At 54.1% G+C, this 282,060-nt stretch overlaps 4 protein-coding genes and 3 long non-coding RNA genes across 29 annotated transcripts in view; 3 read left to right on the top strand and 4 right to left on the bottom strand.

The window, feature by feature from the left end:
* The window catches only part of LOC118663337, a 6,510-nt gene extending 2,379 nt beyond the window's left edge, over positions 1–4,131 (bottom strand). Inside the window, exons 1-2 of the long non-coding RNA XR_004970018.1 lie at positions 3,622–4,131; positions 2,866–2,982 (exon numbers count right to left, since the gene is read on the bottom strand). This is a non-coding gene — a long non-coding RNA (uncharacterized LOC118663337). The remainder of the gene's footprint in view (positions 1–2,865; positions 2,983–3,621) is intronic.
* A 1,727-nt stretch (positions 4,132–5,858) lies between these two features.
* NFATC1 (nuclear factor of activated T cells 1) lies at positions 5,859–106,555 on the top strand. Of its 14 annotated transcripts, none has more exons than XM_036323788.1 (11): positions 5,859–6,125; positions 19,472–20,570; positions 32,100–32,259; positions 42,056–42,258; positions 43,786–43,958; positions 45,040–45,180; positions 54,301–54,356; positions 58,483–58,615; positions 72,580–72,962; positions 73,074–73,269; positions 104,630–106,555. In XM_036323788.1, the coding sequence occupies exons 1-11, from the start codon at positions 5,999–6,001 to the stop codon at positions 104,677–104,679; spliced, it is 2,721 nt and encodes a 906-aa protein (XP_036179681.1). In that variant the 5' UTR covers positions 5,859–5,998; the 3' UTR covers positions 104,680–106,555. The 14 variants fall into 14 exon arrangements, with proteins under 14 accessions (XP_036179681.1, XP_036179684.1, XP_036179682.1 ...); XM_036323790.1 differs by lacking the exon at positions 5,859–6,125 and adding exons at positions 9,928–10,347; positions 14,611–14,711 and having other exon boundaries at positions 72,580–73,269; XM_036323791.1 differs by lacking the exon at positions 73,074–73,269.
* Positions 106,556–125,490: 18,935 nt separating this feature from the next.
* Positions 125,491–131,538, bottom strand: LOC118663388. The gene is made up of 5 exons (XR_004970029.1): positions 131,419–131,538; positions 130,976–131,059; positions 130,756–130,825; positions 129,371–129,723; positions 125,491–125,655 (listed from the first exon to the last, which is right to left on the bottom strand). It is a non-coding gene; the product is annotated as an uncharacterized LOC118663388 (long non-coding RNA).
* Positions 131,539–131,693: 155 nt separating this feature from the next.
* On the bottom strand, positions 131,694–137,017 carry LOC118663779. Its single transcript, XR_004970140.1, has 2 exons — positions 136,512–137,017; positions 131,694–132,863 (listed from the first exon to the last, which is right to left on the bottom strand). It is a non-coding gene; the product is annotated as an uncharacterized LOC118663779 (long non-coding RNA).
* Positions 137,018–163,430: 26,413 nt separating this feature from the next.
* On the top strand, positions 163,431–203,892 carry CTDP1 (CTD phosphatase subunit 1). 7 transcript variants are annotated; one of them, XM_036321942.1, is made up of 13 exons: positions 163,432–164,125; positions 169,018–169,101; positions 169,536–169,629; positions 171,286–171,414; positions 173,474–173,624; positions 175,035–175,125; positions 177,565–177,731; positions 178,164–179,129; positions 179,445–179,586; positions 180,288–180,491; positions 186,275–186,437; positions 192,558–192,745; positions 194,411–195,835. In XM_036321942.1, the coding sequence occupies exons 1-13, from the start codon at positions 163,818–163,820 to the stop codon at positions 194,421–194,423; spliced, it is 2,700 nt and encodes an 899-aa protein (XP_036177835.1). In that variant the 5' UTR covers positions 163,432–163,817; the 3' UTR covers positions 194,424–195,835. The 7 variants fall into 7 exon arrangements, with proteins under 7 accessions (XP_036177836.1, XP_036177838.1, XP_036177835.1 ...); XM_036321944.1 differs by lacking the exon at positions 194,411–195,835 and adding an exon at positions 203,116–203,254 and having other exon boundaries at positions 163,435–163,880; XM_036321941.1 differs by lacking the exon at positions 194,411–195,835 and adding an exon at positions 203,116–203,892 and having other exon boundaries at positions 163,818–164,125.
* A 15,931-nt stretch (positions 203,893–219,823) lies between these two features.
* On the top strand, positions 219,824–254,038 carry KCNG2 (potassium voltage-gated channel modifier subfamily G member 2). The gene is given in 5 exon segments (XM_036322362.1): positions 219,824–219,961; positions 232,499–232,568; positions 238,016–238,082; positions 238,085–238,681; positions 252,856–254,038. Coding segments are annotated over 3 exon segments (1,452 nt in total). The 5' UTR covers positions 219,824–219,961; positions 232,499–232,568; positions 238,016–238,043; the 3' UTR covers positions 253,672–254,038.
* Positions 254,039–255,216: 1,178 nt separating this feature from the next.
* Positions 255,217–281,827, bottom strand: SLC66A2 (solute carrier family 66 member 2). 4 transcript variants are annotated; one of them, XM_036322369.1, is made up of 6 exons: positions 281,762–281,827; positions 281,128–281,447; positions 276,090–276,223; positions 272,104–272,157; positions 264,760–264,976; positions 255,217–256,996 (listed from the first exon to the last, which is right to left on the bottom strand). In XM_036322369.1, the coding sequence occupies exons 2-6, from the start codon at positions 281,328–281,330 to the stop codon at positions 256,789–256,791; spliced, it is 816 nt and encodes a 271-aa protein (XP_036178262.1). In that variant the 5' UTR covers positions 281,331–281,447; positions 281,762–281,827; the 3' UTR covers positions 255,217–256,788. The 4 variants fall into 4 exon arrangements, with proteins under 4 accessions (XP_036178262.1, XP_036178264.1, XP_036178263.1 ...); XM_036322371.1 differs by lacking the exon at positions 272,104–272,157; XM_036322370.1 differs by lacking the exon at positions 281,762–281,827 and having other exon boundaries at positions 281,128–281,755.
* Positions 281,828–282,060: the final 233 nt, after the last annotated feature.

Genomic DNA, 282,060 nt, shown 5'->3' with positions numbered 1-282,060 from the left:
AAAATTCGAAGACAAGGAGCTATCTCAAAGGCAGCAAGAGAAAAACGATGCATCGCTTACAAGGGAACTCCCATAAGAGCAACAGTGTCTTCCCAGCAGATGCAATGCAGGCCTGAAGGCTCTGAGTACCCCAGAATCCTACACTTAGCAAAACTATCTTTCAAAAATGAAGATGAAATGTAGATGTTCCCAGATCAACAAAAACTGATAATTCGCTGCTCACAGACACACCTTACAATAAACACTAAAGGAATTTCTTCGGGCTGAAAGCAAGTGACTCCAGACAGAAATGGATCCACATGAGAAGAACAGCTCCTGTAAAGGGAATTGTATGATTTTATACAGTACGGATGTGTATTCTTCTTTCTTCTCATAGCTGATTGAAAAAGCAACTGCATAGAATAATGTGCATATAGTGTGATGCTGGGACTATAAATAATAGAAATGTAATAGGCTGCGACCTATCTGCCAATAACAACACAAAAGAAGTGGGTGGAGCAAAGCTGTTTTGGTTAAGGAAGTGGCTGCAGGTGGTAAAGTAATAATTGCTACAATGTGTTGTGGGGTTTGTAGCATCACTATTTGTAATATGTCCAACAGAGAAGGGAGAGAGGGGGTAGGCCTCTGTGGGGTTAAGATGTATATGTGTCACTAACATTAAGCTGCTTGTGATATGTTTTTGTTTTGTTGTTAATTCTCACCTGAGGATATTTTTTCCATTGCTTTTCAGAGAGTGGAAGGGAGGGATGTAAGAAGAGGGAGAGAGAGAAAAAAAAAAGCATCGATGTGAGAGAGACCAAACCTGAAACCCAGGTACCTGCCCTTGACCAGGAATCGAACCCATGACCCTTTGGTGGTCGAGCCAACACTCTAACCACTGAGAAACAACGGCAAGCTGCTTGTGATGTTAATGTGTGTGGTAAACCAGAACAACCAATAGGAAAATAACTTATAAAAAGTAAAAAAAAAATCACTAAGTAATTAAAATGCTCCCTTTAGAAAAATACCACTCAACATAAGAGAAAGCAATCAAGAAGGAATAGAGGAACAAAAAAAGACATGAGAAAAACAGAAAACAAAACAAGTACAATGGCAGGTGTAAATCCAGGTAACAATATTGGTATGAATTAAACAAGTCAATCAAAGACAGAGATTGTCAAATTGAACAATAAAACACAATCCAACTTTAAGCTGGTTATAGGAAACACACTTTAGATGCAAAGGTGGAAAAAGACAATTATGCAAAGAACAACTATGGAAAACTGGAGCGGCTGTACTAATGTCTGACAAAGCAGATTTTAACACAAAAAGTTTTATTAAAGATAAAGAGGGATATTTCATGATAATTGAAGACCAATCCATCAGGAAGACAACAGCAAGTATAAACACATGTGTCCCTAACAACAGAGTTCCAAAATATAGGGTGTCCCACAAATTTGTATACACACAACGTAGATTCTATTACATTTTGAAAATGAAATGTATTTTGATAAACACTGCTTTTATAATTATTCAGTGTGTATACATTTTTGGGACACCCTGTGGATAAAGCAAAACCAGAAGGAATGAAGGGGAAACTTGATGGTGCTACAGAAACACCCCCCCAGAGACTTCACTACCCCACTTTCTTTTTTGTTGTTGTTATTAATCTTCATCCAAGGATATTTTTTCCATTGATTTTTAGAGAGAGTGGAAGGGAGGGTGGAAGGGAGAAAGAAACACTGATGTGAGAGTGACACATCGACTAGCTGCCTCCTACGCCCGCCCGACCAGGGCTGGGGAATGAACCTGGAACCCAGGGACATGCTCTTGCCCGGGAATCAAACCTGTGACCCTTTGATGCTCATGCTGATGCTCAAACCACTGAGCCACCAGCCAGGGCAATGCCCCACTTTCCATAATGGATGTAACAACCAGACTGGCGATCAACAGAAACCAGAAGACTCGAACAACACCTGAGACCAACTAGACATTCCAGACATCTGTAGAACACACAACCAACAGCAGAATACAGATTCCTCTCAAGTGCACATGGAACTCTGCCAGGTAGACCACACACAGGGCGGGGCAGAAGCAGGTGTACAGTTGTTCACATGGAAAATATTAAAATAACTAATAAATAACAATACAAGAATAAACTCTGTTTCACATACTCACAACTGCACACCTCCTTTTGCCCCATCCTGTACTAGGTTATGAAACACGCCAGCCGTCTAAGGCAGGGACTGGGGCTAGGGAGGTGGGCGGAGATTTAGCAGACAGGCCATAGGGACCCAGGGAAGAGGGTGGGAGGCGGGTGGGAAGAAAGCTCTGGTGACTGACTAACTGCGGCTATGGGGCGATGATGCCTGCCGGGAGGGTGAGGGCTAACAGTGATGGGTGAGGTTTCCCAGTGAGGAGGTCCCTGGGTGGCTGCTGCAAGTGTGGAGGGTGCGGAACCAGGAGCAATGCTGAGCGGTTTGGGGGTTTTCTGGATGCCCTGGGCATGTGCCCCAGGGCGGGAAGTTGATTGATTGATTGATTGATTGATTGATTGACTGACTGCAGTTTCAGATCTGGTGGTCAGGCTGAGGCTAGGCTGGGAGGCCAATGAAGAAGGCCTTTGGATGGGGGTTGGAAGAGATAGTGCACAAGTGAAAGCACAGTGTTGGATATCTGAACCCCAAATGTATAGATCTCTAAGAGCACCCCAAACTTAAAAGGAAAATCTGAATGTGCTGATACAGACGTATAATAAAAGGGGACCCTTTCTTTCTCAACTCCAGCCATAGCTGTGAAATTTAGTTACTTTGGCTTAAAAAAAAAAATCCCAGCAATTTACTTAAAAGTAATTGATCCCTCCATAATTCCGATTTCTTAACTTACTTCCAAGCTCTGCACTCTGGCTCAGTGCCAGGCCCTCAAACCTGCTTCCAAGCACCTCTGTCCCGCCGTGCGCTCCTTCCTCGCTGGGTAAAGGGTGCTGTCAGGTGGCATCCACCCCTGTAGGGGACAGGAGTCAGCGCATAGAATGTTCCTAAATGGAAAAGTGTTGAAGCGGCCACCACCGTGGCTCAGGTGTGGGCCGCGCTAGAACAAGCGTCCACATTTAACCCGCAGCTGTCCGCGTGATGTTCCTGAGCAACAAGTGGTACCTGGGTGCGCGCGACTGAGTTACGGGAGGAAAGGGTGGGCCTGGCCAGGCACGAGAGCAGGACCCCGGGAGAAGGCGGGCAGCCCCAGGCCAGGTGCGCCGAGGTCCCGCGGGGCTCCCAGGGCAGGAGGCCAGAGCTTTCTCAGGTCCTCCTGACCCGGCTGGACCGCCCACATCGCTGAAGACCGCGTCTCCATAGCAGTTGTGCTTAAACACAACACCCAACCATCGTGACTGCCCGGGTCCCTAGAAAATCCCGGACGGGGTGGAACATCCCGAGTGCGCGCCAGGAGAACGGGCTTGGCATCCAGGGGGACTTTGAAAATGGTAAGCTTCTCGGTGTATTTGCCCCAATAATCCACAGAAACAGCAGTAATCTAAAAATAGTCTTGTTTTCTGCCCTAAGCTCCTTTTAACTTGGTTAGTCATCACCCATTCTTAAAATAAAATCCGTGTAACGTCTCTCCTGGTAGCGGCTATAAACACACCTCAAGAGGAAGCGGGAGGCCCGGCCGGCGGGAGGGGCGCGCAGGGGCCGCGGCCGCAGCACGGAGCTCGGGGGCCGCGCGGTGGCCGCAGGACCCGCCGCGGACCCGGGGGCGCGCTGGCCGCAGAGCTGTGCCGCCGCCTCCGGAACTCCCTACGCCTTGGCGCGCGGCCACCGTGGTCCCGGCAACGGCATTAAACAGAGGGAAACAGACGGGGATTCCGTCACCGGGCGGGGGAATAAGGAGGGCATTGAGAGCAGACAGGAAAGAGCTTTTCTGGATGGAGTGAAAATTATTTATCGAGGGGGAGGGGAGGACCAGCCACCTTGGCCACCAGCCCCGGCTCCAGCTCTTCCCCGTCCAAGGGCGCACCCGCCCATGTGGATCCCGCGGGCAATGGGCCGGGGAGGGGGTGCGCCCACCCGTGTGAAAGTGCGGGAGGGGCAGAGGTGGAGGTCAGAGTTGACTTTAACACGACATGCGGGACCTCCCTTCGCTTCCCCCACAACAACCCAGCCTCCTCGCCACCGCGTTCTGGGGGTGTGGGGCGGAGATCAGTGGGCGGAAACCCTCCAGGCAAAATCCTTGGGGGGTGGGGGGGAGGACGGGAAACGGAAACTCTCCAGGCAAAATCCTGCACCCAAGTCTGGGTACACCAGTGCAGAAAGATCTTGTGCAGGGAGGTGGCGCGGAGGGGGGGGGGGGGGGCGGAGGGGGGCGGAGGCGCGAGGGCGGCGCGGTCCTGGCGCCCCCTGGCGGCCTTCCCCAGCCGGATTCTAGCTTCTCACTGAGCATCCGGCATCCTCGCCCTGTCCCCCACACCCTCAGAGTCCTCGCGGGGGTTCCCCCAGCCTCGGGGTCCTCGCGGCCACTCCACCCTCTCAGAGTCCTCGCGCCCCTCCCCCAGCCTCAGTGTCCTCGAGGGGCCCCCCTCTCCCTGCGCCTGGGCACCAGTTATCAGCGTGAGAGCACGTGTACAGGTAGTGACTCGTGAAAGTGTGACACCCACACAGACACCCCAGGGATGAGGGGCTTAGTGGGAGACCTGGCCCGGAGAGAGATTTCGGTTCTGTCCAGTGGACGCCGCTGGGCAGTTTGCTATCATTTACTGTCCCACCCGATTAGCTGTCTAGACCCCCTTTCCCTGGGTTCCCCATTTCCCTGGGTCCCGGGCCTGGATTAATCTGGGGGACCCATCGGCACCCCGCAGGCCTCCTGGATCCCCGCAGCAGACGCGTCTCTTGCTTTTGAGTTTATTTTAAACCACATAAGCGTGTCGTGCCATAGATTTATGGGTTTTGTACACCAGACATTTTTACCGCCCTAACACTCCAGTCCCTTCCATCCGCGGCCAACGAGAAAATATGGTCCCGTTTGGCAGCAGAGCTGCGCAGAGGCCGAGAATTTGAAAGAGGAAAGTGTTACTTGAACGGCGGCGTCGGCGCTGCGGGCCCAGAGCAGCCCCGCTGGCCGATCCCGAGCCAGGGGCCGGGGGCCGGGGGGCAGGAGCCGGGGGAGGGGCCGCGCGGCTCCCCTGCCCACCCCCAGCTCCTGCAACCGGAGATGGGATGGCTCGGACATTTACACAGTGAAACGACAGTAAGTCGAGGTACCGGGACTGCCGTGCAATCTGTTAGTGATTTGGCGGGGTGGGAATTTCCTTTCTCGGGCCTGCCAGTGGGAGCGCTTTTCCAAATTTCCACCGCGGGGAAGCCTGCGATTTTACATAATGACTTCAGCATGCCGCGCTCTGGCGCCCCTCGGCCCTGCTACCCCGCCGCCCCGCTCTGGGGCAGACAGCGACTCTGTCGACCCCCCCTGGACCCGGTCAAGGCTGGTCCGTGCACAGTGCCCCCACGCGAGCCCATGCCCGCCTCACTTGCGTCCCAAGCCGAAAGAGGGGCAGCTCGGTCCGGGGAGGGGCCCCGCGCTCAGCACTGGTCCCCCGGGCCCGCGCCGGCTCGGGCGGGCGGGCGGGGCGTGATGTCATGGCAGGGAGGGGGCGCGGGAGCACCGGGCGACGGGAGGCGGGGGAGGTGTTTTCCAGCTTTAAAAAGGCAGGAGGCAGAGCACGGCCCTGCGTCAGAGCGAGACTTTGAGACTCCGGACTCGCAGGCACAGTCGCTGCGAGGGATCCGGCTGCCAAGCGTGGGGACCGGGCACGGGCGCACCCCTCCTAACGCTGCCACTGCCACCCCGCTTGGGTCCCGGGCCGCAGCCGCCCCGCCACACGCGCACACGCCCCTGGATGACATTTCTCCGGGGCGCGCGACGCTGAGCCCAGGCAGCGCGCGTCCGCCGGGGAGTCAGCTTCCCGGGAGCCCGACCCCGGCGGTGCCCGCTCCTCCTCCTGTTCCGCGCCGCCGCGGCCGCGTGGATGCCAAGCACCAGTTTTCCAGTCCCTTCCAAGTTTCCACTCGGCTCTCCGGCTGCCGGCTGCGGGAGAGGAGAAACTTTGGGGCCCGCGCCGCCCGCCGGCGGCACCATGAAGTCGGCGGAGGAAGGTAAGCCCGTGCGGCTGCCGCCCCCCACACGGGCCCCCAGCCCTGGCCCTGACGCCCCCAGCCCTGCGCCCACCGCCCCCGCGCCTGTGCCGCCGGCGCGAGCCCCCAGGGTCCGACCCGGGGAGGGGCCCGCTGGCCCGGCCGGCGTCTGTCTGCGCGCGCGGAGGGGCGCGGGTCCCCGGCGCGCTGGCGGGCGCGCAGCAGATTGGGAAGCGGTGTCCCCCTGGTGTTTCCCCGGAGCAGCCCTGATTTCGAGCGCGCCTTCTTGCCAATAGGTGTCTCCTCTTCTCCAGCGCTGAGTGCGCGCTCTCGGCCTTTGCTGGTGCAGTCTCGCTTTGAATCCCGGCGGTAGAAACTCGGTTCAAAGGCGGGCGGTTTGAGGACGAGGTGAGGTTAGGACCGTCAGATCCACGAAGGACACTTTGGGATGAAGCGATGTTTGGGGGAGGACGAAGGATGGTCTGTTCCCTTGCCCTGTGGGAGGAGGCCACCCTCTGGCTTCAAAGACCAGTCAAACGTGAGGTGTGGGGGCCTTGCCCCTCCGCGGGCGCTCTCCCCAAGGGTCATCCTCCAAATCCGCCTCCGCGTGGCTGAGCCGGCTCTGAGCCCTCGGGCTGGAGGCCGGATGTAGGATTGAAAGCGATCAAATGCGTTGTCCGAATGCAGCCCCTGATTCTGGCGGTTTTCCGTCCCATGGACACCAGAGTACCAACCGCAGAACACGCTTCAGGGCACTTTGAAAGGGGGCCGCCAAGTTTCCAGCTGTTTGTTCGGAGTCACAGGATGGCATGTCTGCGCTGTCGCCTGGCGATGGCGAGGCCCCTGCGGACAGTGAACTCGCCACCCTCTGCGGGGCAGTCTCAGTCACAGCCCCCTTTGTCACAACCTTGTGAGAACCACCAGCGAGCAGAGCAGCGGGGACCTCTTGTGGGAGGGGAAGCTCCCTCAGGTGTCTGGAAACCTGGGGAGGGGGTGACTAGCACCCCAGGGAGGAACTAGGATGGCAAGCGCACAAGGGGAACTGGGCGACATCTTTCCAAATGCCTTACGGGTGCTGAAGCGGTTTAAGTTACTTTAAGAAAGCTGGCAAACCTGCCAGGATAATGAGCACTCATTTTATACAGGCGGACATCCTTCCGCGGAGCGCTAGAAAGTACGCCCTGCTGCTTCCTGCTCCCGCCAGCGCCAGGCCTTAGAGTGCAGTTCCCAAAGCCTGCCAGCCGCCAGGCGGGTTACCTCTGGCAGAGGGCTCCAGCCCGCAGGCTCCGGGCAGGCTCCGTGCCACAGCGGCCTGGGGTCTCACGTGGTGTTCCACGTATTCTGAATCAAGGCAGGAAGACGCATCTTACGCTCCTTACCATTTCACCTCGATTTAGAAATTGTCAAAATGCAAACATCAGGGAATGTTTAGGGGACCAGCCTTGCTACTAAAAAAAAGTTTTTTAAAATTCTTGAGGTTTTGATTGGAAACCCTTGGACACTTATTTTAAAGTTTCCCCCACTATCACTGATTAAAAAGTTCAGGTTTTTGTTTTGTTTTGTTTTTAGTTGAATAGTCAGGGATCCGTCCTGCAGCAAAGAACCTTTTTACTCTGACAAGAGGAAAAACCATCTCTGGGGGCGGTGCCGAGCTTTCCTGTTTCCTACTGAACAAGATGTATTTCAGAATGCCTCTGCTGAGCCCGCAGTGCCAGGTGCAGCCTGGCCTTTGACTAAACAAATACTGGTGTATTTTATAAGGACAAAATTAGGCTAACCAGAACGTATGATCTAATCCGTAAATACAGGCCCTCCATCTGAGGCAGGTCGCCCTGCAGGGCTGGGGGGACGACCTGCCCCACACAGGCCCTCGGAGGCATTAGGTGCCATCTCGGAGTCTGAGGCCGCTGGCCTCCCCTAGTCATGAGCTTCGGGCTGCAGCTCGTTAGGCACTGTTGTTTCTGATGTCCCCAGCTTGTCTTCCCTGCGCACAAGGCGGAGAAATGCAGGCCTGTAGGTAGCCACCCGCCCACCCATCCCGAGGTTGCTTCACACTGACTGCCCCCAGGCTCCCAGAACAGAACAAAGCACCCCTGTTCTCTGGTCCCGCCATTTAACTTCTCGGCCATGTTTCCTAATCCAGATTAGAAGGGCGCTGGCTCCCCACTGCATCACACTCGGGGCTGGAACGTGCACCAGGGAACACCCGCAGCCTCTGAGGAGCGCCAAGCTAAACATTTCCATCAAGACAGGAGTGTCTGCTGAGTTGGCAAATAGCTCCGACCACTTTTAAGATGAGAGTCCTGGGGTGCTTGTAAGAGGAGCATGTTTTCAAAAGGGCCACCCCAGCTAGTCACCTTGGTTGGGGATCTGAAACTAAGTGGGGACCAGCTCAACCTTGGGAAGAGCAGCCCTGAGTCCTGAATCCCGCAGGGCCCAGGGCCCAGGGCCCAGGTGAGCACGGCCCACGGAGCGTCCACTCACCTCTCCAGGATAGTGGAGCGAAAGGTTTTCATCTAAGCAGATGATGAAGGCTCTTATTTGTGTGTCAATTTTTCGCAGAGGTGAGAAGGTGGCTGAAGTTAAAAAAAAAACACACGGAGAGAAAATGAGATGTTGTGGCTTCTCAACAGAAAACAGAACTTCCATTTGCCTGAAGGTCAGCAAAAAAAGCAAACTAAAACAAAACAACCCTCCAACATACATCTCAAAGTGAGAACTATTATTAGAAACTAAATCAGGCCAAAGTGAACTATAGTTTATCACTGGAGAAAACCAGCCCTTTGCAAAGGGTCACGGGAGAGAAGCTCTGGGGGGCAGGCGGGGTCACGTGACTAGTGACTAAGCGGGGGTCCCTGCTTCTGGAAAAAGCAATGCCCCCGGGGCAAAGGGCCGTGGGGCAGAAAGGAGGGCGGGTTAGCCGCAGGATTGCCACTGCGGCTCTGGTTCCACTGCCCTCTCCCCCTTGGGACTGGAATGCCCCCGTGTGCTTCTCTGGCTGGCGCGGTGGCCTTCACGACCCCCCTTCCTGTTGCAGATGCTGGCTTGGGGTGGTGCCCCGACCCTGGGGACAGTTAGCGCTCATAGCGGGGAGAAAGACAAAGGGCGGTGGGTGCGCTGCTCTGCGCCCCCCTGGGGTTCAGCCCTTCGGGGCTCGGAGCTGCCAGGCCTGGCGGCGGCGGGGGGGAGGAGGTGCATTCCCCACGCACAGGAGTGTGCGGGACGTTTAGGAGGTTGGGGACTGGAGGAGGAGGTGTGACGGAAAAGAAGGGGTGCCTTAGGGGCCCGGGCCTGCGAGTCAGACCCCGGAGGCAGAAAGGCCCGGGAGCTAGGGCGTGAACGCGGTGTGGCGGCGGCCGAGCCGGAGCGCCCCTGTCCTCCCTGCGCCGCGGGGCTGGCGGGGCCCTGGGGGTCCGGCCGGGAGGTTCGGGCCTCGGCGGGTAGCGCCACCCCCTTCCCCCGAGAGCACGGCGGCGCGCAAGCTTGAAAAGAAACAAAGTTGTAGACGGAGTCCGCGGGCCTGGCCGGTGCCGCCGCCGCTCTGGGCGCGGGCACTGCTCTTTGCGCCACTTGGTGCCCCGGAGGAGCCGGCGGGACGCGTGGGGTGCGGCCAGGGCGCTCCCCCCTCGCACGTGGACCCTCGAGGCCGCGGGACACGCTGGGGTCTCGCCCGCGGGTGGGGCGCTAGGGCGGGACACCAGCAGCGGGCGTGCGCCCGGCTCCCGGAGTTTATTTAAAACTCGGGACGCCGCCGCGGAGCTGTTTGTGTGAACCCGGAAACGCGGGGGAGGGGCCGGAGCGCGGGCGGGGGAGGGGCGGCCGGAGTCACGTTACCGGGACCGGCTGGGCGCCGGGCGCAGGGCGCAGCCGAGCGGGGCGGCGACCACAGGTGCCCGCGGCCGGCCGGGGACCCACCCGACCCGGCCCGCACCCCGGCCCCAAACCCGATTCTGGCCGCAAACCCGACCCCGACTTCCCTGGGTCCCGGCCCCGACCCTCTGGACCCTGGACCCTGGGCCCTGGACCTCGGACCCTGGCAGTGACCCCTGATCCCGGACCCTGACTCCGATCCTGGACCCCGACCTCAGACCCCGGCCCTGACCCTGAACCCCAGACCCCGGACTCTGACTCCCACTCCGGACGGGCCTTCCCGACATGACGGGTCTGGAGGAGGACCAGGAGTTCGACTTTGATTTCCTTTTCGAATTTAACCAGAGCGACGAGGGCGCCGGGGTCGCCCCAGGTGGGTCCGCGCGGGTTGGAGGTTCAGAGCCCAAGGTGCAGGGGACACGGGCTGCAGGGTCTGGGTGTACAGGGCAGGGGTTGTGGGTCTGGGGTGCATTGTCCAGGGTGCTGGGGTGCAGACCGGGGGTGCAAGGGTTGGATGTAAAGGGTCCAGGGGTGCAGGTCCTTGTGATGCAGGGGTCGTGGGTGGAGGCTCTCGGGGTACAGGAGTCAGCAGGCGGGGTGAGGTCTGGAAGAGCCAGGCTGGGGCACAGTCTGGGGCCAGAGCAGCCCCTCCCAGTCTCTCTGCTCCTGTGTCCCTTGGTCCCAGACCCCTGCCCAGGTCAGGGCAACACCATAGTGTCCCCACTCCCGGTCCGGTGCCCAGGCCCCTGTGGAGCAGGAGGAAAACAGGTCAAGTTTAATGGAGAGTGGCGGGTGGGGCCGAGGGAAGCCCTGTGAAGCCGCTTGGTGCCACAGCTCAGGTGTCCGGCGTCAGGGAGCTTCGGGTCCCCTGCCTGTGGGTCACTTGTGCTGGTCTCTGGAGCCTTCCTGTGGAGGGGCCGCTGGCTCCAGGCGGCCGCTGCACCACTCAGGCCAGGGCACAGGAACGTCCAAGGCCCAACTTGGACAGTGCCTGGGGACAGGTGGTGAGTGGTCACTGCCAGAGGGCAGGGGGGCCATGGAGCCCCCCATCTGTTGGGCTCCTAGCCCCTCCCAGAACCAAGCTAAAGTGGAAGTGGCCCAACCCTGGGGGGGGGGGGCGGTCCTTTTCTTTCTTTCATTTTCTCTCCTCTGCCTGAATAAAGGGACCCTGCTGCCCCCAGAATGGGAGCTCTTGAATAAGAATACGTGCTTCGGAGAGATCCCGGCCTGTCTGCCAGGCCGTGGCTTGGGGAAAGCCAGGAGCCCCTTCTCAACACTCTTTTTCTGTGGCGACTTCAGGGTCGCTCTCTGTCAGTGCGGTGCCCACGTGGCAGTGAGACGATGAGGCTGCACACAATACTCTTGGCACTGTTGCCATTTCTGCAACAATTGTATAATATTTTCCATACTGTCCACGCTTTTCTTTTAAAGACTGTAACACCCTGGTCGTTTTAAAAAAATAAATGTTCTGACCAGGCCGAGGCTGCCGATCTTCCTTACCTGCGCTCCTCTCTGACCGCCTCCCGTGTCTTCCTTGGCTGTGGGTTTCCAGGCCTCGGAGACATGGGCGCCCAGGCAGACCCCGTGGGAGAGATCTGAGGCCTTGACTCCCCCCTGCCCCCCCCCCCCCAGGTCTGGCTGCCTGTGGCTCTCGGTGCAGCGCTCTCCCTGAGTGTTCAACCACTTTTCAGTTCATTTAGCAAAGATGGCAAATGACAGGTGCAAGTATGGACCGCACTCCCGGCCTCTTTATGGTGTGAAAGGCCGGGATGTCACGTAGTTGGGGTCACACAATATGTAGCTTTTTAGAGCAGTTCCTTGCACTTAGCAATGTGCATGGGAGGCTCCTCCGGGTCTTTTCCTGGCTCGACAGCTCATTTCTCTTTAGTGGTGAATAGCATTCCACTGTCCGGATGGGCCCCAGCTCTTCACCCATCACTCTCTGAAGGATGTTTTGGTTCCTTCCAAGTTTTGGCAATTATGAATAAAGTCTTTTCTTCTTGTTCTTATTAGTTGCGCATTAAATTTATTAATCATTAAATTATTATGCTATTATATTAAATTGTTACATTCAATTCTCCAGCTCTGAATGGGTGATAGCAATGGCTTCACGTGATCTCCGGGCTGGGCCTGGATATAAATAAATGAATGAGTGACTAATAGCGAGATCAATTGTAAGCTTGGTGACACAGCTTTATTAACACATGCTGAGCACAAAAACAGGCCCTTCATCAGGACAGGTCAGCCCTGACCACAGGCAGCCCGGCCGCTCGTCTGGGTCACGGTTCCTCTGACTTGAGAGCGGAACCCTCGGTGGCCTGTCCTCCAGGGCTTAGCCCTCATCCCCCCCGTCACTTAGGCCACCTCATGCTCTTATTGGCTGTGTGGCACTGATGGGCTTCTGTCTTACCTGTTCCTTCAAAGGAATGACTGGGTCTTGGGGTTCTTTTTTCCCAGAGGGCCTAGCAGGTGCAAATAGGCAGTCAGCAACCATTTCTTGGGAGAAAGAAAAGAGAATTTTAAAAATAATGTGCTCTGGGCTGGGTAGGTGAGCTGTTTGCACCCATCTATCTTCCGGTCCGTTGGCCCCAACCCCCTCCTGGGGGCAGAAGGCTGGGCAGTGGGTCTCCTGCTCACCTCTGGGTCTTAGGAAAGAGCTGCTTGCTGTCAGTTGGGAGGCGGGCGTGGCCCAGCTTGCCGCCAGGGCTCCTGTTTGCTTCGTTATTTTGGCCGGCCCACCACTGCCAATACTGTCACCCTGGCAACTCCGGAGGAACTTGGCCAGGCCTCTGGGTCTGGCTGGAGTCTCCCCAGCAGTCGGGCCACCTCCAGCTCAGTGCAGCCGGTCTGCGCCCCTCCGCATGCTTGGTGGGCGGCATTTTGTCGCTCCCATGCAGAAGGGATGTCTCTGGAGGCATTTTTATTCTCAAGTCCGTTCTCAGCAGTGGTGAGGGTGCCGTGAAGAGCCAGAGCCCTGCTCACATGCAGGTCAGCCCGGCCGCAGACACCAGGTGGGAGCCCACCCTGGGAACGCCGTCCCCCGGCAGGGAGGCCCTGGAAGCAGGGGGCATGCCAGGTGGGGCGGACGTCACTGTTTCAGGACAAGCCCCTGTATCTTTCATACGAGTGGCCCCACCGCCCTCAGAGACAGTTGTTTGTATGGAGGGCACTTTAATTCTGTGTTATGTTCGTCAAAGGCAGACCACAGCTAGTCAGGAACAACTTGCTGGTTTTAGCTCCTTAAATACAGAAAGAGAGGTAAGGCGCTCCAGGCCGAGGGCCCTCCGAAGGGCCAGCGGGGCTCGCTTACGGGACATTCTGGGGGGTGTTTGCCGCCATGCGGAGGCTGTTCTGTTGGCCTTTGCAGAGCCTTCTCCGGGCAACTTGTTGGGCCAGTGGTGCGCTTGGAAGCTGTCTCTGTCTGTCATCCGTGGGGCCTGCCCAGTCCCCGCGCCCTGAGGTAGCGCTTTCCGCTGCTGCTCAGTAAACAGGTTTCAGCGCTGGTCTGGGCACTGAGCATGTTTTGGTTTTATTTTGTTTTGTTTCCATTACCTGCAAAATTATAATCTTGCCGCGTAGGTACCAGCCCCATTGCCCAGTGGATGGGGGTCCGGCCAGGCGTTTGGGAGGACGGGGCCTGGCAGTCACTCATGTCAGTTCTATTTCTAACCTCATGTCCTGTGGCTCAACCCCAGCAAACACGAAAGAAAAGTAAAAGTCAGTGTGTCTCTCAGAGTTTGCAAAAGACCGCAGGATGCACAGGGGCCAGAGCGGAGATTCCTGTTGGAAACGTCTGCTCAGGGGACACGGGGCCCCGCGTGTGCCGAACATCAGCGCAGTCGGTGCTGGGCCCGCCCCCGGTCCCAATGTCACAGCTGCGGAAGGGCAGCCCCCACAGGGTGGTCACGGGTGCCCGCATGACACCAGGTACTATTGGCCTTAACAGAACGCACGTGGATAAAACTTGGGGGTGGTGATTTAGAAAGAATAAAATAGTAGGGTTCTGAAATAAATTACTTCTCAAAATGAGAAAATTTGCTGAGCATTGAATTTGCAGTGGGCGCTGGACCGGCCTAGGAGCCGAACAAACCCCTGCCAGCCGCCAGGCCCCGCCTGCTCTCACACCGTGTCCATCATCCAGCCCCAGAGCGCCTGGTACGGTGCTCTGCCGGGAGGGTGTTGGCGCCAAGGAGAACGAGGAGAGTAAGGGGCGGGCAGTTCCTGTCTTCCCAGGATGAGCCCCGGTTTTATGACTTTTATGATAGTAAACTACTTTGAATAAGCTCCCGGTGTTTGCTTAGCTCCTGCTGCGGCTTTGTACTCACCTGCACTGTAATTTAATGAACCCTCCTCGGCAGGTGGCCAGGGCCCAGAGCGCCAGCAGAAAATGACTCCAATGGGTGCTGAGCTCCCTGGGGGCTCCTGACACGCCATGAATAGGCCTGACATCGCAGGATTGTTAGGAAAGTTACTGGAAATATTGTCATTCCATGTAAATGGGGTCCCTTTGAATAACTAAATAATTCAGACTTGAACGCAGTTTCTTTGGTAATAAAACCAAACGAAGTGAAGCGGGAAGGGAGGGTGCTTGGCCCTGCCGGCTGCGACTCTACCTCCTTGTGGTTTTGTTCTAAAGGGAGAACTTCGTCATCAGCTCCGTGGAGTGTTCATGGCGAGGTTTACCCTATCAGGGCCTTCATTTCAAAATTTGTCTAATTACGGAGAACTCATGCTTAGGTGAGTCTTTTCTTGTTTTCAAATAAAGGCTTTGTGTTTTTTCTCCTCGTCGGCAGGCTTAGATTCATTTAAATGAAGGCCGCTTCCTGGAATATTCTGGTTGTCAGTGGACCCCGTGCTCACACAGAACTGCCCCTCACTCTGCCCACCCCCTCCTACCTGCCAGTTTATCCCCAACCTTCCAAAGGGCTAAGCCCTGTGGGCAGCTGTTGGGGAGCCCCCAGACTTGCTCTGCTAATGGCTAGACATTTTTTTTTTTTAATTCTCAGAATTACCTTCCTGCCAACAAATGGTTCAACTGTGGGATTGGCTATACTAGTATCTCTTTGTTTTAATTTTTTTAAGTATATTTCTATTGATTTCAGAGAGGGAGAGGGAGAGAGAGATAGAGGAACATCAATGATGGGAGAAATCATTGATCAGCTGCACGCCCTACACTGGGGATCAAACCCATAACCCGGGCTTGTGCCCTGCCCTGACTGGGAATCGAACTAAGACCTCCTGGCTCATAGGCCAATACTCACCCACTGAGCCACACGGGCTGGGCTGGCTCTATCTCTTAAAATATGTTATAGATGTGCATCATATTTTTTTAGCTGGACAGGAAGTGTAGGGATCTGTCCAAAACCTCCTCCAAGGCCCAGGCGGGGCTGGTGCCAGGCCTCCTGAAAAGGACACCCAGGGCTCCTTAGGGCAGGACCCAGCAGTGCTGGGAGGCAACTTCATGTCTACAACGACACGTCATAATTCCACGTGCCTCGTGCTGCGTCCCTGGAGATGGCGGTTTCTCTTTGACGTGAACGTTCATTTTCTATGGATGTTAGGTCATCTGCTGCTTCGCAGACACAAAGGCTGTAACCAAGCAGTGGACCCAGCGTGGGTGTGCGTGTGGGGCCCGTGCTCACAGGCAGCCCTGGCTGGATGGGCTGCTTCCTTCTGTGTGTGTGTGGGGGGGAGGGGGAGGTTGCTTGTTTCTGTCATGGGGACGTTGCCACCTCAAGGACCAAACGTTAGGAAAGCTCTGGTTCCTGGGGAGCAAAGTTTGACTGATGCAGGCGGGCCGTGCGGACTGTAGCCACTGCCTGGTTCCTGCAGCCTGGGGTATCGTGGGAGCTCCCAGGGACATTCATCTGCCCCCAAAGCAGGAGGGGTGCCGAGACCACAGGAAGTGACCCCCGGCTCCGTCTCATTGTGCCAGGAAAGTGCGTGTCCAGACTAGGAAAAGGTCAGCAAGTTCCCTGTGGGTGACCAGCCAATGCAGGGGAGCTGGGCTGCAGAGGGGTCTGCAGGGGAGCTGGTGGGACACCGGGGGACCCCCACTCCTTAAGGAGGAGCCTGGGCAGCCAGGAAGGGGTGTGCTGCCAGCACCTGCGGCTGTAGAGGAAACACACCAAGACGCAGTCATCTGGTCCGTAGTGAAGACTGCCAGAGTGGAGGCAGGCAAGCCTCTCTCTGACCTACACTTAATGTTGGAACAAGTCAAACAGAATAGAGCTGTTTGTTGAAGTCTAATTACTAAAGTCCTGCCCCATAGGTATACAGTTCGGTTTCACACTTGCTTTGCTAACATCCTACTTACGGATCATTAGACAGTAATAACCATAATCACACAGTGACAGGATGGGGCTTCGCTCTTGGTCGGACTGGCTGATGTCGGACTTTACCTCCAGTCGGAAGGACTTGTTGACACCTGCCGGCCGCTGATGTCCTTTTATTGAACTGGGAGATCTGGTGGGACACTGGGGGGTGTTGGGCCGCCATGGAGAGGACGCGGGATGGGGCCGTGTGGCCGTGTCTGTGAACACGTGGGAGAGTGTGCAATAAGGTGCACGTGGCTGTAGAGAAGCATTATTTACCAAGGCCATCTTTAGACTCCCTTTGGAAGGAATACAAAGTAGCATGTCGTCTCCCGGTGACTGAAGGAGTAAGATTTCCTTCTGTGGGGCTTGCCTGCCCTGGCCTGGTCCCTCTGGACAGAGCCCAGGCCTGGCCTCTTCGTGTCCAGCTCAGGCGCTTTCTGTGCTGTTTGTCATGGCCCCGGGCGGGGGGACGGCCTCTGGGTCCCTGCCTGGCGCCTGCACACAGGAATGCAGGGACGTCCCCACTGAGAGGTCACCATGACCCCGGAGCCTGGGGCCTCAGCAGCTGCAGCCCCCTGCTACCTCCTCCTGAGGAACCTGACCTCTGACATGAGGAGCCTTTCCAGGGTTATTAGCTTCTTGAAGTTTTATCAATATCATAACCAAATTTTAACATCTGATTTCAGTTTTTGTGTTAAAAACTGGCTGGTGTGACTCAGTGGGTTAGAGCACTGCCCTGTGCACAGAAGTGTCCAGGGTTTGATTCCCAGTCAAGGGCGTGTACCTAAGTTGCAGATTTGATCCTTGGCCCAATGGGGGCATGTGCTGGAGGCAACCAACTGATGTGTATCTCACATTGGTGTTTCTCTCTCTCCCTCTCCTCCCCTCCCACTCTCTCTAAAAACCAATGGAAAAAAATATCCTCCACTGAGGATTAACAAACAAACAAAAAGTGGTAGTGAGCACGTGAGGGTGTTGGTGTGTGCCGGGGTCACTGATGATGTTGGTGGCATGGGTGTGGTTGTCCAGGACTGTCAGCAGAGCTGGGCACTGGCATTGAGGTCAGGCCTCCCCTGGTCCTCTTAACCCTGTGGACATGAGGCTCATCCTTTTTTCATGTGACTGTCCCCAGTGTCCCGCTGGTGCCTGGGGAACACCCTGGGGGCACAGGATGGCGAGGACCAGCATGTTCAGGACATTGCATTGTGGACGTGTAGCTGCAGGGCCTGACAGGCACGCCCCGGGCATGAGGCATCCCTGCTGCTCCAGCCTCTAACTTTCTCAACCGTAGCTTTGTTTTCTCTTCCTTGTCACGCCTCCGTGTCCCCCGGGGGCTCTTTGGAACCTGGCACCAGTTTTGAGCATCTGGAACACGGTTGCTCTCTCTCCAAAGGGCCGCTCGCAGCACAGGGTTGAAGCGGCTGTGGGTTCTCCCCAGGCTGCCTGGAGGGGCCGGGCCTGCCGTCTTGGGAACAGCCAGTGTTTTTACCAGGGGGATTTAGCGCCTTCAGAGCAAGAGCCTCTTGACTGCAAGGATTACAAGGCTGGATTATCGAGGGTGGTGGATGGCTGCTTTTGGAAACAAGTGGGTCCAGCCTGTTTGGTGTCTGTACCCATTCCTGTTAGCAAGGGCCATGGGGTTGTGGACCAGCACCCTGAGACCCGGCCTGCTATGGGTGCACCCACGTGGTGTCTGACACAGCACAGCCATCAAATAAGACGTCTTTGGTGGGTCACTGCGGCGGGAGCCAGGATAGAATTTCCTTGTGGGTGTTTCCATTATTTAGCGACCTGGATATCTGCTCCACCGCACACAATAATACAGAACAAAGATGTTTTCAAACTGGAATCCAGAGTGGCTTTTCTGATAAAAATTACTAATTACACTAGTAATGATTTTTAAAAATATCTTGTTGAGGTTATAATTAGCATATAATGATTCTTAAATCCAGCTGTGTGCCAATATCATCTGCTTTGTTTTTATTAAAGGAGGGATTTTCTAGGTCATGAGCCACCATCAAAGCTTATGTGAGAGAAACCCCAGAATCTGCTTCCATCCAACTCTTGGGGTGTTTTCTTTGTAGCTGGTGATAAGAGCAGCTCAACAGTGACTAGTCTATTAAAACCTCTTTATATGCACAGGTCCCTCTATCTAAACCCACCTACTCAACCCACCCACCCATCTACTCACCCACCTACCCATTTTCTATCCATCCCATCCATTCATCTACCCACCCATTCATCATCTATCCATCCATTTATCCACCCATCCATCCATCCATCATCCATCTACCCACTCACCTCCCCATTCATCCACCCACTCACCCATTCATCTACCTATCCATCCATCTATACATCCGTCCATACATCTATTCATCCACCCATTCTCCCTCCCATCTATCCCTTCATCCATCCATCCATCCATCCATCCATCCACTTATCCACCCCCTGTTCATTACATCCATTTATCAATTCATCTATCCATCCACCCATTCACCTACCTACTCATCTGTTATTCAACTATCCATCCACCCATCCATCTGTCAAACAAACTGAGCACCTATTATGTGCCAGGCACAGTCCTAGGCTCTGAAGACAGTGAACCACAGTAGATTGAGGCAGGCAAAGGCTCCTGCCTTCAGGGAACTTAGTTTTCTGCTGGTGAAAGAGATGAGGCACAAGATGATGATGAGTACCAAGGAGAGGAAATGAACTGGGGAAGGGCTCATTCAGAACTCTGACAGAGCTGTTCGGGAGGCAACTTTTTTTTTTTTTTAATAATTTTAATTTTAATTTTATTTTTTTATTTTATTTATTTTATTGCTTAAAGTATTACAAAGGGTATTACTTATGTGTCCTTTTTTTTGAGCAAAGAGCAGAAAAAAGCAGGGAGGCCATTGGTGCTGCTCTGGGAGGAAGGATGTTGGGCCGAGGGCAGCTGAGTGAGGGGCTGTGTGCTGGAGTGGAGACGGGGGAGGCCAGGAAGGGTCCCAGGAACCTCATTGCCTGGACAGGTTCCCCCGGGGAGGCCATTGGAGCAGCGTGAGCACCGCCCACGCCGGGCGGGGGTGAGGCCTGGAGCTGTGCCGAGACCTGGGACCCGATTCTGAGGCGCACTGGGCTGTGGGTTTGATGACTGGCCCCCTGATGCCATCTTTTCCTTTTCATTTTTCCTTCCAGAGCATTACAGCTATGTGTCCTCCAATATCAGTCCGGGCCTGTCCCTGCCCACGGCGCACCCCTCCCTGCCGGTGCAGTGCCACGACATGCAGACGTCAGCCCCCGGCCTCTCCGCCGTGGCGGCCGCGAGCCACCCCTCGGGGTACGGAGCCGCTGTGGACGGCGGGCCCTCGGGCTACTTTCTGTCTTCCGGCCACGTCAGGCCCAACGGAGCCCCGGCCCTGGAGAGCCCCCGCATTGAGATAACGTCCTACCTGGGGCTGCACCACAACAACAACCAGTTTTTCCACGACGTGGAGGTGGAGGACGTCCTTCCCAACTCCAAACGCCCCCCTTCCACCGCCACCCTGAACCTGCCCAACCTGGAGGCCTACCGGGACCCCTCCTGCCTGAGCCCGGCCAGCAGCCTGTCCTCGCGCAGCTGCAACTCCGAGGCCTCGTCCTACGAGTCCAACTACTCGTACCCGTATGCGTCCCCGCAGACGTCCCCTTGGCAATCCCCCTGCGTGTCCCCCAAGACCACAGACCCTGAGGAGGGCTTTCCCCGAGGCCTGGGGGCCTGCAGCCTGCTGGGCTCCCCGAGACACTCCCCTTCCACCTCGCCCCGCGCGAGCATCACAGAGGAGAGCTGGCTGGGGGCGCGCACCTCCCGGCCCTCGTCCCCCAGCAACAAGAGGAAGTACGGCCTCAATGGCCGGCAGCTGTCCTGCTCCCCGCACCACTCGCCCACGCCGTCCCCGCACAGCTCGCCGCGGGTCAGCGTCACGGACGACACGTGGCTGGGCAACACCACGCAGTACACCAGCTCGGCCATCGTCGCCGCCATCAACGCCCTGAGCACCGACAGCAGCCTGGACCTGGGCGACGGCGTCCCCGTCAAGGCCCGCAAGACCGCCCTGGACCACTCTCCCTCGGTGGCGCTCAAGGTGGAGCCGGCGGGCGAGGACCTGGGCACCACGCCGCCCTCGTCTGACTTCCCGCCCGAGGAGTTCCCCCCCTTCCAGCACATCCGGAAGGGCACCTTCTGCGACCAGTACCTGTCGGTGCCACAGCACCCGTACCCATGGGCCCGGCCCAGGTCCCCCACGTCCTACGCCAGGTGAGCGGGCGGGGTGGGTCCCAGGCTGGAGGTCTGCGTGCAGGTGCCGCAGGGCTCGAACCCCTGCAGCTCCGAACCAGAACCACCTCCCCAGCACCGGGGTTTGCTGCCACTCGGGGGAGTCTCGTCTTCAGCAGCTTCACCCATCCCAGCCCTCCGTGTCACGTGGCTCTCTCCCTGGCATCTTTATAAGGACACGGTCATCGTGGCTGCAGCCCAGCCTCCAGGCATCACTCACCCCCTGACAGGCCCAGCGGCACATAAATTCACATTCTAGGGAGTGGGGTTAGGGCTCCTGCATACAGAGTCTGGGGCACACAGAGTTTACAAATACGTGCGCTTGGCATTTGTTTTGCGAAACCAAACGATCCCTGCCCTGTTTGTTTTCGCCTCCTACTCACCCACTTCCCGTCGTCTCCACCTAATTGCTGTCAGCGCTGGGTGCAGATGGGCCTCAGCGCAGCACTCCCGAGCGAGCTAGAGCGAGCGGCAGCCGCTCCCTGCCGTGCCCACGTGCCCACGCTGTTTGGAGAACAACACAGCCGCCTCCTCCCCAGAGACACACCGGCCCCTGCAGGCTGGTGGCAGGGAGCTCAGGCGTGTTCCCAGCCTCACGTCTTGGGTTGTTGATTTTTCTCTTTCACGGCGTGTGGGGCCGCTGGGGCTCAGCTGGGGCCGCTCACTCAGCCCTGCGTCTTTATTTTTAACTGAACAGCTTTCCCAACAGGTGGGCCTCTAACGACCCCTGGCGCGTGCAGCCCCTGCAGCAGCATTGTGACGGGGCGTGAAGCGTCCGCCCGTGCCTCCCGTGCGTGGCACCGTTTGACACGGGCTGCGGCCGCCTCAGGAAGAAGCCCCTGTGACCTCCAGGAAGAGGCCCGTGTGACCTGCGTGTGGTTTGGGGGGCTGAGCTCAGTGTTTAGCTGGAGGGATTCTGGAAGCGAGATGGGCGCAGGGCCCCCCCTTCCCCCGCCAGGCGCGGAGGGTGAGCAGAAGGGCTGGGCACTGTGGGACCCTCCAGAGGAGACCTGACAGTTTGTCAAGCAGTCGGTGCTGATGGCCAGGAGTCAGGACTCGGAGAGAAAGCAAAAACTGGGTTTTCTTGACGTGCATTAGGGCACGTTTTTATCCCCACGTCTGCTTTCAACGTGGAAAATTTAAAAGGCTGGTATTTTCAAAGGTGTCATCAAACAAACGTATCTCAGAACCTGGGATTCGTTAATAAGCGTGGGAACTGAAAACCCATTTGGGAGCATTTTTATAAATTTAAGGCTGGTTATGCCTGATGTGCTACTTTACAACTTCTATGTAAAGAAGAATGAGAATATTCAGAAGCTAGCCACCTCCAGTCCGCAGCCGCCCACGTGTCCCAGTGTGTGACCTTCTGTGTGTCCCTGGACCATGAAGGTCGTAGGCAGTGCCATGGGGCTTCACTCCAATCTGGACGTCAAAGGCAGAGTGCCGTCGGCAACACATCACTGTACCTGTGAGCGGGAAGATGACTGTAGCCAGGGGGTTTGTAAGAAGTTGTAAGAATTCAGTTTGTCAGGGGGGCTGGGACAAAATACCAGACTGGCGCCCTGGAGACCTCCCTCCTGGGCGTGTGGACACTTGTCATCAACCTGTCTCTCCTTTGTCTTCCTTCTGTGTCTGTCTCTGTGTCCTAATTTCTCCCACCGAGGGGGACACAGACAACTTGGATCAGGGCCCACCCAAGGGCCTCAGTTTATAACTTGATCCCCTGTAAAGACCCCGCGTCCACCTGCAGTCACATACTGAGGTCCCGGGGTGAGGACTCGGCCTCTCCCTTCGAGGTGCACTCGAGTGTTCCTGGCGGGTGGCCGTCTGCACGAGCAGCCTGGGTTTATTTAACTCGTGGTCAGAAAGCAGGTGCCCTTCGTCCCTGTCATTCCCGGGCCACCCGACTGCTCTTTATCTCTCGGTTGCAGAGCCCAGTCCGGTGTGCCGCCCCTGACATTCCTGTGCGTTCACGCAGACAAAGCCTGAGGAAGGCACGAGCCCCCCCACGGGTGTGAGGCTAACCTTTCCCACCGTTGGGGCCTCACTGCCAATATGTTTCCTGGTCCTGGCCGCCTGTTTCCCTGTGACCCGTCAGCTGGTGCTCGGGGGCAGCAGGGCCCCGTGGAAGCCAGAGGGGAGGGCGGCCAGACTTCCTTCCTGAGAAAGTGCAGCCAGCGTCAGACGTCAGCAGGTCAGCCACGCAGCGGACGCTGCTGCCATGATGGTGCAGTCTGGGCAGGGAACCTGCCACCACCAGCCCCCGCCCTCTGTTCAGGGCCTCTGTACCCGGTTACTCGTGTCCCCCCAGGAAAAGGAGCATTGTTGCGGGATGAGCCCTGGGGCCCGCTGTGGCGTCATTTCCCTGCTGGGCGGGTTTGTGGCTTACCCCTCGGGGCAGAGTGTCTGGCAGGCCCGTGGGGTTAAGACGACGCTGACTTCTTGCTTGAGTCGAACTTGATAGAATTTCACAGTTCTAGAGTTCAGACTTGTTTAGAGCTCAGTGGAATGACGCTTCTGTTGTTCGAGCTCAGGAAATGCACTGGAATTACGGCTGACCCCGAGTTCCCCATAAAAAATCGGAGTTTTAGTGTCCAGGTCAGGCCCTAAGCCTCTTGGGAACGCGAGGGGATTCTTCCCCCGCCCCCCACTTCTTTCTGTGGTGATGGTGCTGCTGCCGCTGGCGGCGTCCCCAGGCCCACCTTGTTATAGGACGCGGCCACCTGCCCGTGGGCTCAAGGGGCTGCCCGGTGCAGGGGCGCCGAGGGCGCAGGGGCCCCGAGGGTGCAGGGGCCAGGGCGGCGGGAGCATCTGGTGCCTGTGTCTGCATTTGATATTATCTAGGTGGTCGTTTGCAGATGTGCCTTTAGCCGGTTTCATATTAACCTAAAGGGGCTGAGTGTCTGCCACAGGGTTGTCTCTGTGCGTGAGAACGTTTAGTTTCTTTCAGATCCAGGTCATGAAAAGTTCTGGCTTCGGGGGTTTAATGTCTTTAGCGCCGGGACCACCTCTGACTCTGCCGGAGAGAGGCAGAGTCGTGAGGACGTAGACTTATGCTGGTTTTGGGAGGCGGAGCATGTTCCGTGCGTCTTGTCTGATTGGGTTCGAGCAGCTGGGCGAGCAGCTGGCGTTTCGATTTGCGTGCTCACAGAACACCAAGGGCCGCGATTAGCTCGATGCACAGTGTTTACTTGGAGCCGAAGGGTTCGGTGGCCTGGGGACAACGTCCAAGTCCATGTATTTTCGACGTTGCGCCTTTTAGGTCTTTGGCTGTGATATTGATGGTTTCAGAATTGTTCATAGCTTTTGTGCCAGGTGAAGTGTTCGCTTCCAAACTCTGATGAAACTGCTGAAGCCTGTTGCGTTTATAAGTTACCTGACTGTCTTCAGATGTATCCTACTTTGGAGTAAGATAAGTGCTCTGGTCAGACGCACATGTGCTAGAGTCCGAGAGAGATGAAATAAACCCGTAGGCGAGTCACCAGTCCAGCCGCAGGTCCTTCCCCGGGGGTCACCGCTCTGGCCGGCCGTGTGCTCGGTGTCCGTGTCAGGCCAACCCACCCCGGACAGTGGACGTCACTTCGGGGTTTTTCTTTTCCTGACCCAGCGGAAGCAGCACGGCACCTGCACACCATGGGGGGAAGCTCCTGGCGGTCTTCGGGGAGGTGCTGCGGGGACACAGTTGGAGTCTGCACAGCTCCGAGTGCCGACCGGATGGAGATCAGCGTCGGGGCTGCTTGCTCAGGCCCCGGTTCGCCCGCACTGAAGCCTGTGGTCACCTGGCTCCGAGCTGCCCCTCACTGGGTCCCTGCATCCAGAGACCCGGCTGGGTTTCCATCTCCCAGGGGCATCCTCTGGGGCGGCTGGGACCCCAGAGACGATGTCCCCAGGAGGCCCAGAGACTCACCCGGCCACAGCCCTTTCTAGAGCAGTGGTTCTCAACCTTCTGGCCCTTTAAATACAGTTCCTCATGTTGTGACCCAACCATAAAATTATTTTCGTTGCTACTTCATAACTGTAATGTTGCTACTGTTATGAATCGTCATGTAAATATCTAATATGCAGGATGGTCTTAGGCGACCCCTGTGAAAGGGTCGTTCGACCGCCAAAGGGGTCGCGACCCACAGGTTGAGAACTGCTGTTAGAGGATGCACTTGGTATAGGACGAGCAGGAACCGGGAGACTGTGTGCTGTTGTTGGGGACATGGGAGATGATGATATCCACTTGTGCACAGGCATGGGTCAGGTTGGAGGGCGGGGAGCTAAGCCACGACTCTCTGCGCCTGCTCTGTAGCATTTAGGCAGCTCACAGCTTTCTACCTGGCGGCTCTGAACAGGTCCAACACCAGGTGTTGCCGTCCTGACTGCCAATCGGAGAGCTTACGTGATGGTCACACCTGGGACTGTGCGTGAGCGGCCGAGGGCGGGCCGGGGGCGGGGCTTGCTTCACCAGCACAGCCCTCCCCAGGTGTGCCTGCGGGAGTGGGCCCAGGTTTCCCTGCTGAGGGGATTCTGTGAGTGTCCATTATGAGGAGAAAGAGGAACTGCAGTCCTTCTGCATCCTGGACGGCATAAAATAATTCGGATCTTTGTGGCTTTACACTCAGATTTTTAAATCGAGCGTTGAGATCTGAAATGTTGCCTAATATCAGAGAATAATCCAAATGCCAGACGAGTCACAGCCGTGCGACTGGCCAGCACCTGGGCTGCCCTGCTCGTGTTCCTGAGTGCGTGCCGGGCGGAGGCTGCGCTTGGGCCTCACGTCCCCGACCTGGGCGCCTCCGGTGTCCGGTTTTGACATTTCCCACCCTGCCCAGAGGTGGGAAGGAGGTGTCCAGTGAGGACGTGTGTCACTGACCACAGGCCAAGCAGAGCGGGTTCTGCGCCCACCTTTTCCTCCGAGCAGAGTGGTGGGGAGGGCCCTTCACCGTCGAGCCTGCAGCGAGCCCTGGGGCCGACGTGCGCCAGCGGCCTGGGGAAACCAGATAGCGCCCTGCCTGGGAGATTAAAATTTAATCGGGAGACGGCGGTTGTCTCCCGTGAAAACTAGACCTTCCGTGTAATTGATGGGACTTGTTTGCCGGTGTTCTTGGGTCCCTGAGCCAAAGCGGTTTTGCTGTTGTTGTTTGCTGTTCCTCACCATAGGATATTTTTTCTGCTGATTTTGAGAGGGAGTGGGGGGGGGGGGGAGAGAAACATTGATATGTCACTTCGATTGGTTGCCTCCCACACCCACCCTGACTGGGGCCGGGATCAAACCTGCACCCCAGAGACCTGCCGTGACTGGGAATAGAACCTGCGACCCTCGTTGTGCAGGGCGACGCTCTAACCACTGAGCCACGCCAGCCACGGCCGGAGTGTTTTCTACGTCACAGTGCTGTTTTATCAGTGCCTCTAAAATGCCTTCTGGAAGCTGGGCTGACCCAGGTGCAAGTTGGCTTTCAGTAAAGAAAGCGATGAGATTTCCTGTGAGTCCAGGCTGCTCTGTGCTCTGGTATGACCTCCGTGGGGGGGGTGGGGGGGGGGCAGACCCACGTCCGTGGTGAGGGCACCATGCAGAGAACGGGGAAGGGCCGACACGGCTGTGTCGGCTGAGTACCACGAGGATGCAGGTGTCGGGCGTCTCTAAGCCGTGACACCTACAAGCTTACCTCTGTGGACCCGGCCCCACCGGCCGATGAGGAGCAGGCTCTGGTCTGTGCAGAGGGGGACGGTCGCACACTCGGGGTCAGGCAGTGGCCAGGCAGTGGCCAGGCAGCATCCCGGGGGTCAGTGTGTGTGGCTCCTTGATCTTTCCGGACGCACGGTTGAAGGCCTGTGGGGTGGACAGCTCAGTTCTCTCCTGGCTGCCCAGGCGCCTGCAGACCCCACGGCTCTCCAGAATCTGAGGTTGCTTCTCAGGCACTGGATGACACGCGGGTGGTTGTACCCTGGGAGGCCCTGCGCAGCACAGAGATGCCCACTTCCCCCCGAAAGTCACGTTCCACAGGTGAGTATGAGGTGTGGGGTGGACACCTGTGCCGATGCCGTTTCCCCGGAGCTCAGGGCTCTGCGTGCGGAAAGTATGGTCTGGGGTCAGAGGACGCCCGCGAGGAGGAGCCAGCGTGAGTCAGAGCTCTCCTGTCGCAGGGCAGGAGCCCAGCAGGCGAGCAGTTAGTGTCCCCAGATTCTGCCTCTGGGAGCCACCCTACCCCCCCGTTGTAGGGAACGTCCCAGGCGATTCGGTGGGAAGAGCCTGGCTTTGTGGGTCAGAGGGGGCGGCTGAGCTGGGTGGTTCGGTGCAGCTCTGCCCACGGGTGCCTTTGGGGACCCAGAGACCCTGCCTCACTGGCCCCCAAACTGTGCTGATCACTTCTTTTAAACGAGAGAGAGAGAAAAGACGAAACGAGAGACAGCGAGCAGCCCCCAGCCGCCGGCCTGAGGACACGTCGAAGGTTTGACACGTCTCCCTCACGCACTGGCTCTCCCCTGGGGCGGGTTTGCGTCCTGCCACGTCGAGTGTGTGGCTTCAGCGACGTTAGCCGTGGCGGCCTCATGAAAAGGCTCTCCGGTTTCCTCCGTGGTGGGACGTGTGGGCTTTAACTCTTAGAAAACTGAGAACGGAGAGGGTTTTACCCAAACGGTTGAAACTGCCTCCCCTCTGGGTTCCTACCACGGAAGGAAACCCTCGCACCCACAGGGGCGATCTGAGACTCTCACTTAGCTCAGCGGGTGGGGCGACCGACGTGACCATGAGTCTCAGACCCGGGGGTGCAGGTGTGTCCAGGTGGGTGCCTCTAGCTCAGACCCGCACGGCTGGTGAGGGCCCGGGGAGGCTGGGTCTTGAAACAGTTTGTTATTGGGGTTACCCAAGGAATACCCTCCACTGCAGAGTTCTCCGGAGTGTGGATTAGCGAAGAGACACCCAGGTCCTGAAGTCCTCTGCCCGGAGGTGGTGGAGATGGAGGACTGAGTCGCGCAGGGATCACTCAGCACACGTCCTTCTCCCGTGCTTAGGGCCGTTCACTCTGTCTTACGGAGGATGTTGAGCTCGTGGTTGTTACAGACGCGTGGCAACTAACTCGGGGTCGGCCGGTCTCAGCTCCCACCGGCCGGTCTCAGCTCCCACTGGCTAGTGTGCCCTGACGTCATTTGGCCTTTTCTCTAAACATTCAGTGTGAGATAAAAGACGGGACTTGTTTTTAGAATTATGGTCCTGTAGCTATCATATTAGGTACTAACAAGTAACTTAAAAGTAACCCCTTGGGGTCGTCAAGCGAGCCGCGTGCTCCTGCCCGGCCCCCCTCTTCACCGCTGCTGACTCACACGGTGCCTTTATGCTTTGCCCCCCACAGTCAGCTGGGATGAGGCCTGACGCTTCCCCAGACCCTTCGGGTTGCCACGTGCCACCTGGCTCCTCGTCTGTCCCGTGTTCCCTGTGTTTTTCTCAAACTGCTGCTGAATCTGGGGAATTGCTGGGATTCTGGCCTCATGTTTGGCCACATGGTGCGTGCCCTTGGGCGGCAGGCCTGTGTCTCTCTCCCTGGTTACTGATGAAACGGCCTGAAGGTGGTTTTCAATTTTAAATCGAGAGGCTCGGTTTGAAGGTCTGGCTTGTGTCCGCGCTCCCACTCAGTCCTGGGATCTCAAGGGAGTGGGAGGTGGGGCTCCTCCAGGGGCCCGAGAGGAGGTGGGACAGCTCGAGAGCCTGAAGCACCATCGTCAGCAGTGAATTGTCCCCAGGCCACCTGGGTTCTGAGTTCTGGGGTACACCGGCAGGTCTCAGTATTTGTTCCCGCAGGTCGGGGGGCGCTGAGCTTCCAGGTGCCCGGTGCGGGTGGAGACACAGGACTGTCGCAGGGAGCGGGGATGCTGAGCTGCATCTGCGGAGACCGTGGGAGTCGGCGATGGGTCTGCACAGAGAAGGGTGTCCTGTGCGCCCCGGGGGCTCCATGAGCAGGGCCTCCCGCGGGTGCTGCTGTGCACCTGGCTGCTCATGAAACCCTCGCACTGCAGACAGGCCAGCTCCCTGGGCGGGCGGGTGGCAGGGCCAGGTGGGAAGAAGCCCTCCCTGTGGGTCCCCACGGCCGACTTCTCAGATGCAGCCGAGGGGGTGGGCAGCGGGGCAGCCGGGGGACGCGTGGCCCCGGTAGTAGAGGCAGACGGAGGAAAACCCTGAGTGACTCTCCCATTTTGGATCACAGTGTGTAGGTGGCTTTGCTCTGTGAACACCGTTTAAAAGAACCCTTCACACTTTTTCTATGTGAAGGAAACGCAAAAGTTCAATAAAAAACGAAAGGCTTTTCTCATGGGAAACGGTGGTCACAGCAACCCCGAGAGCAGGGTGATTCAAACCGGGAGCGCCCGCATCTTTTCCACCTGGGGAGGCCGCGCCCACACACAGCAGACACGGGGAGCTATGACTCGTTTCCCTGTGTTATCACAGGAGGCGTCCCCAGCCAGCGGGCAGGGCTGGCTCCTCACTGGCAGACAGGCCAGCCCAGGCCCGAGACAGGTGAGCCCGTGGGGCCACCCTTCACCTGGCTCCTGCCCCCAAGGGTGTCAGTGATAGCAGCCACGTGATGGCCACAGCAGGAACTCTGCACTGACGGGCGGACCTGGACCGGGCAGCTGGCCAGCCCTCGGGAGGTGGGGATGATGTTAGTAGAACATGCTCTGATTCTCATGCACAGGCCCAACGGTCAGCATTTAAAAACCTTTTGTTTTGCAAGAATTCCAGATTCACACGAAGTGGCAGAGATCCGTGTCCCCTTTAGCCGTGTCCCCTGTAACAACACTGTGGACAGCAGGACCTACGTGGGCACCGTGTGTGTGTGTGTGTGTGTGTGTGTGTGTGTGTGGCCGTGGAGGAGACCAGGGTACAGAGGACGGGCCGTGTCCCAGCTTTTCTTAGAACCTAACCGATCTCCCAGCAGCCGAGCGAGGTGGTGTGACTGTCACCCCCATTTTACAAGGGAGAAAACTGAGCAAGAAGTCAGGAGAGCGGTCGTTCTCCGGAAGCGCCGGTGCTGGGCCTGAGCAGGCTCTCTCTAGAAGAGCAGCCTCGATGGCTCTGCAGGGTCGGCCTACATGGCCTCGGACCTTCCCCTGGACCCGCGCCAGGCCCGGCCCGGCCCAGCTGGCGCCTCTGGGGAGGAATGTGTTTGAGACTTTCCAAGTTAAAGGCGGCTTTAGCCAGCCCTGCGCCCATGACCGTTCCCCGTCGTGTCCTCCACGTGCATGACTCCTGTTGTGTTTATGAATTTGCTCCTCACATGATGCTCACAACACCACGTCCCACTGTTTATGAAATCATTAGGTTTTACCTGACAGATGACCGCAGCAGGCCCCGGAGTGGTGAGCACTGTTTGCCGCAGGTGACTCTACGTCAGACAGTCACCGTCCCTCTGGAGCGTCTTCGCAGACCCCAGAGGGCAGGCCTTTGGGATGGGCCAGGCCTGGAGCTAGGGCCTGGGGCCACGCTGCCTTTAATAAAATGCAGGGTGAGAAATCAGGACGTGTAGAATCTAGAGATTTTCAGCAGTTCCTGCTGGTGGCATGAAAGTATCTACCTTCGTTGTTTTCATTTATTTATTTATTTATTTTTTTAATCCTCACCCCAGGATATTTTTTCTTTTGATTTTTAGAGCGTGTGGAAGAAAGGGAGGACGGGGGAAGAAGGGGCGGGGGGAGGGGGGAGAGAAACATGGATGTGAGAGCCGGGGATTGAACTTGCAACCCAGGCACGTGCCCTTAAACCCAAGACTTTTCGACAGGCAGGCCAATGCTCCAACCACTTAACAACACCAGCCACAGCATGTGTGACTTCTAAAAAATTGAATTAAGCTGAAGGTGACTTGGAAGCACGGACATGTCTGTTGTATTGAGCCAGCAAAGCCCGAGGCTGGGGCTGACGTTCCTGACGGCAGAGCTGGTGCGGGGCTGCGAGGAGGGAAGAGGGGCTGCGAGGAGGGAAGAGGGGCTGCGAGGAGGGAAGAGGGGTGGCCGCGAGTCACCGCATCGCCCAGCTGCCGGCTGGCACTTTTCGCCCGAATCAGAGACACACTCGCATTTATGTGGAGCTGCCAGATTCATGCTGAACATTTCCAGGCAAAAACAGTAATTTTAATCATCTATGATACAGTATTTATTTTGTGAACCATCCTAACTTTAAATTGTGCTCATGGTGTGTGGCTAACTCTCAGCGAGACAAGAGCAAATTATTCGCACAGATTCATTCGGTAACATTCAAGTGCAAAGCGTCTAGAACAGTGGTTCTCAACCTTCCTAATGCTGCGACCTTTTAATACAGTTCCTCATGTTGTGGTGACCCCCAACCATAAAATTATTTTCGTTGCTACTTCATAACTGTAATGTTGCTACTGTTATGAATCGTAATGTAAATATCTGATATGCAGGATGTATTTTCATTGTTACAAATTGAACATAATTAAAGCATAGTGATTAATCACAAAAACAATATGTAATTATATATGTGTTTTCCGATGGTCTCAGGTGACCCCTGTGAAAGGGTCATTCGACCCCCAGAGGGGTCGCGACCCACAGGTTGAGAACCGCTGTTCTAGAAGCTACGCTGCCCTTACCCCACGAGTGAGGAGTTAACTTTCCTCCGTTCCTCCCACCCCCTCACTGTCTCTCACGCTCTTTTTTTTTTTTTTTTTTTTTAAGTTTCTGGGAATCAGATGGAGCTAACTTTTTATTTCTTTTTTTTCTATTTATAGTAAATGATAGTAGTCTTGTTACCTAGGTCAGCAGTTTATACACAGTAACACAACATAGAAACAGCACATTGGCACTCTGGACGGAGGTGCTGTCTTGGGGTCTCGGGGCACTGACGTCTGCCCAGAGTCTGTCTGGGAGCTGTGGGGAGGCCCTCACTGTAAGCAGTCACGACTGCGTCCCCTCCGCGGGCCCCTTCGCTCCTCGTGTGGAAGCCGGTGCTCGGGGGGCTCCTTGCCTCCGGCCGTGGTGCGGGACACAGAGCAGGTGACGCGGGAGGTCACCCGGGAAATGCCCGCCGGGGAGCTCTCCCGCGGTTGCTGTTTCGTGTCACTCAGAGGCGAGCCTGCGTTTCGGTGGTGGTGGCGCCCGTGCCCGGCCCCGTGACTGGCATTTCTCTCATTCTCGCGCTCGCGCGTATTTATCCCACTTCTCTTGGTCAAGTTACAGGATGAATGTCTGCAGAGGTGACTGAGGTGGTGCTGAGGGAGAAGCAGGGTCTGAGCAGGCGTCCCTCTGTGGCTGGGAAAGACGGCCCGTTAGACCTGGAGCCGAGCCACTGGGGAGGTTCGGTCGTCCACACGGGCCTGTCGCGAGGGAGGAAGGTGTTGCGAGGTCCTCCATGGGAAATGTTTCCATCTTGTTCAGGAGCCTCGTTGCGAAGACCCGCCAGGCCCTGGCCACGTGCCCCCAAATGAGCTGCCTGTGTCAGGACGTGACCTCCCCGACGGGGCGCGGGGGCGCCGTGGGGCGCGGTGTGCGCGGGTCTAACGCTCTGCTGTTCTCTTCCAGCCCGTCTCTCCCTGCCCTCGACTGGCAGCTGCCGTCGCACTCGGGGCCCTACGAGCTGAGGATCGAGGTGCAGCCCAAGTCCCACCACAGAGCCCACTACGAGACGGAGGGCAGCCGGGGGGCCGTGAAGGCGTCGGCGGGGGGTCACCCCAGCGTGCAGGTACCGGCGTGCTCACCTGGGCTTCTCGGGTCCATAGGCAACTTTGTGGCAACCGCTAGCATCTCTTCCTTTTCTCTCTTTAAAAATAAGCTATCATCTCCCAACTGGTCCAGCGAAATACTCTGTGTGCCGGGGGAAGGCCTGGCTTCTCCCCGTGCGCTTAGAGACTGAGGGACACTGTGCAGCTCTTTTTGCTGCCGCTGGTGGGTCAGCTGCAGTCACGGTGGGGCAGGGGGCTCTGCCCTTTGGAGGAAATAGGATTTAGGGTTAGAGCTGGTGTCCGGGGAGCACCTTGGTCACCGTGACAGGGACAGGGGTCATCTGCCGCCCTAACCTTGGCCCCCTGCTCTCCCCGGGGAGTGGGTCTGCAGGCCCCGGGGGGCTGTGGGCAGGCATCGGCGTTTCCCGGGGTCTCACGTCACCTAAGAAGCTGTAAGTCCCCTCCCCTCCCCCGCCAGGCTCCTGCTGTGACCATCACGTTGGGGGTGGGCGGGCCTCGCCCCAGAGCTCCAGGCCATGCAGCAATGACAAGAGTGTTTCCCCGAGTCTGTGCCCACCACGGCCGGGCCCGGCCCGCTATCGGGATGATGCCAGTGGGCGCCCGTGTTAGGCTTTATTCACTGAAGTAAGTCAGAGTTTGGGAGGGAGGAGCGCACACAGGCCAACGCGTCGGCCAGCACGACAGTCAGCACCATCGGGCAGGCGCTGGGGGCGGCACTCAGCCCTGCGGGGACGGTAGGTGGCACTTGTGGCCATGCACTTGGCACCGGTTAATACCTGCCTGGTTTGCTGCTCGACTCGGCACAGCCGGTGACATTTTAAGTTGCCGCCTCCGGGGAGAGAAAGGTCAGACACGCCTACGTCCAGCCGAGCGCCACGGCTGCAGGCATTTAGCTCCCTTTCTGGCCACAGTTTTCATGGCCGAACGTGGTTGTGGCTGAACAGGGGAGACGGTCCAGCGGCGAGAAACAAGGAGGGGCATGAGGATAAAGCAGCGAGAACTAAAAGCCCTCCCGCTGCCTGTGAATGCCGGCGAGAGATGCGGGAGATGCGGTGTGGCCGTGGTGCCTCCCTCACTGGCGGCTGAGGACTGTCCAATGGAGGGTGTCCACCTTCACCCCTTAAGTGTCCTGGGCGGTCGGGGTGTCACCATCAGTGTGACAGCTTGGAGCACTGACACCTTTTGAAGGAATTATAAACATTTAAAATAGCCTCAGAACTTAGTTCAAATTACAGGACAGCAAAGTGGGAGGGGCTGGCTCTGTGTTTAACCAGAAGGGACAGCCCCACCCCCATCGGTGCCCGAACACCAGGGTCAGGACGTCTGCCAGCGTCTCCTCGTGAGGAGCTGGTCATTGAGGATTTCTGACCCCTCGGTGCCAGCGTGAGTTTGCGTCTGTGCAAGTGTGGCAAGCGTGAAAAAGGAGGGCGGGGGGTGGGGGGTCCTTTTTCGGTTGGTGGACCACAAGTCAGATAAAAACTGAGTTTGCACACAGCTATAAAGCAAACGAAGAAAAGCTCGCAGCGTGGCTGTGATGGCTCAGTGCCCCCAGCCCTGCCCTGCACAGCACCATGTTGCATGTCCTCCGACACCAGGACCCACACCCGCACCCTCATCTCCTCCAGAAATGGCCACGATCGCAGGGCCTTAGCCCGACGTGATCGGTCGCTGTTCTGATCAGAATGGTGTCACCACGGATCGCGGGAGAGCCACCCAGCGAACCCGGGAGCTCTCGCTGGATAAACACGCTGTCCAGGGACCTCCAGCGGTCAGACCTTCCACATCGCCAAGAGCTTGTCTGGGAAGTAAGCCCGCGATCTTCTGCAGGAGGGGACGCCCAGGTGCCCGAGCAAGGACGCAGCCGTTTCTCCAGCGTCAGTGACGGGGGGGAGCTGTACCCACAGCCCCCCTGCTCTGCATCCGCGACGGCGATGACCTCCTTTCTGGACGGATGAGGGGACAGCGTCGGCCGGTGGGGTGGGGTCGAGGAGTGTGCAGGGCACTTTCCACACTCAGGACGCTTCCTAGACCCTCCAGTCACCGACAGCCTAGGAGGCATCCTGGGGAGTCGGGGGCTGCTCACTCCGCCCCCCCACCCCACCCCAACGACCACAGCACGCGGCACGGCTCTGTGGGTTCAGCAGGCTAGGTCTGGGCCCGGCAGTGGCTCTGGGAAGGGGCGGTTTCTCCACCTTCTCAGGGACAGGAAAGCAGAGGGGTTGTCGCCTGGGTGGATGGCGGGAAGATGCCTTTCCAAGGAGGCGGGCTGGGCCTCTCCTGGTATTTTTACTAATAAACCAGAGAGTTACATTCCTGAGAAGCCTGGAGCTGGTGCCACCACCTTCTTCAGACGAGAACACAGACACTCCCAAGCCCCCGCCGTTCATCTCTTCTCTGTCCTGTTTGCCTGGAGCCCCGCCTCCTGTCATCCTCCGGCCTCTGTCCAGGCCTCCGTCCAGGCCTCCTTCGTCCTTCCTCTCTGTCGTCTGCCTGTGTCCCCAACCCCAGAGCGCTGCTCACATGAGCCCGTGGTGGGTGAGCATCCAGAGAGCCCGCCTGGGGTGTCCTGTGTCCCTGCTCCCGTCGGGGCTCGCGGAGCCACCCAGGGAGGCCACTGCTCTCTGACCGAGGGGTCAAAGGGTGGAGCTCTGTTTACCAAGTCACCAAAATAACTTTCTCGATAGCATCTAGCCCATCACGCAGGAGGCCGGTGTATGAATAATTAATCAGTCATGGAAACATGAAGCACAGCGAAGGCTTTGTCGATTCCTGAACAGCGTTTTAGGTTTGCCGGTCAGTTATGAGTGACCATGTAACCCCTGTCCAGACGGGAAGGAACCGGATCCAGAGCTGGGGGCCGGGTGAGCCTCGCCGGACTCACCCTCATGCTGGGGCTCAGACAGGGTTGCTTGTGCTCTGCGTGGTTCCAAGGGACTCCCCTTAATTAGGGCGCTTGGGGATTAGGCTCAGTGTTGCCTCCATAGACCATGGCAGATACCTTTCTGTCGCACTAGACATGTGGGAGCTGAAACCACGGAATGAACGCAGTTGCTTCTTGTCCGATGGTTAGAATCAGCATCCAGAGTCAGGCTCTTACAGTTTTCGTTTTATGAAGTCTCCCCCCCGGGCTCGTAGGGGTGGCTGAGTGCCCAGCACTGTGAGACTCAGGCCCTGGGGGGCGCGACTCCTGGGACAAACTGTGACTCCTGTTATGCACTGTCCACAGCATGTGTATGTTCCCCACAGCTTCGTTCCACTTTTCATCCAGCCTACAGCCAAGGCAGCACTATTAACGTGGAAAGCCAGGGTTTCACAAAAGCCAGGGAGGTCGCTCTCACTGAAGTAAATCACTATTTCATGGCAAACCCGAGGCCCACCTTGGAGCCAGGCGTCCGAGACCCAGAGCAGCTTCAGTTCTGCTCAGGGCCCTGCATGGGGGCCGGAGGCCGGGCAGTGGCTTTTAATGCAGGCCTGAACCCAGCCAGAACCCGCTCCGCCGGCCTGCAGCCACATGCTGCTGACCTGCCCGGGCGCGGATTAATTTTTCATGGGTCGGCCTCAGCCGCTGGGCATCTGCTCTCTACTCTTTCACGGCATCCGGGCAGGTGGTCGGCCCCTTCCCGGGCTGCCTTGCCCGCGAGCCCGAGGATTGCGCCCTCGTGTGGGGCCTCGTTGTTGCTGTCAGGCGCTCGTGAGGACTTGGCGTGTTCTCTCCTCCCTCCTGCAAAGCCAAGTGGCTGTGAATGTCGAGGAGGAGGCCGGTGACGATAACAAGGAGTGGGGCGAGGGCCGGTGGGCCGTGACCTTCACCCAGAGCCCCGGCTTTCACCCTTGACTACTGCGTTCAGAGGCTGTTCTGTGTGTGAGGGAGGGGCCCCGGGTGGGGGGATGTCACCTCCTGAGTTGCTGTTACATAACTGTCCCTGAGCCGCTGTGGGCTGCGGCGCCCCGAGTGCCGTCGGCCTGGGCCTGCTCCTGGGTCTGCGTCGCTGGGCACGCTATAGCAGTGGCTGGCCACGGCCTCACCTCTCGTCGGGAACACGGGGCCCTTTTCCGGATACAGCACTTTGCTCTGTGTCGGCACAGAGACGGGCACACAACCGCCCCTTGACCAGCCGCCCGGTGGCCGTCCCTCACAGCAGTCGGTGCCAGGGGAGGGGCAGCTGATGGCAGACTGGTGTCCGGCCTGTGGGCCATGGGCATCTGGTCGGCATTGCCTACGGACCAGTGCGGAAGCCCCTGTGAGGTCTCCGGGGCCCAGCACCGGCGCCGGCCGTTGTGCCAGCCCTGCCCTGACTCAGGGATGGCAATCACCAGGCCAGGCATGGCTCCCAGAAGGCTCCCCTGTGTCCACCCTGCACACGGGAGTGGCCCGCCAGCCCTCATCCTGAGCAGTTAATTACAGTCTCGCCCTCCGACGACTCCGGGGGCACAGCTGTCATGACTTCTGACCACACCAGCTTTGCATTTCAGGGCCCCTGGGCCTCCACCCTGCCAGGTCCACCCTCCCGTCCTGCGTGGCCGTTGTCTTCAGGCCCACGTGTGAGCCGGGCAGCTGTGGCATCGGGGGGGGAGTGGCCTTGTGAGGAGGCACCACCTGGCCTCACCCTGCCACAGAGGCCCCTGTGTCCCGAGCATCTGGTCTGGTTCAGTTGCCCCAGGGCCATCCCGCCTGCCGGAGACCTACGGCTTCTTGTTCTTTTATTTTGTGTCTAGAAATTTCCATGTGCCTCAGGGAAAGCTCAGGAAAGTGGGGTCTGAGGAAACACCAGGCATCGGAACGAACCCTCGCTGCCCGCTGACAGCCCGGGAACAGGAATTGGATGGCCTGGGCCCTGGTGGCGACAGCGTGGCCGGGGCCTGAGCCACAGAGCCAGGCGGACATTTCCTCTCAAAATCCCGTCACGGCCTTCCATGTGGAAGCCACATCCCACCCTGGGACACTGGGGTGGAGGCGGAGGGGGCTGGAGTGAGACGGGATGCCCATCCCAGCAGGCAGAAGAGAGGTCTCCACGGGGGGTGGGGGGTGGAGGGGGGTGCCTCCCTGCATCGAGGGGTGGCTGCACGTCTGGGTGTCCGCACACTGCACAGACTGTGCCCACTGTGGAATGAGAAGGAGGACAGACAGTTTTGAGTGCAGGTTGGTGAGGAGAGGCCTGGGAAGCTTCACTCACTGTGGAATGGAGCCGCGTGCGGGGGCAGGAGTTAGAGCCAGGCAGGCATGTGCTTAGGAAGACAGCCAGGGGTGGCCACGCCTGTGGACAGAGGCCCGCGTGCCACCGTCTCTGGCATTTCGGCTTTTCAAATATTTATGCAGATAAACTCCCTGAATGTGGTCCTCACTTATTTTCTGCCTTTTCAGAAAGGTAGAAAAATGTCACACACAAACCTAGGAAACTCTAGGAACGAACTCTTTTTCCTGCAAGGAACATCGTGCGGCCTCTTGGAGCCTCTTTGTTGCCGGAACTGAGTCTGTGACTTGTGTGCAGTTTAAAAACTGGCTGGAAGGCTTTGGTGTCCTGGCGATTTACACCGTCTCGTTTTACGGCATAAACCTGGTTTTGTGAGGGGACACGCGTGGTCTGACTCGGTACTAAAGCAATGTCATCCACAGGGAGGGCTCTCAGAAGTAAGGTAGCACACTTCATGGTGTAAACTCAGTGTGGACATTGGGTCATTGCACACACGTGCACACGTACACACATATGCAACACATGTTTGTACATGCATACACACGTACACGGTGCATACCTATACACATGCACACGCACAACACCGTGAGAGCTGGGCAGAGTGGCCCACCGAGACATGAGTCACTGAGACCAGCGCTGCAGGTGAGTCCTGGCTGGACGTTGCAGGTGCACAGCCAGCTCTGTCCCCGCCCATCCCACGGGAGTTCCGCGTCCTCCCGTCACTCGCTGTCACTGTAGGACGGTTCCCCTGAGCTGACTGGGCTCAGAACCAATTCCTGCATCCTCATACCTGCACATCTGCACACCCTGGCACACGCACACACACACGTACACACATCACACCTGCACACACACCAGCCAGCCTTGTGAGGAAGGGAGTATTGAGGGCCCTTCATCTGGCAGCTTTAACCTGCAGGTCATCATGAACCAGGAGGCTGCGGCCCCTGAAACTCACTTTTACAAATGCAGAGCTCTCGTCCTGCAGTTAAGGTCCTGCCTGCACCACGTCAGCAGGTCCCGGGGAGGCGTGGCCCAGAGGGTGGGGTAAGGTGCCTGGGCTCACGCGTGTTCTCACACAGTTTGGGGGCTTTTCCTGTGACTCCTGGCTCCATTTTGTTGCCAGTTTTATTTCTTATTTCTAGTTTTTCTCTTTCCTTAATAAGGAGGCAAGAAATTGGTGTCTTTACAACTGTCAGCTGTGCTTTGACGACCACATGTCACAACAGCAGGCCCTCCCCTCACCGACACCGGCCCCAGTCTAGCTCATGGCCACCCCTGTCGCTCACTGTCCCAGAACCGGTGCTAGAGACTGTGATTTCCCTCTTCATTATCTGGCAGAGACATGGCGGGAGCCCCTCGGAGCCTCCCTCCCCATGGCCTGTCCCTCGCCACCGCCTTCACCACGAGGCCCTGCCTCCTGTGCCGTTGGCAGCGAGAATCTGGGGGCTGAAAGTGTAATGAATGTGATGATGCTCATACGACAAACAGCCTCTGAGTTAATCCATAGCAGGAACATTTGGGTAAAAAGAAGTGAAACCCTTTCCTAAACTGGATTTTCCTTCCCCGCAGAGTTCCTTTTGGCATCGAGTAAAGACACAAATTTTACATCTGGGTTAAATGCATAATTTCCCTTTGCTCCTGGGCCGACGCTCAATCACTGAGCCACACCGGCCGGGCCATAATTTCCCTTTGAACAGACAAGCTAAGATTTCCTTGCTTAGCTTGTGAGTAAACCAACTAAGAATGGCTAGTTGAAAAGGAACTAATTTCCCTCAACTGCAGGTCATCATGAACCAGGGCCTCAGTCTCCCGTACTGACTTTTTTGTTCACACGATACTGCCTTCCCCTGTGTGTGTGTATGTGCACGTGTGTGTCCTGTGTGTGTGTGTGTGTGTGTGCATGTGTGTGCCTGTGTTGGGGGCATGGGCTTGGGAGCACTGCTTGAATTTCGACATTGAATAAACTTGACCTCAATCTCTCCCCTCACCTGTCATCTCACGTGTAAGTGCTGAGCTAAGCATAGGAGCTAAAAACAAACATTTTTATGTGTAGAAAACTCAGGAGCTCTTACACCTTGAAATGGAATAATGCATTTTGTTTAGCATAGAGAGGTCATTGTTATGACAGATAATTTTATAAATATTATCCTGACAGATACTATAATGTGCCAGAGGCTGAAAACCATGCAGTGCAACATGTGAAGTATATAAATTGCTTTTCTTAAAATGAACTTCATGTTTTAAATAATAGATGTTTACCTTCCAGGTTAAACCCCATATATTCCCATTTTCACTGAAATAGCATGTTTTTAAAAGGCTAGTTATACCCACAGTCCATTGCATTCCACATGCCATCTGATAATCTCCACAGTGGGAGTCCCAGGGGGATTTTAAATTGTCATTTTCAAAACATCTGACCCTAGCCTGGCCGTGTCAGGCCAACGGCACTGCTTCCTGACTCCAAGGAGCTCGCCGGAGCCGCACGAGACGAGGTTTAGGCCGAAGACTCGTTTTCTTGCATTAAGTTTACCACATAGAACAACACAGAATGGCAGAATTTATTTCTTAATCAATCTCTGATTTATTGATTTTTTACAGAGAGGAAGGGAGAGAGATAGAGAGTTAGAAACATCGATCAGCTGCCACCTGCACACTCCCTACGAGGGATGTGCCGGCAACCAAGGTACATGCCCTTGACCGGAATTGAACCTGGGACCCTTGAGTCCGCAGGCTGACGCTCTATCCACTGAGCCAAACCAGTTAGGGCCAGTCTCTGATTTAAATTTAATATTTTCTGATCATAAAATGTAGGTTTGGGTCCAGCGTGGAGTTAGGTTTCTTAGTAAGTTCGCTAACCTGGCAAAGACTGGAGTCGCACTCCCAGAAGGAGGCGGGAAGGCGTGGCCCAGACAGCGGGCCTCGGTCTCCCTACTGACTGCCCACAGTTCCCGCGCAGACACTCCCGTCTGCACCTGGAGAAAGGTCTTCAGTCCACAGGGGACACACGTCACTCCTGCAGGTTAAGAGCCACCTGAGGTGAGTGCCAGGTGCTGGCGGGTTCCCTGTGGAGACCAGGAAGGTCTGCCTTGGTGTTCACCTGCACGCAGCCAGGAGGAGAGTACGTGGACAGAGCCGGCGAGGGAGAGACCACCCCATGCCCCATGCTGAGCACAGCTCTGTTCCTGCCAGCCTCTCCCGTGCCACTGTGGAAACTCAGGTGTGTCAGCTGCAGGCAGGAGACGCGCCCCATGTGTGTGCACAGGCCTTGCACACTGTCATTAGTCCAAACGTGTCAGAGACCTGAGGATCAGGATGACACTCAGTTATTTCAACACGAAAGGACCACTTTGAGGTCGATCACGTTGGCAGTGCTCAGGACTGAGGCACAGGCAGGCAGACGGAGATAAGACTAGGACACGCACACTGCAACTGGGAGTGCAGTCTCCCCACCAAACACAGGGCTCCCGAGGGGCTGGGGGCTGCTGAGTGTGCATGTAAACGTGAGTGTGCGTGGTGTGTGTGTGTGTGTGTAGAGCCTGTGTGTGCACATGTGTGTCTGAATGTGAATGCATGTAAGTGTGTGCAAGATGAGTGTGCATGAGTGGATTGTCCCCTGTGGTTCAGACTGGGGACATGTCTGCACTTACCCTCTGTGCACCATCCTCCTCTGGCTCCGTCACCTCTCCCCAGGGCGTTCAGAGCCTCCTGCTCCATTGGCCACAGCAGGTGACGGGTGTGGTCTGTCAGCACCGATGGGCAGCTGCAGAGTGCTCGCCAGGACAGCATAGACACCAGGCCCTGAGCCAGCCTGTGCTGAGTGTCTCAGGGCTGCTGGGGAGTTACTGGAAGCTGCAAATTCATGCATCTCAGGGGCTGCAAATTGGTCTGTGACATCCTGTGGATGGTGTCACTGGGGCGATACTGAAAGAGCTACTGCTCTTTCCACTGGTCCCTCTGAAGGGGGCTGCCTGAGACAGGGAGAAAAGGATCGAGTCCCATTGGGCACTTGATTCTACCAAGCAAACGGCTTAGTCTTAGCGTCGCCAAACTTTCTGATGGGGCCGCCCAGCTGCATGGGGTCCTCACAGCTGTCACTGGCCAAGCGGACACAGGCTGTCCTCGCAGGCTGTGACACACATGGAAGGCAGGTGGGTCTGAGGAGCAGGCAGCTGCCACCTGGAGGGACCCGTGTGCTGGGAGGGACTGGGGCTCCTTCCCACCTGCCTGTCCTGCAGGGGAGACAGCACGGCTGTGAGCATCGTCACTGTTGTCATCCCGCGTGCTGGTCACAGCGGTGGCTGTGGATGCACATGTGTGTGTGTGTGTGCACGTGTGTGAGTGGGTACGCGTGCACCTGTGTGTGCTTGAGCAGGGGCAGCAGCATTGAAAGCCTGCCTGTCACCAACTGCCCCCGGACCTGGGGGTAAGGGGACCTTTCCAGGCTCCCGGTTTCATTGTCACAGAGAAGCAAGGGGCCGAGTGGGAGAGACTAACCCCGAGCACCTGTCACTGTTTCCTTTGAATTCGCCTCTGCTGATGAAAGTTTAATTGCTTCTGAGCGGCCTGTGCGCGGGTGCTGAGCGGGGGTTTGTTCTCTCGCCAGCTCCACGGCTACCTGGAGAGCGAGCCCCTCACGCTGCAGCTGTTCATTGGGACGGCGGACGACCGCCTGCTGCGGCCACACGCCTTCTACCAGGTCCACCGCATCACGGGGAAGACCGTGTCCACCACCAGCCACGAGGCCGTCCTCTCCAACACCAAAGTCCTGGAGATCCCGCTTCTGCCAGAAAACAACATGAGAGCCATGTAAGCACTGCCCGCCACACGGTCCGGGTGCCCGGGGCACGGCAGGTGTGTCCTCGGCATTCGTAGCCCCCACAGCCCACAGCTCAGTAGCCCAGTTTGTATATAAACTTCACCAAGGTTAATGAGGATTTCTGTCTTTCTGGGGTTTCAGCCCGTTAAACAGTCCTGCAGCTGTGAGTAACCCCCCTCCCCCAGTGCCTGCATTCAGCTCCCACACAGGACCCAAACTGGAGGGACAGTTAAACTGCAAACATTGAACAGTTACAGAGAACACCGCGTCTGGGCCACAGTCCGTGGGCCGCAGTCCGTGAGCCCTAGTCTCTTGGAGTCCTTGACCTGTAGTCAGCTCTGACTCCCTAGTTTAGAGTTGGATTCCTTAAAAGCTGAGGCTTACACACCTCATCTCTGAATGGGGCCTGTACTCATGGCTTCACGAATGCTCTAGTTGAGTGACTGTCAGGGGCTGTGCACATCACTCCTGAGCTGTGGATGCCACAGAGAAAGAGACCACAGTCATCCCACGGGATTTACATCCTGCTGGGGCCCCAGGGTGGTGTATCAGAGCTTGGTGACCCCTGGAGCTCAGGATCATGTCCCTGAGGCAGAAAGCTGGGTGTGCAGGGAGACAGCGTGTGCAAAGAAAGGCCCTGGGGCTGGAGAGTTTGGGGTGTTCATGGGGACAGTGTGGGAGGTAGGGCAGGCCAGGCCACAATGTGTAGGACTTTGAGTGAAATTTTGGCAAGTTTTGTCATGAAACAGTTTGAGTAGAAAACAGAGGGAAAGTTTTCTCTTTGTGTGGACTTTTCCCAGATTTGCCCACACCTCTGAGTTCATTCTCAGCCCTTGGGTTTAGTTCAAGAGCTGGAATCAGTTTCCCCCAGACCAGGCAGTCGGGTGGTCGGAGAGCCCATGGGTCCTCAGCAGAAGCAGCTGTGACTTCGGAGAGAGCCGTCCAGGTGCAGGGGCACAGCTGGAGCCACCGCAGTCCCCAGTCCGCACCAGTGGGCCCGGCCACCAATGGGCCGGCTGAGTGTCTGAGCGTCTGCCTCCTTCGCTTCCTGAGAGGAACAGTATCAGTTTCCACCTGGCATTCTGTACACAGACTGTTGCGCCGGAGTTTAGTGCTCAGTGAAGCTAAACAAAATCCTATGAAGCTGTAGGCAATTCGGGATCTTGAGCTGAGCAAGGAGCTGCTGCCAGAGCCTTAAATAAATGAACTTAGCTCCGAGACGGAGGGGCAGGTCCTGGCTCTGGGTTCCTGGGGCGTGTCCTGCTCGGGTCCCTCCAGGCCACATACCTGCCAACGCTGTGGGCCTGCCCGTGTCTGCGGGTGGACGACGGGGGACCACGGCGAGAGGACTGGGCTGTCCGCACGGCCCCCCTCCCTCGCCGGGGTCGATGGCAGGGTGTGTCCTGTCCCCGGTGTGTGGCTGTCCTGCCCTGGGGGCTCGGGCGGGTGGAGCGGCGAGGACGGGCGCCTTGCCCATGGAGTGGGACCGGCAGGCAGTGGACTTCTGTTTTGGGCAGCATCGACTGCGCCGGGATCCTGAAGCTCCGGAACTCGGACATCGAGCTGCGCAAGGGGGAGACGGACATTGGCAGGAAGAACACTCGCGTGAGGCTGGTGTTCCGGGTGCACATCCCGCAGCCCAGCGGCCGCACGCTGTCGCTGCAGGTGGCCTCCAACCCCATCGAGTGCTGTGAGTACCCCGTCACGCCGACAGCGCGTCCTCACCTTTTGTACGGCCCGAGCGGTGGGTCCCATCCGCTAACACGTTTTCCTGGGCAGTCTCGGCGCACGCCCCTCGTCTGGCAGTCCCGCCCCGTGTGGTGACGGCAGACACGGGTTAGCGTCGGCGCAGGGCCTGGACTGGTCCCAGCACCGACAGGGGGGCGGGGAAAAAGTGAAAGGAAGTTTGTCTTGAAACACAGATCCCTGCTGTGGTCGCATTTGCGTTAACCCCTCCCACGGGACTTTGGGAAGCTGAGTGTCATCCAGCGTCCCCTGGTGGTCCTGCTTCCGTGTGGTCTGGGGTCCTTCCTCTTGCGATCGTTTTGCTAGCTTTCGTTAACAAATTGGGTGCCCTGCATCCCCACAGCCTTCCCTCTGCCCAGGAGCGGGACCCCAGGCTGGGTCTATTGAGCTGCTCCCCAGGAAACCCGGGGGGGGGGGCCTGGCCCACCCACCAACCATGTCAGAACCACTCCTGCTTCCCTCATCTCGGAATGGCCTGACCCAGCCCCAGGTGTGGGCTCTCGGGAAATGCACCTGTCCTCACGCTCACCTGCCCCCTATTTCAGCGGAGGGCCTTGGTTTGGTTCCTTTGTTGCCCACGCTAACGTCAGGCTGACTCGGGGATGGGGTTCCTCTCGCGCCCCGGCCCCTGCCCTGTGACGGTGGCCCTGCCCAGCTGTCCCCTGCCACCCTGTTCCTGCTGGCCCCTGCACGTCTCGCAGACACCTGCTCCACGCCCTGGCCTTTCTGCCGTGTGGCTGCCTCTGAGATGGGGGGACCCCCGGGCTGTGTGAGAACCCGGGTACGTGGCACACCCTCAGACACTCTGCCCGCCTGCCTCTGGGGACAGTGTGGCCTCTCCCAGCACCGGTGCGGGGAGGGATGGCTGCACATTGTCCCTTGACGGCTCACGCTGTTCACACAGTCCCCAGAGGAGCTCTCTGAAGGCAGCGGTTCCCAAAAGCCTGGGCCTCTGGGGGGGCATCTGAGGGGTGCTGGGGCGGGCAGGCCAGCAGCGCCTCACTCACTGTCTCCTGACCCCGCAGCCCAGCGGTCGGCCCAGGAGCTGCCTCTGGTGGAGAAGCAGAGCGTGGCCAGCTGCCCCGTCCTGGGAGGGAAGAGGATGGTCCTGTCCGGCCACAACTTCCTGCAGGACTCCAAAGTCATCTTCGTGGAGAAAGCACCAGGTATCTCCCTTAGGAACAGACCATCAAGTGTTTCTGGGTGGGCGCTGGGGCCATGGGGTCCTGGAGGCGGAGGCCTCTGCGTGTGAGTCCGCGTGTACAGGCGTGGGCCGTAACCGCTGGGGCTGCGTCCAGCCATGAGCGTTTGTGCCAGCAGAAGGTTTACTTCTGGAGTCACCGAGGGCCCATCCTCATGCAGTTGGTGTCCGAGGGGCTGCTGTGGGGCCGCCGCGTGGGTGGCATGCTCTCCCCTGGGCCGCATGGTGGCCTGCTGCCTGGACTGGGCAGGTGCCTCCACGTGGACCGGGTCTTTCTCAGAATCACAGACTCTCAGAGGCAGGTGACCTGGCACAGAGCAGCTGCAATCACCAGTGGGACCCGCACTGCGGCCCACAAACCTTCCCATCACCCGCTTCCCCATCCGTGCTGGTGATCCCCAAGATGCCAACACAGAGCTGCTGTTCTCTTTGTGACTGGTGGCCTCCAGGCCCCAGCTGTTCTCTGTGAGCCATGCAGACCTCATCGTCAGGAGTTATAGACGTCGTCTGTGTGGGCAAGTGTAGACTCCACCTGTGCTGGCGAATGTAGACGCTGTGGGCGAGTGTAGACCTCTGTGGGCGAGTGTAGACCTCTGTGTGGATGAGTGTAGACCTCTGTGTGGGCAAGTGTAGACCTCTGTGTGGGCGAGTATAGACGCTGTGGGTGAGTATAGACCTCTGTGGGTGAGTATAGACCTCTGTGTGGGCGAGTGTAGACCTCTGTGTGGGTGAGTGTAGACCTCTGTGTGCGAGTGTAGACCGCTGTGTGGGCGAGTGTAGACCTCTGTGTGGGTGAGTGTAGACCTCTGTGTGGGTGAGTGTAGACCTCTGTGTGCGAGTGTAGACCGCTGTGTGGGCGAGTGTAGACCTCTGTGTGGGTGAGTGTAGACCTCTGTGTGCGAGTGTAGACCTCTGTGTGTGAGTGTAGACCTCTGTGGGCAAGTGTAGACCTCTGTGTGGGCGAGTGTAGACCTCTGTGTGGGCGAGTGGTGAGTGTAGACCTCTGTGTGGGCGAGTGTAGACCTCTGTGTGGGCGAGTATAGACCTCTGTGTGGGCGAGTGCAGACCTCTGTGTGGGCGAGTGTAGACCTCTGTGTGTGAGTGTAGACCTCTGTGTGTGCGAGTGCAGACCTCTGTGTGGGCGAGTGTAGACCTCTGTGTGCGAGTGTAGACCTCTGTGTATGCGAGTGCAGACCTCTGTGTGGGCGAGTGTAGACCTCTGTGTGTGAGTGTAGACCTCTGTGTGTGAGTGTAGACTTCTGTGTATGATTGTAGACCTCTGTGTGGGCGAGTGTAGACCTTTGTGTGGGCGAGCATAGACCTCTGTGTGGATGAGCGTAGACCTCTGTGTGTGAGTGTAGACCTCTGTGTGTGCGAGTGTAGACCTCTGTGTGGGCGAGCATAGACCTCTGTGTGGATGAGCGTAGACCTCTGTGTGTGAGCGTAGACCTCTGTGTGTGAGTGTAGACCTCTGTGGGCAAGTGTAGACCTCTGTGTGGGCGAGTGTAGACCTCTGTGTGAGTGTAGACCTCTGTGGCGAGTGTAGACCTCTGTGTGGGCGAGTGTAGACCTCTGTGTGGGCGAGTGCAGACCTCTGTGTGGGCGAGTGTAGACCTCTGTGTGGGCGAGTGTAGACCTCTGTGTGGATGAGCGTAGACCTCTGTGTGTGAGTGTAGACCTCTGTGGGCGAGTGTAGACCTCTGTGTGGGCGAGTGTAGACCTCTGTGTGGGCGAGTGCAGACCTCTGTGTGGGCGAGTGTAGACCTCTGTGTGTGAGTGTAGACCTCTGTGTGGGCGAGTGTAGACCTCTGTGTGGGCGAGTGTAGACCTCTGTGGTGGTGTTTGAAGAGGGAGCTGTGGACAGAGGCTGCTGTGGGGCGAGGGTGAGAGTCCCTTTCCTCTGGACAGATGTGGGGTGGCACCACTCCTGCCCCATGGGTGCCCTACCTGAGTCTGTGGAGAAGCCGCTGGCGCTCACGTGGTTAAGGCACGAGAGTGAGGGTTCCCGGAGTTTGTGGTTGGAGCCAGCCTGTCCACAGAGCAGCCTCCACCCTGCTGTGGGGGAGGGGAGCCTGCAGGTGGCCAGGCTGGTGGCCTGTTTCATCTTTTTCAAATTTCCCAATTGGAATTTTCCTGAGAGTGCCAGGGCCGGACTCATGCAAACCACTGAAAACCGCCAACATTCAGCCTCCATAATGGGTCTTGATTTTGTACAGTTTGCAAGAAAATTAAGTGCTTCAATCAAAATGGGCTTAAAAGTCTTCCCCATTTGGCGTAGTCTGCCTATGTAATCATGCACATAATTGGAAAACATGTCTTGAATTATGGAGAAAAACCAACTAAGTGTGATGACAAGGAGAGGAATTTGAATTTCTGGAACACCCTTCTTTGGAGGACGTTAATCTTGAAATAATTTAACCTTTTGAGCTTTAAACGTGTGTGTGTGTGTGAGTGCTGAAGCAGGAACGCCGGCCGGGGCTCTGTCGTCGCGCGGAGACTGTGATCAGAACTTGCACAAAGCGGGGGTTGGAGCACTTTTCTCCCTGTTCCCTTGACCGAGTCCCTTGCCTCCAGGGTGGGAATGGGCGCAACTCTTGGAGGCGCTCAGCCTGCCATGGGCACCTGGGACCCCTGCTGCGGGCAGCTCTCCCGGCCGCACTGAGGGCTCGGTCATGGCGTCTTCACTTCATGGCCTCACAGGTGTGGGGAGCTTAGTTCAGGAATGCCCAGGCGTCCTCACCGGGGCCCCCCGGGGCTTCCCTGGCTGGGTGCCAGGCGGTCCCTTGCCAGCTCGGGTTGGGGTGGTGGGGGCGTCCTCACCCCTTCATCTCCTGCAGCAGCTGGGTGCCTGGTGCAGAAGGTGAGACACAAACAAGTGGGCAGTGACTAGGTGTGACATAAACATCCTGCACCTGTGACAGCGAAATGCAAACATGGCCCCCACACCTCTGACACGCTGGTAATTTCACGTTTGGATTTAAGTAAGGCTGTTTGCGTGTTCACATAGGCATGTGCACGTTGTGTGTTTGCAGAAGGGAGTGCATTCCACATGTTTTCTCCTGGCAAAGGGCGCTTGCCCCCTCCTCCTGCATCCCCCACAAAGAGAAACCACTGAATCAAATTAGATAAAAACACAGTTGGCCTCTGGTTTTCCAGGGAGGTCACCTGACCCATTTTAGTTGTCTTTAAACGCTGCCGGTGGCACCCAGGCCGAGTGTGAGCAGGAGAGTGTGGCCGTGGACATCCCTGTCATTGCATTGAAACCTCACAGAAAGGCTCCTGCAGCTGTAGCAGGCATGGCTCTCATGGGCGTCAGCTTCTCCAGGGCTGCCCCCCCCCCCCCCCCGCCCGCGCCCCGCCTTGGGCACGGCCTTTCAGAATCCGCAGAAATCCCTAGGCGCACACTACTCAGCTTTTTATGTGTTTCAGGGAGGGGTTCTTTCTGCCCTCCAGGGCTGGCCAAGCCCATGTTGCTCCGAGGAAGGGGTGCCTGTCCAGGGACCCCCGACAGAGGACCGCGATGGTCATCGGCATTGGGAGCAAGGCCCCTCTCATGGAGTCGGCCAGGCCCTGGGTCAGCGAGGGGCCACGGGCCTAGAGAGAAGCGTCACAAAGGGGTGGATGGCATCCACACGGCTGCTGGCCTTGCACTGAGTCACACAAAGGCCCAAGGGGCAGTGCTCCAGCGTCTGGGACCTTTGGGGGGTTGGCCTTTACCAGGGGGTCTCGGCAGGCCCTGCCAGCAGCCCATGAAGTGACTGGCGCTGGTGGCACATTTACAGCCCTTGGAATATAAGGAACTAAAATGACTTTGTCTTGTTAGTTCTCACCAGAGGATATTTTCCCCATTGATTTTAGGGAAAGTGGAGCGAAGGCAGGTGGGGGGAGAGAGAAATAGAGAAAGAGAGAGAGAGAGACAGAGAAAGATTGGTTGCACTCACTCCAGTGGGCCTAGGGAACGAATCTGCAACCCAGGTACATGCCCTTGATCAGGAATTGAACCTGAGACCCTTCAGTCCTCAGGCTGATGCTCTAACCCAGCCGTGGGCAAACTACGGCCCGCGGGCCTGATCCGGCCCTTTTGAAATGAATAAAACTAAAAAAAAAAAAAAAGACCGTACCTTTTTATGTAATGATGTTTACTTTGAATTTATATTAGTTCACACAAACACTCCATCCATGCTTTTGTTCCGGCCCTCCGGTCCAGTTTAAGAACCCATTGTGGCCCTCGAGTCAAAAAGTTTGCCCACCCCTGCTCTAACCCCTGGACCAAACTGGCCTGGGTGTGGAACTGAAGTGATCTTAAATCAGCATGGTGCTCACCAAACCTAGGGGTGAATGAGATGCTTTTGCAGTTTTGTCTCACGGCTCAGGCATCGAGAGGGCATCCTCACCTCACCTTGGGGAACAGTTATGAGAGACAAGTGAGGCCCTGTCATCGGGACGCCTGGGCCTGAAGGGCCAGTTCAGGAGCAGTGTGTGCAGGGTGTGAGTGAGTGAGTGTGTGGGTGTGCACGACAGTGTGTGCAGGGTGTGTGTGCGTGTGAGAAGCTGTGTCGGTGCGTAAGAGTGAGCGTATTTGGTGACTGGGAGCGGGGGTGTGAGTGAGTGGATGTGTGTGAGGGTGTGTGAGCTGGTGTGTGTCAGGGTGTTTGAGTGTGAGCAGGCATTTGTTTCAGGGTATGTGAATGTGAGCAGGTGTGTCAGGGTGTTGAGTGTGAGTGTGGTCCTAGGGGCTGCAGCCCACGGCCTGGCTGTGCTGTGTGGGCGGTGAGTGACACCTGGCGGCCTGGGTGCCCAGAGCTCTCTCCGTGGCGCCTTCGCAGCTGGGCCAGAGCCCACGTGGGTCGTGTTTCGCTCGCCCTGGCCATCCAGCTGGCGCTCCGTGACGATGCAGCGCAGCCCCAGCCAGCAGCTCGCACCTCCTCCCCTGGTCTGGTCCCAGGGTCGTGGCCGTGTGGAGCCCGGTGCGTGTCCCGGCCGCAGGGCTGGAGGCCCGAGCCCTCCGCGGGAGGTCTCTAAAGGACGTCTGGAAGTTCCCCAGATGGGACACCGCAGGCGTGTGGTGCAGCGCACACGCCGGAAGTCATGACTTGGCGTGGAGGAAGAGACCTCTCCTTCCAGACTTTCCTGGCGCTGACATGGGAAAGAGGACGGGCGACGTCCGTACACCCAACAGCTGTCGTCACTGTGCTCACCCACGTCAGCCCTCCAGGCGCTGACCTCCACCGTGCCCGCCCTGCAACCCGGGTGGGCGCACGGGGCCCAGGCCGGCCGATGGGTGGGCAGCAGAGACTTCCCTGGACTGTGCTGGGAGTCACACTGGTGTCCAGTGAGTGGAAGAGCAGCTGTGAGCCCGGCCACCCTGTGTCCTAAGGAGGCCCTTTCCTATGTCTTTGGCCTCAGAATGGAAAGATGACCCGACAGTCTAAATCGTACAACGTTCTGAACAGTCGTGGGAGGAAATGAGCAGCCAGGAGCCCTGCGCTGGGAGGCGTGGTGGATGGGTAGCAGTGTCGGTGGGCCGTGTCCGCCGGTCCCAGACCCCTGCTCCCCAGCCCCCCGCACTCAGGTTCAGGGAGGTCCCAGGAAGTGCCCCCACCCCAAAGCAAGGGCTATGGCTTCAGCCCAACCCAGGGGGCCTCGCTTTCTACAGGGCTGTCCTGTGGGTCCCAGGCTGACCTCTGAGGTCAGCATTTGAGGGACCTGGGAGGCGAGTAGGTGGTACAGGAGGCGGGACTCAGCTTGGCCTCTGTGCCCTCCCGACCCTTCATGGCCCCGGGACAAGCCTGTCCCCCAGGCACAGTGACTGATGGTGGAGGGGCAGGGTGTGGGCAGGAGGGCCTCTCCACAGGCACCCACGGGGCTCCGAGAGCCAGGCACAGGCCTCGCATCCCTCCTCACGTGAGTTGTCACTGAAACCTCAGGGCGGATGGCTGGTCCTTCCCTCAGACTTGCCCCAAACCACAGGCCGCTTCCTCCAGGGTCTGCCCAAGGCAACTTCCTCAAGGTGGAGAGTCATCATTCCAGGTGCGCTTCTGTGCGCCCGGCTGGCCCTGGCTCCTGGTGGGGAGGGTGTGGGAGAGGGCACGGCTGGGTGCCCGGCCTTGACGTCCTCTTCTCCCTCGGCTTCCATGACACAGCAGCGCCGCCGTGGTTGTGTGGGAGACGTACTTTTATGTCAGCTCTGAGGCATAACTATCTCACGGACCGCACAGCTCACCTGCCTACGCCCACTGGTCTTGGTAAATCAGAGCCATTCCACCATCACGCACCCCAGGACGTTTTCATCGTGCGGCATGCTCCAGCCTCGCCGCTGCGGGAGCCTGTGTGAGGACTGCGCTCGTGGAGGTGGACGGCGCCCATGTATGGCCAGCCGCACGCGGGTCTCCGTGTCATGGGGCATCGCGGTGCTTCCACGGGCATGAGCACCGGTGCCCGGGTTTCCGCATGGACGAGGGTGTTCCTTCCCTGGGCACAGTCCCGCGACGGCAGCTGCTGGCCACTTGGAAATTCCACGTGGGACCCTCTAGGAACCGCCAGGCTGGGTCCCACAGCACATGGGTCGTTTCCTCTCCACTCCCATCTCTGTGCCGAGCAGGCTGGTCCCAGTGGCTCTGTTGGCGCTGTCAAGTGAGGCCTGGGAGGGTCCCGAGGACGGAGGTGGCGATGGGACGGACCTGGACGCACACCCTCAGGGTCCCACGGGCTCTCTCTGGCCCTCCCCTCTGTCAGGCCCTGCACAAGCTTCTTGGCATCTTTCTGTGGGGAGGTGACTGGCAGTTACACATCACACGCCTTCCCTGACAGCCAGCAGCTGATGCCAGCACAGGTCTCACTGTCGGTGCCTCCCCAGGTGTCCTGTGTGCAGGCCGGACACAGTGTCGCACAGGTACCGTGAGTAAGCGTGCAGCCCGCTCCTGTGGCCGACTGATGACCAGGAGGAGATGACGTGTGTGTGGCCGAGGGCCTGAGTAGCCTGGGTCCCTGGGAGTGGGCGTCATCGCCCTCAAACCAAAGACTCTGAACCAAGCCCTTGGTTATTCCTGCGCTGCTGCTGCCCACCGGCTGCCCGAGGCTCCCAGATCCTGGGCCAATCCGAGACTCTCGGAACCCTCCCGGCCCCAGAAGAAGGCCAGAGAGTGTCCCAGGACAGCTGTGGGGGCTCGGCCCCCGTGGGGACCCGCACGGCCGGGCCAGCCAGGCGGAGGCGCAGCAGCCACTGGCCGCACGGGAGCCTCCTGGCGGGTGTGGCGGGGAAGCCTTTCGGATGACTCACGCTGCAGGGAATTCCCTAATGACTGGGAATATTTTTACTTCTGGGCTTGTGCACAGTTTCCTACTGAGAACGCAGCGAGCTCCTGATAAGCTGAACACAAAGGCCCATTCAGGCCGATTTCCCTTCCCAGTAAAGCTGACGTTGAGCACAACACCCAGGCCTGGCAGGCTCTGCAGGAGGCGGCCTGGCCTGGGCCGGGCTATGGAAGTGGGAGCCACGGTGCCGACTGTTTCCTAAGAGTTCTCCATCGGCGTCTTTCACGCCTCGGCCCTGCCTCCCCTGAGCAATGGCCGTGCGTGAACAGATGCTGTTTAAAAGGCATCGGCGCCCTTAGGGTCTCTGAGCCCACCAGGAGTGCCAGTGCCCGCCCTGGGGCTGCGGACCAACCACAGGCAGGAAGACCCCGGGAAGCAGGGCCAGAGCCCAGGCTTTGGCACGCCCTGGGCGGGTAGGCGGGCACAGGGGGCCCCGGCTTTGAAAGGTGCATGCACTTTGGGGGTTCCAAGACCAAGTCGGACATCCGGATGTGTGTGTTTGTGCTGGTGCCAGTCTGTGACTTTTCAGAAGCTGTGGTGGGGCGGGCCCAGCCGGCTAGCGGGCATAGGCGCAGGGCCCGGGCTGAGAGCTGCTTGGTCAGGCTCCTGATACTTCAAGTGCCTGAGCCTTCGTCTGGGTTCCGCCATTTCTTACTGGAGGGGGTGGGCGCTGACCCCTGGGGCCGAGGTCAGCATCTGGCCCGTGGGTGGGCCCGGCGTCCCCAGAGGCTGGTGTGGCCCGGTGGGTCGTGACTCACGCTTCCTCCCCGTCTCCACTCCACCCGCCCGGCAGTCACTGTGAGGGAGGAAAAGGAGCTTGTCTAATTTACTGAAAATTTAGGATTTGTAACACACATTTCTTCTTTGAAAACGGCGCGTTGGGTAGAAACTAATGCTTATAGGAGAACTGACTGTATAAACAATAACAAGGAAAGAGGCCTCTGGGCCGTGGGGGAGGGGTGGGTGTTGACACCTATCAACTCAGAATTCTTAGAGCCAGTCCCTACGGGTGTGCCTGCAGACAGGGGCTTGCAAGCACCAGGGTGCGGTTTGTGGAAGGTTCTGGTTAGTGGGGGCCCGACCTGCCCCCCTGGGGCCCCGGCCCAGGAACAGAGCCCTTCCACAGGCCCCTTTGTGAAACTTTTTATGTTTCTTAAACATGCAGACAGCCACGAGGTGAGGATAAAAGTCCTGTGGGCTTTGCATGTCTGTGTCCTGACCTGGCAAGCAGTAGTCAAAGAAAGGACTCTCTCATTTACCCTGTGGAGCTGGCTCCCCGAAGGCACGGGCTCTGCAGGCTCAGTCACTGCACCGGGGGCCGAGCTGGCGGGAGAGGGGACAGGGCACTCCCCGGGGTCACCACGCTTTCCTGGGCCCGAGCTCCCTTGGATGTGGGCGTGTGGAAACCCTTCCCTGACTGATGTGGGGTGACACTGGGCAGAGGGCAGTTTCTGGGGGAGTCCCCCACCCCACAGCCAGGCTGCGCCCTGCAGAACCAGGTCTTTGGGCTCCGCCAGGTTCCCTACGCCTGAGTTTGGGTGTGAGTCTCCCAGCGTCTCCCCCCTGGGCCTGGCGTCCATCCACTGTCCCACAGACGTGACTCTCTGGTCTTGCCGGGTAGCAGCCAGCACGACAAGGCCGAGCCAGGCGGGTGGGTCCTCTACTCGGCGGCTGCTGTCCCCGGGCCATCTGCCTGGACCAAGGTGTGTGTTTTCGGGGGATGCGCTCAGTCAGGCACCAAGTAATGGACTTCCCATGCCCTTTCTTCTAGACGGCCACCACATCTGGGAAATGGAGGCGAAAACCGACCGAGACCTGTGCAAGCCAGTAAGTATCTCTCAGACGTGCACACGCGGTGCCAGGCGAGTCAGGGGGCTCCCCACGTGGGGGCGGGTTCCTGCCGGAGGCACATGGCCTCTTGTTTGTTAAAGTGGAAGGACTAAGAGAAATCACAGAAAGACAGTGCGAGAGAAGTGGGTGTACAGCACTCCCTGGGCCAGGGCTCCTGAGAGGCAGCGAGACAAGGCGCAGGGCGGCCGCGGAGACGGACCCATGGGGCTGGAGGCCCCACGGCACTTGTGTGCCAGCTCCTGCACACGGCCACGACAGGGGGAACGTCATGCCCCAACACGGGGCTTTTCTGTGACCTCTGCTGTCATCGCCACCAGGGCCCCACACAGATCGCTGCCCCCCAGGAAGACCGCTGCCCCCAGCTTCTGAGGGCGCGGGACCTGTGTGGCACGCAGGTGGCCAGGTTCCACCAGCATCCGTCAGAGAACACTCACCGCTCACCAGACTCTTGTTTTGAACCTGAAACGGTGGAGCTGTGCCTCTTGGGCTGGCCAGTTCCCTTTGCCGATTAGCCAGTGGCCTGGAGGCCTGGGAACACCTGCCTGGTGGTGTTGAGGCCGCTGAGCTGGGCCTGGGGCCTGCAGGTGGCCTTGTACATGTGCCCACACTCAGCCTTTCACGGCTTTTGGGTACCTAAGAAATAGTTGTTGTTTCTTTGATTGGTTGTTCCTGGAGAATGCCTTTTGTCTGAAATTACGGCGCTGTCCGTTAGCTCTCTCGGTTACCGTTAGCCCAGTGTGTCTTCTGGATCTCTCTCCCTGTGACCTGAGCCTTCGCGTTGAAGGGACTTCCTGCAGACACAGGAGCTGGTCCTTCCTCCCAGGTGGCGTCTCATGGCGCGGTGTGTTTGGACCGTGGTGCTGAAAGCGATGGAGATTAGTAGCTACCATGAGTGTGTGTTTCCCACCGAGTCCTGGAAAAGATGCAGGAAGTAGGCTGACATGGAATGCTGGGACTAGCGAGGGATTTGTGGAGGACACTCCTCGTTCTTCCATCTCTATAGCATCTTCCACTGATGGCGATGTGAACGATCCTTCCGGAGGTGCAGGGGATGGGAAGTACTGTTCAGGTCAAGTGCTTCATTCGGGGGGCTCCTTGTGGGTCCTGCACGGTTGAGCCGGGTGAGCAGGGCACCTGGGTCATGGGGTCGGCTGAATCGATCTGGGTAACTGCTCCCTGCCCTGTGGCGGGCGGGGCCTCGTGGCTGCCCCACGGATGGCTCGGGTGGTGCTGGGTGGCTGCTCACAGTGGCTCTGCCAGGACAAACCATCTTCCACCTGGGGTGTGGCTTCCTTGTCCACGCTCCACACCACTTCCCGGTTGAGGAAGTGGTGTCGCAAGTGGTGTCGGAAGGAGATCCCTCCCTGGCCCAGGGCGGACCTGTGTTTAGAAGTGTGCTGATGGAGGTGGGGGGACTCACCCTGGCCTCACGGGCTCCTGCTGGCTCCCTCTCCTGAGGAGCCGGAGGACATGCTGCAGCCCCGGGCAGTTCGGCTTCCAGACGGGTCCCGGCCCGGCAGGCCTGTGGGCTGCCAAGTCAGCGCAGGGCTTGTGGTGAACGGACACCTGGTGGCTGGAGACACAGCCCCGTCCGCCTTCCAGGGCGCACCTCCCTGCCTCCCTGAGTCTCCTCCAACCCTGTCACACCACGGGGCGGCCTCACTCCTGCTCCCGTCCCCCAGGCCGGTCTCCCCCTGCTTCCCACCCACTGTGGTGCCACCCCCAAGCCATCTTGTTCTATCAAAATAATTCCTGCTAACTTTGCATATTCAGATTTTCTGTCACCGAGTTTTCTTTATGTTGAATAGTTGCATTTTTAAAGGAAGCTTGACAGTTAGTTGTGTGTTTTAAAAGGAACGTACATGTGGATACTGGTACACTTTGTCACAATTCCATCCTTATCGCTTAAATGAGGTTCACCTTTACATTTTCCCTAATTATAAAAAGACCGTCACATTCATGGTGGTCATTGGTGTGGGTGTGCATGCGTGTGTATTGTCTACACCTTCACACACACATGTGCACATACATCACAGTGTGTGTGTTTTTAAACAAAGCGGGAGTGTGCTGTGTATAGAGCTTATATGCTATCGTGAGCAGGTTAGACGGTGGATATTCTTAGAGCGAGCCCCTGATCTACCGAGTGTCATTTGTTAGCCTTATTTCTGCCCCTGCACTTTCTCCCTTACCTCTCCTCTGCTGGGTATTTCAGCCCCGTGCTCTGGCGGGGAGAGCGTTTGTCACAGAATTTGTCTGTTGAGAGAATGGGAAGCCTATCAGCCTGTGCCCGCATCAGAGCCCGGCCCTCCTGTCACTCAGAATGACAAACCCCGGCCGCACGGAATCCAACGTGCTCCAAGGGCGCGTTGCCCCGCCTGGCACGTCACGGGCTCCCGTGGCCACAGCCGTCCCTGCCTCCCCGCACCTTAGTTCCAACCTCAGCCCAAGGAAGAGCTTTCTTTCCTGTCTCTTCTCTGACTCTCCTCTGTGGAGATGAGACTGTTTTACTGTCGACTCCATGAAGCCAGCCACGTGCCAGGCCCACCGTTACCACGGTGTCTGCTCCCAGCCGAGTCCTCAGGAGGTGACCCGAGAGGTAGCGACTTTATCCTTATCTTGCGGGTACGCATGGGAACCTGAGACTCCGGCGTGCCAGAGCTGTGGCTGAACCCAGACCTGGGTGACCCGGAGCCAGGCTGCCCCCTCCCCCCCCCGGGCTGCAGGTGCATAGCTCGTTCCCAACCTCACCCCCTTTGCCCCTCTGGCTTCGGGGCCACTTTTGGGTAAGGGTTGGCAGGCTGAGGCAAAAGGAGACCGTGTGGTGTGCTTGATGCTTCTTCTGAATGACACGAAGTTATTAAAACAACAAAAGCATGTGGCCAGAGCCAGCGTGGCCCCAGGGGACCCCTCCCGGGCCTTGCCATCCGTGTGCCCTCCGCAGCCGGCTTCGGTGCCTCAGTTTCTCTACCTGTAAAAGGAGAAGGCTTGGCCTGAAGTTCTCTTCAGTTTTCTGTGTTAACGTTCTTAAGATTTCATTACTAACATAATTCAGTCGATTTTGCTATTAATCTGGGAAACAAGCTACAACTAGTTTAACAAAAAAAAAATTATACAATGGATTTTTCTTGTCCATTTTTCCTCCTTGTTAACTGAAATCATATGACCAAAAAAATGGTGGAACTTTTGGGATGTGAAACGTTCCCCTAACCCACCCCCCGAAATCCAGTGCAGCTCCCCCTCCTCTTCAGAGCACGGGTTGCTGACCTGCTGACAGCCACACAGGGACGGCCGAGGGAGCACACAGGTGGCCGGGATGCGGGTGTACCAACCCCGCCGTCTCTCTCTCCCCAGTGCCCCGCTGCCTCACGGCAACTTGCTTTTATAGCTGTACTCGAAAGAGCATGATGCTAGATGGTTGCTGATTTTTATTTTAATACACAGGAAGGTAACAGCAGCCACATGAACCGTCCTGTTCCATCTCGGGCTCCACCTCCTGACTCTGACAGGCGCCCAGCTCTCCATCTTCTTCAGTTTGAGGGAGTCTGGGTGTTGTTGAGAGGTTTTGGACCTTGTCCTCACAGACCCTGTCCCCAGAGACACATCTCCAGGACACGCCTGCCCTGGGTCGTCATTGCCAGTTGCCCGGACAGGCGCTCCTGGCTCCATCCAGGGGTCAGTGCAAGGAAGGCTCATTCTCATTTTCAAAGGTCACTGACCCTTTGCTGTAGGGCAGACGGAAGCGATTGGGGTCAGCGGCCGTGTGGCTGGTCCCCTCTCAGCATCTGCACTGGCCTCTCTCCTGCGCCAAGTCAGTGGCATCTTAGGTGAAGCCCCCAGTCTGCGTCCCCTGCACACGCCACCTCAGACCACCTCTCAGCTCTGGGTGTGCAGGTCATCAAGGACCCTCTTCCCTGCTAGCCCACATGGGACCGGCAGGCCGGCCCGCACACGCGTGTGCCCGCTCATGTGCAGGCTCTCTGCGGGTGGCTTCTTCTGGCAGCCCCACAGTGGGAGCTGTTCTCCACGCGGACGAACCCTCTCCGTGCAGAGCCTCTGCGTGGGAGAGTGCTAACCGCCCCTCCTGTCTGCCCTCTCGCACTAGAACGCGCTGGTGGTCGAGATACCGCCGTTTCGCAATCAGAGAATCACCAGCCCCGTCCAAGTCAGCTTCTACGTCTGCAACGGGAAGAGGAAGCGAAGCCAGTACCAGCCCTTCACCTACCTGCCTGCCAATGGTAACGCTATCTTTCTAACCTTACGTGCTGCGAACGAACCGGTGGGGTGCTTTTTCTAAAAGACGCAGAAACGATGAGCTGCTGTCGCTGCAAAACAACACGGTCGCATTGTACCTTTAAGCTGTGTTACTATCCTGTTAGCAAGACCATGTTGCCAATTCTTAAAAAAAAAAAAAAAAAAAAAAAAAATAGCGAACCTTCCGGTGTATTTTCCTTTATTACTGTTGCGGGGGGCGGGGGGGAGGTGTGTATTGGGGTAATTGCTGATCATTTTGCGGGCTGTTTGCAGGTATGTAACAGCCGGGACGGGGGGGGGGGGGGGTGCAGGGGGAGAGAAGGTGCGTCCCTCCTGCACTCAGAGCTGAGTGGGCTCGTGTGCGTTTAAATTGTATAGCTGTGCACGGTGGGGAGCAAACAGCTGTAATTATTTTGCAGGTGCCTTTAGAAATAAACCCTTGCTATTAAGCCTAAAGGCTGCTGCCTGATGTGGTCATTAAGTAACATTGATGTTTTTGTACTCGTGATAAAACCCACATGACTTTGTTCCTTGAATAATTGCAACGTCCTGTGACTATGAGCCTTTTTACCGTTCACTCGGCCACAGCGTATTCTCTCGTTCAGCTGGTCCGTCCGCCCATGTTGAGGATGGCTTCTTACCGCTTTTTGAAAAATCAGTTCACTTGTCCATTTTTCAGGGTCCGTTATTAAAGAAAATAGCATCGTTTGCGTTTCCACCCCCTGCACTCGTAGAAAGTGAGGGTGTGTGCGCAGAGCCCACGCCCGGCGCGCTGTGGCCCGTCACCCCGGCAGCCCGCGCCTGTGTGCACAGGATGGCCGTGTTGTCCTGGGGGTGTGTTTCGTGGAAGCCCAGCTATGCAAACAGCCTTTTAATACTGTAGCCTTTGTTCTAAAAACACACGAGTGAAGAGGGAAATTGTACTCCGAAAACTAATGGCAAGAGCAGCCATGTCGTCATCTCAGTGAAAGGGAGACTTTTTTGAAGGTTTCTGGTCTCTCTAAACGTAAAACGCCATTTACATAGACAGGTCATGGAAAGCTCTCGCACATCGGTGTTGATACCAAACAGTTGGAATGAACTGTCCTTGAGGCAAATACTAGCCAAGCTTTTGAAGGTGTGAAAAGTAAGATTTTGTTGTAAAATTGCCATATCGTGAGTGCGTGCACGGAGCAGGGGTGTGGCTGTCAGCAGCTCGCGGAGCGGGTTCCAGGAGAGGGTTGTTCCCGATCGCGTGGCTGCGGGGCTTTGTGATGTATCGCACGTGGGCCATGAACCCTGTCCGCTCTGGAATAAGGTACAATAGCGCTTAAAAAGAAAACATTTAGTCTTTTTTTTTTTTTTTTGTAAATGTAATGATTATGTTCTAATTAAACTTCAAGCATGATTGACCAGATATTGAATGTTTTAAAAGAAAACCTAGGCCTTATAAAGAAAATTTTCTTTGTAAAGCAGTTCAGAAAATAGCTCTGCAGTCCCTGCTCCAAGTTCACAAGTGCCGAGGGTTACACACGACCCGTGTCAGGGGAAGGAGCCTGTGTGTGACATGCACACCCTCTTCCAGGTGGGGGACCGAGGCCTCCAAGGACACATAACTGGGATCCCAGGGTGATGCTGGGCTGTCCATGTGCCATCCAGGGTCACCCGCCTGCACAGCCATTCAGTGCTGCAGTCTCACTCCCACAGAGCTCAGAGCTGCCCTCTGCCCCAGTAACCATGACCCACCCTCTACATCTGCCCCAGGTCCTCCATCACCACGCTCTACATCTGCCCTAGGTCCTCCATTACCACGTTCTAGGTCTGCCCCGGGTCCTCCATCACCACGCTCTAGGTCCGCCCCGGGTCCTCCATCACCACGTTCTGGGTCTGCCCCGGGTCCTCCATCACCACGCTCTAGGTCTGCCCCGGGTCCTCCATCACCACGTTCTAGGTCTGCCCCGGGTCCTCCATCACCACGCTCTAGGTCTGCCCCGGGTCCTCCATCACCACGTTCTAGGTCTGCCCCGGGTCCTCCATCACCACGCTCTAGGCCTGCCCCGGGTCCTCCAGCACCTTCATCACCATGCTTTCAATGACATCTCACCTGGACCCCTCTCCCTCTGGCTGGTGCCCCAGCTTCACCTACAGAGCCCTGGTCCATCCCATTAGCAGGGTCCATGAGGCTCCCTAAGGCCTGGACTTCCCAAGCCTTTCTGGTGGTGGGAGCCCTATTTTCCTCAGGCCCTCATCTCCTTTCACCACTTGTCTCTGAAATTTACTCCTTATCTACGAAACTGCAGGTGCCCATGCTGCCCTGGGAGCGCCCCAGCCTTCCCTGCCTTCCTGGGCTGGGTCCACCAAGCCCTGTGGGGTTGTGACCACTCAACACGCCCCTAGCCTGTGAGCTCCCCGAGAGCAGGGACCTCCACCTGCATCTGACTCCGTGCCTGACTGTGGGGCTGTCCTTGTGTGGTGTTTAAGATAAATAAATGAACAAATGATACACTAGAGCTCCAGCAGCAGTTTTGTTCTGGTGTTTTCCTCGCCGTGCATTGCCGCCTCCTTAGCTTTGGAATTGAGTGTACTCACCCCACTAAGCAGGTGGGAATGGGCACGGGACCAGGTGCCTGCCCTTGTGCTTGCCCAACCCCCCCTCACCGGAGGTCACTTAGAGCGTCTCCACCCAGTACCCCCATCACTGAGACCGATTGCCACCCTAAGTTCCGAAGACACAGTGGCCCGTTGGGCTCTGGTGGGGGGAGGCGGGGGAGGGTATAGGGCATGGCATTCATCAGGAGAGGTTCGCCTGCTGTTAAGGTACTTTGGTTTGTGTCCCTCTCTCTCAGACCTCAGTGGTGAGGCTGTAACGTCCTCCTCCAGGTTTGGGGGCCTTGTCCACCTGACCACGGCAGAAACGGCCTCAGGTTGCTGTTTGCTAATGGAGACAGGCAGATTCCCTTCAAGCGCATGAAATGTGCTGTTGAAACATACAAGACGATGGACATAAACCCATTTAAATCCCACCCCTGAAGTTCATTTTCATGTGCAAATGTGTAAGGTCAAACCTCATCTTAGGTTTTCCTTTGAAATTGGGTGGAAGTAAGGGGATGGTGGGGCTTTCCTGCTGTTGGCTCTGGGACAGGGACCTGGGGAAGGCACTGCTCTCACAGAGCCCCCAGGGCAGGCTGTGCCTCCTCCATGCAGGCCGCCAGGCCTTTCCAGTGTTGGACGTGAAGGGTGACAGTGTTGGTGGCTGGGCAGAGGCAGAGGCCTGGGAAGGACCCACACCTGTTCACCCTCTTGTTGCCTTCCCCACCTCGTGCCTCAGCTCTGATGTTACCTTCGATGACAGCAGATAAACCTCCAGCCATCAGTTCCCAGGGCTGACGCCCACTCCCACCCCTACCCTGTCACGGCCTAGTGCAGAGGCCACGGTCGGGTGGGTCGTCTGGCTGCTGGTCTGCGTGGGCTCAGGGTGGTCGGCTCCCTGACCCTCTCTGGGGGCTGAGTGTTTAGCAGGGAAAAACTTCCAGGTAAAGGCAGGGCCGTGAACAGAGGCACAGCTCCTAGGAGAGCCCTACACTCACCCCGGCCGCCCGGGGGGCAGCACGCAGGGCAGAGCAGAACACTTGGTGGGACTCTAGAAAAGCTGCGTGCGCTCACACATAGCGGGAGCTTCCTCAAGGTGCTTGCTTGTCGCTGCTTTTATTGAACGGCACCAATGCCGCCTCTGAAAGGAAGCTGCTCCTTCCACCCAGTCATGCCCTGTGGCTGAGGCCCTGGCACCGCCACAGGACAGATGCTGCCCAGAGGCCCCTCGGTTCTAAGAGTTGTTCCACAACGTCAGATGCGGGTCCCAGGGCCTACCTGGGGATGGAGGTCCACACCGCTGTTTCCCCGGTTGGGAACGGCAGGACAGGGGCGGGAGCTCACGGGATAAAAAGAATTCCAAGTTGGGACCTCAGAATTTCATAAAATGAGAAAAATAAATCATGACACATTTTTGGGGTCTTGGGGAGTTGATGATAAGGTGGGGCCCTGCAGGTGAGGGGCCTGGAGCTTCCCTTTGTCGGGTCCCGGTGGCCAGGACTCCCCAGCTGGGAACCCGCTTGTCCTTCACAGACACAATCCTGGACGGAGGCCACGTGGTGATGACGATGCAGCTGTTTGTCCCCAACAGGACCTCTCGGGACTGTGGGAGAAACCACTTGAACCCCTGAGAGCGACCGCCGACCAGGGACAGAGGTGCCCGGGATGGCCCTGCCTGCGGGAGGGGGTTTGGAGCTGGAGAAGGACCTCCACCGAGAGGGGGGCCCTCAGCCATCCTCTCGTCGCTAGAGGGACCCCGGTTAAGTCGGTCATCCTGCTCCGAGGATGCCCTGATTGAAAACACATCTCCACCTCCAGAGGGAGAGAGGGGAGTAGATTTCTTGTTTGCATTACTCAGTTCAGACGTCGGAGTAGAGTGAGAAGAGGGGAGTGGCCGCGGAACCGAGCCAGGCGCCACATGGATTACCCCACCGCGGCCAGAGCAGGGCCTGAGTGGCAGACAGGTCTCTGCAGATCCCAGAGTTGTGGCTGACCATGTGAGGGCCCACCTCCAGCCCCCTTGGTCTGATGCCCGCCGGCCCGCCCCAGCTCTCAGGGCAGCTGGAGCGGGTACTGTAGGTGGACCTGGACACGCAGCCTTCCCTCCGCCCAGCAGCCTCAACCGCACCGTGAGCTCCAAGTCCACCAAACGTTTTGGCTCATTTCCCCCCAAGTTCATTGCATTAAAGTTTAACCCCAAAGTACTTAGCGTTGTGTACGTGGTATACCTCCTAACAGTGACTTCAGGTGGCCACTGGCTTCTGTGAGGTGTGCTGGCTGGACCTGAGCCCTGGGCCTCTCGTCTCCTGCCCAGAGCCCCTGCCCCTCACCCCGGGGCCCTACCTGGGCCTCAACTCATAAATGTCCCTCATTTTATAACAAAGAAATGAGCCCCTGGGAGCTTGAGCCGTTGGCCCCAGACACACAGGGGACACACACCCCTCCTCACTTAAGCAGGTGGCCCCCTGTGGGGCGTGCATGTCTAACCCCACAGCCAGTCCTCTCCAGGCCTGCAGGGCCCTGCATTAACCTTCAGAAAGGCTGCCCATGCCCCCTTTGCTGGGGACTGTTCTCATCTCTGTCTGACAGGAGCAGGAGGTGCAAGGCGGGGCTCAGCCAGGGTCCACGCTGGCTCCCAGGCCGGTGCCTCATCACAGAACACCTGCGGGCTTTCAGATAAAGCAGATCGTGCCGACATTTCTGACCCACGCTGTGCATCCTGGGAACTTCCTCCTAAAGGCAGATGAAGCTGAGGGGGGACAGGTGGGTGGCCAGAGGGGATGGCAAGGAGAAGATGCCGTCCCAGTAGCTGCTCCCTGCAGGGCCCCGAGACCCAGGCACTCAGCAGGCAGGCCACTGTGGTCTGCAGCATAGCTGGTCCCATAGCATTCTGGAACCTTCCTCCCATGGGAGTGAGTTGGTATTGGGAGCGGGGCCAGCCCCCAGCTTTGTGCACCGGCTTTGACGTCACATCTCATTAAAGGGTCATAGAACCAAGTGACTGTTCTCATTAAATTCCCGTTTTTACTGGCTCTCGTGCTATTCCAGCCAGAAAAGGAGGGGCCAGTGTCCTAACCTCTCTCCACATTTTAAACCTGATAGAATAGAGGTGCCCAGGTGATGCCCTGGGAGAGGTGTGTCCCCTGTGGCTGAGGGCCTGGCACCGCCACAGGACAGACATGCTGCCAGGAGGCCCATGGTTCTGAGAGTTGTTCGATAACGTCAGATGCGGGTCCACAGGGCCTGACCTGGGGGTGAATGTCCACACCCGCTGTGTCCCCAGCTGGGACTGGCAGGACAGGGGCGGGAGCTCACAGGCTAAAAAGGAGTGAGGACAAGGCCAGGTCTGTGGGTGACTGTGTTGCTCAGCGTGTGATGGGGATCTGGGCCGGGGAGGGGGCGGCGCGGGGAGGGGAAGCCGTCCACCCGCCTGGCTCAGGAAGCCTGTGTTTCCGCACAGGTTCCCTCCTCGCCTCTCCTGGCCTGCGTGGACCCAGCTTCTGAAGCATGTGTCTGACCTCCCGTCAGGGGGTCAAGTTGGAGCTGGGAGGGCCCCTACATGTTAGAAGACAGAGAATTGGGGCACGTGCTGGAGGGGCTACCCCGGCCCGGACGGTCTGCGCCAGGACCCCAGCACACACCCTGAGCCCTCTGACCCGGCGTTCCAGATCACAGGCCGCGCGTTGGAAGTGGGACTGGAGAGCCCTGGAGAGATCTGAGCGGGGATAGCTGTGGGACAGGCCGTGGGACAGGCACTGGGGTCTGAACCGGAGGGAGGCCCGTTCCCAGGAAGCCTGTCCCATGACACCTCCACAAGGGCGTCTCGTCACGGCTGTAGGACACTTCCCTCCCACTCGCCCTGGGGGGCCCCAGTGAGGCTCCCTGGGCCTCAGACCAGAGCCGAGGCCCTTGGCGCACAGCTGCTTGGAGGCAACCGCATATTGTGAATCCCGTTCCTTCCCACACAGTTCTGGCAATTATTGATCTGGAAATTCGATCAATGTATTTTTTTATGTGTGGTCTATTTTAACTGTAATCTGCCATCAGCCTAACCAAATGACAGGTCCCCACATCAGCAAACCTGGAAATGATTGGCTGGTGCCCACCTGTGGCCATGAAGCGGCACCCAGCCAATGATGTGCTGACCACCTGGGAGCCGGGGTGCCTGGGGCTCCACCCCTGACGTCCAGCGGTCACTCAGGCTCTGGACCTGGAGAGTGGCCCTCCTGGCCCCAGGAGCTGGCAGTTCACGTGGTTCCCATCTGCTTCCTCTCTCCTTCTCTGAAATAAGTCATGCCCTGAAGTTATCACTCTGGTGTGTGCGTTGATGGTAAAACTCGGCTCGAATGTTGGCAACAAACAGGAGCTAGTCTGCTCTTTGTTTTCTGGGGTTTAGAACAAAACCTGTTTGCCCAGGTATAGAAGGGACCTCCCTGGTAGAGTCTTTCAAGCTGCAACGGTTGAGGTCACGGAGACGTGCCCACACAGTGAGGAGGGACACGGTTAGAGGGTGAACCCTGCCTGCATCCAGCCCCTTCCACAGTCCGGTGGTTAGCGTGCATCCTGTCCCTCGGTCCCATTACTGCCTGGTGAGCAGATGTTACTGCAGATGAATAAGGGAGTCTATTGGGATCAGGCTGCCATCACACCACGCCACAGGCTGGGCCGCACACACCACTGCCCACAGTCCTGGAGGCCGGGGTCAGAGGTCAGGTGCCGGCAGGGTGGGGACCAGTAAGCACCGCCTTCCAGGCTGCGGACACCACCTCTTCCCTGTGTGGTCACACAACTGTGGGCAGAGCGAGATCTCTCTTCCTGTTAAGACCACAGCCCCCTCGGACCAGGGCCCACCCCCCACCCCTCACCCCCACCCCCGCTTAGGACCCGTTTAACCTAAACTACCTCCTAAAGGCCCATCTCCAAATACAGTGACACTGGGTGTTAGGGCCTCAACCCATGGATTTGGGGACACAGTTCAGTCCGAACCCCAGAACTGGGCTGTGCTCCCCGCCAACTGCTGGCCCCACAGCCAGAGGCAGCTGTCGGAAGCAGGAGGGGACCCAGCAGTAACCCCAGGTGTGGAGTCTGTGCCAGTGGCTTTGTTCCTGATGGTGCCCTGTGTCCCTCACCAGCTTGTAGGTAGACATTCTCTTTGTTACAGCGGGGAAACTGAGGCCCAAGAGAGTCTCGTGATTATCCCCTCGGCCGATAGCCTAGTGGGTGACAGCAGGACTCACTCCAACCCAGGCTCGCCCCGCGGGAAGCTCAGGGCAAGGAACCGGGCATCGCGGTGACCGTGGTCCCCCCTCCGAGTGAGGCGTGGACACTGTGTCCTTCCCAGGTCCATGGGCAGGAGAAGCACGTGAGGCTGCTCATTAGGAAGGAGTGTATCAGATAAAAGTGCACAAATAAAAGTGTCTGCCCTTTCTCAGGAAGCTCCTCCTGCCTTCATTTGCTTCCCCTTTCACCAGGGGTGGGGCTGCACTGGGGTCAGAGGCTACACTGGGGTCAGAGGCTGCACTGGGGTCAGAGGCTGCAGTGCGGCTGGAGGCTGCCCTGAGCTGGAGGCTGCACTGGGGAAGGGGCTGCACGTGACAGTATAATTTGAACTCCGGGATTTCATACAGTGGGTTGCATTCGTATCTATTTAAAGTTCCGTCATAGTTTCTGAATAACACAGTTGGATTTGGGAGGCACTGTACTCAGGGGGCTGGGTCCCCAAACGTTTCCGTTACAAAGGGAGAGAACACCTGTCTTTAGGCCCCTCGGGGCCACCACTGGTTAGAGAGGATGGGCCCAAACCCAGACTCAGGATGGAATTACTGGGGTTGCCCTTGAGGAGGGATGGGGCTGCTCAGAGAACAGGCAGGACACCGGCTTCCGGTGCTTGGTTCTGGGCTGAGCCCAGATGGGCAGGTGTGACGGCCGTGGCGGCATCCCCACACTGGCTGCGTGTCCACCTGTAGGCGAGGGAAGGCGGTCAGTGCTCTCAGCGTTTGACAGCAAAAGTGAGAAAATGTGCTCTGCGTGAGGACCCACAGGCCCTGACCATCTGGACTCCTTGCCAGGCAGGAACATCATGCTGCCCCCCACACCCCAGGGAGTGGCCCCGACAACTGTCTTTTTAATCCAAGAGGAAGCCTGGGGGTAGAGGCCAAGTGGGGACCAAATTTGATTTTGCACCAGCATCTTGTCACTGCCCAGGGCTGAGTCACTGTTAGCTCAGCCCACTGGCCGCCTTCGTTCTGTTCACTGATTAAAACATCCAGGCCAGGCCGGTGTTGCTTAGTGGTTGGGCATCAGCCCGGGAACCAAGAGGTTGTTGGTTCAATTCTCAGTCAGGGCACATGCCCCGGCTGCAGGCTTGATCCCCAGGAGGGGTCATGCAGGGGGCAGCTGATAGAGGATGTTTCTCTCTCATGGATGATGTTTCTATCTCTCTATCTTTCTCCCTTCCTCTCTCTCTAAAAATCAATAAAAACATATTTTAAAAGAAAATTAAAAACAAACAAAAACAAAAAACAGCCAGTGGTGGCCATTTACAGATGCACCCCGGGGTGACAGGCAGGGTAGAGATTAGCTGTTCACCCAACATCCTGGGCCCAAGCCTGTCGGCTTGCTCTCTGGGGCAAATTCTGAGAGGTGTCAGATGGGTGTGTGGATGGGGTGACGGTGGCTGAGCCTCGAAGGGGCAGGGGCACATTGACTTCTGATGGTCTGTGTGAGGTACGGCGGTGGGGCCCATCTGGGGGCCATGAGGACCGGGCCCAGAGCCTGTGCACGTGGCACCCACCCTGGGAAGGTGGGGGCCTAGGTGGCAGGTGGGCCTGCAGGAAGCATACCTCCCCCTCGCCCCCTCTGGCCACAGGACAGAAATTGGGGCGGAGCCACCTCCTCGGAAGGCACCTCCCACCACCATTGCCCTGTGGGGAAAGGAGCCCAGTGCCAGACTTGGATTTCTCTGAGCGAGGCCAGGAATGTTCTGGAATGCTGTTTGGCCCACAGACCACCTTTGCGGGGGGGCTGTGGGGGGGGCATCCTAGGACAGAGCCTCGCCCACTCCCATTGTCTCCAAAGTTGTCGTATGCATGTGGCAGAGGGAGAAGACCCTGCAGCCTGGCTCCTGGAGACAGCGTCTCAAGGCTGTGAGGGATGCCCCTGGGGTGGGGCTGGGCCTGATGCCACCACTCCTGGGACCGGAGCCCGGAGCCCTGTCAGTGAGGCGCTGGTGTCAGGCACAGGGGGCCTCAGCGCCCCGCACGGAGCAGACTGCAGCTCCGGGGGAGGTGGGGCCTTTGGGTCAGACCCGTCTCCACAGGGGGCAGTTGCTGGGTTGCGCTGAGGGGGACCCAGCGGCCTAAAGACCAGCGTGGACCCCTCCCCGTAGGCTGCCTGTAGCAAGCGTGGATTATAGGTGCCCCTCCGCTCACCTCGGTGTCCCTGGCATGGCCTCCCGCTACCAGCCCTCCCGCCGGACGAGCAAGGGGGTGGACGCAGGGAGCCTCCGTGCTGGGAGGAAACTGCTCCGGGTGGACGAGACCCGCCCGCCAGCCGCGAGACAGGCGCTCTGCTGAGGCCTCTGCGCGGACGCGTCCTCCTCCCTCACTGATGGGAAACAGGAGGCATCTCCTTGGTGGCTGATTGACAGGGAGGTGTTCGTTTCCTTTGAAAACCACACAAGAAACAGGCACAAGCAGGGTCACTTCCGTGGACACCACAGGAGCACAGGCTGCAGCTCCGTCCCTGGAGGGTCGGGTGTGCCTTCCCGAGTTATCACACGCCCGCGGGCTGGCAGGGGCACCCGCGCCTGTCTGTCTCAGCCTGCGGCCAGGCAGTGTGTCCCGGAGCCCCTTCCTGGTGCTGAATCATCAGGCGTCTCTGTCCTGGGCTTGTGCGGAGTCCCCGGAGCAGGCAGGGCAGGGACCACCTCCGTGACCTGCACTCGTTCACTCCCCAAGGGGGTCTGTCGTGGCCTTGTGTTGGGCCTCTGGAGTGGGCCTTGGGGTAAACGGGGAGCACGGTGCCCGCGGGGAGCAGACCACCTCGTGGGTGTGAGTGGCAGCGGCTGCAGATGCAGGGAGGGGTGTCTGAGGGGAGAGGGCCTGGTTGCCGGGAGTCCCCAGAAGGCTGGGTGGGCTGGTCCAGCCTGATGAATTCAGCCCTATGGCCACGCTCCACCCTTCTGAAGCCATGGCGGGTGCCCAGTCCCCTGTGTCGTCCCGTCCCGTCCCGTCCCGCCGCCCGCCCGGCCCAGCTGGGGACTCCCAAGGCCCCCAACAGGTACTCTGTGGGATTTTCCCGGAAGGAGCCCTGGGAGCAGGCTGATGTGGGAGTCAGTGCTGGTGCCACGGGGGCTTGAACAGGTGGTCAGTGACACTGTGGCCACCCAGCAGGCTCAGCAGCCTGCTCCTGCCCATTGCAGGTGCCCGCTCGGCCGCGGACCAGCCCCCACAATCGCTGGCTTGGCAGCACGGCGAGTAGGTCACGCTGCTGGCGTTTCCCGGGCCTCTCTGTCAGGCTGCACCTTCAGTGTGGTGCAGAGCAGATGGGTAAGAGGTTTAACGAACTCAGGGGATGCATCCTGAGAGACACACAGGCCCTCGTGCCTGGCTGATTCCGGGGCCGGACAGTCCCATAAGGCCCTTAATTTAAATGCCAGGCATCCGTGAACTCTGAAAGTTACCAAACCCGTGCGGACTGTTACCTTTGCTGCTCTGGACGCCCGATTTCACGCAGGCGCCTTTGGAACGGAGACACTGGTCCTGCCGGGGGTGCATTTGCTCATGGGGCGTGTTTAGCAGCCATCGACCTGCCTCCTTGCCCACTTCTGGGTTCACGACATTCTGGGAACAGGAGGGAGGTTCCTGGTTGGGCCAGTGCCTGGACCTGCACCTGGACCACAGAGCCGGCCCCAGGGACTGTCCGAGGGTAATGCTGGCCAGCAAGGGGCTGCAGGGAGCTCAGCCATCCATCTGCCTGGAGCTCAGCCCCTCAAGGTGGAGGAGCGGAGGCCGCCTTCGCACGCTCAACTCTCCAGTGTGAAGCCTGGGGCTGCAGCTGTTCTCTATTAACTGTGAGGACGTCATCGCGGTCCCGGCAGCCCGGGTCTAGCTCGTCCCCTGCCTGTCTGTGGACACGGGCACGTGGCAGGGAGTCTGCCTGCGTCAGGCGGCCAGAGGGAGCAGAGGCAGGAGGCCCCAGCTGGGGTGCTCGCCAGCAGGACCCCGTCACTGGGGGCCGATTAGGAAGTTAAGGGAGACCCTAGGAGAGGGTGCCTTCCCAGGTGCCACCTGACCAAGCCACACATCCTCTTCTGCACACGCTCAGGGCCACAGGCCACAGACACTCACAGCCTCGTCACGGGGTGGCGGCTCTTCCGGACACACACCCGCCCCCGGGAGCCACCTGCCTCCCAGGACTCCCAACTGCTAGCCGGCCCAGGGCCTGCGGGTGTGTCACTGATGTGATCAACACGGAATTAACATTTACCCCGGAGGACAGCCAGCTCTTCTTGTCCCTTCTGCAGCCACTGACAGGCTCCTCGGGACAACAGGAGGAGAGGAGCCCTTCGTCCTGGCCCCTGACCAGCAGTGCTCTCCTGAAACAAAGGAAAGCCCTCCCCCACCACGAGCAGAGCTGTGGAGTGATACGGGGCGGGCACTGGTTGCAATACCTGTGTCTGCTCACAGCCCACCAGTGCCCCCTCGGGCACCCACGTAAAGTCTGCCCACGCTCCATTCATCCCCCGGGTTCGCCTGCCCCCCAGCACTTGCCAGGCCAGCCGAACTGGACCCAACGTGCCTCAGGATGCTGGGGCGCCCAGGCCCCCGGGGGGAGGCAGCGTGGCCTCCTTGCACGCAGCCTGAAGGCCTCACAGCTCTCAGCCACACGCGGCTTCACTGAACAGCACCTGGGAGTCACCGACCGTGCTTGTGGCAGTGCTGGGTGGAGGCCTCATAACTGCTGTGACCCTGTGTTTCCTCCCTGCCTTCCACTCACTGTCCACACCGCCCAGGTCCACAGACTGTAATCCACGCACCCTGGTCTGTGTGCAGAGGGACACCGTAACGACGGATGTGTGATGTGAGTCCAGCTGGGACACACTGTCCCGTGGTGAAACCCCAGAGCTGAAAACTCAGGCGTGGACCTTCACAGGGGATCTCTCGCTGGGAACTGTCCTCACCGTTTAGTCTGAGTGCTGCCTTCACGTGAGAGACAAGGAGCCCAGCAAGCGGACGCCTGCCCCAGGGCACACCTGTCCCAGGGCATACCTGTCCCAGGGCACGCCAGGCAGCTCCCACCCAATGTCCCCACCCAGCTGCTTGGGGACCCACGGGCACCCGGCCACAGGGCAGAGCAGACAGCACATTTGCTGGGTCAAGACCTTCCTTAAACATTTTGTCTCAAGATGTAAATACACTTTTAGTTGCTTGAGGAGGAGGCTGCCTGCGTAGGCCCCAGGCTGTGACTGAGGGGTGTCCCTCAAATGACAGCTCCTTGTCACGCTACAGTCTTTGAAGCCGCACGGGCACGTGCTGGCAATGTGTGCGATCGCTGTCACTCAGAACAACCCCGACCACCGAGATGTCTCTGGAAATGGGCATAAATGAAGACGACGAGAAAACAGGACACGGGAGGCGAGCGCGGGCGCAGTGGCCCGGGGTGGAGACGGAGCCGAGCCAAGGCAGCACACGGGCACTGTGCGCCTTCCCCCGACACCCCCTGCAGGACCCGGGCCTGCGGCACCCTCTCCTCTTCCGTCTGCCTTCAGCTGCATCCCAGCCTGTTCTCAGCCGCGTCCGCTTCCTAGTGAGGAGGCAGGGGTGCACTCGAAGCAGCTCAGAGCCTCGCCCGCGGGCCAGGGCGGCGGATTGCCGCTTGTTCTTCTAGAGTGGAAGTCGAGGGGCGGGAAGGAGAAGCGGCCTTTCCGTTCCTGGCGCTGACGGCTCCTCTCCTGACGCCGCCGTCGGGTGTGTGCGCTGCACGCTTGTCCTCACGCTCACCGCCTGCGCAGACACTTATCAGATGGCGGCGGTAGCGCACAGATGCAGCCGTGCGTCCAAGTTCACATTCTCACTTTGATTGCTACAAATCCGTGGGCCCTCGGGTCCAGGGCTTCTACTGCCGTTTGCAAATGGATTTTTATAGCACATTAGTGCCGTGGGAGATTCCAAGGAAAATAGTTTTCTCGGTATTAGAAGCAGCTGTGGCTTTCGGAGCCGATGACTCACGCCCTCCTTTTTAATTGGGTGGGAGAACCGGGCGGGAGACACAGGGCTCAGTCAAGACGCTGTTTGTCTTCAGAGGGTGTCCTGGCCGCAGCCCGCCCCATCGCACCCATCTGCAGCCGTGTTTATGTAACGTTTTTTTCTTCTCACAGTTCCAACCATAAAAACAGAGCCCACCGATGACTACGAGCTGGCCCTGACCTGCGGACCAATGAGCCAGGGCCTGAGCCCGCTCCCGAAGCCCTGCTACAGCCAACAGCTGGCTCTGCCGCCCGACCCGGGGTCCTGCCTCGTGGCCGGCTTCCCGCCCTGCCTCCAGAGGAGCACCATGATGTCTCCGCCGCCCAGCACCAGCCCGAAGCTGCACGACCTGTCCTCCGCCCCCTACAGCAAGGGCATGGCCAGCCCGGGCCACAGCCCCCTCGGACTTCAGCGGCCAGCTGCGGGGGTCCTCGCCGGCCCTGAGATGCCCAGGCCCGTGGGTGTGCACCCCGGCTCCCCCCAGCAGCCGCCCCCAGCCCTGCTGCAGCCACAGGTGAGTCCACAGCTGAGCAGCAGCCGTCCCCCGGGTGGCCAGCCAGCACTCTGTCCCCACAGCCCCTCGACTGCACTGCCATCCGGTACCCAAGAGCCGACCTGTTTGCAGTCCTGCAGCCCAACCCGCCCACCCGGGATGGGCCACCAGCAGCACCAACTGCCGAAGGTTCCGGAAAAAGAGCCTGCAGCCGCCCGGCCTCTGCCGCTGCCCGAGGTGCGTGAGGACAGTAATCAGGGTCTGGCCCCCACTCCCGTATCGGTCAAGCGAGAGCCTCAGGAGTTGGACCAGCTGTACCTGGATGACGGTAAGTGCCCGCGGCCGCAGGTGGGCGCCTGGCTTTGCACCGTGTGAGTGTGCGAAGGAGGGGTGTGCAAACTCGCTGCTTGGTGGAGGAGTGCACCCCGGCTCCTGAGCCCCAGCACGGCAGGCGGCTCTCCCTGCAGACGTGTCACAGCGTGGCAGGCAGGATGATGGTGTGGAAATCTCGGTGCCGTGGCCTTCCTGTAAAATAGTAACAAGGCGCCTGTGGTGGTTTGCAGCGTATTTATGTAAAGGGCCGCCGTTTCCTTGGGCACAAGCTGGGCTGCGGCTGAGGGCAGCAGGCAGTCCTGACTTGCACCTTGATCACCATGATCTGCTCGCTAAGCGCCGGTCGCTAGCACTTTCCTGGGCTGCGAGCACAAACGATCCACATAAGTGTAAGCTGTTTCCCGGACCTGGGCACAGACGGTCCGGCTGAAGGCGAGTGGGGAGCGGTCAGGGGCGCACACCTCTCCTTTAGGGGTGCTGCCCTGGCCTCCATCCCTCCTGGGCGAGGGCAGATGCCCGGCAAGCCCCTCCAGCCTGTGTCCCGTGACCCTGGCACCTCAGGGGCAGCCGCAGCCTTTCCCAGGAGGGGTGCTCATGACTGGGCAGTGTTTCACATTCAGTGGACTCACAGGTGCTGGTTCTGCCCTTCGAGAAGGTGCCAGCATGGGAGGTGCTGGCGTGTGAGGGGTGCCAGGGCCACGGCCCTGGGCCAGTCTCTGGGCCCCTCTGGATTTGGTTTGCTTGATGGCAGGAGCCAGACTTGGTTGAGAGGTCAAAGCTGAGTAAGACAGTCACCCTGAGTCCCTCAGTTCAGGGGACAGCCATTGTCACACAGGCCCAGCCCCATGGTGCAGCCTCTGCTGATTGCCCTGCCCCTGTCAGCCTGGTGGGGTGCGGACATGGAGCTCCGGGTGCCCAAAGACTGCACCCTCCTGCTCCTCTGGGCTCTGACACCCACCCGGTGCCTCCGATGGGCTCCTGCTCCCCCCGTCACTCTCCCAGCTGACACCAGGCTCCAGTCGTGGAGGTCCTGCCTCCAAACATCTTTCAGACGCCTGTGCCTCCGCATCAGTCCCCACGCTGCTCACCTGTGTGGTCAGGACGCTCTCTAGCAGGTCGTCTGCTCTTCATTTTCCCCAAATACTCCTCTTGCTTCCCTGTGATCATGGTCATCTGTAGAACAGTGTAGGAGTCGCTCCCTGTCCTCAGCCTCCTGCCCCGGCCGCACACACACTGCCCCTCCGCCATGCACGAACCGCCCCTGGTCTGCCCACTTGTCTCCAGGTCACACACGTGGTCCTGGGCCCCTTGAGAGGTCCCGCGGCCCAGCCCAGTGCAGCTCCGCGCACGTAGGTTCTGTCTGCTCCGTTTGAGGCCACGTTTGGGGGCCTTATTCCCCTAAGTCTCCGTCGTCCCAGGACAGTTATAAACAAAGCTTTTTAGTGTGGCCCAGGACAGCAAGGCAATGTTCGTTTTGGGGTCAGGATTGGGACCGTGGTTAAGACAGCTGTGCCAGAGGCCTCCCTAGAAAGCAGTAAATGATATCTATAAATATGTGCCTCTTTCATGCACACACCCCCACCTCCCCCGCCCATATGTGATGTTTCATTGCTGATTCTCAATCAGAACCACTCGGGGAAAGCCTAGAGCCCCTGCAGAGTACCTGCTGGCCTTGGGCCCCTTACAGAGACGCTGATCCGCCCCCACGGGAGAGCAAATTCCCCTTGGCCCATTAGAGCTGGTGGTGGGTGCCCACGGCTGACCAGCCTCTGCCACGGAACAGCCGTTCCCAGAGGCTGAGGGTTCTGGGATGCAGCCTCCCACGTGTTAGGCTTCCCTCGATGGGGCTCCCCGGCCTGAGGGGCTGGAATTGGTCCGAGCACTCAGGCCTAATGACCCTGCCCCGTCCTGGCAGCGGGAGCCACACCTTGTCCGTCCCCGTCAGAAAGCAGAGCCGATGCCTCTTGCTGTCTGAGCAGCTGAAGTCTCCCAAGCCCGTAGGCATTTGGAATATAGCTGGGCCCCGCTCTCCCCAGAAATCTTGGGGTACTTAACGCTGTGCAGCCGCCGTGAGGAGAAAGCACCTGTCTCACCAGAGGGTGGACAAACCACCTGCCGAGAAGTCAGGGCTCCTGGGAAGATCTTTATTTATTTATTTTTATTATTATTATTGATCCTCTCCCTAGGATTTTTTTTCCATTGATTTTTAGAGAGTGGAAGGGAAGAGAGAGAGAGATAGAGAGAAAAATCAATTGGTTGCCTCCGGCATGCAGCCCAACCAGGGCCAAGGATCAAGCCTGCAACCAAGGTATGACGTGCCTTTGACCAGAATCAAACCCAGGACCCTTCAATCTGCAAGCCAACACTCTATCCACTGAGCCAAACTGACAGGGCATCATGGGAGGACCTTGAGGCCAGGTTTTTGTGCCAAGCCTGACCCCTCGGAACCTGGAACCCGCCCTCTGGTGAGAGCAGCGATGTCCATGCAGGTCAGACCCGGGACGGCATGACATCAAATCGAGGCCACGCCATGAGCACAGGAACCTGAGCCTCCAACCTCCCACCCACATTCTGAGTGCGTTTGGGGTGGGTTTGCACTGTGGTTCCTTGATGTGGTGGTTGGAGAGAGTGACCGTGGGTGTGGGCAGAACTACGTTGCTTTCATAAGGCTTGTGTGGTGCGGCAGCTCCGTGATCTGATGCTTTGCTGGCCCCCATGTGAGGTTCTGTGTAACTCAGGTTTTTTAAAATTAATTTGTCCAACGGGGACACGGTCAACATTCCTGCTTGTTGTGGGTGGAGGAGGGTTCCGGAGGGTGCCAGAGTGTGTGCTCGGTGTGTTGGGAGCACTGCCTCGGCCTGCGAGGGTGGCCAGGGCGGATCCTGGGCAGGGAGGGGAAGGGTGAGCAGCAGGTGTGCCTTTGCCAGGAGGGTACCTGTACCACGTCTCCAGGCCAGCGTGTCACCTGCCCCGCGGACTTCACGGTATCTCTAGAACAGATTGCTCAGCCTTTTGGAGTTGCAACACCTTATTGTGGTATGACCTCTTCACCCAGTTATGTTCCATCATTCTTCCCAGAAAACGCAGCTCAAAGGGAATCCCAGCTTATTTTAGGATGTCTTTGTTTGGGGTTGTTTCTACTCTCAGGTTTTGTTTCAAAGGTACTCAGCCCATAAATATATTTCAGTTACCGTTTATTCTTTGGTTTAACAATATTCCTAAGACTTTGGCTCTCAGTTTAGACTTCCTGATTATAGTAGAACCACAAGAGCACGTTTTTTAAAGATTGGTTTTATGGACCTCATGTTATTTGAAATGTGGATTTAAAAAATGTGACATAAAAGCTGCACGTGAGCCCTGTCTCGGACAGGATTTCTGTGGATTGCCGTTGTTGAGAACGGCACAAGGAGACTACCCCCCACCCCCCGGGAAGGGGATGTCCTTGGTTTACTCACATGGAGCGTTCAGTTCACCCCCACATACCCTCACCTGCATCATTGCTTATGTGCCCCACTTTCATACATTCACTGGAAGCATATCCTAAACATTTCTGAAGCACACGGTGTAGTCCAGCATTTGTGTGAAGGGGACCTGCACCCCAGTTTGGCTGAAACGGAGCCCCTCCTTAGAGCTTTACAACTGGAGCGATGGCTCCCAAGGCGTTGGCTTGTCTGCCGCCAAAGCCCCCTGTTGTCACCTCGACCTCCCTGCCGCCTTCACCACAATCCACAATCGGCCCTTTCAGCTCCTCCAGGAGCTCTAGGGTTTCCAGAAGTCTCGATGTCATTAAAGCAGCAAGCAGGTGGACCAGGCGGCCAGGATCGTGTCTGCCCCGAGTCTGGGCCTCGAGCCCCTCCACCCCTCCTTTCCTGAGCTTAAGCTGCTCTGGGAGACAACAAAAGGCTTTCCTCATGGAAAGTTTTACTAACCTGGCCCGGCGCCCGCGTCTGAGGCCTTCCCGTTCCCGACGATGATTGAAAGAGTCTGTATTACGGTGAGCAGGCACGCGGCGTCGTTAATATTGTGCACGTTAATATTGTGGACGTCCTGCCACACGACGCAGAGGAGGCTGAGCTCAGCTGTGCACCTAGTTCATTAGGGTCCAGCCTGAATGACGTGGATGTCTGCATGGCGGTCACCACGCGTAAAAACGGCACCGCGTGCCACACAGAGATGGGGACTGCGGCCGGTCGCCACGGGAGCCCAGCAGCTCTACAAGTCGCTCTCTTGAGACCCTGCGAGGGGAGCTCATCCGGTTCCCAGCCCGGAGCTGCAGGCCGTGGAGCGGGACCTCGAGCTGCTCCCTTCCCGGGTGCCACGGCGGCGGCCTCTCCGCACGGTGTGTGCCTCTCTGGGATGTCGCAACCCCTTTGGCGGTCGAACGACCCTTTCACAAGGGTCTGCATATCAGATATTTACATTATGATTCATAACAGTAGCAACATTACAGTTATGAAGTAGCAACAAAAATAATTTTATGGTTGGGTCACAGCATGAGGAACTGTATTTAAAGGGCCAGAGGTTGAGAACCACTGCTCTACACAGAGATGTGGAGCCGACCTCCCATGGACTCTGTGCCTTCGAGGGGCTCAGACATTGGCTTAAATATCTTAGTGTTTGTCTAGAATAGATAAACCCGACCATCACCTGCAAACCACCAGCGGCTGGCGGTTGGTGTGAGGACCATCTTGCTAACCTGTGGAGGCTGAGACAAGCATGGTCTCTGCTGTATCTTGGAAGGTGTGTGTGTTCGTGTTGGAAACCCGTTGCCGTGGACTCCCGGGCAGCAGCAGGTGGGGACCTGCCCCTTGGTGAGGAAGGAATGGAAAGGCAGGCACGGCTCTGCGTGTTCACTGAGTCAGGTTGTCCATAAATAGAGCTGTGACGGCAGCGTGTCTTCTGTTCCTTCCTCGGTGGGGGTGAGGGGCTCCGGCGTCAGCGAGGTCCTGGGCACTTGGCTCGGCTGCCTGGCGCACACGTTAACGATAAGCTCAGAATGCTTTGAGTGACACGCCTTTCTCACAAGCCTCGTTCTGCAGCCCGGTGATTTTCTATGTGCTTGGAAGGGAATTTGGTGGGGTTGCTTTCAACGAATCAACCCTCTTCTTTCTCTTTTAATGAGAGGTCTTAGCTCATCCCCTTCTTTAAATGGAGAGTTGTTTGAGGTTATTAATTTGAGGAAAAGAGATGGGGTGGGGCAGAAGGAAACAAAAAGGAGGAGCCAGGGGTCTCGTGCAGCCTGGACCGGCGGCACCATCCAGAGCTGTTTGGTGCCGAAAACACTTGTCCCCAAGAAGCAAGAGGGGGCGGGAGCTGATGGTCAGTAGGACTGCGTGTGGGCCAGGTGGGCCCGCTCGTGACTGGCTGCCCTTTGTCACAGGCGAGCTCTGAGCAGTAACAAGGTGTCTGTGCGTGAGCGCGTGAGCACTGCACGGTTGTGTTGTCGGGAGTTTTCGTGAGATACACCGTTTCCCCCTGCGGAGAGGTGGGCGCCGTCCCAGGAGCACTCAGGCAGCTTTGTCTGCGTTTCCGACCAGTGTGCGGCGGTGGCCCGGGCTCTGCGTGCTCCTTCTCTGATGCTCGCACTTAGGAACGAGCGCTCTGCACAGACGCTCTCAGATCTGTGAGCCGGCCAGTAGCATACCACTGCGCTGTGTCACCGGAGCGTGAAGCCACAAAGCAGGGCATTTAGAAGCACAATGGCCACATTCACAAAGCCCAGCTGTTGATAGACCGTCAGGGCTTGGCGTCTCTTCGGGGAGAGCGGTGACCAGGGCAGTGCCGGGCTCTGTCTACATCTGTCGGACAACTGTGTTTTCGCAAGTGGGGCCAAGGCCCTGTAACGTGAGCCAGGCGCTTGGCTCTGTGCCCTGCAGCTCCAGGCGGAGAGCCAGCTAAACACGGACACTTCCAAGTGATCTTCCTGATACAGAAGTGTGGCCTCACGTACGGATTCCCGAGGAACAGTATTCACCGGCTCACACATGTCCGTCAGGTCCAGAGAAGAACACAGACATTTGCAGTCGTACTAATTGTCTTCCCGTCAGAGCTGAGAGTTGTTCCCAGTCCTCGGTGACACAGCGTTGCCAACTCACAGAAAACCCAAGCGGCAGTTAATAGTAGTCAGTACTGGATGCGTGGCCTTCGGTACTTCCCCAGGTGACTTTTATATATATCCTCTCCGTTTTCATACCCAACCTTGCCACAATCCTCTGGGGCAAAGCTGCCCATGGTAAGCCCACCTGGCAGAGAAGGAAACTGAGGTTTAGGCAGAAATGCCATTGGACTTGCTCCGCAGAAGCACAGTTAATGAGGGACAGACCCAGGGGCACTCCCTCAGAATGCCAGCTCTGATTTGAACAGTCTGTCTGCTCTGCTGAGGTTTAGCTATATTGCTGAATATCTCCCCCGCTCCTCCCCCAATAGAGGTGTGATCAGCAAAGATTCCTGGTCAAAAGTCTAGCTTCCAAGTGCGAGTGGAGCTAAAGAGGAGTGTGGTGTCTATTTTTCTTCATCAGAGAACTTCTGGTGATTAACTGAGGCACATTTGGTAACTCAAGAAGGCCTGGAGGACAGATGGGACTTCCAACGTGATGGAGAGAGGACCTTGGTGAATCCCTCCCCCCAAAAGCAATAAAAATACTGACAAAACTCTCCAGTCGGTAATTTCAGAGTCTGGAAATTACCAAACAGGCAGGACAAGTGAGAAACATTTACTCATGCAGGACTGGGCCTTGGTGAGAAGAGTACGGCCTGTGATGTTTTAACCTGGACTGTTGCCACCTCCCCGCCAGCTCCATGAAAAGCGAGCACTTCACAGACAGTGCCGGAGATTGGCCTCTTTGGGGGTCCCATTAAGAACCCCATCCCCCAGGGCAGTCAGTATTTTGACTCGTCATGAGCTCCCTGGAAAAGCTGCATTCCTCCGGCATCATCAGAAACAATGGGTGCTGGCCCTGGCTGGGTGGCTCAGTCGGTTGGAGCATCATCCTGTGCACCAAAGGGTTATAGGTTCAATTCCTGGTCAGGGCACATACCTAGGTTGCAAGTTCCATCCCCAGTCACGGCATGTCCAGGAGGCAACTGATCCATGTGTCTCTGTCACATCAATGTTTCTCTCTCTCTCTCTCTCCCTTCCTATCTCTAAAATCAATGAATGTGTCCTTGTGTGAGGATAAAAAAAAAAATTATGGATGCTGGAATTATGCTCATTGGAGCTGCCCAACACTGTGGTCTCAATTGGAACAAAAAGGGACTAAACCTAACTAGATGACCATGGCGGGGGGGTGGGGGGGTGAAAAACGCTGACATATTCCTGGGGACCTCGAAGACTGCACATGTGCACACAGATGTGCGCACACTCAGGGAAGACCTGGGGAAAGAGAGGGCTCCAGTCATTCACCTCTGGCTGACCTTGAGACCCTGCACAAGCACGAGTGAAAGCTAAGGCTGACTTGTGAATTCCCTGCAACACACAGATCTCCTTGACAAATGGCCTAATGGCATTTAACTGACTGACCATTAAACTACACTAACCTGAGGGTGACCCCTAGAAGCCTAGTTTAAACATAAAAGCAAGATTTCTTTTTTAAAGGAGGACAGAGAACTTAGTGGCTACATCGTTAGTTCAGAAAAGTCACTAATCAAGTGAACAGCAACAGGGCGAAGAAAAGAGTCCACAGTAACAACACGTCATGGGGGAAGGGCTGTTTCTGCTACAATATATTATCTATAATGTCCAGTTTCAACCAAAAAATTATGAGAAACACAAAAATACGTCTTATATGTGGGGGCGGGGGGGGGGGGGGGGACTAACCCACAGGCAACAGAAAGTGTCCCGAGAGGGCTCTAGTGTTGAATTTAGTAGCCAAGGCTTCAGATCAGCTACTATATAGTATATGTTCAAAGAACCAAAGGAATCAATGTTTAAAGAGTTTGAAAGTGAGTATGACAACTCTCACTAAAGAGAGAATTTCAGTAATGATATAGAAATTTTATTTAGAAAAGTGCTAAGTAAAAATACTAGTGTGTAAAAATACAATAACTGAAATTAAAAATTCATTAGATTGGAGCTCACAGAGTAAAAGAACCCACAAACTGGAAGGAAGGTCGATGTATTATGCAGTCTAAGGAATAGAAAGAAAGAAAGAAAGAAAGAAAGGAAAGTGAACATGGGTACATCATAAAGCATACAAGCATATGCTTAATGGGAATCCAGAAAGAGAGGAGAAAGAATGGGGTAAAAAAAAATTGAAGAAATAATGGCCAAAATCTTCTCAATTAGATGAAAAACATTATTCTATACATCCAAAAAGGTTAACAAATTTTAAGGATAAAGTCAGAAATTCACACCTAGACACATTATAACCAAACCGTCAAACATCAAAGAAAATGAGACAGTCCTGAAAGCAGCAAAAGAAAAATAAGATACCAGGTACATAGATGCCTCAATAAGATTAACAGGTGACTCCTCTTGAGCAATCATGGAGGCCATAATGCAGTGGGATGTCGTATTCAAAGGAATGAAAGAAAAAGGCTATTGACCAATAAGTCCGTATCTAGCAAAAGTAGCTTTAGGAAAGGAGACATGAAGCTATTCCCAGAAAAGCAAAGATACAGAGAATTTGTTGCCAGCAGATCTGACCTACAAGAAGAACTAAAGGGTGTCCTTCAGGCAGATGGTAACTCAGATCAACACAGAGAAATAAGAAGCACTGCTGAAAAGAATTGCATAGGTAAATAAAAAAGCATGGGCATGTTTTTAAACTTTTTTCTTCTCCTAATTTTTTAAAAATACATAAGACAATCATTACAAAATGTTCCGACGGGCTTACAATATATAAACACATTGTTTGTGTGACAATAACAGCACAAAGGAGGGCATGGGGAAGGAAGCTATATCAGAACAAAGTTTCTATATATTATTAGAAATAAGTATTAATCTGAAATTGTTTTACATTAAACTGCATATTGTAATTCCTAGAGGAACCACGAAGAAAATAACTTTAAAATATATAGTAAACAAAACAAGATCAAAAAAGGCATTTATATAAGCATAACCAATGGACATAAGACACTGGGGGATAGGGGAGGCTAGGGGACTGTCTAGGGCGGGGGGATAAAATGGACACATATGTAATACCCTTTGTAATATTTTAAGCAAAAAAAAAAAAAGGCATTTAAATGATATGCCAGGAAAAATATATTTAACATGAATGAAGGTGGTAATGAAAGATCATAGGAACAAAGCCACTACAAACAAAAAAAAGAAAAACCACAAGATGTGGAAAACAAGTTGTAAAATGGTAAATGTAAATCCTATGGTCCAATCACATAAAATTTAAAAAACCTAAATGCTCCAATAAAAAGGTGGAGCTTGTGAGACTAGATTGGGAAAAACCCCACAGGACCCAACTATATGCTGTCTACAAAAGACCTGTTTTAGATTGAAAGTACAAGTAGGTGAAAGTAAGAGGGCGGATAAGATATGTCATGCAAATAATGACCAAAAGAGATCTGGAGTAGCTATTCTAACATCAGACAAAATAGTAAGGACCAAAAAAAATGTTACTGGAGACAAAGAGGGCATTTATAATGAGTAAAACATAAATTGAGTAGAAAGATATAACAATTATGAATATATTTGCACCTAACAACAGAGACCCATAATACATGAAACAAAAACTAGCAGAATTGAAGGGATAAATTGAAAGACAATTGAAAAATAATAGCTGGAGATTTTAATATTCTACCTCAATAATGGATAGAACAACTAGACAGAAAATCAGCAAGGAAATAAAACAATTGAACAGTCCTGTCACCAGCTGGACTTAAATAACGTCTGCAGAACACTCCACAGAGTGCACGCGTGAGGACCCTTCTCCAGGACAGACTTCCTGCTTGGCCATAAACCAAGCGTGGATAAATTTTCAAGATTAATTTTGATCACATGGGAATTAATCTATAGAATCAACACAGTCCCTGCCAAAATTCTAGCAAATTTTTTTCTCAGAAACTGATGAAATGATCCTAAAATTTATATGAAATTTCAAAGATCCAGAATAGCCAAAGCAATTTCTAAGACAAAGAACGACGTTGGAAGGCTCACACTTCTATATTTCAAACCTCACTACAAAGCTGCAATAATCAAGACAGTGTGGTATTGATATGATACAAGACATGCAAATCAGTGCAACAATAGAGAGTCCAGGAATAAACCCTTATATTTTTGGTAAATTGATTTTTAACAAAAGTGCCAAGCCATTGAATTGGGGCAAAGGATAGCCTTTAAAAAAAAAAAATAGTGCTGGGACAAATGGATAAATACATGCCAAAAAAATGAACTTAAACAATTAACTAGAAATTGATCATGGAATTAAATATAAGAACTAAAACAATAAAGCTTAGGAGATACTATATGAGAAAATCCATAAATTAGGCAAAGATTTTTTTTTTTTAGATATAGTACCAGAAACACAATCCATAAAAGAAAAAAAAATTGATAAGTTCAACCTCATCAAAATTAAAAATGTTGTGCTTCAAAAGATACCATCAAGAAAATGAAAATAGCCCTAACTGGTTTGGCTCAGTGGATAGAGCGTTGGCCTGCAGACTGAAGAGTCCCAGGTTCGATTTTCCAGCAGGGAACCTGCTGGAGGCAGCCAATCAATGATTCTCATCATTGATGTTTTGCTCTCTCTCCCCTTCTCCCTTTCTCTCTGAAATCAATAAAGAAATATGTTTAAAAAAAAAAAAAGAAAAGAAAAATATACCCTAGCTGGTTTGGCTCAGTGGATAGAGCGTCAGCCTGTGGACTGAGGGGTCCCAGGTTCAATTCCAGTCAAGGGCGTATATGCCCAGGTTGCGGGCTTGATCCCCAGTAGGGGGGGCGTGCAGGAGGCAGCTGGTCAATGGTTCTCTCTCATCACTGATGTTTCTATCTCTCTCTCCCTCTCCCTTCCTCTCTGAAATCAATAAAAATATATTTTTTTAAAAAATGAAAATACAAGCAACAGACCAAGAGAATATATTTGCAAAACACATATCTGATAAAGGGCCTGTATCCAGAATATACAAAGAACATTATATCTCAACAGTTAAGACAAACAGCTTAGTCAAAACCTGGGCACAAGACGTAAACAGGCTTTTCTCCAGAGATGATACATGAATGCCTCCTAAGTGCATGAAGAGATACTTGACATCATTAGTCACAGGGATGCAAAAGAAATGCCAGTGCAAATGAGATAACATTGCTCACCCACTGTAGTGGCTGTAATAATTAGGGAGACAACAGCCAATTTGGGAGAGGATGTGGAGAAATTGGAACTCTCACGCATTACTTGTCACTTTGGCAATGTCTTTAAAAAAAGTCAAACAAAAATTTACCAGAGGACCCATCACTTCCACCGTTAGGTGTCTACCCACGAGAAACGAGCACGCACGAGCCCACAGACTTGCACACAAATGTTCTCAGAGGTAGTAGTCACAGTAGCCCAACCTTTGAAACAACCTGAACATCCAGCAACTGGTGAATAGCTAGAAAAAGGGAGATACACTAGTATTCATACTGTGGAGTATTATTCAGCCACAAGAAGGAATGAAGTACTAATTCATGCTAGGACATGGGTGAATCCTGAAACCATGATGCTGAGTCAAAAGGGCCAAACACAAGAGACCCCACAGTATATGGTTCCATTTGTATAAAAACGTCCAGAAAAGCAGAGGCAGAAAATCGCTTGGCACAGGGACGTTTCCAAGGATGAGTCCGGGTCTGCTTCTCCCGTACAGCTCAAGGAACTTCTCTCACAAGGAGTGTTTAAGGTTAAGTAAGCATCGTTTGGTAATGTGCTTAATGAGCCTCTAACATGCTCAGCTCCAAAGGAGACTCGGTGCGTGCAAAGCTCAGGCCGGTGTGTGTCACGTAGTTTTCAGTTTGTGCGGGGAGCACATGTGGTCCCAGGACTCATTCTTTAAGAAGTGTTGGGAGAAAATTCTAGCTCTATGTTAGACGGGTCCTCTCAGCCCTGTACGCCATGCTGATGGTAGAATTTCTCTTAGGGAATAAACATACTGTTCAGTTAAATTAAGGGCTATCTTTAAAGCCTGGACCGAGGTGATGGGAACAACTCCACCTGTTGCCCTAGCAGGATGGACGCCGTCCCGTCCTCTGACGTGGGCGATGGAGGGTCTCTGTCCCGTTAATGTAGGTTGGGCACGCGGAAGTTCGAGTCCCTTTACCTTTTCAGTTTGAATTTTGAAACTGGGTTCTTCCTTCCTTCCAGATTATAATATAAAGAACAAAGAAAGCCTTTGAAACTTCCGCCCTTATCACGCCCAGAGACCTCAGCTTAATCATGGCCTGATACTTGGGACAATAGGCCAGTCAGCCAGGCCCCTCCCTCCGAGCACAGTGATGGCTCCCAGGGCCCAGACGCTGGTTTTCTTTTGTCCCAAAATGGGGGCAGACAGTGCAGGATGCGGTCACCTCCCTGGGCCAGGGGCGGGTGTTATCGGCCCCCAGCCCGTCCTCCCTCCCGCCCGGGGGTGAAGGCATGCCTGGCCAGGCCCTATCAGGCCCTCACAGCTGCTGTTATTTCAGATACGGCAGGAAGTGGGCCCTGAAAGACAGTGGGAGCTCAGAGCCCTCAGGAACATCTAGAAGCGTCTGTGATTTACCCGGGGCCCTGGCTGCAGTCCAGCCGTCACAGGAGGGAAGAGGGGAAAGCGCAGCAGAGACGGTGTCTGGCTTCGCAGACAAGCGGGGAGCTTTGCCATCGCCTTGGGGCCCTGGCCGGCCAAGGGCTCCAGGTGGTGAGGCTGGCTGCTCCCATTGCCCTGGGGGGCGGGACCCACACATGGGCAGCACCCCTGAGCCTCCTTCCTGGACCGTCTCCTCCACCCTCTCTGCCCATGAAAGGGGCAGTCCTGCAGTTTTGTCCTGTGGGTCCCTGCAGATGACTTTAACAGGGTTGAGCTTTGCCCCAGCGGAAACCAGGTTGGAAAACCCAGGGCTGACATTTGTGAGGTCGTGTTTGAGGGCCGAGCAGTTCTGTGCAGACGGGTCCTCTCCTACTCAGCTCGGTCCAGGCGGCTCAGAGTGCCTGAAACACACACGCTCTGCGTGGCCCTGTCCACGGGCAGGCGGGCGGGCGGGCGTCTGCCACCTCTCCCTGCTCCTGAGCGTTTGCTCTGGGACCGGTGCTTAGCGAGGGGCCCAGATGCGACAGTGGCTCCGTCAGCGATCTCGCTAGCATCTGCAAGTGTTTAGTGCGAGAAATTACATTTTAGGACATTTCCTCTTAATTACGGCCCAGGCGAGATTGGTCAGGGTGGAAATGTACTGAGGTCACGTGTCGGGGCTGCCGTGGTCCCGGGAGGGGGAGCCGTGCTGTTTGCTGCTTTTGGCGCAGCTCCTGCTTTCACAGCGTCAAACTCAGTCGCCTTTATGTGCATTTTCCTTTTCTTCCACAGTAGCTGTTGCCAGCACGCTGTAAACTACCGTCTATCACTCAGAGTTAAGAACCTAAACTTTAAAACAAATTAAACTCTTGTTGACATTGTAATAAAAATCAGAATGGAACCGAGCAGCTCAGCAGAAGTGAACTTCAATTATTTCTGTAGATTTAAGATTGTTTTCTGGGATCCCCAGGCTCCCAGCACAGCAGAGTTATTTCCTCCTGGCAGATGGCTGGAGAGAAGAGGTGATGGATGGATTGATGGATGGATGGATGGATGGAGTGAGTGAGGTGGCAGCCGCTGGCCAGCCGGAGGGGCCGTCCCCCCGTCACCTGAGCGGTTGCTCTGGCCTCGGCAGGAGCGTCTGCGGCACACTTAAAAAGGCCGCTACGGGACAGCTACGCATGTTGGGGGGCAGGAGCCATATGTCGGTATTTTTATGCGTTTTAATTTAAGAAAGGAGCTCAGCCCTGGCTGGTTTGGCTCAATGGATAGAGCGCCGGCCTGTGGACTGAGGGTCCCGGGTTCCATTTCAGTCAAGGGCACATGCCCAGGTTGTGGGCTCGATCCCCAGAAGGGGGATGAGCAGGAGGCAGCCAATCAATGGTTCTCTCTCATCACTGATGTTTCTATTTCTCTCCCTCTCTCTTCCTCTCTCTGAGGTCAATAAAAGTATATTTTTTTAAGAAAGAAAGAAAGAGAGAGAGAGAGAGAGAGAGAGAGAGAGAGAGAGAGAGAGAGAGAGAAAGAGAAAGAAAGAAAGAAAGAAAGAAAGAAAGAAAGAAAGAAAGAAAAAGAAAGAAAGAAGAAAGAAAGAAAGAGAAAGAAAGAAAGAAAGAAGAAAGGAGGGAGGGAGGAAGAAAGAAGAAAGAAAGAAGAAAGAAAGAAAGAAAGAAAGAAAGAAAGAAAGAAAGAAAGAAAGAAAGAAAGAGAGAGAAAGAAAGAAAGAAAGAAAGAAAGAAAGAAAGAAAGAAAGAAAGAAAGAAAGAAAGGAAAGAAAGAAAAGAGAAAGAGGCTCAAAACTGTTAGTGAATGTCTGTGTGTTAATGAGGTGTTTGAACTGGATTACAGAGCATTTCAAGCATAGGTCTGACTGTCCTTCAAACTCATCCGAGCACCCCTCCCCACCCCTTATCTTCATCACCACACGAACCGTGAACCACGATGTTTGATGCTCTTTTCACAATCTCTCTCACTCCCTAGGAGGGAAACGGTGGTTTCCACTGGATCCAATGCCAGCTTTCCACCCTGCGTGCCGTTTCCTGCCGTGATAATGTAGAATAAAGCATTGCGGAGAAGCCGGCAGATGGAAAGTGGGTGATTGATGGGTTGGAGAGCGCTCTCCGGAGGCGGCAGGCTCCTGGGAGCTGAGTTTTGACCTGGGCTTCCGAGGGAGCCTTTCCCCAGCATCACCAGGCCCTCGCCCGCCCGCGGCTTCCTCCTCTGGGCGGCTTCCTGTTTCTCTCTGATTTCAGGGCTAGGTTGGCAACAGGTTTCATGGCCTCTGGCTCATAAAAATACTGATGTCCACGTGCACCCTTGTTGACCAGAGCTCCCCTACATTGTCCCCCTTGTTGAGTCTTCAAAGCCCCCGGCCACCTGAGGGGGGCGAGAGTGGCTGAGACGTGGGTGGCGGGGCAGGGGGAGGCGGCCTGTAGAGGAGCCAGGTGTGAGCAGATGGTGCCCCACTCCCTCACCATGCCCCATGCACTTCCTAAATGGCAGGAAGGTGAGCAGAAGAGGACTTAATCGTAATTCCTTCAGGTCTCTCAGCACCACTTGCTGGTTAGAGGAACTGTGGATGCACACAGTCACTCACTGGCCCGTTCACCAGGGTCTTGACACTCACGGGATTTCTAAAGTATTGATCACATTGATTAGGTCAGTGATCTCCACTTGTCCAGCTGAATTCCAGGGCGTTTGGTAAAATGTGCACTTTTGCTCTTGAACGAGGGAGTGGATTTTAAATGTCCCACAGCTGTGGAGAGTGCAGGTGCAGAACATAGAACCCCTCTCCTCCAACCCCCTCCCCCCCCCCCCAGCTCCTGGACTGTGCTTGGGGTCCCCTCCACGTCATCTGGGTCTTTATGACTTGTTGTTATGGAAACAGGCTACAGACATGTCCCGAGGCTCAGTGAGGCGCATGGCCAGCCGCAGCAGCTTCAGTCCAGGGGCAGCAATGGTCTCACTGGTCTGCTGAACGTCTACGGTGAACAGGTCTCTCCAAGTAGCTTGTTTCTTACCTAGTCAGTGTTTTATCTGAGGACATATTTTAAGGCTTCTTCAGAAACCAAATTTAAACCAAGAGAGAAAGAATTAAATTTTCCAAACAGACAGCTTGTAGAAAAGAAAAGGAAAAACTGCAGCAAACAGCATGCAGATTTCCACGGCAGTGACTGCGCCCTGAGCAGACTTCCCAGGTGCTGCTCAGAGACGCACGGAGGGATGCACTCAGCTTTCTACTGCGGACATGGGCACCCAGTGTCTGCAGGTTCTGCATGTAGTTCTGGCACAGCAGGGCCATGAGGACAAGGCCATGAGGACAAGGGCAGGGCATGTGCCTGAACCGTGAAACCCCAGCGGGAGGACAGCGCAGTGCCACCAGACGCTGCCAGTGAGGAGCCCAGGGACTCGCAGAGGCGATGGTTACGGTGAACCTGAGGGCTCAGGGTGGCATCAGGAGGGACTTGGAGAGGAATCCAGTCCAGGGCCAAGGCGGACGGGTCATCTGCTCGGGTGTCTCTGCTCACACGGGAACTGCACTTGGTGTGACTCCACGGGAGGTCCCACCGCTGTCAGGTTTGGGAGTGGTTGGTGGGAAGAATTTCCCCCAGGAAGTGGGAAGGTGTCCCCACTGTACCGTGGCCCCCAGTTCACGGCCCCCCGCCTCCTGTCTGTGTTCAGGAAGGAAATGCAGGTGATTTCCTCACCTGTTCTTGCCAGTGTCCTTAGTAATGCTGTCCCACTACCTGGCTGAGGTGGTCTTAGGGGTTCTGCCGGGCTGCTGGTCTTGGTGGTTAGCGGGGGCACATCCTCAGAGAGTCATTCCGGAGGGTCAGAGCGCGTGCGTGAGGTCCCGCTGATTCGATTTAGGAGAACGAAAGCCCAGTAATGTGCAATTACAAGGACTTAATGGCCCTTCGTACTGGCTGCAACGTCCATGGCACCTAATATGCTTTGATGAATTGCTCATTACATGCAGTGTTGGAATAGCTTCTGTAAAGATTAATAATTGGATAATCAATACCAAAATTCAATCTCGGGTGTTTGTTCCCACGCCAGGGTCGATATGTCCTAAAGATTATGGGACCTGTCTCCTTTGCCTGTGCGTTTTCTGACTTGGCCTCTCTCTCCTACCTTTAGTTTTCCAGATTGGGAATGTTTAAGGGTAACTGACGCGCGGGGTCCCTGTGCACTGTTCTTCGTGCCTCCTGTGATCTTTCTGTCCAGACCTTTACAGCGTGGAAACACAGGCCCCATGCTGGTCAGTTTTGTCTACATTCACAGGGACAGCTTTTACCCTTAGAGTGGGCTCAGCCTGTGGGGGGTGTGGACAAGACGTTAAAGAATTGTGCAGTGAGAATGGACTCAGCAGGCACCTCTGTCGAGGACGGGGCGGGCACCAGGTGGCCTTCCTCAGGTGGCTGGGAGAGGCCGAGAGCAGGTTGCGGGCATCCTGGGGCACAGACATCACAGCCAGGCTCGGGAAGAGGTGTCAGGGTGCACCTGGATGCCACTGGGGTGGGATGGACAGAGGGGCACGAGGAGATGGGTCTCCCCAGGGGCACACGGGCCCTTAAGGACAGATTTTCGCCTCGGCAGTGCTCGCTCTGGCTGTGGGTGGGAAGTGCCTAGAGAACCCCATTGAGAGCCGGTGGCCAAGTGGGCTGTGGAAGTGGTGGACCTGAGGACAAGTGGGTGGACGTGTTCGTATTCCGGACCCGTGTGGGGACAGGCAGGATGCGGGCCGGGTGTGGGTGGTGAGAGGCAAAGGCAGCCTCAGGCAGTGGGGAGCTACGATGGGGAGCTGTGCGTGGAGCTCCGCAGAGGTCTGGGTGGGACCCTTGCTGGAGATGCCGCGGCTGAGGCTGAGTCCCTGGGAGGAAGGCGCACCGTGGGGTGTGCAGAGGACAGACACTCGGGGCCTCCGCTACTTCCTCTCTGGCCGGCCTGAGGGATAGGGCTGCTGGCTGGGAAATGGCTCGGAGAGGACGTGGAGCTGAGGACAGCACACCTGAGATGCCAGCACATAGTACCGCCCAAGATTCCGAGGTGCGAGGTGGGACTCTGTGTTGAAATTGAACTAAAGGCAGTGCTGTGAGGTAGAAAGAAAGAAAGACTTGCCCTAGCCCATTTGGCTCAGTGGATAGAGCGTCAGCTCTCGGACTGAGGTCCCAGGTTTGATTCCGGTCAAGGCCATGTACCTTGATGGGGGTGTGTGTGGGGGAGGCAACCAAGCGGTGTGTCTCTTTCACATCGATATTTCTCTGTCTCTCCCCATCCCTTCTACTCCCTAAAGCTCAATGGAAAAATATCCTTGGGCAAGGATTAACAACAAAAGAAAATAAATAAAGACTTGATGCTGCTAACCCAGTGCTCTCTGCCCCCGGGCTTCTCCCACCAGCAGCAAACCAGACGAAGAACCAAAGCACAACTCTGCTCTGCAGGCACCACATCCAGACCCTGGACTTTGGGGCACCCCACATCTTCTCACGCCTGCCCAAAACTGCTTTTCCGGCTGGGCACTGGTGGCCAAGAGCAGCGGCTACAGCCCACTCGATCACAGGGGGCTTGCATTGCCTCGGCTGGTCCACCAGTGGCAGGAGGGACAGCTTGCAGGACTAGAATCCTGCCCTGTGTCCTCTGCTGTGACTCAGGGGAGGCTGCTGTTCTCTCCCTCTGGGCTGTGGCTGCAGCCATTCCTGGAGCTACAGGATGGCGGGCAATGGCGGGAGACAGCAGGTGATGGTGGGGTGATGGTGGGCAATGGTGGGCAATGGTGGGGCAATGGCTTGGAGATGGCTGGTGATGGCGGGAGATGGCAGCCAATGACAGGGCAGTGGAGGGCGAATGTTGGCGATGGCGGGCAGACAATAGGAGCTGTATTCCTCACTTCTCACCAGCTTCTCCACCAAGGAGAGACAGCAGTGGCTGTGGCTGAGGCCCATGTGCTGCAAGGACCCACCAGGATGCAGCTGCTGACCCGCACTGACATCACACACCTGTGTGGGTGCAGGCTCGTGGAGGGGCCACCCCCATTGCAGATCTCAGTTCTCACACGCTGTCTTTCTGCTTCAGCTTAGTTTCTGTGCCTGTGAAATGGAGGTGGCCTTGCAGAATTCAGTCTAAGAAGTGTGGAGGGGCATCAGTAACTTTAAATAGCACTTTAAAAACTCTTGCAAATTCTAACAATGAAAATGAGAACATCTGCATGTCATCTTAATTCCTTTCTCAACACTCAAAGCCCCGGGCTGCTGTGCAGAGGCCCGTTGGCTCAGAGCAGCTGAGCGGAGCTGTCACCCCATCTTGGCCGTCCTGTGCCACAAGCTGCAGGTGAGGATGGGCTCCAGGTGACTATCTCCAGGTGGCTCTGGGGTTGGGGTGCTGGTCCCCAAGCCTGAGTCCTGAGGAATAAATCAGAGCTGCGTGTTGACCCTGAGATCTGGGCTGGGTGACCTCCTGCCCCCCAGTGAGGATCCAGCTTTTCCAAGCGATTCTCTGCATCCCTCCCCCCTTTTCCATTCAGCACCACAGCCACATGGCATCGTCCATCACTCCCCAGCCTGCGTGTTACTCGACACTGCATTCCTCGGAATGTTTAGGCTGTGCTCAAACCTCAAGCAAAATGTCACTCGTAGTGTTACATTTTCACTTTGTAAAAAAACTAGCACAGAATTTCCTCTTAAAGATTTGAATGAGGTTAGGGTATTTGAAGGTGAGCAGCACTAGGGAAGTAAATGAAGGGTAGAGTTCTCCCAAGGCACCCAAAAGGCTTCTGAGCACTTCCTGGTCGCCCCCAACTAACCCCTGTGTCTCAGACATCCGTGTGGGGGAGGACCAAATCTTGGGCTCTTCAAGTGTTTTGGTTCAGTGGGTCTTGTGGGCCTGAGAATCTGCATCCGTTCCAGCTCCAGGTGACTCGGCCGGTCCCCAGTGTCACGAGGAGCAGGGGCAGGCCCGGTGCGCCTGTGGTGTGGTGTGGGGCCGGGGCCAGGATGCCCCTGGTGTCCTCCGCCTCACCTGGGTGCCCAGAGAGCGGGTCAGACGTGGGAGGCTGACCAGCCAATCACCATCTTCCCTTGGGTTCCGGTTTCTCTCTGAAGATAGTGTTGGCTTTTAATGGTGAAAATTTCAAACATCCACAAGAATAGAATGAATAGTATGATGGGTCTGCACACCCCTCACCCAGATTCATCACCAGGGCGGGCACGATCGGACACCCTCACTCCATCATGTCCTTCAGTTGTGGTGCCGAGATCATAAAAATCAGCTCCCAGGCCTCACACCTTTCCACCCCTCCGTCCCTCACGCACATACCACTTACGTCTTTCAAGTGGCCGTTTCCTTCCAGGGTCACAATGCCGTTGACCGCACCTAACACAGTTACTAATAGTTCTTTGGTAAGGTGAGGATTTGGTTCAAAGTCACATTTCATGACAAGAAGGTGGGTTTCATTTCCCACGAACCCCGGAACTGTCGCTTCCTTACTGCGCAGCATCTTCTGACCCAAACCCGGCAGCTGGTGAGCGGTTCCGGGGCGCCAGCGGACGGCCTGATGGGTGCCGAGGGCTGATGGGCCACGTTGGCCTCTCACACCCAGACTCAGAGCAGCAGCATTTGGCCTTGACCAGCTCATCCGTTGCCCCACCAAGACGGAAGCCACACTTTGTTCCTGCCTTTCACTCTGAGTCCCCTGGTCTCACAGCAAACCTACCCTAACCCGCAGCAGTCTCTCCTTCTCCGGGCCCGTTTGTTTGTTTGTTTGTTTGTTTTTTAATTAAAGGGAGCTTTTAAATGTTTTATTTTTTCAATTCTGTTAATTCTGTTTGAATAGAAATTTCGCCATTTGAGAGAATATATTTCTAGTAACACAAAGAAAGCCCTGGAAACATGCTGTTGGCAGTTTAATGATCCCAGTGAGAGATTGCGGAGTGGGTTTGGCATAGATAAAATAATGGGCAGGTGATGTGGCCAGCACACGCCCTGCCGTACGGCGGAGAGAGGCGAGGAGGACGAGCCTGTGGAAACGCCCGGTCACGTGGCTGCCGGTCCCCACGGGTGCCGGAGTTTCCACACGGGGCGTTTGCATTATTTGGAGAATTCAGGCTAAATAAGGAAGCGGTACTGAAGGTAGGAAAATTATTCTGTTTTAATGGCTGGCAGGCCCGTGTAACAACAGTGTTCATCAGCCAACCCCACATCCAGCTGGGAGGGTCATGTTTTATTAAAACGGTGACTTGTTGTCAGTCAGTCCCACCGCTGCCCTGTTCTCTCTCCTTCCCAAAATAGCAGGCCCCGTGGCAGTGGTTGATTAGGATTAAAAAGATAAAAATAAGTGAAGGCTGAAATCGGTCCAGGACACCCCAAGTAAGCCGAGAACTTACTTTTTAATGAAACTTGAGAAACTGTATTATTTTCCACTGCTTCACAAAGCATCTTCGAAAAAAAAAAAAAAAGCTGAAAGTAAAAAACGAGTTTAGTGATGTTGCAACTCTGCATTTTCAGAATTACAGTGGTTGTGATACACTCATGGCCAAATCGCCCTGTTTCCAACCCACAGTCACAGGCAGCGCCTGGCTCAAGAGGTGCCAGGGCGGCTGCCTGACAGGCCGGGTGAGGCCGTGGTGGACACAGCAGGCTCCCCGTAAATACCTGCCCCTGCTGACCCAGCGCCCCCTGGGCAGGGGCAGGTATTTACGGCAGACGTCCTAAGAGGTTGCCTCTTCTGAAGAAATCAAAACCCACATGAGAGAGACCACTGCGCTCTCCACAGGGCCCCCACCCAGGTGCTCTCGGGGCGCAGATGCACTGTCGTCGTGGAACTAAAGCGTGCTCCCCGCTTTCCACTTTCTCATCTCTGAGTTGTGGCCTCCATCCTGGTGTTTTCACATCCTCAGCTCACACCTCCTCTAATTATTTAAGTCCTTAAATAACAACCAGTGGAAACCGTGAGCGCTGGGCATTCAGCAGTCCCCCAAAACCGTAGGCATGGGGAGCGCAGCTCTGCCCCCCTGTGGGAAAAGGTACAGCCGCGCGAACAGCTGCGTGCTCCCTAGGGCTTGACTCGCCCTCCCAGAATCAGCAGATATGGTAAAGGTTTAGGACAACAAGCGACTCAGAGACTTCCCGAACGGGACGTCTTTAAGAACAAGTTTGGCCTGAGATATTTCTGGTTTCCTTGTGTCCACCTCAGTTGTCATGCTCTGAGGTTACAATACTAACTTTAGCTGAAGGTGTGTTTTCTGGGAACGTTTAAGAAATGCTTTTTAAAATTATCTCCTACTTATAGGAATGGGAAAGAATGTCCTTCCTGTGTTGTTTTGCTCCTTGGAAAGCTGTTTTGGCTTTTTTTTTGAGACGTTTCTGACTCGTCCCCTGTAAGGATTGTGCATTTTTCTGTCCCTCAGAGGAACGTGGAGTAAGAAGTGAGAGCTGCTTTTGTGCTGTGTACTTATTTGTGGTCAGCGTTTAATTGGACAGAATCCCTGGGACATAATGCGACGTGGGAAGTGATCCTGTGTGGACCCCGTGGTGGAATCATGAAGACTTTGTGCTTCGCATTTTGCTTTTGTTTAGACGACAATAATGGCTTTGAAGAAATTGTTCTTTTCGTGGAAAAGCAACATTTTCGCATGTTACCAAACCAGGCACAGAAAAATGACAGTGTCCCTTGCTGGGCTGGCTAATTTACTAAGTGGCAGTAGATGAATACTGTTAATTTTTTTTAAAATTCCTAGTACAATTGGTTTCCTTACTGGAACTAACAAAACTATTGAAGAAGAGGAAAATGCTTTAAAAAGCTTTTTTGTAATTAAGCTAATAGGTACCTATGTCAACAAAGACGGGTTTAATTGATAAAAGTGCTACTTGCAAGGTGTGGTCCTTCTCCCTCTTACCCTTTTGTAAAAAAACAAGGATGAATGAATGCATTAACATTGAGGAGCCAGATTTCTTATTCTGTAAGCCCAAATCCAGTTCTTAGGGAACTAGAATCAACATCTGTGTGGACATCCATCTAAAAATTCCTAGTGCCTACCTCCCTGGCTCTCCCTTCCCCAGAGCCCACAACTCTGGGGCCAGGTGTGGGGCCATGGTTTTGCCTGGCCGATTCCGTATGAGAGAAGTGAAAAGACACAGCTAACGTTTGCATTAACCTAAAAGCCTACACAGGCATTTGTCCTGGTAATAAAAGGGATACACACGCATTGTAAGAAACGTGGAAACTAAACGCATAGCAGGATAAGCCCCGTCTTGTTCACCTTGTGTGTCTTTGTGAGAACATGTGCACCTTGTGGTTGAGCTCAGACTTTGCATTAACTCCAGACTGCTGTGACTTTCACTCACATGCCCGATAATTTTCTCCTTTTTCCGACAATCAGTAAACTGAAAGTTTATCAGAAAGTGCTAGTGCGTGCACACGTCTTTTCTTTATACAAGCAGGTGATTTGAGCTTTGGATGGAGCATTTTAGCAATTGTGCCATTTAAAAAACTGGCCTGAGGCTGAGGAAGCCACCAGCTGGCAGCCCCACCCTCTCTGCTGACGTTGGTGGAATCCTGACGGCACAGCATCCCACCAGCGGGAGCCGGGTTCCACCCTGATTCTGTCTCCCTGCTGTGCGAGGACTGGCTCATCTCCTGCCCTCTCTGGTCCCGTTTCCCTAATAAGCATACTCCCCGCCTCCCAGAGAGCTGGGAGGGAGGCCAGGAGCTTCATGCGTTGTGTGTTCCCCAGCACATGGAACGCTAGTCTCCATTTCGATGACTGAAAATCCCCGATTCGTAAAGCAGGAAGGGGCCTAAGCCGAGCCTCCTGTTTCCTCAGGTGGGACCCTCAGGCCCCAGCTCCTCCGGGAACCATATCACTCGGGGCTTCAGAGGCGAAACGAGAACAGGAGCTGGTCTTCCAGCCCCTTCTCCCGACAGCGAGCGCTCAGCCTGCAGAGGCCTCAGGCTGGCCTTCCAAAGGACGGCCGCAGGCCCCCGCGCTGCCGCTGCCTCATGCTTCTCTGTGCGATGGTTGGAATGCTGTGCCCTGAATGCAGGGAGGATGTGGGACTGAGCAAAGTGGGAAAGGAAATCACAGGGTTTTCAGGAGTGTGGGTGTCAGCGTTGGTTGGTGGCCATCCGAGAAAGCGTCGCATGGCCCAGGCAACGCTGGACAAGGGGACGTCAGGCCATCTTTAAAGGCAAACACACCTAGATATGCGCTGTAGTTTCCGTCACTCTTTAGGGGGCACTTTTCCTCCAGGGTTCATTTCTATCTTAACTCTGGTCACGTAACGTCCTACGTTTCCTGGGATCTACGGGCCACGCTAACTGCCAGGACACGGCTTTCTCCGCGGCCATTCTTTCCTCCTGCAGGTTAAAGTGACACTGTTATCCCTTCACTCAAAGCCCCTCCCCACAGAAGCATGACTGTCACCCCTTCCCTGAGAGTAGCGAGCAGGACGTGGGTGATAAAGCTTGGGACTGAGGAGACAGGTGACGCTGTGGAATCCTGTCCAGACTGCAGTCGGGCCTGGAGCCCCGGGTCCCAGCCAGGAGGAGGCCTTCGCAGCGGGTGGTGGGCGGCTGCCACTTACTCGCCGACTCCCAAGAACGAGTCACAGCAGGTAGAGCACACCCATGTGGTAGAACATCTGCTCTGTCCCAGTCAGGCCTCCGCCCGCCTTTTTCATGTGAAACAGTGTGAGTTAGGGGCCTGGCGGCTGGGGCTTCTGGAGGCTTGGTGCATGTCAGCAGTCTCTGGGCACCGAGATCTTCACGGGGCACCCGGTTCACCTTCCGTGTGTTTTAGAGCAAAGGAAATGCTGACCATCATGTGTGCTCTTACAATGCAGTGGAAAGTAGGTGACAGGTCCCACGTGGTTCCTTTGGTCATGTCCCTCTTCTCCTTTTTAACAAAACAAAATGTTTAAAGCACATAAAAGCTGGTACAGGAGAAAGGACTTGGGGGGGAAAAAAACCTGTTGTTAGCTCCAGCAGAACCACCCGTGCACGCACATGTGTGTGTGTGTGTGTGTGTGTGTGTGTGTGTGTGTGTGTGTGTGTGTGTGTTGCTGGTGGTGGGTGTAGATGTTTTGCTTTTCTTGAGAGAAGCTGCCTCAGAAAAGGGGGTAATCGCTGTGCCCTCTCCTTCCTCCCCTTGGGAACCCCACGTCTGCGCTCTGAACGGGTGAAACCAGCGAGGACCAGACGAAGGGGACGGTGGTGGAATTAGGAAGGGAGGGACAACAGGCCCAGGCACCAACAACAGGCCTGTGTCCGCCCACCCTCCCAGCACCCTCTTGGGGACCACAGCTCCTGGTCTCTTCATGACCTTTTAGTAAGTATTAGAAAACAGCTTGCACCTACCATCGACTTGCAGTGCAGCTCGCAAGTGCCGTCAGAAGCTCTGAGAACCAAGGCCCGAGGTGCTGTGGGGCAGCAGCCATGCTCTGGTCACCAGGTCCTGGTCTCAACATCCTTGCCTCTCAGCTGAGTGTGCCATGGTCTCTCCATGTACAAAATTCGCAGCCACTGTATCTGTCCTTCCTTCCTTGTAGGATGCTGCAAATATCCAGATTACTGTCTGTGCCAGTGCTGAGGAGCCAGAGGACTGGGTGAATAAGTGCTTTGCTCAGTCCTTAAAATGAGATTTCAGATTCTTTGTTGCTTTCAGAAACCATGAATTCAGAAGCTTTGCCTAAAAGCTAGGCATTGAGAAGGACAACCATATTAAACAATATTCAAACTCCAACAATGCCTTCCCTATTTGCGCGGCTGTCAGTAGTCATACAAAACCCATGAGTGACCCTGAGAGATGGACCTTGGATATTGCACTGCAACATGAGGCTTTATGTCAACCTTTTCAAAATCGTGATCCAAAAAAAGAAATTCATTAATGAAAGTACATTTTACTTTAAAAAGGGCACTTCACCTTCATTTGTACAACTACTGGTGAAGAACCTAGCGATTGTCTTCTTAGCAAGAATCTGGGTAATATTTACAGATAAGGTAAGCACAGGTAAAAAGCTGTACATTTTAGCTTTTGTATTTTTTTTTTAAATATTAATTTCCCTTTCACTCAACTTCAGATATGTATGTAGAGGTGGATTTGGGTGTGTAGGACACACATACATACATCCTGCATACACATCCCAGATTAGAACACGAGTTCGAACTGCCACATAAGTTTTAGAAAAAAGCAATAGTTTCCACCTTAGGAGCATTTTAGTGAAAAAATTAAATATAAGGGAAAAAACCCTTCTTATTAAATCAAATTGTGGTGTAACAGCTCACCACATCCTGTTGAGGGACATCTGACGTGAAGCCAGGCAAAGGTTCCGCTTTCAGGTCTCTGACGAGCTGTGAGGGTCACATGGTACCTGCAGTTCAAAATACTTCTATAAAGAAAAACCTTGGTGTAGGTGGAAAAGCTGAATAAGAAATGGAAACTATCAGCAGAAAGAAGACATTGTGGGAAAGCGTGGGTGTCATCGACATGACCATATCAAAGAGAGAAAGCCACTCCCAAAATAGCCCGCGCAGAGCCCAGGGTAGCTGTGAACTGATACGGACTCGGAACCATGACCTCATGGAAGAGAAATAGGAAGTTGTGGCCAGGACTGGAGCGGGGCAAGAGGGTCCCAGGTTTTTATTCTCGGCCCGGTCATCAAAGAAATACTTAACCTTCCTCAGCCCTTCCTGATGGGTTCTCCGTCCATCTGTGACACGGGAACCCTCGTGGCTTTCCTGACTCAATGACAACACAGGCTGTAGCTGTGGAAGAGAGGGTAGCTTTATGCTTGTTGGTCCTCAGTTGTGTAGAAGGTTGTGTGGGACTTTGCCCACTCTGAACTTCATGGTTACCCATCCTCAGCTGTGTAGAACATTGCGGGGGACGTCATCCACTCCGCAGTGTATGGTTGTCCATCATGGCTTGTTGTCCATGGAGTGCTTAGGGGAGATTCTAGAGCAGCGGTTCTCAACCTGTGGGTTGTGACCCCTTTGGGGGTCGAACGACCCTTTCACAGGGGTCGCCTAAGAACATCGGAAAACACATATATAATTACAAATTGTTTTTGTGATTAATCACTATGCTTTAATTATGTTCAGTTTGTAACAATTAAATTGGGGGTCACCACAACTTGAGGAACTGTATTAAAGGGTTGCGGCATTAGGAAGGTTGAGAACCACTGTTCTAGAGGATGTTGACGCATGTGTGATGGTTCTTGAGTGAGTCCCCAAGATGTCTGAAACATTGTGATCTGTGATCCCGACTTGATATTGCTGGGCTTGGAAAAGCAGGGTCTAATGACCCAGCACTTCCAGCGTCATGTTGTTGGAAGGGAAGCAGGGCCAGTTGCTCATCAGAAACCAGTGGACCACGATGACAGGCAGGCGAGAGCTTTGCTCACTGGGTGGGCCCTTCCAGCCTCCTCATTCTCCTGACGTCCCCAATAGGGTCAGATAGCAGGGCCAACATGGGAACCGGGCCCTTGGATGGCTCAGGACACGCTGCATGGTTTCCACACTCACACCCACTTCAGGGGCTCCGCCAGGTTCAGGTGCGACCGTGGGCAGTAGGGGAAGCCCACTTATGAAGTTTCTTCCCCTTTTAGCTTTTCAAACAGATGTTATTTTCCTGTGGTCTGTGTCACCTTGAGGAACCAGAAGATTATAGTTGCTTTGCTTATTGCCTCCCTCCTCTTCTCCATCATTATTGCCCTCAGACCTCCCTCCTCTTCTCCATCATTATGTCCCCTGGACCTCCCTCCTCTTCTCCATCATTATTTCCCCTGGACCTCCCTGCTCTTCTCCATCATTATTTCCCTCAGACCTCCCTCCTCTTCTCCATTATTATTTCCCTCAGACCTCCCTCCTCTTCTCCATTATTATTTCCCTCAGACCTCCCTCCTCTTCTCCATCATTATTTCCCTCAGACCTCCCTCCTCTTCTCCATTATTATTTCCCTCAGACCTCCCTCCTCTTCTCCATTATTATTTCCCTCAGACCTCCCTCCTCTTCTCCATCATTATTTCCCTCAGACCTCCCTCCTCTTCTCCATCATTATTTCCCCTGGACCTCCCTGCTCTTCTCCATCATTATTTCCCTCAGACCTCCCTCCTCTTCTCCATCATTATTTCCCCTGGACCTCCCTCCTCTTCTCCATCATTATTCCCCTCAGACCTCCCTCCTCTTCTCCATCATTATTTCCCTCAGACCTCCCTCCTCTTCTCCATCATTATTTCCCTCAGACCTCCCTCCTCTTCTCCATCATTATGTCCCTCAGACCTCCCTCCTCTTCTCCATCATTATTTCCCCTGGACCTCCCTCCTCTTCTCCATCATTATTCCCCTCAGACCTCCCTCCTCTTCTCCATCATTATTTCCCCTGGACCTCCCTCCTCTTCTCCATCATTATTTCCCTCAGACCTCCCTCCTCTTCTCCATCATTATTTCCCCTGGACCTCCCTCCTCTTCTCCATCATTATTTCCCTCAGACCTCCCTCCTCTTCTCCATCATTATTTCCCTCAGACCTCCCTCCTCTTCTCCATCATTATGTCCCCTCAGACCTCCCTTCTCTTCTCCATCATTATGTCCCCTCAGACCTCCCTCCTCTTCTCCATCATTATTTCCCTCAGACCTGCCTCCTCTTCTCCATTATTATTTCCCTCAGACCTCCCTCCTCTTCTCCATTATTATTTCCCTCAGACCTCCCTCCTCTTCTCCATCATTATTTCCCTCAGACCTCCCTCCTCTTCTCCATTATTATTTCCCTCAGACCTCCCTCCTCTTCTCCATTATTATTTCCCTCAGACCTCCCTCCTCTTCTCCATCATTATTTCCCTCAGACCTCCCTCCTCTTCTCCATCATTATTTCCCCTGGACCTCCCTGCTCTTCTCCATCATTATTTCCCTCAGACCTCCCTCCTCTTCTCCATCATTATTTCCCCTGGACCTCCCTCCTCTTCTCCATCATTATGTCCCCTCAGACCTCCCTCCTCTTCTCCATCATTATGTCCCCTCAGACCTCCCTCCTCTTCTCCATCATTATGTCCCCTCAGACCTCCCTCCTCTTCTCCATCATTATGTCCCCTCAGACCTCCTTCCTCTTCTCCATCATTATTGCCCTCAGACCTCCCTCCTCTTCTCCATCATTATTTCCCTCAGACCTCCCTCCTCTTCTCCATCATTATTTCCCTCAGACCTCCCTCCTCTTCTCCATCATTATTGCCCTCAGACCTCCCTCCTCTTCTCCATCATTATGTCCCCTCAGACCTCCCTCCTCTTCTCCATCATTATTTCCCTCAGACCTCCCTCCTCTTCTCCATCATTATTTCCCTCAGACCTCCCTCCTCTTCTCCATCATTATTTCCCTCAGACCTCCCTCCTCTTCTCCATCATTATGTCCCCTCAGACCTCCCTACTCTTCTCCATCATTATTTCCCTCAGACCTCCCTCCTCTTCTCCATCATTATTGCCCTCAGACCTCCCTCCTCTTCTCCATTATTATTTCCCCTGGACCTCCCTCCTCTTCTCCATCATTATTTCCCTCAGACCTCCCTCCTCTTCTCCATCATTATGTCCCCTCAGACCTTTTCAACCACAGAATCACCAATCTTACTAGATCACATTTGTGGTCTGGGACTTTTGTTATCCCTGGTCATGGGGTGGGAAATAAAACCCTTCTCTTGCTGTAGGGTAACTGAAGGGGCCATCACTTCTTCACTTGGGATCCTTTGCTCTGCCTGGTAGGTCATGGCTGGTCAGCACCCTGGATTAAGTCACCCTCTGCCATCCATTTCCACCTTCCCTGTGCTCCTGCTGCCCGGCGGGAGGACTGCTGACCTAGGAGCCCAGACCTTGCCATGTTGGCCCCAAACCTGTTGCTGCCCCCATGGCCTCAGGTCTGTTTTAGGAATAAATGAGATGATGACACTGAAAGCAACTTGTGGACAGTCCGGTGCTGCAGAAATAGGCGTGGTGCCGCAGTGTCGTGTTGTAGTAACTTGTCTCTGTCACCTCACCAGGGACTAGCTTTCTGCCCACAAGACCAGTGTCTTTCTAGGTATGTTCCACACACTCTCTTGGTGTGAGACACCCTCCCTGCAGTAAGCCTTCTGCTTACCCTGACACACCCTGTAGAAACTCAACATTGGTGATTTTTTCTTTGTCAAAATGTCCTTTGATGTAGCAATGTCCTGCCAAATAACAAATGGACACATGTCCTAAAGAAGAAAGAGCGTAACAAGTGAAATGGGAAAGAATGGGACATCACCTGTGCGTCCCGGGCCCCTGTGTGCTTCAGCAAGCATCTCAGCCCAGAGGTCACTGCGGGCAGATGCCTGGGAGGATGAGGAGAAAGCTGCCTGGGCCTGACAGACATGGCAGGGCTGCCCTCCCTTCTCCACGGTGCCCAGGACTGTGGCGGAAAAGCCACCTGCAGCTAAGAGCCGCCTCGTGCACGCTCTCAGCAAGTGTTGTCCTGATATCTGCTCTGAGCTCTGGGCGTCGCTATTGCCCAGCGGCAGCTGTGACGAGCCCTAGGAGAGGGTGAGTCCCTCCCAGTTTGTCCCAGTCACTGGTTCGCCATTTTCAGGGGAGTTGTGGCATGTCACGTCCCTGTCTCAGGCTGGGCCCCGCTGTGTCCTTTGCGGGCAGCCAGCTGGAGCCCCTCGCCCAGGCCGCAGGTGGGCTCGGGCAGAGGGTGGACCCTATGGCCTTGGGTCCCGGCCAGGCCATACCTTTGGGAAGAGCCAGGGTTTGAAGTTTGCGGTTGGGGTTCCTGCCAGTGAGTTCTGTTATCAGGTCCCATGACACAATTCCTGGTTCCCCCAACTGTGTTTTATTATTGTTATTCTTTAAAATAGTTGGGGGGGGGGGGGTGGATGTTGAAAGGGAATTTAGGGAAGGGAGTGGGGGAGATGAAATGTGCACCAACTAATTGCTCAGGAAGCCACCCTCGGATAGGCCGGGGCCTTTGCAGAAACACATGGAGTTTATCTGGGCAACAGAGGGAAACCTGGCAGTTCCGTGACGTGAGCACAAGCTCCCCACCTCCCAGTTCTGTCAGGAAAGTGACCGTGGTGACACCTCCCTGGTGACATTTCCCCTATCTGGGTGCCCATCGGTGGTGGAGGGAGGGGTGTTGTGCAGCTCACTCTCGATGGCCTTTGCTCATTTCCTCTCTGGCTGCCAAAAATCACAGGCTGATAGTGGCCGTGGACAAGGAACCAGAGATGAAGGACGAGACCCCACAGAGGGGGCTCCTGCTGCCGGTGCTGGCCCCTCTCCGACTTGACGATGAGGCCGAGGGGTGGTCAACGAGCGTGGACTTCCAGAGGTGCTTCCATGTGGGTGCCAATTGTTGGTTTTGCGAACCCACGGACACCTCGGTGGTGCTTTCCTGCCGGAAGAAGATGCACTCAGGACCTGGGGAGCCCCTGGTGCACCGCGAGCAGGAACTGCACCGCCACCAGCGCCTGAGTCACGGCAGCCAGGTCCTGGGCAGCCGCACTGCGGGCTCAGCACATCTTGCGGACGTGGCAAGAGTCAGGAGGGGAGCCAGTTCCTTTCTCACAGGCTGCACTTAACATCCTGAAAGCGTGGCTGATGGAATTGCTGGTTATTTACATACGGTTCCACGCAGAGTGGTGGTCTCCTAATGCGTTCTCTTATTTCTGTTTTCTTGCAGTAAATGAAATAATACGAAACGACCTCTCCAGCACCAGCACCCATTCGTAGTTGGCAACATCGGGACTCACTCAGGAGCCACATGGTGTCGATGGGTGACAGTGGAGGTTCAGCATCCAGACTTCTGACTAAATAAACTGAGCACAACTGGTACCACTCAGAACTTCCGACTTACTGAAGATGTGTTATACGTACAAAGAAGTAGCTCTTTAACAGGAAGGAGGGAAGGAGGGAGGGAGAGAGGGAAGGAAAGAAGGAAGGAAGGAAGGAAGGAAGGAAGGAAGGAAGGAAGGAAGGAAGGAAGGAAGGAAGGAAGGAAGGAAGGAAACTCCATCTGCTGAAGGAAAAGTCATCTCAAGAAGAAAATAAAGGGTGGGCTGGAGTGAGCGTAGGAGACAGACTGTGTGACGGCACCCCCATGGGAGTGACCCCTGTGGCAGCCTGACCCCAGTGCACCCTCGGGCACCCCTGGATTTCAGTACTGGAAGTGCCTTATTTAATCCAACCACAGCATCAGGGCATCTTAGACGTAAGCATTAAACTTGCCACCAGGAGAGTATTTATTGGAGCAAAGCTATAAAAACATTTCATCAAGAGGCTTGATCAAACTTTGCAAAAAGCAGGCGAACACTGGCAAGCGAGGCATTTGTGAGGAAAACTGAGCGTTCGTTCCCTACTTTATTTCAGCTTTTCCTGGGCGGCTGTGCTATATGATTTTGTTGCCTTATTCAGTGCATTTTAGGGATCTTCCAGTGTTTCATCTCAGCTCTTTCATAATACCCTTCCCTCCCCTGTGTTCCTAAAACCATAGGCTTGTCCATTGTAGTATGCTAGGATTTCGTTTTTAATCTGGCTTCGAAATTAGCACAAGTAGGTTGAATAGCAGAAGATAGGTTACTGGACAAGAAAAGAAATCTGTCACAGGACAGGTCTTGCATTTGCATGTATGTACATATATAGGCACATATTTATGTATAAATAAGAAATAGGTGGTCTGCGGTCTTGGCCCAGCAAGGGCTTCTGCGCCAGCAATAACCAGCATCAAACCTGGCTCTTCAGCTACTCCCACTGGGCCCGTCACCCCCGACAGGCCTACGTTTTTCTCGTCTCGTGCAGATAACCGAGCACTTTAGGAGCCGGGGGAGGTGCGCTCAGAACACCCTGTGTTACCACATGGTGAAATTGGAAAGTGACTGTAAATAACATTATGAAGGGAGTGTAATATATTTGTTCGGCTATAAGATTATTATTTCACAGAAGCCTTATAACTCTGCTTCATGTAAGAAAATAATTACCAAAAACGTTTTAATACGCGGCGATTGTAGTAGGTTTCAGACTAGTTACTGTTAACAGATAGGGTAGTGTAAGCTTTACTGCTGCATTTTGTACCGTTAACAGCTTCTTACACATTACTCCTAGCCACAATTTATTGTTTCACGTAACCAAAAAAAAAAAAAAAAAAAGCATGGTTTAATTAAAACATGTTTAACCTGATACTTGTGCCTTAGGAAGTTATGCCCCCTCCTGGAACCTGCCTGAACTGCAGCCGCGAGTGCAGGCTGTAGGTCCTCATTGAACCTAACGCGACGGTGGAGACTCTCCCACCGAAAAAGTTATTTTTAAAACGTTCTTCTGTATGAGTATGTCTTACTTTTTTAACTCAACGAACATGTGAAAGCCACATTGGTCACATGTGCACATATCGGTGAAGAATTGAAGATGTGTGGCTACGTGTGCGTACACACGGTCCTGCTCCCCGCAGGCGCCCCTCCTGCCTGTGACCCCAGAACCCGCCTCGCGTGTGGCATCGTAGACTTGCATGAAACACTTCTGATGGATGTCATGTGGAAAGGGAATGTTTGATGTTTGCGTCCGCTATCTCTGTAGTTAGGAAATAGACCCAATAAAGCAACACTTTCTCGCTGGACACTCCGGGCTGAGGGTGAGTCATTCCCGAGTGGAAAGTCTGCCTCGTCGGGAAGCATGTTCGCTGCTGCAGGGACTTGTACCTGTGAGAAGGGCTTTGTGTCGTGGAGATGCGCTGATACGATCTGATCGTTGCGCCTGGAGGTGCGTCTTGCCGACAGAGCTCCTCTCTCTTCCTTCTGTGTTTCAAGGGAGCCCTGTGGACGTGGGCGGACGTGGAGCCAGCTGCTGCGAGCACGGCATCCAGGCTGTGTGGGGGAGGGAGCGTTCGCTCCTGCCAAATATCTGTGCTCAGAGAAAAAACCTGGGTGAGGCCGTGGCCACACACATACCCGCGTGCCATTTGACCATTGTTCCAGCAAGACGGTGTGTGTGTAAACTCAACCCCTTCCACTCGCTCCTGGAGCTACCCCTCTCCCCACCCAAATCTCCCCGTCAGCTCTGGTGGGAAGCCAGGCTCTGTCATTCATAAGTCAAGTGTGAAACCTAGAGCTTCCAGTAGTTATTGTTTTAAATGGTCAGAAACAATATTTGCTTCTAGGACATGTCTAACGCAAGCATGCCTGTCTCCTTTGCTAAGAGGGTTACAGATGGAGACCAGCCCTGGGGGACCCTCATCCCCAAACGCAGCACCCATCCCACCAGGTTTCCACGCTGTGCTTGAAGGAAGCCACACAACCCACAGGGAGCTCATGGGAGTAAAGGGGACCCAGAGGAGGGTCTGGTGGCCACAGGGAGAGAAAGAGGACCCGGCTCTTCCGGAACAGGAAGTGCCCTTGAGACCAAGCAGTGTCCCAAGTCGGGGCCTGGCACAGACTTCGAATGCTGGGCCCATAGGGCATCCAAGAGCCCCCCGCACAGAGGGAATTGGGGCCCCCACACGTCTCCTGAGAGCAGGCTGTCTGGGTCAGAGAATGAGGCTTGTCACTGAAGAAGACACTGGAATCTATTAGTTCCAAAGTGAGTTTTTATAAACTGGTTTCCCCCGTATTGCCAACAAAACAATTTTATATTCCAGAAATAAAAATATAAATCTATGAAATGATGGTGGTTTCTCCTAGGTTGGTTTTGAGTAATAAGCAGATACATCTAGGGCAGCCGTGGGCAAACTACGGCCCGCGGGCTGGATCCGGCCTGTTTGAAATGAATAAAACTAAAAAAAAAAAAAAAGACCGTACCCTTTTATGTAATGATGTTTACTTTGAATTTATATTAGTTCACACAAACACTCCATCCATGCTTTTGTTCTGGCTCTCCGGTCCAGTTTAAGAACCCACTGTGGCCCTCGAGTCAAAAAGTTTGCCCACCCCTGGCCTAGATTCTAGGCACTCATTTCCAGCTGCAAGCTGATAGGTTTTGCCCTCATACTTGTAGACCAAACCAAGACTGCGTTTTTCTGGGAAGCTGTGACAGATGTCAGCTTAGCCACAGCTGGCCCACCGTCTGAAGCGTTGGGTCACTTGCCTCTCGTGGTCCTCGGTGATGGAGACCATGCGGGAACCTGAACACAGGCACCTCCCCCAGAGCCTGGAGCTATGTGCCCAGGAAGCTGGTGATGCTCACCCCACTTCACCCTCACACCCCTTGGCCCCGTAACTCCATCTCTTCCCGAGTCTGAGACTATGGGGCATGAAAAACATCCTGACAAATATCAAATTTCTCTTGTCACCAAATGCAGCCTAAGCAAACATCTGGGCGTTTCAGCACCCTCTCCGTCTCAAGGGTGTCTCCTCATCTGAGCAGTCGAAGTCCCCAGCTGGTTAGACAACTTTCCACAGCGCCCACCCCTACTTCAGGGAGGGACCCTCTCAAAACCAGCTGCTTCTGCTAATCCTGTGACATTGCCTTCTGTGTCCCAACCAGCGAAGTCACAAGGAGAGTGTCTGTGCAACTCTAATTAAATATTTCTCTAGAAATGTGTTCCGTTTGGTGTGTTTGGAGAGAAGACAGCAGGAAGAAAGACAGGAGAGGCTGAAGCTGAGATGGGGGGCCTCTGTGTGGGAGGGGTCCTTGCTCAGTGGTGGTTGTTGTTTTAATTAAGGTAAAGTCCTGGCTGGTGTTCTCAGTGGCTAGAGCAGCCGTGGGCAAACTACGGCCCTCGGGCCGGATCTGGCCCATTTGAAATGAATAAAACTAAAAAAAAAAAAAAGACCGTACCCTTTTATGTAATGATGTTTACTTTGAATTTATATTAGTTCACACAAACTCTCCATCCATGCTTTTGTTCCGGCCCTCCGGTCCAGTTTAAGAACCCATTGTGGCCCTCAAGTCAAAAAGTTTGCCCACCCCTGGGCTAGAGCGTCAGCCTGTGCACCAAAGGGTCATGGTTCGATTTCTGGTCAAGGGCGCTGACCCAGGTGGCAGGTTCCATCTCCAGCACCAGTCGGGGCACATCTTGGAGGCAACCAATTGATGTGTCTCTCTCACGTTGATGTTCCTCTCTGTCCCTCCCCCACCCCCTCCCACTCTCTCTGAAAATCAATGGGAAAAATATCCTCAGGTGAGGATTAACAACAACAAAAATTAAGGTAAAATTCACATAAAATGAAATTAACCATTTAAAAGTGGAATTTAGTGTATTCACAATGTTGTATAACCACCAACTCTACCTAGTTCCAAAATATTTCCATCCCCCAGAAGGAACCCCTGTACCTCTCACTCCTCAGGGCCCTGGGAACCACTGTTAACTGTGTTTCTGTGGATTTGCGCATTCGGGGTGCTTTGTATCCGTGGAATCATACAACGTGCAGCCTTTGCAACCGGCTCCTTTCACTGATCCTCGTGGTTTCAAAGTTCATCCCCATCATAGCATTTATCAGAGCTTCATGCCTTCTTGTGGCTGAATGCCCTTCCACTGTATGTTAACCCACAGTTTGTCTATTCATCGTCCAGGGACATTGGGGGGGTGTCCCCTATTGGCTGGTGTGAGCAGTGCTGCTGCAAGCATTCGTTACAAATCTTTATTCGAGTCCCTGTGTGCAATTCTTTGGGTACATCCCGGGGCGGGGGTTGCTGGGGAATACGGTAATTGTGTGTGTTACTTTTTGAAGAACTGTTTTTCCTTGCTCGGTGCTTAAATTATGCATCCCTAAGACAGACACTGGATCACTAACCTAATTTGGAATCACATATGTGAAGCGCATCATATTTATAATTCTTTATGCCAAAATAATTAACTTAACTATCAGATGACTAAATGCTCCTTTGCACCCAAGCGGAAAGCAGCCCTCGCTCACGCCTGCTCTGCTCCTGCTGGGCCCCGCCTGCCCTGGGCTCTGCCAGGACGTGGGGCCTCGGCTCACAACGTCTGACTCATTCAGCTGGTGCCAACGGAGCCCAAGTTACATAGTTTTATTTTATTTGCACAGACAAATTAAAATAGCGGAGCAAAGAGCCTCGGCAAAGACCGTCCCTGCTGTGAGAAGTGGGCGCAGCGAGACGTTAGGTGAGGGAGCCACCACGGCAGGGCTCGCACTGCCTTCGCTCAGGGTGCAGCTCGGCCCCGACATTTCTGCACAGAAAGCCGAAAAGCCGCGCTGTGTGATCTTCGGACAGTGGTCGTTTCCCACTTGACCGTTCTGTCTGTGACCAGATGTCTCAGCTTCCACACAGCCCGGACGCGGCTGCAGCTTCCTGTATAGAGTGGAACCGTCTGAGCACTGCTGGCCCCTGTAGCCACTCCTCTTCTTTCCAAAAAAGGAGGAGAAAAAGTACTGAGACTCTATTTGGGGTGAAAGTGTAAGTCGCATCTGGAAAGAGGGGACTGGGCGATCTGGTGGTGGGGAGTTATTGGGAAAGAGGGGACTGGGCGTCCTCCATCACGTTGAGGTTTCTGCTGCGTCCTGGCCTGACCTGGGCGGGGGACTGTCCCCATGGCTTGTTCCCCTGCTGCTCTTCCCTCCGGTGTCCGCCACTGTCCACAGTTGTCTCCAGATTTGGTCCTGAGGGCCTGCTGCTCATACACTTCTGTCTTCTGCTCCCGCCGCCATCCGTTCCTATTAAACACCTGCCTCCCCTGCCTGTTCCTGCTTTAAGGAGTGAATCGTCTTGTGAGAGGTTTAAATGATGCACATTATAAATAGTCCACGTTTCCCCGGGTCCTGCTCCCCAGCACCAGCCAGCCCTGCGTGGGGCGGGACTTCCTTCGACATCTTGCACAGTGCCGGTCTGGTGGTGGGGAGTTATTGCAGTTTTTGTATGTTTGAAAAAGCCTTTGTTTTGTCTGTGGGGTTTTTTTACTTTTTATTTAAAAATAATTACAGATTCACAAGAAGTTACCAAAATATGCACATGGAGGTTCCACTTAACCTTCACATTTCCCCCAAAACAAAAAAAATGGGCACGGGTACAATTTACAGGCGTTACTCAGGTTTCACGAGTTTTACATGCATGAGTGTGTGCACATGTGTGTGTGGTTCTATTCAGTTTCCTCAGGAGTAGATGCCCGTCACCACCACCGGAATCGAGACAGAAATGCTCCATCACGCCGCTCTGGACACACTGCACCCCTCCGCCCCCACACGCGGCCGCCACAGCTACATTCTGTTATCTCATGAATGGATGGCGCAGCCGTGGCCAGACGGGCTTTATCTACACAGCGTGCTTCTCCTGAGAGTCACCAAGTTGTAGAGTGCACCATGGCTATTCCCGGTCATTGCTCAGCCATGCCCCATAGTGAGCAGGGACCTCAGTTTCTCTAACTCTTCACCCACGGAAGGGCATCTGGGGTCCCCCAGTCTCTTGCCTGCTATGAATAAAGCTGCGGTGAACACTGTGTACATAACTTTTCATTTTAGGTTTTGGTGGACATAAGTTTCCATTTTTCCAGAATAAAGGCCCCGACAGGTAACGGTGCCGGGCATTCTCACGTGCTTGTGCTTCCGGGTATCCTCTTTGGTGAAGGTCTCTTGCTGGTTTTTGCTCATTTTCCAGTGGAATTGTTTTGTCCTTTTTTCTGTCATGTTTCAAGAGTTCTGTGTATATTCTTGAAGTCCTCTGTCAGATGGGTGGTTTGCAGACATCTCCTCCCAGTCTGTCGTTTTCGGCCTCTTACGAGGATCTTTAGGAAAGGAAAACTTTAATTTTGAAGAAGCCACATTTGTCAGTTTTCCCTTTCGTAGGGTGTGCCCTGGGGGTCAGGCCTAAGAACCTTTTCACCCAGCCCTCGTCCTGAACAGTTCCTGCTATGTGTGTTCCTAAATATTTTTTAGGTTTGTGTTTTACGTTTAAGCCACAATCCATTTTGAATAAATTGATTGTCTAAGGTGCGAAGCTTGGGTCTGGCTTCTCTTCCCCCTCGTGTGTCCAAGGCAGCTGTGGGCAAACTACGGCCCATGGGCCGGATCCGGCCCGTTTGAAATAAATAAAACTAAAAAAAAAAAAAAAGACCGTACCCTTTTATGTAATGATGTTTACTTTGAATTTATATTAGTTCACACAAACATTCCATCCATGCTTTTGTTCTGGCCCTCCGGTCCAGTTTAAGAACCCATTGTGGCCCTCGAGTCAAAAAGTTTTCCCACCCCTGGTCCAAGGGCTCCTCTCCCTGTCTCTGCTTCCAACATATTGGTGGGGTCTCCGTTCTAATCGCCGGTCCTTGTGTCAGTCCCTCTGCCAGCCCTCGCTGCCACGTGGCTGGCTCTGAAGTCCTGAAAATCATCTCTACTGGTTCTTCTCGGTGTGTGCATCTTTTCCAAAATTGTGTGGCTGTTCTAGGCCTTGTCTTTCCGTGTAAATTTTAGAATAAACTTGTCTACGTCTGTAGGAAGCCTTTGCTGGGCTGTTGATAGGAATTCTGTTGAGCCTATAGATCAATTTGGGGAGTTTCAACATGTTTTTTATGTTGAATCTTCCAACCCACTAATATGGTATGTCTTTCAGGTCTTTTTAAATTCTTTTTTATCCTTATTAAGAGCTTTTCTATTTCTTTCATCTGCATTTTTTTTTATTTTCAGCTTTACTAGGTTTACACTTTTGTACTTAATTCTCTCTGCATCAATTATGAATGATATTACATTTTAATCTACTTTCCCATGTGTTCATTGTTGGTATATTGCAATGTGACCCTTTATGCCATGACCTTGCTGATTTCACTTATTAGTTCTAATTTTTTGGTAGATTCTTTAGGATTTTTCTATGTAGACAATGATGGCATCTGCATATAGGGACGTTTTTATTTCTTTCTTTCCACTACATATGCCTTTCGTTTATTTTTCTTGCTTTATAGCACTGGTGAGAACTTCATCGCTATGTTGAATAGGAGTGGTGAGGGTGGGCGTCCTTATCTTGTTCCAGTCTTAGGGCGAAAGCAGTCTTCCCCCATTCCGTGTGATACTGGATTCTGTGGCTGTTCTTCACCACGCTGAGGAAGTCCTGTCCTCTGTTCCTACTTTGCTGAGAGGTTTTACCATATACAGGTGAGAGATTTTGTCCATGTTTTTCCCGTGAGTTGATATGATGTGATTTTTCTTCTTCAGCCCATTGATATGCTGGTTTACATTCACTTTTCGTTTCTGAAAGATATTTTTATGGCTATAGAATTCTCAGTTCATTTTTTCCCCCTCAGGTACTTTGAAGATGTTCCACCATCTTCCAGTTCGCATTGCCTTTGATAAGAATCCTGCCGTCATCCTTACCACATTCTTAGCATAGATAATGTGTGCTTTTTCCGACCGCTTTTACGAGCTTTCTCTTTATCCCTTGTTGTAAGCAATTTGATTATGGAATTCGGTGTAATTTCCTTCATGTCTCTTGGGGTTTGTTGAGCCTCACAGATGAGTGGGTTTATAGTTTTCATCAAATGTGGAAAATTTCAGCCAATATCTCTTCCACTGTTTCTGCCCTTCTCCAGTGGCTCCAATCAGACATCCTGTATATTAGGCTGTGTGAAGTTGGCCCACCGTTCACTAACGCTCTGTTATTTCAGACTGTTTCTCTCTGTGTTTTATTTTACATAGCTTCTAGTGCTATGTATTCAGGTTTACTAATTTTTCTTTTCTGCAGCATGAAATCTGCTGTTAATCTAGTGTTAATCTAGTTGACTCCAACACCATAGTTTCTACTCTCGAGGCTTGGTTTCGGTATTGCTTGAAAATATCTTGTGCCCAGTCTTTCCTTTGACTTCTTGAATGTGTGGGAGACAAGTTAATAACTGTTTTAATAATATTCGTGTTTGCTATTCTAGCATCCATTTAACTTCAGATGATTGAGATTGTCCATCTCATTGTGGGTCGTTTTCTCCTGCTCCTTTGTATGCCTGTTAAATTTTGATCAGATGTCGGACATCGTGAATTTTACCTCACTCAGTGCTGGATTTGTTTTGTATTCTTATACGTGCTTGGGTGTTGTTCTTGGAAAGTGTTGGATCCTTTGGGTCTTCTTGGTTTTAAGCTTTGTTAGGTGGAAACAGCACAGCATTTAGTCTTGGACTAACTTTTCCCACTATTAAGGGAAACCCTTTGAGCACACCACGTGATGCCACTCTGGGTGGGCCTCTCGTGAGGTCCAAGTATTGCTCCCTCGAACCCTTCCCAGTGGTTCTTTGCCTGCCTTGAAGGGACTCCACCGTGCACTTGCTACTGGTTCTCAGCGGATTACTCTGGAGGAACCCTCTGCAGAGCTCCGAGCTCTCCTTGGAGCAGCCCTCTCTCACTGTAATGACCCTGACGCTTCCTGCTGCCTCAGCCGCCCTGTGCTCCCAGCTCCTCTTCAAGGCTGCGGGCCAGCACCAGGATCTGCCCAGCACCCGCCCCTCTGCAGGGGCTGGAAACCCTCTCCAGGCCCTAAGCTGGGGCAGCCACAGTGCTCACCTTGTTTGTTTCCCCTCTCAGCGATCACTGTTCTTTGTTGCCTGATTTCTAATGTCTAACACATGTTTCTTATACTTTTTCCATTTTTTACTTATTTTGGTGGGAGGGTAAATCTGGTCCCTGTTAGTTCATTTTGGCTGGAAGCAGACGTTCTGATGCTTGATTTTTCAAAGGTTCTCTGGTAGGCCAAATTTTAGTCAGAGAGGCAGTCAATCTTCCATTTTCCCTGCATTTCATATCACACAACAATAATGCTATTCACAGGAAAGCGGCATGTCTGGCCAAGAGAGTGCTCGTGATCACCAGATATGCCTTGGGGCCCCATATAATTTTAATCGGAAGGGAAAGCATCAAACAGAGGCTGAAAAACAGCTTTCGCTGCCAAATATGCTCTTTTACCTGGAGGAAGAACAAAAGAATCCTGGGGGAAGAGACACGGGTGTTCATGGCTTTTAAAAAAGCCTCAGAAAGCAACGGGGCCCTGGGGTCCTGTGGACCCTGTGACAGGAAGTCTGTGCGGAGCTCCTGGCTGTGCTGGCCGCTGGCTTCTGCCCCGCCACCGACCCAGCTGCTGTCATCGGGACCCGGCTCAGAGGCGCCGGGCTCCAGGCTGCGGCCCCTCAAAGGTGAAGCCGCCTCACAGGGACAGCGCTGCCACCGCATGCAGGTGACGTGGACCAAGACTAACCGCGGACTGCCGCACATTTAGTTTGTACCCAGAAAGTGAAGATGGCTGCGTTTCATGGGTGTGTCTGCCTTGTGTGTTTTCATGTACTGTACCTGGAACACCTATTCACCAAGACTCCCTTACCTTGGAATTTGAAATGATTGGGATATTGATGATATGCACCCGATTCAAGTTCACTTTTAGGCTTTCTAGTGAGAAAGGGGTCTGCCGAGCAGAAAACAAGAATGCAGGCCCACTCTGACAGAAACAGCGGTGAGGGCGCGGGGACGTTCATGGCTTGCATGCAAATAAGGCTGCTAATTACGGGATTTTTCATATCCATTGAAGTAGGCCCGGTGGGACTTCAACATGGAAGTATATTATTAGCAATTAGTTCCTGTAACTACATGTACTCGAAAGGAATAAAGCAAGTTTTTTAAAAAGTATACCCTCTAATCCAAACTCTTCACAAACTGAGACTCAATTTAAATAATAACAGTATAGAGCTCATATGCAGAGCTCAACTACAGTTTTCAAAGCGTTTTTTCAAAGGTGCTCTACCTCCAAGCAACCTGTGAGGGAGACGAGGCAACTCAAACCCCCAATCTACAGGTGACGCTACTGAGACTCTGGGGGGAGGGGTGCCTCAGAGTCAACTTGTAGGGTTACAGGGCTTCCTCATGGTGCTACTGCTTTGAGGAGAGAGAGCCTGACATCCGTCCATCCTGTGAGCTGACATGTTTTGCGCACATTCTGTCCCTTGCATCTCAGCACACAGCTGACACTGTGATGCCGTCACCATTTAAAGTGTAGTGTGTGTGGCCAGCAAGACCTTGGAGCACAGGGTTTGGGCAGGCAACCCGGGGAGCAGTGCTGCCCAGTGCTCAATCTGTCCTGACAGCTCCATTAATCTGACTTATCCACATCCCGCCTGAGGCACAGTCAGTCAACGGGGCAGCACTGAAGGTGGGACCTGAGCCTCGGAGGGGAGGGGCCCGGACAGCCCAGGACGGAGAGTCGGGGTTTGGCTGTCTCGGGAAGCCCTCATCCCTCTCTCTGTCCCTGCAGACTCCCCTGGCTGCAGGGCCCCCAGAGTTTGCTCTGCACCCCTCCACACTACCTCCCTCCCAAGCTCCATGACCCTCGTTGCTGGGAGTCAGGGCCCCTCCTGTGGGGCCTGGATTCAAGCTCCTTTGCATCTGTTGGTTGTCGTTTCCTGGCAGAAGAGAATCCCATCCTGGGGCAGCTGACCCCACAGTTGGACCCGTTTCTGTCTCTGTGTCCCTTTCGTCAGGCCCCTCGCCGGGCCATCCCTCCCATCCTGGATGTTGATGACAGAGGGCCTGGTATTCCCCTTGGCATGGGTTTCCTGATTATTCTTGGAGTCAGAGCAAAGCGGATGATGGAGGCAACACCTCTGGGTCCCTCTGACCTCGGTGCCCCTGCCTGGAACTTCTGTGCGGCCGGAGCCGGCCAGATGCCGGGGCCTGCAGGAGGGGCGCGCGGGTGTGGCACTCTGGGCGACTCCATCACGCTGCACACGCAGGACACGTGCTCTGTTTGTGCAGGGGATTCGGGTGCCAGGCTGAGGAGACGGCAGGGGTCCGGGTGACATGGAAGGAAACTGAGAAAAACTCCTGTTTTCCCGCATCCGGGGTTTTAGCCCGAGTTCCAGCTCTGGCCCTTTAACTACTTCTAAGTTTTCTTTGTTGTCAGGTGCGACACTACAATGCCCAGAAGCCATGTCGGTGGGTGGGTCCCAAATCGACAGCTGTGCCGTGATGTGGCATGTTCCCGGCTGTCCCATGCGGGGGCTGGGGAGGGACCGCCAGTGGAGACGAGGGAGCATTTCTCAGGCGCTGGGCCTGTGGAGGTGGCCGCCTGGGGTGGTCAGGAGTGGGAGCCAGACTTTCCTGAAGCCACAGTGGAGAGAGGGGGGACGCTGGGTCAGGGCACTTGGGGGGCCGCACGGTGGGAGCAGTGTGTGAGGACAGAGCAGTGGGAGCACTGTGCCCCCCCCCCAACCCCCGCCGAGCCAGCTCTGCTCCTCCGCCTCGCAAGACAGCCTGAGACCCAGCCCGGGGCCCAGGACCTCATCATCACCCTCCTGCCGCACACCCTGATGTGGTCCCCTCAGGAGGGCAGTTTACTCATAACCCAGCTAAGGGTCAGATGGGTTCCTGGGGGGCTGGGGAGAGGAGCAGACCTCGGCGGCACCGAGGGTCATGGCTGTGGTCGTGGCACTGACCTCGAGTTCTGCCCACCTCGTCCTCGCACCCCAAGCCCCGGCCTGGGCTCTGGGCTCCCGAGTCATGGTGTCCTCTTTGACCCTGGGTCCTCCCCACCTCTGGCCCGGAGTCCCGACGCCCACCTGGAGGAGGCGGCATGGTTTCTTTCACTGAGTGTTGGCTCTGCTCTGCCTGTTGCTGGTCGCCGAATTTCCTGCTATTCCTCAGCACCTCCTGTTGGGACCTGCCCAGGAACTTTGGCACGTTGGTTCCAATTAGCACGATTGTAACCCCTGTAGGCACACGAGGCCCCCACTTCCCTGGCTTACCTCACAGCCAGGTGCCTTGTAGGGCTGTGAAGGGCAGTAGAAAAAAAGAAGGAAAGTGGCAGAGAAAAGAGTCGAAGATGGAGGGATTCATTCTCCAAGTTCCTGGGGGTGCCGGAGGGAAGACCCCCACCCTGGCGGCTTGAGCAACAGAAATGGGTCCTCTCACGGCTCTGGGCCAGGCCTCCCCACTCCGGTGGCTGCCTCAGATCTCGGGGCTCCCTGAGCTCTGCCTCTACCTCCAAGTGGCCCCCTGTGTGCCTGTCTGCAAACCTCCCCCTTTTGTAAGGACAGCGCTGCATTGGAGGAGGGTCCCGGACACCGAATCACACCTGCAGCAACCTGCCTGCACTCTGAGGCCCTGGGGTAGGACTTCAGGGTTTGCTTTTAGGGAACACAATTCAACCCTGGACAGTGGTCTGAGATTGGCTTGCTGAGCCTGATCCCCACGCCGATGCCAGTCAGTCAAACGCAAGATCCCAGGCTGGCCCCTGCCCCTCCCGGAGCTTTGGCCGTGGCTGCCCTGCTGCCCCTCCTGGCCGGGAACTCCCACTAAGAGCTCGCTGACCTCTGTGCAGGGCAGTCCCAACTTCCCTGCGGCCTCCTCTCCCACCCAACCTTCCTTCCTTTCTCTCTGAATCATCCAGACCAGATCTATTCACACTTTTCTTGGTGACAATCGAGACTTTGTTAACAGTGTTAGATTGAAACCACTGTAGGAAATTACAAAAACGAAAGCTGGCCTGCTGTTGGTCCCTGGATGCCACCTGAGCTGGGCCTGTACCCCCTGCCACTCATGGGGTCAGAGGGTGTGGAGGCAGAGCCTGTTTGGGGACCGGCTGTCCGTGTCCAGCACTGGCCGCTCTGGCTGAGACCCTGCACCTCGAGTCTCCAGCTCTGTTCCGGGCAGCCAGTCCTTCCCCGATAGCCTGAGGCACAGCGGAGCACAGGCCCTGCTCCGTGGTTTTAAGCCCTCTCTTGTGCTTCCCCTGGAAAGCTCTGTCCAATGTGTCCACAACCCTGAACAGACAGACCTGCTGCCCTCAGGTCCCCTGGGGGCTCAGAGCCGGGTAGAGGCGACAGCCTGAGAACACAGCTTCTGCCCCGGCTGCCGGAGTCCCGCAGCCAAGACCTCAACACCTCAGACTGGATTCACCTGCGATGCTGGCCAGTAACTATTCGTGTAGGTCTCGGCATCGCCCGCAGTGTCACCATGCCTGGACCATGGGCCCAATGACCCTGCCTGTCTGCCCACAGAGCCCCTCAGTGCCCACCCCAGGTCACGAGTCCTGAAGAGCAGTGCCCGTGACTCAGTGGGTAGGAATGTGTTGTTTGGCGTTTGCTCCTGAGAGCAAAGCTGGCATCGAGTCTGGGAGCCATCCTGCATGTGTGCGCTGTGGCCAGGCAGGCCCTACTGCTGTCCTCTGGCTCTGAGCAGAGGGTGGTAAGCAGGGAGGAGGGACCTGGAGCCTCGCCGAGGGGTTGAGAACAGCAGGCGGGCCCCAGGTGAGCCCAGGGCCTTGGGACCTGGTCCTCAAGGGCTTGTGGAGGAGATGCTTTCACAGCTTTAGCAGCACCTGGGAAGTGGGAGCAAGACATGGACATTCATGTACATTCACCGAATGGGAAGTTAGGAGAAAGAAGCCCTAAAGCTGCCTCCTGTTTGCTGGGGCCTCGTTTCTGTGGGCCACACACCTGGGAGACACCAGCAGTGGAGCCCAGCACACCTGGGCGTTGTCGCAGTGACTCATGGGAAGGCACCACCTACTGAGTCACTGCGTCTGTGTCCACACCTGCCCAGCCTGGGAAACCACTCTCCTAAGCCAATCCAGCCTGACCAGTGTCCCACGGAGACACAAAGAGGCCACAGAAGTTGGCCATGGTGGGTTTGCCTCCCATGGTGAGGGCTCGATGTCTAATTAAACAAGCCATCAGGTGTTACTGATCGCCGAGTGAATGAATGAATAGATGCATAAACCAACAGGTGAATGAATCTGTACCACGAGCCTTATTAGGGTCTGGCCTGAGAAAGGACGGGGACCAGTGGCCCTGGCCTCAGCTCACATCTGAGGGGCTAGGACAGGCCTGCTAAGCCCTTGGCTCGGACCATGTGACCGTGGTCTCTGTGTTCACTGGTAGCCATGTTTCATTCTGGTATTTCATCATTATAAGAGTTGACATCCTGACTCTGCATCAGATCTGGTCCTAAACCTGAGTCAGGGCCCTTATGCCCAGGCCACTTCTCATCCCTGTTCCTTCAGGTGCCCCGTGAGCTCTTATTCTGTTCCCTCTGGACGACCAAGACCTCTGGGCCACACTAAGGTACATGTGACTCATAGCTCCTCAAGTGTCACTACCAGGGAGAATAATTGGATTCCCACAGCCTGCAGACGTGCAGAATCACGCCACCCGCTCCCACACCTGCACCACAGCAGACATCACTGATCAATTAGGATCACAGTGTGCTTGCCCACTGAGCTCGAAGAAACCATAGCTCTCCAATCCATGGACTCGGGCCATGGCTCTCCAGATTATAACCTGTCTTCTTATTTCCATGCGTGGCATCGGCCTCCTTGCTGAGTGAGAGATGCTGCTCGTTTGTTGCCAGAGGGCAACAGAGAACACTAGGTCATTTCGTCTCCAGAGGTTCTTAGGCAGTTTCATTCTGTACAGTTTGCCTTCAAACACCCAGTGAGTCCCAGAGCGAAGCCATATTTACATTCTGAGCCCAGATGGCCAGCCAGGCATTCGGTAAAGTCTTTATAGCACTTTCAGAAGGCGACTAGGGTAGCCTGGGAAGGCTGGCCAAGTTCTCCCTGTAAAGACCTGATGTCTGACAGAGCTTTGCCAAGACCTCCTCTCCCTGAAAAGTTCCTGCCCAGTGGTATCTAACTCAGCCCTCTGAAGTTCTCCTGGGTCCCCAGGGGTATTAAAAATTGCTGTTTAAACCACACCTTGTTTATCTTCCCGAATGCTAAGTAGTAGATGGAAAGCACATTTCAGGCCCCTGGTTCTCATACAGACTCGGCCACGTTTCCTGACCTGTTCCCAGCGTTTGAATCAACGGTCCCTTTGAAGTCGCCATGAGATGGAATTACACCGAGGATGGGGGCTTCCACACAAGCCCTGCCACCCAGCCCTTGGCCATCAGCCTTGAGCCATGTGTCTTCCTGTCCCTCCCTCGCCTCCTCCTTTTTTGAAAAAAAAAAAAAAAAAGCTGTATTATTTCCACTTGGTCCGAGGTGGAGGGAGGTCACCCAGCCCAGTCGTCAGAGTGTGGTCTACAGGGTGAGTCTCACTGCCTGGTTTGGGGCATGGTTTCAGGAGGTCATAGTGATGTGGTTGTGCAGGATGCAGACCAGCAGAGCCTGGCTCAGGTCTACCAGGCCAGGGCTGCTTCACAGAGCCTGGGGATGACCCCACCCACTGTGACGGCTCTGCACCTGGCCCAAGAGACCCTCCGGCAGCTGCTCGGACGCCTGCCCTTCTGGGCCAACTCCTGGGAGGACGGCCCACACCCTTCACATCATCCCAGTGGAAACAGGTTCAGAGAGATGTGGGCCAGGAGGCCACAGATGCGGCTTAGCCAGACAACTGACAGCAGCCTTCCTGTTACAGAGGACAAGTCTTGGGGACCTAAGGACTCATGGGTGGTGACAAGCTGCTAACCACAAAAAGGACGTCACTGGTCCTAGAAACAGGGGACTGGAGAGGAGGTTAGTGGGTTCCTTGGGTCTGTTCCTCCCAATACTGTACAAGCGGGAGGCAGGCTAATGTGACCGCCGGGTGCTGTGGCAAGTGACTTCTAGATGCCTTTTCTCTGCCAGATGGCACAGATGGCACTTGAGGCCACAGCTCTTCCCTGCTGCCATTCTTATAGGGTTGATGTGGCTCGACCTTGACTGACCTTGGCACTCCATTCTCTTGGCCTTGGCTGTCCTCACGTACAATCAGTGTGACGTGACATACAACACGGAGCTTTTATCCTCCCGCTCACAAGGAGCTGCCTGCCACTCTCTGCTTCTCGCCCAAAGCACTCTGGATGCTGGGTGCCGTGGAGACGAAGCAAGCGTGACTCGGCCAGACCAGGTCAGACCCGGATCCTTGGGAGTGACCTGGGCACGTGTGGCGGCGATGACAACAGCCCCCAGGTCTCGACCACAGATGTCCTCAGCTCTCCTAAGGTGCCGTGGTTGGAAAGGGTGCTCGCACTCACCCTCCACAGCAGCTTCTAGGAGCCTGGGTCCTCCTAACGTCTGCATGCTGTTACTTGTGTGCAGCAGCCGTGAAAGGGTCACATAGTGAAGACTCAGGAAGCAGGGGTTCTCACTTCCGTCGGCCTGGGCGCTGTCTCCTTCCCAGACGCCAGGGGGCTGGGAACAGGGCCCCTCCCCTTGTTGGAAGCCAGCTTCCAGGGGCCATAGCAGACATCCAGCTGAACATCATGACTTCCCAGAGGTGGGCCCCGAAGACCTCCCGCCCCTCATCCAGGGTCCAGGGCAGAATGGCACGTGGAGATGGCACAAGGACCAGAGCACCCGTCCTCCGGGGGCGGAGGCCTGGGGATGACAGCGTCTGTCTGAATGTGCTCTTGGCCACGGTGGGGGGGGGGGGGGGGGGGGGGCTGGGGGGGAGTCCTGGGAAAGGTGGCACTTGAGAAATGACTTTATTTCCAAAACACCACTTGGCCGCCAGCCCCACCCTTGACGGCTCTGACTTGTTCCATAGTTGGAATTAGAATGCTTTGAGCAAAAATGAACATGCAATTCTGAGCACCCCAAGATAGATGTTCTTTGCCTGAGTCCTCCCCGGACCCTCTGAGTGACTCAGCCCCACACTCCCTGGGGACGCCTGCCCACCTCCTGTCCTCGTCTCTCTTATCACTGCGTCTGCCATCTCAGTCTCACTGACTTCCTCGTTTCCTTTCCGCCAGCCTCAGTGGTCTGACAAGGGCTGGGGCCTCTGACCTCAAGGTGCTGACGCAGGGAGCACTTCTCGCACAGCGGGGTGCCCGTGTGGGCCCTCGGAGAGCGCTGTCCCTGGCACCTCGAGCCCTCACCATCAGGGACCGCCCACCTGTCAGCTGCGTTGACTCAGCCTTTCCTTCCCTCCGTGCTCCTGCCCCGTCCTGTGCAGGGACATGGGGAGCCGGGAACAGTGTGAATCTCAACCCATCTGAGCTGAAGGAGAAAGTCGCCTCCAAGGAGAAGAGGAGGGCAATGTGGAGAAGGAGGGAGCCACAGAGGGAGGAAGCTGGCCCTGAGCTCCCAGTCCCAGAAGCCCCGTCAGGAAAAGGCTCTGAGACTTGAGGAAAGTCCCGCAGAAACCGACGGACGTGATTTCATTCCGACTCCTCAGCCAGAGTCTCTCCACCAACAGAGCGACAGGAACAACTCAAAGGCCAAGCCTGGAAGAACTGTTGTGGGGGTGCACGTTCTTTATTATTTCCTTATGAAACGCCACTAAAATGGCCACAATGACGAAGGGGAGGAAGTGCCCGTCAATAGGATGGAAGCAGGTGGTGAGGGAAAGCTGGGTTCAGGTGTGTCGGGCGACAGCCCGGCTCCTCAGAAGGACCTGGAGCCCGACACAGGACAGAGGCTAGTGGCCTGGGAACCACGATGAAGGACGTCTTGGGTGACAGCTTTGCAGCAGCCATACTCGCATGTGAGAGCTGAGGGCTGCAGATGGCTGTCCCCCAAACAGGAAGCCAGCAGACACCTGGTTTCTATTCCTCGATGAGGTGGGTGAGAGGTTGAAGCTCGGCCATCCTAGCATGTGCTGCTCACCTCGAGGCCCAGGACAGCTGCTTCAGCACCTGCCATCAAGCCCACCCTCCCCTCTCGGGTCCCACCAGGAGGTTGCACGCTTCATGCCCACTTGCATGCATGGGCCCTGGTGCAAAGGAGCCTGGGAAATTTAACCCTGTGCCCAACACTTCCATTATTACAAAAGCTGGAGGAAGGGGGATGAGAGGATGGTGAGGGCATGGTAATGATATTGTGTGATGTTGAGAAAGGAGCCCTCATCGCAAGAGGTGCAAGCTGAAGTATTTGTGGGTGAAATAACATGTGTTACCTGTGCAGTTAAACACTAAGTAAAAAAGTCAAAAAAATTCTGTTCTCCCATCTGGAGGAGGACAGATGCCTCTGGTGTTTTGTGCCTGGACTGTTGCTCAGTGGTTAGAGCGCCAACCCCTACACTGAATGGTCTCAGATTCGATTCCCTGGCCCTGGTTGGGGCATGTGTGGGAGGCAATTACTCAATACGTGTCTCTCACATCGATGCTTCTCTCTCTCCCTCTTTCTCTCTCCCTTACACTCTCTCTGAAAATTAATGGGGGGAAATATATCCTCAGGTGAGGATTAACAAAACAAAAAAAAGAATGCTGTCTTGTTTTGGTGTTTGTTGTTTTGAGTATAAAAATATGTCTAATAAAATAAAAACTAAGGAAACAACAAAGTGATAGGGGGGAAAAAAGTCTTGCTAAAGTAAGGGTGTCCTAATGTATGCACACGGCAGAGAACTGAACAGAAACCAGGGACACGTGAGCGCCGGGCACGGCCAGGCCTCCCGCCCGGCCTGGTGCCCAGCCCCTCCTACCTGGTTTCTGGAGCCGCCGGGGCTGCTCTGCTGGGCAGCTGTTCCTGGACCCCTCAGCGCCGGGCTCCTGGACATTCGATACTCAGAGTGGAAAGGAGGCTGAAAGCTTTAACCCCTAAATGCTTACGATTGTAAAATGGGATCTGGCAAATGATTAAACTGAATTGCAGACCTAATTGCTTTCACTTAAAATAATATTAAAGCAAATGTGATCTTGTGTTTAACTTGGAGAAACAGTACCTTTAGCAACACAATTCTGTTCTGATTTTTCACAAGGGAGGGAGGGCTCTACCCTGCAGATCACTTGTGCAAAAATACTGTGAAATGAAGTCCTTGGTGCCTGGGAAGTTAAGGCGCATTTTTAAATGGAGCAAATATCTACTTTGGGGAATTGTTCACCCCTATTTCTGCCTTCAGCCCAAAAAGCAGACATCCCCGCCGATGGAGAGAAGAGTGAGGGGTGCCCGCACTTTTGCTCAAGCCGCTTGGGCTGTGGAGTCAGAGTCCCTGAAGGGCTCTGGCCCTGACTGGGCCGGGGTGTGAGAGATGGAAACGGTGACTCAGAGGGGCCTCCAGCCCCTGGGCCCTGTTCCAGGTGCTGGCAGCGGGGCCCTGCTCAGAGCCAGGGGCAGTCGCCACCGGCACAGGCACTCTCTGCACAGGCCTGCGGGCGGCCGGGCGGGTGTTGTGTGCGTTTGGGGGCAGTGAGCACAGAGCGGACACCAGGACTCCAGCTGCGGAGCTTCTGGAAAGCAGCTGCTGGGCCCAGCAGTCAAGGAGGAAAAGCCTCTGGAAGAACCCAAGGCCACGGCTCGAGCAGCCGTGGGCCGCCCTGGAAGGAGCTAGAAGAGAAAAACAGTGAAGGGCGCAGCGATCCGCTCCCACCAGTTTCCAGGTCCTGAGTTCACGCTCACATTGATCTTTGCTCAGAGTTGCCAAAACAGCTGTTCACACAGCAGGGAGGGTGGGACTCTAGGGGCCTGAGCCCTCTCCTGCCCCCCCCCCCCGCCCGCCCACCGAGAAGCCGGGGGAGGGGCGGAGGGGACAAAGGGACATCACGCAGGGCACTCCCTCGCTTTTTTTCAGGAGTCCCAACTAGGAGGAGAAAAAAAAAATATGAGACAGGGAGAGAGAGATGAAAACACATGGCCATAAATCTGGGATCTGTTTTTATTGGTGTTTCTATTTCAGATTTTCAGTTTGGAAAAAGACTTTCTTATACATTCCAGGCTACCTCTGTGAGGGTAGAGAGATAATGATAAATGCAAAAGTTAAAAAAAAAAAAAAAAAAAGGAAAGTCCTTTTTGGATCCAGGAGAACACATCCTGGTTCACAGCCGATCGCCTCAAGGCCCCTCATCACTAAGCTGAACGGGCATCTCCGTGCTGCTTCCCTGGGGGTGACTATGCCAAGCCGCCTGCACTCGGGGTTCTCCCCACAGGCTGCCTGGGGCTCCGGCAGGAAAGCGGCTGTACAGGGAACAATGGGTGGAATGTTTCCCTTGAGCTCGTGAAAAGCATAAGAAAATGACAGATTGGAGGGTGCCCTTGGGCGATGAGAAGGGGGGTGGGGGGCCTCTAGGTTCGGATGTGGCTCCTTGTTCTCAAGGGGGATGTGCTGTGTGGGACGCACCATGGGTTAGATTCGCAGGAATCCAGCCAACACTGGACAGCTTCTGATTCGGCTGCTTGCCTGTGGCCAGGCCATGAAAAGGCGGTCTCTGTCTCTCTGTGTGCGTCTGGGTGCACGGCAGGGACCCTCCACTCCAGCCGCCAGGCAGACTAGGTGGGTTAATCTGCTCCAGCTGTGCCCACGATGGGGGTGGGGGGTCCCCCCTCCCCAAGCAGCTGCAAGGCGTTGGGTGTATAAACCGAGCACAGACGAGGGGGGAGACCCAGCTGTGCTCACACAGCCGCCCAAACACAGCACCTCCCTGGGCCTGGCCGGCTGACAGAGGAGAAGGGAGAGATTACTGTAAGCCCCAGGTATTTTGTGAGCTGGAGGCCGGCGGGGGAGGACGACGAGGGCGCCAGCGACACCTCCAGCTGGCGGGCGCTCCTGGCAGCCACGTCCCCAGATTTACGTCCTAGTGGGCGAGCTCAGCCAGAGGCTGGACAGCTGCCCCTGAGGGAAGTGTGGCCGGGAGAGGGCTTGGTCACGGGAGCCCAGCCCCCCGCACCAGCTTGACTATGCACCACAGACCCAGGCGGCCAGGGCCCAGCCCCAAGGCCAACACCAGGGCCCTCCCACAGGGGCTGCAGCATCCCCACCACATGACTGCTGAGGGCAGGTTCTTCCCACAGAAAGAGGCAGCCAGGCAGGAATCGAGGGAGGAGACGGAGTTCCGGTGGCCAAGATGTCCAGGTGAAGTGACAACCCAGAACTCCCAGGGCAGCCACAGCCAACGGGAGATTTCCCAGGAATTCTGTTGGCACTAACTGCCCTGTTTTCACTTTCTGCTGAAAATTGTTAAAGTGATTTTGCTTGAGACGTAGCCCCAGGCACCAGGCTCTTCTGTGGGGGGAGGGACCAGACGAGAAGCTGGGACCATAGTCACTCCTATGTGTGGAGGGCGCTGCTGGACACGTAGGAGGTGCTCAGTGCACATTTGCTGATGTGGCTCTGCTGGGGAAGGGGCGGAGGGGACAAAGGGACAGTCTCTACTCCGGGGCAGCCTGAGGATGGACCAGGACAGGGTGGCCTGGAACAGGGAGACTGAGAGAAAGCTGTGGACGTGGGGGAGGCGGGACACGTCCAGTCCAGCTTGGGGATGGTGCTGGCCAAGCCGCCACTAATCCGAAGAGGCCGATGGTGCTGGGGTTGTTAGCCTCCAGCCTGCCCCCGGCCCCCGGCCCCCAGGACAGCGCCCGATCCTCCATAGAAACACAAGGAGGCCCTGGAGTCGTGAGGGCCCCCGAGCTCGCAGCACACCTCCTGTTGGGCCCTCACTGTCCCGCTCAGTCCCCAGCTACCCTAAGGATTGCATTCTGTTTTATGGGCCAGGAGACCGAGGCACAGAGAGATGTAGCACCTTGCCCAAGGCGGCACAGCTCAACAGCTCTGGCCTGCAGCTGTGCTGGCTGCATAACAAATAAGCCCTGAGATGAGGGGTTTGTTCCCTCGCTCTCCATGGGTCAGGCATCCATGCTGACGTGGCTGCACCCTCTGTTCAGGGGCTCACACGCCTGAAGCCAAGGTCTCCGCAGAGCCACATTCCTGCCAGAGGCTCCCGGAAGGTCCCCATTCCGAGGTCCCAGCTGTAGGACTGAGGTTCCCACCTCTGCACCTGCCTCCTGACCTCCTCCTGGGGGCCCCTGTCACTGCCATGATTCCCTCTCACCGCCCCACCCACCAGAGGGCACAGAGCTGCCAAGGGCCCCCCGACGGCAAAGGCCCAGCCCAGCAGCCAGGTAAGCCCCCTTCTGGGGCTGCTGCGGCTCCGGCAGGCACAGTGAGGCCGACCCACTCCCTGACCCGGCCGAGAAGCATTCAGACCACTCGCCAGGTTTCTCGCGAGAACGACCCTTGGCCAATGCTGTGAACAGGGTTCCTACCTAAAACCTGGAGAAACATGGAGTGTCACATGCCCGTCCGACTCCTCCTCCTCCCGTGGGGACCCACGCAGTGCCCAGCAGCCCCCTCGCCCTGCCTCCCTGCAGACAGCACTCCGAGCATCTGCCGAGCGGAGATGAGTCTGACTTGGGCGCTGGGTTTTGAAGAGTTTCTGAGAAAAGGAGAATGTGACGAATCTACTAATTTCTTACACTGATTACAGGTTGAAATGATAATGTTTTGATGGATGGTGTTAAATATAATATGAAAACTATAAGGAAGTATATATTTTTACTCTTTTAATGTGGCCACCAGAAGACCTAACATCTCACATGTGCTTCCCATTAGATTTCTATCCGACAGTGCATGTCTAGAAATCACTATAAAATTTTCCACCTCCTGCCGATTTTATTAGAATCATGTATAATCCACACGTGAACACGTGGCCAAGGGAACTCTCCATAGTTGTCACAATTAGGATTTGGGGGAAATGGGTTTGATTTTTGTTTTCTTATTTTCCTTTTGTTTTTCCTATTAAAAAATAATTTAGTAGAGAAGGACTTTGCGGTCGCTCATGGCCTAGAATTATTTTTCTACCCAGATTCAGGGCTGAGTGCCCAACAGCCTTCTGAGTGGCAACAGAGGCCCACAGGACACGTGTGTGTGTGTGTGTGTGTGTGTGTGTGTGTGTGCGCGTGCACACGTGGGACACAGCGCAGTGGAGCACAGACTGAGGGTGTGCAGGGCCTGGCTAGTGAGTTGTCAGAGGAGGAAGTGACGAAAATCAGCCAGGGGCACAGAGAGAGGTCAGCCATGGAGGGAGAGGCCAGGAGGTGATGCAGTGAAGACACCTGGTTTCCAGCCTCAGGCGCAGGGAGTCGGTGGGCTGACCCCTAACAGACCTCCCGCCTGGTGGCTTCTCCCCTCCAGGCCCAGGCCCGTCCTGTTTCCTGCGGTTAAGGTCTCTATTCCCTCCCTCCACCCCTTCTGTTGACCAGAGAGGATCGCATGGCCAAGCTCCTTTTGGGGGGACAGCCTATGCCCCCAATGTCACAGGGGCCCAGAGGGGTTCGCTGACCAATAAAGCACGTCTCCCTCAGTCTTTGTCCTGGTCAGAGACCAGCAAGCCGGCCCACACGCTCCCCACATCCACCAACCCACACTGTCCCTCAACACCGGGCGGGGAGACCACCAGGTGCCCCATCACGGGACCGGGGAGAACAGGACACAGACACCGGCTCACAGGGAGGGGGTGACAGGGGCCATGGGGCTGGGGATGAGATGGCGGAGGGCAGAGCCCACTGCTGGTGCTGCACTAATTCCTTTGAGATGAATTTACTACTTCAGCACATACATCTCACCATGACCAGCACTACGTGAGGGAGACCACACGGGGATATGGACCACACGCATCATAGCAGCATGAGCTCGGGCGCCCCAAAGGGCACAGGGGCAGAAGGAGGCAGCCCCACCTTTTCTGTCCAGGTTGGGGGCCTCCTGGTCCTGCTGGTCACAATGTAGAAAGAAGGCGACTTCTCCCTGCCCACCCGCTGTCACCTCTCCTGCTGTCCACGGGCAAACCCTGAAAGAACTGGGTGCCCAACACTGCGCAGCCCCGAGGCCCCCTCTCACCTGACTCCCTCCACGGCGCCCCCACGGCTGACCGGAGCCTCCGGTGGCATTTCTGGCCTGAGGCAGGCATGGTGGAGGACGTGCTGTGGAGGAAGCAGCCAGCCCAGGCGGGGCATGGAGTCCTGGGAGCCCGGCTGTGCAGGGCCTGCCAGAGGCAGCAGAGGGGATAGCACAGGCCCCCGCCCTGTGGTGGGAGTGCCAGGCAGGGATTTGGAAGGAGGGGCAGGGAGGCCCAGCTCTGAGGCACCATCTTCTCCGACACGTTCCCTGAGCCTCGCTCGTCATGCCCACGTCTTCGACAGCCTTCAGGAGCCCGTCTGGGGGTCCTGCCACCATGGCTCCGAGTGTGCAGCCTGTGGTGGGTTCGGAAGGAGGGAGCAGGTGTGGGTGGGAGCTGGAGTATATCTCAAGGGCTGATGGAGGCTGACTCTGTTCTCCCCAGAATCTCTCCCTGAATTTTCACTTAAACCCCGGGAAATATAACCAATTAGAGATTTGGTTTAAATAGGATCCTAGTCTAAAATTGAAAATGTACATGCACTATTAAAAAGCCATCAGTCAGCCCTGGCCGATTTGGCTCAATGGATAGAGTGTTGTCCTGTGAACCAAAGGGTCCCAGGTTCAATTCCGGTCAAGGGCACATACCTTGGTCTTAGGCTCCTCCTCAGCCTGGGCCCTGGTCGGGGCTTTTGCAGGAGGCAACCAATCGATATGTTTCTCTCATATTGATATTTCTCTCTGTCTTTCCCTTCTCTTCCACTCTCTAAAAATCAATGGAAAAATATCCTTGGATGAGGATTTAAAAAAAAAAAAGCCACCAGTCATTCACACATTAGTATAAATAAGCCCCCTGCTTCTTCTATTCCAGCCTTTACTATGGCAGCTGAAATGCAGGTCTGAGCTCTAATGGGGTTCTGAAGAGGACACACCGGCTAGGTGGCCGGAGGAAGCCCACTGGTACAGCATGCTCTCTGAGGTAGACCGGAGTTCTGAGTAGCAAATGATGTGGCTTTTTTTTTTTTTTTTTTTTTTTGGAAACAAGTAACTTGTAGTTGGAGAACTTCCTGTTCGTTTTTGGAAAGCATCCTTCAAAATCCAAACATTAAATAAAAATAGCATCTGCAAGACATGGCTGTCGAAGAATCTGTAGTGGAGGACTGAATTCATGGAACGTCTCCCCAAGGACACAATGCGAGCAGTGGGTGCACACGCAGGCTCTGACAAAGCACACCCACATGTGAGCACACACACGCACACGCACACTGTCCACTGCTGGTGCAGGCTCCGCCCGCCCTCCTGGCCCCACGCTAATCCATGCCCTTCCTCCCGAACCCTCGTTCCAGCCTTCATCTTGGTGGAGCCCTGGCAGCTGAGGAAGCACTGACCTGTGTCATTCCGATTCGATCGTGGATGCAGGTTTGTTTTCAGCCTCCATCCTTTTCTTCAGCAAATGTTCTTTATTAAAAGAAAGTTAATTGAGAGCACTAAGCAGTAACTGAGTAAATCCTCCGTGCTGCCGTGGTGCAGGCGCCCATACCACGCTCTGCGCCTGCGGCCAGTCATCGCCCGCCTGCCCAGCCGTGACACCTCAGCGACGCATCTCACCTGCTATTTGTGGCCGACCCTTTACATCCCTCAAGGAGCCTGGAGCAACAGAATCCGGGGGGTAGGAGGGGAGCAAATGAAAACCTTGAAAAGAAACATTGGGTGGTGAGTACATTTTTGAGCCTTTCTTTCTGGGAGCTGAAGGCCAGAGAGGCCAGGGGTCAAGATCACTCGTCCCAGAACAGGTGTGGCCATTGGATCTCGCCCACCATTCAGTGCCACGCATGGCTCCCGCAGGCCCCACCACAGCTGCAGAGTGGCTCTGGGACACCTTCGGGCCCAAGAGTGATGCTGCCTGGTGAGAGCTGTCTACTTCCTTTGGAAGAGTTCACAGCATCTGGCCAATTGGTGCCCGTTCGAAGGCTCAGAGCCCCCTTGCTCCATGGCACCAACACTGTCCTGGCAAAGGGGCCTCTTGCCCAATAAAACAACTCCTATCTTACTTGTTTCTGTTTTTAAAACCACAGATTCGTCCCAACGGCACAGCCCCAATCCCAATGCTCATGGGTCCTTCAGCCACATCCACGGCGAAGCTGTGTTTCCCTGCGGTCCCTGGACTGTCAGTCCCACTGCCAGGGCTCTTGCCTTCCCACAGGCACACCGTGGCTGTGATCACGCCCAGCAGAGCCACCCATGCCCCGGGCTGCGTGGGCCCCATGTTCCTGACACTCAGGGCACCGGGTTTGGGAAAAATAAACCAGTCCCCAGTTCTACAAAGTCAAGTGTTTGCATGTTGAGTTTATTCAGATCACAGATGTGTCTCCTGGCATCAGGGCCGCCCCACAGGCCACTGTGAGATACAGCTGCCAGCTGTGGGGAGGTGCTCAGTGCAGGGCCGAGAGGATCCGCCCGCAGGCCAGCACCAGCGCCCCGGGCCCCGCAGTACAGGCCTGCAGGTCGCGCCTCTCTCCGTCCAGGTCCAGCTGCCTGTCGCCGCCTTCCTTCTCACGGCTCCCGCCAAATGCGAGCTCTGCTCTGCGGCAGTCCCTCGGCTTCTGGACTTAACAGACTTGACATTAGTTCCTGACGATCCAGACATCGCGGCTCAGAAGCCACACGAGACGGTGCTGGCGGTGGGGAGCTGCGCGTCGTCGGCGCAGACAGGCTGAAATTTACAGCAGTGACCTGGGCCTCGTCGGGCCTGTGACAGGGTGTCGAGTGACTCACTGCTTAGTCACCCGCTCGCTGGGCCAGGTTGGGTGGATGAGGAAACACAGCAAAGGTCAGACAGTAGGAGTTTGTCTAGACGCCCTATTTTGGATTCTACACTCAGTGTTTCTGTAGCAACCCTCGCAAACACCCATATTTTAGCAATAGTGTGAAAAGCGCCGTTCTCTGGAGCCGCTCTGCCCACTGACCCTGTTCACCCTCGGTGCCTGCTGCCGAGGCCCCATCTGGAGGTGGCGGGAGACCCCTCGGGAGGCCGGCCCCGCGGCCGCTCTGGCGACGCCCAGCCCTGGGAAGGATGCTGGAGTGGGAGGAGGACAGGCCTTCGCGAAGCTCGTCCAAGGTCCTCGGGAAGCGTGCCCAGAAGGACAAGTGGCTTATTTTTCCTCCGGGCCTAATGGGAAGGCTGGTTTATGGCCCGTCCCTTAGTCATTTCTCCTGGGTTCGAAGCAGACCTTCTGAGAACTGAGGAGGGGATATCACACGTGTGACTGAGGTGCCGGGAACTGGAGGACTCGGGAGGGTGGAGAGGAGTGGGGGCCGGGGGCAGGGCCGGGGTTACCGGAATCTAAAGATGCCTTCCCGCTGGCTCTGCACGTCTGGGGACTGCTGGCTTCGGGTGGGCAGGGGTCAGGGTGCTGCTCAGCACCCACAGGGCCCGGGACAGGGGACGCCCACTGCCGAGCTGTCCGGCCCGAATGTCGGCGAGTCAGGGTGCGACCTGCGCTAGAGAATCGGGCCAAGTCATAAAAGAGAAAAACAACCTGACGAGTGAAACGGTCCTGAAGGGCTGGCTGCGTTTCTGACATTTTCATTATTATTGTTTTTACTGCTACCAGACTCCCTTCTCTCCTCACCCCACTCGGACGCCGTCCAAACCGGCCTGCTGGGACGCCTTCCTGCGGCCGCCTGAGGAGGTCTGCCGGGCTCGCCACCTGCCAACTCCGAAGGCGTCGCCCGCCCCACTGCCCCCGCGCGCAAGCGGGCCCTGTGGACACGTGTGCGGGTCATTTAGGAAAGAGGCCTGCGCGCCACCCCTGGGAGCACCGACGACAGTGGAAGGGCGCCGTCTGCACTCCCCATGCTCGGAGCTGGCGGGGGCTCAGGGACCTGGGTCCCGTCAGTTACTGTCCCTCCTCACACCCAGGGCTCCCTGCACACCTGGGCCTGGCGCGCGGCGGAGCCGTTCTGCAGAAGCACCTGGCTGCAGCCCACCTCGGGCTCTCTCGGGACATGTCCAGGCTGGGATGCAGAATGAAGTCCTTCTCATTGGGAACCAAGAAGGTGCTGGACCTTAGGAGCACCGTGACCCTCCGTGGGGCGCGGCCTGGGTGGGTGAGCCGGCAGTCGGCTCAGCCCTGGGCCATGGAGCCGGGAGAACAAGCTCACTGCGTCAGCAGTGCTGGGACAGCAGAGGCGGCTGAGCTGGGCCCCACTCTCTAGGAAGGAGGTGGCCAGGGCTGCTCTCTCTGCGAGCCTGGACCAGAGACCCGCGCACATCGGGAATGAGACCACAACATGCCTGGCTGAGTCTGGACCCCACAGAAGGAACCCCGAGACCTAGGTTTGAATCAAGGTCCCTGTGGGAAACGACCCCACGAAACACCACTTCTCAAGTAGGTGACCAACGTGGGGCAGAGCTTCGCCCACACCGCCGCTGGGGGGCAGCACTGAGCTCAGGTGGTGTTGGGCGCTCACTCGTGGGAGGGACTGGGATGCACCTGGTCCCGGAGCTGGTGATGTTCGGGCCCCTGAGTCTGCTGCCACGACCAACAGGTCCTCTCTCACTAGCACAGTAAAGACCAGACACGCCCCCTTGACAACCACGGATCTCGGGCCACGGTGACTTAGATATAATTTGATAAATGTTGAAAAACACGTATGCAGACTTGGACCTTAAAATAGTGAGCAGCTGCCTCTGTCCTTTGTCCTCACTGAAACCACCTGGGAACAGCAAGGCTCGGAGGGGTGTCTTGGAGACACAGGAAGAGAGCCCACAGGTCATGCCGGGAGCCGGTCCATCCTTGCTGTTTCAAGGGACCTGGCATATATGGCATACTGTTCTTAATATGTTTGCTCACCTTCTTGGCACTGTGTGTTTTAACCAAGGTTACCTCTCCGAGAAAGGTTGTTTCCCCAGGTAGGGATTTTTCCCTGAAGTTAGGGAGGGAATAAAACCCCTTAACTAAGTGCCAGGCGGGTAATTAATCACTTTAACTACGAACAATCATGCTTAAGCTACATAATCTTTACTCCCTGGAATGGAGATAAGAAACGCCCTAACCTTTGGAATAGAGATTGATAGGATTAGAATCAACTGGTATAAATACAGATGTAACAAGACAACAGGACACAGAACCTAGACACAGAACCTACACAGAACCTACACAGAACCTAGACACAGAACCTAGACACAGAAACTGGCCACAGAACTAGAGACAGAACATGGCAAAAGATCCTGGACAGAACCTGGCTACAGAACTTGGCTGGAGAAACTAGACAGAACCTGGCTGAAGAACCTAGAGACAGAACCTGGCTGAAGAACCTAGAGACAGAACCTGGCTACAGAACCTGGATAGAACATGGCAAGAGAACCTGACTAGAACCTGGTGACTGAACCTGGCTGGAGAACCTGGACAGAACCTGGCTGGAGAACCTAGCAAGGGAACATGGCTACAGAACCTGCCTGGAGAACCTGGAGAACCTGGCTAGAGAACCTACAGAACCTGGCAATAGAACCAGGCAAGAGAACCCAACCATGCTGATCAACTGAACGCTGCCTCTGTGTCATTCCTTCTTCGCCGACTCTGTCCACACCTTTGGGGACCCCTGGACCTGCTGGGGTTGGACCCCAGCAAGGTCACAGACAGCACCGGGATGGGGCCCTGCCCAGAGAGGGCTGCTGCGGGAGGGTTGGGCAGGGGTCGGGGACATGGGCTCTGGGGGGTCACAGATGACACGGAAACCCCCACAGTGGCCTGCTGGTGAGGTGGGCCAGGGAGAGCTCCTCTGTGACTCCTGCACGGCTGACCTCTGTGGCTGGGAAGAAGTCCAGGTGAGCAGTCCCACCAGGTGCTCAGAGGTGCACGGGAGAGGCTTTGCTGACCCAGGAACCCTCCCTCGGTTCTGGAACACTCCTTGGCCATCACCCGCGTGAACTCCTAGCAAATGGAAGGTCTAAAGAGAACTCACCATGTTCAATGATGATCGATAATCTAAAAGGGTCCACGCGAAGATACTACAAGGCCCTGGCCAGTGTGGTTCAGCAGGTTGGAGTGCTGTCCCATACACTGAAAGGTCATGGGTTCAATGCCCAGTCAGGGCACGTACCTAGATTTCGGGTTCAATCCCTGGCCCTGGCTGGGGCACCTGTGGGAGACAACTGACCAATGTTTCTCTGTTGCAGCGGTTCCCAACCTTCCTAATGCCGCGACCCTTTAATACAGTTCCTCATGTTGTGGTGACCTCCAACCATAAAATTATTTTCGTTGCTACTTCATAACTGTAGTTTTGCTACTGTTATGAATCGTAATGTAAATATCTGATATGCAGGATGTATTTTCATTGTTACAAATTGAACATAAGTAAAGCATAGTGATTAATCACAAGAACAATATGTAATTATATATGTGTTTTCCGATGGTCTTAGGCGACCCCTGTGAAAGGGTCGTTCGAGCCCCAAAGGGGTCGCGACCCACAGGTTGAGAACCGCTGCTCTATCGCATCGATGTTTCTCTCTCTTTCTCAAAAAAAAAAAATCCATGGAAAATATCCTTGGGTGAAGATTTTGAAGAAAAAGAAAAATGAAACGGAGAAACAAATGGCAGACAAAGGACAAACGCCGGTTTTGAAAATTTTTTGTTTTCTCCTTAATTTGGGGGAAAGCACCAGGAGGCAGGCCTCCCAGCTGCGGAGGGATGTTCCCTGTGTCCTGACTCGGTTTGCCTCTCCCTCGGCGCAGGGGCAGCTGAACTGCAGGCCTGGGCGAAGGGGTCCAGCCCCGTACCTGTGGCCTTCCCCCTGGTCCCGACGCTGGCTCCGTCCAGGCCCAGGCCTGTCCTTTCCACCCCTCTGCCGGTCTGGCCCCCAGCAGGTCTCACTCATGTCCAGGGCTCGCCCACCATCTAGATGCAGCTAACCCCTATCGTGTGTCCAATTGCTCACCTGGCTCCTCCTCTGGGGTGTCTCCAGGGCACCCCATATTCAGCTCCCCATGCCCCATCCTGTCTGCACCCAACCAGAACCTATTGGTAACCGCCTGTGATGGGCCCCTCGCCCAGCCTGTGCCGGGGCCCCAGGGCCTGTCCCTCTCCTGGCCTGGTTCCGGGCATCTCTCCCCAGGCAGGTCGGTCAGGGCGGAGGAGCCCACCTGGGCTGGAGAAGGCAGGGCTGGTCGCTCTGCCCGTGGCCAGTGGGCTATGGGGGCCCAGCTGGTATTTCATCCTCGTGTTCGGAGTCCTGGGCTCAGACCTCTTGTCCCTCCCGCATTCCTCTGGTGCCTCCCGCTCTGGCCCAGGGTCCGGAGCCGTGCTGAGCAGGGCGGAGCGGGAACGGGCTCAGCCACCTTGTCGGGCTGACTTTGGCCTGCATTGCTGAGAGCATGCCATCCCTGTTCGGAACAGGGCGGGGCATAAATAACAAAGGCGGTGGCGGCGCCTGACGGAGCAGGGCCCTGGGAACCTCCTGCTCCTCTGTGGCTGCAGGAGGTCGAGGCCCAGCACCTGGCGCAGAAATTCGCCCACCTCTAAGGGGCAGAGACCGGGTCCCTATACATACAGATCCTCCTGTGAGGCCGAGCCGCCTGCCCCAGCCCACTGCTGGTGAGCCCCCTGCCGGTGTGTCCGTCCCACACTTACAACCTGGATTTGCTCACGTCCCCCGAGTCAGGAGAAGGGGGTGAGGGTGGGGAGTCTCACCTAAGCCTGCCCCTCCCAGCTCTGGTGAAAAGACGCAGGTTTTCGCTTCAAACCATTTCCTGAAGAAACGGGGTGGGAAGAGATGGGTGGGGTGGATGCAGCCGAGAAACACGGAGCACCTGGGGCCTGCCCACCAGGGGCACACGCCCTGCAAGGCTCCTGCCCACCCACCCAGCTCGAAGGCCGCTCTGTGGGCCACTGGCCCTACAGGGGTCTGGCCCAATCGGCCCAGCAGACACCCCGCCCCTCGGGTGCCCTTTGAGCGCCTCACCCCCACCATGACCCCAGAGCTCTGGTCCCCCAAGAAGGGCCTGCCGCACATCGCTGAGGCTGAGAACGCAGCCAGGCACGGCCCCGCGCCTCCATCCAGTTCCCTGTGTGACAACCCCCCAAGCAGGCATGCACCCCTTCCCCAGGGAGCCCTAAGACCCTCAGGCTTCCCGCATTGACGCCTGCCCCACAGCCCACAGGCTCTTCTGCCAGGACACGGGAACCCTTTCCCCCTGAGGGGGCAGGGGGTGGACAGGGCTCCCTGCAGAGGCCGGCCCGGGGACCCACGCCTGACTGGGGGGTCCTGAGGTGGGAGACAGACGTGTGAGGAGTGTGGGATCTGCTGAGACGTCGGCACAGGCCCTCGGCTGGCGTCCCAGCCCTGCCTCTGCTGTGGGAGGCGGTGTCGTAATGGAACCACAGCAGCTCCGCCACTAATTAGCAGTGACCTTGGCAATGTCCCTGGGCCTCAGTTTCCTTCCATAAAAGGAGGGCGGGGGAGGTGATGACTGGCGGAGGGAGAAGCCAAGGCGTGGGGCGGGCTGGGGGCTGGCCCCAGGGCAGGGCATCACCACCCAGAGAAACAGAAACCTGAGAACAGTGACGTGTTTGCTCGCAAACTCCAGACAGACCTCAGCCTGTGTGCACTGTGGCCCCAGACCAGCCACTGGCCCAGGGGCTGGGGAGGCTGCCGACACCCCACTGGGCCCCAGGGCTGCACCGGAGCTGGACCCCCGCATTCCACAATCGACCTGGGGAGCCTGGTTGTGACGCTCCCCCGATCAATGGTCCCCCCGCACCCCAACATGAGCCTGGAGGTGGGGATTCCAGCCCAGAACTGCCCTTAACACCCCCTCTTTGCTCCAGGATATAGTGCCACAGGCTGGAGAGGGGCAGACTTTTGTAGATCTTGCTGCCCAAGTCTTGTTCAAATCTCTGTGGGATGGTGTAGCCCATGCACATAGCACGTAGCTGTCACCAGGGGCGGAGTGCAGATCGGGAGCCTTCCCTGGAGGGCAGGGCTGGGCACAGGCTGCGGGTCACCGTCTTCCATCCACCCACAGACCAGAGCCTGGCTGCAGGCCTCCAGGACGGGCACCAGCCCAGCCCCTGTCAGGGGGGTAGAGGAAACCATCAACCTGTCACCTGACTAGGACCACCTGCTACTCCTGTCAGCTCCTTCCTACCCTCCCTCCCTCCTCAGAGAGGGCTCCCCTGAGAAGCTCATGTCCAGGTGCCCCAGGAGCCCTCTGTGGGGGAAAGCCCTTGGGAACCTGTGGGAGCACCCAGCCCCGCAGCAGGGTCAGATGCCGCAGATGCCGGTGGGCCCCTCGGGCTGTCACATCCGGGCTTCTACAGGTACTAGGCTCTCCATCCAGATTCTGCCAGGAGACAGCGGCCAGGGCTCCGTCCCTGAGGGCCTGGCCCCCGTGTGTGCTCAGTGTGGCTATCAGACTCCAAAGGGGGCAGGCGTGGAGCGTGGGGACAGCCGCTGGCACCTCCCAGGCAAAACCTGGGCTCACTGGTTAGGAGCACGTCCCACTGCTGTGTGCTTAAACTCATGGTCATCTCGGAGCCTGAGCACTGAGCTCACAGGCAGACAGTCTCTGAGCTTGTCCTCCAAGGAGGCCACCAAGCTGCAGTTCCTGGAGCCCGGGCTGCACACGGGGACCACGGGGACCAACAAGGGAGCCTTCGAGGGCGAGGCACCTGGGCACCTCACGTCCTGGCCTCAGACCATCAGTTGGCTGAGTACAGGCCACCGTAAGGAGCAAGCCAGAGGCCTGCCTTCAGGGGTCCCAGCCAGCAAGACCACAGCCAGGACCACCAGCCTCACCTGCAGATGGCATGGCCGACACTCTTCCTGCCACTTGCCGGCTGCCTGGCCTCAGACAAGATTCAGACCAGCGGGAGATGGTCACAGTCTAACTTGTCACCCCGCTGTCGTGGACAGAGATGAAGACGGTGCACCAGGTGTATAGCTCCTGCCCTGTGACGCTGGCCTGTCACCACGGGAGCGGGACCTGCCCAGTGGGCTCACAGGGCGCCCCGGGGGGGGAACAGTTGGGGTGGCTAGTCTGTGCTTTAGCTCTGTGGGGACAGCCTGGGGCCATGGGGCACGGGTACAGCAGGAACAGGGACAAAGGATGACCCGCCCATTTGCCAAATCATTTCAATCAGATTTCAAAAATGGGAATCCCGTAGCAAATATGATCAAATCTGTCCCAGCAAGGAAGGGGTACCTGAGGCTGACCCCGTTCACAGTGTGTGCTGTCCCCCTCTTTATAGGCGGGCAACAGTCCCAGAGGAGCCCAGGGCCTTGCTGAGGCGAGAAGAGGGCTCCATCCTGGTGTGAAAGGTCAATTTTAACACCGTGCAGTTGTCCAGCTCCTTTCTCATTAATTTGCTTTAAAAAGACCACTGGGGAGCCCAGTCAGTGTGGCTTAGTGGTTGAGAGTCAACCCATGAACCAGGAGGTCAAGGTTCAATTCCCGGTCAGGGCAGGTGCCTGGGTTGCGGGCTCAATTCCCCAGTGGGGGTTGTGCAGGAGTCAGCCAATTGATGGTTCTTTCTCATCATTGATGTTTCTGTCTCTCTCTCCTTCTCCCTTCCTCTGAAATCAATTTTTTAAACATATTTTTTTAAAAATAGGTCCACTGGTGAGAGGAGGCAGCTGCTCTCTGGCCTCCTGGCTGCATCGCAAACCAGCTCACCTGAGGCGACCCAGCTTCCGGCCTCCTTAAGCCAGGGAGTCTGGTCAGAGGTCTAGGGACTCCGTCCAGAGTACCCATCTCTGTCCTGGACACACCCTCACAGCAAGCAGAGCTGCCTCAGCTCTCACCTCCAGGGGGAGCCAGAGAGCCACTGGGGTTTGCATTATTTTGTGGAGTTTTTTGGAAGTTTTTTTTTTTGTTAATCCTCCCCTGAGGATATTTTTTCCAGTTTTTTTATTTTTTTAAGAGAGCTATTGGAAGGAAGGAAGGAAGGGGGGAGAGAGAGAGAAACATCAATGTGAGAGAGACACATTGACTGGTTGCCTCCCATACGAGTCCAGGGAATGAACTGCAACTCAGATACATACCCTTGACCAGGAATCAAACCTGAGACCCTTCAGTCTGTACGCCAATGCACTAACCACTTAGACACACCTGCCAGGGCTATTTTGTGGAGTTTTTAACCATTGGAGAGTTTCTAAGATGAAACTGGGAGGTCCCAACAGCCCGAGTGAGCCCCACGAGATTCTGGAATGTTCCCTCTGATGGATTTACCAGGAGAAACCCATTGAAGTAACGCTAGATATTCCACAGTCATTTCCGTAATTGGCCAGGAAAATCAACCCTTAGGAAGGCAATGCTTTGTTTGAACTATGCCTTATTCCATAAGAATTTCATTAGAGCAATTATATTTTAATGAATGTGGCTTAGAGTATGGATGGCCCTGCATTTCTCAATAGAGCGTATATGCCCCAGCAATTAGCAGCCTGGAAATGAGCAGGATAGAGCCGGCTGTGAGGCGTGCGTAATGTTTTCATTAAGGAGTTACAAATAATCTATTAATCTTCTTCTAAACACCCAGCAACATGCATGCATTCCTCACTTCAAGATCTGTGCTGTGAAATGGCTTCAAGTAAACAAACACCTGCAGGAGGCAGCATGTCAGCATGTGACTTCGGGCTCCAAGCCAACAGCTCCGTGGGGTTACATCTTCATCAGCCTCCAGGGCAATGTCACAATAGCGACAGCTCCTGCAAGGCTGGCCCTGCAGGGCCCAGCCCACGGGCCTGCCCAGGTCCACCTGTTTGTCCAGGACGCTCTGTCCATGGCGCTCTGTCCAGGACGCTCTGTATGTCCAGGATGCTCTGTGTTCAGGGACGGTCTGTCTGTCCAGGCCTGCCTTCCACAGAGGCCTCAGCCCTAGGCTCACCCTGACCCTGCAGCTGCCCACGGCCAGCCCAGGACCCCTCGGAGAACAGGTGGAGCACGTTCGGGAAAACTTCTCAGGCCTTTGTATGAATGGATCTTTTCCAAATGCAGGTAAAAGTGAATAATTCAAATCTAACGTGGCTAAATCCCATCTAATCTGCCCTTTATCTTTTTCAACAGAAGTACATACCGCGTGAGCTCACTTACGTGTGGAATCTAAAAACACAAAAACATAACCGAACTCACAGACACAGGGCAGACTCGGGGCTGCAACGGCAGGTGGGCTGGTGATGGTGACGGTGGTCACACAGCACAAACTTCCAGAAAAAAAAAGAGAAACAAATACTGGAATGGCTTCTGCTGTGTGTGGGTATGTTTCAATCGACGGGTGTTACTGGAACCTGATACTTTGTACTGTTAGGGACACTTTGGCCCCAATACAATTATTCTAAGATATATGAATTTACAGATTTTTTTAATACAAAAAGGTTTTAAAATGGGCTTGAGATTGAAAGTTGGGGCTGAGGGGTAGAGCGAGGCTGGGGTAGGATGGACTCAGAGCCAGTAGGTGCCTATGGAGCAGCCGCTGCCCTGAGGAGCCTCCTCTGTGCAGGTACCCTGCTGGGGGGGGGGGGGGCGGGGAAGAGCACCCAGCTAGAGGCAATCTGGAAGGACATTCTCTATCTGACATCAGAAAGAGCCTCCTGAACACGCACCTGTGCTGAGAGCAGCTGGCCCCCAGGAATCTGTCTCCTTTCACGGCTGAGGGTCCTTTTTGCCTTGTCTGCTGGGACGCTCAGAGTCCACGGCATAATTACCCCCTCTCTGAACGACGTAACATTTCTCTCTGCCATGTGTCACCCTCCCGTTGACTGTGTCTTCTTTCTTGTAAACAACCTCAGGTTCCTTTTGGAAACAGATGGGTGATAGCTGCGCGTTTGGAGGGAGGAAAACCTGGAGCCTCCAAGAAGACGCCCCTCCCCGCACACACAAGGCACCTGTGCCCACCACACGCAGACCTGCTGACCTCTGTGCCCACGGGTCCTCCTCAGGGAAGTGATTGCAAACGTGTGGAGTCAACACGTGGAATGATGGCCACACACACCGAGACACAGATGCACAGATAGTTCTCTAAAAACACAGCCACGAGCCCTGGCCAGTATGGCTCAGTGGATAGAGCGTCGGCCTGCGGACTCAAGTTCGATTCCAGTCAAGGGCATGTACTTTGGTTGCGAGCACATCCCCAGTAGGGAGGTGCAGGAGGCAGCTGATCGATGCTTCTCTCTCATCAATGTTTCTAACTCTCTATCCCTCTCCCTTCCTCTCTGTAAAAAAATCAATAAAATATATTTAAAAATATATATATATTTTAAAAAAATAAAAATTAAAAATAAAAACACGAGCCCTGGCCGGTATGGTTCAGTGGATAGAGCGTTGGCCTGCAGACTGAAGGGTCCCGGGTTCAATTCTGGTCAAGGGCACATGCCCAGGTTGTGAGCTCAGTCCCCAGTAGGGGGCATGCAGGAGGCAGCCCATTGATGATTCTCTCTCATCATTGATGTTTCTATCTCTCTCTCCCTCTCCCTTCCTCTCTAAAATCAATAAAAATGTATTTAAATAATAAATAAATAAAAATAAAAACACAGCCATGAGCTGGTACCGTGTCCTTTCACAGTCACACATCAGTCCTGACATAGTGATGCCAGGCGAACGGGATGCGGCACCTGCACAGCCGGACGCACATGCACACAGCGCTGGAGACTCCAGGCTCCTCTCGCATCTCTGACCCCAGTGGCTGAGCCCCTGCTCTCGGCCGTGTGGGGGCCTTGCAGGAGGAACGCTCAGCAGGGGCACCGTGGCCTCCCCACCCCATCTCTGACCACCAGCACATGCTCCTGTCCTGCCCCCAGCAGTCCGACAAGGGCCTGTAGAGGAGGCTCCAGCCCTAACCCAAACCCCAGGCCCCTCAGCCCCTCCAGCTCCACCCCCACGGGGACAGAGAGGCCCCTTGGGAGCTTTGGGGCTGAGACACAAAGTCACCAAAGGCCCAGGCCATGCCCTCCTGCAGTGAGAGGGGTGGAGGCCGCCGAGCACAGACCTGACGTCTCAGCATGTCACCGGGAGGCCACCCTGAGTGCCTGGCCCGGCTCCACCCACCCCCCTCCCACCCCTCCCCCGCAGGCCCACCAGGTGGTGGCAGAGCCTCCGCCCCAACACCCACCCCACCATGTTTCAGCACAGGTTTCACGAAGGCAGCAGCCCAAGATCCTCCTGAGACCAGTGAGGAATGGGGGCTGGCCCCGTCCCACAGGCTGCCCCCTCGCTGGAGCCCCCAGAGGGCCACCAAGTGCCTGGTTTCCCCGGGACTTGGGTGGTTTGGGCACGGAGGGTCCACGGCCTGAAAAGCTCCAGTCCTGGGCACACCCGTCCGCTGTTTGCCCAGCGCCCTCGGTCGGGTCCCGAGGCCCAGCTTTGGAGCTGCCATCTCACCTCCCGGGGCCTGAGGGGGCAGCGGTCCCTAACCCTCCGGGAGGCAGACTGGAGCCCCAGCCCCACAACCTCCCAGGCAAGGTCCTGGCCCACCCTCCCTCAGCCTGTTTCCCGTTCACTCTCCACCATCTGGAGCCGAGTCTGGGATCAGGGGACCCCAGGGCCGGGCTCCTGGAGAATCTAGGGAGGGTCCTCCTGCTGCTTCCAGCCTCTGGGGGAGCCGGCAGCCCGGCTTGTGGCTGTGGCACCCCAACCTCTGCTTTGGTCCCGTGGCCCCCCTTCTCCTTGCGAGGACAAAGCCAGGGGCCTGGGGCCCACCCCATCCAGGGTGACCTCCTCTTGCCACATCCACAAAGACCCTGTTTCCAAATGAGGCCCGTTCTGCGGGGCTAATGGTCCAAGTGGGTCAGCGGGGAGCCCCTAGGCCGCCCCCCAGCCGCTCCAGCCACCAGAGAGTCACTCCTTTTGTGGGGCCTGAGGCGGGAAAGCCCACAAGCCCATCAAGCATCCTCCTTACTGGACACAGGCCTCTCATTGGGACCATCAGGGCCGGTGCCCAGGAGCCCACGGAGGGGAATATTTTTCTCTTTAAATCTGCCCGAAGGAAGAGACTTTATTCTCTCTTATGCCATTATTTGGATTCACTTGTGAACTTTGATGAGCGTTTCTAGTAGAGCAGTGTGAGATGCAGAGTTCTCACACCCACAGGTAGCGACCCCTCGCCAACTCCTCACGTTACCGCCGTGTTAGAACCGCTGACGCTGTCCTTGTCGTTAACTAAACTCCGCAGTTTCCTCCCCTGATGTTCTCCTCGGCCCCAGGGCCAGGACCCCAGGTGGCACTTGGTGGCACGTCCCCTCAGGCTCCTCTGGGCGGTGGCAGCTCCTCAGACTCTCCTCGTGTGGATGACCCAGAGCAATCTGTCATCGCGGCTCATCACTACCGACCTTCACCTCGATTACCAGACTCCTGGGACCAAGGGCTCCTTTAGTGCCCTCCCACAGAGTGGTGCCTGGTGGGTATCCGTCAGGACCTGGGGCCCGCGGCAGCCTCGAGAAGTTCACGAGGGGTCAACGCACATCCCCTCGGTGTCCAGGAGCAGCTGTGGGTGGAGGGCCGGGACCATAATCTAATATCTGCCTCTGACTACAGGATCGCACGCGAAGCTGCTCTCCCTTCATTTACTCGGCTAGCAGACCATTTAACCAGCAACTTTAAAGGAACGTGGAGCTTTCCAAATTAGCTTTGAATCTGAGAATAATAAGACAGCAAGAGCCGCATTAATGAACTCACAGTGAGCTCTGAGGATGCATTTGCAGGTTGCTTGATTTTTTTTCAAAGGGAGGCAACAGTTGTTAAGCTTGGAGGATGTTCTGGGCACACTGGGGATACCGTGGGGGTGGGAGACGGGGCCCCTGGAGGTGTGGGCTGTGGTTCCCGTGCACCTGTGTCGACTCCAGAACAACATGAAGTTTCTTCTCCCAGGTCAGCTCACAACATTTGCTCAAGTGTCAAAACAAATGAATAATAACTGGAGCCCCTTCCACATGGAGCCAGAGCTGCCATCGCAGAGGGCCTGCCCTGCACAACTGGTCCTCAAACCTCTGGATGTCAAAACAGGACAGAGCAGCCTTGGCCCAGGGCCCACGGCAACATTGTGCCCCAAAGAGCTGTTTGTAAAGATGAAGAGAATGCAGATATCGTGGCTATTGGTCTGACGACCACACGACTGAAAATTACAATACAGTGGGGCCTTGACTGACGAGATTAATTCGTTCTGAGACCGAGCTCGTTAAGGAGCTCGTTAACTCAAATTACTCTATCAACTCAATGCAAAAAATCGGCAGAGAGACAGCTGGTATCTCAAAAAACTCATTAGTCGGGACACTCATAAGTCAAGGCCCCACTGTACTGTTTGGAATCAGCGTCACTGTTGTCTGCACCAATAGCGATGCCTTCCTGCCATGGATGTCACTGTCCCCTCTCCTTTCTCATGATGCCCATCACCTGTGTCTCATTGGAACATCACCTGTGCTTCTGCCTGAATCAGTGCTTCCTGAACAGCTGTTCCTATTGATCCCAAAGAAACGCTTGATGCCTCTCACTTTGAAAGGCCTTTTATTTCTAGGCTAACATATTGCTGACTACAAGGCCCCAGCGTCCGAGCTCTAACTTGCCGGACTGGCCAGAACAGGGTCAGGGCTGAATGAAGTCACGGCCACTCAGGAACTCAGACTCAGCCTCGGCTAGCTCTCCAGACACTCACCTCCGGGAAGGCAAAAGCAGCCTCCCTCGCCCACGCAGGTATCCCAGGGGTGGTTAGGGCAGAGATTCGGGCCCTAGATCTCGTTACAAGTCTTACCAGCCTCTTGCCTGCAAGCCAACAGAAAAACGTATCTGTTGTATGAAAAAACAACAACGAACTGCTCTAAAATATGTCTATGTGAATGTACGCCCACAGATACAGTCATCTTCATAGAGAATACACATTTTATTCACGTGTATTTATACCACTATATAAATTACAGATAACGACATATATTATGCACATACATTAGGAAGTAATTGCACCGTGTGTGAGTTCGCTTTCTTCCAGGGCAGGTCTCCAGTCGATCGTCGGTATTCAGGGAGGTCCTGCTCTACAAGGTCACCACGAGCCCTGAGTTACAAACACTAAATTCAGGCTCCAGAGGAAACACAGGTGAGGTGCCGGGAGCCTCTGCTCACATGTTCATGATTTCATCAACCTTGATGCACGTGTGTTTATGTTTAAAGATGCCCGATCTGATGCGTATCTGGATTTGTTAACACTGAGCTCGCGGCCAGCAGCTCTGACTCCCGCCTGCACCGAGCTCACCTGCCCAAGGTGTTTTCTCTGGGAGGCACCTCGCAGCCTCCTTGGGTTTGGGACACAATGTGAAGAACGTGGCACTGTATGGACAGAAAGAACACATGTTTACAGTCTGAGCGGTGCCCTGTCCCGCCCCACCTGGGAGCACGCTGGCCACTCAGGTTCACGCAGTGCCTTCTGGGGGTGGCACCAGACGTACCTTGTGATTTTTCTGGGATTGTGATGATTTTGGGCTGCTCTATTTTCTCATGTTAAAGGCTTAACACTGACATAATATCCACTCAGAATTTACTTCTTTTTAAGCATCGAAAGTTAGAATACCTTTTCTGCATTTCCAAAATTTTTGGCAATGGAAATGTCTTGCCATTAATATTTAGGTCAAAACACATTTTTAAAAGAAGAACAAAAGCGGTAATCCAGTTCAGAGCCTGGAGCTGATGTGCTGTCACATCATCACCCAGGGAAGGAGAACATCTGGGACCCAGCTGCAGGGCAACCCCACGCGACCAAGGTGGGCGGGGGAGGAGGGTGACCCTACGCCTGTCTGCCTGCTGAGCGTGCTCTCGCCGTGGAAAAGATGGGAAGCCACAGGAAGAGGGAAGCAAGCCCATCCGAGCTGTCCTCGTGCACCCAGCGGCGTGCCGTGAAGAACCCGAGGACAAGCATCTGGCCAGGAGCTGAGCAACCTCGAATCTGGGGGCAGATCCCGGAGCCCAGGAACCCAGGCGAGGCGGGTGGCAGCCTGACAGACGCCCCCTTGTGCCGTGCGTGCTGAGTGCTCTCAGAGGGAAGGTGCAACAGGCTCTTCACTGGGAAATGAGCGCTGACAACAGGAAAGCGCAGCTGTGCACCCCGGTTCTTCCTTGTACCTGCCAACAGTCTTTACAACACGCACCAGTCTTCTAAATGAGACCCAGACAGACGGAGCGACAAGAGGAGGAAGATGTGCCCACGCCTGCGTTGGGCCTGATGGGTGGTGAGCAGGTTCCTTGTCTACATCTTCCCGCTGGTCCCCCACGGACACCTCGACTCAGGTGACACCAGCACCCCGTGGTGGCGAACAGACCCCAGAGGAGCGGGGAATAGCTCCCTGGTGCCCGCGGGGCCCCCAGGATGCCACCATCACAGCACCACGTCGATGTTTCTAAATGCACGAATGAATGATTTGACCCAAGGGCTGTACATTTGCAGAGTAATGAAGACAAGCCTGGAATGACGGTTTAGGGATGGATTTGAAGTAAACGATGGGCTTGCATTAAATTTTGATGGTGGAAGAGACGCCATGGGAGGCTGCTTGGTCTGAGGGAGAACAATTTCCCAAATGGGTCAAAATAAACAATTTACTGTTTCTCCCTCTGTCAACAGAAGCAGGTCTTGCTCACCAAGCACATCTCCCTCTTTCTGGGGGCAATGTTTCCGCAGGGACACTGAGATGACACAGCACAGGGACCAAGGCCACAGGGAAACCAGGGCGTCAATAGGGTGCAGCCCTTCTGGACGCCAAGGTCGGCCACAGAGCCCATGTAATTCAATGCCGGTCCTGCCCGCCATCCTGCCACCGCACTCAGGGGCCCCGTGTGCTCTTTCACAGGGTGGCCTGTCTTGGGATGGTGGTTCCGAAGGCTCCGTGTCACCGAGGGGGGCACAGAGGGCACAGCGATTAGCTCCGTGCCCGTTACCTTTGTAATGGAGATATCGCGGTGGCCTCGAAGGCACTCCACTTTGGGTCGGTGTAATGTGGAAAATCTTAATTCAGATCAGTAGGGAACAGGACAGGGACCCAGCATTCTCCACTCGGGCTGCCAGCAAGGTTTTATGATGACATCTCAGCTGACAAGACTTGTCCGGAGCCCAAATCATCTGGTGATATGTCAAACATTTTTCCATAACCCTGGGAAATGATATTAAGCTGACTTTTGCAGATGAAACCTAGCCGAGCTGTGTTAGGGAAGGAGGGGGGATGGGCAACACAGAGCAGTGTTGGGATGGGGGGTGGGGGAAGCCTGACCTGCCCCTGAGCCCAGGAGTGCTGTCAGGGTTCTGGGTGAGGGCGATGCTGGCCCATTCAGAGTGCCCCTCCTGACCTGGCCCCCGGGGAGGCCCGCTCTTTCACGGCCCCAGTGCTCACAGAAATGTATACACACTTTAACACTTTAAAATGTATAACACCTTAATTGATAGCTCAATTTTGGAAATGAAATGTATTTTCATAAACACCGCCTTTATAATTACTCAGAGTGTGTATACATTTGGGGGGACCCAATTCCTGCACAGGAAAGTCAGTTCTTTCTAAAGCCTAACTCTCCCCATAAAAGAGAATGTTTAAAATAATAATAAACTATGCTTTTGAGAGCACATAGTGGCTGTGAAGGAGTTTTAGGTGCAAATGTAAGAACTAGCGGGACGGCCGGGATGGACGGGGCTTTCCGAGTGAGTGTCCAGCCTGCAGCGCTGCCGTGTCTCGCCAACAGAGCTATTTTTGGGGAAAGCAGAAACAGCCAGCTCACTGACGATACTCATGATCGATCCAAGCTTCCTCTTTCGCAGAAAACTCGGAAGTCTGCCCTTCTGCATTCTGGTGGGAACCCTCCAGGTGCTGGGACACGAGGCCCCCGGGACGCTGCTGTCCACTGACTCACAGGCTGGCCCTGCCGACGAGTGACTGGCAGTCACGTTTTGGTTGCTGGGCACAGGGTGCTGCATACTCACAGCTGCAGACGGTGATTAAAACCTGAGTGGGTTCCTTCCTTTGCATTGGAACTTGAAAAAAAAAATCCATGTTTCTTCTTGGGAAAGTACAAGAAAAGCAAAACTGAATAAAACAAACAACCTCCAATTATAGGAAGGATTTGCGCTACCAACACATTTATAGATTTGCAAAGACCCTGCCACAGAAACTGAGGGACTAGCCCGAGGCAGACAGACGAAGGTGCGGGGTGGGAGGGCCACAGTCAGACCTGAGGATTGCTGTGAATGCTCGACTATTACACAGTACCATCCCCAATCACCAGCAAAAAATACGGCTTTTCCAATGAACGGCATAGAGACCGTTTTGAAAAATTAATTTAGAAAACAGCATTTGTCAAAATAAATTTCAACCAGAATCAAGCTGCCTGCAGGCCAGCGGGTGCACTGTACTTTGCTGACCCACCTCCAGGCTCCATGTGAGAACCCGGTGTCCTCATGAGGTGGAACACCACGCCCACACGTCCTGCCCCTGCAGGTGCTCGTTGCCTCACCTGCTACAAAACTCAGGACAGCCGGCAGAGGACCCCACTCTCAACCCTGGACTCTGGGCTCTTCAGGGAGTCCTCTTCCTGCAGAAGCACCTTCCTGGGTGGGCGCTGGGGTCTGCCTTCCATTCTCAGGGTGTTCAGCTGACTGGAAGCGCAGCCCCAAGTTTGCTGGGTGCTTGTGAGGATGAGGTGCGTGCGGAGGGCAGCGAAGCCCGGGGTGAGGGGACATGCTCTCCTCCGTGAGCACACACGGGCTGTGAGCCCTGCTCCTGGTCTCACCCGCCACACGCACCTGGGGCCTAAAACCTCGGTGCCATGTTTCCCACTGGGCCCATGATCGCTCTCTAACCCTCTCTAGAAATGGGCTAGATTTGGTCTGTTAACCCCTTCAAGTCCTGCAGTCACCTCAGGAAGCTGGGATAGGCTGCAGCGTTATCTCCTCACCGGCAGTGGGTGGCTTATTTCTGTTTGTGACTCCCAGGGTACACGAAAGGTCCCGAGCCGCATCACCAGAACAGAGGTTCAGATGCAACAGCTGGTACCCATCAGCACCCACGGTGTCCTCCGAGAGGGCGCTGTCATGCCGTGCTAAGAATAACCGCACCACGGTTTGTGGCCACAGCCATCAGGAAGTCACTGGAGTTTTCCACCCACTTTCAGAATCTGCATTTGGGAGAAGCCTGTGTTTAAAGGCTCCTAACAGACGGGTGGTAGTGTGATGCCCACTTGGCCGGAGCCGGCCTGACATGAGGCCAGTTTGACAGGCCCAGCGGGTCCGCACTGGCCATCTGGCCACACAGAAGCAGCTCCAGGAACTCGGGGGAGGCGGGTGGAGTGACCGTCCAGTTGACACTCGTCTCTAACACCCAAATAAGCAGGTGTCGTCTTCCCGCTGGAATTCTAAATCCAGCTGGAACCATCTCTCTTCTGCTTGACGTGCAACGGCCCACGAGTTCAGGTGAGGTGACGCTGATAGAAGACGAGCTGGTGAAAGCAAGGACTGAGCTCGAAGAAACTCGCCCGAGAAGTGGAGACAAACATGGCTGACCATTGCCAGTCGGCGAGGGCCCAGTGAGACTCCCAGCGCTGCGCCGAAATCTGCTCTGAGGCACCCACGTCTGATTCAGGGCTCCCACTCTAATGTCTCAAGGACAGTCCTGAGGCCTCTGGACCTGGAGAACTGACACCTAGTGAAGACTGGACAGACACAGAGCCCACCCAGAGCCAGGCCTGGGGTCAGCCAGGACCTGGGGTCAGCCAGGATCTGGGGTCACGCTGGCACACGGTCCTGGCTAAGCCCAAGGCAGTCAGGACCAGCTGCACAGGAGTCACCCCTAGACTTCTGTTCATAATCTGGAATGAGCATTCCTGGTCTGACATTCTGTGAAAATGCATAGCACACTCCCCGCACCGGTCAGCCTGGACACACACCTGCAAGGCCTCCTGTGGGTGAGGGGAGACAGAGCCTGACACAATGGGGCTATCCTCTTGGAAGATTTAAGTTTGGTCTGGAAAAGCCAGGAGAAGGAGCTGGGCTGGCAGATCTTGGCAGCTGGGAGGAGTGACCAAGCTGAGGACGAGATGCAGGCCCACTAGCCTTCTATTCTGCCATGAGCCCACAGGGATGAGGAATGGCTGCCCAGGGCCTGTGGTGGTGGGCCTTGGCCAAGAGGCCCAAGGGTGCCACGTCCTCTGAAGGACTGAAGTCCACCCTAGTCACCAGATGCCAGGGAGGGGCTCTGGAGAGGGTCCCCAGGGGACCCCGGAAGACCCCAGGCTCCAGTCCCCAATCAGAATGAACCACACTGACATCACACCCAAGTCTGGAGAGGCGCTTGGATGAAAAGCCTAACTTCTGAGTGAGGTTTCCAGAGGCTCTGAAATTTGGGGCAGGGGAGTGTCAGGTTTTTCTCAAGAGGTTTCTGGGGTGACCTCTCCGAAGGCCTCCTTCTTCTCTCTGGGCCAGAAGGGAGAAAAGGGGCTGGAAGCCCATCTCCACCTAGAATTGTTACCAACCAAGTTGAAAATGTGTCTCTGTTTTAAAGTGAGAAAGTTCGGCTCACTTCTGATCCCACTCGTTGGCATCTGTGCCGAGACAAACTTTGCCAATGTTCGGACTCCGTAAGTAAGGAACTCTGACCTAAACATGTTATAAGCTGGATAGTGTCCGTGAAAACACTTGGGTGGTAGCATCTTGAGATCTCTGGCATAAGGAGAGAGCATTTATTTTGCTTAAACCGCAGCTGGACCTCCTAGGCTGTATGCTTTCTTGAATCTCAAACCTAGCGACGGGCTAGTGAGGACCCTGCCTCCCTCCCCAAGAGGAGGACATTGTCTGAAAGGGCCAGATGCCCTGGGAGGAGCCGGAGCCTGCAGGGACGGGTCCACATGCAGACACTCCTGCCTGTCGGGGCCTCTCCACTGGGAGTCCATGTGGAAGGAAACAACCTTGGACCACAAGAGCAGGGTTCATTGGATCTGACAAAAAAGAATGTCCCACTTCCATCATGCCGTAGGTTCCTTTCATGGGATAAATGGAAGGTGTTCTGCCAACTACCATGGAGTAAAATGAACAGAAAAGGACCAGGGTCAGCAGTGGCAGAGTACATGTCCCGTGATGGTCTCCAGCACCTCGCATAAGGGGAATCTCACAGCATTTGGCTGATTTCACTCAGCACACGTTGTAGCAGGTGTCAGAATCTCCTGCCTTTTAATACTGAACTAGAGGCCTGGTGCACGAAATTCATGCAAGGGGCCTGGCCCCCTCCAGCTCGGTGGCTGCCTCGGCCCCGGCCCACCACCACGGCCACCTCTGCTGTGGCTTCATCCAGAAGGTCATCCGGAAGGACATCTGGTCTAATTAGCATATTACGCTCTTATTATTAAAGATAACATCCCATTGGTATGGATGGACCACATTTTGCTAATCCGTTCACTCGTGGGTGGACACCTGGGTTGCATCCACCTTTGGCTGTTTCTGGATAATGTGCTGTGAACACGGTATGCAAATACCTCTTTGAGATCCTGCTGTCAATTCTTTTGGTTATATGCCCAGCCTTCACTGCATTTTAATATATGACTTTATCTCCCTCTAAACCACTTTTTACACAAGTTTGTAAAATTTAACTCATTCGAGATATACCTGAGTACCCTTTTTGACCTTGATAACCAATGTCACCTCCAAATAATTTTTGTGCTAATAAACATCTGTGATTAGAGAGAGACCAGAGAGGGAGAGAGAGAGAAGGGCAGGGCAGGGCAGCTTAGACTGTCTTCTCCAGCTTCCCAGGGCCATGCTTTTGGTCTGATTTCGCTTTTCCTTAGCTGAGTCCTCCGTGACCCGCAGACACTGTCCTTAAGTCTCACTGATGCCGCCTGAATTCTGGTCCTTCATCAGTAACAACTGATTATAACCAAGTTCCTATCGAGATTTGAAAACAGTGGACTTGATAGGAGCCTATTACTTGCTTGGGCACCTTTAATCTTTAGGAGACCTTCCAAAACCTTCACCTTGTGCCTCCCAGGTGCTGTCACTCAACCCTACCACCAGCAGTCAGGTGAGGATCTTGGGGACCTCATTGAGGTCAACGTGACAGACCTCAGTGAGGTCCCCAAGATCCTCACCTGAAAACCTGAGCCTCTGTGCACGGGACACGGCTCCTCGGTCACTTCTGGCACCAGTCACCACTCCACTTCCCATTCAGATAAAGGACACAAAATCTTCACACTTCACCTCTCCGTGCATTCCAGCTCCTGCCTGACCTCTTTCCACTTCATTTCTGGATAAAGTGGTGCTACCTCCCTCACATGAAAGCCTGGCCCATTCTTCCCCTGCCTCCTTAACTGGGCTTTGCCTTTTTTTTGTTTTGTTTTTTGGAGGATGCTATAAAAACGGAAAAATAAGTTTCATCTTGAATACATAATATTTAAAGATCCAATTGCGTCCCCGTGTGGTGACACACAAGAATGCAGACCAGGGAACCTCAGATCCATGAGTGTACTGGGTAGATGATGGGCTGCCAGTTCAACTGCTCTGCAGAACTCTGGTTCTTATAATGCCTGGTAGACCTTATCAGCTTCTTAATTCTTTAAGGCCAGGTACTATGTTTATTATCATATTTATTCATTAATTCATTTCCTCAACGAATATTTAAGACCTTTCTTATCCCGCAAGCATTTTAAGCAGATGCTTAACAAGAAATAGCACCCCTAGCCCTGACCGGTTTGGCTCAGTGGATAGAGCATCAGCCTGCAGACTGAAAGGTCCCAGGTTCGATTCCAGTCGGGGGTATGTACCTTGGTTGCGAGCACATCCCCAGTAGGGGGTGTGCAGGAGGCAGCTGATTGATGTTTCTCTCTCATCGATGTTTCTGGCTCTCTGTCCCTCTCCCTTCCTCTCTGTAAGAAATCGATAAAAAGTATTTAAAAAAAAAAAGAAATAGCACCCCTTAATGCAATATGATTGTACCAGACCACACTCTGTCCTCACAAAGTCAATTAGTACATGAATTCCCTCCCAAAACATTGCCACTCCTTATAAAAAGAAGCCACACGATGTCTTGAATTTCTTCACTCCAATTTTCCCCCATGAAAGAGCTGACACTTACTATGACAGGAGGAGGCAAAGTGTATTTGCGCAAGCAAGGTCATTATCTTGCTGTGGTAAAAATAAGTCTGAGAAAGTGTAATTTAGTCAAAGAAAACCTGGAGTTAGAAACCAAAACCCAAATGCCATCTCTCCAGGGACCAGAGTTACTCAGTTACGTCACCTAACTGCCCTGAATGTCAGTCTCCGCATCAGGAACAGAGGGACAGAAGAGCTCTGACCTCGCAGGCAGTCACCACCACACAGGGTAGGGTGGGGCCTCCTTGAGGGCAGACAGCGGAAGGGCAAGGGGCTCACTGGGGAAGGTGGGACGGAGCAAAAAGAGGCTGGAGGACACTTCGTGACTCACCCTGCTGGAGTCCACTTCCTAATCCCACCCCTCAGGATTCAAAGTAGTTAGTTCAGCCCCATTAATGGTTATCAGCGTCCAAAGATCCTCCCCGTTGCTACTGTGCGCACGAGGACAGACTGACTCCCAAGGCACCTGGACCGCTAGTTCCATGAAAGGCCAGCTCCTGGCTGCATTATCTGGCACGAGGAAGCTCCAAATTACTGAGGGCTACTTCCTCCCCTCCCCCCCCCCCCCAGCTGTAAAATAAAATAAACCCCAGGGCTCTTGCGTCAGAAGCTGGGGAAGAGCAAAGGAGTTGGAATTCTTCCCTGCTGATCAGCCAGCGGAGGATCCCAAACCACATGTGAGACGCAGTGTCTGTGTCTCATTCTCACTGAGGCGGAGGTGGGCTGTTCTGACTCCTCTCCCAGTCATTCTTTCGGCCCTGGTCCCAAACCTCGACGCTGTGGCCCCACAGGACTTACACTATATCCACGTCACTGGTACAACAGCTACTTAATATTTTTCTTTAAGTTAACTTTAAATTTAATCCTTTTTTTTTTACTTAGCCTTATCCTAAGTAAAACAAATAACATCATAGCTTAATATATTTGTTCTATTATACATTCAAACAAATATAACTACAGAGGGTCCCCAAAACATGTATACATACTTTGACAGCTGATAGCTCAATTGATATTTCTTTCTTTTCAGCCAGACTAAGCTCTGAACAAAGAAAACTCATCCTAAAATGCTACTGGAAGTTTGAAAACACAGTGGAAGTACAAGCATTGCCCTTATAATTATTCTAAGTGTGTATAATGTCCCCAATAATGTATAGACACTTAAGCAACTGATAACTGACTTAATTTTAACTCCTTTTCAGGTTTGATTTGAAATAATGAGTGAAGCCAGACTAAGCTTTGAACGAAGAAAATTTATCCACTAGGCTTTTTTATGGGGACACATAAAAGATAAAGTTTACAGTACAAAACCAGAAACAGTTGATGAATTGAGGGCACACAAATCCTGAATGAAATGATTCTTGATGTTTGCCATTGCTTCGTGTTATCAGCAGTGCCTGGACCAGAACAGTTATCAGTTTGAAAACAGTCATTGACAATAAAAATTATTCATTTCTGTAGATTCTTTTAAATTTTGAAAATGAGCTGTATGTTAATAAACTCTGATCTTATAATTATTCAAAGTGTATATACATTTGGGGGGCACCCCTAATCCTCCTATATAATAAAAGCCTAATATACAAATTGTCTCCTCAGCCAGGAGTTTGACCGGGAGTTTGCTACTCGCTATGACATGTGCTGACCACCAAGGGGCAGCGCGGAACATAGCGGTGCTGGCAGCAGGCAGCTGTGGAGACGCTGCTGCCCCGATGGGAGCAAGTGAGTGAGCAGTGCCGGGCCAAGAAGGAGGCAAGTGGTGCCCGGTCGCCTGCAGGCAGCAACCAGCAGCAGTGGCAGGGGGCGGGGCTGCCGCCTGGCTCCCAGGCACTGAGGAAGCCAGGCGGGGCCCAATGACGCAGGTGGGGGGGGGGGGGGGGGGGGGGGCATGTAGGGGCCTGGGGGCCCAGGTGCTGTCCAGGGCCCAGAGGTCAGCTGGGACCTATCCTTCCACGCCAGATGCTCGCGCTTCAATTGCCGGCCAGGCCTAAGGACCGCACCCATGCATGAATTTCACGCACCAGGCCTCTAGTCTATATATAACAAGTAAGATGAAAATGTCCATATGCCACCAAAAGCCTCTCTGTTCTAAAGGATTCCATGTAGCAATTTTGGGAAACTGGAATCAAGTGTTTGCCTTTGGAGAAGTCCTGGGAGTTACGGACACCTCTGACATTAGCCCAACACAAAGCCTCTCCCCTCCCACCTGTTGCTCAGGGGCCCAGCCTTGCACCCCTTAGGACAGGGCTTGTGCAGAGAAATTCACTGGTGGAATGTCTCCATCTAGTGACTATCACTCTCATTACACCGAGAAGCAAGCTCCTGCTACAGTGCTGGCTATAGGGTTTCCTCTTGGGATAAAAAAGTTCTGGAATTAGAGGGGTGATGGTTGCATAACTTTGTGAATATACTAAAAGTCACTGAATTGTGCACTTTATTTTTTTTTTGAGAGTACATTTATTAAAGCTGGGGACAGTGAAACAAGGAAGGACCTATGACAGAAGAAGCGATAGGAGAGAGCCTAGGTAGGGCTGCTTTTGCTCATAGGAAGTCAGAGGAAAGGGGGCCTGGAGAAAGGTTCAGGGGGGTTTTCCCGGGGCAAGCTGCCACTATCTATTGCTCCATTGCTCCCTTGGTTGCAAGTCTCGTGGGGTCCCTAGAGTTTAGGAGATGCATGCCTGTGGGGGGAGACGGGGAATGGAAAGGCCCTTTCTCGTTTAAATTGTGCACTTGGAAGGAACAACTTACATTTAGAATTTGTACCTCAATTTCTAAAAAGGAACTACTGTGACAGGGTTCTATATGAACAGAAAGAGAAAACACTGTTCACGCCTCCTTACGGTGAAATTACCTAGACCACGGTGAGGGCACCTTTTTCTCTCCTTTGTGTTGGGGACAGGAAATTTACATCCAGAGACCAGAAGTCCTAAAAATGGAGATTGATGCTCTCATGTGTAAGCCATGGCTACAGTTCCTATTAAACACAATTTCCCCAAGATTCATTTATCTGATATTCTAGAAAGTGGTTTCTTTTTAAGGCCATTTCTCCCTAAAAAGAGCTTCGAGCAGCAACTGCACAGACCTGCCTGTGCAGCGCTCGCTCACTCCTGTCCGCAGTGGAGCCTGTGGGCGAGACTGTGATGTTGTCTTCGAAGGGGAGGCTGAGGAACATCTGTGCTCGGCGGAGCCGTGTGCTGTGACAAGCCACTGCGTCAGGCATGTAACGAGGCACCCCCCTCCCAGCTACGCTCCCTACCAGAAACCAGTGCTGAGCCCCCAACATCCCACCAGGCACCAGCGCAGAATCTCCCGTGACTCTCGGGGGCGGATCACTGCTATCACTCTGTGACGGTCTTTGTCATTGGAGGCTAAACACCCAGAAACAGTCATTGTTACTGTTTAGGAGTCAAGCATTGATTTTCCAGCTGAGCTGCAGCCTCAGCCACACACAGCCACAGGTGTGGAAAGTAGAAAGCAACGCCTAACTGTTCCTGATGTCAGTTTTCTCATCGGAACATCTCTATCCTGGTCAATTTGTGGGATTGTTTAAAGGGGCTGTTTCTGACTGATGGCTGGAAATCAGCACGTTCCATTCTGATTCAAGTCAGCCCCACACAGCCAGCAGCTGCTGTCAGGGAAACAAGCACAAGTGTCCTCACCCCAAGGACCCTGCCTCCTCCCAGAGAGCACACCACCTGTTTCAGGCTCCCAGTTGTCTTTTCCACCCAAAATTCACACAACGTGTACTACTGCCACCTTTAAAGAGAAGTAGCATGTTCCCTTCAGCCTAAACACCTTTGCTTCCATTATTCCTCTCTTCCCTTCTAGCCGTTTCACTGCATAAAGGGCTGCAGCCAAGCCCCCGGGGCGGTAGCAGAGGCAGGGAGCACCTGAGCGAGCCGGAGTGCTCAGGCACTCACACGGCACCATGCAGAACAGAAGGGCTTGCTCTGTACCACTGCACACAGTACAGCTGTCGTGGGCCTGACCTATCATGTAATAACATCCTGTACCCACACGTGTAATGTGCCTGCAGACACCTTATCTCATGGAGCTCCCCCCTCCAAGCGACTTTAAATTCTCATGTCAGCCGAAACTGGTTTGGCTCAGTGGATAGAGCATCAGCCTGTGGACTGAAAGGTCTCAGGTTCGATTCTGGTCAAGGGCATGTACCTGGGTTGTGGGCACATCCCCAGTAGGAGATGTGTAGGAGGCAGCTGATCGATGTTTCTCTCTCATCGATGTTTCTAACTCTCTATCTCTCTCCCTTCTTCTCTGTAAAAAATCAATAAAATATATTTTAAAAAAAAATTCTCATGTCAGAAGTGCCTCTTGTTCCCAGACATGTCAGCAAGGCTCTTCCCCTCACAGGAACTGCCCTATCTCTAGCTTTTCCTCTGCCCCCTCATCAAAATAAAGAGGACCCTGAGCACACGGCTCCTCTAAGATCAGTGCCGTATCTTGAAAAACAGGCCCAAGAAAAAGAAGAAAGGGGGAAGGGGGGGAACCTCTTTGATCTACTTAATCCAGTTAAAAACAGAAAAATCAAAGACAAGAATTTCCACTTTGGGCAATAGGCATCTAGATGCTCTAGAACAGCAGTTCCCAACCTGTGGGCCGCGACCCCTTTGGCGGTCGAACGACCCTTTCACAAGGGTCACCTAGGACCATCCTGCATATCAGATATTTACATTACGATTCATAACAGTAGCAACATTACAGTTATGAAGTAGCAACGAAAATAATTTTATGGTCGGGTCACAACATGAGGAACTGTATTTAAAGGGCCAGAAGGTTGAGAACCGCTGTCTCAAAGGCTCCCAAACCAAGGGAACCCTGATGAGTTGAAACTAGTCAGAAAAACTCAAAGTGGGGCTGCCTCAGAGAACTTGCCAGTATCAGAGCTGAGGGCTCCCGGCACCGCAGCACAGGTGAACTCAACTCCTACCCTGTGAGGATTCACAAGTGCCCCCACCTTGGCCCACTGGCTCTTGTCATAGCAAATGTCACCAGGAGTCCCACAGATTAACATCAACCCAATGTGAGCTCCCCAAGGGCCCCAGCCACAAAAGGAAATGCACTTCTACGAACAAGAGTCAGTAGGAAGAAACATAACACAGATTTGTACCCACAAAGATAGCAATTATTCAAATGATCAGATTCAGAATCTTAGAAAATAGGTGTGAACTATGGAAGAAAAAAGAGTAAATTACCAAAAAAATGAGCGAGTAAAAAGAGACTATAAATAAACATACATATTTGAAAAATATTCAAATAGAACTTTCATACATAAAAATTACAGTTTTTGAAGTAAAGCCTCAAAAGATGAGTTATCAGATTACACACAGATGAAGAGAGATCAATAAACCAGAGGCTAATCTGAAGAAATCCTCCAGAACAGCGGTCGCCAACCTTTCGGACCTCACAGACCACCAGGGGTCCACGGACCACCGGCTGGCGACCGCTGTTCCAGAATGCTGAACAGAGAAATAAGAAGAAAATTATAAAACCAGAAGATTTAACAAATAACTACTCAGCACTCCAGGGACTAAAAGGAATAAGAAATTTTTAGAGAGAATGCTTGAGAATTTTCAAGAACTAATGAAATTATTGAAAAACAGAACCAACAAAAAGTAACCCAATCTCAGACACGTTTCGAGGCGATCACGCCACCAGAAACAAAAAAAGGACAGATAACCCATGAAGCCACAACACTCAGACACACGCGGTTTCAATAATGGAGACCAGAATCCAATGGACTAACGTCTTCTAAATGACAAATACCACTGCCATCTGTGAGTATGCCTCCCAAAACTCAAAACTATCTTTCCACAATGAGAGCAAAATAAAGCATTCTCCGATAAACAGGGACTGAGCTTAGCTCCAACAGAGACTGACTGAAGGAATTCCACAGAATGTGCTGCCCAAAGGTGAACACTCATTCCATAAGGATAGTCACACAACAAATACGTACTATACAGTACCTACCACACTTACATAAATATTAAATATGCATTATTTTAGTAGAACCACCTTCTTTTCGTTGGACTGTAGCTTTCCTAATATGTAAATTACCTGTTACTAAAAAAAAAAAAAAAAAGGATATGAAAAGGTACTAAGCCAAATGGTCATTAGATGAATACGAATTACAATCACAGATTTCATCTAGATTGGCAGAGATTAAGACATTGCCCAGGGTGTGGTGGGAATACAGGACCATTTGTGAAAACATCAGCTCATGCACCCTCTATGACTTAGCAAGTCCACCCCTGGGTCCTTGCCCCCAAGACAGACCATCACACAGGGGGTTGCTTAGCACCTTCCACACACCAGAACTGGAACACAATTCAGCGTCCCACCCACAAGAGAATGGGTAGGTGCATCATCCTGTGACAGGCACACATATATGATGCATTTTCATAAACAAGCAAACTAAACAATGTAAATAGCAGGTCCTCAAATGGCATCATTTCCATTCCATGTTGCTTAAAGCCGCAGAACCCATCAAGGACACTAGGTGAGGACTTCCTATACCTATACCATGTTCACATGCAGCAAACAGAACATGAAAGGAGGATGACAAACATGGCATTGAGGTGGTGGACCCCTCTGGTGTGGAACCCAGGGGACAGGATGAGATGGCGAGGAGCCCGTTGGCAGCTGTAACAATATTGGCAATGGGCTAGGCTTTAGACTGGCTGATGGGTTCATTTTAGGATTACACATGATCTTTACTACATTCATAATTTATGTAATTTTTAAATGGGGAGAGAAGAACAAAGAGAGATGGAGATCCAGCTAAAAGCTGTTAGATGTCACTGCTGGGGCAAAAAATGAATTGGCAACCCTGGTCTGTGCTCCTCTCCCGTCACGTGTTTCACAAAGTTGCCCCAACCCCCTCCCAGACAAGCCCCATTCAGTCCTAGCCTGGACCTCCCATCACCCTGGCTCCGCACTGGAAAGCCAGCCCTTGGTCTCGCTTGAACTCTCCACGGCGTTGGACACACTGACCGACTGCTCGGGCTCACCGCCCACGTCTCTGCAGCTCCTCTCCCAGCATGCTCCCCTCACTTGCTGTGTGGGGCAAAAGTAGGCTTACAGTTGTGAGTACACAAAAGTGTATTCTTTTTTTTAATATTTTATTGATTTTTTTTTACAGAGAGGAAGGGAGAGGGATAGAGAGTTAGAAACATCCATGAGAGAGAAACATCCATCAGCTGCCTCCTGCACACCCCCCAACCAAGGTACATGCCCTTGACCGGAATCGAACCCGGGACCCTTCAGTCCGCAGGCCGACGCTCTATCCACTGAGCCAAACCGGTCAGGGCCAAAAGTGTATTTTTGTATTATTTTTAATAATTCTTGTATCATTTTCCATATGAACAACTGCAAACCCACTTCTGCCCCATCCTGTATACTAGGATGGGGAAGAGGCCGCTGCCCCTCACGGCAGCAGCGTGAAAATCGTGTTGCTGTTTCTTAAGGAGCTTTAATAGGAAATACGTGCTTCTGTGTTAATTCAAGAACAGCAATGCTTCTGTTAGTGAGATGTGCTTCTTGGGTAACCAGGGGGAGAAAAATCAGCAACAGCTGCTGCTGCTGGGGTGGCTTCTTTCAACACCTGCCCCGGACCGGGCTTTGGAGGCGCTGCTAGAGCCGTCAAACTCAAAGGCTAACGCGGGCCGCGTAAAAGGGGCGGGCGGCCGAGGGCCACAGCTCCACGCGCTTGTTCTAGAGAAAAGTCCGGGGGACCAGCGGTCGGGAGTAAAAGGTGTGAAGACTTTTGTAACCTTCAGACACAGTGAGATCGGTGCTAACTACTACGTGTTGCAGGCTGCTCCTATTGCTACTTCAGTTTCTGCATTTTTGTTCTTCTAGGGATTGATCTATTTCATCTAACTTGGTGTTCATGCTATTCCCTTAGAATCCTTTGTGTTTCTGTGCGGTCGGCAGTGCTATTTTCTCTTCATTCCCGACTTTAGTAATTCCTTCCCCTCCCACCCCGCCCCCTCTGTCAACCCAGCGAGTTTGGTCAATTTCGTTAGATTTCTGTTTTTATATTTCATTTATTCCTGCTCTAATAATTATTTCTTGACTTTTTGCTTGGGGTTTCGTTTGCTCTTCTTTTTCTGATTTCTTACGGTCAAAAGCTAGATTCTTGCTATATTTCTTCTTTAAACACAGACATGTTAGCCATACATTCCAAGCACTGGGGCACCCAAGTTTTAGTCTATTTGTTCTTCGTTTCACTCACATTTTCTTACTGCTGTGTGACTTCTTTGATACACGGGTTACTCGGTATTGTTTAATTTCCAGCTAACTGTGAGTTTTCCACGTTGATATATAACTTAACTTTATGGTGGACACAAAACAAGCTCGGTGTGGCTCCTCTAAACTCTGAGAACTTTTCGTCCTGCCGGAGGCCAGGGAACCCAACCTCTGAGGCGGCGAGGACAGGTGTTTCCGTCCACAGCTCCCGGGAACAGCAGGCGTGCAGTCACCCCGCTCTGAAGAGTGCCCTTCAAGGTCACCACGACGACTTCCATTATCTCTCCGTACTAGGAACCCGCCACGAAGCCGAGGCCTCCCCGCGTGGGCGGGCGGCTCTGACAACTCCGTACAAACACAACCCCTCTGACCCTGACCCCGCACTGGCACGCGGGACTGCGGGACAGCGGTTCAGCGGCCCGCGTTGCATGCCGGCATTCGTAGTTCTCAGGACGCCCGCCTTAGCGCGCAAGGGGACAGTAGGTCGGCAGCGCGCGTGGGATGCCGGGACCCGTAGTTCACAGGACGCCCGCCTTAGCGCGAAAGGGGAACGTTTGGACGGCGGCCCGCGTTGCGTGCCGGAACTCGCAACGCCTGATGGGGATCCGCGGTAAGGCAGAGCGCGGTGCATGCCGGGACTCATGGTTTAAAGACCCACCCCCTCCACCCCCACCCCCGGGCCTCAGTGCTTAAAGGGACCTGTGGGACAGCGGCGCGCGCTGCATGCTGGGTCCGGTGTTCACAGAGTAAACAGGGCGTAGTAACACTGTTCCCGCCGGGCCCAGCTCACGGGTTTAGTCCTGGAACGCCTCGGTACCCGTTGCTGATGCAGCGCGTCTCGGACCCCGCGTGGGCTAGTGTTTACACGCGGGCCCCCTGGCGCACGCACGTGGCGTAGTGTGACGCCACACGCTGTCCCGGAAGTCGGCGCGGACCTGGGCGGCGGGTGGAAGCCGGTGCAAGAGTGGGAATCGCAGCGCAGCCACCGCCGCCGCCTGGGCCAGGGTCGCCCGCCCGCCGGTCCGCCGGTCCGCCGGTCCGCGATGGGCACCGGGCCCTGAGCGCCCTCCCGCCGCATCTCCGCAGCGAACCTGTTGGCCGCGATGGAGGCGCCTCCCGCCGACCGCGTTCCCGCCGAAGGCACCCCGCCGGCGGCCGTGGCGGAGGTGCGCTGCCCGGGTCCCGGTCCGCTACGCCTGCTCGAATGGAGGGTGGCGGCGGGCGAGACCGTGCGCATCGGCTCGGTGTTGGCTGTGTTCGAGGCCGCCGCCGCCTCCGCGCAGCCCTCGGGGCTCCCCCCTGCCCGCGCCGGCTCCGGGGGCTGCGTGCGCGCCGAGCGCAGGCTGAGGTCGGAGCGCGCCGGCGTGGTGCGGGAGCTGTGCGCACAGCCGGGCCAGGTGGTGGCTCCCGGGTGAGTGAGTCGGAGTGAGGGCGAGCGTCTCGGGTTGGGAGAGGGGCCAGGGCCGGAGCCAGGCACTAGGCAGGAGAGGGTCTAGGGGGCTGCGCTTGGGGAGAACTTTGCAGGGTAAGACGCTGCTGCACGGCAGCCACGATTTGTGGTTTTTCCTTAGAACTCGGTTGTGTCCCCTCTTCTGCAGTAGGTGCCTGTCCCTGAGACGCCTTGTTTGTAAGTTAGGAAAACTGGGGGCGACAGTGAGTATGGAACGAATCCGCGTGCTCCGCGCTTGTCATCGCGCTATAAACTCCTGGGGGTGTGCACTTCAGATTCTCATAAACTTTGCGGAACGCGGTTGTAAAACCTGGTGCGGTTCTGCATCATCGTTCAGGAAGGAGGTGCAGCTGGGCGCAGGTGGTAGCACACCCTCCCAGGATTGGCTCAGCTGCGGGTCCTTAGTTTTGACCTTCTTAAGGGACGGTTTCCTCTGTTGAGGTGTGTGAACCTGTCAGCGTGCAGTTTGTATGGTCTTGAGATCAGGTTGAAGTGGGCACAGGTGTGTGTGCGCACATGACTCTTGATGGTTTTCATTGTCAAGAACAAAGGGGGCAGGTGAAATTTCCTGCCTCCTGCTGGAGTGGGTAGTGCACAGCTTCCCTATGGGGGCCACAGTGTACCCGCCCCCCCCCTCCCCCCGTCAGCTTTCTGTCCACTCCTGCCTTCCTCAGGTGGTGCTGCTCACTCTGGTCTCCTCCCCTCCCCCTGGGGCTGCACGCTGGTCTGTGTCCCCTCCCAGAAGCTAATGATGAGGACAGGATGGGATAAGGCCATCCTTTATCCCATCCCGGGGAGTCTCCGCCTGCATCCACTGTCCTCGCTCCTTCAGCTCAGGTGCCTATGCCTGCCCCCTGAAAGCAGGGCGGGCCGGGGGTATGGATGTTGCCTCAGGATGGCACCATCCACTGAAGCCGGCTGCCTGGCTTCCTTTAGAGCAGCGGTTCTCAACCTGTGGGTCGCGACCCTTTGGGGGTCGAACAACCCTTTCACAGGGGGTCGCCTAAATACATCCTGCATATCAGATATTTACATTACGATTCATAACAGTAGCAACATTACAGTTATGAAGCAACGAAAATAATTTTATGGTTGGGGGTCACCACAACATGAGGAGCTGTATTTTTTTTTTTTAAATATATTTTATTGATTTTTTACAGAGAGGAAGGGAGAGAGATAGAGAGTTAGAAACATCGATGAGAGAGGAACATCGATTAGCTGCCTCCTGCACATCTCCCACTGGGGATATGCCCGCAACCCAGGTACATGCCCTTGACCGGAATCGAACCTGGGACCTCTCAGTCCGCAGGCCGACGCTCTATCCACTGAGCCAAACCGGTTTCGGCGAGGAGCTGTATTAAAGGGTCGCGGCATTAGGAAGGTTGAGAACCACTGCTCTAGAGGGAGGGGCTCACTGTTGTCTGTTTGACACAATGTTGTCTGCTGTCATCACTGCTTTGAAGTCATCTCACCTGACCTCTTGGGGCAGCCGTGGGCAAACTACGGCCCGGATCCGGCCCATTTGAAATGAATAAAACTGAAGAGAAAAAAAAGACTGTACCCTTTTATGTAATGATGTTTACTTTGAATTTATATTAGTTCACACAAACACTCCATCCATGCTTTTGTTCCAGCCCCCCCCCCCCCCCCCCGTCCAGTTTAAGAACCCATTGTGGCCCTCGAGTGAAAAAGTTTGCCCACCCCTGTCTTGGGGCCTAATGAGCCGGTAAACCCACCAGCCTGTGCCTGAGGGAGGCTAAGCTCAACACCCGTGAAGAGCCGTTCTCCGCGATGTTCTGCCCTCTGTGCAGCTATGGGTGTGGGGGGCACGTGGCCGGGGCTTTCACACAGAAGGGTCAGGCAGGGGTTGTCCAGGTGGAGTGCGTCCTGTGCCAAGGGGACCTATAGCCGTGCTTGGGGGCACATCATTGAGTCACAGGCTGTGGAGTGGCATGGTGAGGTCCCAGGGATCTGCAGGGTGACAGGAAAGTGGCTTTTGTGTGGGCTTCCCTTGGTCATAAGGGGACAAGTTAGAAGCTGGCTAGGGGGCAGGGCCGTCTAGGTGTGGGGGGAAGATGGGAGGGGACCTGAGGCTGCGGTCTGGGCCCTTCTCTCTCCTGTGGTGTTCTGCCGGAGGGTCTTTCTGAAAGGACACCGACACTCTATCGATGAATCCAATGGCCTGGGCCCGTGTGTTTGTGACCAGCAAGTACAGCGCATGTGTTTTGGGTGCAGTTTGGTGAGTCTTGACAGATGTGCCTTGGAAACAACCACTCAGTCAAGATAAGGACATCTCCCTCGTGCAGACATGTATTTTAACCTCATCTGGTTCCTCTTGGGGGCATTTAACATTGACACTCTCTTTCTCTAAGACAGTACCTGCCTGATGTCTGTCACGGGCCTGGCTGTGCAGTCTGTGACACTGATTTCTTTTTAATTGTCATTCTTTTTCCTGCCCATCCTTAATCACTGGGGCTCCCCAAAGGCCCATCATTGTCTGTTTCCTTGTTGGTGGTGACACCCTGGCCCCGTCCACTTCCTGGCTTGCATTCCCCTGTCCCTCGCTTTCTGGTTCCCAGGAGAACCGCCTGCTGTTCGTATCTCCCTCGTTTCTTTCCTTCCATGTTCCCTGAGTCCTGGCGGGCTTCAGGAGGCAGGTTTGCTCTGGGGCGTGGGGCACTCTCGGTGTGTCCTGCTCTCTGGGCCGGCTCCCTTGGCAGGAGCACCTGCTCTGGTGCCATGGGGCTTGTCTACCTGCGTACTCTGTGCCCAGTGCTCTTAGCTGGACCCTCTGGTCTCAAAGCCACCGCTCTATGCTCCTCTTGCTCTGACTCGGGAGCCTCAAGCCAGGGCCTCTCCCTGCTTCCTCGTCATCTGTTACGACCTTCCTTCCACCTTAGAGTTAATCTTCTAGCAGCGATTTTCAACTGGTGTGCCCCAACAATTTTTAAAACATGCAATACCTGACTGTTTAGTCAGAGGCACTGACCTCTTTTCCCTTAGATTGTCAAACAAAAAAATGATAGCAATCAACGGTAGCCATCGGGTATTTTTTGGTGTGCCGCAGAATTTTAGTAATTAGCTTCTGTGTGCCACGAGATGAAAAAAGTTGAAAACCACTGGTCTGTAGTTAGTGGTCCCACTCTGGGTTCCCATCCAATCTTAGTGATCCTGGACTAGATAGTCTTCTTAATAAATATACAGATAAATTAGACTTTATCAAAACTAAGAACTCTGTCTTCAAAAAACAGTTAAGAAAACGAAAAGGCAGGCCACAGACTGGAAACCTATACCTTGTAAAGCATTTCGACCTGTTTATTGGTTGAACTAGAGACACACCAAGTATGTCTTCAGGTTAATGTTATTAGGGGCAATTGATGAAATCCTGGTACATTTTTTTGGGAATTCCTGAAAAAAATATCCTCCAAGTATTAAGTTTTAGTTTAAAAGTAAGTAAAGTGAATAAATGCAGACTTCAGTGCCCTTCCTCACTAGTGGTGTGTGGCCCACTTGTTCTCATGGGATAGCGGGACCGCAAAACCTGCAGTGAGTGTAAGCAGCATCTGCACTTCTAAACCTTGTAGTCGGGCGAATGAACCCGTTTGCTCAGTTTCTCACAAAACCTGCCACCATGTTCCCAGGCGCAAACAGCAGGTTTTTACCAGGTTCCAGGGCCCCACAAGCTTCCTTCAAAAGACCCATTAGCCAGGGATCAAAATGCACCTTTGACTTTTGGGAAAGGCCTCAAGTCCCTCTGCTAACTCTGCCACATGTTCTCCGGTGAGGGAAGGCCCCAGTGGGGATGGAGCCTGAGTCAGCACTGAAGGGGGTCTGGGAAGTGGGTGAGACCCTGTCAGCTAGAGAGGGTGTGTCCTTATTGCAGCAGCTGGGCAAGTGTCCTCAGGGCTGACCTGGAGGGACTGGGAGAGGTGGGTGGGATTGGAGAAGAGGGTGCTGGTGCTCCTGTGAGGGTCACTGAGCCTGGATTACTGGAAAAAGGGGTGCTGAGGGTGGGGTTTGGGTATGGGTGGGGTGCTGGGGAGCCACACAGGGGAGGTGGCAGCGCTCCAGCTCTGGAACGCAGAGGCAGAAGACCATTGGTGAGAGATGAGGAATGCAGGGTGCCCAGAGGGGGTGGACAGGAAGTTGGGGACAGGTGCAAAAGGCTTCTGGGAAGGTCGGGTGAGAAGCTGTGGGGGGTCCAGTGCAGGGGCTGGTCTGTTCCTCTTATTGTTTAAGACAGGAAACGAGCAGATTTTTGGCTAGAGGCTTAGATGGCGTTAATGGCAGGGGAGAGCATGCTCCAGGGAGAGGAATAAGGTGATGGGGACAAATCAGCACTGGGGTTAGAGGCTGCAGACACGGGACAGCGAGGCCCTCGCCTGAGCCCCACCCATGCAAAGAAAATGGTAATTTCTGAGTTTGTAGAAACTGGAGCTATTGCAGTAGTTTATCAGAAGTGCAGATGCATCGCAGCCTCTCTCTGCACTGGGAACACGGGGGAGGCAGCCACTTATTGTTGGTATTATTGTTCCTTGTTGTATTAACAAAGTTTCAGTTTTTGTAGATTGTTTATCATAAATGTAAGAGGATTTGAGATAGTTTTCATGTTTCCCCCACGTTTCCTCTCCTGACAGGACATTTTCAGTTCCTGCACCTGTTCTATGTGGTTTGTTGTGTTTTAGGTGAGTGGAGCCCACAGGTGAGACGTCCGTCCTGCATTTTACAGCCAGAGCACAGGAGTCCCGGGAGGCGTGCAGCAGCCAGGTCTTCCTCCCTCTCAGGGAGAGGAGTGAGAAACCAGAGTCCCAGTGTCTCCCTTCTGATTTCTGCTTTTTGCCCCCCATTTCTAGAGCGGTTCTGGTGCGAGTCGAAGGATGCAGCCACCCAGTGGTCATGAAGGGTTTGTGTGCCGAGTGTGGCCAAGACCTGACCCAGTAAGTACCGACCCGGCGTGAGCATAGTGCCTTTCATGTTGGAAGGGGGGCGGTGGGTACAGAGGTGACGGGTGGAGGGCACGGGTGGGGGCTGGGAACCTGACTGCTTTAAGGTCAGCTCGCCCAGCCACCCGCTGCGGGCGGGAAGCACTAGTGAGTAGAGATGCATTTCTGACCCTACAGTGTGCGTAGGGGGTGCTGTGCCTGGCTGTTTCCTCATCGAGTGCTTGTGTCAGTCAGGGTGGCATCCATGTGTGTTTTCAGCGGAGCTCTGTGAGGGACTGAACGTAATCGTTTGGCCAGTCTCCTGTGTGTTTTAAGTGGACAACGTTCCACAGTTGCCAGCAGCACATCGACCACAATGGAAATGAAAGTGCTCGCTGCATTGGTTAGCAGCCGAAGGCAGCCACCTGACAGCCCTCTCGCTTCCGCAGGCTGCAGAGCAAGAACGGGAGGCAGCAGATGCCACTCTCCACAGCCACCGTGTCAATGGTGCACAGTGTCCCGGAGCTGATGGTGAGCTCTGAGGTGAGTGCGCTTGTGGCTTCCAGAGCAGGGAGAGGGCAGCCGGAGAACATGCAGGGCTTTGGTCACCTTTATCTCTGAAGTGACCTCTGGGAGGACGACAAGTATGGAGGCTGCACTTGTCTCTTTCCCAAGTGATTCCACCTGGGAGGCACCCGGCTCCCTGCTGTCTAGGGCTTTGGTTCCAGTCCCCTGGGGCCAGGTCTGGGCTGGAGGAATTAGACATGGGAACACATGCTGTGACCAGCGGATCTAGTCGGGAGGCTGAGGGCCAGGGTTAGAGCCCACGAGCAGCTGCTACCAGGACAGGTGGCTGTGCAAGAGGTGACCTGGGTAGAGTCAAGGGCATCAGGGGTGCTTGTGGAATGGACATGGGTGCAGGGACCCCGAAGAGGCCTCAGAGCTCCTAGGGGGGGCCCCTGTGCACTTGTGTACCAGCAGGCCCAGCTGCCCAGAATTGAAAGTGTCTGCACAAATAAGAAGTTTGGAGTTTTACCAGATCTGTTCCTTTTATGCATTCCAAGAACCCTGACACTTCATGTTTCTGTGGTCTGAGTCTAATGGGCTTGAGTGAGCATCCTCAGGACAGAGCACAGGAACGCGTCTGTGGAGTGGTATAAAAGATCAGTTATAAAGCAGTTTCAGAGTTCTACATCTGTGTGAATAGGTGATACATTGTTACAGGGTTTTTTTAGATTTGTGCTTTTAAGTGATACCTACTTTTTTTTTTTTTTTTTGAGAAAGACAAAATACCAGATACATGCTTCAGGTTTTTCTGAATTACTGGACTTTAAACAAATGTAAATACGTGTGTGTGTGTGTGTGTGTGTGTGTGTGTGTGTGAGAGAGAGAGAGAGAGAGAGAGAGAGAGAGAGAGAGAACGAACGAACTAGGGAGCTGGAGGATTAAAGAGAAGAAAGTATCCACTGTTTCCTGCCATCACGGAACCACTGTTGGCTTCATTCCCTTCAGGATCAGAGGTTAGAATTCTGTGTAACCTAATGAGAGCCGGCGTTTGTTGACAGTGAGTTGCAGTGAGAAATGGGAGTGATGCAGGCCCCAAAGTCTTTGTCATTGGCCCACATCAGTCCCCTCATCGCTGAGTGTGGTAGGACCGGCCCTTCCAAGAGCAGTGTCTCCGCTGGCCCTCGAGGGCAACATCTGGGCCATGCCGTCTCCAGGACCCACCTGGGCCTCTTCCAACGTGAAGCCGAGCGGCGGGCACCTGAGATGCATCCCACATGCCTGCTGCTGCACCTCGTGTCCTAGTTGTCCTTGTCCCAGCCTACCGTCCCACTTTCCCATTCCTTCTGCAGTTCACGGTGTTGAGTTGCTCCACAGCATCCAACCAAACTTTTATAGGAACCATCACTTAATCTTACCTCCTTTTTCATTGGTTTACACCTTTCGTGAAATGACAGAATTAGGATCACAAGGCAGAGTGCCTTGCAGGGTGTGGTACACACTGCAGGCTCCAGGCAGCAGGGGAGTAGCCCTGTGGCCCCACGTGGTCTCAACAGCAATGGGTCCACTGGCAGGCAGTGCAGAGGGCAGTGAAGAATATGCTCAGCTTCGACCTGTTTTTCTTAATAAAATTGAATTAATTTTGGATCCAGATAGACTTGCATTGTCATTTTTCCTTTTTTGTTTTAACTTCAGCAAGCCGAGCAGTTAGGGAGGGAAGACCAGCAACGGCTGCATCGGAACAGGAAGCTGGTGCTCATGGTCGACTTGGACCAGACCCTGATCCACACCACGGAGCAGCAGTGCCAGCAGATGTCAAACAAAGTGAGTGTGGCGGCCCGCGGGGCTTCCTCAGCCTGTGGCACAGGCAGGCCCCCCACGGTCCTCGGCACCGTGAACTGCAAGCCTGGAAGGCCGAGGGGGCAGGCAGAGTGGATGGCAAAGGGGGCGCTCTTGGGGGAGAGGAGCAGATGTGTGTGCTCTTCAGGAATGTCTGCAATGGGGGGCAGTGCAAGTGCACCCGGGCTGTAGGTGAGGCTGGACCTCACCCTGCGTGAATTCTCCAGCGAAATACAGAGAATGGGTCGAGGACAGGATGCTACTTCAACTTTGTGCTCAGAAGTTGTGGAGCTGAGAAATTGAATTTCTGGACCTTTCAGAAGGCTTTGCATGCCTGTTGCAGGTGGCTGTTCCCAGGCAGGTGTCAGCTCCTGCTGTCATTACCTAGAGACCAGCGTCACCGATATCGTCATCTTTCACTTTGTTGCTGTGTAGCCCTCTGTTAGTGCTTGGATTTGCATGTCCACAGAGCTCATCAGTCTGGTTAGGACAGCACTATGGGAAGTTGTCCTTGACAGAGGGACCAGGCCAAGCCAGGCTGGCTTATGGGTTTATCATGCCTTTGAAGTCAGGCATTTATAAGACAGTTGAACTAGTTGTAACATGCCAGTTTCTCAGCTAATATGGTCCAGAAGGCAAATGTCAGCCTCTGCACGGCCAGTCCTCAGCTATTGCTGGGGCTTCAGTGCTACCACACCCTGCTCATGGGCCCATCCCTCTGCTGGCTCGGTAACAGTGTGATGGCAGGGCTTTGCCAGCCACCCAGAGCCCACCACATGCTGCTTCTGACCCAGGACGCTGCTGGTGACTTCAGAAAGACACTTCTTAGCGTGTGCCTTTAAGGATGTTTATTGTAATTCATGGACTATTTAACTGTTGAGTGGGGTGGAAGTTTATAAGGTTTCATTCCTAGTCTTCTAACATTAGCCTGATCACGAGGGCTTTGACTGACTTAGAACTGGGAAAAGTTAACTAAACCTAAGATTGGTTACTTTTCCTTTATAGTTGTTGTTTAGAGCATTTTTACTGAGAAAATTAATGATAAATAGGATTAAAAAGATCAGAGTTTACTTCCTGAGGAGAGGGAGCCTATTTGCCTATTAATCGTGTATAAGCAGGTTGGTATTACTAATTTCATCTGTCTGCTGAGGTGATTTAGAATGCTGTTTCAGCTTCTGTGATGTGTCTATAAGTTAATAAAGCTGTGTCTTAAAATAGTCCATGAAGTAGACTAGCTTATGTGGGAACCTGTGGCTTGCTTTCATTGATAACTGGGGAAGACACTGTCAGCAGATTAATGGGAACCTGTTCTAAGCCAACTGTGATTCTGCTATTTGACCAATGTCAGTATTTGAAGGAACAAAGACATGGGTGACATTACTTCTGGGCACTTTGCTTTATCCATCATCAACAAGAGTGGGCACAGTAGTCAGGATGTGTGAGGGTCTGCTGGTGTCCTTGCAGCCCTTCAGTGACACAGCAGTGACTGGGTAGTTGCCTTAGTTGTCATAGCTGGTTCCTGTGGGTGTTGGTCACAGGTAGTCTCTGTACTTAAGACAGATAGTGGCCCTATTGCCATAGGTCAGATGGCGAACCTATGGCACGCGTGTCAGAGGTGGCACGCCAACTCATTTTTTGATTGATTTTTCTTTGTTAAATGGCATTTAAATATATAAAATAAATATCAAAAATATAAGTCTTTGTTTTACTATGGTTGCAAATATCAAAAAATTTCTATATGTGACACAGCACCAGAGTTAAGTTAGGGTTTTTCAAAATGCTGACACGCCAAGCTCAAAAGGTTCGCCATCACTGCCATAGGTAGTTACTATAGGTACTTGCAGTGGTTTTGTAGGCAGTTACGTGTTGTCATCGGTAGTTGCTGTGTGAGTGGCCACAGCAGAGGGGGCTGAGCTCACTCCCGTGGAGCATGCGTAAAGAAATCGTGAGTGTCAGGTAAGTTGGCAGGATACCTGGACCCGTGTCCTGACAGTGGAGCCCGTGCCCTCGGGTCCTCTGCTGACTGGGCATTCGCTCTCCGCAGGGCATCCTGCACTTCCAGCTGGGCCGGGGCGAGCCGATGCTGCACACCCGCCTGCGTCCGCACTGCAGGGAGTTCCTGGAGAAGGTCGCCAGGCTGTACGAGCTGCACGTCTTCACCTTCGGCAGCCGTCTGTATGCACACACGATTGCAGGTGAGCGTGCGGCTCAGGCTGAGCTGCGTGTGGTGCACCTGAACACTGAAACTGGGTTACTTCTTACTGTCCATCATGCTTTCTTTCTTTTTTTCTTTTTTTTATATAGATATATTTTTTATTGATTTCAGAGAGGGAAAGGGAGAAGGAGAGAGAAAAACATCAATGATGACAGGGAATCATTAATTGGCTGCCTCCTACATGCCCCACACTGGGGATCGAGCCCACAACCTGGGCATGTGCCCCAACCAAGAACCAAACTGTGACTTCCCGGCTCACAGGTTGACGCTCAACCACAGAGCCACCGCGGCCAGGCCCGCCATGCTTTCTTGAAGGTGAAGGAAGCTCCCTGTCAGCCTCCTTAGGAGCTGGCAGTTGGAGTGGCCAGGCAGCGTTGTCTCTGAAGTTCAGCCACTGCTCTCTTGGGCGGCCCCTCCCCACCTGCCTGCGACCCCAGAGCCAGTCTAGATGGACTGGCTGCTGTCACAGGCCAGTTTAGAAGTTGGTCAGGACCACAGGTACCTGGAAAAAGAAACATCTATTATAATAAAAGCTTAATATGCTAATTAGACCCGACGTCCTTCCGGACAAAGCCGGGGCTGTGATGGAAGCTCAGGTCCCGGGTGCCAAAGGGAAGCCGGTGCTGGCAGCCGGGGGAAAAAAGGCCTACTCTTGCATGAATTTCGTACATCGGGCCTCTAGTCTTATATATAAGTGAACTTAAAATGTTTTACTGATTGGTTTGGAAACACTTGTGGGGCCACATTGCTTATGTCTGTCTGCACTTAACACTTAAGGTGCAGACAGGCGATCTTACTAGGAGCACGCAGACGTCGGGCTGTGCTGGCTGAGCTCAGTGCATGGAGGCAGTAGCCCTTGGGTCATGCAGCATTGCCCACGGTGGCCACAGCTGGGGGCCGTGTAGGGCGTGGGCTTTACCTCCCTGGGGATGGCTGGGATCCAGCCCCACTGACTGCAGGTTAGACCTAGTACCTGCAGTATGACATGGTCACAGCTCCCTATTAGACGTGCAATGGTTAGATTCAGCACCTTGAAATTCTCTTTACTGGTTGGTCTTGGTCTTTTATTGTTGCTGGAGAAATGAATTTCTCATCCCCTGTTTACATTTAATGCCCTTGTAGGAAATTTTAATTATGGACATGTAGGCAACATATTAAAGTAATTCATCTTGTAACTAAAATTCAACATATTTGCCTTTAGCATGTGGCTGCTGTGGCTATTGGGATATGTGATTGGGACATGTGAAGGTTAATGTAACTACTTCATAGAATTTTCTGTGATGCTCTGTGTCTCTGATTCTAAAGAAACAGTAAGATCTTCACTGTATGCACAGTGAAGCGTCCGTGCTTCTTAGACACACATGACCTTTATCCTGCTTTCTTTTCAAAGGCTTTTTAGACCCTGAGAAGAAGCTTTTTTCTCACCGAATATTATCGAGGGACGAGTGTATTGACCCGTTTTCTAAAACAGGGAACCTCAGGTACGTACCTGCTCTGTTCATCACAAGGCTTGCTGTTGGTTCCCATTGTGAAGATGCATTGGGAGCATCAAGCAATAATTGTGTTTATTCTTAAATTTCTGCTACTGTCTTCTAACCAGACCCCTACTTCCTGCCTCTCCTTGAATGTCCAGGCAGTGGCAGGGGCCTGGGAGGATGGGGGTGTGGAGAGCAGGGCTGGGGGGCACAGGAAATTCAGGTGACAGTGTCAGTGGAAAGCACCCAAAGCTTCCCCGAATACAAGGTGGGCTGTCCGTCAAGTCACAAGTTTAAAGAAGGTGTTTCACGTCGGTGTTGGCATCTCAGGTTCACATTCCTCGAGAGCTGGCTTGCTGTTAACGCTGGGAGTGTTAGGAGAGCCTAGGTCACATTTCCATCAGCCCCTCTGCTATTCCCATCCCTCCCGTCACCACCCCTCTTCCTATCTTGTCCTGTCTATGCCTCTGTGACTGGGCCATCCCACCCAATCACAGGGCTCTTCGATATTCTCAGAAATGTCTTCTCTATATGAGCATTGTCCCACTTTCTACCCAGTGTCAGGTAGAACTAACGAGATTGGATAATAAGGCAGTACCAGCTGTGGCCTCAGTGGCCTCCTGGCTGGTGTTAGCCACCTGCATCTAACATTTCGTGGGGGGGTTTTTTTGGGGGGGGTGGGGTTTAAAATATATTTTATTGATTTTTTACAGAGAGGAAGGGAGAGGGATAGAGAGTTAGAAACATCGATGAGAGAGAAACATCGATCAGCTGCCTCCTACACATCCACTATTGGGGATGTGCCCGTAACCAAAGTACATGCCCTTGACCAGAATCGAACCTGGAACCCTTCACTCCAAAGGCCAATGCTCTATCCACTGAGCCAAACCTGTTAGGGCTAACATTTCGTGTTTGGGGTGTCCACATAACTGCGACCCATTCAAGTCAATGTGCACTAGGAAAAGTCTGAAAGCACTTGTTTCAGAAACAGACCTTGTGTGTTTGCTCCTTAGCGTCAGAGTGAGCAGGGTGATGTGGACAAGGAAAATGAGCAAGCGTGTCAGTGACTGTTAGGGAGCCTGCTCCACAGTGGACATGGCAGTCCCCCATCTGGAATTAAATGTGCTGGAAGGCATCTGCCACTGAGGTGTTTTAGCTGCCTTATGTTCTTCTGGAAAATGGACTCAGAAAATAATATTAATTTTGGACACATGAACATTTTTTCCTGGGTAGTGTAGCCTTTATTATTTACTAGAGGCCCAGTGCATGAAATTCATGCACGGAGGTGGTGTCCCTCAGCCCAGCCTGCACCCTCTCCAATCCAGGACTCCTAGAGGGATGTCCAACCCCAGAGGGATCGGGCCTAAATGGGCAGTCGGACATCCCTCTCACAATCCAGGACTGCTGGCTCCCAACCCCTCTTCTGCCTGCCTGCCTGCCTGACTGCCAGCCTGACTGCCCCTAACCACTCCCCTGCCAGCCTGATCAATGCCTAACTGCTCCCCTGCTGGCCCAATTGCCCCTAACTGCCCTCCCCTGCAGGCTTGATCACCCCCACTGCCCTCCCTTTCAGGCCTGATCCCTCCCAACTGCCCTCCCCTGCCGGCCATCTTGTGTCCACATGGGGGCAGCCAGCTTTGACCACATGGGGTGGCCATCTTGTGTGTTGGAGTGATGGTCAATTTGCATGTTAGTCTTTTATTAGATAGATTAGCAGTAGAGAATCTGAACAGTGGTAGGCGTCTTTCCTGGGTTTATCCCCTGATCTTGAAGACAGGCAAGAAGCAGTCATCATTCTGAGTATTGAGTGCTATGAGCCAGCTCTCTGAATCTCAGGGGTGTGGACAGAAATGAAGTTTAAGGAGACCACGTGAGGTAGCAGACCATGCCTGCACCCAGGGATGGCCTTTAGACCCTTGTTAATATTTCTGCTCACCCACACACACTAGTAGCTTTGGGGAATACAAGTCACCTTTTGGGAACTTCAGGGAACAGCTTTTTCAAACAGCTGAGTTTGAACAAGGCTGAGCCTTCCTACCTCTCTCTCTGAAAGCCCTCACCTGGGAACAGGTGGGAGCAGACTCTGGCCTGTAGGCAGATAACCTGTGTTTGTAAATGAAGTTGTACTGGGACATGGCCACTGACTTAGGTTTGTCCTGAGGCTTTGTTAGGACTGGAGCTTTCTCCTTCCTCTCTGGTCTTCTAAGGAGAGTGCTGACTCCTGCCTTGAGAAGTAGCAGAGACAGTGGAGGGAACTGGGACTGTTTTAATGTTACCTTCTCTGGAAACAGTTTAAACACAAGCTAAACAAAAGTCCTTCATGTAGTTTGCATCTGTTTTGCATTCGTCTGCTGTCTAGTGGTTCCAAGTGAGATAGTTGTCACTCTTGTTTGATGATTCTTTTTGTAAATCATGCTAGTAGTTTTGATACATTTTTACTTCCAGAAATCTCTTTCCTTGTGGAGACTCGATGGTTTGCATTATCGATGACCGAGAAGATGTCTGGAAGTTCGCCCCCAATCTGATCACCGTAAAGAAATACGTCTACTTCCAGGGCACAGGGGACATCAATGCTCCCCCAGGGTCCCGGGAGCCTCCGGCGAGAAAGAAAGGTGGGCAACTCCCTTCTAGTCCTCAGAGAAGTATCAGCATTTGCTTCACTGTCTCCTCCGCCTCTCACCTGCCTTGTGACTGCTCTGAATTCAGGACTCACTTTGTTGCTGCTTGTTTGTATTTCGGTATTACAGAGGCCGTTGTGTTTATGTTATTCTAAAAGGCATGATATTATGTTTCTGTGTCTTAATTGTACAATTTGAACATTTTTCCAGTTGAGTAGGATTAAATAAAATGTTTTGAGGTATGCAATTAGTGCTGCAGCCACTAAAATAGGACTGAGAGGTCTGGGCTGGGAGAAAGTGGGACCCAGCAGGGTCCTTGCAGTGGGCAGCTCGATGGCCTGTCTGAAGCAGGGTATAGCGGATGCGTCCTGCGTTTTCCCATTTCTTGGAAATCATGGTAACCTCTCGTTTTATGTGCACCTGCAGTGAATTATCCTCCCAAAGGTGCTGACATCGCAGATCAAGCTCCGTCCATTAAGGACCCTGAGGAGGGCAGGCCGGTTTCTGCAGTCGAGCAGAGTAACGGCCTTGGGAAGCCCATGAGGGAACTCAACGGGGACTGGGCCTCACCTGCTGCCCGAGCCCCTTTGGTGGACGGTAGGGGGCCCCCAGTGTGTGTTCAGCAGCAGGGTCGGACCTCAGTGGAGAAGCAGCCCGCACAGGGCACAGCAGGCAGTGACCTGGACTTTGACTTATCCAGTGACAGTGAGAGCAGCAGTGAGTCGGAGGGTCAGTCCTCCACCACCTCTGATGGCGAAAGTGGGGAGAAGAAGAGCCAGAAGAAGCCTAAGGCTGCGCAGGACACCAGGAGAGCCATGCAGCAGGGCGGGGCCCCTGGCCCAGGCGGGGAGAGGCCCACACGGCCAAATCACTGCGGAGAGCCTGTGCCCGGAGTCCAGCCTGACCTGCAGGAGGAGGGCGAGCGAGACAGCTTCTGTGGGCTGGCGGGTGGCTCTGCTGACAAGAAGGAGGCTGAGACGGAGTCCCAGAACAGTGAGCAGTCAGGCATCACAGTGGGCGAGTCCCTGGACCAGAGCGTGGAGGAGGAGGAGAACGAGGAGGAGGAGGAGGATGATGATGGTGATGACCACCTGGTCCACCTGGAGGAGATCCTCGCCCGCGTGCACTCCGACTACTACGCCAGGTATGACCGGTACTTGCGCGGTGAGACCCAGGAGGCACCCGACATAAGGAAGATCGTCCCTGAGCTCAAGAGCCGAGTACTGGCGGACGTGGCCATAATCTTCAGTGGGCTGTACCCCACCAACTTCCCGGTGGAAAAGACACGGGAGCATTACCATGCCACGGCCCTCGGAGCCAAGATCCTCACCCAGCTGGTGTTAGACCCTGACGCCCCTGACAGGGCCACCCACCTGATTGCTGCAAAGGCAGGTAAGTGGCCAGCCAGCCGCTAGGCCTCCCTGGGTCCTGCTCTGGGGTTGGGGCAAGGACAACCGAGGGAGTTCATGGAGTAGAATGCATCTACATCGGCCTCTGCAGTCATTTTTTGAAACTAGCAGGGCTCCTGTTTCATGTGGAATTTTCAGAAGCATCTTTCTGGCAATTACATAATGGCTAAATCCTATTTGGACTGGTTCTGTGTCTGCCCATCTTGGGCCTAGGTATGCATGTGGGCTTGTCCTGGGTGCATGCCTTAGGCTTTGTACTGGGTCCCTGAGTATCTGGGCCATTGCTCCCCTCTTGTAGGCACAGAGAAGGTGCGGCAGGCCCAGGCATGCGGACAGTTGCACGTGGTGAACCCCGACTGGCTGTGGAGCTGCCTAGAGCGGTGGGACAAGGTGGAGGAGCAGCTCTTCCCGCTGAGCGAGGACTACGGCAAAGTGCAGAGGTGAGCTGCCAGCAGACTCGGCCCCGTCTCCTCGAGAGCCCCCCCCGGCCGCCAGCCTCGCTGCTCGCAGCCCCACACGGCATCCCCCGTGTTCAGTGCGTGGCTTCCTCAGCCCTCTCACCTGTGCCCTGCCTGCCCCACTGTGGCTCCTCCAGGCTCCATCACGAACAGGTTATCTGGAAAAGGTGACCGTTACCGCCTAGGGAAGAAGTACAGGTTTTTTCCTGTGACTGTGCAGTAGGGCTGTCAGTGGTGAATCTAGTTTGCGTGTTTCTTTCACGACTGCTAGAAGTTATATGAGCCACACAACTGCTGTAGAGTCACTGGGAGAGGGTCAGCCGTGGCGAGGAACATGTAAGAGAGCCTGGTTTTTGTTGTGTTTTTTTTCCATAAAGGTTTGAAAAATGCTTCCTATTCTTAAAGTTTGAATGTTGTATTTAGAGGGAAAATCCTGGGACGGACATGAGGGAAACAACAAACGCAGCCTGCACTGAGGTCCATGGTGGGCACACCTCTGCCCGGTGCTGTGTGATGTCCTGCCCAGGGCTCTGCCCTAGAAGTTAAGATGAGTGGTGTCCACGTCTTCATCCGCACAGGCTCTGAGCGTCAGATGGAGGGAGACCAGTTCACGGGCCTGTGTAGGGCGTCTTGCATCCCCCGGTGAGGCCTGGCTCCGTCTCATGGCCTTTTCTCACCCGCAGGGAGGACAGTCCCGCAGCCTTTCCCGACAGGCAGGGTGTGCTGCCAGCTGCCTTGTTCCATCCGACACCTGTGCACGCCAAGGCCCAGCCCGGCCCTGATGTCCGGATCTATGACGCCAGTACGGGCAAGCTCATCCGGAAGGGCACTGCCAGTCCCGGGCCCCCCGGCTCCCTGCAGATCCACACGGGACACTCCTCCTTCAGGTATGTCTGCCGCACCGCGGAGCACGCCTGCTGGCAGGACTTCCCTTGGGTGGGCTGGTGCGTCCGGTTCTGAGTTGGACTTGGCTGCCTGCTGAGGGCTCTGACTGCTGGTGTGGAAAAGCCTGCCCCACTTCCACTTCGGACCTCTCTGCATACTTTTTTGTCTTGTGTCAGCTGATGTGCACTGGCTCGCTCACGCTGGCTCAGTGCCGCCCTCCATAAGCCATTTCATTTGCTGACCCCAAATGAAACTGTTGGCCATATCCCAGCAGACGATGCGCCGGGGGTGCTGGGCCTGACCCTGACTGCCTCAGGCCCACCCGGTCTGTCCCTTCCATAGGACAGACAGTTGTCGTGAGGGAAAAGGGCAGCTTTGGGCCTGTGCTGGGCTATGCTGCTCCAGCTCAGCAGCACAGCCTCCCTGGCCGCCTGCCCACTTCCACACAGCCCAGATGGGCTGGAGATGGCGATGGTGTGAGCAGGACATGCAGGAGAGACGCCCAAGTGGACCTGCACCGGCGCTTCCCTCGGCGGGAGGGCACTTGCGGCGCGAACCTTCCCTCTGAGTCTCAGGTGCGCCCTCCATTTCCTCTGTGCTGACAGGATCCTGAGTTTGAGGACCATACACCCCACTGTGTAAACAATCTTGGGGCAGTGTCTGAGATTTAAATGAGGGGTCTGAGGCTGGTGTTTTAAAGAGCTGCCAATGGTGTGGCATTGTGGTAGACGTGTGGCCCTGCATCATGTCCCCTCTCCTTCTGGAAAGCTCCGCGCCCCTCCCCCTTCCCCCAGCAGCGGTCCATGCTGGGAGTGGCCATTGATGCCTCCCTCTGGCCTTCCCCTGGACATGGTGACACTTCAGAGCCCGACTGAGCCACTCAGAGTGGACATAGAGCCCCCCCTAAAGGCCAGGTGAGGGGCCCCAGGTGTGAGTGGACAGGCGCCCTGGGTTGGGCTTTGTGTGATGATTGGTTGTTTGTAACTAAAAGCATCGTCACTGTTAAATCCCACCAGTTAAGGAGTTACATTTGACCTCTGTGCTGTTGCTTGCGTTCCTGTGACCACCAGTCATGGTAATATCCAGGAAAGGTCGTGCGTCCCTTTAATAAGTGGTGTCCGTGATTGGCCACGTTTGCTGGGACTTGCGGTCCCACCAGCAGGTGCAGGTGTCAGGTCACATCTGCCATGTCACCAGGCTGTTGCCTTCTCTCATCTCAACTCACTTAAGCGAGCTGCCCTTTGTAGCCTTAACTTACCCTTTTTTTCCTCCTGGGTTTTTGTGAATTTTTGCCTTTTTGTGTTCATTGAGTTAGAAAAGTTTCCTGTAGTTGCTGCCTTTGAAATGAAGGAGGACTGGTTCTTCCCGGCTGGACTGCATCCTTCACCCTTTGTGAACACATGAAGGGCTGGGTGTTCTCCTTTGTCGTCAGCACTTAGGGCTCAAACATCTATAATGTGTAGTGTTCACTCTCAGACCTTCCTTGGAATATTTCTCATGATGGATTTTGTCTGTATTCCACCCTCTCTTTAGAAATTCTGTGGTGACCAACGTTATTTCAGGTATATATTTTTTAAAGGATAGCCTTTCCTTAGCACCCAAGTGAGCAAATGTTTGGCATCCTCTCTGTCGCCAGAGCAGCAGGTAGACGGTTGCTGCTCAATTAAAGGTTCCGCTAAAGCGGTGATGGACTTCACCTCCGCGTTCGTGGAGGATGTGTTCCCGAGGCAGAAAGGCTTCTTCGGTATTTCACAGTAACTCTTGTTCAGGTTATCCTGCAAAAAACTAAGTGTGGTTCCAGCTCTGTAATTTACTGTCCCCGAGAGGTTCAGAGGGGGGTGGTTTCTTGCTTCGGTTCTGATGTGCATAGACTTTCAGGTGTTCGGGATAGGCCTGTGTTTATCCGCTACCACATAGGGTGTGGTGTGTGTGTGTTTCTATTGCTGAATCATTCTTAAGTGGCGAGGCTGCCCTCCTTTCTGAGGCTCCCCATTCAAGAGGAGACCCAGGCGGAGTGCTGGGTACACCTCAGCTATGTGTTTCTGCCCCTCCCAGCCTCAGTCACAGGCAGGGAGATGGTTGAGAAAGGGCTGTACCAGCAGAGCCTTCCTGAGCAGCAGACGGGGTGGGGCCAGGTCAAGGACAGCATTCCTTCAGGAAGTCACTGATGCACTGATTTCTCCCCACTTTCACAAGAAGAGGGAAGGGTGACCCTCTGTGTGGACTTGGCTGCTGTTGTGGTGAGACAGCTAGAGCCCAGTGGCCATGGTGGCTGAGCCCAAGAGTGGCTGAGTGGTGGTCCCATGTGGGCATCCCCTGGACCCAGTGGGGATGCCATGGCACCTTGGGGGGTGGTCTAGATAAGGAGAGAGAATGGAGTCCTGGCGGGTAAGTATCTGGGCCTGTCCATGCGTGGCTGCCCAGCACCTAGAGCTCATCCCTGTCTGGATAGCACCTCAGATGCAAGGTGTGCAGACGGCCACGTCCGGAAACGGAGGGCTGTGGACCTCAAGAGCCCGTGCCACCCCCCTCTCTGGGCACTCGCCAGCTCTCGGCTCCTACTGGTCCTAGTGTTCAGGTACCCCTGTAGTTCCTGTGTGTTGAGGGCTGTGGGAGAGGGAGCCCAAGAATGGTGATGCGCCTGTTCTGTGCCCAGAACCCTAAGGCATCTGGACCTCATTTCCCTGGAGGCCCTGAGAACTGAGTGTCTGTTGGTTCTGGGCTCGGAGGCTGCTCCATCCAGGAAGGTGAAGTCAGGTGTGGGTGAGTGTAGGTAGCACTCTCCTGGCTGCTGGCAGCGTGTGTGAGAACCTTCCCTCTCACCCACGAGGTCTGTGTGGGAATGGGGGTGAGAGCGGTCCACGCAGCCAGCCTCCATCGCAGCCAGCACAGTACACAGTGCACAGCTCGCCTGTGCTGAGGCCAGGGCCAGTAAGAGTTGCCATGTGATGGGCGAAGCTTAGAGATGGTGAGAGGTCCTAGTCTGGGGGTGTGGAGACACCAGGACCAGGAGGAACCCCAAGTTCTCGGCATTGCAAATCCTCTGAAATTCTGAATTCCTTTTTATTTATCCATCATTACTGTGTGTGGTTCATTGTGAACATTTGATTTTTTTAAATTAAAGGGTTTCTCTCTTTTTTTAAATATGTTTATTGATTTCAGAGAGGAAGAGAAAAGGAGAGAGAGAAACATCAATGATGAGAGAGAACCATTGATAGGCTGCCTCCTGCATGTCCCCCACTGGGGATCAAGCCCGCAACCCAGGCATGTGCCCTTGACCGGAATCAAACCCGGACTCTTCAGTCCACAGGCCAACGCTCTATCCACTGAGCCAAACCAGCTAGGGCAAGGTTTTCTTTTAAGACAGTTACAGAATCCCACGCAGTTGTAGGAAATAATACAGAAAGATCCAGCTGACACCAACAGTAGCATTTTGCAAACTGCAGCCCAACCTCACAGCTAGAATGGGGACAGGGACATAGTGCATACACGGGTGCCCCTTGCCCCAGGCCCTCCCGGGGGTGCATGTAGCCATAGGCATGTCCCCACCCACCCCAGCTGCCACAGATCCAGTCGCCATCCCTGGGATTTCGAGTCTCCTGTGCCGTCACTGTGCCCTCCCTGCTGGGCCCTGCTTCCTGGTGACCATCACCCATGTGGACGTCGGGGTGTGCCCCGTGTTTCTCTGGAGTGACTGCGGGCTGTAGCTGCCGGGTTGGGTGCTCAGCAGTGACATTGCTTCTCCCTTCTCAGCGTCGCCCAACATGAGGCGTGTTCCTCGTTTTACTGGCATTTCCTCGAGGTCGGTGTGTGGAGCCTGTGAGGGCCTGCCCTCCGTGCGCCCTCGGCAAGAGCGGCTCGCTCTCTTGCCCGTTTCTGACTGGATTGCTTGTTTCTGCCGCCAAGTTTCAGAGTTGGTTACAAGCCCTTCGTCACTTCTGTGGCTGCAGAGACTGTTGCACTCTGGCCCTGTTCCCGCTGTCTTACAGTCGTTGGCAGAACACAAGTGCGTACTTTGATGAGGTTATTTGTCAGTTTTCCTTTCATGAGTTATGCTTTTGGTGTCAACTTATCAGCTCTGCCTCATCCCAAGTCCTGAGGTTTCCCCTTACCTTTCACCTTAAGAGGTTTTAGGTCTGGTCTAATGTGTGATCCAGACTCCAAGGGTTGAGGCGGTTGGGGGGCTTGGGGGGGTGCGGGTCATGCCTGGTCACACACTGGAATTCAGGGACCAGTCAGAACCAGCGGGGCTTGTTCTCAACCTTTCTTCCCTGTGCTTGTTCTCAACCTTTCGAGTTTTTGTTAAAACTCTGGAACCATTTTTCTGAAGGGAGGCTATATCTTTATTTTTAGTAAAAAGATTCGTTTGCTGCTTTTCCATATTCATGTTGGAGCTCTGGGTGTTTGGAACTGCCAGTAAGTGGGTATGAACTGAAGTGTGGCCTGGCGTCTACATCGGACAATAAATACCAAGCACTCGAGTTGGTGGGTGGGCCGCTGACAAGGCCGGCAATATGCAGCTGACCCTTGAACCGTGGGGGGATTGGGCGCCGACCTGCACAGTTGAAAATCCACATATAACTTTTGACTCCCCAGAACGTAATTGTCCCTGGGTACCTACAGGGGATCGGTTCCAGGGCTGATACCAAAGTCCAGAGGTGCTCAAGTCCCGTCTATAGAATAGCCTAGATCAGTGCACACAGTTGGCCCCTCTGCATCCACGATTCCCAACTCAGATCAGAAACAGCAGGTGTTCACTGAAGGAAGCCTGAGCATAGGTGAACCCGAACAGGTCACACCCGTGTTATTCAAGGGCCAGCTTAGTCTGACTTGAAAAAGCCACGATCAGCACTCTTTAGGTTGTCCTTTATGTTTCCGGGTTTAAAAGACTTCCCTTCCTTAGATAGTATTTGATTAGCCTAATACAATTGCTGCTTTTTGATTTTGTGGTTTAGACTTAATACCCCATTTTTCTTCAAAAGAATGAGGTTTTACTACAATGTCGTCAGTGTCCCAGTGATTGGACCTGTGGTGTCCGGTTCCAGGCCCCACAGAGCAGCTGACTCCAGAAACAGTGCCCGGAGGAGAGTAAAGGCAGCTTTCACAAGCCCCTGAAATTCCCACGGCTGTGACAGGTGTGAGAGTGTCCATGAGATCTGACCGTTGAGACGAGTGTGTGTAGGGGGAAGCTTCAGAAACCAACCGTTTTAGACAGAACTAATTGTAACGTAGTGGGACATCTCTGACATGAGCGTGGTGTCGGCTCTTGGGTGGAGCTTCTTGGTCTTTGCTGGTTGGTTTATTGTATTAATATTTAATAGTTTAACCCAACTTTGGATATAGAATTCACGGTACCTTTTCCTGTGGACAGGTGGCATCTGTTTCTTCACCATCACATTTCCTGTTTTTAGAGCCTGGATAGTATAGAAGTAGTTAGTTTTGTTTTTTTAAATCTTACAGCTTGCTCAACCTTATTTTGAGGATAAATAACAGCTCCTGCTGGTCTCTAGGAAGTTTTTCATCGCCACTCTTCCTCTTTGCCCTTGGTTCTAAGACCAGTGAAGCCCAGTGGATGCTCTGGGGTGGCCGTGGGTGTTGGCTTTCACAGGAGGAAACCAGCAGCCTCGAGCTAGTGAGCAGATGAGGCAGCATGTTCCATAACTAGGATGGTCTCTGTGTGCGTGCGTGCGTGCGTGTATGTGTGCTTACCTGTCCCGAGTCAAGAATCTGATTCAGTGCTGGAAAAGTGCCTTCCCTCATGTGGGACCTAAAATGTTCATTTCAGAGCTGTTCAGCCACATCAGCAGCAGATGTTTGGTGAAGAGCTGCCAGATAATCCCGATGGAGAACAGCCTGGTCCTTCTAGAAGAAAGCGACAGCCCAGCATGTCAGAGACCATGCCGCTGTACACTCTGTGTAAGGAGGATTTAGAGAGTATGGACAAAGAGGTGAGACCCTCGGCGTGCCAAGGCCTGTGCCCTCAGCCGGCTCCACTGGGGCCCAGCGTCCTACCTGTGGGTTGGGACTAGCACTTTGTTTCTAGGAAACGAAATGGGCAACGGTATTGAGCGATGTATCAGTGTGTCGGCAACATTCGGCAATAAGTACACTAACTCGGGTTTGTGATTCCATCAGTGGGCCCTCCCAAACCCTCCCTCACCCAGGGAACCTAACAGCGTCTGGGCTTGTCATTGATAAGGGGGTGCTCCTGGCATCAAGCAGGTGAAGGCCAGGGATGCTGCCTAACAGCCATGTAAATCAGTATTGTCTGTCTCCTGGTTCATCTCTGAAAACCACAGCTCTCACGTCAGCCTGTCCTTGGTCCCACATGGCCCGGGGTCCTCCCCTGGCCCTTATGCCCCACACCCTGTCATGGGCCAGGCCCCTTGGGGGAAGGGTCATGCCCATCGGGATCTCCGTTTGTACATTGTTAGCACAGCATCTTCCTTGGGCTGGCTTGTCTGAAGGGCTGATGTAGAGAACCACGTCACACATCTCCAGTAAACAGAGCAGCAATTGACTCCCAGCGCGCCCCTGGGTGGGACAGACGCTGAGACAGATCATTGGCCTCAGTGCTCACCGCCTGGCACCATGGTGCCATGCCGACAGATCACTCGGTTTCACTGGGAGTGCTGGTCAGAGTGCTGAGGAGGAATACAGAGTTTCAGTTTATTTTCAACAACAGCAGGAAAATGTAAATGGTCTATTCCGTATAGAACAGCGGTGGGTTGCGACGCCTTTGGCGGTCGAACGACCCTTTCACAGGGGTCGCCTAAGACCATCCTGCATATCGGATATTTACATTACGATTCATAACAGTAGCAACCTTAGAGTTATGAAGTAGCAACGAAAATAATTTTATGGTTGGGTCACAACATGAGGAACTGTATTTAAAGGGCCAGAAGGTTGAGAACCACTGGTATAGAACCTCACCAGAGCCTCCGATTATCATCCTCAGAGATAGTTTTTTTGTGACCATTAAACCCCTTTTGTACAGGCCCAATTCCTCTGAGAACATTGAGTCTATACACAAGCTGTTTCATGAAGATGTTTTCTTTAAAAGAATTTCCTCACCCTAGCCGGTTTGGCTCAGTGGATAGAGCATCAGCCTGTGGACCAAAGGGTACCGGGTTCGATTCTGGTCAGGGGCACGTATTTTGGTTGCAGGCTCCTCCCTGACCGGGCCCTGGTCAGGGTTGCAGGAGGCAACCAATCGATGTGTTTCTCTGACATCGATATTTCTCTCTGTCTTTCCCTCTCTCTGAAAATCAGTGGGGGAAAGTCCTTAGGTGAGGATTAAAAAAAAAATTTCCTCAACTCTACTTCTCTAAGCCCAGGTCTAGATGTCCCTTCCACAGGCATGTTGTCCACTTAGAAGGAGGACACCTGGGACCCTCGCTGCTCTCCTCCTGGCCACCTGGCCACCCCCCTGGTCAGTCCCGGGTGACCCCACTGCTGTGACGTGCAGACACACTGCCCAGTTTAACTCTTGTTTGTTTCCTATCAAAGGGATTGAAATTTTAATGTCAAATAAAAGTGTTATATAGGACTCTCTGAAACCTAATCTTTCTTATAGAAATAAAAATTAGCCTTAAAACTTTAAGCATTGCTGTTGGGAACAGGAGGAATTGAAGGCGAGAGACATTCTGGACTCTCCCAGAGAACACAGGAGTGAGGATAGAGGGTGTGTCAGGAGACTGGGGGTTCTCTTTCATCTCCACCAAGAAACCACGCCAGTGCTGTGGGCGGCAGGTGACCTGGGAAGTGGGGGTGTGGTCCGCGCTTCCTGACTGAGTGGGAGCTGACGCTCCTCTTCTGGGGCTCCTCGGTCCTGGGGAGCCTGGGGCGTGGCCTCATCCTCCCCCGCGGCATGGCGAGAGGGCTGGGAAAAGTGGGGGCGTGCGCGTGCTGGGAGTGGCAGGAGGTGCTGTTCTAGGCTGCTGTCCCCAGGCTGCATCCACAGGGAAGGCCCCAGGGAGCCCCCCCAGCAGCTGAGCAGAGGGAAGTCTGCTCTTCCTTAAAATTTCGTCAAACATGATGGCCGTGCCCCAGCTGGCACCTACTGAAGGGACTGGTGGCTCTTGTGCAGGGGCAGTGAGGGCAGAGCTGCTTTTGGCTCTCTGGTCACCCTGGATCGATGGCAGCCAGTGGCCCCATCAGAGGGGCCCATCCTTCAGAGTCTGTTCCCTAGGAGGGGACACGCGTGAGACTCCAGGGTGTCAGAAGACCCTCTCACCATCCAGCGGGCGTGTCTGCTATTTGTCACCGTGAGTCAGCCTCCTGGGGGTTTGCACTCCTTTCCTGAACACCCAGCACTCGGGGCGCTTCAGAGAAACCCCCCTCTCCCCCTCAAGTGTAGGTGTCGCGTCTTATCGGCAAGTGCTGGCCATAAAGGTGCAGCCTGAGGTCTGCCGGCCACCTCCTGCATCACACACTGGGAGCCTCAGATGGGAGAGGCGTCACAACAGTCCTGTGAGACGCATAAACACGAACTACCCACTCTGCACGCAGACGGCGAGGCGCGTCCTGACCCAGAAGCAGTGACACTGCTCCCCAGCACCAGTAACTAGGGGAGGACAGGTTGGAACAGGTAGAAGCCGGGATCAGAGCCATTGCGTCCCCCCAATTGCCAGGGTCCTTTTTCAGATAAGATTCTGTTCTTAGAGGTGATTCAGGAAACCTGCTGCTTCAGCTTCACCACTGCGGGCGCATTCCATCCTGATTTAGCTGCCAGTGACCTGTTAGTTGAATAACACAATGTCTTTTGCATGAATTCCTTATGTTGACTCTGCAAAACATTCATGGCAAATACAGTTAAGTTCTAGGCATCTACCCAGGTCACCTGGCATGGTTTTGTATAGTTACCTGGGGGCACTCTATTCGTTTCAGTAAATGGATGATCCTGGGAAGTGTGACTGTGAACATGAGCTTGCTCACCTGTGCCATGTCCTGAGGTCCCCGTGCTCACCTGTGCATTGCTCTGAGGTCCCCGTGCTCACCTGTGCATTGCGCTGAGGTCCCCGTGCTCACCTGTGCATTGCTCTGAGGTCCCCGTGCTCACCTGTGCATTGCTCTGAGGTCCCCGTGCTCACCTGTGCATTGCTCTGAGGTCCCTGTGCTCACCTGTGGAATGTCCAGAGGTCCCTGTGCTCACCTGTGCATTGTCCAGAGGTCCCTGTGCTCACCTGCGCTCATACCTGTGCATTGTCCTGAAGTGCTCACCTATGCCATGACTCAGCTTGTTGTACTGTTAGTCCACCAGAGGGGGCTCTTAGGCTGGGATCTTGTTGAGATTGCAGTGTACTCTCCTGCTGTGAACTCAACAGCACATCTGGTGTCTCCAGAGCCCCGGTGCGGAGCTCAGATGCCTCTTCCAGCCCCAGCAGCCCGGTCCCATTATTTCTGTGCCCACTTCCTTCTGACGCCAGAGCTGTTTTAGACACTTGTCCTCATAGTGCACCTGGCAGCACACCAGCATTTTAGAGCCACGTCCTTGCAAACCCAGGTCTGAGACAGAATCTCTACTTGCTTTTGTTTAAAAATTATAAAGTAAATGCATGTGAAGTGTGATTTTCTATTAGTCATTTTGGTGCCAAGTGGTTATACTGTGTGTATAACCAGGAATTGTGTATAGTGCTTTACTCAGAAGAGCTTTTTGCCAAACAAGGGCCAGTAGTGTCATCGGTGTTTGTGGGACTCGGCAGCGGGAGGTGCCCGGCCCCGGGCTGTGCAGAGGCAGCCCTTCCAGCTAAGCAGAGGGCCTTCTGCCGTCCTGAGACCAGGGCCTGTATTTTATAGGATGGGCACTTGCTGAACTTGTTTCTTTCTGTGAGCACCGTGACTCGTGCCTCTGGTCCTGTCTGCATGTGTTAATACGTGTCCTTAGAGAAAGTGATACATAGATTTGCTATCTGGTGAGTTAAAGGGAAGTTTGGGATGAGCCAATTGAAGTGTCTTGAGGTGGCCACACGGCCCCAAGCGGCCAGCATGGGCGAGAGTCTGTCTGTGTGCAGCTTCATCGGTGTTGTTGGCTCTGGGCCTTCTCGAGGTCCTGGGGACCCCGGGGGGTGATTTCAGCCTGACAGCGTCACACCACACAGCCCTGCTGGGTGCGGGGCTGGCGTACCTGGGAACTCCTCGAAGAGCTGCTTCCCGGCGCTGCCACAATGCTGAGCTGTCTTAACTCTGAATAAAATAGCACATCTTCCACTGGCCTTAGATTGCGGAGATGAGCGGGTTTCCCCAGCAGCTTTGGGGACGGACGGTGGGATGCACACACTCATGGCCTCATTCCAGTTGCGTCATAGTTTGGGATTGTTCATAATGCATTCATGATCCTTTGCCCAAATGATGGCTCTTCTCAGGATACAGAATTCTCATGGGAGGTTTGCTTATCAAAACAGGGTAAATATACCCATTAAATATACCAGGAGGGTAAGTGTCAGTGACGTCTCCAGTGAGTCCGCAAGCGGCACCGTGGGTGATGCTTAAGAACCTGCGAGTAAAGCCTCCACTGTGTGTAGCAACGTCGGTGGGTCTGGGAGCTCCGCTGTTGTTTCTGGGTCTGCAGTCCGTCTGTCAGAAGCGGGAGGTGAGAGCCGGAAGGTGTTGACGTTGATGCGAGCTGGTTCCTGGTCGAGGCTGCTCTGTGTTGGGAACTCTCTTTAATCAGATTTTTTAGCTTCCTGACCCCTCTGGGGTGCTTTACTTGGTGTCCCTGCAAGCCCTGTAGCCCATTGTCCTACGTCATTCAGAGAAGCTCCTGGGCCCCTCAGAATGCCTCCTGACCTCCTCAGATCAGGTGTGGGGTGGGAGGGAGGGAGCGCACACGACCCTGTGTGAGGAGGGGGCACCAGGGATCTTCCCTGGTTCAGGGCTCCATTGGAATCGCGGCGAGGCAGGCTCAGTGCAGAGGGCACACACTTTTCTGTCGAGGGTTAACTTAGGACAGAGAAAAGGGTCCCGGTGCAGACTTGTTGAGCCCATGGCAGTGTCCCAGTCCTCCCCGGAGAGCAGAGCGCTGGCTAGGATCTGCGCTTGTTACTCCTGTCTTCCCAGTTAAAGGACTGGGAGACGCTCACAGCTCATTCCCATGGTCAAGCAGGTCAGTCCTATCCCAGTGGCTTTTTGTTACTCAGCAGGGGTGGGGAGCGTCTGGCCTTTAGGCCGTATAAGGCCCCACAAAACCACTTGGTCTGGGCCTGCCAAGGCATCAGGGGTGAGTTAGTTAAATGTTTGACCAAATATAGCAGCTAATTTTTAAGCTGATAATTTTGTATGGCCCATGCATGATGCTATAAACATCCGGATGGCCCTTGGCAGGAAAGGGTTCCCCACCCCTGCATGACTGGGAGCAGCCAGGTCCATGTGCGTGGGAGCAGAGCTGAGCTGGGAGGTGAGCCAACAGCCCCCTTGGTTACTGGCACCAATGGTGCCAACAGCGCAGTTCGGGGGTGCCTGGCTCTGCCCTCGCCTGCTCTGTGCGCTGAGCCCCCTGCCCTGGCCTTTGGCGTGATGACTTGCGGGGCCTTGGCAGTGTTGGTGGAGCGGTGTGAGCGCTGCAGACATTGGCCTCTGGCCTTTCTCGCCACTGCCTGTGCTGGTGTCGGCGAGTCACTCAGGGGCCAGCCCTGCCAGCCGGAGACTGTTTGCTCTCATCACCCTCTCGCAGCAAGTGCATAAGCGGTTCAACCTCAGGTCTCTTGGAAAAAAACAGGCACAGATTCCACTGACTCTGCAGTCTGGACACCCAGTCATTGACCATAAAGTCCGTTAGTGCGCTAGACGTGAGATCTCTGTCAGAGTCATGCACCCAAAAGTGACCTTCAGGCTGTGCCCCACACACACCCCCCTCAGCACCCCCCCCTCCCCATGAGCCTCGCCACGTTCCTCAGCGCTGGTACTGGACCAAGCTCACCACAGGGCCCAGCGTGGGAGCGTAAAGTAATGTGGAACACGTGGCCCCAGGGTGTGCTGAAAGTGTGTTTGCTTGGTAACGCATTCCCCGGAGGGACCCGCGCGGTTCTTGAGTGAGCTGATCTGTAAGCTGACTCCTGGCCCTTTGGCAGGTGGACGACATCCTAGGAGAAGGCAGTGATGACAGCGACAGCGAGAAGAAGAAGCCGGAGGAGCAGGAGGAGGAGCAGGATGGGGCACCTCAGCCCAGGGAGCCCAAGGCCCCAGCAGCCCAGAGGGGGCACACACTCCAGTCAAAGTCACCCAGCGAGAAGAGTGCAGCGGAGGCCCGGGGGCCCAGGTGAGGGTGGGCCCGGGGAGGGTGGGTGAGAGTGAGGGTTGGTTGAGAAGGAGGGTGGCCCTAGGGGAGGGCTCGGCAGGAACAGGGCCCAGGCCCCCACGCTGTCCCCGGGAGTGGCGGCACCTTCTGCTCAGACATGATGCTCACTCCACAACCACAGGCAGGTCTCCACGGGGCTCACAGACCAGATGGCGGGATTGTTGTCACCCGTAGCAGTCGGGGGCCGGGGACCCGAAGGTGCTGCGTGGTCCTGAGGGCCAGGGTCACTCTCCTCTTTCTGAAACAATGCACACACAGCTTCTTTACACGTGAACGTTTCTGAGGATCACATCGTGAAGATGTGGTTTTTATCTAGACTCTGGTTTCGGTTGTTGCTCAGGCAGCTGTTTGTCCTTCAGGAGGGGCCGTGTCTCTCCCACATGCTGCTGCGTTTACCGTGTGATCCAGGCAGCCCGCCCCTCCGTCTTGGTCTCACCGGAGGGCGCCGGGCCCCGTGTGTCAACCGAAGCAGCCTCCCCCGAGCCCTGGCAGGAGCACCTTGCTATGCAGGTAGCGGGCCTGGGCCCATGGCATGGATGACACGTGGTGACACTTCCTGTTTTTCATGGCGCCCCCACCGTCCCACCAGCTTACCCAGAACGGAATTTGATTTTGTGGGCCTTTTATCGGCTGAGTCCCTTCACGCCCTTCAGGTCTGACCCCTAAGCTGTGTGTGCCCAGGTGAGTGACAGCCACGGCCAGGCAGGAATTCCAGCCACAGGTGGGGGCAGATTGTCCCTGTTCAGCTTCAGCAGTTTCTCAAGCACATGCACACCTCCCTCGAGGTGGCCACTCTGAGCTGAGCGGCTCTGAGGCCGAGCTGCCCAGCTGACGTGATAAATCTGTGCTGGGTGACGACAAGCCACACACAGTCACTCTGCTCGCTGCGTCTCCATATCTGCGAGCATCCCCTGCATTTCTGGGGAAGGGACCTTGCCGAGTGGTGTCCCAATGTGAGGTGTCATCTCATCGATCTGTGGCATGTGCTCCGGTTAGGCGTTTTTAACCTGGCGCTGTCTTCTCTCTCAGAAAGAGAGGAACAAAGTGTTTTCTCAAAGACCCGGAGAGGACTGGCGCGGCCTGCAGGCCCTGTCCTTTGGGGCGGAAGTGGACATGGCGCTCCAACTGGGCCGAGTGCCGCTGAGCTGAGCACACTGTGTTTCATTTGAAATTCAGTAAAAAGTGCTGTTGGGGTTTTTGTTGTTTGCGTGTGGATTGTTTCGGTTCATGATGACTTCCCTGTGCGATGACAGGGCCCGTGCTGGTGCCACACGTGCGGTTGGCAGGACATCGTGCCAATCCCGTGGGCCAAGCTGTTCTGAGGAATCTGAATGCCACTGAGCTTGACAGTGTGTTTTCTCAGAAGTAGAAAGGGGTGTGTTTTTGCTTCTCTGCCAAGAACTGACTCGTTCCTCCTTCAGATCAACAGCCACCACATGCCTGTTTTGTGCGCACGGCAGCCCGGCTTCGGCTCCCGGAGGTCAGTCCCTTAGATAAGTCGGTGCATTTGGAAAGCATTTGCCCAAACTAGAGCTTTTCCAGTGGGCGCTGCACTGGCCTTTGCCTGGAGGCGTGGCTTCAGGGTGACCTGAAGGTCATGTAAGACTTCCTTCCGATTCTTTGTAGAGTCGGCGGCTGAGTGAAGACGTCGGGTCAGAAGGGTAGTAAGGAGCAGTTTCCATCGTTACCTGTGGACAGTGGTCACAGCCGTTTCCCTCACCAAAGACTGTTCTCCGAGTGCCAGGAAATGTCAGTCTTGGCGCCGTGGCCATCCCATCCGGTCGGTGGCGCACAAGGAAAACTGCCCCATCTTCAGGGGCTGAATTCCTGGCGCGTGTCCAGCCCACCCACCTCCGCTGAGCACCGACCCCATGTTTCCATGTGGACACAGGTGTGGAAGGTGTTCCAGGTGGTGGATTGACCTGGAAGGTTCTCTTTAATACACGGGGGGGTTTTCATCTCTAAAATGGAGGAAACACAGCATTTCCTCAGTGAAGTTCTCACTCGCTCCCCCACTGGAGCCGTGGTTACGCACCGTCGTGCCTGCTCCTGCCTTGCCGTCTTCAGTGCACCCCTGGGCATTCATCACATCTGTGGACACATTTGCACTGTGTCCAGTCTCTTCTGTCACAAGCAGTGCTGTGGGGCCTGCCCCATGCACTTGAGCGCCTCACTTGGTGGATTTCTGAAAGCAGAATTGCCGGTCGAAAGGTGTTTGTGCTTTTAACCTGTAAGCTGCTGACGGTTGTCCTCTGTGGAAGGTGGTGCCAATCAAACTCCCCTCAGAACAAGTGACTGTGCTCATTGTCCACACCTGCTCAGCGCGACAGATAAAAAGTGGTGTCGTTGTTTGTCTGCCTTTGTCTTTCTAAGGGCTGTGCCCATGCCCAAGGCTGAGCCCAGAGAGCCCACACTTTGTGGACAGCGACTTCACCAAAACAGTCCAGCCAGTCACTAAACAGCAACAGTAACCAGCCTGGGGGGAGAGGAGACCAGGATCCAGGGCTGCTACAACATGGGAACTAAAATGTCCACTTTCTAGCAAAAACATTACGTAGAGACAGCAGAGTCTGACCCACACAGGAAGACAACCACAGGCAAGCAGGTGTCAGAGGTCACAGACCGCGGCTTCAGACAATGAATTACTGATAAGGCCTCATCTAGCAGACACTGTCAGACAGGAGCGCTGCAAATGAAAAGTGTAACACCTAAATGGAAATCCACCAGAGGGCCCCAGCATTGATTTGAACCTGCAGAAGGATTAGCAGACTTGGAGATGGATCTATGGAGATCATGTGATCAAAAGGCACAGACTCAGGTGTGGGCACGTGGAATCAACCAGGATCCAAAATCCACAGAAGCAGACACGCTGCCCAGTGCCACCTCGGGAGCAGAGCCTGCCTGTCAGATTCAGGTGGTCCTTCCTCTGCCCAGACGTGGCCTCCCAGAGACGGGAGACAGACTGTTACAGAAAAAACAGACCAGAACCAAACAGCGCTCTGAGAGTTTGGAGTTACACTTTATTCACCGCGGTGGGCTCAGGGAAATGAATCCAAATCTAAGCAAAGCTACAAGCAGAACTTCCCTTTTTGTAGAAGAGCCAGCCCTTTGTGTGCTTGCTGGCGGCGGCCTTGAAAACTACACAGTTCTATCCAATTAAAAAATGCACCTGGCATGGCATTGGATGTATCTAGTCTCTGGCCTACAAGGTCAGAGAGCTAAGTTTATCTCCCTCACTATTCAAGCAGGCTAGAAAGCAAAGTTACTTTTTTGGAATAAGAGGCCGTCCAAAGAATAGCAGAGAATTCCAAACAGTAGTTTCACAGAATAGGGGTTTTCCTTCACACTCCCCCCCCCCCCCCCTTGTCCCACAAGCTTTTCAGCTTTGTGGTACAACAACCACGGGATGTTAAGGTGAACAGGGGCGTTGACCTATCTTTTACTACTTCCTGCTGAAAAAGGGCGACGTCCAAGGGGTTAACATCCCGTTTCTTCCTCTTGGAGAGGTTTGTAGGGAATTCTTCTGGCTTGTAGGACCATTTGAAGTTTAAAGGCATCTAAGTGGGATGAGATAAAGCAAATTAACAGAATTAGAAGACATGGTCCTAGGATTATGGCCATGAGTAGCATTAACAGTTGTCCTGTCAATGGAAGGAGCTATATCCATATCCCCCCCCCCCCCCCCCCCCCTTGTAGTCCAGGTCTCAGATAACTCCTGTTTTATTCATCTTGTTTCTTTTTTATGTAGGAAGCAGTAATTTTATGGTTCTTCTGTATTCCAGCAAGGGAAGAAGAGTTCTCCTCCTGGGACTAGCCTCGGGTTCCTGCGGCACTCATAAAAAGACAAAATGAGAATTATTAGAAAGATAAAAACAATGATTATCCAGAAATACCAGAGCATTTTGCCTTTAAGAGAAGATAAGAAACGAAGTGTAAGGAAGAATTCAGCAGGGTGTTCTCTGAATCCTTTGGAGCAGGTTGATTAGCCAGGTCCGTTGTCTTCTTGAGGGTGATCTGCAGCGGGTGTGTCTGGTCAGAGGTCACCTTCCAGTCAGGCTCCTTGCTGTCATGGGCACAGAAGGAGCTGGGCTTGTGACCTGGCAGAGACAAACTATAACAAATGGTCCGGTGGAAGGGAAAGAAACCATTTTAGTTTTAACAACCTCTATTGAAATAGGATTTTTCTCCTTAAAATTCCTCTATGGTTATCAAAAAGCCAAATCAAGACTAATTTATCTACTGTATTCAATTTGGCCTAATGTTTGCATAAACACAACAAGAATGGTAACTGACTACCTTTGCCGGAATTTCATGATTGAATCTTAATGTGCCCCATAGGGCCAGGAAGCCAAGCCATCCAACTGCCATCAGGCCTGCCTGCAGTATCTGCTGAGTTAGGTGAATCCCTCACCTGTAGCAACTCCACCTGAGCCCACGCTCTAGGCTTTAAGGCCCATCTCAGTAGCCCTTCTACTCGTTGCAGCCCAGAGTGAGTGGGGGTTCCGCAGGGATGCAGAGGCGTCCTTATTGCTCCCCTTCTACTCTGACCAACTGCCAGTGATGGTAGGGCATGGGCCTGATGCTCCAGCGCCAGCCATCTTCAGGGCTCCCAAGCAGGATACCAGGCTTTTCCCGTGGCACTCTTATTGGCTTCAAGTCTTCAGAGTCCAGACAGGTCTCTTTAAAACATGATACTCCAGTCAAAGTTTTCCATTAATAAAACCACTATTAGGAACCATTGCCATGATTTATTAAGCATTGCCAAATTTCAGAGGAATTATATAAGGAGAAAAACATATTGACCTGATATGCTCCAAGATTTTCTGATTTTCCTTGCCAGTCCCTTTTCATGGACTCTTCAGAGTAATATAACTGTCTTCAAATGGCAAGAAGAAATTTACAATATGTCTACATTCAAATAGATAGTTATAGCTCCCCCTGTAGTAGGGCTCCCCTCACTTGACTTGTTTTCTTAGAACGGACTAAAGGAGCTCTATTTCCTTACAGGGTCTCACATGTCACAGGACCTCACAGGGTCTATAATTCCTGTAACAGAGGGCTACTATTTACCCGTTTACTACTTCCTTCTGTTTCAAACAGGCCTTCCCCAGTTTCCTACAGTTGAGGTTTGTACCACCCCTGACATGGGCATGGTCACACAGGCCTGCAAGACAGTATATAGGCCGCCAACTGTTAACTGTCTCTTAATAGATACCAAAATCTGATGGGTATTCTTCTTTGCCCAGTTGGGCACCTGCCCTCTTGGCAGATACAGCTACATTCAAACCTGTAAGAGAATCAAAGGTTAATATAACATATTAATACAATGAAATATAATATTGGCAGCATGGCCACTTCAGGAGCCAAATTTCATGCTACCAAACATGACACATGGTAGGGCTATACAAATAACTTTGAGGGAGGGCAACTAAAGTTCACTGTTGACCCTTTCTACACAAAACAAAACTTTCTGGAGCCATGTCCATGAGAAGGCATCAGCCAAGTCCATCACATAGGGCATTGCTCTAATGCCATAAAGGGTGATTCATGCTCTTGGCTGCAACCAGCACCTGGGAATGTAGCAGGGGAGTCATCTTGTCCAGTTCTCTGCAAGCCACAGTCAGGGCTTGTGTGCGGCGGTCATTTTTCTCCTCTCTAGCCGCAAACACAGTCTGAACAATCTCCATAAAATGCATTCTGTCACAGGAGAAAGTTGTTTGCTGCACAGAGGCAGCTAACCTCTACACAACTGGGCTTGGGCATCTGCCCAGAAAACTGCAGTCTATAAGTTCAATATGCAGCCTCCAGTTCTCCTAACCCAAGGAGGTTTTGGCCAGTCTCTGAATCAGACTCCTCCTCTCTTGGAGAATTTCAAAGTCCTGATGGCTCCCAGATCCAGGGAGAGTGCTCTTTTCTTTGCCCTTTTGTTAACCCTGTTTATTAGTTACAGGGCCCTGCTATCCTTGACTTCCCACCAGTCCCCTTTGTGGCAAAGCAACAACCAGGCCTCTTCCAAGGGAGTGCATTGGAAGGGGATATTAGCCCCTCCTCTTCCAGCAGCAACAGGTACTAAACCCTTTCAGTACATTTGCAAACAGGGAGCTTTCGCTAGCTCTGTCCACAGCTTTCCCTACTTGTCTCGCTGCTGCTGCTTATTTCAGGGCAGCGGGCAGCTCAGGCATCCAGCCCCCCCTTCTTTGACCTGGCTCTCAGGGGCTGAGTCTGCCTAGTAAACAGTTCTAAACTTCTGAATCACCAGGGCAGCTGCGGATTTCAGGTCTGTTTCTCCTCCGCTTTTCTCCTGGGAGTTTAGTTGTTTTTAACGTATTAGAATTTTTTTATTCTTAGAAACCTTAATCTTTTAATGATTACCAAAAGTGAACAGTCAGCAATTTTAGATTAATATTTATGAACACATTTTAAAGTGCTTTTATTCTTAAGATATATCTAGACCTTTTGTGACAAAACTAAGAACAGGTATCGGTTTAATTTAGCATTGGAAGGGTTAAAAAGAATAAAGCAGGGCAGAGAAAGACTGTGCTTACAGAAAACTTGTTGTGACCTTGAAGTTAGTTGATAATGCACCTGCTAGCAGTCTGCAGCCAGTAACATAACTGCTAACACCCCCCTTTTTTTGTCTCAGCCCAGGCCCATTTCTTTCCCTCACAGATTTTTCTTTTTACTTTTGATCTCTCCGACCAATTCCCCTGTCCTCCAGTCCAGTTGTTTGTCTTCCTTTAAACAGTGGGAGTTTCAAAGAAAACTATAGACTGCTTCTATAGAGTCCTCCCTCCCAGAGGCTGGGGTCCAACCTGTGGGGAATCATGACTCTTAGTCGGCCTGGAAAGATAATGGGTGCATAGGGAGGTTTTTTTGCAGACAGAGAGCCTGGAGACCACCTGAAATCCAGTTACAGATGCTTTCAGAATCAGGATGAGGGAGGAAGGGAAAGACCAGGCCATGTCCTCCATGAGGATTCCAATAAATAACTGAAAACGGCAAGTTAAATAAAACACATAATCACAAAGACAACAGACCACACGAGACACACAATCAGGGGTTAACGGGGTCTAGAGACAGTTAATAATAACTTCAGCCTTAGGGTCAGAGCCAGTAAATCTCGCCATCCTGTGGAGCTGCAAGGCCCCCGTGTCCACCAAAGAGATAAGAAAACCATAAATAACAAGTTCTTTGAAATTTATTACTTTGTTAATTTGCTAAGCAAATAGTTAACTTGAAAAGACTTCTCTCTTGCTTTTTACAAGCAATCTCAGAACTAAGCAATCTTGGAACCTATCCAGCCTTTATTTTAGCCTTTAAATCTACCCTAGCACTTCAAAATTTCAATTTAATACAGCAAATTTACAACCCAGGTAAGAGCAACTGATAGAAGTTTTTGTTAGCGAAGTGGGCTGAGTTCTTCTGTAATGGCGAGCAAAAGACTCTGAGAACTATTAGAGACTCTTGCAGCCCATCGCGGGTCCAGTCCAAACGTTCAGCCAGATGAATTAACAGAAATGCAAAATAAATCAAAGTAGCTTTCACTTCACACAGACCAGTAATGAGCAGCCAAAATAGACAAGCACTCATATTCACACTCTCAGTAGACTAGCCCAGACTGGAGCTGAGCAGATAAACAAAACAATGCCCAACTCCCCAAATGGGTGTGGGGGCACTCCTGGCACCCATGTCCCAGAACAGAATTCTCGACCAATGTCTTGGTGAGAACCTACCGGAGGAGTTAAGACTGCGTCCAGTCCCCCTTCTCGGCAGCAAAGTGGCTAGTCCCACACAAACAAACAGCTGTTCACTCAGAGTTTAAACAAATTCCCAAATTCAAATACCAAATTCTAAATTCTAACAAATTCCAAATTCCAAACAAATCCCCAATTCCTAAGGGAGCTCTGTGGCTTCCCGGGAGGTGATCAAGCTCCCCTTCCACTCATTCCGAGTGGGCCAAATGGTAGGGGATTGGGGCCCCTACCTTACCAATTCTGTCGACAGGTCCCAAGGTGTGTCCATCCATGCTCTCCAGATGCCGGCCGGGTCCTGGGCTGAGGTCTGGGAGTGCCCGGAGTATCCCCGGTTCAATTCTGCTAAATCAGCAGAGCGGCGCCTCCCGGGGTCCTATCTGGCTCCCCCGGTCCTCAAACCCAGTCCATACCGGAGGCCAAGAGGCCACGATGGGTGGTTCCCCGGTCTTCCTGAAATGTCAGGGAACCAATTATGTTACAGAAAAACCGGACCAGAACCAAACAGCGCTCTGAGAGTTTGGAGTTACACTTTATTCACCGTGGCGGGCTCAGGGAAATGAATCCAAATCTAAGCAAAGCTACAAGCAGAACTTCCCTTTTTGTAGAAGAGCCAGCCCTTTGTGTGCTTGCTGGCGGCGGCCTTGAAAACTATACAGTTCTATCCAATTAAAAAATGCACCTGGCATGGCATTGGGTGTATCTAGTCTCTGGCCTACAAGGTCAGAGAGCTAAGTTTATCTCCCTCACTATTCAAGCAGGCTAGAAAGCAAAGTTACTTTTTTGGAATAAGAGGCCGTCCAAAGAATAGCAGAGAATTCCAAACAGTAGTTTCACAGAATAGGGGTTTTCCTTTACAAGACCACGTGGCCATGCGTCACACTAAAGTGACCTCATGGGTCCCATGTCCCCGCCGCAGGTGGGCGGGCCAGGACCTCGAACGAGATCTGTGATGGGGACAGATGCCTGGATCCTCATCCACCCAGGGCATGTTCTTTACTCTGCAGGTGCAGAGCCCTCTGCAAAAGCCTTCTGACCTTGCTGGTAGTGTTTCTTCTGTTTCGTAAATAAATTACAAGGTTTTCCTAACATCAGCAGTTGTGGTTCCAGACTGTGGAGCTGCTGCAGTGTGTGTGTTTGCTTACACTGCACATGTATGCTGCATATAGTTACGTGTTGCGTGTGATTGAAACATGATACATTGTTGTGTTACATGCATGCTGTTCTTGCACGCATGCTGTGTTTGCCTAGCTCTGTACCGTACCTGTCACAGGTAATCACCATCTGAGCAGTCTCTCCAGGAGACCTTTCGGGCCTGTGACATGAGCTGCGCTGTGCGGTCCTGTGTCGGGGTAAAGTCAGGACAAGGTGGGTTCCTCGGGTACCGTTTTCAAGCTGTGGCTGAATGTCCGTGTCTGCGCAGTGGGACCTCTGGGCCAGCAAGGCCTCAGGGAGAGCCATGCGCTGTTCACATCTCACTGCATCCTCTTCAAGTCCGCAGGTTCGTCAGGGAGCTGAGCGGTCGGCAGGGCCATAACAAGGGTGATAGCGCCCTCACCGGTGTTTCTCAGTGGTTGGCGAGTATGGGAGGCAACCAGTCTCTCCCTCCCGCCCTTCTCCCCTTCTCTCTAAAAATCAATAGAAAAAATATCCTTGGGTGAAGATTAGCAAAAAATGAAAATTTTTAAAAAGAAGTATGATGGCATTGGCTGGTTATATAATGTGCCGGTGTGTTTGCAGTTTATTGTTTATCCAAGTAGTTTTGACAGCTGCCTGAGGAAACAGTGGGCTGCCAGGGCGCCCCATGGTATGGCCTGTCTCTGAGTCTGTAAGACTCGCCCATCTTCCCTGGGGCCTGGTGACCTGCCGTGTGTGTGGCTCTTTGTATAATCAGAGCCAACACCGTCTGGAGCCCTGTGGAGAGCACTTTGTCCCGGCTCTTAGGTGGAAGGTAGTCCTGGGCCCCATGGCCGTGCATAGCGCCTGCTGTGTGTTAGGAAGAGAGGTGGCAGCTCCAAGGTGGGCTGGACAAGCACGTCACTCATCCTGGCACAGCACCTGGCCTGCCTGCCTACCATCCACCCGTTTGCAACTGGACCCACTCCGTGTGGCCCGATTGAGGCCTGAAGCCACCCAGAGTGACTGGAGGCCCTGCTCGCGCCTGAGCTCCTGCCGGGGCAGGTGCTGGCCTGTCCTGAGTCCTGTCCAGCCGGTTTGCTCCACAGCAGCGAAGGCCTTGGAGCTGACAGGGAGCACGGGCCTCTCACTCCTCTGCCGCCTTTCTTTACGTCTTTATGTTCTCTGGGGTTGAGCATGTTTACTGTTCGCCGGCAGTGGGTCTTTTGTTGTAGTTGTTTCTTCTGTTGTCCAACCACATCGCGGTCCTTTGAAATGCACATGAAGGAAGCAGAGGGAGCCTGTGTTGTGGTCCTGGGTCGGTGCCCCTGCCCGTGTCCTCCACCTCAGAACTGTGGTTTGCTCCCGTTTTGAGACTGGAAGCCCCTTGGCATTTGCAAGCCCCTGGCAGACGGAAGGGTGCGGTGTGGGAGCATCTCACAGCAAGTGCTTCTTCTCTTTCAGGGGCCACAAGAGGAAGCTGAACGACGACGACGCGGCCAGTGAGTCCAGCAGGGAGTCCAGCTGTGAGGACGAGGAGGGGAGCAGCTCGGAGGCGGACGAAATGGCCGCGGCGCTAGAGGCGGAGCTCGACCTCATGTGACCTGCACGGCTCCCCAGGGTGGACACACATGTCACCTCCCCTCCTGTGACACCTCAACGTCCTGTGCTGGCCCTCACATGGGGTTTCCTTCTCTCCAGGAAGACGTGTCTATTCGCAAAGCTCCACACACAGAAACATTATTTTGCAGAAATGGGTGTTTTGAGAAGTTTTACTACCGGAAAGTCTACTTTTTTCGTGACCGTGACAGGAAGCATGGGCCATGCCAAAGATCTTGTGGAGCTCGGCCGCACAGGACTGTGGTTCCTGTGGGCCTGGAGGGCGTTTTCCTTTAAATTCCACGGCATACCATTCAGGGCGAAGGCGGGCTCTGACGAGACAGACGTGGCAAGAACCTGGCGACCTGTGCTTTTCACACTGAGTTACCAGATGTGCAGGGGTTTCTGAGAGGCTGTGTTCACATGTGGACAGGCCTGGGCTGCCTCTGCGACCCTCAGGGCTCGTTTCTGAGCGACACCCGGGTCCCTGAAACTTGTGTCCCTATGTTTCCGGGACCAGGTTCCAGCACAGTCCGGCGTCCGCTCCTGCTCCTCAGATCTGATGTAAAGTTTTGTATATTTCATATCTGACCCACCAAACAGGTGTCTCCTCCATTTAATAAAAGCCCTTTTTGTAAGCTCTTCTGTCTGGTGTGTTGTGGCAGCAAGCGGGCTATCCTCCGTGCCTCAGGGGGCGCTCCGCCACCCCGAGCCTGTCCCTGTCCCTGTCCCAGCTTGTAGAGCAGGGGACTTGGTGTGCCGGGAGGTCCCAGCCCTGGGAGTTTGTTGTTGGGCAGCCATGGCTGAGGGTCTCCGTTATAGGGACATTTTGTGCAGCAAAGCACGAAGAATGTGGAAGGTCACTGGTTTCTGATTATTTGGTTTGTGAAACTAGATGTGAGAACCTACGGAAGCAGAGGGTAGCACTGCAGCCCTCGCTGGCAAGTTGTGGAATGGGGTTCGTTGTGCACACGTGGCAGCCAGACATCAGTCATAGGGTGGCCTGTCCTCAAATCCCGTTGTCCCCAGACCTCTGGGCTGACCCGGTCAGCACAACTGGCAGGTTCTGGAGTGAACCTTCTCGCCTCCTTTGAGGCAGCCCCTTGTCCTCCTCTGTGAACCCTGCCAAACGTTGGCTACAGTGGAGGACACCAGAGACCAGGAGCGTGTGGCCTGTGATGCTCCTGCCTCGCGAGGCGGCAGGGCGGCTGCACGAGGGACCGTGACCAGGCTGCTCTCCCACCTAAGAGCCTGTGAGGCTCCTTCCCAGGCTGCTCAGGCTGTCGCATTTGTGAGCATCGTGCCCCGGACACCATACAGAACTCTCCCCTCCACAGGTGTGACTGTGGGACTTCCAGACCGTCGTCATCCAGAGAAGCCCTCCACTTTGCACGAAGGTCATTTCCTTTCTTCCACAATTGGGGGAGGACGTGGCTCCAGTGCCATTATTTGAGGCCAAGTGTGGATCTCACTGTGACAATTTCCAGGCAGCTGGCCCAACTCCAGGGTGTCCATGTCCCTGTTCTTCTGGGCGTGTCTCTGGAGAAGCCCCTGTTCCTGAGGGGCTCAGGCAATGCCAGCAATGCTGCCTGTGCTCCTGGCTCAAACGCAGGCCGGGAGCCGGGAAGGAGCCCGAGCAGGAGAGCAGGTCCCAGCGCTTTGGGGTGGGGCAGCCGGTCCTCAGAGCGTCTTCTGTTTTCAGTTTTGTGACCCGTTGATATGACTGGGTGGAGCTGTTTCGCCCCAGGCAGGACACTGTCTGCTGTCCTGCGTCTCAGCCACAGAGACAAACAGCACCCCAGACGCGGCTCCAGACCCTCTGGGACACACCAGCGGAGACAAGGCGGGAGTAAGCCTCTTTCCCACCTCGTGTGCACACGCACACACATGTGCACACATGTACACACACCCAGGGGCAACTGGGGCTCAGGCTGTAACTGCAGCACAGAGCGTGAGCCTCCATGGGAGCCTGGTGAGTTTCAGCCGCCTCAGCAGACGGACGGGAAGCGCTCACCCTCTGGAGCCCTGACCCCAGCAAGCCTGGGGCAGACAGGAGCTTAGGCCACTGGAGGGTGGAGGCTGTGGCTCCTGCCACCTTAGACCAGGGACTGGGGCCTCAGGGAGCCCCACCCTGGTGCTCACCTGACATGCCCGGTCAACCTTGAGGAGAGGGCTGTGAGCACCCACCAGGTGGAGGACCAGATCGAGGTGAGTGGGGGCAGCTGACTCTCCCTCTCTCTGTGGATGGTCTCAATCCCAGATGAGGCAGCCGCCCTATAAGGACCAAGCGTCCAGTTCACACATTCACTGAGCGCTGAGCCAGGTGCTGGGTCCCTGGAAGACGCGCCCCACCTGGGTGCACAGGGCAGGGAGAGACCACGGAGGCCGGTCCTGCCCAGCTGCATGTCTGGGAGCGACAGCTGCTGCCTGGTTCACAGCCGTGAACGTTATTGCTGAGGAGCTGCCTCCCCTCTGGGGTGGGGATAGTAAGTGGCCTCCTGGTGGCAGCCAGATGTGCAGATGGCCTGAGGCGCTGAACCTTCCACTGACCTAGCTTTCTGGGGCTCTGCCCAGCTGAGCCTGGCCCTGTGGGAACACAGGGGGAAGCAGGGCGCCCAGCAGGTTCCCGGGGGAGGGAGGCACGCAGGCCGGAGGGAGGGCGGGTGGACAGGCAGGTGAACAGGTAGACAGGCGGCCGCAGGTGAGGCCCCCGCCATCAGCAGGGACTGACTTGTCACATCTGCTGACCTCTGTGGAGTGAACCCCCACCTGGGCCAGTTTCAGACCGACACACTGACCTCACCAGCAACGAGAACAAGAACATGCAGGACGTGGGAGTTGAGGAGCTTTGTTCTGTAATGTGTTTCTGTCACGGTGAGTTCATGGAAGTTCACCTTTAATAATGGCTGTTTAACAGCTGCCTTGCTCTCTCGGCCCAGAAGCAGCCTGGACGCCCCACCGCCCCCACCTGCACTGGCCCCCAGCAATCGCTAGGTGAGCCAACGTTAACGTTGGCATGATGCTCGCTTGCTCAGCCGGTCCCTTTATAGCCTCTTAAGAGCCTCTGTTCTTTTCATAGAATCCAATAAATGCAGAGCAGGAGAGACAGACATGGGGGGAAGCTTCTGGAACTTTCTCTAGGATGGATCCCAGGCATCTTGTAAAGGGGATGGGGTGGGGGCGGGCCCTGAGTCCGAGTTTCCAACAGGTTTCGGCAGCACAGCCCCGTCCACCTCCCTCCATTTGAGGTGAGGGACTCGCTGTCAGAGAGGCCTCAGAACTCCCCCAAATCATGTCACTCGCTGGTTAGACTCCACCATTAACCCACCCTCCTGCCACCTGCTCTGTCAACTGGCCTTCACCTCTCTTCTCACTAAACATTACAGACTCAGCTATTTCAGTGCACTCACCTACATGCACACACTCACCTACACACACCTATGTGTGCACACTTGCACTCACCTACACACACATTCACCTGGGAGCACATGCACCCACACATGCACACATGTATGCACACATGCTCACACACAGTCAGTCACCTATACACACTTACTATGGCCACACACACACATGCACACAAGCACCTACACAGCAAACCATGAGACTGGTGAGAAGTCCCTGTTAAGAGAATTGCCCCAGAATATTCAGCTGTGTAATGACAACACAAAACCTGCTGCCCGCAGCTCCAAACCAGCAACACCCATGTTTCTCTGGGCTGTGTCCTCGGTGCAGGGTCTTAGCAAACACGTCGCAGCTGCACTGCTCCTCCAGATTCAGGCCGGCTGTGATCAGGCCTGAATCTGGGAGCCGTGGTGGAATCATTTCTCACAGCACCACCCCAGGCAGCTCCCAACCTGTGGTTTGTCAAATTTGCTAACATCCCTGGTTTCAGAACTGAGCAAACAGCCACCTGGGTGAACAGGACACAGCACCACACGGCACAGGTGAGCAAGGCTCATTTGCAGAGGAAGCCATGCTGCTGAGCTGATGTTCCAGCTACATCCAACTGACCGTCCAGGCTCAGGACCCTCCCCTGTGAGTCTCCTTGGTGGGTGCCCCCCCCAACCCCCGGTGCAGTCCCCATGTTTCTAAGCAAACTCTTCACTGAAGCAGACACCTGCCTTTTCTGGGCACAGCAGTGGCTCCTTTGGTCATGCAGGTCCCCGCAGAGATGAGATTTGCTCCACCCATGGGGAGACGCGAACAGAATTGGTCACCTGCAATCTCACTTTCAGCAATTTTAGCTAAAGATGTTTTATCCTGGAGGGAAATAATAGGTGTCTCTGGGAGCATACAGGACGACCCCACCAAGTTCTGTCTCAATGGGGGAGTGGACCCAGGGGCACATGTGCTGTGGTGATGACAATAACAACGCCAGGAAGCTTTCAGATCTCACCCCGGTTGTATCTGAGCAGAGTGCAGGGCACAGATTCGCACAAGGGACTCTTTGCCCTCCGTCAGTGTTGCATAACAACATTGGTTTCTGTGAGACCTGCTGTCACTCTGGAACCAGCAGGCTGTTGCATTTCCTTCTAAAATCTAAATCTTCAGTTTTATAACTTGGCCAGAGTCCAATTTAACAAACAAGAAAAATTTAAATCTAGCAGGATTTGCTACTTTTTTTTTCTCAGTAGCAACTGTGTCTCTAATTGCTCTGCCATCCCAGTGTCCCGAGAGTGTGTCTGAGGGAAGTTGGGGCTTTCAGTCACCCCGCTGACCTGCTTAAAAAGCCGTGGGTGTCTTTCTATTCCTGGTTCTGGTAACTGTGTTTCGTGGGTGTTGAGACAGGGAGTTTTCCACTCAGTCCACAGCAGCTCTAGGAAAACAAGCGGGAGGGACACCATTCAAATGCAGGCCTCTGCCGTGTCGCATTTGCTCCCAGAACTGCGTACTAACCAGGGTACAGGGGAACCAGGGCCTGGTCCCTACAAGCTGTGGGACGTCCCCGCTGCTGCAAGCCCCTGGGGGGCAGGCTGTATTTTAGCACTGACTGTCAGCAAGTGGCCATGGCTCCCGGCACAGTGTCGGTCCCTGGCACGCCCAGCTAGAGGATCAGAGAGCAGCAGACAGATGACGTGTTCATGGCCCATCTGAGAAAGCAGAGCTTTCCTAGAAGTCTCCCCTTTCTAACACAGCCATAGGCTGGATGGCTCAGCTTCAGTCACTGCTCTTCCATCCATTCAATGTCACCCCAGGGCCCACCGGCCTCCCACCAGCAGGACAGGTCCCCATGCCGCCAGGCACATGCCTTTGCATAAAGCAAGGTGTCCCCAAGGCTCTGTTCATTCCCTCTACCATTAGCACGCCGCCCCGGTCTACCCGACCATCACACCTGTCTACCTGCACCTCACACCTGTCTACTGGCCTGTGTCCCCCGTAAGAGCAGAAGCTCCTCGATGACAGGAGCCCTTTGCCTTGCAAGTGCCTAGCACAGACCTCGCACTGAGAAGATGATTCGGGAAAGCTCCTGGGCCAGTGAGAAGAAAGTATTTCACAGGGATGGGAAATCCAGTTGCTGGCACCTGTCCTTGTGGACCAAGATGGTGGATTCGGGGTGAGATGTGACATCTGAGTGAGATGATTCAGCTGCTGATAAGAAAGGGTGTGCCGCGCCAGTACGGCCATGGGTGAACATGAGGGGGGGCAGTGAAGAATTAGGAAAGACAGACAAGAGAATAAAGCTGGGTCTGGGTGGGACGCTGCCCTCTGATTAGAGAGATAGTGCCATGGCCTGCAAGCCACGTCTTTGTTCTATAGCCAGGTTCCATGAGGCAAAGTAAGGGTGTGGTCAGGATGTTTACAACGTTCTCGTGGGTTTCGAATCTACTCAGTTACATGCACCTGATCAAGCTTTGTTTCCTTGCTGCACCTCCCACAGCCCATATCACTCAGCCACCTGGGAGCCGCTCTCCACAGAAGGGCCTGTTGATTTCAGTCGCCCGCAAACGGTGCATGACCTTGTGTCCCGTCTGTGCCATGCGATGAGCATGTTTTGTCTGAGAACCATGGCCTGAATGCATCCCGACACATGCTCCCTCTACAAGGACCCACGCTGCTCCCCCAGGGCCTCAGCGCTGACTCTGTGCTCAGGAGAAACGTGGGCTCAGCTCTGGACGCCGAGCACCAGAGGGAGGACTCAAGACGACTAATCCTCCGTGTGCACAGACGAGGGAGATCCTGGCAGACACAGCGTATGGAAAACTGCTGCTGGGATTGGAGTAATTTAGCCTGGAGAAGGGAGAAGACAGGCTGCATTCATTACCCAAACACCTGTTTTCAGCTCCACAATTCCCACTGTAAGAGCCTGGGACTTCGGGGAGGATGGGGCAGATCGCTGTTGGGGCCGTGTATTTGGCAGCATCCTGGTCCCACCCATGAGGTGCCAGTGCCCCCCATAAGCAGTTCCCCCCTCTTTTCCAGCAAATGACTGCCAAATACAAGACCCCCCCAGCAGTGATCCAGCCAAATGCCAGGGAGCCGAGATGGAGACCTGGTGCACGTACGGAGGTGTCTGCTTCCCCTCGCCCGGCAGCACCTTGGCGTCTCTGCGCTCGGGTTTTTCTAGTTGTGCTCAGTCTCAGTGTGATCTTTGGTGGCAGCGACGGGACAGGTGGAGGTTAAAAGACACGATGAGATGGCTTCCAAAGTCTGGGGAGAGAGAAAATGGCCAGGAACAGTTTCAGGACATTTTCATTTATCTGAGGAAAAGGACTTCAGTGGAAACACCACACGAAAGGCAGCGGGTGACCGCAGAGGAAACTGCCTGCATTGCCTGGGCCAGGATATCCACACACCTGCTCCAGCTGACCCCCTGCTCCAGCCAACCCGCGGCCTCAGACACAGGCGGCCCCCACCTGCACCACCATCCGAGCCAGGTGACTGTCCCAACTGCGGAAGCAAAGCAAACCCTGAGTCCTCAGCCACCCACCAACAGGGAGTCGTGTTTGCAGCTGATGGAATCCACGGCTGTAGGTCACGCACCTGCACGGTGAGGGCGGCATGTGTGGAGAGGTGGACAAATAGCAGAGATTACATGTCATTGCAGAGCTGGGGCCACGCCTGGAGGTTGAGGTCTCAGGTCCAGAACAGCGTGAGTAGAGCTCTTTGGCAGAAAGAACTGATAACAAGTCTGGTCCTGTCCCCGTCCGGCTCGGGGAGCGCCGCCCCCACCGAGGAGGCCCTGCGGGGAAGTCCCCGGCACCCCTGTCACCACATGTCCTCTGCCTCATCTTGTCCTCAATATTCCAAGTCAGGGTGACCATACGCCTTCCAGTCTCTGGCTCAGACGTGCTCTATGTACCAGGAAAGGAGCCGCCCGCCGTGAGTCCTGAGCCTGGCTGGCAGACAGCCACGTGGGGAGCCGTGTGTGTCGTGGCAGATGCCAGCGGGACGGCTACAGATTGAACTGTTGTCAGAACTCCGGGAACGCCTTGTAATTAAAATCAGGCCTTGGGGGCTGTGAATGTTATTCCTCAGCAAAGAAAAACCAAAGCTGACATGTGGAGCACGAAGCTCACGCCCACGTGAGCGCCTTGGTGGAAGCCCTGGGCGCCCTCGCTAATGCAATAATGAAAGACCAGGCAGATCTAAGACACAGGCCTCATGCGACGCCCCCCCCCCCACCCCCCTTCCCACGCCCACCCCTCGCCCCCCCATGTTGTAAGGTTGAGATTGCGCAAGGGAATCGTCAGGAAGGGTGCAAGGTGAAAATTTATCCAGGAAAAATTCTAACAAAAGGGCATTTCCACCTAAATACTACCCGTTTGTACAAGTAATCGTCTTGCTGTTTATTTGGGGTGATGGAGCATGTTTTTTAAAAGGTAAGTACAAGAATAATGACACTAGGTGAGATATGACTGGCATGGCCAGCTAACAGTCAGTCGTGTGAAGGAGGGAGCGAGAGTAGCAGGCAAGGACCATGAGCCTCTGGGCACTGTGGCGGACTGCAGGAGAGCGGGCACTGACAGCGGCATTTGTAGGCTGTGGGCATGCACGGGTCACATACTGAGGATGTCTGCCTTGGTTGTGTGCAGGAGACGACCGCTTCTCTCTGTGTCTTTGTCTTTTTCTCACTACTGTCTCCTGCCTCTGTGATCTGAACCACCCATTCTTTTTCTTTTTGTTAATCTTCACCCAAGGATATTCTTCCATTGAATTTTTTTTTTTTTTTTAGAGAGAGTGGAAGGGAGGGAGAGAGAAAGAGAGAGAGAGAGAAACATCAATGTGAGAAAGACACATTGGTTGGTTGCCTCTGGGACTAGGGATCAAGCCTGCAACCAAGGTGCGTGCCCTTGACTGGAATTCACCTCACAACCCTTCAGCCCGCAGGCTCTATCCACTGAGCCAAACCAGTTAGGGCTGAGCCGCCCACTTTCTGTGGAGACTGAAGTGGGGGTGGGGGTGGGGTGGCTCCTGTTTGGGGAGGAAGAACTTAAAGCTCACTTAAAGGCTGAGCCGAGACGGATGAGCCGTCCACCATCTGTGTAAGGCTGCTCAGCCTCTCCCATCTTGGGTTTCCTGCTTAATCACCCCCGGGTTTGGATGCTGGTGGAGAGAACTGCGTGGGGCGCTTTCTCCTCCAATGCGCTTCCCAGCCTCTCGAGAGCAGCAGGTTTGACGCGTCCTTTAGGTGGGGGCGCCCAGCACGCCAGGCACCGGGTGGGAGCCTACTTGTCAGTGTGAACACATGTGACTGAACTGAAGAGAGGCGAGTGATCCGTCCCCAACACGACAGCTGAAGGTCCCATGCTATTCACAAAGGCGAGAGAAATATCGCTCTTCAAAATGTCATTGGTGCCAAATAATTCAGAAGGAAAACAAGGCCCAGTCATCCAAAGCCTTGCTCAGTATGAAGCAATTCGATTAATTTAAAATGTTGCATCTGATTTGAGATCCTGAGAAGCATGACACAAGCAAAATCGAATATTAAATTCATATGCACAGAATTGGTAGAGGTAGTAAAAGATGCGAACGTTCCACTGAAGAGTTAATTACATGCTAAGAGGCACTGCTGGAGAAATCCCCTGCTGCTTATTGCATCAGGACATAAGAACAAAGCAATACTGAGAAGTGCTATGTAGATTGCCCACTAGGGCACGGACTCTGAGTGGGCCGCACGCACTGGAAGCTGGCCAGGAAAATGAAATGATGTAAGCGCGGAAGGTGGGCCTCACGCACCCGGGGTACAAAATTCGACTGTGACACCCCTTCCTTGCCAACAGCTAAGAGAGAACCCATCACGGAGTACCTTTAATCAGAGCTCACCTGAAAATCTCTCCATTTGAGCTGACTGACGGACTCACAATGTGCACAGACTCAGGTGCACACCTGTTTCCTGAGTGGGCACCGTCCTCTCCTGCAACCACCGGCATGAGGCGAAGGCCCAGGGCGAGCTGTGCTCTGCCAGGAGCGGGTGTGGCAGCCGGGAAGATGACCGAAATAAAAGGGTCTGCACTTGAGTGACTGCTTCCCTATTTGAAGTTCAAAATACGACGAGGAAACAGAATAACAGAAATGTGGGCCTAGGGAACGCAGGGCAGAGGATGAAAAGTAGTGGGCTTTTTCAGGAGGAAATTAGAGGAAGCTCAGGCGGAGCGGTCGCCTTTGTGATGGGAGGTGTTTGATCCATCAAAGTGGATGGCAGGGCAGACAAGAACGACTCAGACGAGGGGGACCGATGGGCATCTGAGGAACCGCAAAGTGACCTGAAGACAGAAAATGCCGCGAACCCCCGAGAGAAAGGAAACCAGAGAGAAACGCAGGAAGGTGCTGCTCTCAGAGCTGCTGGGGAAGCGGTGGGGAAGGGGTGTGATCCGTGGGAAGGACCCACGGAGGAGGAGAGAGGATGCCTGGCCATCACATGCAGAGAGGACGGGTGACAGAGCCGGAAGTGACTCCTACATGAATAAGAAGAAAGAACAAACAAGAAAGCTAAGAACCAGGCAGGGAGACAAACGAAAGGAAGCACGCCTCCGAAGGGTGAGGAGTCAGGAGCGGGGTCTGTGGGGACCCTGAGAGCATTGCCCATGGCAGAGAGGACGCCTGTTCCTTCCCGCTCTGAGGTCAATCAGCAAGCCCAGAGGAGACAGACGGACAGAGGTCGGTCCGTGTTGCAGAGACTGGGGAGGGCTGGAAGTGATAAAGGGCTCAGGGTTGCTTTATGGAGTGGTGAATGTTCTTTAACCTATTGTGGTGATGGCGGTACAACTCTGAACATCCTAAAACTCACTAACCTGCACAGGTGAAATGGATGAGCTGTATGGTGTCTGAATTCCCTCTCATTAAAGCTATAACAAAAAACAGAGAGAATATGTCATCTTGTTTTGAAAATCAGCCAAGAAATGAAAATCATAGTTCAATATTGAGAAGAAAATTACTAATTTGGAAAACATTGGTAAAGGAAGTGATTAGACATCTGCGTAGTAACCATGTCTGTTCTCTTCCTTGCTTGCACACCCTTGGTGAATGCTCACACACGTAGGTGCCGGACAAGGAAGCAAAGCGCAGCCTGCCCTGCACCAGGCCAGGCCACTGACACACCAGCACCAACATGTCACTGTGGTCAAGACAGTGGATCAAGATACACCTGAAAGGGCCCAGCCAGCATGGCTCAGTGGTTGAGCATCAACCAATAAACCAGAAGGTCACTGTTCGATTCCAGGTCAGGGCATATGCCTGGGTTGCAGGCTCAATCCCCAGTAGGGGGCATGTAGGAGGCAGCCAATCAATGATTCTCTCTCATTATTGATGTTTCTCTGTCTCTCTCCCTCTCTCTTCCTCTCTGAAATAAATAAAATATATATAAAAAGATACACCTGTAAGGTGTTCAAGGCAGAGCATATTATAATAGTGAAAAATCATAGAAAATGTGTCAAATAATAGTTTCAGTTGAAGTAAGGTACTAGCCACAGGATGGAATCCTATGCATTCATTTAAAATGATGTTGGAGCTTGGAAAATGTTGAAAATGTTCATTTCTTGTTAAGTGATAAAAATCCAATATCTAGTATGATGGTATTTTTGTACATAAACAAAAAGACCAGAGAGAAGAAACCAAGATGGCAGTATAGGTAAACACTAGAAATTGCTGCCTCCCACAACAACTTCAAAAATACAACAAAAAGACAAAACGGACATCATCCAGAACTACAGGAAGGCTGGCTGAGTGGAAATTCTACAACTAGAAAGAAAGAGAAAAGCACACTGAGACCCAGAGGAGCTGCAGAAGTAAAGTGCAGAGGTACAGAGGCTTGAGCGCGTGTGTGCACGTGGAAAGGGGCTGGTACCTGAGGACGCGGCTGTCTTTTTGAATCGGGAGGGAGTCACAAGCTCCCGACGGCTCTGAACTCCAGTTTCGGAAAGTCTCTGGGGACCCAGGACTCATACGGGGAGAAACTGGACTGTCTGGCAGCCAGCAGAACTCAGAACTCAAGGGGGGCTTTCTCTCAAAGGTGCTTGCAGCAATTACCAGGACACTGAGACACACAGCCGCTTAGGGCAGGGCTGAGGATCAGCCATAGCTGCTTGCTCTGCCCTGTTGATTCCCTGAGACCCCACCCCACACAGGCTGCAGCAGAGGCTTTTGTATATGAATGGTCTGGCCCTTTGCAATCTGAAAATTACCTAACAAACTGCAGCTGGGTCAGACAGACCCAGAACTTCCAAAAGAAGGCCCAAGGCCCCACAGCAGCTTGCACTGCTTCACAGCTGGGCCTCATCTGGGCACCTCCAAACCCCAAAAAAGGAAGGGGAATCTGCAGATCTCTTCGTAGCTCCTGCTGGGTAGCCTCAGGAAGAGGCTAAATTAGCACCTCCTTAGATCCAAGAGCCAGTGTACCCAGTTGTCAGAGTGGGACCATCCAGATTACAACTACTCAGATCCATAAGGGTCACACTCAGGGGGCAGACTCAGTGAGTACCAAAGCCCCACTGAAGCAAGTCTTGCCCCAGAAGGGTGTCTTCAGCACAGAAGTTCTCCCACTGTAGACACAGCTGATTCTCACAGCCAATTGGCCTGGAGGTCAGTTCCTCCCAGTGATAACTACAACAATCAAGGCTTAACTACAACAAGACTACAACAAGACTGTGCACAAAGCCCACAAAGGAGTGCACCAAGAGTGTCCACCTCAGGTAATTGTGGAGGCTGAGCCACTGGGCCCTATAGGACACCTAGCACACAAAGCCACTCTACCAACACAGGGAAGCATAAAAAATGCGGAGACAAAGAAACAGGTCACAAATGACAGAAATGGAGGAAAGCAAACGACTGAATATAGAGTTCAAAACCACGGTTATAAGGTTTTTCAAGAATTTTCTGGAAACCGCCGATAAATTTAGTGAGACCCTCGAGGATATGAAAAAAGACCAACTAGAAATTAAGCATACACTGACTGAAATAAAGAATAATATACAGAGATCCAACAGCAGATAAGAGGATCCCAAGAATCAAGTCAAAGATTTAAAATACGAAGAAAAAAAAATACCCAACCGGAAAAGAGAAAAGAATCCAAAAATATGAAGATAGTGTAAGGAGCCTCTGGGACAACTTCAAGCGTACCAACATCCGAATTATAGGAGTGCCAGGAGAAGAGAGAGGGCAAGATATTGAAAACCTATTTGAAGAAATAATGACAGAAAACTTCCCCTACCTGGTGAAAGAAATAGACTTACAAGTCCAGGAAGCGCAGAGAACCCCAAACAAAAGGAATCCAAAGAGGACCACACCAAGACTCATCATAATTAAAATGCCAAGAGCAAAAGACAAAGAGAGAATCCTAAAAGCAGCAAGAGAAAAAAAGTCAGTTACCTACAAGGGAGTAACCATACGACTGTCAGCTGATTTCTCAACAGAAACTTTGCAGGCTAGAAGAGAGTGGCAAGAAATATTCAAAGTGATGAATAGCAAGAACCTACAACCAAGATTACTTTACCCAGCAAAGCTATCATTCAGAATTGAAGGTCAGATAAAGAGCTTCACAGATAAGAAAAAGCTAAAGGAGTTCATCACCACCAAACCAGCATTATATGAAATGCTGAAAGGTATTCTTTAAGAAGAAGAAAAAGGTAAAGATAAAAATTATGAACAGCAAATACATATCTATCAACAAGTGAATCTAAAAATCAAGTGAATAAAAAATCTGATGAACAGAGTAAACTGGTGAATATAATAGAACCAGGGGCAAGGAAAGGGAGTGGACTGACAATTCTTGGGGGAAAAGGGGTGTGGGGGTGCAGGAAGAGACTTGAAAAAAATCGTACACCTATGGATGAGGACAGTGGGAGGGGTAAGGGCAGAGGGTGGGGTGGGAACTGGGTGGAGGAGAGCTATGGGGGGGGGAAAAAAGAGGAACAACTGTAATAATCTGAACAATAAAGATTTAATTTAAAAAAAAAGAAAAAGAAAAAGACCATGGGGCGGACTGGAAAAGGTCAATGGGGGAAAGGGGCACATGTGTAATACTTCCAACAAAAAAGATTTTTTAAAAATAAAAAGACCAAAGTGTTTTGGTACCAAAACAGTAACAGTGAAAAAGTTTGAATGATGGAGATAGAGGGAGTTTCTTATTTTCTCCTTTGTATTTTTCACAGAAAGCTTACTAATTTTTCACAATGACCATTTATTACATACAGAAAACATTGTGTAAGTGTTTGCTCCTCTCTTAAAATAGAAGCTACACACAGTGCAGCTGCAGCCACCAGACACGGATTTAACACCATTTAGCAGAAGCAATAAAGAGTCTACTGGGAACGATGAATGCCTTCTTCTGCAATCTTGTCCCCGGGTTGCCCTGTTCCTGTGACCTGGCCTGGGATCCCAGGACACGTGGCTGCCAGGCCCTCAGCATTAGCCCCTGACTGACGCCATGTAACTGTGATATCAACAACAATCAGAAATGTCGAGTGAAACATTCAGAAGTCCAGAAATGCAGCAACCAAAGTAACAAAGGGGGCCGTGAAACGCGCCTACTGAGGGGAAATGAGAGGTTTAGAGAGATGAGAAATGTCTCCTGACGCACAAAAAGTAATTTAAAAGGACGTGCACACAGGGCCCATCCGTCACCGAAATACTGGGCTGGGCGTGTGCCCTTGGTTATGGGTTAGGGTTATATGAATGCCAACAGCATCATCTGTGGGGACCAGGGCAAGCCCTTGCAGGGAAGCTGGACCGGGTGACCTTTCCATGAGTCACCTGGGTTCAGTACTTCAAAACTCCTTGGTTTGTAGACATGTTCAGTCATCCCTGAGACATTCTAGATCATTACTGCTTCATAAGCACCTAAAATAACTATGGTATTTGGTTTGTTTACTATGAGCCACGTGTGTGCTAGTATTAACTCACTGCATTGTGAAAACAAACAGTGAGATAGGTTCTACTATTATTCCCGTTTTATAGACTAGGAAACTGAAGCACAGAGAGGGTAAGGAGACACAAACCTTCAGAGGATGGCCCAATTTGCACCCACCAGGGCCAACAGGGTTCCACCACACTGTTTCAGAAAGAAAGGGGTGAATATTAGTCCAGTGCTGCAAAGAAGTCAGGAAACAGATCCCATTTGCTGTCTTTTTGGGAGGGTGAAGGGGTAACATTGGTGGACTTCCCAGTTCAGACGCCTGATTGGATATATGCGATTTCAGAAAGGCCTTTTGATGGTCTCCATGGACACCTCTGAGACAAAATGGAAAATGTGAGTTGCCAGAGCAGTCTGGACAGAGACAGACCATCTGGCCCAAGGCAGGTTGATGGTTAGTCAACACCAATCCAAGGAGAGCACTCCCCTGGCCCCAGGAGCGGCCTTCCTTTGAGAACACCGGCTTTACGGATGACTTAGACTGACAGGTGTTTCTACGGCTCCAGGTGAGAAGGCACTAACTACTAGGTTGCATGATAGGGTTAAGATTCTGAAGTTCCTGACAGGCTCACCAAAAATTGAATAGGAGCAATATGATCCTTTTAACCAATGTCACCCTAATAAATTTAATTTTAAAAATAAATAATAAAATATAAAAAAATATTTGAATAGGAACAAACTGTAATCTACTGCACCTAGAGTTTAAAGAACCAAACAAATGAAAATTATGGATCAGGAAAAACCTACAAGCAACTGCACAAGTAGAGACAGTGATCTCAGATTTTTGTTGACGAAAAAGCCAGGGTGGATGGAAAATGTGATAGGGTGCCAGGCTGGGAGGTGATGGACTGGGTCCACTCTGCATGGTCACAGCAACCCAGGGACTTGATTCAGGGTATGGGGCCTGCAAGAGGCAGCCAGGGTGGAGTTAGGGCTGGACATTTCCTCCCAGGAGAACAGTAAGGGACTGGGTAATGTTTAGCGGGAGAAAGCGTGCACACCCAACCTAGGTAAATAAAGCTACCAGCGGCTAGTCGCCCCTGTGCCAGCCACTGCTGAGCGCTTTCCCTGGAGTGTCTGGCTCACTGGTGTGTGTCAGCGAGCGTTCCTCCGGGTGGAGGGCTTCGTGTGGAAGGGAATCTCCCCTCGTTCCCAGGCATCCACATACGTCCACTGGACGGTGGCCATGCTACAGACACGACCCCGAACCGCTCCCAGGGAGGTGGCCTTTCAGGGCCAGGATGGCCAGGCCTCTCTGACTCTAAATTCAATTAGTGTTTCTATGGAGAAAAAGCGGTCTTTCCGGGCCTGGGTGTTCAGGCTCAGGCTGCAGAGAACATTTCCTTCTGGTAAATGAAATGAGCGAGCCTGGTCATCGGGATCCACCCGGCGGCAGAGTGGCCCAAGCAGGCTCTGCTGGTGGCGGCAGCGTCTCCAGACCCTCCAGCGGACTCCCCAGGGTCTCAGGCAGCGCCACGTGGAGAGCCCTCCTCTGCCCTTTCCCCGGGGTTGCTCAGCCGTGTGGGGGGAGGCTCTGTGCCCCCCACGCCACTGAGTGGGGGAGCGCGTGTGCCTGGCGCGTTGGTGGGCCCGGTGCGCCCCGGGCGTGCGCTCCCAGTGGACGCGGCCGTGGACTCGTAGCCTCGTGGCCTCCTGGCAGCCGCGCGGGGGTCCTCTGGCCCTCGCAACCCGCGGCCGGGCGCGAGGGGGCGCCGCGCCACCGCAGCGGAGTGGATCGCCGAGGCCGGGCCGGGCCGGGGGCGGCGCGCGGGGCGGTGCCGGACTCCGCGGGCAGCGGGCTCCGGAGACGCCGCGCTCCGCCCCGTGGAGGCCACCGGCCGGGCTAGCGGAGCGGCAGCCCGCGGAGTCCGGTCTTGAGGTAAAGTTGCGCGCGCGATGGGGCCGGGGGTCTACACCGGAGGGTCCTGGGGCCGGAGCAGGGACAGAGGCGGGAGGGTCTACACCGCAGGGTCCCGGGGGGAGGGAAGAAGCGGGGGCTGTGGAGGTGTCGGGGTCTACACCGCAGGGTCCGGGTTCGAGGAGAAGGGGTGCTGGGGGAGGAGGCTCAGGCACCTGTCCCAAGCGCGATGGGCAGGCGCCGCAGCTTCTCCCGGGCTGTGCGGTAGGGTGGGGGGAAGATTGGGGAGAGACATTGGAAGAGCCTTCCTCCCCCTCCTACCACCCCCCACCGGGCACTGGAGCGGGGTTGGGGCTTTGCTGGGCGCCGCCCCCAAGCACCCGCGTCAGCGAGGCGCGGGCTCCGGCCACTCCGTGCGCTTTCATGGGGGTCCCAGCGTCCGCGGCTGCAGGCCGGTTCCCGCTGCCGGCCCGTCGGTCCGCGTCGGATCTGCCTAAGCCCAGGTGAGAGCAAGGACAGGAGGGGCAAAGCGGCGTCTGCGACGTGGGGTAGGGGACCTCGGGGGAAGGTCGGTGGGGGGTACCCGAGTGGGCTCTCCTGGCGCGCGTCCTGGCCGGGTTGGTGGGCGCACCGGCTCCGCGAAGAGGAGGCGGAACGTGGGCGAGTCCTCCGCGCGCTGGGGCCGGCTCCTCACCCGTTCCTGCCGCCCCTGTGGCAGTGAACGTCGCCCCCATGCGTACACACACACACACACACACACACGAACACACGCGCGTGCACACACACACGCGCGCAGGGCATCCTGCCTTCTCTGGCCAGGGTGCGGACCTGAATTAGGCTGAGGGAACACCGAATTCTACAAACTCGCAGCCTGAGCCGGGCTGGCCAAGGAAGAGTAAGGGCTTCCACACTGGCCCGCCGGGCCGGGGCTGGGGCTGGGGCTGGGGACGCAGAGAACAGACCAGGGTTGGACAGTGGCCCCTGGGGGCGAGGAGGGCGAGGCTGAGCAGGTCTCAGATCTTGGCACAATGGCAGGGACAATAGGCAGCGTGAGTTGGGCTCTCTCTGCACCCCTGAAACTCCTCCAAGCCAGCAGAGTTTCCGGGGATCCGTGGCATCTGTGCACCCCCAAGTGTTTGTGCTCCAGCGGTTTCGGGGTAACTTGTGCAGCCCCCACCCAGACCGCCTGGGTTCAGCAGGTTCAGTTTCTGGCTCTTGGAGCAGGGCCACGGTCGTGGACTGTGACTCCCTTTTCACGTCTTTGTCACGTCTTCCAAAACCACAGCCCAGAACTCGGTTTGGGCTGGGTGGGTTCTACTTGACCCTTACAGAAATCCTCTGCCCCCCTTTCCCCCCACACCCCCAGCTTCCTCCTCCTCCTCCTTCTTCCTGGGGCTGCAAACCCCTGCTTCCTGCGGCCTGTGCTCAAGGCCAGTGTTAAGCAGGTGACTGTGAGCGGATTTTGACTCTGTTGGTGCATCAGATGACTCCCTCCGAGGAGCCCTAAGTGCCCGAATGCTGGTTTCCTCCTCAGCCCTGCTCAGGGGCAGCTGCTAAAGGGGGTGTCCGGTAAGTGAGCTCCCCAAGGTCATCCTGTCTCCCGGGCCATGGGAGCACGCAGACGAAGCCAAGAAGTTTTCATTTCTGCTGAGAAATGCAGGCCAGGTCCCACAGACCCCAGGCAGGTCTAAGCAAAAGGAAGCCCCCCGCCCCCATCTCCAGGAAGTGCAGCATGTACAGCTGGCCTCCAAGGCTCCACTTCATTCATAACTCCCTCCAGTCAATGGGGCCGAAATGCTCTGGTTTCTTTTAAACCGTGGATTTTGGAGGCATTGCGCCCCATTGGGGGGTGCAGTCCACTTGGGTGCTGGGTGCTGGGTGCAGACCAGCGCACACACTCGGGATTAACAGTGTTGCCAAGGAAAGACGGTTATATCTGCACCTTAAGTAGGGACGCATTGTGAGAACAACGTTCAGATTCTTTCTGAGGCCAGTGCCAAATAGTGTTCTGATTCCTCTTCAATTTCTATATTCCACTTTGCAGTAGTTTTTTTTTATACCTTGAGATTTCCATAATTTAAGAAAAAAATTGGGTGTTTTTGTAGGCATGGAGGGAAAAGAGGGAAGCAAGTTCTTAGCTGGTATGGAGCGGGAGGCTGTGCAGTTTTTCTTTTCAATGCCTGGCACAGGGTCCCGCTCAAGCCAGATGCTCCGAAATATGTACTGGTGGATTAATTGAGTTATAACAAAGAGTTCCTACCCAGTGTGCGGTTGGCACTGCATCACCATAATTACAGGTGTGTGTGCCATAATTAATAGGTCGGACAGAGCACATAGGTTGATAGGAAATGACAAAATATTGGGTTTCCAGGCAGGTGGGTCTGAGCCTCTCAGGCGATTCAGCATCCAGGGCTGTGCAGTCTGGTCCCCTCCTGTCCGGGTGTTTGGTTGTTCTTCTGAGGAAGCGTCTCTTACTCAGGCACCAGGAGGGCAGGACCACTGCGGGCGAGGGTGGTGCGGTGGGAGGATGTTCTCGCTTCTGCAGATTTCGGATGTGTGGGGGCGGCAGTGAAGGGGAGCAGATGGGGCAGCGCCAGGGTGTGTGGGTGCTGGGGGTCAGAATGAACGGAAGGGGCGCCCAGGAACTGTGTGATGAGGACAGTAGAGGTCTCAGGGGTCTGAGAAGAATGGCACACATGTCTGGACATCTGAATGCAGGTACTGATGACAGTTTCATGGGGGATAGGAACAATTTAGGGTCCCACTGCTGCGAGATCTCTACATCACATTGCACATCGCATCACCAGCATCAAGCCCGGTGCCGTGAGGAGAGCCAGGTGGCAGCCAGCTTGGGGTACCGAGGGACAGCCTCTGAAGCTGGTCGCGGACGCGGGCCCTTGGTCCACGTGGCTGGCTGAATGGTACCTGCCTTTTAACTGTGATCTGCACGCCACAGTGAGGGCCACTCGGGGTTCACTTGGGCCACATCAGCTTTGCCATCCGGCACTTTCCTGAGAGCTTCAGCCGTTCTCTCAAGGTGAGCTGAAGTGAAGCAGAGAGAGACGGGCAGCCCATTGGCTCTTCGGCCCCCTCCTGTGGGATCTCACCTGTGTGTGCCTGCGGCCCTCCTTGGCCTCCCTTTACCCAGCTGGTTTGTTTGTAAGAACAAACCTACATCAGGAAACTTTGAGGAGCAACCAAATCAAATGTCAGGTGAAAACAGAAGCCACGGAATCCACTCAGTCAAGAAATTCTAGGAGGGCCGAAACCGGTTTGGCTCAGTGGACAGAGCGTCGGCCTGCGGACTGAAGGGTCCCAGGTTCGATTCCGGTCAAGGGCATGTACCTGGGTTGCGGGCACATCCCCAGTGGGGGATGTGCAGGAGGCGGCTGATCGATGTTTCTCTCTCATCAATGTTTCTGACTCTCTATCTCTCTCCCTTCCTCTCTGTAAAAAATCAATAAAATATATTTAAAAAAAAAAAAAAGAAAAAAAGAAATTCTAGGAGGAATTCATACACAGCCTGGCCCTGGCCGGTGTGGCTCGGTTGGCTGAGCGTTGTCCCAGGCACCAAGAGGTTGCAGGTTCAATTCCCAGTCAGGGCACATGCTCGGGTTTTGGGCTCGAACCCCAGTAGGGGTGTGCAGGAGGCAGCTGATCAGTGTTTCTCTCTCTCTCTCTCTCTCTCTCTCTCTCTCTTAAACATTGGTTCCCAATGTGGGGCACATGCCCCACAGGGGGACAATTTTATTTTCAAGGGGGACAATTCGAGAATGAGTTATTAACAGTGAATTTTTTGCATTTCTTATGGTTCTAGGGGTCTGATAGTACATAAATGTATATTGTGACATATTTATGCATTTCAGTTCTCTGTTGTATGTTCTGACACTTTGTTTACTATTTTTTCATATCACTTCATATTATTATTTTTTTAAACAATTTCTTAGTTATTATTTCCTCAGTACTTCAACTGTCCTTTCCTTCTTTTCTTTTTCTCTTTCATGGATGCCATATTCTTTGGAAGCTTGTTTAGACCAAGTTAATGGCCTTTTAGGCTTCCTCCATGTGAATAGGAGTTCACTTTTTGAATAATAAGAATTACATGTCACAGGATGGGCATCAGGATCTTAGAGATGCTTAGATGGGGCATGGCCAAAAAAAAAAAAAAAACGCTGGGAACCACTGCTCTAAAATCAAGTAAAAAACAACAACACATAAGTGGTCCCGCTCAGCCTCTCCATGTGATGGGTGAGGTCAGACTGACCGGCGATACACAGATGGGGGCCTTGTTGTTAATGTGCCCTCGGAGCCCATGGGCGTGTTCCTGTGAGGCAGGTGGGAACGTCCTGGGCCCCGTGAGACATGGGCCGCTCTGTTGACACACATCCTCTAATTCCTCCCGAGTCGGACGAGGACTGGCTGCCACCTCAGACCCCTGACTTGCAGATGATAAACCTGAAAAAAACAAGTCAGGGATACGTCAGTTCTAAATGCAAACACCCAAGATTTTTATTGGGTTGTGTGTTTAGAAAAAGACTAATTGAAGTGTGATGTATAAATGGTACAGAAAACTTCTATGTCACTTTATTAAATTGATGCAGAAAGACCCTGACAATTCACAGATCAAAACTGTACAGGCCAAGGGCTCCCTGGCCCACTCCCAGCACTGCTCCGAGGTCCCCTGTGCTCTGTGGGCGGGGGAAGGGGCAGTTCCCTGTGCTCTGCTTCCTCCACCTCTCCCCCTGGAAACCAGGGCACCTCTTGATTTAGGGGTACCTCCCCTTGCCTCACTGGCACACCCTCCAGGCCACTCCTCCTCTGTCCTCAACCTGGGTTCGGGTCACTAGCACAAGCGGGCTGGGTGAGGAAGGCAGGCTAGCACAGGAGTGGACCAAGCCCAGGGCAGCATTCCCAGAATGCAATGGCCTTCCTGGATATTTTTAACCATCTCAGGTATTTAACCGGTGGCACTTAAGTCTTATCTTAGACTCCAGGAGTATTGAGCACATGAAAATCAAAGGCTGGAACTGTAGGGCCAGCAGAGCCTCAAAACCCTCAGGCTAATCTGAACCCATGCAGCCGTTCCTGTTAAGTTCTAGCTTGAAGAGGTGCATTTATTCCTGTAAAGGAGTCATTCCTGGCTCCATTCTCTCTGGCCTGGGAAGGGTGTGGGCGACAGAGGGTCTGCCTCCAGCTGGCCAGGCTCCCAGGGCCCCACTACGTACGTGCAGAGGCACTCAGATCTCCTTCCCTCTGAATTCAGTTTGGTGAGCTCTAGAAATTTCCAAGAGAACTTAGTCTTGCCCCAGCCCCTGTGACAGAATCAGTGTTTGTGCTCTGCTGAGCCGCAGCCCTCCTGCCCAGCGGATTCTGGTGGTCTCCTTGGACTTACGGGGATCAAACGAAGCTGGTAACAGCCAGGAAGAGAATTCCCCTCCTGTTTTCTTTCTTTTTGGGGGGTCGGGGGAAGTGTCTCTGGAGAATAACAGGAAAAATAGTGCATGTCAAGTTTTACGTCTGGATATCTCATTTCACATCGTAGCAATTAATGCAATGGGCTGAAATGCTTATGTGAACTAAAATGCATTAACATCACTGCCCGTTATCCGATTAGCTGCTTAGTCACAGGACGAGCGATCTTGCATGAGCCTTGGTGAAGTGGGACTTGATGTCACTCATCTCCTTTCCAGAGTGCTGGTTCACAGTTGCTTCAAGAAAAAGACAGTTTCTGACTGAACAAATTTCCTTGAAATTGTTTCCACTAAAAGAAAAAAAAATACATCGTTTAGATGAGGAATGATAGGAAATATATATCATTGGCTTCTTTAATACGCAGCCAATTAGAAGTAGAAAATTCTAGAGTCTCGGGAAATGCAGACGTGTGGGAGCCAGCGGGCAACACTCAGGATAAACAACTTGGGTTTTATCTCTGGGAAACCTGACTTGTTGTTTTTCTGAGAAACCTGTAATGATGGGGGCGGGGGGCTTCCTCGGGGCTCATTCCTGCCAGGAAACATGGGCCCCTGTATGAGCTGTGAGGAGACTGTCACAGCAAGAGACTGTGCCATCGAAAAACAGCGCCCAGCCCCAGGGACACGTGGAAAGAGAATGTGTCATGTTTTCCAGATGAAACAGTTGTGATTTTAACCACCGGTTATAGCTTGTCCTCTGTAGAAGAGAAGTACCTTTGATCATAGGAGACTTGGGAATATCAATTAAGGAAAAGCATATGTGTTGTTTTTTATCTTGTGCAGTGCTATGTGCCGAGGTAATGGAACCTAATTTATCGTGGTATTTCCATCTGTCTCTTTCAGTGTATTTTGTTGTTGTTCATCCTCATCTGAGAATATTTTTTCCATTGATTTTTAGAGAGAGGGAGGGAGGAAGGAAGGGAGGGTGGGAGGGAGAGAGGGAGGGAGGTGTGCATGCACCCTGACCGAGCCAGAAATAGAACCTGCAACTCAGGCATGTGCCCTTGACTGGGACTCAAACCTAAGACCCTTCAGTGCAAGAGCTGATGCTCTAACCACTGTCAATGTTTATATACAAATTACACACCGATTTGCCTCCATATCCACTGCCCCGTCCAATCAGACAGTGCACTCCCCAAACTCTTCCCCTTGTTGGTCTTGCTAAGCCTGTTTTACTGTTGACTTCATGGGAGGGAGCAGAGAGCAGGACTTTGGAAATGGAGACTGAGGACGCTGAGAGTGAGCTCTGCCCCGGGACAGCTCCCTGCCTCTGTGATGTGGGTGCCCGTCCTCCCGCACCCACCCTGTCCATATCCCCCACCCTGTCCATCTCCCCCACCCTGTCCATCTCCCCCACCCTGTGCCCCTGGCCCAGCAAGTCAAACTACCCACAGACCAGCATTGATGGTGGTTGTCTGTGGTGATGGGATTAAAGGTATTTTTCCTTCTGTTTTATTTTTTGTTGTACTGTCCAATTTTCCATTCTTCCCATGGGTTAGTTTTATCAATGGAACATTATTTCTCATGGCAATGAATCTCTAAAGCTCATTTAAGCAAATTAATGTAGAGAAGAACAAGAAACATCCATACATTCCCTTCTGAGGCCTAACAGGATCAGGGAGAAGTTCATGCCCATCCTGGGAGGCCCCCCCCTCTGGTGCCCGGCTGCTGACGTAACTCGTGGGCGTTTTGCCGGACACGTGCAGGCTTCCTCTGTGGGTAGAGACTGAATCTCAGGGGTTTGAATGATGATGTGTTTTGGCTGAATTAACCCACTGGTCCTGGTGAGACAGCGGTCTTCGTCGTGGGGTGGGCTGTGGGGGCTTAGGGGACAGGTTTGGGGAGGACCAAAGTGCTGATAAGGAGGTTGAGGCAGAGCCCACAGCTGTAGTCTGATGCCCGGGATACTGGGAACCACTTACTTTTATCCACACCTGAAAGGCTCTAGGCCTTATTGGACACCCACCTCAGACCATGAGCTTGTGGGCTGAAGTGCCTGAGACCTGGGAGACAGCGGAGCAGCTGCACTGTGGGAACCAGGAGCGGCCGCGTACCTGCCCACTGGGTGGCCCTTCCTCCCTCTGCCATGTGCTGTGCTCGTTATTGCTTATCGTGCCGATGGCGTGGGAACAAGACGTTCAGGTGATCCCAGTCCACTGTTTTCTTTCCAGAAGTAGCTGAAGGGCCCATTTAAAGTTGAATTAAGCGGATGCTAACACACGTGCACATGGTATGCACAATGTGTCATTTGCTCCTTCTCATGAACGTGACATCGCCTGTGAAGACATTCTCACGGGCCTGTGGAGCAGGCGTTGGGAGGGGTGGCTGAGCTTGCGTGAAGCCGTGTACACCTCTGAGGCCGCGTTGGGTGAGCGGGGAGGTGGCCTGGGCTCTGTGGCGAGAAAGCCGGGACCACAGGACACGCTCGCTAGTGCAGGAGTCACTGGTTCTGTTCTTGAGCAAAGCAGATACCCGGTGTAGGCAGGTGGGCAGCTCCCAAGCTCCAGTGTCTGTCGGCTCTGTTTGTGACCTTAAAGCCATGTTATCACATGCAGTTGTCACACACGCTGACACACTTATCACACAGTTTCCAAATGCAGTTGTCACGCATCTGTCACATGGCCATCACGGCTGTCACACAGGCTGTCACACACTGTTGAACGGTCAGCAGGTGTTCAGTGGTGTCACGTCAGTGGTCACACTGAGCTCACTGGGATGCCTTGTTGTCTGTCGTCCCCTCAGCACCCCACTGGCCCCACAGTGAAACAGGACAGCTGCCCACAGCCTTCCCGCCCAGGGCCCTGGGTCCCACCGCCTTTCCCCACACACCTCCTCCACACTGTGGTGGCCTTGGTCTTCATTTGTTCACAGTTTTGAACCTGTCAAGGACCGGGTCCTGGGGGAAGTGCCGTGAAGCTATGGGGGCAGGACGTTGGGTCCTCCCAGGAGAGAAGTCTGTGGGACAGAAGCAGGTCCCCACCTCACCTCCTCCCTGCGGTGCCGGCCCCGTGACCCTGCTGGCTACCACCCCACAGGACAGACTGACCGTGAGTCAGTCAGAGGGGAGGGTCACTGGGCCGAGGACAGAGGCTCCGGGCTCATCCCTGCGGGAATTTAGTGGCTGCAAACCAGTTTGCTCTCCCACCCAGGAGCCACGTGAAGGGCACCCTGAAAGAGGACCTGACGGCAGCTCTCTGCCATCCCCATGGAAGTGCAGGCGGAAGCCGCCGCAGGCGGGACCCACGGCGAGGACGCCACGGGTGAGGGGGTGCCGTGCGGCAGGAAGAGCGTCCTCCCCCACGATGCGGCCTTGGCCAGCGGCCGAGGCTGCCGCGCACCCGCCCCTCCTTCCTCCTCATCATCCTGAGCCAGGTCTCCGCACTTTTCCTAACAAATATGCATTTCAAGTTAGAAACTGTTTGAACTGAAGAGAATATGTTCCTGAAACAAGTGATACAACTATTTATTTTTGGAACCCTGGCTGTTATAGTCAAATTATATAAAAATTAAATGATCGCCGGTTCACTCCAAGCAGATTGTCTCCCCGATGAACCGAAGTTCCTGCTGAGCTCCCACAAGCGCCTCACCTAAGCTGCCCTCTCAACACTGCGTTTCTTTCTGCCCCAGACACATAGGATTGGTAAGAAGGGTCTCGAGTTCCTGGACCCCTGCATTCTCAAGCCCGTGTCCCCACCCCAGCTGGCATCTCCCGACAGGGCAGACGCGTGTTCACCAGAATGTAAAAGTCGCACTTTGTTGTCGTAGTGGAAATAGTCTACGTCTGGCTCCTGGGACGGTATGGAATGAATGACGGCACCTCACAGGCAGGGCCTCGCATGTCCTTACACAGGGACACGGGCGCTCTCACTGCCTGACGTCACAGATTTTTAAAATTCCTTCTGTTTCAAAAGTTTCATTTCTTTAATATAATCATGTGGTTACGAGAAGGAAAAGGGAAACATCTGAGTGACTGGAAAATCTCCTCCTAGAATCCTGAGCCTTCTTGTTTGCGAAGCAATATGTTACAGAGTATTACTCACTCTGGTTTTTAAGGTGGCTGATGTGTGGATACAAAAATATCTCTTCTGTCCATCTGGGCTGCTGCTCAGAGAGCTGCCCCCTGTGGAAAGGGTTCAGGCTTCCTGACATCGATTTGAGTCTTAGAGCTTAATGCTCAGGATATCAAAGCCAATGAGGATTTAACACAAAGGTGCATTTACCATACTGTCATTTCATGGGACTTCAGTCTCATTATATAAAAACTATACAATGTCATTTCCCCTCTAAAGTTAGAATAATTTCATTCCTTTATTTAGATACTAAAATTGCTTGTATCTTTTGTTTAAAAAACAAAAACACAACACCGGAGAGAAAAACATAACAAAAAAATATAAGTCACCTAAAATGTCACTGCCCACACCTACTCCATCCGGAAGCTGCTTTAAGCACCTGCCCGCCCACAGAGAGAAACAGTGTGTACACACACAGCCCCACGTCTGTGCTGTAACCTGCTTTTGCTGCCAAGCACCACGTCACGCATCGTGCCCCAGACTGGAAGAGGACGTGCGCAGAAGAAGACCCAGGGCCTTTGTGAGGAAATCGCAGGACCGTGGGGCTTCCGTCCCGCGGGGCTGCTCTCCCGCCCAGGCCTGGCACAGCGCCGGGGGGAGTGGCCCTCGGGCGGGGAGCAGAGTGTCCGGGGTTCTGTTCCGTGGGTGAGTCAAGAACGCTGCAAACGGAAAGACGGTTTCTGCAGCGGGAGGTCTTCACGTGCAGGGAGCCCTTCAGGCCTCGATTGAAGACGGACTTCGACAGAAAGTCAGTGGTGCGTCTCTGCGGGAGTCACGGCTGCAGAAACCGGACTGCTGTCGGGCCACTCTGCTGCTTGTCCCACCGCGGTGCTGGGGACGGCAGAGCCGTGACCTCCAACTGTGCCTGCCGTTCACCTCGGCCCTGAGGGGCACTTGCTTAATAGAATGGGTTTGAAGATAAGTGACCAATTAAGAACTGTCATGATTTCAAGGTGAAAACTCAGTATCCGGAACATGTGCTTTGGCAGACCCTCACTTTGTGTTCAAGTACCTGAGATGTGCTATTTGCTGCCTTGGAGGGCGGCCTGTTCTTCCTGGGGTGGGAGGGCACCTGCTGGTCTTTCATGGGGACACCGTGGAGGTCTCGGGCCCCTCCTGGGGCCCCGCACATAAGGCTCAGGGAATCCTGGGTAGCGCTGCTCCAGACTTCCCTCTCCTCAGTGCAGCCCACCCCCTCTCAGGTGCCAGGACACTGGGGCACAAAGGGGCACACTCCCTCCACCCCCTTCATGGTGCACAGAGGGCAGGAGAGCGAGTGACCCCTGGATCCATGAGAATTTCTCCTCTATGTTCCAAGACTTCTTGGAGGGAAGTCGTCTGGGCCCAGAGAGGGCTCAGGCCCCACCACTGGGCAGGCTGGGGACTCCGTCGTTTAGGACAGCAGCTCTCAAACTTCCCAGCCTTAAGACTATTGAGGACATAAAGGAGCTGTTGTGTGTGTTGTATGTACAGCCATGTGAGTAATGATGAGAGTGGGACAAGCCGTTAAGGGCCCAGGCCTGGGGTCCCTTGACACACAGGGGGTCCATCCACTGTCCCCAAGACCGCCTGACAGGAGAGACGCTCAGTATGTATGGATTTGGGGGTTGCTGGAAGGAAGGACAGAACTCCCAGGAGTGTTAACTCTCCTTCTGGGATCACATCTCCTCCAAACGGCTGGCGGGGCCCACCAGTAAGCAGATGGGTGACTCCATCACCCACCGGCCATGCCCGCAGCTGGGAGCTGGTGGTGGGTGGGTGGATGGAATTTCTGTTCTGGGCTCCAGAAGCAAAACTGCACATGCAAATAGTTACTTCAGACAAAAATGGGTTTAACAGTACATCTGCAAACACACGTACTAATTATATTTCTCTTACTTATACGTTAAAACAGATTTAGCAGCTAGTATTATACTGGAGTATAGGCATGGAGAGACACACTTAGTCCATGAGAGTATGCATGTTGAGAGCCTCCAGACTCTGCCTGATTGTGGGTGAGGAGGCCCAGGCGACTGTAACAGGATTGTATGTGAGGAGACCGGTGAGATTATTTTTGTAAATTTAGACTAAATATTCTAAAGTTTATTTGTATGAAATGGAAAGGAACTGGAGGAGTCAAACTGCTTTGAAAGGAAGAATAACGTCAGAGGAAACAGTCCGCCCCGTTTCGGGACTTGCTATATCGCTATATTTATCAAGACTGTTTCACTGGTGGAGAGATAGTTACATAGATCACTAGAACAGAATAGAACATCCAGACATGGATGCCCACAAACGTGCCCAGCTGATTTTTGACAAAGGTTCAGAGGTGATTCCATAAAGGAAAGATAGTCTTTTCAACATATGGTGTTGGAACAATTAGACAGACACTCATACACTAAAAATCCTGACCTAAGTCCCACACCTTATACAAAAACTAACTCAAAATGGTTTCTGGTTAAATGTAAAACTGTACATTTTAGAAGTAAAATTGTAGAAAACCTTTGGGATGTCTGACTTGGCAAATTATTCTTGACACCAAAAGTACAGTCAATAAAAGAGGAAATGATAAATTGGACTTTATCAAAAATAAAAAAAAACTCCTACTTCACTGGGCATTTATCCCAGAAGAAAGAAAACCCTTTATGGAAGTGTTTATAGCAGCTTTGTTCATAATACCCCAATCCTGGAAGTAGCCCAGCTGTCCCTCAGCGTGTGTGGTGTTCAGCAAACCCGGCACATCCATACTGGAGGCATCACCCGGGAGGCGGGGAGAGGGGGCTGTCGATACAACAGGCACCTGGTGACTCTCCAGAGAATTCTGCTGAGTGAAAAAAGCCAGTCCTGAAAGGGTACATAACGTGTGAGTCCATTCTATACCTTTCTTAAAACGGCAGAAGTACCGAGATGGAGACCAGATGCGTGGTTTTAGACCGGACAGCAACGTGTCTGGACTGTGTCAGCGTGGCCTCCTGGCTGTGAGGTTGGGCTGCAGTTTGCAAGATACCACTGTCAGGCGAACTGGGTAAAGGGTACCAGGATCTCTACAGTCTCAGAATTACAAGTTTAATTTAAAAAATCTTTAGGGCTATTATATGCAGCTGGGCAGTGTGCACCTTGCTTCGTGAATAAGCTATTAGTTACCAAATTTCTATGTGTCTTATAGATTTGGGGATTATACGTGGTTCTCATAAATCATAACTGAAAAGAAATCATCAATTTCTCTCCACAACATGGCTAAAAATAGATCTAATTAGCACGTTTTCAGTTCTGTTCATATATACACTCCAGAAGCTTTTCGTAATCTCTGTAACCTTGACATATAGAAAATAAATCCATTTCAAAGCAAAATAATTGAACAGAGATACGTTTAACAATCAGGAAGAAATTATAGCAATGACCTAAGAGTCCTTATCTTTATTTTAAGACTCTGGAAACCTCCTACAGAGTCATGGTTTATTTAAAAGTAGTTATTTACCTTGGCTCTTTATTTACTTTATTTATTTTTTTTACCCCACAGGTGATTTTATCTGTAATTCACATGACGTTTGTCCTGGGAGGACCGTAAGAAGTGAGAACAGCGGGCAGAGGTGGGTGTATCTTCATCTTAACCCCGCGGCCGCGGCCAGGGCTGGTGGGTGTGGAAGAAAAGCACGGCTGACTCAGGTCACGCGTTCTTATCCATCGTCGCTCGGCTTGCTTCCTGCGCTTTTCCTTGGGTCATGTCCGAGGGCAAGCGTTTCAAATGCAAGATGAAGCGAGCACCTGGAGGGAGACCACACCAGCCAGTGGGTCGGGGTGAGGAATCGTCTTTGTGCCGGTCCCATGGCCCCTTTCCCACAAACCAACACTTCTGGTCCCGGGGTGGCTGATGGAGAGAGGAGGTGAGGGAAAAAGGTAAATGAGTGTGACCGAATTTGCCAAGGCTCGAAAACCAAAATGGAGGCAGAGAACAGCGTATCAAAGCCCGCAGTGCTGGATTAAGGATCTTGCATCATCCATAGTGCGAAACCTTTTACGTCGTAGAGCAGTGGACTTGAAGCTGAGACCAAGCCACTGGGCTTTCTCCTCGCTGTGACGCCCTCGCTGTGGCAGCCCACCCGCCTCCTTGCAGCTTGGCGCGAATGGCCCCCCAACAGCCTCCTGATGCTACCAGCCTCTAAATGGATATCTAGCATTTTGTCACTTCTTTCCTTGAATGGCTTCTTTAGTGAGTTGTTTACTTACTCAGTGAGGCAGTTGCGTTTGAACAGGGCACCCTCAGCACACTGACATCTGGGCTGGATGACTCTATGGTGGGTGCCCTGTGGGGTGCTGAGCAGCACCCTGACCCCCACCCACTCAATGCTGGTAGCCCCCAGTCAGGACCAGCCCTGTCAGCAGATGGGGCCACATGTCCCCTGCAGCAAGGAGGGGACACAGTGGACCCCAGTTGAGATCCAGACCCGGTGACAGTCATCACTGAGGAGCCAGAGCAGGACACAGCGCAGCCTGGCCACATCGAGGGCTCCGTTCAGGAGATTGCTGCTCGCTGTCAGGACCGTCCCAATTCTGCGAGGCGATGGCCCACCATGAGAGGAGGTGTGCCAACCCCTCTGAACAGTAAACTCTGTACAGAGATGTCGTCATGGAGAATGAGCAAAATATACAAGATAAACTCTTTTTTTCCATTCAGATGGTAATTTGGGGCAGTTTGGCTCGGCTTTAGGATTCATCACCCAGCCCTGGTTGAGTTGCTCAGTTGGTTAGAGTGTTGTCCTGATGCACCAAGGTTATGGGTTTAATCCCTGGTCAGGGCACATGCAAGAATCAAGCAACGAATGCACAGATAAGTGGAACAACAAATCATGTTTCTCTCTCTCTTTCCCTTTTTCTCTCTCTCTAAAATCAGTCAATAAATAAAAATTTTAAATACATTCAGGAATATACATTCTTAAAAAGAAGACTCATCACCCAGTTTGTGAACTGCCATTCTAATTATTAAGAACTATTATTATTAAATCAGCTGAACCAAACTCCCTCACATAGTAACTGATTAGGCAAAAGTAGATGCAGGCAGGTGACTCGGCCATATTGTTTCCTGGATTAATCTCCGTGAAGCAGAGAGGAAGATAATGGGGCATGGAATCCTAGCTGCCACTGAGCAGTGTGTGGCTGGGGGAGTTACTTAACCTCTCTGGGCGTCGGTTTATCAATCTGTAAGATGTAGCCAACAGAATCTGTTTCTTAGGGTCCTGTGTGTGTTACCTGCCGCGGGGTTGACTCCTGGGTACCCCATGAGTGGGTTGCATTCACAGTGTCCTGTCCTCGCAGCCCTGCTCAGCTCCTATAGACTCAGCCTGTGGCTTCTTTCATGGAGTCAATCCATCTCACATTTGGTCTCCTTGTTTCCTGCCGCCTTCTGTTTTTCCAGCATTATTGTCTTTTCCAAAGAACCTGCCTTCTTCTGATGTGTCCAAAGCACGATAGCTTCGGTTTTGTCATTTTTGCCTCCAGCGATGTTTCAGCCTCAATTCTCTCTAGGACCCACCTGTCCATCTTTCTGTTGGTCCAGGGTCTCTATGGAGCTCTACTCCAGGACCACATTTCAGATTAATCCATTCCTTCCTATCAGCCTTCTTCACTGTCCGACTTTAGCATCCACACATGGTCGTTGGAGTAGGGGTGTGGATGGTCTTAGCCTCGGTCCCTAATGACACATCTTTGCTCTTGGTGATCTTTCCTAAAAAATTCTCACATGGCTGCCGAGGGTCCGTGTGCACATTAAGTGACAACGGATTCATGAGATCCTACCATAGGTCAGGCCCTCAGAAGGCAACTGAAGCTGCTTCACCTCAAAAGCAAGACTAAGTGTGTAATGGGAGCTCCTCCCTGCCAGCCCCACACTTCCCTCCAGCTCCCGCTGCCACGCCTGCCCCAAAGGTTAGGAAGTCCAAGGCCGTGAGGGGCATGCTGCCTCTCCTCGCTATCTCCCTCCTCCACCCCACTCTGCTCCTTGGTAAGCTGAGTGGGGCCTCCAGCAACCCTCAGCCCCCTCTCTGGTGCTGGAGGCTGTGTGGTCTCTCCCCAAAAGCTGCCTCGGGGAGTTTTGAAATCTAAAACTTCCTGGTCTACTACAGAGGTTTTAGTCCATTGCAGTCAATGTTTTTAAGCCTAAATGCAGAACGGAAAATTCAGTTACAGAGTAAGTATTTCTTCAACTGGGGGCCAGCCTTCTAGTACTTGAGATCCCATTCCAGTTCTGTGTGTTCTCCTTTTCACTCTCTCTCCTTTTGCCTAGATGAGGAAGCCCTGCAGGCAGCTCACACTCACACACTCACGCACGCCCACTCACTCTGCCAGCTCTGCCTCCGAAGTCCCCCCAGGAAAGGCCATCCCTAACGGGCGCCTCCTCCCTCCGTTTGCTCTGTTCTCTGGGAGCCTCCTGGTGCTGCAGGTGCTGGTGCTGAGGGTGCTGGCTCCCGGCCAGGTGCTGGTTCCATCAGGCTTGCGCGGGCGGTGGGCTCAGCCGCTCCAGGGACCGGGTGGTGAGCCTGCCCCGGGCAGGACTCCAGGATGCAAACAGCAGGGTGATGGGGAAGAGTCCTCTCCTGGCCTCTGAGGGCATTTGCCTCGGGAAGGAGTGGACCCAGACCTTCTGCTGTGACCAGCTGAGTGTGTCCCAGCCCCAATAACCAAGCATTCTGGGGATTCAAGCTGGAAATAGCACAGCCAAGACAGCCGGGGAGGGCCTGCGGCCGCCAGCACTCAAACCCATCTTTCCCCACCAGTAAAAAAAACCAAAACAAAAAAACCCCACCAAAAGCTGTCTTACTTCCCAAGTTTAACACCATCAGGTCCCACTGCACGCATTTATTTTAGGGATTAAAGCTCGCTGGCTCCCCCTGTAATGCACCAGGCGTGGAATTTTCCTCATCCTGTCTGGCACCATCCCTAACACTGGAGATTCTAAATCCTGACACATTTTTCCCTTGGTTGAGTGTTGCCTCCTCTTCTGGGAGTCCTGGTAGCAGATAAGTTTGCTTTCTCCTCCGCATGTGTGGCCTTTCCATGATGTCTGTCTCCTATTGACTCCTTGTGGAGGCCTGGGAGGGAGCGCCACCCAGGCCCAGCCTCACCTCCGGACTGGGCCTTATCTCCGGGCTGTATTGGCGCTTTCTAGAAGCTTCGTTACTTATTTAGATCCTCCTCGTGTTTTTCATGTTGCCTCTGTGCTTTTAATTCCTTCTATCATATCTTTATTTTGATAATTCTATCATCTAAAGTCCCTAGGAACCTAATCCTATTAGTCATGTGTCTGCGGATATTTGCCCATGTGGGTTGTTGCCTTGAGTGTTGTTGTTTTTTAATTTGGGTTTGTAAATTCAGCTTACTTGGGGCTTCATCTGTGGGAATCCTATGAGGCTTGAATTGAGAGCATGTCCTTCTAGACCAGCGGTTCTCAACCTGTGGGTCGCGACCCCTTTGGGGGTCGCCTAAGACCATCGGAAAACACATATATAATTACATATTGTTTTTGTGATTAACCCTTTTCGGTCCAACGTCGAGGCTGACTCGACAGACAAGGCGCTAGGAGCAGTCCAACATTGAGGCTGAGGTCGACACCGCAAACCGGTTCAGCATGCAATCCCGTCAATTAATTTGGGCCAGACTGTTTGAATTCCAAAAATAAAATTGGACCGCAAAGGGTTAATCACTGCTTTAATTATGTTCAGTCTGTAACAATGAAAATACATCCTGCATATCAGATATTTACATTACGATTCATAACAGTAGCAAAATTACAGTTATGAAGTAGCAACGAAAATAATTTTATGGTTGGAGGTCACCACAACATGAGGAACTGCATTGAAGGGTCGCAGCATTAGGAAGGTTGAGAACCACTGCTCTAGACAGTGGCACTGTTGACATTTTGGGCTGGGTCCCAGCCCTTTGTCCTGTACACTGTGGGTTTTAGCAGAACTCTGGTTTCTACCCTCTAAATGCAAGTCACACCCAGCCATGACAATCAGTATGTGCCTAGGCCTCGCCAAATGCCTCTGGGGACAGAGTCACTTGGTTGAGAAGCACTGCTCCAGACCGCATATGTGTTTGGTTCTAACACACACGGCAGAGATGTCGCCCACCTGAGACTACTTTTTATGGGGGTAATTTCTTAGCTGGTGGTTTCATAGACCAAAATTCCAACCTCAAACCCATTGTGCAAGTCAGAATTAGACACATACTCTCATCTACATACTCTGGTTCTGTTTTACCTAGAACCAGGCAGAGAAATCTTACAACCTATCTATACCAATAGATAAATTTTCCCCCTGGACATCCTTTCACTGAGGGTGCAGCCCAACAAGGTCCCTGCTTCCTGCAGGATTTGTTCAGAACCTCCTCCTTCTCCTGTCATGGGGTTGTCCGATTTACTGCTTGGCAGAAATGAATGTGTTTGAGAGACCCCACACCCTTGCACTTTCATCTGTAATACCTTGTGGGAAGTTGAGATTTTTATTTTCTACTGATTATCCAGATCTTTTAATGATCATTGTGGTGAATATTCCTACCTGTAAAGAGCACAAATTTGATTTGGCTACAAAAGGAGTCAGCCAGCCTGTTCTACAATTCAGTACGGGGCTCTGCGGGGACATGAAAATTGGAGTCAGAGCCTCGTGCACCCGGGCTGGGATGTTAGTCTCTTTCAGATTTAAAACCACCCTCTTTCCCCCTTGACCTTTATTGGATGGTGATCAGGTAACAAGCTGGTGTCGGGGCCCCGCCCAGATCTCCTGAGGCAGCCTCTGCAGGGCGGGCTTCCTTTGGCCACAGGTTAGCTAGTCTCTAGGAGATAAACTGAGGCAGGCCGCCACTTAACCTGGGTCTGCAGGAAAGGCTGTGGTCTTCTGTTTGGGCCCCCTGCAGGCGGCGGGTATGCAGGGGGGAAGAACCAAGTGGGCGGGGAGGGAGTCCTTGGTTCCGCTGGGCCACCAGGCCCAGGGTCTCATGCGTGATCAGGTGTCCCCAACCCTAACGCGAACCGTTCCTTCCGCAGGCCCAGCCTCCTGACCCCAGCGCTGCGCATGGGGCCATGGCCCTGCTCCCCGGGCCCGCGGAGCCCCCTGGCGGCGGCGGCGCCCGCGCCCGGCACGTCATCATCAACGTCGGCGGCTGCAGGGTGCGCCTGGCCTGGGCCGCGCTGGCACGCTGTCCCCTCGCGCGCCTCGAGCGCCTGCGCGCCTGCCGCGGCCACGACGAGCTGCTGCGCGTGTGCGACGACTACGACGTGAGCCGCGATGAGTTCTTCTTCGACCGCAGCCCGTGCGCCTTCCGCGCCATCGTGGCGCTGCTGCGCGCCGGGAAGCTGCGGCTGCTGCGCGGCCCGTGCGCGCTGGCCTTTCGCGACGAGCTGGCCTACTGGGGCATCGACGAGGCGCGGCTGGAGCGCTGCTGCCTGCGCCGCCTGCGCCGCCGGGAGGAGGAGGCGGCCGAGGCGCGCGCGGGGCCGGCGGAGCGCGCAGTGCCAGGGAGTCCCGGCGGCGCCCTGGCGCCCCACGGGCGTCTGGCGCGCAGCCGTCGGCGACTGCGCGACGTGGTGGACAACCCGCACTCGGGGCTGGCCGGCAAGCTCTTCGCCTGCGTGTCTGTGGCCTTCGTGGCCGTCACGGCGGTCGGCCTCTGCCTGAGCACCATGCCGGACATCCGCGCGGAGGAGGAGCGGGTGAGCGGGGCCGAGGCTGGGCTGGGAGCTGGGGCCGGGCTGGGGTGCTCTGGCAAAAGATGGGGCAGCCGGGGCAAGTCCTAGGCCGGGGGTCTGGGATGGGGTCCGGGGCCTGGAGGCAGCTGGGTGGAGGGAGTTCTACGGAGTGACCAGGGTCTAGGAAACCCCTCTGTCTCTGGTGGTTGCACCCACAGCGCTGGGCCCACCTTGGCCTGCTCGTAATGTGCCCTGGGCGAGCCCTTCTCCCAGGCTGACATCTCTGCTGGGCTGTGCGCTGACAGCAGCCACTCCAATTACAGCCATATCCAAGAATTCAGCCAGGCTGGGCTGGTCTCTCCCACAGGCCCTGGAAGCTTGGTCAACAAGGGGCTTAGCATGTTCAGTATCTTAAGGTCTGGAGAGTTGCGTGCTCATGTGCCGTCATCCTGGACCTAAAGGATGTGGCCTCTTTGAGGGCTCGAGAGCCAGGACCAGGCTCTCGCCTCAGGCAAAGCCTTTGTCCAGACGCCCGGGTTCATTTCTGAGTACAGGGTGGACTTCCCATCCCCCTTCTGTCCTGTGAGAATGGCAGCACGGGACGTGGGTGGAAATGTCCGCCTCTAGGAACCCAGGCTGCGATGCTCAGGACATGGGCAGGGAAGCCTGGGTTTGTGTTGTCCAAGTGGGTGGGTTACAAGAAGAGGGCGCACCAGGGTTTGAAGGACATTGCTGAGTGTTGTCCTGGAAGCTGACCCTGCATTTCCTTATGGTGGGCAGGGCTTGGGATCAGCCTGCCCCAACGCCTCCGCAGTCCCCAGCTCCCACCTGCCAGGAGCTGGGCCCTGCTCTGAATTGAGCCCTTCCTCGGGCAGGGCAGCTCATCGTGGGAGCCTCAAATGCTGGGGAGCTTATGCCAGAGCTCACCGGGGGAGTCCACTCATTATTAAGACAGTGAGGAGCTGAAGGGAGATGTCCCGTGTCCTCCTGGAACATTAGCTGTTATCTGGCTTGACCACGAGTGTGGCATCCCTGACTGCAGATTAAATTTGAATGTAAATGTCAGGTCATTGGTTTGGCATCCTTCACTGTTTGCCTGTCTGATTCCTGTCTGTTTCCAGTTGTGTTAACCAGGCCCAAGTATCGGATTATGCTGCTAAGAAGACACTTACATTTCGGTTTTCGAAGTAGCAATAATGCCATACAATATGCAGGATGGGAGCCATTTAGATGAGGGTCAGAGAACAGGAGGCCATAGGCCTGCTTCAACCAGTGACAGCACTGAGGCCAAGCCAGCCCATGCAGAACCCTCCAGGGTGTGCACATGTATCCGAGTCGCCCACCATTCTGGCCTGTCCCCCTAACCTTCCCCATTTCCCCAAGCACCACTTCACACTACCGGGGACTGGCATCAGATTAAACAGCATTAACCCAGTGTTGGTGAGCACGTGTGCCATCCACGACCTTGTGAGGGGACTTTAGGAAGCACCTGGGCCACTGCTCATCCGAGGTGCTGAGTCAGAAGTAAGTGTTGTCACTGCCGTGGGAAGGAAACGTTTTATGTTTCATCAACGTGTGTATGAGTGTGATAAAATATACACAGAATTTACCATCTTTACCATATTTAAGCATGCTGTTTCGTGGTACTAAGTACACTCAGAGTGGTGTGCAGCCGCCGCCACCATCTGTCCCCATGAAACAGCTCCCCAGTGTCCGTCCCCTGCCAGCCCCTGGGACCCACCGTCCACTTTCTGTCTCTGTGATGTTGACCACTCCAGGCACCTCACATAAGCAGATCCTATGGTATTTGTCCCGTTGTGACTGGCTTACTTCGCTCAGCATGATATCCTCCAGGTTCATCCATGTAGCATGTGTCAGAATCTCCTTCCTTTCTAAGGCTGGGCAGCATCCCACTGTGCAAATGGACCACATTGGGCTTATCCACCTTTCCACCAGTGGACACTGGGTTGCTTCCTCCTCTTGGCTGTTGTGACTATGCTGCTGTTAACATGGGTATGGCCGGGGCACAGCCCTTGGGAGGTCTGCGCGTCCATTATTCTGGCATGAGTGACTGTTGTGTGAAAGTGCTGCTGCCAGCGTGACTGGGAGATGGAGGCAGCATGAAGAACATGACGTGCTCTGGGCCTCAGCCTTTGAGAGCAGCACGCACAGCCAATCACAGGCACCACTTCACCCACTCTGGGTGGGACTGAGGGACTTCAAGGAAGAGCCCCTCCCACCCTGAGGGGGCCCAGCCTCCACAGAAGGCTCCAGACCTGATGCTAGGGCATCCCTCTTAACGCCTGGCTCTGCACAGTCAGACAGGATGAGTTTTGGGGTCTGGGGGAGCTGAGGTGCAGGAGTTGGTGGGCTGGTTCCTATGGAGGCTCCAGGGAGAACCCCCCCATGCCCTTTCAGCTTGTCCCCATGCCCCTCCTCCATCCTCAGAGCCATCACTGTGGTCCTTCTCCATCACTGCCTCCAGCCCTCCGGCCTCCCTCACTGGAGGACCTGTGACCGCACTGGGCCCCCTGTAGCCAGGACTCTCCGCAGCTCAGGGTCCTTACCTTCATTCCACCTGCACGGCCCTCCTGCCACAGGAGGTGACAGCCACAGTCACGGGGCAGGACATGGATGTCTTCCTGGCTTATAGAGCTGCCCACAGCTTACATGATGACATGTAAAGGCTCGGTTTCTGCTGCTTGTCCTCCAGGCCCCCATCTGGGTCAGCTGCCCTGCCCACACGACACTGTTGGTCACAGTGAGCACCTGCTGCCCTGACAGCCCCCGGGACGCCGCCGTGCCCACACACCCTGTGCTGTGCTCATGATCTCACACTAAGCAGACGTGAGATGTTTCTTCTTCCACACGGAGTCCCACCTCCTGTTTGGGGGACTCTGAGGGCGTGGCAACCTAGAGGAGAGACTCAGTGCTGTGACACCAGAGTTGGCTGTTGCGGAGTCTCTGGGAAGAACTGTGGCTTCCCTTGGAAATAAGGTGAAGTGTCTAAGGAGCGAAGACCTGTTATGTGCCCGACTATAATGGGAAGGCACGGGAACAGTGCCCAGAAAACTTGTGGAACACTCAATCCTAAATTATCTTTGGGCAAAGCATTCACCATGTGTCACCAACAGCTCCCAGAACCAAGAACAAAGCATCTTCAACAAAATTAAATGTGCTTCCTCAGGGCACCCCCAGCCCAGAGAGAGGGGAGCGGCCCACCAGCCCGTCCCCACCACACCCATGTCTCCCCAGCTGCATGGGACCCTCAGGGCCATGGCCTCCACCTGTGGGACCTGGAAGGCATGTGCCCAGGACCCACCTTGCCCCGTCTGAGAAGGTCTTCACCTCACAGCGCCATGTGCAGGCCTCCCTCCTCAGCGCCAGTCCTCAGCCGGACCATCCACACCATGTTCATGGCTTCTGAGGAAGGAAAACTTGGGGGTTCCCAGACCCCGGCCTTGGGGTAGAAATACCAAAACCCTAAACATCCACTGGAAGTTCTCCTAGGTCTTCTGACCCAAAAATGTACCTTCTGACAACAAAACCCTCTCAGCGGGAGCCTTGCTTTTTTCTCAGGAGAAACCGTCACAGCAGTGATACCCGGAGACATTCTGCAACTCACTCCAAGGCTGGAGCCGGCAGACAAGTCGCTGTTTCGATGCCACGTGCTTGGAGGCCCTGGGGTCAGAGCTGGAGGTGGGGCCTGTCACCCTGTCACTGAGCAGAGACCAGGCTCAGTGGGAGGGGCTCCTCGGGCTCGTGGACAGCGAGGCAGGGCTGATCCAAACCCCCCAGCCCCCGTCACTGAGGAAGCCCCAAGCCAGAGGGGAGACCCCCACTTCCCGCTGCCTCTGTGGCGTCTCCAGTGGATCTGCAGCCTGCACTTCTCTGCCTGCCACACGGCCAGGGCTGACACGCTGTGCTCAGGGCCTGGGCACCTTGACGGGCACCAGGTGAGCATGCATGTGTGACCAGAGCACCCCACCGACTGTGGAATAGCCTGAAAGCGAGTGTTGATTCCCCTGAGAATGTGTGTCTGGGGTGAAATTGTTGACAGTGGCACAGTCATTGGGTCTAGCGTTCTCTCCAATGCCAGGAGAGGTCAAGGCCAGGCCAGGGGTAGGCGGTTGTGGGTGTTGTCGCATGACCTAGAGGAGAAGCCTCCCAACGGCGGAGGGCATGGACAGACGCTGGTGTCCCAGTAGACAGCTCGGGGATTCTGCTGTGGGTGGTGGCCGGGGTGCTGCTTGGAGACCGTGCTGAGCTCCCGTGCTGAGACCAGGGTCTGGTGGGTGGCCGGGCAGGCCGTGTGCTCCAGCCTTCGGGAGACCTCCCCTGCACGCCAGGGTCCGAGGGTGGGACTGTGCTGCTCGGAAGCTATCAAGCCCTTTTCACTGCAGCTGATGTCTGACTCTGTGAGTCGATTTTCTTCCTTTAAACCCATGTGATTAAATCAAGGCCTGCATAATTAGTTATAGATTTCACGACTGGGATTTCAGAGATTGAATTCACTGAGAACATTTGGCAGCAGCATGGGAAGCTGGTGACAAAGTTTCTGCTGCCTGTGGGCACACATCGAGCCTTGCCAGCCTCCTCCTGGCAGGGAGAGCTTTGCTGTCTCTGAGCTGTAGCAGGTTCTCAGAAAACAGAACCAAAGGGAGAGACGTATACAGGGTGGGCAAAAGAGGGTTTACATTGTGAGTATGCGAAACAACTTATTCTTGTATTATTTTTTTTATTATGTATTGTATTACTTTACATACAAACCATTGTAAACCTACTTTTGCTCCACCCTGTATATATACATTTTATGAAGTGTTGGCTCGCACCAGGAGGGAGGCTGAGAACACCTGAGACCCGGGGTTGGCAGGCTGGAGACCCAGGAAGACCCAAAGCAGATGTCCCAGTCCAGCCCTGGGGCTGGAGGCCCACACTTGAGGGAGGTCAGCCTTTCTCTTCTGTTCAGTCCTTCGACTGATTGGACGAGGCCCACCCATACCAGCAGGACGATTGGCTTACTTGGAGCCCAGCAACTCAAACATTAACCTCACTCAGAAGCACCCTCCCAGACAGACCCAGAATCGTGACTGACCAATGTCTGGGCACCCATGGCCCAGTCAAGTTGACACATGAAATTCACCATGGCCCTCGCTATCTCCTGGTCCATGTGTCTGTGGTTTGGGTGGGAAGTCCTGTTCACTAACACACCCCTCAAGCCCAGGCCCTGAGAGAGAACAGATGGCATTTGGGGATCTGTGGGGAACCCTCTGAAGGGCCTCCTGAGAGCAGTGGCATGAAGCCTGCCCTAACGCAGGCCTGTAAAACAGAGATGTGGGCTGAGCCCTGGGTGAGCAGGGGCTTCTGCATCAGGAGCCGATTTCTTGGGAAAGAGCAGGCAGAGTGGACTGAATGTTACGTTGCCCCAATTTGTACACTGAAACCTAACCCCCCTCCCCGATAGTATTAGGAGGTGGGGCCTTTGGAAGGTGATTTGGTCATGAGGTTGGAGCCCCCATGACTGGGATTGTCAGTCTCATTAAAGGGCCCCCAGAGAGCTTGCTCCCCTCCTGCCACAGAAGGACACACAACAGACGATGTCTGTGACCCAGGAAGCAGCCTCACCAGCCCCCGAATCTGCGGGCCCTGGGATCTTGGACTTCTGGAACCAAGAGAACTAAATATGTGCTGGGTAAGCTGCCAGTCCTCGAGTGTCCTATTGGCAACATTCTGCACCACGAGTCAGCAAAATCCAGTGGCGATATCAAGCCACAGCCGGACCTTGTCGGGAGCCAGACCTGCCTGGGCTCAGGTCCTTTCACTTCGCCTTTCTCTTCTGCTGCTGAGAGAGGGGAGGCAAGCACCTGGCAGGGGTGCCCATGGCCTCCGAGGCATCAGCCCCGTCCTTGGTGCCTGTGCCCCTGCCACGCGCCCAGAATCGTCGTCCAAGGCCCCAGACGGCCATCAGCGCCCACGTCTGAGCAACCGCTGCTTGTTTTCATGGAGACCCCACTGTGGGCTCTTAGAGGAGCTGAAAACAGCCGCATGTGCCAAGGGATAAACATGAAGCTCAGAACATTTTTTCCCCTCTACTTTCTGCACAAATTTGGCATCAAAAAAAGAAGGGATTTGAGTTTTGGATTTGTGCTTATCTGAAAAATAAAAGACCTATGCTCCGATGCCTAGAATAGAAGCTGTAGGATCCCGCCCGCCCCCCCCCCCCCCCCCCCGTTTTCTAAGACTTTATTTTTTAGAGCAGTTTTAGGGTCACAGCAGGATTGAGAAAAGGTATTAAGATTTCCCACATTCCCCTATCCCCACTGCACAGCCTCCCCATTATCCATGTCTCACACCCTGTGGGAAATTTGTTACTCTGATGGATCGACACAGAGACAACCTTGTCACCTACAGTCCATGGTTTACTTTAGGGTCACTTCTGGAGTACAACCTGTGGGTGTGGACAAATGTATCAAGTCATGTATCCACCATCACAGTGTCACACAGAGTAGCTTCACTGCCCTACACATCCCCTGTGCTCACCTGTTCATCCGTCCTCCCCCTAACCCCTGGCTAACACTGATCTGTTTACTGTCTCCATCGCTTTGCCTTTTCCAGAAGGTAGTTGCAATCATAATACAATATGAAGCCTTTTCAGATTGACTTCTTTCACTTAGTCATGTGCATTTCGGGTTCCTCTGGGTCTTTTCATGGCTCGACAGCCCATTTCTTTTTATTGCTGAACAATAGTCCATTGTCTGGACGGGCCAGGGTTTATTTATCCATTCCCCTGCTGAGGGACATCTTGGCTGCTCCCAAGTCTTGGCGACTCTCAGAGCAGGAGGGTCGCGCCCTCTCCCTCCCTCCTGGGGCCTTGGGATCCTTGGGCTGCAGGCAGCTCCCAACACCCCTGTGGCCTCTGGATGAAGGCACAGCCGCCGGAGAGCACAGGCTACTGCAGAGCAGAGCATCTGGGAAGGCTCGGCCTGGGCTCCACGGGCCCTCCCTGCTGCCTCCCTGACTGAGCCGGTGTGCCCAGCAGGCCTGAGTCCTGCTTTTCCTCACCAGCCACCTGGAGGGCACAGGGAACCAGTCCCACCCCTTCAGGAAGCTCCCGGAGCGCCCACCCACCCGGGCCCTGCTGGGGACCCAAAGGGAGCAGAACAGTGTGAGGGAGAAGGTGAAAGCGGAGTCTCTGATAACTTGGCTCTGACAGGAGCCCTGAGCCCACTCAGCCAGCTGAGAGCCCCTTCAGACCAGGTGCTCGGGAGTTGAACACCTTTAGGGAAACTACTGAAAACGGGATTAAAACAGTTTTTAAAAGCCTCCCAACTGGAAATTGCTCGTGGTCACAGCATCGAGGGAAGCTCCGCCTCTGGCCTGCTCTCAGTCCAGGTCACGCTATTCCATTGTCTGGATGATGCTCTGCATTCGGGCATCCCCCAGAGAAAACAGAACGAGGAGGTGCAGGCAGGCTCCAGGGGTGCCCAGACGCACAGGCACTGCGCTCAGGTGTCCGGCACTCCGTTAGTGCTCAGAGGTCACCGACATGAGACTCTGGTCGTCAAGAACAGGAGGCCACAACGTGCACCACTCGCTGTGACTCATGGCGCCAGCCGTGTCCCAGGGCTCTGCATGGACCTGAGCCAGGACGGTGGACCTGGGACAGGATAGCCAGTCCTCACTTCAGAGGTGATTCCTGAGCAGCTGCTGGAAACGGAGCAGACATTTGGGACAGGCCAAGTTGCAGGCAGCTTCTGGTCTCGGGACGGGTCTGTGGAGGGGGCGTGTTGTCTCAGAGGCAGCATCAGGGCGCAGAGCCCAGGGTGGATGCTGACAGAAGAAAAAATAAAATTTCCAGGCCTGAAAATTACTGTGGCATATCTCCGCTCCAGTAAAGAACACGAGAGCAAACAAGATCCGAGGGCCCAGCAGGGATTTCATGAGTGTCCCCTGCGTGGCTGGTGAGGTTGCAGGTGTCAGCCAGTGTGGGTCCCGTTTCACCACCACCGGACACTCAGCCGCTATACCCGTTGTCCTCCATACGGTGAGATTCGTGATGGCACCAATGACGAATGTAAGTGCACAGCCTGGACCAGCGAGGCCGAGCTCCTGGAGAGGGTCCTGGAACGGAATTCTTCCCAGGGGAACGTGGAGGGGGCAGCCAGCAAGCCTGCTGTGCCCACGGCCACCTGTTGGGCTTTGCAGGACTGAATTTGCTCAAGAACTTGCCATGAGGACATCCATTCAGAGCTGGTCACACTGAGAGTCCTACAGAAAACCTTGACTCATCTTGTGGGCCCGTGGGCACTGGCTGGTGGAGTGCCCTCTGCCTCTGGCTGCCCAATGCTCAGTGCGATGGAGGGGAAGTCCCTCTTGCCTGGAAAAAATCACTTCCTGCAGAACCCAGTCGGAAAGCCTGGGTGTCTGGTCGGTGGGCACCCTGGTGGTTTCATGCTGTGGTCATGGGGCTGGGGAAGTGCCCACCCTTGCCATGCAGAGGGGAGCCTGAGTGTGGCAGTTACTGAATTCCTGGCTGGGCACCGAGCAGGAGACCCCCCCAACCCTGGGCGTCTCTGGAGAAGCCACGACAGAAACCCCCCAAAAGCAAACGCTCCGCCCTGTGGGGCAGGTGGGACTCAGGCTGCCTGGGAGCGGGGAGCAGTGCGCATGCGCAGGCGGACAGTCTTGAGGCTTGGAGGCAGCACCGCGCTTTCCGACAGAAATGCAGCCGAAGTGAAGGAACTGAATGGAGAGCAGCGGCTGCCAATGTGCCGTTCTCTGCGACTCAGAATCAACTCCGTGGTTTGGAGCGTTCTCTCCGGAGATGGACGCCCTCTTCGTGCATTCACGGGGGCACTGCCGCCTGTAATCATCATGTGCACCTGTGTCTGTAGCAACTAGAGTCGGTCACTCCTGCAGGAATGGACGGCCCAGTAGGACAGGGGTTTGCAGCCGTGAGCATCAGGTCGGCTCAGCCAAATATGGCCCATGGGGCTGGCGGTCCCAGTTCTCTCTTGTGCCCAGTCCAGAACATCTCCCCCAGGAGTGAGCTCACAGGGCGGATGGAAGACCAGCCAGGTCAGCTGTGGGAGAGTGTGGGACACTCTGTAAGGCACTTGTATTTACTTCTTTCCGGAGACAGCACAGAACCGCAGGGTGGTGACAGGAGAGCGATTGACAGCCTGCTTCAGCACAGGTGACTGAAAGAGCACATTCCTCACTCCTGTGCAAACAACTGGTGCTATTTTTAAACAATCTGTTCTCTAACGTCGATTGAATATTCCTACTTCTATGCTTGCACTACAGGAGCCTTTCCCATAGATAATTGGAAAAAATAAACTCAATTCAGTTCAAAGTCAAGTTATTATAAGTTCGTAGTTAGTGAAGTGAATTGAGTGCTTTCTTCTGGGTATTAACGGGGGCTAAACACAGAGCAGCACACAGTCATGAAGAGTAAACAGGTCCATAGGAGTAGGTGCTGCCTGTAGGATTTATCTGCACTATGTCTAGTGCACAGTCGCCCTGCTGGTCCATTTTGCTGGCTACACAACATTTCTGATGGATTGATAGAGACAATGTCCAGAAAATACAGAGGCAGTAAAAGGATGTGAACAACGTGGGGATTAATTACGCATTAGATCAGTGGTTCTCAACCTTCTGGCCCTTTAAATACAGTTCCTCATGTTGTGACCCAACCACAAAATTATTTTCGTTGCTACTTCAGAACTGAATGTTGCTACTGTTATGAATCATAATGTAAATATCTGATATGCAGGATGGTCTTAGGCGACCCCTGTGAAACGGTCGTTCGACCGCCAAAGGGGTCGCAACCCATAGGTTGAGAACCACTGCATTAGATGCAGAGGGGAGCTTGTGAAACTCGGGATTCTTGATGAAACCCTGAGCCAGAACCTCGGACCAGGCTGCAGCTCCGGGGAGCTCAGCTGGTGCCTCGCCGGTTGGCTTACAGAGAGGACCCCCACTGGCCTCCCTCCATCTCCTGGCTTAATAGAGCCAGCGTTGTCCTTGGCAGGGCTCACGCCACTGAATTTTTGATGCTCTGAAATGAGAACAAAGCCGGGGATGGATGCATGCCGGGGCCAGGCCTCTCCCAAGAGTCAGCCATGACCGCCCCACAGTCTCTATTACTGAAAAGACTTGGCCCTGAGCTTCCATTCATTTTCACTAGAAAATAAAAACAGGGACAGTGCCAAGTGAATACCCTGCGGGAGGCCATGCCTTCCAACAACAGTTTCAAAAACACTTTCCCAAAAGTTGGCTTGGACCAGCTGTCACCATCCTTGGTGTTGGAACCAGCCTGGTCCGTCCCCCGGGCCGCCTCTGCCTGGCATGGACGGTGCCCTCCAGGGTCTCCTGGTGCTCATCCAGCCCACCTGCCCCGTTGGGCATGGAGAGCATTCCGAGCCGTTGTGCTGTTTGGTTGGGTTTTGTAATAGTGGACGACGCCATCCACATAAGGGTTAGGGACACTGTTGGGCAGCCACCCTCCCACGGCCTCGTGTGTCTGTAATGAGCTCAGACTTCTCACATTCAGTGAGCTGCTTCCTTGGGGGCAGCTGACTTTTGGTTCTTTAGCCACAAGTAATTGGAAGAGGCCCAGTTCCAATCCTGGAAAGAAAACAAATTATAAGGAAAGGCGCTGGGGCCCAAACGCAGGGCTGAGTCACCGGGGATACTTGTGCAGACTCTGCAGGTGGGCACCCAGGTCCAGGGCGGTCACTTGTGAGGGCACAGTGTCTTGTGGCCTTTCACCAACAGGGAAGTTTGCCTCTTGGACCAGATGTTCACCACAGGCCAGGGCCCAGTCCCCTGGGGACACAGTGTTGGCTGGGGGAGCTCAGGGGAGCCTGGGGAGCAGGTCTGGGAGCCAGGGTTCAGGCGAGATGAGGGTGATAGTGGTGCTCACAGCATGGGAGCTGGTGCCTGTAGGGAAGGCTGTGTCCAGTGCATGGGGACCAGAGGCCCTGCCAGGAAAGCTGGTGAGGATGGGAGGGGGGTGTTCCCTGAGTTCATGCTGGCATGAGAACACACCTGTTCTCAGAGGAACACCATGGGGACCTGAAGGGTGGACAGGCCCCACCACTGAAAGAATGGACATGAGGTCCTGCCACGGCCTACAAGGCCCCACGTTCTCTCACTCCAGAAGCATCTGCTGGAGTCTGTGTCCTCTCCAAACAGTGGCCGGCCCGGCAGTAGTCAGCAGGTCGCCCTGTCCACCCCCGTGGTTGGTCGGATGGGAGCAGAGTGATCTGGGAGTAGAAACAGTGCTGAGCTGGCTGAGCAGAAGGAGTTTAGAAGGCGCCCAGCTGGACAGGGCAGGGCAGGGCCACCAGGGTGTTGGGGCAGCTGCACCTGGTGCTCAAACCCATGATAAACTCACGTCGGCACCTGCTGAGGCCTGATTCACCAAAGCCCCGAATGTCTGTGAAACACAAGCAAAAGCCAGGCGAGTAAATAGGGGTCGGGGGCTTCAAACCAGGTGAGCCAGCTGAAGGGAGATTTATGTCTGACCTGATTTGGGCCAAATAGGCCAGATGTGTCAAAGTATGATAAATCGGGGTCTGTTTTCTGGGTTAAAATGTCCAGAAATAGCTCCCTCCAATTAACCTGCACAGCTGGTCCTTAAGGAAAGGGCTGGAGGAGGGGGTACCAGGGAATCCACGGGCCCGTCTCCTCCCGAATCCAGCAGGATGGGTCTGGCTGCAGGTTGGCACATGAGGGTCTCCTCCGGCATGGCCCAGGGTCTGTGCCCTCCTCTCCCCAAACGCAGTGGTGGAAACCCCCCATGGGGGCTCACACAGAACCTGGCGGGGCAGCTGTGCTGAGATTTGGGGCCGGGCCCACAGTCAGCCCAGCACAGGGTGTTGTATGGGTTGTGTCTGGGACTGCTGATCACGAGACCACCACAGGTTCCTTGGGGTCCTCAAGTTCCTGATCAGGTGGTGTCCCGGCAGAGATACGTCACTGCTCTGACCTGGTGTCGAGGCTGACTCCATCCACCCTCCTCCCCGTCACCCACTGTCCCTGAGCATGGCGGCTTCCCTCCTAAGCCCTTCCTCAGGGTGGAGAGTGGGTTTCTAACCAGGTCTGTCCCAGTCCCCACGGGCCGTGTTGTCTCTTGACTGAAAACTTGTGGATCCGGGTTTTCCCCGAATCCAGTTACTGGCCCAGATCCAGCAGAAAGCCTCCCCTGTTCTCCCAGTGCCCCAAGCCATGGTAATCAGGAATGCCCTTCAACCTCTCTGAGCTTACACCCAACTTGACACAGAGGAGTGACAAAGCCAGAGCCTCCCAAGGAGTGTTTCACCCAGGGTCAAGCTCAGAGCCCCCCACCCCTTGCCCTGCTGCCCCATGAGGCTCAGGGCTGGACTCAAAAGCCTTCCCACTGGCCCAGGCAGCATGGAACGACCAGCCCTAAATAGCGGATAAAACTTTACCACCCTCAAAAAAAACAAAAAACAAAACAAAACAAAACACTTTACCACCCTCAGGGGATGAACAAGCACCAAAAATTGCTGGAACAAAACCCACCCCAAACCTAGAAGCAACAAGCAGCAACAGGTCTCACATGGCTGTGAGCTCAGTGGGCCTGGTGTAGGTCTAAGGAGATGCCCCTCCCCATGGCCAGGGGAACGGAGACCCTGCCTCTGAGCCCTGCTCACTGGCTGAACTCGGGAGGGGTGCAGAAGGGGTTATTATTTAGGGATGATGCCAGGGTGTGGAGCAGGAGACTCAACACCACCCCACAAGGCCCCCAGCCCTCTGCCAGCCCAGAGGGGTCTAGAATGATGAGCTGGGAGACAGAAGCTGTGGGACTCTCTGCGACCCACCCTCATGTCTGGAGGCCACGGAAGCAAGTCTGTGGCCAGGGTTTCCAGGCACACCACAGGGACAATGATTAATGTAGAGGCCAAGGTATTGGGTTCTGACAGCTCATTAATGGGAAGGCCGGGCTCTGCTCAATACACAAATCACCCAATAGTGAGTGCCAATCGGAGGAAGGGTTTCGGGAGCCCAATTTGCCCAGTTCCTTGCAGACAGTGATACATCAGTGCCTGGCCCTGAAGATTCAAGACAGGACTTGGGGAGCAGCCGTGTGGGGTCCCACCACCTCTGTGCCCTTGAGCACAAAGGTATTGAAAAACTGCTGACCCCCAACCTGTTCTCCATTTAAGGCGTCAGGTGTGACGTCAAGTTGCTGTCTCTACATGGTGGAAGGTCACCACTGCTGGCCCCCACCACTGAGGGCTCGGGAAGCTGGACAGGCATGAGGGTCTGTCCTCAGTGCCCAGAGGGTCATGAGCCACGTGGGGGGCACTGCAAGGCACAGGGAGGCCAAGTGGCCCCGGCCTGGCCCCTGGTGGTCTCACCTCCAGTGTGAGGTGGGCCCAGGACTCAGAGCACATGGTGTCGGCTGAGCCCCACTTCTCCATCCCACTGGCCTGGGGCTCACCCAGAGGGCAGGCTGAGCAGCTGAACCTCTCTCCTCCCCAAGCTGGAGCCCAGAACCCTTGCTGCAGTCTCTGGAGTGGAATCTCCTCCCAGGGCTAGGGGGGCAAGAGGTCTTGGTTCGAATAGCAAACTCTTTCCTTCCCTCACAGATTTTCAGATTTTCTTAAATAGATGTTGCATTTCCTTCTTGCCCTTAGGACTGTTTCCAGAGTCTTTAAATGGCTGTTTGTTTGTTCTTAAATGATCATTACCAGTTTTGCTGGGGATCAGGTCAGCTGAGCTCCTGTGGGAAGCCAATATCCAATTAACTTTTTTGGTTGGTAATCCTCACCCGAGGATATTTGTTCCATTGATGTTTAGAGAGAGTGGAAGGAGGGAGGGAGAGAAACATCAGTGTGAGAGAGATACATCAATTGGTTGCTTTCCAGACCTGGGCGGGATGGAACCTGAAACCCAGGTGCCTGCCTTTGACCAGCAATTGAACCCATGACCCTTCGTGGGGGTGCGGGCTGGCCCGTGGTGCACTCTAACCACTGATCCACACCGGCCAGGGCTTCCATTAAATCTTTTTTACAGGAATTGGGCATTTTTGTGGCTACCCCTGGCACTCCTGCAGTAGCACACTTGCATGGGTTGGGGTCAGGAGTCAGGGCAGCTGGGTTTGACATCCCTCCATCATGGGGAACCAACCTCTCTGCCCCAACACGTGTCCCTCTCCTCCCCAGGGCGAGTGCTCCCGCAAATGCCACAACCTCTTCGTGATGGAGACGGTGTGCGTGGCCTGGTTCTCCTTGGAGTTCCTGCTGCGCTCGCTGCAGGCCGAGAACAAGTGCGCCTTCCTACGGACGCCGCTCAATATCATCGACATCCTGGCCATCCTGCCCTTCTACGTGTCGCTGCTCGTGGGCCTCGCGGCGGGCGGCACGGCGCGGGCAGGCTCGAGCGCGGGTGGCAACAAGCTGCTGGAGCGCGCGGGGCTGGTGCTGCGGCTGCTGCGCGCGCTGCGAGTGCTCTACGTGATGCGCCTGGCGCGCCACTCGCTGGGCCTGCGCTCGCTCGGCCTGACCGTGCGCCGCTGCGCGCGCGAGTTCGGGCTGCTGCTGCTCTTCCTCTGCGTGGCCATGGCCCTGTTCGCGCCGCTCGTGCACCTGGCCGAGCGCGAGCTGGGTGCGCGCCGCGACTTCACCAGCGTGCCGGCCAGCTACTGGTGGGCGGTCATCTCCATGACCACCGTGGGCTACGGCGACATGGTGCCCCGCAGCGTGCCCGGACAAGTGGTGGCGCTGAGCAGTATCCTCAGCGGCATCCTGCTCATGGCCTTCCCGGTCACCTCCATCTTCCACACCTTCTCGCGCTCCTACTCGGAGCTCAAAGAGCAGCAACAGCGCGCCGCCAGCCCCGAGCCGGCCCTGCGCGAAGACAGCACGCGCTCCGCCAGCGCCAGCGCCAGCGCCACGGAGGACAGCTCGCAAGATCCCGAAGGCTCGGGCGAGACTGGGGACTCAGCGGACCTCGCATGGGCGCGCACAGGGCCAGCCTGACCTGGGCGGAAACCCTGTGCTCAGGGGCGGCCCCGGCTGTCCATCACAGGAGGCTGCCCGTCACAAGCTTTAGAAACAGAACTACAGCCCTGGCCTCCCACTGCGCAGAGGGACAGGAACTCAACTTAGGGGCAGCTGCTCCCAAAGCCCTAAGGGGCCTCGCTCCTATTGGCGCGTATCCGGTTCAAGTGCATGTTGCTGCGACCAGTGAGGCCCAGAACTTGGCCTAGGAGTCGGAGGTGATGTTAAAAGCCAACCTGTGCTTTGAGCAAATTTCCCAGAGGGCACTCCATCCTGTCCTCCTTTTATTTCCCTTTGGAGTTCTGACTCTGTGGCTAGCTAAAAATAAATTCAGGAAGTCCCAGAACGTCCATCCTGTAGCAATACCAGAAGGTCACACTGTCCCCCAGACCTCAGCCTAACCCTTGCCTGCTATTCAGCCCGAAGGTCCTGGGAGCAGTGGGGGAGGGGGGCGCAGTGGGGCACAGTCCTGGGGGAGGAGTTTCTGGGAGGGGGGACAGCCCCTTCCTGCTCCAGCCATCTCACCCAGGTGGGCTATGCCCCAGGGGAGGAAGGCCTTCCCCATGCACCCAGCTCTGCAGAAGCCCACCTCCCTGCCATGTGATAGGCACAGGTCTCACACGGAGGCTCACAGCCCACCAGGTCCTTTGGGGGTCCAGCCCTGACCTCTGACCTCTTTCCCTGGCACTATCCTGTGGGCCTCTTCCTAGGTCTCCCCCTCACAGTTCTCCCCTGAAACGCCTCCGTCCTCTCAGCTGCCTGGGGACCGGGTGCTACCCTCTGGGATGGTCGACTCCTGTAGGAACTTCTCTGGCAGTTCAGGGGGGGCGGGGCAGGAAGGGCCTAGGCCTGCAGGTGCTAGAAGCCTGTTTTCATGGAGGCGTGAACCTTTTCTCCTCTGGAGACAGAAGAATGGAACTCTCTCAATTATGCTGCTTTGCACTTTTTCATTTTAATCAGTTGAGCCATGACACCTGGAACATCGCTGCCACAGACCCTGCCGGAGGACCTGCATCACTCAAGAGGCCCCACTGATGCAGGGCATCCATCCACCACCATCCCTTCCAGCTTTGGGCACGGTCCCCGGTGGAAGACCGAGCCAGGGGAGGTGGGGGGCAGGGGCAGGGCCAGGATGGGGCCTCCTGCAGAATTTCCCTGCTATGCTACTACAGCTAATAAAAGTGCCACCTCTCCTGCACCGCTCGCTCATATCAGGTGGGGAAATGGAGTGCCCAGGGTGACCAGGTGGATTCGACACCTGGCCCAACACCTGTTGCCTCACCTGTGTGCACAGCCAGACATGCCCACCTCCCTAGTCAGGCATCTACCCTGGATCCTGCGGGTCATTGTCCTTGAGGCTGGTCTGTTCCAGGGGAGCCTGTCCCACAGGTTAGGGGCCAGCACTGGGCCCTGGGACGGATGTCAGTCCAGCCCAGGGAACATGGACACTTCTGGGCAGAGGTCAGTGCTTAGGGCTGGACCTCCCCCGGAGACCCCAGAGGTGAAATAAGAACACAGGACCAATTATTCACTGTGCCTTGGGCCCCACACGGACTCCATTCATGAGGCCATGCTTGGTCCTCGAGCAGTTTATTGATTTAAAGTCGCTGTATAGACGGAACCCTGAGCGTCCCCACACATGGCACATTCGGTCAGCACTACAGTCATTGATATTTTAATTTAGAGGCAACTACTGCTACAGACATCTCCCTTCATTTTTTAAAAATAAGTGTTTTAAAGCATCTTACAGGCCAAAGAACTAAGCAGAATCCTCAAACATTCAGGAGTTTTTGAGGAAACCTCGGGAGGAGGAAACCGCTTCAAACGCTTCTCACCGGCCACCGCAGACACCTCAAGAGCTTTGGCACCAGCCAGACAGTGCTGATAATGCACAGCAAGCCACCCCTCCACCCATCAGAAGGGAAAACAATGCCTGTGGGAGCCACACGGAAGCATCTGGAACACTTGGCCTTTGGGGGCCTGGGAGCTGGTGCAGGGCTGGCCTGGCTGAGATGCTCATGTAATACTGAAAGGGGAACAAATGTGGGGACTAGTGTCAGACCAGTGACCTCACCACCGCCACACACAGCGAACATGGAGAACCATGCGACGGGAGACGGCGGGCAGGGATGCCCATGCCAGGCCATCCCACCACCCTGGAAGGTCACTTCAGGCCCATCAGCTCATTGTGTGGGGGTGGGGCTGCTCAGCGTGTCCCCGTCCTGGAAGATGAGCATCACAGGCTGTGCTGCACATGTGCGCACGTCCCAGGAAAAGGGGGAAAAAACCACGCGCAGCCCGCTTGGCCCACATGGGCGCTCGCACCCTGCCATACCCTATAGGACTCATGGAGAGAACTCCAGACTCTGGTTCCGACACCCCTGAGCTTGCTCTGGCCACTGCCCACCTGGCACGGACATGGGCTTGTCCCCTCGTCCCCAGTGGGAGGAGGCCAGTGTAACAACAAGGCCTCTGGACCCCCTACCGAGCCCAGGCAAGGGCTGAGTCCTGAGGAGGCCGCACTGAAGGTGCCCAGGCAAGGCCACGCCAGCCAGATGGACCAGGACATAGGTCATGTGTGTTGGTGTGGCTTCCCTTCCACGTGGACACAAGATCCGGGCCACATGCTCTGTGCCAGGCCCATCCTGGCACAGGGTGCCCCCACCGCATGCCGTCCAGCAGCACGTCCATCCTCAGCTGTTCTGACCATGGGCCCTGAGGTGCTGGGCCCCAAGCGCTCCCAATGCTGCTTTTCATTCTGCATCCCGGGCCCGGGTTGACGGGACACATCCAGGCTGAGACAGAGAAGCCTCCCCACGACCTGTCCTGCAGAGGCCTGCTCCGCCGTCTCCCGGGTTTGCGAGCGTCTCCCAGGCTCCGCAGGTGCCCTGAGAGCAAGTGAGAGCGAGACCTGCTTTTCCATCACCTTGAAAACATCCATAGCCCCGCCCGTAGGGGTGAGGCCGTTCTCCAGTGAGTGAGTGCAGACACAGCACTCGGGCCCACCTGTCCACCGTCCCAGGGGCCCACGCAGGACGACAGGTGGCCAGCGGTGCCTGCAGCCAGCGGTCATATGTCTTTGTCCTCCTGGCTGCCTCAGAGGGCCTTGGCACTGGTGGAGTGCACTGCGTGGGGGGTGGGCTTCGGGGGGTGGCGGGAGAATGCGTAGGCCTGCGCCAGAATGGCCAGGTCCACCATCACCTGCAGCAGGCCGCACACGGAGAACTGCAGGGGGGCACCGTTCAGCAGGAAGTATGCCATCTTGAAGGTGTCACCACTTGTCCACATGAGCACCATCTTGATGCTGTGGAGAGACAAGCCAGGGTCAGGGGGCCAGCCAGGGTCAGGGGGCCAGCCAGGGTCAGGGGGCACCCGGGCCCTAGCCTGTCCCTCCCAGCCCTCCCACCCTCGCTGTGAGGTCACTGTGTGTGTGGGCAGAAGGACAGGAAGCCCTTCAGCTGGAGGACCCTCAACCTCCGGGCAGGGACGGGGCCGGCACAGGGCAACAACCTCACAAAGGTCCGTCCTTCCTGGCTGCAGACGCACCTGCTGTGGGCCCCTGGGGAGACAAGGGAGGGAAGACCACCACCTGCTCCAGGGGCCAGCCTGGCAGGGGCAGCAGCACCCAAGAACTTCAGGAGAGCAGCCCTCAGCCACAGGGACCCACAGAACTGGCATCGGAGGTCATGGCTCCTGCCTGGCTGTGCCCTGTGAGCTGCAGGAGGAGCCTGGCTGGGAGGGGGCAGCTCTCTCACCTGGAGCTCCTCTACCCTGGCCCATGGAGCCCCCGGCCAGCACCTGGTCCATAGCTGTGGCAGGAAGTGCATGGATGGAATGATCCCCAAGGTGCAGTGTCAGACACCCTAGGAGGAGCCTGTACAGCACCCCACCCTTCACATCTGCTTTGTCCACACTGAAATCAAAGTAGAGGACGAGAGCACAGCACCCAGTCCCCACCGCAAACCGTTAATGCTGGACTTTCCACCACAGAAACACACACCCCTTTATCCACTCCCACACTCCGCTCTACACCACTTCGCAATCTGCAGGTGTGCTGACTGCTGCATGCACAGCTAGCACGCTCAGTTTTATGGGAAGTGCGTTCTGCAAACATCAGTACAAAGACACATCTGCATTTATCTCTCCTTAGGTCTCCAAAGTTGGGCTCACACTGGGGCCACTCACATGCTGGGGCACCGTCGGGGAGGGGTGGGAGCTCATCCTACAAATGCAAATGGAAGCAAGTGCTGGGCTCTCAGCTCCTAGGAGCCACCAGCCGCAGCCCTGGTCAGACAGTCAGGGGCCATAAAGGGGGCATGCTGTGACCTGAGCCAGACCTGACAGGGGCCGGGTTTGCTCAACAACTAGAACTGAGACTCCCAGGAAAAAGGCAGCCACCCACCAGCACCCTCACGCGTACGTGCCGAGCACTGCCCCGAACAAGACGAGGTGGGCTACGTGGCTGCCTTTTCACAGAGGAAGCTGAGGCACAGACAGGTTTAGCGACATGCCTGGCGGTACACAGCTAGTGCTTCTGGAGGGGGCAGCGCACAAAGCTGGAGGGGTCCCAGGACCACCTGTCACTGTCCCGGGGCTGCCTGCCTGGTGCCGGCTGGTGCCTCTGGGCCCTGAACGCACAGGTGCACCCCTCACCCAGGCAAGTGCAGACGTGAGGTCATCGCTGGGGCTGCACTCTGTCTGGCACACAGGGACATTTTTAGCTGCCCAGACGCCTCACCTGGCCTCAGCCCTCAGTCAGCCACTGCTTGGGGACAGGAGCCCAACGCCTTGCAGAGGCCCCTCGACCAGCTGCCCACGCGAGGGCTCAGGAAGGACAGGGGCACAGCAGCCAGTCAAATATTAACGAAGTTCCTCCTGAGAATCTGTTCAACAGGGACTTTCACCAAGCATGAACTCTGCTCTTTCTGATGCGGGCGTTATGTAACCCTCCCCTCAGTGATAGTGTGGATGGATGGATGGATGGATGGATGGATGGATGGATGGATGGGCAAGCCTCAGAGGCTCTGCTCTCACTGCTCAGCATGCCAAGGATGTCCTGATGGGCACTAAGTCCAGATCTGGCCACTGCAAGCGGTTGTGTTTGGCCTTGTCCTGGGCATGGGAGTTCCACCCAAGGAAGCCCCCTCCAGGGGGGAAATAAAGCCACCGCAGGTTCCCACAGTGTGGGAAGCCCACCCCAAGCACAGAGAGCCTTGCAGAGGGGGCCAGTGTGCGTGGGAGGGGGAACTGTCACCTTCCAGGCCCAGGCTGTTTTCCCAGCTCAGGCTGGTGACCTGGGAGCTGCATTCTCTTGTCTAGTTCCCTTCATAACGTCCCCAACTCCAGCTGCTGGATCCTGCACCTGACCTTCCCCTCTCCCACCCACCATTTTAATCCCTGCTCCCATGACCTCATTCTTGACCCCCATTTTGCCTCCTCAACTGGGCTGCCAGATCACTATTCCTAAAATACCTCTCGCCTCATCCATGGCCTGTCCGGCAGCCAAGATAGCGCCTCCCAGACCAGTGCCCAGGAGATGAAAGCCAGACGCCTGCACCTGTCGCAGCTTCCTCACAGGCGCCTTCGGCTCATGCCCACCTCCCAGGGGCCTCGGCCTTCCGCTCCTTGCCACCCATCAAGAGCTCTCCCAAAACTGAAAATCCGCCCAACACATGTCCCAAAGGAGGTCTTAGTGACCCTGGGTTACACAGTGGGCTCTTGGATTGAAACCTTTGGTGCTGCAAAGGAAAACGTCAAGAAAGTGCAAAGATGAACCTCAGGATGAGAGAAAGTATCTGCAAATCGTGTGTCTGACAAGGTGCTAGTATCCAGAAAAATCTAAGGAACTCTATGACTCAATAATAAAAAGACAAAGGGCCAACTTTTAAAACAGGCAAAGGATCTGAAGAGACCTTTCTCCAAAGTTGCATAAATGTCCAATAATCACATGAAAAGACTCTCGGCATCCGTAGTCGTAGGGGACATGCAAATGAAAAATGCATAACCCCAATGCGCCCCAGGCACTGGGACGGCCAGAATGAAAACGTGAGTGGGAATGAGGTTGTGAAGATGGGGAGAGACCAGAACCCCACCCAAAGCTGAGCTGGCGGGGATGTCAGACGGTACAGCCACTGTGGAAAACAGTCTGGCAGATCCTCAAATGATTGTCACACAGAGTTACCATGGGACCCAGCAGTCCCAGTCCTGGGTGTATCCCAAGAGAAAGGAACAAGCTTGTCCCCACAAAAACGTGTACACCAGTGCTCACAGAAGCATTACTCACAACAGCCAAGAGGTGGACACAACCCAGAAGTCCATCACTGGAGATGAACAAGCACAGTGTGGTCCGACCATGCAGTGGAATATTACTCAACCTCAGAATGGAATGCAGCACTGAAACATCGCACATGGGCGTCATTACGCAAACGGGGGGGACGCAGACACAAAGACCAAGCTCTGTGTGATTCTGATCATATGAAGTGTCCGGAACAGATGAACCTACACAGACAGATCATGGTGGCCTAGGCTGGGGGAGGGAGGTTTGGGAGCAAATGAGGCTTGATTCCTAATGGATTCAATATTTCTTCCTTGGGTGATGGAAATGTCCTAAAATTAGACTGTGGGGACAGCTGCACAACTCTGTGAAAATACTAAAATCCATTAAATTGTACACTTTAAATTGTATGGTGAGTTATATCTCAATAATTTTTAAAGAGTTCCAGGGCTTTTGTTGAACTCTAATTATTCCAGCCCTCCTCTTTATTGGGCTGCTGACTGGGCTATGTGTGCGTGTGCATGTAGTGTGTGGTGCACACCCTTAACCACACACATGTGTAGAACATCCCCACTCACCTGGCCTATTATGTGTCAAGGAGGAATAAAGATATACACCTGGGGGCAGAGAGGTAAGGCAGACAGGGCCCTGCCCCAGGAGACCTGTTCCATTTCCCAGGCAGCAAGACTCCAAGCTGCTGGCTCCAGGGTTCAAGGGCAGTGCAGCAAGACCAAGTGAGCAGGTTCCCAGAAATTTCATTAATTAGAAGGTGAACCAAATACTAGAACTAAAACTAAAAATAGACAAATCCACAATTATAGTTGGAGACTTCAACATCCCTCTCTCAACAAGTGATAGAAAAACTAGGCAGGAAAGCAGCAATCAGAACTTAACAACGTCAACACAAATAATCTAATAAATATTTAGCGAACAGCCCAGCTAGCGTGGCTCAGTGGTTGAGCATTGACCTATGAACCAGGAGGTCACGGTTTGATTCCCTGTCAGGACACATGCCTGCGTTGCAGGCTTGATCCCCAGTAGGGAGCATTCAGGAGGCAGCCAATCGATGATAGAGAATCACTGATGTTTCTCTCTCTCTCTCCCTCTCCCTTCTTCTCTGAAATCAATAAAAATATTTTTTTAATTAAAAATAAATTTAAGAGAATTATAATCATACAGAGTGTGTTCTCTAAACATAATGGAATAAAATTAGAAATAAATAATGGAAAGACAAAAAAACCTCTAACCACATGGATATTTTACAACACACTTCTAAAGAATCTATAGATCAAAGGGAAAGTCTTGAAATAAACATATGCATAGTTATGAATGATGAAAATAAAAATAAAACATCAAAGTTTGTGAGGCACAGCTAAAGCAGTACTGAAAGGGTATATATAGCATTAAATGCTTACATTAGGAAAAAGAAAGTCTTATATTAATAAATTAAATAGCCGAGGCTGGTTTGGCTCAGTGGATAGAGCGTCGGCCTGCGGACTGAGGGGTCCCGGGTTCGATTCCGGTCAGGGGCATGTGCCAGGGTTGCGGGCACATCCCCAGTGCGGGATGTGCAGGAGGCGGCTGGTCGATGTTTCTCTCTCATCAATGTTTCTGGCTCTCTATCTCTCTCCCTTCCTCTCTGTAAAAAATCAATAAAAATATATTTTAAAAAAATAAATAAATAAATAAATTAAATAAAGATAAGAGCAAATATCCGTGCAATGTAAAACAGAAAAGTCAACAAAACAAAGAGCTGATTCTTTGAAAAGATCAATAAAATTGACAAACTTCTAGAAAGGGAGCTATATATAGGGGCGGGCAGAAGTAGATTTACAAATAATATAAGTAAATAATACAATAATTAATAAATAATAATACGAAAATAAAGTCTGTGTTTCCACATGTTAACAACTATAAACCTACGTTTGCCAACCTCTATAAATTACCAGTAATGGAACAGAGGGCATATCTGCAAACATCAAGAAGACAAGAAGGGAATATTATGACCAACTCTACATACTTAAATTTGACCACATGGACTAAATGTACCAATTCCTCAACAAGTCTAAACTACCACAGCTCACCCAATATGAAATAGATCATTTGAATAACCCTATAACTCTTAAAGAAATTGAATCCATGATTTAAACCCTCCCCAAAAAGAAACATCCAGGTCCTGATGAGTTCATCGGAGAATTCTAGTACATGCTTAAAAAGATTAACACCAATTTTGCACTATTTCTCCCAGAAAATAGAAGACATGCCAATTCATTTTATGAAGATAGTGTTCTCTTAATACCAAAGCCAAAAAAGTACCAGAAAAATAAAAACTACAGGCCAATATCCCTCATGAATGCAGACACAAAAATCCTTGACATATCAGCAAGTAGAAATTAGCAATTTATTTATTTATTTATTTGTTGTTTGTACATCGTGACTAAGGGAACTTTATTCAAGGGATGCAAGGCTAGCTCAATATTTGAAAATCATCAATATAATTATGATCAATTAAAGAAGAAAAATCACATGATCATATCAATCAATGCAGAAAAGGCATCTGACAAAACTCAACACTCATTTAATATAAAAACTTGCAGAAAAACAGGACTAGAGAACTTTCTACACCTAGCATTATACCTAACGGTGAAATACTGAATGCTTTCTCCTTATGATTGGGAAAAACACCTCACCCACTATCACTGCTCTTGTTAAACACAGTGCTGGATATTCTAGTTAGTGCAAGAAGGCAAGAAAAGGAAATAAAAAGCACACAGACCAGAAAGGTAGATATAAAACCATCCCCATTTATATATAACTAGAGGCCCGGTGCACGGATTCATGCACATTGAAAGGAAATTAATTAGAAGGTGGCCAGCAGGGCGGGTCTGGGCGAGACAAGCCAGACATGACCTGGAGCCAACCTCCCGTGGTCCTTCCCCAGCTGGCCACATCTGGGGTGGTGCCAGGGCTCGAAGAGCATCTGTGGAGTGACTGGGGTCCCCTCAGCCTGGCCTGTGGGGATCAGGCCAAAACCAGCTCTCTGACATCCCCCGAGGGGTCCCAGAGTGCAAGAGGTTACTCTGCAAAGTTGCTGTCACTTGGCAGCTCCTGTGTTGAGCAGCTGTCCGCTGGTGGTCAGTGCGTGACATAGCTACCGGCAGGTCAGCCGATCAGCCAGCCACTTAGCCTTTTATATATATAGATTGTTTACACAGAAAATCCAAGGTCTATAAGAAAACTCCTAAAAATAATGAGTTCAGCCCTGGCTGGATGGCTCAGTTGGTTGAAGCATCATCCCATACACCAAAAGGTTGTGGGTTCAATTCCCAGTCAGGTCACATACCTAGGTGGTGGATTCAATACCCAGTCAGGGCATATATGGGAGGCAATCGATGAATATTTCTCTCTCACATTGATATTTTTCTCTCTCTCCCTCTCCCACTTCCTCTCTCTCTAAAAACAAGCATTATAAGCATGTCCTTGGGTGAGGATATAAATAAATACATATATACATACATCCTATATAATAAAAGCCTAATATGCTAACTGTCCAGTCAGCTGTTCAACCAATCAAAGCATAATATGCTAATGATATGCTAAGGCCGCTCAATTGCTCGCTATGATGTGCACTGACCAGCAGGAGCAGACAGTCGACCAGTAGACGAGTAGCTATGACATGCACTGACCACCAGGGGATAGGCAGGTTAGCTTGCTGCTGGGGTCTGGCCAATCAAGACTGAGCGAGATGGGCCGGACCCTCCCTGGACCCCTCCCACAGTCCCTCCTCAGCTGGCCAACCTCCCGCGTCCCTCCCCGGCCCCAATCATGCACCGGTGGGGTCTCTCGGCCTGGCCTGCGCCCTTTTGCAATCTGGGACACCTCAGGGGATATCGGAGAGCCGGTTTTGGCCTGATCCTGTAGGTCAGGTTGAGGGACCCCACTGGTGCACGAATTCATGCACTGGGCCTCTAGTACATACATAAAATAATGAGTTCAGTAAGGTGAATGATACAAGAGAAACATACAAATTAACTGCATTTCTATACACTAGCAAGCAAATGGAAAATGAAATTTAAAATGTAATACCAATTACAGTTGCTCAAAAGCAAATGAAATACTTTGGTGTAAATTTAATACATGTTCTGGACTTGGATCCTGAGAGTGCATCTCATGACACACCCCACCAATGGCCGCACACCTCTGCTACTGTGAGCAGAGCCTGCTGCCCTCCATCCCTAGTCCACACTCAGCCCTCCCTCCCACTCCGAAGCTTCAGGCTCAACAATGCAGGAGGAGCAGCTCTCCGATCCCGTCACCTGTTTCCTGCTCAGGGGAGGGTCTCAGCTTCTCACCTGTCGCACACAAGCACAATGCTCATGCGTTAGAGGTCAGTGGATCAGCCCTAGCTGGCTTGGCTCAATGGATAGAGCGTCAGCCTGCGGAGTGAAGGGTCCCAGGTTCGATTCCAGCCAAGGGCACATGCCTGGGCTGCAGGCTCAATCCCCAGTAGGGGGCGTGCAGGAGGCAGCCGATCAATGATTCTCTCTCATCATTGATGTTTCTCTCTCTCCCCTCTCCCTTCCTCTCTCAAATCAATAAAGAAATATATTATTTAAAAAAAAAGAAAAAGAGGTCAGTGGATCAATGTGTTTAAACCTAAACTGCTCTCTAACTGGCTGTTTCACAAATGTAACTGAACACAAAGCAGCCAGATTTGTACCCATTTGACTTTTACCGAACGTATGTGCACCTGGTGCCAACGGGGACAGCACCAGTGACACGTGCCCACCCACCTCATGCCCTCCGTGGACTGGTAGCGGTGGTTGCGGTACAGCTGCGGCACACCCAGCATGGCCTCGGTCAGCACGGCCAGGAAGCCCAGGGTCTCCACGAACAGGGCTGAGTCGATGGACAGGTATGTGATGTAGCCTGCGATGCCCGTGAAGGCCAGGACACACTGCAGGTAGTCCGCAAAGCTGCTCCAGTGCCAGAAGTGGTGAGGGTCAAAGTCTAGAGGGAGAGAGACGTGAACCAGACTTCAGGTCAAGGTCAGTGTGAGGAGAAGGATGTGAAATGAATGAAGAGATGAAGATCAGTGTGACTAGCAAGATGTGAACTAGGTGAGGGGGTCGAGATCACCATGAGGCCCCGCCGGCGCGGCTCGGTGATTGAGCATCGACCTATGAAACAGAAGGTCACAGGTTCAATTCCCAGTCAGGGCACATGCCTGGGTTGGGGGCACAATCCCCAGTGTGGGACTTGCAGGAGGTAGCCAATCAATGGTTCTTTCTCATCACTGGTGTTCCTACCCGTCTCTCCCTCTCCCTTCTTTTCTGAAATCAATAAAAGTATATTAAAAATAAAAGATCACCATGAGGAAGATGAATGTGAGCTATGAGGATCCAACTGCTCTCAACCAAGGAACTTCTGAGGAAGACTTCATACAGATACTAACTCAGCATAAAGGATGCTAAACCTGCAATTCACCCTAAAATAGTACTGATACTCAGATAGTGCAGGATCACTCCAGAACCTCTGGAATCTCTTTCCTGGGTTAGAATACCCGCTCTTCCCCTCCACAACTTTAGATTAATCATGTGTCTCCATTTCTTTAGATGTAGAAGAGGAATAATGTTACCAAGCAATTCGGGTTGTTTTAATGATTAAAGTAGTTAATCTTCTGAATCCTATAAAGTGTCCAGCCCATAACAAAGGTCCTGAAAAGATATATAATTATTATCACTACGTCCTGAGTTGATAGAATATTACCATTTGCTCAACAAATGTGTCCTGCAGAAACCAAATGTGGAAGAACTCACAGAAATCAAAAATTACATTTAGATGTTGGTCTGTGGCAGGTCCTGGGGACAGAGGCAGCTTCAGGGACAGTCAGGGAAGTGGAGGGGTGTGATGTGCCGAAGCCTGACCCGGCCCTTTGGTTTGCAGAGTCTGGAGCCAGGGCACCTCGCCAGCAAAAAGGCCCAGCAAGGGCTGCACGGGTGGGCGAGGACATGAGGTACCAGGACTGGCCGTCCCAGAAGCTAGGAAGAGCTGGAAGAGGGCGTCTAAGCTGCACATGTACCATGTGTCCCAGGAGGCACTCAGCCGGGAAACAGGAGAAACGGAGCCAACCACACCCAAGTTGTCTCACCACTAACTGCATCACAAACACGTGGAACCCACGTCCACCATAAACCACACGCTCCAAGCCACACCAGCCTGGGCCATTTCTACACATGAGAGAACAGCCTTTCATCTGGATACTTGCCTCCAGGCAGGGACCCCTCACTGAAGGCACCCCCTTCACCTGCCTCCGAAAGGCATCTGTTCTTCCTCAGGATGATCTCGGGCCACCTGAGACCCTATGTCTGAGGATGCCTGCTGCCCACCCCCCACCCCCGCCCCCAGCAGGACGAGGAGGTCTCGTTGGAGAAGGTTCTCAAGGACACATCTGTCACTACCCAGCAGCTGGGACCTCGAAGGTGCAGAGCTATTTTCCAAACCTAAGGGCTCCGGAATTAGAGACCGTTCGATCCCGACAAAGGAAGAGGTCCCCTCAGAAGCTCAGACACTCATCCTGACGACAGTGCAGCTGGCAGAGCTGACCACTGGGCCAGGGCTCACGGGGGCATCTACTCTGACCATCCCCAAAGGGACAGCCATGTCCCTCAAAACCAGCCCCACGCGGCAGCCCACAGTGAACAGGTGGTCTGGGGATGAGACACCTGGCTCCTGGGTCCATGGCCGGCCCCTCACGGGCTCGGACCCCGTACCAGCATCGGGCAGGCCGCTCACACCTAGCCTCTCATTCCTCCTTTAACAGAGGGAGAGTGGGGGCCTCAAGGTCAGGCAATAGGCCCCCCACTCCCCAGGATGCCATCTGAGATCATCGCTGAGCACCTCTCTAAATGAACAACGAGGCCGCATGGCTGGGCTGGCCGTGACCTTGGGGGCCGAGACCCAGGATGGGGTGGGAAAGGGGCACACCTGGGGACCATGCCTTTCTGAGCCCCTGACCCCGCCCCTCTAGCTGAGCCATCGGTGTCTTTCTCCATCTGGGAGGCCCACCTGCAGGTGCGCGCCCCCTCTCCAGAGGGCTCCTGTGTCAGCACCTGGAACCCCAACAACCCAAATGTGGGGGACACCAAGGCAGAGCCACTGGCCAGAAGGGACACACAGGATTTGAACCTGAACCCTGATGCACTGCCCCTGCAGACCCAAGGATGAGAGGACGGTGTACGGTGCCCCGCCAGCCGTTTGACCCCCCTGAGCCTCAGGATGGCAGCGCCCGCCCCGCCCCCAGGGGCCCTGTGGAGGCTGTGTTGTCACATAATTCAGATGGAGGTCGGGACCCTCACATATCCCTCAACAGCAACCCCTGCCCACCCACCTCAGCCTCTCTGAAGGGGCCACACAGACAGGTGCTGGGTCCCCAGGCAGTAGTGGGACCCCTGCAGACCGAGGGGCCCCCAGACGCGGTGTAAGGGGCAGGGAGGACAACACAGCACGAAGCCCGTCCCTCAGAACAGCAGCTGGGTGTCAGTACCGGTCAGCTGAGGGCCAGTGTGTCTCTGCTCGACATGCACCCCAAGCCGACGAGAGCGACAGAACTCCGGCCGTTCCACTCTGACGGGCAGGGGCAGAAGAAAACCCCGTCCACAGGAGCTCCTGGCCTCCCAGGTGGTTTCCAGTGGCTCATCCTCGTTACAGCTTCAGAATTTAAACCCACTGATGACACAGGTTATGCAACCGCTGGGCTCCAGACCAGGCAGCCCACCAGCACCCCCGTGTGGCCTGTCCCCATCAGTTCAGGCAAAGTCTTTCCAGCTCAGAGAATGACATCCCTCCAGTGGTCCAACCCTGGTCACTGACAGAAAAGGCGTGGCTGTCCCACAGTGGCAGCTCTCAGTGGCCATGGCAACGACAGAAACCCGCTGGAGACAGTGGGGCCTCCACGTGCTCCCCTTTCGCAGCAAGAACCCCCTCAGGCGTCCCAGCTCACACAAGACCCCATGTGTCCCTATAGGCGCTGAGAGTGCAGAGGGCTCAGGCCCCCACAGCCCCCTCCTCTCTCACAGAAGCTGCCTGTGGACCCCGAGCCCCTGTGCCCTCCCAGCCCAGTTGGCCCCCAGGTGCCTGGAAACTAGGGGGAAGCTGCAAGTGCTGAGGGCTGTCCTGAAAAGGCCACCAGAGAGGGACTCCCACACCAGGCTCCATGGCTCCAAGTCGCCTCTCAGGATTGGGACCAATAATTAGGGCAGGCCAGCTGGTAACCACGTAGCCAGCAGCTCTCTCTTAATCAGGGTCACACCCAGGGAGGAGGACAGGCACTGGCTCCAAGAGGGCCTCCCATCACTGCCCCATGACCCCACGCCTCCTGTGGTAGCTGTGACACTCACACCTGCGACACAAGGTAAGAAGGGCCCCGTGCCAGTGTGAGCCAGCCCGCCTCCCGGAACTTGCCCCGCGTCTCATCTGTGAGTCTGAGGATGCGGGGGAAGAAGAGCTCCAGTCAGTCCTGAGTGCCTGGACCCTCACAGAGGCGAGCCCACACCCACCCTGAACCCACACACACCTGGCACACAGCCACCTGTGGGAGCTACCTGCCGACCCCGATAAAAACCACGGGGAATTCCAGGTGGTGAGGTGGGAGCAGCAAAAAATAATCCAAGTCCACTTCTCTGGGGAATCCGCACGGAAGGCACGGCAGGGAGGAGGGACCGGGAAGCCCAGAGTGATGGGACAGAGGGAGCCCAGGCTGGTTAAGCAGGAAGCCGCGTCACACCTGAGTCCTGGTGGCCAGGACTGCAGACCCCAAGTAAGCCACCCGTCCCGGGCCCACAGCAGCAGCAAGGACTCCCACATTCCCACTGTCTGTATGCTCAAACCCACAGGGACAGACAGGTGAACCTCCTAGTTAGGCAGTTCAGCGATGGAAGCAAGAGGGCACTGAGGGTCTTGGCAAAGGGTCACCACAGCTGCGGAAATTAACTAAACATCCGGGATCCTGGAAACCTGAACAATCACCTTCCAAAGTGACAGCCAGGGGAAGTCTCCCCACCTGGAACCAAGGGAAACATCTCGTGTGTGCAAACCCCAGGCCCAGTTCAGACGCGCCTCTGACAGCCGCCGGCCTCCCCTGGCGGACTCAGCGAGCAGAGCGCAGGGCGCTGACCCGCGAGGGCACTGAGCGCTGACGAGGCTGCTGGGCACACGTGCTCTGAGGGCAGAACACGCCCCTGAGCTCAAAGGCTTGGTGCAGAAAAGACAGAAAATATCCTGTTAATAATTGTTAGAGTGAAAGCAGATTAACGGTAATTCACCAGTTTCTTTTCACTTTTCTAAGGTGCTGCCTGGAAACCACGCACATGGCTGGCTTCCTGGCTGGCACTGCATCTCCACTGGGCAGTGTTGTCCAGCGTTAATGAGGCGCCGACCGGCCAGCCCAGAGCTCTGCCCAGGTCATCTGGAAATCCAGGATTTGTAAATGAGGAAGTGCAAGGGCGGGTCTGACAGGACCCTTTCCTACATAGGAGAAGCCATGAACCTGCTGGGGCCACTGATGGCCGGCTGCTCTGGTGGGACATTCAGTGTGGTTACAGAGCGCAGTCCCCGCTTTTAAGAAACAGACACTAAGTATTTGGATGTCATCAGCATGGAGTCAGAACAGAAAACCAACCGAGAAAATCACCACCACCAACGTTGGTTCTTTGAAAAAAATCAGTAAAATTGGCAAGCATGTAGCTAGAATGACCAAAAGAAAAGAGAGAAAGAGAGAGGAGACTCAAATTACTAACGTCAACAATGAACATCAGCACCATCACGGAAATAAAAACAATTGCAAGGGAGCACTAAGAACAATTGTAATCCAACAGGTTAGATAACTTAGGTTAAATGGACAAAAAGAAAACACAACTATTAAAACTAACTGGGGAAGAAACTGAAAAACCGAATAGGCTTATCATAAATAAAGAGATGGCCTTAGTATTTTAAACACTTCCCACAAAGAGAAGCCCAGACCCAGATGGCTTCCCTGGGTCATCCCACCAAACATTTAAGGAACTGATAAACTTGCAGTGAGCAATAAACAAGCCCTGGAGATACACTGTATAGTACGGTAAACACAGACAGCAATACCGCATTATAATCATAAACTTGCTTGGAAACTAAAATGAATTATTCCAACCACTAAAAATAAATAGTTATGTAATGTGAAAGAGGTGCTAATTATCACTACGATGGCAAGCATAACATGACACATAAATGTATAAAATTACATGTACACCTTAAATTTACACAATGTTGTATGTCATATTTCAATTAAAAATTTTTTAATAAAGAATTGATACCAATCCTTCACAAACTCCTCTTCAAAAAAAATGGAAGCAGAGGGAACAGTTCCCATTCCCCACTTATTGTATAAGACCAGTTCTATCCTGATACTAAACCCAAAGTCATCACAAGGAAAAAAGATCAGTATCTCTTAAGAACATGGACACAGAAATCCTCAACATATTGCTAGCAAACAGAATGTAGGAATTTTTTTTAAAAGATTATACATCTTGATCTGATGGGATTTATCCCAAAAATGCCAGGTTGGTACAACATATAAAAATAATCACTATAATATCTTTATCTATAATAATAAAAAGGTAATATGCTAATTATACCAGACGTCCTTCCTGACGAAGCCAGGGCCGGAGGGAAGCCAGTCCGGGTCCCGGGTGCCTTCCAGCGGCTGGAGGAGGGAAGCAGCCCGGGTCCCGGGTGCCGGAGGGAAGCCGGTGCCGGCACCAGGGGAAGGAAGGCCTACTCTTGCATGAGTTTTGTGCATTGGGCCTCTAGTATATATATAAAAGGTTGAACGACTGTCCAACCGGTAGCTATGATGTGCAATGACCACCAGGGGGAAGACGCTCAACGCAGGAGCTGCCGAGCTGCAGTGACTAGGCAAATGTGGTTCTCGAGTGACACACACTGGAACCAGAGAGGAGGGAGCCCGATTCTGGGGTGCATCACCCGAGAACTGCCCTCTCGCAATCCAGAACCCCTTGGGGGGTGTCAGAAAGCCGGTTTCGGTCCGATCCCCACAGGCCAGGCCGAGGGACCCCACCTGCAGGAGGGACCCCGCTCACTCCACAGATGCCCTTTGAGCTACAGTGCTGCCCCAGGTGTGGCCAGCAGGAAGGGACTGCAGGTGGGTGGCTCCAGGGCGTGTCCAGCCAGTCTCACCGAGTCCCACCCCGCTGGCCACCTTCTAATTAACTTCCTTTCAATCTGCATGAATCCGTGCACTGAGGCACTAGTAGTATAATAATGGAATAAAGGACAAAAACCACATGGTCATCTCAACAGACACAGAAAAGCATTTAACAAACTTCAACATCCTTTTATGATAAAAACACTCAACAAACTCAGAATAGAAGGTGCTTACTTAACCTAATAAAAGGCATCTATGTGAAATCCATCATGCTCAATGGAAAAGGCTAAAGGCCTTGTCACTAAGATCAGGAACAAGACAAGGGCATCCACCCAGATCACTTCTAGCCAGGGTAAGCAAGAAAGAGAAATAAAAAGCACTCAGATTGGAAAAGAAGAAGTAAAACTATTTGCAGATGATATGATCTTATATATATAGAAAATCCTCACACATATCCACTACAAAGCTCTGAGACCTAATAAATGATTTCATCAAAACTGTAGGACACAAGATCAATATGCAAAAATCAACTTTATTTCTACAAAGTAGCAATGAACAGTCCAAAGTGAAGTGGAGAAAACAAATCCATTTACCATGGCATCAAAAATAATAAAATACTTAGAATAAATTTAACAAAAGAATTCCAGAACGTGTGCTCTGATCATTTCATTTTTTCTTTCTTTCTTTCCTTCTTTCCTTCCTTCTCTGTCTCTCTCACAGACCCACACACAGAAAGCAGCAGGCTTCTAGGAACTGCTTCATGCTTGAAAACAGCAGCTATGAGCTGGTTAGTTTACGGGAGTCGTGGCCACACTTGGTAAAATGAGTCACATGCATGGTCAGGATGCAAACACAGATGACAGACATGACAGAGAGGGACAAAGCTGCCATGAGATGAAACACGGGAGTGAGCAGCCTCATGCAAGGGGGTACATACCCAGATATGACCGCCTGGGGGGCACTTTGACTTCCTCGTCCTTATTATCTGCAGCTACATTTAAAAAGAGAGAGAGAAACAGAAAGGAAGGAGAGACAAAACAGACGGGTTTAACGCAGATAAGCAACTGTGTCTCTGGCCCTCTTTGCATTTCTCTCTTTTAAAACCGCTGGGACAGGAAAACCATAGATTTGGGTGTCTGTGCATCAGGAAATCTACCTTTGGGCTATTTTTCTCTGAACCTACCCTCCCTCTTTCCAAATAAGTGCTTGGAATAGGGGGAAGGAATTTGGGGCCAAAAATGAAAAGTCACCCATTCTCATTTGACTACTAAGGTGGGAGGTGGCGTCTGCCGTCACCAGGTTCTGCTTCTGCTCCCCAGACACTCAGGCGGCCACACAGGCCCAGGATCACAGCGCCACCAAGAGGGCTGCCCGAGAAAGCTGTTTTCAGGAGACACTCCCCAAGAGCTGGTTCAACACATGCCGGGGAGAAGCAGGGAGGCACTGTTACATCCCACCAAGCGACCAGCCCAGCAGCTCCTGACAGAAGGGTGATGATTCCTTCCAGTCGGAGGCACCCAGCTCCTGCCCCTCCCTTGCCAACAGCCCACCCCCCCCCCCCCAGACCTCCCGACTGTCACTGCCCGGGACAGCCCCCGAAGACCCTGGAAGACACCGCAGGGCAGAGAGGCAGCAGGTGGGTCCCTGCAGGTGGGTCCCTGCAGGTGGGAGGTGGTGAGACAGAAGAGTAGGACTCCAGTGAGTCACCTGATCACAAAGCAGAGGTGGATCAAAGGTTCTGTCATCTGCCCCAGGCAGTGGACTCACCTAAAAATGGAAATTGGCAAGTGAACAGCTAAAAGCAAATACCAGCCCAGCTGCCAGGACTGGGGACAGCGGTGGAGGGTTTCACAGCACCACGCAGGCTGCGGCCCCACGCCTCCCCTGCCTCCCTCCCCAGCACCGCCCCCTGGATCTTCTGGGCTCTGACGACCCAGAGTCACGTGGATTTTCTCAGCTTTTTCTTCTACTTTTTTTTTATTATTATTATTATTTAAACCAAGTTCACCATTGAAAGGGAGAGGGGAGGGTGAGGAGTGGGGTGGGTACAGGTGAGAACTCAACTTAGCTCCCGTGCAGTTCAGATGCAAACAGCCTTTTCCTTTCCCATGTCCAGGCCAGATCAGCCCAAGCCCAGCAGAGCTCTGCACGTGCTGAACAACAGGGAGCAGCAGGGCAGGGCTGTGAGGGGCACGTGGGGGTTCAGGGTGGGAAGAGGCACAGCCCACATCGGACCCCTCCCTGCGCAGCATCAAGCTACCTGAGGTTTCGTGGCTGGAAAGCGACATGATCAGATCTGTGTTTTAGAAAAACCTCTTTGTGTGGGACAGACGGAGGAGACCGACGTTAGAAATGTTTTCAACAATGCTGTCCTTCCACAAGTCTGCCCCAAACCCACTCCAGACCAGGCCCACAGTCTCCTCCATCCTCACTGCTCCCCACCAGAAGGAGTGTTTGTCCATGTCCCCAATTGTCGGGGGGGGGGGGGGGGTTGGCCACACCCCTGCAGAGGGAAGCTGTACGATTTCCAAGACTAGATCTTTAAAAAGACACAGTATCTACCCAGTTCTCTCCAACACGCCACTTGAAACCTAGGCCATATTGTGTGGACACCCAGGCTACGTGAAGAGGCCACGTGTGGGTGGTCCAGCAGAGAGCCCACTGAGGTCCCAGCTGACAGCCAGCGCCCACCCAGACATGTGAGCAAGGAGTTAATGAGAGAGAGAGAAAAGAAAATAAATGAATGAATGAATGTCAGGGCCATCCCTGCCAAGCTCTGCCCAAAATGCAGATTCCTGAAAACTCGGTTCCACTCATTCAACTTGTTGGCAAAATTCAACAAGTGGCTGGAGGACTGGGCTGCTGTCCTTGCTGTAAGTGAAAACAGTTCCCATTGAGAGCATGCCCCTCCCCCACTCTCACAGCCAGCAAGGGTCAAGTCCTCCGTTGTCCATCTGTCCGTCCATCTCCACCAGGTCTTCCCCTTTCCTCTCCTGTGACGCCATCGGGCCCAACTGAAAATTCAGACAAGCCCCCTCAAGGCCCCACCTTAACCACATCTGCAAAGCCTTTTGCCACGGGAGGAGACACCTCCCAGGTCCCCATCTGCTCACCAGAGGTCATGTGTTACAAGTCAGACTCCAGCCCTACCCCTGAGATTCACTGTTTTAACTCAAGCCCAGTTAACAGAACAGAAATATCCCTGTTGGAAGAACCTACATAGAACACTGGAAATCAAGAGAAGTGATCAGATGGCCACCATCCCTCCACTCATCAAGAAGCCTTCTAAGGGAGGTCCCGAGTCACAGCGTCCTGCTCACGGTGCCTGCTGCCCTCTCCTGCACCAACGTGAAGACCTGCTGGCAAAGCCCCAGGGAAGGGGGGAGCGTGCACAGCTGAGGAGGCACGCCTACATGTCAGCGAGGTCACACAAATGTCCAAGCTCAAAGGCCGCATGGCCTGGAGGCACCCACACCTGCTACATCTGGCAGCCTACCTATCACACTACTTCAAACAGGTCACAAACCTGCTCTCAGGTTTCAGAGCCAGAGGCAGAGGCGTACAGCCTGGGCACACACGGCCTCTCCTCCCACCTGTGTGAGGCTAGGCTGCCCTGAGATACCCCCACACTGCCCCTCTGCAGCCGGCCAGGAGGTCAGTGCTCACGGAAAGATGAGGTTCCAAGGGACACAGATCACAGAGAGAAGGGGCAGGAGCCGTGGGAGCAGAAAGCTCTTGTCCAAGAGAGATTTAGGGCCCAGTGCCTCTCCTCGTAATGGCCCTGTTCACTGAGCCCTGCTTCCTAGGCAAGACCAGCCACACAGTCAGCTACACGGGCTCTGGGGTGACTTACCGAGTTACAACAGGGGGCTGGGGACAGATCTGCAGAGGAGAGAATGGCATCAATGGGGAGAGAGCACAAAACATGCCAGCCTGGCCGGTGTGGATCAGTGGTTGGACATTGATCTAGGAACCAGGAGGTCATGGTTCAACTCCCAGTCAGGGCACATGCCTAGGTTTTGGGCTCGATCCCCAGCAGGGGGCGTGCAGGAGGCAGCTGATCAATGATTCTCATCAGTGATGTTTCTCTCTCTCTCTCTCTCCCTCTCCCTTCCTCCCTGAAATCAATAAAAATACATTTTAAAAAAACAAAACAAGATAGGAGCTACACCAGGGGAGGAACCACTCAGGGAAAGATGACCACCAGGAACAAAAACACGAGCAAGACCCCGAGTCCGCAGACATCCCACACGAAGTGAGAGCTGTCACACTTCTAGTGATTAGAAGAAAACCAGAAGTAAGGCTGATGTCCAAACAAGGCAGCCAGCCCAGAAGGCGCTTCTCCAAAGGAAAAGGCAGAAACAGGAGGAGAGTCTTCGCTCCGAGAGCCAGAGTCCAGCGGCGCCGTGGGCTGCGCCTGCAGTCCGTGCTGCCCAGGCACGTGCACCCGGGTGGCGATCCACCTGCACCACAAAATCCTGGCTGGGGGGGCATTTTTAACAAGGCATGTGCGAAGACCCCAGTGCACTCAGCCGTGGGGAAGGTTTTACGTACAAGCCTCACAGAAAGTCGGAGATAAAACGGCCTTCTCAGAAATGTCCTCCTGACCTGGTCCAGCCAGAGAGGAGCCCAGCTGACCGGGCCGCTATCCGATCCAGGCTCCGCAGGCAGCGAGATCCCAGCGAAGAGTAAAACATCAGGACCAGGTAATAGCTCACCCACCCTCGAGAGAAGAAACGATCATCTTGGATTGTTTCACATAATAACGTTAAAGTCACGCCCCATCCTGCAAACACCATCCGTTACAGTGTCATGTGGGGAGACAAGCCGCTGGGACAATGCTGAGCGGAAGGGGCTCTCATTCCACCTACAGACAAGTTTTGCCGTTTCAGTGGCTTTAAACCAAAGTTGCCGATCACCCACCTGCAAAGAAACGGCGTTTGACGTTGAGCTCGTTGGCCACGCGGACTTCAGTGCACAGCTTCAGCATCAGCAACATGGTGACGATCATGACAATGCTCTGCCAGAGCAGCGGCGACTCGAAATGCCTTCCAAACCTGCGGGTGAGACGCCGCGGCTCAGGAGGGTGCCCCGCCAAGGGCCTGGTCCGCGCTCCCCGCCCAGGACCACCAGGCCGGACAGCCACCTCCCCTGCAGCTGCGAGTGCTGGGCTCCAGATGCCATGGTGGACGGAGCTGGTGCAGAGGGGACGGGAGGTGGGGAGGCGGGGGGCGGGCGAAGGGGCAGGAAGACCAGCAAGAGCTGAGGAGCCAGGCCCAGGTGAGGAGAAGGTGCTGCGGGAAAAGGGGTGATCCGAGGGACTTTCTCAGCCAGAAGCGGGAGGTCTGCCAGGGGCTGGTTCCTGCGCACCACAGCCCCCAGGCCTTCTGGCCTCAGTGAGCCACGGCCTCAAGCCCTCTCTTCCATAAATTGCAGCTATAACCCTAAGGCGGTTGGACGGCATTTCTAGTCATTTCTCAGAACTGGGCTCCCGAGTTGATCCAGAAGATCGACTCACCCAGAGGTGAAGGTAACACGAGGGACAGTGAAGGTTCCATGTTAGACTGAGCAGCCGGCATCACAATAAAGTAAGTCAGATTAGGGACTGCCGGGAGCCGGTCCATCCTTGCTGTTTCAAAGGACCTGGCATATATGGCATACTGTTCTTAATATGTTTGCTCACCTTCTTGGCACTATGTGTTTTAACCAAGGTCTCTGAGAAAGGTTGTTTCCCCAGGTAGGGATTTTCCCCTGAAGTTAGGGAGGGAATAAAACCTCTTAACTAAGTGCCAGGTGGGTAATTAATCACTTTAACTACGAACAATCGTGCTTAAGCTACATAATCTTTACTCCCTGGAATGAAGATAAGAAACGCCCTAACCTTTGTAATAGAGATTGATAGGATTGAATCAACTGGTATAAATACAGATGCAACAAGACAGCAAGACTCAGAACTTAGAATACAGAGCTTAGAACACAGAACTAAGAAGACAGAACCTACAGACAGAAGAACTTCGCTGGAGAGAACATGGCAAAAGATCCTGGACTGAACCTGACTACAGAAATTGGCAAGAGAACCTGACTAGAACCTGGTGACTGAACCTAGCTGGAGAACCTGGACTGAACCTGGCTGGAGAACCTAGCAAGAGAACATGGACACAGACCCTGGCAGGAGATCCTAAGCAGAACTTCGCTGGAGATCCAGACCAGAACTTGGCTGGAGATCCTGGCTAGAGATCCTGGCTAGGCTGCTGATCAACTGAACGTTGTCTCCGTGTCATTCCTTCTTCACCGACTCCGTCTACACCTTTGGGGACCCCTGGACCTGCTGGGGTTGGACCCCGGTAAGGGACCCCTCCCTCCATCGTGCAACTTGGGCCATGATGTCAAAAGGGCCAGTTCCGTTTTCTAAATGTTCAACAGAAACGAGTGACCAGAGAAATGGCGGAGGAAATATCAAGTTTGCACTTCTCCTTACACGACACACCAAGAATCAAATCTACACGAGCTCAATGTTCACAGTAAAAACGAGACCATTTAACATGAGTGACATGGAGCACAGGTGAGTACTTAAATGATTTCAGGATGCAGGATGACTGAGCAAGACGACAAAATTTCTAAAAGCACAACTTTCCACAAATGATACACAAGGGACAAAATAAAGAGGAAACAAAGTTCAACATCACTAACAACTTTTAAAAGCCAAACAAAACAGGAAGATACCTTTCTTACTTAGGAAATTACTTAAAACTTTTTCTTCCTTAAATGCTTTTTGTTCCTTAAATAGTCTGTGCCGGCAGGTATGTCACCACAGCACTTTCTCTCCTGCCGAGCTTGTGAGTTGGCACAGCTCTTCTATTACAGAGAAGCCAGTCGAAGCGAGTTCTCCCCTGGTTGTTGCGTACACCTGTCTCACCCCGAGGGAAGTACACATTGCAGGGGACATGCGATGTTCTATCAAGTCCAAGCAAACGTTTCCACAGGGAACACCTTCTCTACCTCTCAAAATAACAAAATATATATATCAAGTGGAAGAGAAGTTGTGTTTCTACTTCTCTGTGTGACCTGAGTGCTATGGCCATTAGTAGCAGAATGTTACCACATATCTGGTACAATGTTACGAAATCTTCAATACAGTGTTACCAGACCTCCAATACAGTGTTGGTGTCTTTTCAAAACAATGTCACTGCATCTCTGATACAGTGTTTTCATCCAATAGGGATGGGGCTTGAGAACTACCTCCATAAGTGCATGAGGCTCTGCAGCACCATCCACGCACCCTGACCCCCTCCTTCCCCCTCCTCTCTACAAAATCACCAGCCTGCAAATATTAGGTACAAGGTATCACCTAGTCCTTGTCCTGGCTTCTAATACCACCAAGGCCAAATCCTGTACATCGGCACTTTATGGAGTAGACTCTGCTGAATGCTAGTTTTGCAAAAGGATGGTAAGAAATAAGGGCATAGGAGTTCCCCAAGTTTCAGAAACCTGGGTTTGCATAGTGTGGTCAGCCCCTCCTGTAGAGCCACTCATCCTGGCACCACAAATCTCTCGGGGCTTCCCAGGAGGACTGGAGCTCTGAGGACTGTGGTCCCAGCCTGCTTTGGGAAACGCACCCTCCAGTGTTGCTAACTGCAGCACTGTTCTGGTGTGGACCCAGTTCCCGCCTCACCTGGAGCCTGCCACAGTCCCTGACCTGTGCTCTCCCTCCCCACCGCCTACAACCTATGTGTGTATGGTGCAACCCACACAGCGCTTCCACCAAAGTGCAAACGGAAGCATCTAGCCCAGCGCCTGGCACATGGGAAACCCTCAAAAAATCTACTAAATTAAATGGACTGCTAACTAACCCATGAAGCCTGCCTGAGAGAGACACAGGCGTGAGAGGAATATAAGGGAACATCTGCTTTGCCCTCAGAGCGGTGGGGTGTCAGGTGGGCAGAGAGGTGCACATCAGGACAAGTTGTAAATGGAGGCCTGCCCTCCTGCTGGCGTGAAATGCAGAAAAGTGCACCCCCAGGCCAATGCTCCCCCTCCTTGAGGAGGGACCAGCACCTCTGCCAGCCCTCCCTTCATCCCACACGTTTCCTCAGCCTTCCAGAATGCTGACTGCAGGCAGCCCCGTGTGCTCACATGGCAGCCCGTGACCCAAGGCCTCTGACCCAGGACAGCTCAGGATGCTGACTCTACGGGAAAGGACCAATCGGATGTACAGAAATAGACTTGCCAGTGGACCAAGGTTAGAATTCCACAAAGGCGCCCTATGCTGTGTGAGGAGAGAGCTTAAGACTTTCTCAAAAGCTCAGGCCCTGTGGTGAAGAGAGAATATTGGGGCCCAAACACATCAAATGCCAGTTAAATCCAGAGGCACTGACAAGATGGCCTTCAAGAAGCTGGTTTAATTTCTGACTCCTCCAAACCAGGTACTGGGAAGTAGATTAGAGAGCCTGTTTTCTTTTAGCAGTGCTGAATGACAAGCACACCGAGGGGCAAGACCTCTAAATGGAACTATTCTCCCATAAGGTAATCCAACTCTGGTAGTTCCCTCCCCGGTTGGAGAAAACTTATTCCACGATAAGTTTCTGCCCCCCACCTGACACCGTGTCTGGGCCTGGCTCCCAGCACACCGTCCAATGGTCCAATGCACTCAGTCAACAATAGTGGCAGACAATATGTTTCATCTGCTCCTGTTCAAGCTTAGCCTTCAGGTCAATTTAGCAAAGGAAAGCAAGGTGTTCCGATGCCTCGAGGCCCCTCAGCCAAAGGGAAAGGAGGAATCTTCAAAATGCTGTTTACAACTTGTGCTAAACAAAAATGAGCCCCTATAACCCCTCCCTGAAAAGTGGGCTCGCCCGGTGACAGACGCAAGATGTGACTGACTCACGGCTCACCTTTTTAAAAACCCCAGACAGGAGCAAAACTAACACCAAGGAAAAGTGAATCAGAGTAGGCCGGGGCCTGGGCTGGACAGATGCACAGAGCAGACAGAACTTCTAGGCTCAGGACATTCGTATCTTCATTATGATGATGATTTTGGGGTGGGGGGAGGGTTGTTTATTAAAATTCATCTAACTGTACATTTGGAATGGCAATTTTATTTAATGAAAAATCATACCTCAATAAGATTGGCTTAAAATCAATTAGCAAAAAAACAAACAAACAAACAAAAAAACCAGCATGATTACTCAAACAGTGACCAAAAGTCAAAAGAAGGGGCCTGAAGTCCTCCTCCCCACCTGGGCACCAGGCCTCCCCTGAGCAGCCTTCCTGCTGACAGAGCGGGATCTGGGGCCACCCCGATGGAGGGAACATTCCAGATTTGGAAACCTTAGAACGAAGCTATGAGACCTCTTCCCATTTCCTCTGGACATTCACCCTCCCAACTATGACTGGCTTCAGCAAGTGTTAAAATTAACTTCAAGTTCCTTACCGGAATGCAAATGATAAAAAGAGGAAGTTGGGCTGGGAGGAGCAAGAATAGCCTCTTCAGTCTTAGCCAGAAAGTGGACTTCCTATTCAAAAACTAAACAAAACCCCACACCACAGAGAAAGCTAAAGGGGATGGCCCCTCCCACAGCGGCCCCCCAGCGCTGCTCCATCAGGCTCAGATGTCCACTCCTGAGGGCTTCACTGGCCAGCCAATGTCCTTCCTACTGGTCACTGCGTTTTGTTCCTCACGCTCATTTACTCTGTTGTTTACTCTCCCCTGGTCCCCCCAAGCAAATTCCTTGAGGTCAGGGGCCTGGGGCTAAGCAACTGACAAACACCTGAGTGACAAGGCATGAACACTGAGACCTGAGATCACAGTGAGAGTCTCCACTCCGATCCCACCATTTTCCCTGGGAAATCATCTCATCCATTTCACCACCTCCTTCTCAGGAAGTACAAACACCTCCACCCCTGGCCTCCTCGGAGGAAGCCAGCTCTCGGGGAGCCCCACAGTAGGAGAGCCCTGGCTTACCAGAAGAGGATCCGTAAAATATTGGCCACCAGGAGCACCAGGCACACGTAGGTAGAGAAGCCCTCGGCGTTCTGAGTCCTCCGGATGTCCCGGTACTGCGGGATGTAGGGCACCACCCCTCCGAAGACCATGGCCCCGGCCGCCCCCCAGGAAACCAGCTGGTGCAGCGGGACCAGAAGCCAATCCAAGCCTTGAGCGTCCATCGCGAACCCCCGTGCCGCCCCGCCAGCGGGCTGGCGTCCACCTGGCCGCGTCCCCTCCGCTCCACGGACTCCTGGAACGCGCGCGGACTGTCAGCCCCACATGGCCGCCGCCGGAGCCTGGCAGGGGAGAAGAGGGAAAGAACTGCGGCCGGGCCTCGAGCAGAGGGAGGCGGCGCTCCGCAGGGACACCCGGAGGCACGCGGGACTCCCAGCTGGGGCGCGACTCCCGCCTCGGACGCGCGCGTTCAGGGCGCCCTGGGCGCGCGCAGAGGCATCGCTGGGGGTCAAGGCGCGGGCGCACGGCCCTGGGAACGACGGACTCGGTCTGGAGGAACTCGGTCTCGGAGAGGGATCGGTCCTGGGGACCTGTACAGCGGCGCCCGCCCCGCGCCCCGTCCCACGCGCAGCGCAGATCCCGCCCCGGGCCTCACCAGCCACGCCGGCTCCGCCCGCCCGGCCAGCGTCCGTCAGTCTGCCGGTCCGAGCCCGTAGCCCCGCCTCTTCGTGACGTCACAATGCCAGGGCCCCGCCCACCGTTGCCGGGACGGGCGCCGGCGGGTCCTAGAGAGCAAATCGCGCCGGGAGATGGGGGCCCGGCGCGGAAAGGTGGGGGCTGACACCGCTCGGCCGCGCTCCTGGCCCGCGGTAGGAGATGCCTGCCTGACTGAGCCGCTTTTTCGGGGGCAGGTGCCCGCGTAGACGGTCCCCACATGTCCCCGGGCGAGGGCCA

Source organism: Myotis myotis, unplaced genomic scaffold, assembly GCF_014108235.1.
Source record: "Myotis myotis isolate mMyoMyo1 unplaced genomic scaffold, mMyoMyo1.p scaffold_m19_p_9, whole genome shotgun sequence".
Taxonomy (NCBI): domain Eukaryota; kingdom Metazoa; phylum Chordata; class Mammalia; order Chiroptera; family Vespertilionidae; genus Myotis; species Myotis myotis.
The sequence above is the reverse complement of the archived record's forward strand: the minus strand, read 5'-3'. Positions and strand labels throughout refer to the sequence as shown.

Bases quoted from the DNA above. Each gene is read 5' to 3' on its own strand.
- NFATC1 (XM_036323785.1), top strand. From the start codon at position 5,999: ATGCCAAGCACCAGTTTTCCAGTCCCTTCCAAGTTTCCACTCGGCTCT. The intron at 6,126-19,471 runs GTAAGCCCGTGC...TTTTCCTTCCAG, and splicing joins CATGAAGTCGGCGGAGGAAG to AGCATTACAGCTATGTGTCC. The intron at 20,571-32,099 runs GTGAGCGGGCGG...GTTCTCTTCCAG, and splicing joins TCCCCCACGTCCTACGCCAG to CCCGTCTCTCCCTGCCCTCG.
- CTDP1 (XM_036321941.1), top strand. From the start codon at position 163,818: ATGGAGGCGCCTCCCGCCGACCGCGTTCCCGCCGAAGGCACCCCGCCG. The intron at 169,630-171,285 runs GTGAGTGCGCTT...TTTTAACTTCAG, and splicing joins AGCTGATGGTGAGCTCTGAG to CAAGCCGAGCAGTTAGGGAG. The intron at 186,438-192,557 runs GTGAGACCCTCG...GCCCTTTGGCAG, and splicing joins TAGAGAGTATGGACAAAGAG to GTGGACGACATCCTAGGAGA.
- SLC66A2 (XM_036322369.1), bottom strand. From the start codon at position 281,330: ATGGACGCTCAAGGCTTGGATTGGCTTCTGGTCCCGCTGCACCAGCTG. The intron at 276,224-281,127 runs GTAAGCCAGGGC...TCTCACCCGCAG, and splicing joins ATTTTACGGATCCTCTTCTG to GTTTGGAAGGCATTTCGAGT. The intron at 264,977-272,103 runs GTATGTACCCCC...CTCTCCCTCTAG, and splicing joins CCCCAGGCGGTCATATCTGG to ACTTTGACCCTCACCACTTC.